The sequence below is a fragment of the Xenopus laevis genome, chromosome 1L (assembly GCF_017654675.1).
Source record: "Xenopus laevis strain J_2021 chromosome 1L, Xenopus_laevis_v10.1, whole genome shotgun sequence".
NCBI lineage: Eukaryota > Metazoa > Chordata > Amphibia > Anura > Pipidae > Xenopus > Xenopus laevis.
In genome coordinates, this window is record NC_054371.1 from 224,196,948 (window position 1) to 224,448,408 (window position 251,461).

At 41.5% G+C, this 251,461-nt stretch overlaps 7 protein-coding genes across 17 annotated transcripts; 5 read left to right on the forward strand and 2 right to left on the reverse strand.

The window, feature by feature from the left end:
- Positions 1-912: 912 nt before the first annotated feature.
- Positions 913-31,550, forward strand: LOC108718696 (SKI family transcriptional corepressor 2). Its single transcript, XM_041570270.1, is given in 12 exon segments — positions 913-1,519; positions 14,224-15,566; positions 15,568-15,624; positions 15,627-15,726; positions 15,729-16,024; positions 17,586-17,643; positions 20,557-20,631; positions 24,048-24,113; positions 27,466-27,564; positions 29,079-29,146; positions 29,749-29,814; positions 31,004-31,550. Coding segments are annotated over 10 exon segments (2,184 nt in total). The 5' UTR covers positions 913-1,519; positions 14,224-14,264; the 3' UTR covers positions 29,812-29,814; positions 31,004-31,550.
- Positions 31,551-60,467: 28,917 nt separating this feature from the next.
- Positions 60,468-62,912, forward strand: ier3ip1.L (immediate early response 3 interacting protein 1 L homeolog). Its single transcript, NM_001159741.1, has 3 exons — positions 60,468-60,562; positions 62,074-62,175; positions 62,487-62,912. The coding sequence occupies exons 1-3, from the start codon at positions 60,472-60,474 to the stop codon at positions 62,540-62,542; spliced, it is 249 nt and encodes an 82-aa protein (NP_001153213.1). The 5' UTR covers positions 60,468-60,471; the 3' UTR covers positions 62,543-62,912.
- A 4,122-nt stretch (positions 62,913-67,034) lies between these two features.
- hdhd2.L (haloacid dehalogenase like hydrolase domain containing 2 L homeolog) lies at positions 67,035-93,405 on the forward strand. 3 transcript variants are annotated; one of them, XM_018267090.2, is made up of 7 exons: positions 67,035-67,058; positions 74,833-74,934; positions 76,269-76,477; positions 78,580-78,664; positions 87,466-87,682; positions 89,828-89,891; positions 92,990-93,405. In XM_018267090.2, the coding sequence occupies exons 2-7, from the start codon at positions 74,834-74,836 to the stop codon at positions 93,091-93,093; spliced, it is 780 nt and encodes a 259-aa protein (XP_018122579.1). In that variant the 5' UTR covers positions 67,035-67,058; position 74,833; the 3' UTR covers positions 93,094-93,405. The 3 variants fall into 3 exon arrangements, with proteins under 3 accessions (XP_018122579.1, XP_018122564.1, XP_018122571.1); XM_018267075.2 differs by lacking the exon at positions 67,035-67,058 and adding an exon at positions 68,723-68,926; XM_018267082.2 differs by lacking the exon at positions 67,035-67,058 and adding an exon at positions 68,933-68,972.
- A 70-nt stretch (positions 93,406-93,475) lies between these two features.
- Positions 93,476-126,415, reverse strand: katnal2.L (katanin p60 subunit A-like 2 L homeolog). Of its 3 annotated transcripts, none has more exons than XM_018250530.2 (16): positions 126,267-126,415; positions 121,242-121,312; positions 120,997-121,163; positions 116,074-116,119; positions 115,389-115,518; positions 111,063-111,158; positions 107,835-107,933; positions 107,404-107,481; positions 105,466-105,564; positions 103,126-103,189; positions 102,199-102,317; positions 100,151-100,242; positions 98,550-98,660; positions 96,632-96,794; positions 96,435-96,537; positions 93,476-93,765 (listed from the first exon to the last, which is right to left on the reverse strand). In XM_018250530.2, the coding sequence occupies exons 1-16, from the start codon at positions 126,315-126,317 to the stop codon at positions 93,626-93,628; spliced, it is 1,629 nt and encodes a 542-aa protein (XP_018106019.1). In that variant the 5' UTR covers positions 126,318-126,415; the 3' UTR covers positions 93,476-93,625.
- Positions 126,416-132,143: 5,728 nt separating this feature from the next.
- Positions 132,144-156,265, forward strand: pias2.L (protein inhibitor of activated STAT 2 L homeolog). Of its 5 annotated transcripts, none has more exons than XM_018244442.2 (14): positions 132,144-132,250; positions 134,799-135,270; positions 139,092-139,176; positions 141,520-141,570; positions 141,666-141,756; positions 143,308-143,442; positions 145,653-145,758; positions 146,669-146,742; positions 146,902-147,062; positions 148,576-148,709; positions 149,225-149,396; positions 151,980-152,119; positions 152,232-152,269; positions 155,538-156,264. In XM_018244442.2, the coding sequence occupies exons 1-14, from the start codon at positions 132,227-132,229 to the stop codon at positions 155,610-155,612; spliced, it is 1,758 nt and encodes a 585-aa protein (XP_018099931.1). In that variant the 5' UTR covers positions 132,144-132,226; the 3' UTR covers positions 155,613-156,264.
- A 1,276-nt stretch (positions 156,266-157,541) lies between these two features.
- Positions 157,542-180,082, reverse strand: MGC68699 (uncharacterized protein). Of its 2 annotated transcripts, XM_018241006.1 has the most exons (15): positions 179,843-180,077; positions 173,710-173,924; positions 172,415-172,596; positions 171,340-171,551; positions 170,043-170,224; positions 168,604-168,709; positions 167,373-167,486; positions 161,743-161,881; positions 160,675-160,870; positions 160,310-160,568; positions 160,110-160,217; positions 159,638-159,991; positions 159,362-159,544; positions 158,039-158,171; positions 157,542-157,954 (listed from the first exon to the last, which is right to left on the reverse strand). In XM_018241006.1, the coding sequence occupies exons 1-15, from the start codon at positions 179,843-179,845 to the stop codon at positions 157,761-157,763; spliced, it is 2,580 nt and encodes an 859-aa protein (XP_018096495.1). In that variant the 5' UTR covers positions 179,846-180,077; the 3' UTR covers positions 157,542-157,760.
- An 18,844-nt stretch (positions 180,083-198,926) lies between these two features.
- st8sia5.L (ST8 alpha-N-acetyl-neuraminide alpha-2,8-sialyltransferase 5 L homeolog) lies at positions 198,927-246,343 on the forward strand. Of its 2 annotated transcripts, XM_041570271.1 has the most exons (8): positions 198,927-199,639; positions 213,369-213,476; positions 236,445-236,537; positions 238,977-239,063; positions 240,448-240,592; positions 242,946-243,058; positions 244,754-244,846; positions 245,774-246,343. In XM_041570271.1, exons 1-8 carry the CDS (start codon positions 199,509-199,511, stop codon positions 246,231-246,233), a joined length of 1,230 nt encoding a protein of 409 aa, XP_041426205.1. In that variant the 5' UTR covers positions 198,927-199,508; the 3' UTR covers positions 246,234-246,343. The 2 variants fall into 2 exon arrangements, with proteins under 2 accessions (XP_041426205.1, XP_018122592.1); XM_018267103.2 differs by lacking the exon at positions 213,369-213,476.
- Positions 246,344-251,461: the final 5,118 nt, after the last annotated feature.

Here is a 251,461-nt window from a genome sequence, read left to right on the forward strand (position 1 = left end):
GATGATAGATAGATAGATAATAGATAGATAGATAGAATAGATAGAAGTAATAGATGATAGAATAGATAAAATAGATAAAGATAAAGATAGATAGATAGATAGATATAGATAGATGATATAGATAGATAGATAGATAGATAGATAGATAGATAGATAGATAGATAGATAGATAGATAGATAGATAGATAGATAGAGAGCATAGATAGATAGATAGATAGATAGATGATAGATAGATAGATAGATAGATAGATAAAGAAGATAAAGAAGAAAAGATAGAAGATAAGAAATGAAAGAAGAAAAATAGAACATAGATAGATAGATAGATAGATAGATAATAGATAGATAGATAGATAGATTAGTAGATAGATAGATAATAAATAATAGATGATAATAGATAGATAGATAGATAGATAAGATAGTAGATAGATAGATAGATAAGATAGATTATAGATAGATATAGATAGATAGATAGATAGATAGATAGATAGAAGAAAGAAAAAAGAAAAAGAATAGATAGATAGATAAGATAGATAATGATTGAAAATGATAGAAATAGATAGATAGATTAGATAGATGATAGATAGATAGATAGATAGATAGATAGATAGATAGATGATAGATAGATAGATAGATAGATAGATAGATAGATAGATAGATAGATAGATAGATAATAGGTGTTCTGCCATTTCACATGAGGAAAAGCTGCTCAGCAGTCGGCAGAGAGACTGACTTCTGGTTTGGGCAGCAGTTCAGGCTTAGCACATCCCTGGTTACAGCCCTATAGATCTATCCTGCTATTAATCCTTGCAGTTGCTCTTTTTGAGCAATGCCTCTGAGTGTAACTATGCAGAGCCGCTGAGGAACAATCCCCTGATTCCCTGCAAACTGAAACCTTCAGTCCTTCAAAGTAACTACTCTTCCATCACACTGGAGGACAATAGGGGGGAAAGTGACACCAAGAGGGAAGGTGGTTGTTTTCTTCTGTTTAATTTGAGAGTCACAGAGACAAGAGCTTTCCCTTTATTCCCTCCTGCTCTTGCTGAAGGCAAATACAAACACACACAGAGAGAAAGGAAATAGAAAGAGAGTTGGGGCACAAAAGACTTGGAGACATGTCCCTGTCCAACAGTGGGTGGGATTGATGTGACTCTGCTGCTTCTCACTGACAGCCCCTTTGGAAAGTAGAGGGTTTGTAGAGAGGAGACTGGTGTATCATTGCACTGCTCTGGCTGACTGATAGTAGGCGTGGAAGACCTGAGCCTTACACCAGGCACAAGAGACAGAGAGAAATCTAAAATATTCCAGAGAACAGAGAGAGAGAGAGAGAGGGAGAGAGGGAGAGAGGGAGAGAGGGAGTGCAGGTGTTGAAGGGAGGAAGAAGAAGAAGACTGACACCAATGGGACAAGTCGAGGACATGAGGATATGAGCTGGATACACTGTGACTTTACCTTGTAGCCTCCAAAGTCTCCTTGGGAAGATCTTTGCCTCCTGCCCACCCTGATCCATTGCTGCTCCCAGGTACAGTAATTAATTGCTGCCCGCCCTGCCCTCATTGCTTGTCACAACATCTAATTGCCAAGATTGATTTCTTCTCTTTAAACGTGCGATTTTAATTGAAGGCTGAATTGTAAGCGCCTCGCCCCCTCTGACCAAGCAGATTGAGGTAATTTAGTGTAATTTGCTTGCCAAAAGATTAATCGTTGAGGCTGGGCCGATTTGATTAAGTCAATTAATCTTTGATTACAGCGAACCCGTGTCATTTGCCAAAAACACTCACACGGCGACTCACTCACACACACACCGACCATCTCATGAGATTCCTAATGATGGGAGTTTATTTGCAAGTCTCCAGTCTGGTCAAGTCTTAACTTCTAGATCATGTTTTCCATGCCATTAATATGTGCCTAATTGTTGTATTTCCCCCCACTAAATCAGTTGCAGGTTATTTTTTAAAATTTAAATATATTTATTGTATACATTTGTTTGTACCGATGTCTAATTATTGAACAAGAAATGTGGGTTTTATCAGGGGATTCGAGAGAAGAAAAGAAACGATTAGAGGTTGCAATGGTGTTTCTAATGCAGAGAGAATTAAGGATAAATCTATCGTTGCAAATCTTGATATTGTGCTGGGGGTTGAGATGCAATGGATGCAATTAAAGGGTAAGCAGCATACAGACTACATCAGAGGCTTTATTTTTTAGGGTGGGTTTTCGATGAAGCCTTTATGATGCAGTGAAATTCCTTACTACAATTTTAAAACAAGGTTCTTAATGAATTTAGACCAATCTCTAGAGAGAGAGAGTTTATTCTATTATTATTCTATTATTATTCTATATTATTATAGGAGCGCTGTCCGTTCAGCACCTCACAGCGTGGGAAACCAAAGGAGCTGTCACTTCAGCACCCCGCACCCTGTGGATCAATTCCTGCCAGCACCCAGTAGCTTATAAACATTTATTTATCAACACTGGGCAAATTTGCCCATGTGCAGTGACCCGTGGCAACCAATCAAATTGCTGCATTAATTGTTCTACTTGCAGCTAGCTTTAAAAATCTAATCACGGATTGGTTGCTATAGGTAACTGCCCAAGGGCAAATTTGCCCAGTGTTGATAAATGAGCCCCCTTGTGTCCTATGACATCTCAGCACCCTTTTCCAACACCACTGTGAATAGAGGGGGGGCTCTAAAAAGGTGAATTGCTTTGGTTTTCATTCCATCTGGGGATTGGTTAAATCATACTGCAAGAAGAAGGCAATAGGGTGTCAGTAGCACTGTAGGTTATGACTATCCAGTATGCGACATGCAGCATCCAACTTTCTTGTAAGGGGAAATTGAGAGTTGTGGTTCAGTAACTGCAGGCAGCAGTGCTTTATAAATAATGGAACAATGATTGTGACTAGACAAACCAACACTGGACAAATTGCAGGACCCTTGGTAGTGTTAGTAACTTAAGGCCCTCCAGCTGCTTCTAGAATGTTATTCTACAATACCAGAGGCTTTAGGAGATGCCCATATTTGCCCATTAACAACAACTGAAGGATCAACCCACATTCTCTTGATAAACATTTTTGCTACTTGGTCTACTTGACTACCAGTCTCCTTTTCGTTTATGGTCACCTAAAAAAAGGCAAAACTACTTGCAAAGCAATTGTTTCAACCTTTACATTAGAAAATAAATCCATAAATGTCAGTGGGAGGTTCTCATTTAATATATGCCAACACAGTTTCCAGTTTCTGTTTCAATAAAGGCACCGATCCCCCCAAATAATTGTCCCTACTGGTCTAGGGTCAACATCTCCACTTTGGGTCATTCTTGATAAAACTCACAACTGCCCATCATTTCTACAAAGGCAGATCTCAATCCTTCTCACACTAATACATTGTGAATGTATTAGTGTTAGTAAATATCTGTACAGTTCTGTTTCTCAGAATGAGATTTGAGCAATCCTAAACGTTTTCAAAGGAGATTCATTTGATAAATGAGCACTAATCACTTGGACCCAAAAGAATTATTTTCGTTTAGGGATTTATTTAAAAAAAAACTGAATTTGTATAATTCTACAAGCCCATGATCTTATTACAATATAAATTCTTTTTTTTTTATTAATCAAAAACATTATTTATAGACAACAACAAAAGAATCCAGGTAGAGCAGGTGAATCGAGTTTAAGTGGGGTCTGTAATCCATTGATTTATTTAGGGTTTAAATGTGAACTGGGAGATCATTGTGATACTGAATTGTGAGGAAATTAGGGGGAAAGCATTGAACAGCCCCATTACCTGGACTGGTTAATTGATGTTGTCAAATGCAGGAAGTTGGCTAAACACCTATAAATAATGAATGGGTGTCCTGCAATAAAGAGCTAATGACTTACTACTATAGGCTGTGTGTTCATTTCTCAGCAGGGATTTTAGGGGACCCCCCATTGCAACAAACAAACAACTGTTCCAGGTATCATCCTCCCCACTGGTGAACACTTGTGTTTGTGTAAATACTTTTCTTGGCTACACCAGGAATCTCTGTTGTGGATTCAGAGGAGTCATTAGCAGGCAGCTTTAAGTGAATGTTAACATTAAATAAAGAAATCTCTTGATTGTAATACTAGCAGCCCTGCAATCATATCCCAGTGGGTGGTCATCAGGAATGATAGATGTCTCTTTACAATGTGAGCCTGGGAGATGCCTGTGGAAATGGAATGAGACTGTTTCACTGCTGCCATTGGGTTTAGTCATTAGTTAAAGGCGCCTGGCCAAGGACCCGGCTCCTACCAGCAACTTAGGTAGAAATAAATTTCCTTTTTCACATTCCAATTCTCATTACAAGTTAGTAATTAAGGTTGGATTGCTGCGCTCCCAATAAAGCCCATCCGTCTTCTTAATTGTTATTCTCTTCTGATGCATTTCACCCAGACACGAGATGGGGAAAGAAAAAAATATATATATAAAGTTTATTGTTTTATTTGAAGCCACTGGCATTTTTAATTAAATATTATTTCTGAGGGTTTTGGGTTTTTTTTTAAAGTTTTTACGCTTAAAGCCGTTATTTGCCTCATTGAGTCTCAGCAGATCCCTCTCCAGTTACCTCTTGAAATATAAAGGGTGTCAATAAATAGTGTGCGGAATACTCAGAGATATGATAGGGAAAGAGTCCTTTCATGTGAAATATATATCTCTAATAATTAACGCATCATAAAATCATATCATTCTTTGGGTTATAAGTAGAAATATTTGTATATACTTATTATAAGTATTTATAAATGTATATATAAATGTATATATATATATATATATATATATATATATATATATATATATATATATATATATATATATATATATATAATATATATATATATATATATATTATATTTATAAGTATTTATTTATAAGTATTTGTATAAATGCCCAAATATCACATGAATACATGTACATAATTACGCTTACAATGAAATATCTTCTTCTTCATTGACTCTGTACCTATTGCTGGGTTTGCTTTTTTGAGTTTCTCTTTTGCAGTTTGATACATCAATAATATACATTGATAAATGGAGTGACATAGGCTGAGAGAGACAGATGGACAGACAGACGGCTACATAGATGACATGATATGTGGTTCCAAAGATGTGGAGGGCACAGGAGTTTTAGAAGAACCTTAGGTACCCGGTAATTCTAAAGGTTCTTTAAAGACCCTCTTCCCCCACTGCCAGATCTTGTCTTTTGTTACTCAGCTGTGGGTTTTTCAAGGAGACAAATATGGCCTGAAGTGCTGTGATCAGATGAGCTTCAGGGCTTTGCAGATGGGACCCTCTCCATTGCGACCCCCTCCCAGTTCCAAATGAAAAGGGGAGAGAGAAATCATTATTTGCAGGGTACTTTTGTGGAGTCAGAACATAATTAAAAGAAGAAAGCGCAGTGACAATGAGAATCTGCAGTTGCCCAATATTGGGGCCCTTAACCCATTTTTTGCCAGAGGGGAATGAATATGGCACTGCCCCAATTAGGTCTGTCACACAGCAGTAATGATGGCACCAAACTGTGCCCCTGTGTCATGTCATTCTTTATAATATCCCTTGCTTTTACTTGAACAGACTGAGATAGATAGAAACATGATAGATGATAGATAGATAGATAGATAGATAGATAGATAGATAGATAGATAGATAGATAGATAGACAGACAGACAGTTATAGACAGACAGTTATCCCTGGCTACTGCCATATAAGATCAGCTGATATGTCATGATAAACAGAAATAGATAAGTGATGTTTAGAGAGATAAAGGCGTTCTCCCATTTATTGAAAGGTTAAATCCCTATATTTATTCAAAACTAGTAGCCAGCCACCTGGAGTCCAGCTAATTTGTATTCTAAATATTCAGAAGTCCACTCGAGTCAATTCCTCTACAACAAAACCCACTCAGGACTCTACCTGTGCGCTCTGCACCCCCACTGTCATCTCCAAAACAGGGTGTCCCTTTAATTCTTTTAGTAGGTTAGTTCATGGTTGTAAATATATGTAACCTTCAACTAATATTCAAAATTTTAAAATAAAGTGTAAGTTATATATATATATATATATATATATATATATATATTCCGCACACACATATATATATATATATATATATATATATATATATATATATATATATATATATATATATATATATATATATATATATATATATATATATATATATATAAAGATACATACAGTACATATATATATAAGTATGTATATATATATATATATATATATATATATATGTAAATTGCAGGTAAAACGTATTCGTCCCTTTTATAAAATGTATAATTAAAACCATAGAATTCTTAATGAATCAGATGAAAATTGAGCATAGGACTGGCCAGATATGGGATGACTTTGACGTAGTTGGCCAGCTTAAATATATTGCAATATATGGACAAACAATCCCTGTTTTGTTTAAAGGGTAAGGCATTTTTCAGTAGCAGTATGCACAAAATGTCTCTGTCTTAAATATATTGATAATGGGTTGAGTGCAGAGGAATCTTGTATTTGTCTATATGTATTTGTCTACATATATATATATATATATATATATATATATATATATATATACTTAAATATACATATATATATATATATATATATATATATATATATATATATATATATATATATATATATATATATATATATATATAAGTATATATATGTTCTTATATACTTATATTTGTAGTTTATATATGGATATTTCTTTTTACCCTCATTCGTTTTTTGGTAGACAAATTCTGAGTGCCACAACTCACACAGTACAAACATATATATATATATATTTATATATATATATATATATAGAGAGAGAGAGAGAGAGAGAGAGCACTGTGATGTGTGAAAAATAAAATCATTTGATTTACTAAGGGAAGTGCTGGCCTGGGAATGCTTTATTCCAAATTGCGAGTATATATATATATATATATATATATATATATATATATATATATATATATATATACACATAGTACAAAGTGATGGTACTTTCAGGAATTACACTGCAAAATTATTGTGAGAAAGGAAAAACTAGGTTTATTTATCCAACGTTTCGGTCCTTCACATGAACCTTCTCAAGGAAAAAATAAATATATATATATATATATATATATATATACAAACAGTACATACATATATTTATGTACAATAGAAGCATGTATTATCTATATTATATATACAGGCATATGTACCAAAACTATCATTATTATTCCAGTGCTTTGAATTAACCCAGTAATGACCAGCCTTCGCCGAGGCCTGTGAGAAGGGCAAAGTGTAAACTCCAGTGAAGGGAGAACAGATACATTTGTACAAAGGAAAAGGGCAAAATCAGATCAGCTGAGACCCAAGTAGCATTAAATGACCTGTCATTTTCCCGAGCATTTAGGAGCCGTAAAATTATCGGCCGAGATGTAAGGAATGTATGCGATTGTGAACTTTATGACAAGGGATTACTGTGCGACCCCAGAAGGAAATTACGCACAGATAAAGATTTTAGGCGCTTCTATAGGACTTGGGCGCAGAAGGTTTTTTTTTTGCCAGTGGGAAGATTTTATCAGATAATATTGAATCTTGTAAGATAAATAGACGTGTAGTTGTGAGTAGATTTGTGGGTGTGAATAGATTTGTGGGTGTAATTGTCCATCAGATGAATAAGTGAGTGGGGAGCCTTGGAAATGTGTTTTATTTAAAAGACAAAATCGTTTCGTTTGGAATCATTTTCTGAGAAACCTGCCAATATGCAAGAAATAACTCGTTCGGCGAATATTACAAAAAGTTCTTGTTAACGGATAAAAGTTCAAAAAGTAGTAGAGTAAAAAAGAAAGAGTAAAAAATACAAGTTCCAATTTAACAAAAACACAAGTGAGTGAAAAATATATATATATTTGTGCTGTATGTGATCCTGTGACCTTTCTAGTCAGTACATGGAAACTACACAGAACATGGATTAAATAAGCGACATATAAATATAAATAAATATAAAAAGTACTAATTACAATGATATTTTGCGCTCAGTGCAGACATTTTACTGGGACACATAAGAACCTGCTCACTGGATCTTCTTTCAGATTCTGCTGCTAAAAAAACCCTGAGCAATTAATTACACTCGCCCCCAAAATCAGGGCGCTGGCCGCATAATTCACTTTATCTTTTGTTTAATGAGCAGCTACAATAGCTTTGCCCCCCCCCCGTTAATTGGGATTCTAATTTCTTTAGCTCAATTGTTTGTAGCAGAAATAATTATTATCAGTGTCCTACATAGTAACTAAATCCTGGGAAATGATACAGGAATCCTGCCCACCTGTGCCCCCCGAGCAGGGAATGTAGGGATCTGATACGTTTATTTAGCGCACAGTGTTATCTATCCAACTATATCTGTCTGTCTATTAATTATCTCTCTATCTATCCATCCATCCATCTATAATCTATCTATCCAACTATCTCTATATCTATCCATCTATCTATCTATATGTCTGTCTGTTTATCTATCTAGATATCTGTCTATTTCTCTATCAATCATCTATCTATCTATCTATCTATCTATTTATTTATTTTTCTATCTATCTATCTATCTATCTATCTATCTATCTATCTATCTATCTATCTATCTATCTATCTATCTATATATCTGTCTGTCTGTCTGTCTATCTATATATCTCTGTTTATTTATCTCTATCTATATATCTATCTATATATATCTATATATATATATATATATATATATATATATATATATATATATATATATATATATATATATATGTCTATGTCTCTATCTCTCTATCTTTTTTTCTTTCTTTCTATCTATCTATTATCTATCTATCTATCTATCTATCTATATGTCTGTCTATCTCTATCTATCAATCTATCTGTTTGTCAATCTATCTATCTATCTATCTATCATCTATCCCTCCATCCATCTATTTATCTATCTTTCATCCATCTATTTATCTATCTTTCATCCATTCATTCATCAATCTCTTATGTATCTGTCTATCTATCTATATCTCTATTTATATCTATCAGTTTGGACATCTTTTTACTCTATTTATAAATGTTTGAGCCATATATGGGCCTTTTTCTATCTGATCTATCTGATTTAATTGGCCATATATATATATATATTTATATCCCCTGCTTTATACAAACACTAGGCCTTTTAATGGTATATTGCAAAATAAATGATATTGTTCTTCGCTTGTAAATACTTTGGACACGTTTGTCCCTGATTTTGGATTGTTTTATATTTGCGCTGTTATTCTCAGGGTGATGGAATCCAGCGGATCCCTTATAGTCCCTGTAGATCAGGAGGGGGGTGTCAGTAATTTAAGATAAAAATTAGCACCTGGCTCTTTTTCTTTACCTTATTCGAGTGATTTCTGCTCATATATACGTGGATTGTCTTAATTCTGCCATTTCAAAGATCCATCATAGAATATTTGTAAGGCACCCCTCCTTTAGTCCTCCCCTCCAACCTATAGGATATATGTTGACTCCTTGTGGGGGGAAGGGGTTAATATGGAGGCGATGACGTCAGCTAGAGGTGCTGAAGGAGTAGAGTGACAGTCCAGGCTGAAGCTGAATGTGAGCTGGGTGCTCTACACAAACACTTGCACCCTGACTCTCCCAGGTCACATCCTCTAGGTCCTACAGACGAGTTTATTATCCTGGATATACAATAACCCAAAATCTCCATCCCAGGATGTCCTGCTCCACTGTGTGAGGATTACCCTACTACTAACAGGTATTTCCTTAGTACTGAGCTGCTGCCTTAAATATTCTTTATTATACCTCTCCTTTCCTCCTGCTCTTTACAGCCACACGTGTGTGTGTTAGTGAGCGCAACGCGATCCGCAATAGTAACAGAGCTTTGCGCACAAATCGCTTAGAGAGAACTGCAAGGAGTAACCTTAAATTGTAGCTGTAAGGAGAGGATTTTGTTTTCGGCTACAGTGAGAAATGAATTTATTAAATCTCTAACCTTGTCTCAATAATATAAACCGACCTGAGTACTGTTCATATCGGGGAATGTGATATGTTGATTTTTTTTCTTGTTCCAAGGGGTCGGGGTTGTATAGAGGAGAGTGGGTAGAAAAGATACAGTTATTGGATGTAAATCATCAAATGCAGTTAATCCTTCCTGGGCCAGGGTACAGTGTATACACTACAGCAGGTATATACAGAGTCAACAGGAATTCTACCTTAGAGTAATCCCCGGTTATGTAATTGTATCATTACTCTATCGCCTATTTGCTGTTGAACTTTGCTTTAATCATGAGTCATTTCCTTAATCGGTTTAAAAATAACTAAAAAAGAGAAAAATAAATTAAAAAAATAAGTAGGAAACCATTTTTTTAAAAATATATTAATTCTGTATAATATATTCATTCGTTGACTATTATTATTATTATTTTTAAATGACTATTTCTGAGAAGGTTCTTTATAAAAAAAAATGGCACTGTACAAATATATGTAATTCAATTAACCGACAACGATTATCATCGATTAAACCAGCGAAGTCATTGATAGGAGCATTATCATTTAGCAATTTATTCGTTATTCGTGCGATGTACTTGATCAGAAAAATACGAATAATTCTTTCCACAATGGTAGTAAAGGAATAAATCAGATTTTTCCTTCTGTTTGATTTGTATCAGAGAAAACAGTTAGTCGCATTGGTCGCTTTGGCCTCATCACACCGGGTGCAAATAATAATTGCAATATCCAGTGTCATTTTGGGAATTTGGAAAAGTCAGATTATTGTTAAGATTATTCCTTGTGCATTTTACAGGTTACGATTTTAATGTGCTTAGTAATTGATCAATTAGAATATCAATTCGCGAATCCTACCACGACATTATCCGTATTCAAAGATATGTTTATAATTATGAGACCACACAAACTCTCACATGCTTTTACAAATATATATATTGTATATTAACTTATATATATTATATATATATATATATTTATATATCATTTATAATTTATATACACAGTATGTATGTCTATATAGATATAGGTTATGTGTGTTGCATAGTTGCAATAATGTTGAATTGTATGATAATATCTGCCGTTGCAATATGCAATTTGTCTCCTGAGATTTAATTAATGGAAAATTGGTTTTATGATTTTATTAATTAAGATATATATATATATATATATATATATATATATATATATATATATATATAATATAGGTTTTGCTTTTTTTAAAGTGCTGCAGATTCTGGGTGTCCTGCAAGGCCAAAATCCATGCTATAAGCCCATTTACTTTGCCATTCATTTCAGTAAAGAAACCCCTTCTGTGGGCAGCACATGCTCTTGTATATTGGAGAGGTTAATTGGGTTTTAATTAAGTGTAGCATCACTGCAAATTGATACAAAGGAGATACAACTGATAAGAGACAATACATCAAGGAAGGAATGGCCCCAAAAATTAAAAGACAGGTGACTGATTTTTTTCTGTTTGAGACCAACTAGAACAGAAAGTGTTTTCCTGTTGGACTGGACATTTTTGGGGCCCACAGCAGAAATGGGGGCTGAGAAAATTCTGGACCACAAAGGATGCATGACTGTGCACTATACTGTATACTGCTTTCTTCTACATGCCCACCCGAGATATTTAGTTATATCTACCGGCAGTGTACCTCTTTTTTATGGGGGCCTATAGCTATAGTAGCAGTGGGGTAATAGTCTCTGGGAAGGGAGTGTGACTGTGGGATAGCAGGTATAGTAGGGAGAGATGGTGTCTATAGTAACAGTGGATAATAGTCTCTGGGAAGGGAGTGTGACTGTGGGATAGCAGGTATAGTAGGGAGAGATGATGTCTATAGTAACAGTGGGATAATAGTCTCTGGGAAGGGAGTGTGACTGTGGGATAGCAGGTATAGTAGGGAGAGATGGTGTCTATAGTAACAGTGGGGTTATAGTCTCTGGGAAGGGAGTGTGACTGTGGGATAGCAGGTATAGTAGGGAGAGATGGTGTCTATAGTAACAGTGTGGTAATAGTCTCTATGAAGGGAGTATGACTGTGGGATAGCAGGTATAGTAGGGAGAGATGGTGCCTATAGTAACAGTGGATAATAGTCTCTGGGAAGGGAGTGTGACTGTGGGATAGAAGGTATAGTAGGGAGAGATGGTGTCTATAGTAACAGTGGATAATAGTCTCTGGGAAGGGAGTGTGACTGTGGGATAGCAGGTATAGTAGGGAGAGATGGTGCCTATAGTAACAGTGCGATAATAGTCTCTGGGAAGGGAGTGTGACTGTGGGATAGCAGGTATAGTAGGGAGAGATGGTGCCTATAGTAACAGTGGGATAATAGTCTCTGGGAAGGGAGTGTGACTGTGGGATAGCAGGTATAGTAGGGAGAGATGGTGCCTATAGTAACAGTGGGATAATAGTCTCTGGGAAGGGAGTGTGATTGTGGGATAGCAGGTATAGTAGGGAGAGATGGTGCCTATAGTAACAGTGGATAATAGTCTCTGGGAAGGGAGTGTGGCTGTGGGATAGCAGGTATAGTAGGGAGAGATGGTGCCTATAGTAACAGTGGGATAATAGTCTCTGGGAAGGGAGTGTGACTGTGGGATAGCAGGTATAGTAGGGAGAGATGGTGCCTATAGTAACAGTGGATAATAGTCTCTGGGAAGGGAGTGTGACTGTGGGATAGCAGGTATAGTAGGGAGAGATGGTGTCTATAGTAACAGTGGATAATAGTCTCTGGGAAGGGAATGTGACTGTGGGATAGCAGGTATAGTAGGGAGAGATGGTGCCTATAGTAACAGTGGATAATAGTCTCTGGGAAGGGAGTGTGACTGTGGGATAGCAGGTACAGTAGGGAGAGATGGTGCCTATAGTAACAGTGGATAATAGTCTCTGGGAAGGGAGTGTGACTGTGAGATAGCAGGTATAGTAGGGAGAGATGGTGCCTATAGTAACAGTGGATAATAGTCTCTGGGAAGGGAGTGTGACTGTGGGATAGCAGGTATAGTAGGGAGAGATGGTGCCTATAGTAACAGTGGATAATAGTCTCTGGGAAGGGAGTGTGACTGTGGGATAGCAGGTATAGTAGGGAGAGATGGTGCCTATAGTAACAGTGGATAATAGTCTCTGGGAAGGGAGTGTGACTGTGGGATAGCAGGTATAGTAGGGAGAGATGGTGCCTATAGTAACAGTGGATAATAGTCTCTGGGAAGGGAGTGTGACTGTGGGATAGCAGGTATAGTAGGGAGAGATGGTGCCTATAGTAACAGTGGGATAATAGTCTTTGGGAATAGTGTCTGGGACATACTTTATAACAATTATGTAACATTTAGCCACCCTTTAAAAATCATAAGCAAATAGAGGGGTCCAATCCCATAGTATGTACCATTCAGTTATTTATCAATTATTTATGATAAAACAGCTAAAATTGCACTTTACCCTGATAAAGTGGACCACGGTCCAACAAAACGTTTTGGTTATCACATGCTTGGTGAGGTGGCAACATATTCAACTGATCAGCATAAGCCGGGTCACTGATGACCTTTTAAACAGTGATACTTTGTAAGTGCAATTTTAACTGTTTTATAATAAATAAATTAGGGATGCACCGAATCCACTATTTTGGCCAAACCCCCGAATCCTTTGCGAAAGATTCGGCAGAATGCCAAACCGAATCCGAACCCTAATTTGCAAATGTAAATTAGAGGTGGGAAGGGGAAAACATTTTTTTATTCCTTGTTTTGTGACAAAAAGTCCCGCAATTTCCCTCCCCGCCCCTAATTTGCATATGCAAATTAGGATTAGGTTCGGCCGAATCCTGCTGAAAAAAGCAGTCCTGGCCAAATCCTGAACCGAATCCTGGATTCGGTGCATCCCTAAAATAAATAAATGATACACACTGTGGGTTTGAACCCCATTATTTTCTTAAGCTTTTAGATGACCAACGATTGACTTGCAACTTTGCAAAGTGGCTGCAACCAAGTTATGGAAAGAAGTTATAATTCTGCTATTTTCTAATTTTTATAATCTATAAAAAATTAGGAGGATCATTTGGTTTTACACAACTGCTTAGAACTTTTTGCTCTCTCTTGTTCTTTGGATTGAATCATTATTGAATTGTCTACTCAGTCGGTATATATGCTACTTACATCCTTCTTTATATACTGCAATATCTTAGTTCACGTCTGTTTGTCTCTTTTTGCAATAGACAGAAGACCAGAGAAGACCCTCTTGCTCACCTTTGGAGAGATGGCTACCAGTCCCTTACCAGGAACCAATGATATTCTCCTGGCATCTACCCCCAGCACTTGCCCCCAGGATTCTCTGAGCCAGTCCAGGTCTGGTTACTCTGCCATGAAACCCAACCAGGTCAGCCAAGTCATTCTTTATGGCATCCCCATTGTCTCACTGGTGATTGATGGACAAGAAAGGCTATGCCTTGCTCAAATCTCCAACACCCTCCTCAAGAACTACAGCTACAATGAAATCCACAACAGGAGAGTGGCCCTTGGCATCACCTGTGTGCAGTGTACCCCGGTGCAGCTGGAGATATTAAGGCGAGCTGGGGCAATGCCAATATCTTCTAGAAGGTGTGGGATGATCACCAAAAGAGAAGCTGAAAGACTGTGCAAGTCGTTCTTAGGTGAAAACAGACCTCCCAAACTTCCAGACAACTTTGCTTTTGATGTGAGCCATGAGTGTGCTTGGGGCTGCAGGGGCAATTTCATCCCAGCCAGATATAATAGCTCCAGGGCCAAGTGCATCAAGTGTACTTATTGCAACATGTACTTCTCTCCCAACAAATTCATCTTCCATTCACACCGCACACCAGAGGCGAAATACACGCAGCCAGATGCAGCCAACTTCAACTCATGGAGGAGGCACTTGAAACTGTCAGATAAGACTCCTGCAGATGACATGATTTTCGCCTGGGAGGACGTGAAAGCCATGTTTAATGGCGGCAGCCGCAAGAGGGCGCTCTCCCATGGACACTGTCATTCCATAAGCTCAGTCAAGTCCACCACTGGAATCCTACCCCACATGATAGGTCAGGAGATCAGCCAGAAGAGGCCAAGGTATGAGGAAGAAGAGGAGATAGAGACTTCTAACCTCGCAAGCAAAAGCCAGAGAAGCTATCCGGTCATACCAGTGCCCAGCAAAGGGTTTGGCATGTTGCAAAAGTTTCCTGCCAGCACCCTTTTCCCTAACCCTTATACCTTCCCGGCTTTTGGACTCTGCCAGAAGAAAGATGATAGTGACTCTGTCAATAGTCAGAAGACAAGTGCGCTGTCTGGCTTGTTTTGGCCTGGGAGGAAAGATGCTTTCTACCCCCCATTTTGTATGTTCTGGCCACCAAGAACACCAGGAGGTCTCCCAGTCCCCACTTACCTCCAGCCTCAACCCAGCGCCCTCACCTCTATCACAGACAATCCTAGTTTACGGCAAGCCTTCCTGGAGCTCTCTGACCGAGAGCGGGGATGGCAAGCAGCATTAGCAACCCGGTGACAATCTATCTTGAGACAGAATGGCTCAAGTGCCCCAGTGGCCGGATGACATCAGGGCCTCCTCTGAAGGAAGGCCATATTTTGGACGTACACCTCTTTGTCCCTAATCAGAAAACAGAAGCTACCATTTCAGTCTTCAGGCCGTGTGGTGAAAGATGCAGAAAGTATAGCCAAGCTACATGGCAACATCGGAGGACTTTGCATGGACGACACGTTTCCCCCGGCACGCGCTGCAGTTACCAGAGTGATGGCTCAGACACGGATGAAGAGGGAGGAGGGGACGTAGAGTCCAACAAACAACAGGACGATGAAGGAGGAAGAGGATCTCAGCGAGGCCAGTTTCTCAAGCAGAGGCTGTCAGAGAGGAAGACAAGACCCTCAAGGAAAGGTTCCTACCCGACTCCCCGAAATGAGCCGCACCATGAGGAGAAACTCGACAGCCCTGGAACCCCAAAAGACTCCAGCCCCCGTCATACATCACTGGAGGAACCCTGCTGCAAAGATGTAAATATCCCCCCCCCCTCTGGGCTGTTCTGCTAATTATTATTATTTAAATGCAGCTTTAGGCGGAATGCTTGATGTATGCATAATAAGATTGATAGCTCCGTGCCCGGCAGGAATGAAATCTTCAATATGTTTCGCTTTTTAACACAATGCCACTGAGAGCAAATGTTCAACATGCAAATAAAGCGTCCCCTTGAGATCAGCGCACACTCCCCTCCTCCCACCCGGCCATCTAATAGGAGCGTGTGACATTCTATTCCTCCTCTATACGCCTAGGCACAAGGGCTCACACTCACGCCACGCTGTAGATTTCACAATGCTGTGGGTTTCATACTACTGACAGCAAAATGTCCTAGAGATGGACATAAACAACACAAAGCTTTGTGTCTAAAACTATTAGTAATAGTTATAAAAGTAGTAAACAGTAAACAGTCCTGCCCTGCTTTATGGCAGCTGAGATTCTAGCTATCTGTATAACAGAGCATTCTGTCCCAGTGGCTGCACAGATCCTCTCTGATCTCCATTGTAAGCAGCAGTCCTGTCCTGCTTTATGGCAGCTGAGATTCTAGCTATCTGTATAACAGAACATTCTGTCCCAGTGGCTGCACAGATCCTATCTGATCCCCATTGTAAGCGGCAGTTCTGTCCTGCTTTATGGCAGCTGAGATTCTAGCTATCTGTATAACAGTTTTGAGAGCTTAATTAGCAAAGCGATTCAGAAAAAAAGAAAGCTAATCAAGGCCAGGGAAAACTCAACAACAGTTATAGGGTCGGGGCACTCAGGCAGATTCAGGGAGATAAGTCCCCCAGCGACAAATCTCTTCTTCGGGATGACGAATCTACCCGAACTGCCTCCCCAGGCTTTCCGCCGGCTAAAATGTAAATCGCCGGCGGGATGGCACTCGACGAGATTCGTTATTCGAAGTCGCCCGAAGTTTCCTCGTGAGGCAATTTTGGGCGACTTCAGAAAACAAATCGTGCCAAAGCAGGGAAGGCACTTCGGGGAGATTAGTCGCCCTGAAGAAGAGGAGATTTGTTGCCAGGTGACTAATCTCCCCGAATCTGCCTGTGTGCCCTGACCCTTAAAATGTATTTTATGCAACTGGATATTTTAACTAGGGATGCACAAATCCAGGATTCGATTCAGGATTCGAACAAGATTTGGCCTTTTTAAGCAGGATTCTTATTCAGCTGAATCCAAGTGACTGGCCGAATCTAATCCAAATCCAAAAAATCCCATGACTTTCCGTCACACAGACAAGGAAGTCTCTTTCCCCCTCGGTTCACTAATTTACATATGCAAATTAGGCTTTGGATTCGGTTCAGTATTTGGCTGAAACTTTCACAAAGGATTCAGGATTCAGCCGAATCCTAAAATAGTGGATTGGGTGAATCCTTAATTTTGACAGTAAAAAAGAAACTTTCCAATTACTAAGTACATGCAAGGTGAAATAGAAATACTGTGGAATCCTTTATTGACAATTACATGGTGCATTTAGCCACAATGCTGTGTATCTGTACTGAATAATATACATGTGCATCCCTGGTGTATTTATTGTAGACTCAGAAAACCAAAGAGGACAGCGCCAGCTTATCTACGAAAGAAGACTGTTACCCGGGTATGTTTCATTTTTACCTTCTAGTCTCTATTGAGTATTTTGTTGAAATGAAAAAAAAAATTCTTTATGCTAGTGAGTGATTATTTGTACCCTGGGTACCCCTGGAACTATAGCAGGGTGACTGTTACCGCAATGTTTCTATATATCTGTAACCTTGTTATGAGCTAAGGGGGCCCAGCCTGAGGTCAGTTAGGGGGAGATTTGGGGTGAATGCTTATTTGTGCCTGGGTACCCCTGGAACTATAGCAGGGTGACTGTTACCCCAATGTTTCTATATATCTGTAACCTTGTTATGAGCTAAGGGGCCCATCTGAAGGTCAGTTAGGGGAGATTTGGGTGAGTGTTTATTTGTACCCTGGGTACCCCTGGAACTATAGCGGGTGACTGTTACCCCAAGTTTCTATATATCTGAACCTTGTTTTTGAGCTAAGGGGGCCAGCCTGAAGGCCAGTTAGGGGAGATTTGGGGTATTTATTTGTGCCTGGTACCCTGGAACTATAGCAGGGTGTCTGTTACCCCAATGTTTCTATATATCTGTAACCTTGTTATGAGCTAAGGGGGCCAGTCTGAAGGTCAGTTAGGGGGAGATTTGGGGTGAGTGTTTTATTTGTACCCTGGGTACCCCTGGAATAATAGCAGGGTGACTGTTACCCCAATGTTTCTATTATATCTGTAACCTTGTTATGAGCTAAGGGGGCCCAGTCTGAAGGTCAGTTAGGGGAGATTTGGGGTGAGTGTTTATTTGTACCCTGGGTACCCCTGGAACTATAGAGGGTGACACCCCAATGTTTCTATATATCTGTAACCTTGTTATGAGCTAAGGGGCCCAGCCTGAAGGCCAGTTAGGGGGAGATTTGGGGTGAGTGATTATTTGTACCCTGGGTACCCCTGTAACTATAGCAGGGTGACTGTTACCCCAATGTTTCTATATATCTGTAACCTTGTTATGAGCTAAAGGGGGCCCAGTCTGAAGGTCAGTTAGGGGGAGATTTGGGTGAGTGTTTATTTGTACCCTGGGTACCCCTGGAACTATAGCAGGGTGACACCCCAATGTTTCTATATATCTGTAACCTTGTTATGAGCTAAGGGGGCCCAGCCTGAAGGCCAGTTAGGGGGAGATTTGGGGTGAGTGATTATTTGTACCCTGGGTACCCTGTAACTATAGCAGGGTATCTGTTATCCAATGTTTCTATATATCTGTAACCTTGTTATGCTAAGGGGCCCAGTCTGAAGGTCAGTTTAGGGGGAGATTTGGGGTGAGTGTTTATTTGTACCTGGGTACCCTGGAACTATAGCAGGGTGACACCCAATGTTTCTATATATCTGTAACCTTGTTATGAGCTAAGGGGGCCCAGTCTGAAGGTCAGTTAGGGGGAGATTTGGGGTGAGTGTTTATTTGTACCCTGGAACTATAGCAGGGTGACTGTTACCCCAATGTTTCTATATATCTGTAACCTTGTTATGAGCTAAGGGGGCCCAGCCTGAAGGTCAGTTAGGGGGAGATTTGGGGTGAGTGTTTATTTGTGCCCTGGGTACCCCTGGAACTATAGCAGGGTGACTGTTACCCCAATGTTTCTATATATCTGTAACCTTGTTATGAGCTAAGGGGGCCCAGTCTGAAGGTCAGTTAGGGGGAGATTTGGGGTGAGTGTTTATTTGTACCCTGGGTACCCCTGGAACTATAGCAGGGTGTGAAGGGGCCTAGATATTTACTGGTTCACAGATTTGGGTAGAATGGAATGATCTTTGTATGATAACCGAGAGACGGGGTCAGTGGTAGGTTTTGCTTTAGTGTAACACAAAGAAAGTGTATGGATTTGGGTGTGTGACTACAAATTTGGCAGTGGAACACCTATAGTGAAGCGTATTGTTTGATGTGCTTCTAATCTGTACACCATTATTTTTATAATTTTCCTGAATTAGTTATTTCATTTTTTTAAACTATCAAGTTGAAGGCTGAAGCCTTCCCATGTAATGAATGAGTATATTCGACCCATTTTTCCTTATGTTCAAGTAAATTAGTTGGCTTCCTCTTGCTGATATTTGCAGAAAGACCCTTGGGGTGTCCAAGAATGATGCATGTGGGTTACCAAGGGCCCCTGTGCCCCAAGAAACCCCTAAAAAGATACATATGCCAAGGATACTATATATTGGCACTGCATAATGTTTCACATCTGTAATGTAAAAAATGTTCTGTCATGTTACACTGCATTGTACCCTCAATGTACCCCCTACTGTAAATGATAAGGATATTAGAAGTCACTGAGGGGTTGTTCTGTGACCATATAAAGGCACAAGGCTGCAGGCTGAGTTATACAGGGAACTCTGAGTATCACTCATGTATTATAAGGGATAATGTACCCCCTACTGTAAATGATAAGGATATTAGAAGTCACTGAGGGGTTCTGTGACCATATAAAGGCACAAGGCTGCAGGCTGAGTTATACAGGGAACTCTGAGTATCACTCATGTATTATAAGGGATAATGTACCCCCTACTGTAAATGATAAGGATATTAGAAGTCACTGAGGGGTTGTTCTGTGACCATATAAATGCACAAGGCTGCAGGCTGAGTTATACAGGGAACTCTGAGTATCACTCATGTATTATAAGGGATAATGTACCCCCCTACTGTAAATGATAAGGATATTAGAAGTCACTGAGGGGTTGTTCTGTGACCATATAAAGGCACAAGGCTGCAGGCTGAGTTATACAGGGAACTCTGAGTATCACTCATGTATTATAAGGGATAATGTACCCCCTACTGTAAATGATAAGGATATTAGAAGTAACTGAGGGGTTGTTCTGTGACCATATAAAGGCACAAGGCAGAATCATATAAATATGTATTAAACATCTTGATCTCTTGCCCCTCTCTTACCTATATAAAGTTATATATTTGTTTCATTGCAGACAAAAGCAAAGAGATGCATTTCTTTCCCGCAGAATCAGAACCATCTGGAGGGGAGTTCTGGAGAGATCTCACAGGTAATGTCTGTTTGTTTCCTTTAATACAAATGGGGCCATAGCCCTTTAATACATGCGCGGCTGCTTTTTGCGGGGCCTGACGGTGGCAGCCACTTTCATCTAATATCCCCAAGAATAAGCAAATTGGAATAAAAAAAAAAGAAGGCCATTAATAGCAACAGGATTATTAATTGCATGAGAAGGGATTTTAGCGGCGGATACAATGAGAGCTCCGGCACCGCCATGGCAATAATTGAAATGTCTCTTAAAAACCTTCCATTAAAAAGGATCACAGCTTATTGCTTTTTATATCTGTCAGAAAGACATTAAAGGTGTTTTACGGCCATCTCTGGCAGCATTTATATTATCCGCGCGATAATGATCTCTACACAAAATGTATAATACATTGACAAAAATTACATTATACAAATTAAATGAAACCACCTTTTTACTGATTGCTAAATGTCTCCGAGGGCTCGGCGAGAGACGTGATTAGAAGTTTTGATACTAAGTTGCATTGCAGTGTCTTAAGGAGAGGGCTTTCTGCTTTCCTGGGAAAAAGGGAATCTAATTTTCCATTTATGTAATGCAAACTGCCTTGGCTTTGACTATTCACGGTTAATTGACTGTCAAACGAGGTTGTTATCCTCAGGCAATGTCTGCAAATTTGCCTGTCAAATGAGACAGAGAGAGCAGGCAGCAGAGAGAGAGACAGAGAGAGAGAGGGAAGAGCAGAGAGAGAGGCTGAGCTGGAAGGGGACAAGAAGCCTATGTAGAAGCTCAATGGGTCAGGACTGCGGCCCTCCTGCTGCCGGGAGTTGCCAAGCAAAATGCCCCAATATAACTACAGGAGTAGCAATGCAGACCAAGTGCATAGTGGGTGGCCTAGACATGTAGGGCAAACAGTGGAGATCCTGGATGATGCACAATTTAATACAAGCGTGCAATATACATTTATTTTTATTAGGGAACACCTAATCCACTATTTGGGAACCCCAGATCCTTGCTGAAAGATGAGGCCGAATACCGAACCGAATCCGAACCCCTAATTTGCATATGCAAATTAGAGGCAGGAAAGGAAAAAGTGGAAAAAAATCTTCTTTTGTGACGAAAAAGTCATGTGATTTCCCTGCCCGCCCCTAATTTACGTATTAGGATTCGGTTCGGCCAGGCACAAGGATTCGGATGAATCCAAATCAAGAACCGAAATCCTGGATTCAGTGCATCCCTAATTTTTTATTGTTACAGTGAAACCTTGATTTTAAGTCCCCTGATTTTAATTTTTCCCGCAATTTACATTTTTTATTTGTGGTCCCACCAATTTATAATCCATTTCAAGGGGTGCATTTCCCTAATTTTAAGTAATGTTTTCCCAGATTTTACATCAGAATTTGGTCCTGATGTTCCATAAATGGCTTTTTTCTTCTATGAATGTTATTAGTGAAATAAAGAGGTATAAAATACTAACCAGATGTATATTTGCCCTGGTTCTGCCTGTAAATGGTGAGTTCCAATGAGTCTGCCCCTTATACAGTCCTGCACCAATCACTTATTGCTTTAGGCTGTGTATGTGACTGACAGAGAGACTTGCACCCCCCATAGTGTAACATTAACACTGCAATGTTTAACCCTTGTTATTAACACACTAAATACTGTATCTCAAAGTAGAACTCACTCCTGTGCTCATATCCTTTCAGTACTTGAAGAAAAAGTTACTTTAACACATGCCCCTGATTTAACATTTTCCCGGATTTTACATAATTTTTTTCCTGGTCCCCTGAAAACATAAAATGGGGGTTCCACTGTATATAGAATCAACCTAAACTGCATTCACATACCTAAGGGGTCATTTGCTGACCATGGAAGCAAGTACTAGGGCTCCAAGGGGAACGGTTTAGCTCATTCTAAAAGCACTTGAGTCTTGGATCTGGATGTTCTCTTCATTTATAGTAATAAAAAGTACCAATAAAAATACATTTGTAGCTTTAAAATTTGTTTTAGATTGGGTCAGTGACCCCATTTAAAAGCTTGAAAAAAAAACAAAAGCAAAAGGCAAATAATTTAAATACAAAAAAAAAACAAAATAATGAAGACCGATTTGAAAGTTACTTAGAATTAGCCATTCTATAACATATGAATATAACAACTGAAAGGTGAGCCACCCCTTTAAGTCCTTTAAGAAAGGAGGGGGGATTTTGTCAGTTTGGGGGGAAAAGCAAAAATACAAAGTCATGAGGGATCTGTCATTGACTTTACCCTTCAATGTCAGACGTGGCTCCAGAATGAGGCCTCCCCGCAGTAGCTCCCACATCTGTAATATGCACTGAACTAGTTCAAGAAGGAACCGCCTGTAAAGACAATAAGATAAAGGAAACGATACGGCAGGTCCCACCCCTATTGTATATATAGAAATACAAATATACCATACCTCCCAACATTTTGGAAATAGAAAGAGGTACAACGGTAACATTTTTTGACCAAGCCTGTTTTTATGGCCACACCCCCTAATTACCGTGTCCATTTTACAAAATTTGGCAGGTTGTGAAAGTTTGAAAAATTTCTATTGTTTTTATGTTATTACAGTTTTGCTAATGAAGGTGAATTGCCCTTTAAGCTGCAAATCAGTTTCTCCAGGAGACCTGCTTTTCTTAAGTTATTACACTTTTTTGCTTATCTTAAATTGCTACAAAAGTATCTAAGTGCACCTGTCACATATGCTGGGCTCTCCACCAAAAGCCAATTAAGTTTGTATGTTTCTGTGGCTGTTCAGTGCAGGAGATCAAAGAGAAAAATCAAGATATTTCAGTAACAATCAGGGATGCGGGTTGAGCTGTCGAAATTTGGACTGTCCCGTGAAAAACGGGACAGTTGGGGAGTATGATGTGCAGAAGAGGAATGCTGTGGGCACAGTTATATTCTCATGCAGCACAATGTCAGCTGGAAAGCTCAGCAAGGGTTAAAGGCAGAGAGATACAAAAGGAATGAGAATATGTGGCCCATAAAGCTTGTAATTAACTTCTGTATCATATTCCCAGCGTGCGACACACAAATTTGCCTTTGCTGATTCGCTGCGATTTTCATTTTAATAACTTGTTGAAACGTGGCCCTGAGAGCCGAGCTATAAACTGCAGCACTCGCCCCCCACCCTTCGCTCGCCGCACAAACAGATGTTGGGTGTTTGTTATTGTCTTCGAGGTGCCAGTAAAACCCAATGTAAAAACTCCATTTGTCCCACCGGGGAGATGATGGTTCATCCCCTGAGGTTGTTCTGCACCAAACGGGCCCTTTATCTGAAATTTATGGAGGCGTTTCACCTCCCTGGATTCAGTTTTAATCTCAAAAAAAGTCAATTGCTTTAATAAAAAAAGGGGCCACGGAGCAAGGGCCAAAGTCATTGCAGGACTGATTTTTATATCTTTTTGCTTTTTCCCCCATAGGAGAAGCCAGCCAGGAAAACAGCACCGCCCACTCCCTAAAAAAGGACGTTGGGAGCATGGGAAAAGGTAATAATACCCCTCTCCATCTTTAGTATTTACTTTACCTTTAAAGGAGAACTAAACCCTAAAAATGAATTTGCTTAAAAATGTCCTATTTCATATAGTGAACTTATTGCACGAGGCTAAAGTTTGAGCTTGTCAATAGCAGCAATGATCCAGGACTTCAAACTTGTCACAGGGGGTCACCATCTTGGAAAGTGTCTGTGACACTCACATGCTCAGTGGGCTCTGATTGGCTGTTGAGAAGCTAAGCTTAGGGCTCGTCACTAATTATCCAGCAGAAAATGAGCTTCCCTGGCTGTAATATAAGCTGATGCTACAGGTTTGCTGATTATTAAATTCTGATGCTAATTGCACTGGTTTCTGGGCTGCCATGTAGTAATTATGTGTATTAATTACTAATCAGCCTTATATTGTGGTTCAGATGCCCAAAAATATAATGTACAACATTTCTAGCCTACTTCTTTAATTAGGCTTTAGTTGTCCTTTAAATATTGCCAGCTCTATTATACTCCCAGTTATCAAGGAAGTCATTGGTGCATTTGAGGGGCCGTATGTCCAACCTCCCTGAGACCCTTTAGCAGTGAGCAGATGCTGGGAGTTGTACTTCACTAGCAGCTGAAGGGCTGCAGGTTGGGTTGACGCTGATATATATAGTAGTACTACTGTCTTCTCTCCCCTATGTCTCCAGACCAATAGCTGACAGTTCTTCTTTAAAGGGGTTGTTCACCATTAAATTCACTGTTAGTATGATGTAGAGCAGTGATCCCCAACCAGTAGCTCGTGAGCAACATGTTGCTCTCCAACCCCTTGGATGTTGCTCCCAGTGGCCTCAAAGCAGGATCTTATTTTTGAATTCCAGGCTTGGAGGCAAGTTTTGGTTGTATAAAAACCAGTTGTACTGCCAAACAGAGCCTCAATGTAGGTTGACAATCCACACCGGGGCTACTAAATGGCCAATCACAGCCCTTATTTGACACCCCAAGAACATTTTTCATGCATGTGTTGCTCCCCAACTCCTTTTACTTCTGAATGTTGCTAACGGGTTCAATAGGTTGGGGATCCCTGATGTAGAGAGTGATATTCTGATACAATTTTCATTTTTTATTATTTGTGGTTTTTGAGTTATTTAGCTTTTAATTCAGCCGCTCTCCAGTTTCTGCAAACGGGTTGCTAGGGTCAAAGTTACCCTAGCAACCATGCACTGATTTCAATAAGAGACTGGAATATGAATAGGAGAGGCCTGAATAGAAAGATGAGTAACAAAAAGTAGCAATAACAATACATTTGTAGCCTTAGATGGGGTCAGTGACCCCCTATTTGAAAGCTGGAAAGAGTCAGCAAATAATGAAAGAACGATAAAAAAATAAATAGTGAAGACCAATTGAAAAGTTGCTAAGAATTGGCCATTCTATAACATAATAAAAGTTTCAATTAAGGTGAACCAATCCCTTTAAGTGGTGCATTTAATGAAGTGAATTGATGGTTGAGCCTATTTTATCTCCTGTCCATGTTCTGTTACATGTACACACGCGTGTGCCGGGCCCCTAGTACATGGAACACTAACGCCTCATTCCTGCCCCACCTAGGGCACCATGAGGGGCTGGGCAAAATGCTGCATTGTGGGTAAAAAGCTCTGAGACCCTTTGCAATTTACATTCCAAATTTTTTTTTCTGGTTTCAAAATATTAGGAGTTTCTGCGCTGCGAATAAAATGCATTTAAAGCAACAGCGCCACCTGCTGTTCAGTTTGGTTGGTCAATCACAGCAGCAGAAAATGAAGTTGGGGACAAAGGAAGGTCTGTGATGTTGCAAAAACGATGGACCTTAAGTCACTTAACCTCTCTTAAAGTGGCCATGCACTGCCAGATTAGGGTCCAGTTTGGCCACCCACACCCAGGGCCAAATAAAGATGATAAATTATGGCCCTGGGCTAAAGTTTGGATTATGCACTGGGGCCTATGGACTCTATCGGACAAGGGCCAACACATTTCTCATCCAACAGGATTTTCAAACCTGATATTTGGAGAATTTTTAGACAGACCTGTGGGAGAGCCCCATAAACAGACCAATAGGCGTTCATGGCCCCCCAATAACTAATGGGGCCATAGATGGGATGTGTGAGAAGGAAATTTGGCAGTTGGATACCAAGCTTAGTAGGGCAACATGCCAAAACCTTCAGCCCCTTAAATTAAATTTAAGTATGTTATAGAATGGCCAATTCTAAGCATGTTTTCAATTGGTCTCCATTCGTTTTTTTTTTTTTTTTAATTTTATTCTTCTGATTCTTTCCAGCTTTCAAATGGTGGTCACTGACCCCATCTAAAACAGATGTTCTGCAAGACTACAGGTTTATTGTTATTGCTGCTTTTTATTACTATTCAGGCCTCTCCTATTCATATTCCAGTCTCTTATTCAAATCAATGCATGGTTGCTAGGGAAATTTGGAAATTAGCAACCAGAAGGCTGAAATTGCAAACTGGAGAGCTGCTGAATAAAAAGCTAAATAACTCAGAAACCACAAATAATAAAAAATGAAAACCAATTGCAAATTGTCTCAGAATATCCCTCTCTACGTCATACTAAATGTTAACTCAAAAGTGAACAACCACTTGTTGTTGAAGTACAACTCCCAGCACCGATTTACCTCTCTTTGCTATTAAACGGCTTATTCGCCATCAGACATCTTTATTAACTCATTCATTGCCCTAGGCCTGTAAAGCATCCATCAAGCCAAGCGGCCGTGTATCCAGGAAAGGGTTAGCGGCTACATCAGGTGGATATCTGCCTTTTAAACCATATTTTACACTTGACAAGCGCCGTATGAATAATAGATGGACCCGGGGTGGATATAATTGAGATTAATGCATGCATATCAATCAATACATGACACTGTAATATAATACTTTAAAATAATATATTGCATTGATTTATATTCATGGATTTCTGCATCAGATCTAACCCCCCCCTTCCCGCAGAACAGTTTTAAAGCCGTAAAATATTTTGTCGTCTGATAATAAACGACCGCATTTAACAGCCGCACGCGTTGCGCCTTTAACACTGTCCCTTAAAGGGACATTATAATTAGACCTAAAAAGTTCCTCCGGGCACTTATTATAAGTAGGTAATGCTGAGTAACGCACAGCAGTGTGGTTAAAAGAGGAGGCTGTCTGTCTGCTTGCTGCTAGAACTTTACTTCCTGCTTTCCTGCTGATCACATGACTTCCTCTTTCCTTTTCAATGCATTAAAAACATTTCTTATTCGTTTTTTTTTTTATTTCTAAATGAAAAGGTCTCTAATTGTGTTTCATACACACAAAGGGGTCATGTGTTTTAATTATTTTTATTTTATTTTCAGAAGAACTCCAGAAAGTCCTGTTCGAGCAGATCGACCTGCGGAGACGACTGGAGCAGGAATTTCAGGTTTTGAAAGGAACGCCGTCTTTTCCAGTGTTCAGTAAGAACCATTTAATTCTTCATATAATTATGGCTATAGGGGTAAATGGTAGAGTTAGGGCCTAGATTTAAAGGGGAACTCTTCCAATCTCTAAAGACTGGAAGAAAAAAAAAAGGCAATTTTATTATTTTAATTGCATTGGGTCAATCAAAGCTTATTGGATGTTGAAGGTTAATTCACTCGTTTTATGATTGTCTCCTGCAGACAGAGAATAGGGGATGGGGGGTAGGGCTATAAGGTTGGGGCGATGCCAGAAATATTTCTGTAGGTAATTAGGAGATTTCGTTATTACGGATATGAGTTGATGGGAGTGATGTCGAGAGCGGCCTGGAGACAACGTATGGATTAAAGAGAAGATATTGTTTATGGAGAGCTCTTTGCATTGGGGGCAGTACAAGGACAATTGTACAATTGTCTCATTTATTTATAATTTATTTATTTACAGTATTTATTTATAAGTGGAAGGAGGCGTGTCTTCATACTGGGGGGGGGACTGGGAGATGATAGGGAGCCCCACTTTAGAAGCCAGAGATCATACCCCCGTGCCAGTGGCTTGTTTAAAGAGGAATATGTAATGACCAATTAAAAGCAACTTTTCAATTGATCTTCATATTCTATTTATTAAAGTATTTCCTTTCTCCTTCTTCTGACTCTTTCCTGCTTTCAAACGGGGGTCACTGACCCCATCTAAAAACAAATGCTCTGTAAGGCTACAGTATTGTTATTGTTACTTTTTGTTATTGTTACTTTTTATTACTCATCTATTCAGGCCTCTCCTATTCATATTCCAGTCTCTTATTCATATCAATGCATGGTTGCTAGGGGAATTTGGACCCTAGCAACCACAATTCTGGAATTGCAAACTGATTATTTGCTGACTCTTTCCCAGCTTTCAAATGGGGGTCATTGACTAAAAAACAAATGCTCTGTAAGGCTACACAATTATTATTATTACTACTTTTTATTACTCATCTTTCTATTCAGGCCTCTCCTATTCATATTCCAGTCTCTTATTCAAATCAGTGTATGGTTGCTAGGGGAATTTGGATCCTAGCAACCAGACTGCTGAAATTGCAAACTGGAGAGCTGCTGAATAAAAAGCTAAATAACTCAAAACCCACAAATAATAAAAAACTAAAACCAATTACAAATTGTCTCAGACTATCACTCTCTACATCATACTAACAATTGATTTAAAGGTGAACAACCCCCTTTGCCTTAAGGCTTTTAATATTGTAAGCTCTTCCAGATGGGATTTTGCTTGTGTTATCTTGCCTTAGCTCAGGGCTTGTAATATCAGACATTAGATTGCAAGCTCTCTGGTGCAAGGTTTTAATCAAGAGGCCAGCTTTAGCTGTGGGCCGTTACTAGATTGTAAGCCTCTGCAGGGAACATTTAAGGCCACATCAAAGGGGCGGGGCAGGGGAAAGCTGTCCTGATTGGTGTACAAATGCATATTATGTTGACGTGCTGCAGGAAAGCATTAATTTCACTAACTTTCTATTTGTTTCCAGATAATTTCCACGATCAGATGAAGAGGGAGCTGGCATACAGGGAAGAAATGGTGCAGCAATTGCAAATAGTAAGTTATTTATATATATATATAGTATTACATGCATTACAGGAAAGAGCAGGTTATGGCACACATGCATTAATATTTAAATGTACAAATCAATGTGTATTTATTTAGTCTATTCTGAGGCCAGGATTCAATGGGCTTGTTCAATTATTTATAGATAAACCTTGCAGTAAACTGGCCGCATTAACGGGTCCATTTGCTTACAAGTCCTGGCACCTTCTTATAGTAGATTGTCAGCTCTTGGGAGCAGCGCCCTCTCTGTCATTCGTAGCTGTCTGTATTGTCCATATGGTGTATTAGTCCCAATAGTTTGATATAGAATATTAATATATATATATATATATATATATATATATATATGTGTGTGTATATATAAACACAACAAAAGGCAGTAAATAGTCGTCAGACAATTAGAAATAAAATACAAGAGAAAAGGACTACATCGCCATCTGCTGGTCACTCTGGCAATTGCCTGTTATGTAGAATAAACAGGACAATCATTTCTTTAATAATAATATTTATTTATAACATTTTAAGATTTTTTTCCTTTGTATTATATATGAAGCTCTGTGCAGTCAGTGACCACGCTTAATCTGTGTTTGCAGATCCCTTATGCAGCCAATTTGATAAGGAAAGAGAAACTCGGGACTCATCTCAGTAAGAGCTAAAAGGTAAAATGGGATCCCTGGGGCAGATTATTCTCATTGAGTGCTCAGTGACAGCTGCAAAAGGCCTTCAGTATAGGGTATACATATGGAAATAGCTATATGCACACACAGATGCCTATTCTGAAACGAAATAAATGTACTTTTTATTTTTTTATGAGTGGGAGCTGCCATATTGACCACCCATACAAAACTGCATTTGGTATATAAAGTCTAAGAACCACCGCTACTACATTGCATGACTTATACCACGGGACACGTTCATATAGAATCATGGAGACTTCAGAAATGATAGGACCCCATATGCACAACTGGTTAGACTTCAGCCAAGACCCTTTACACCCCTGACCCCTCCAAACACCAATGAATAATTGCAATGACTCTATTGTAACCAATGGGTGGAAACTCTGTTTAAATATGTTCTTATAATGAACTACAACTCCCAGGATCCTCTGACAGCTGGGTGAGATAACCCACTATTCTACAAAGTGGTCATTAAAGGGTGGTTCACATTTAAAGGAGAATTAAAGCCTAACTAAAGAAGTAGGTAGAAATGTTGTTCATGATGTTTTGTGCTTCTGTACCAGCCCAAGGCAACCACAGCCCTTTAGCAGTAAAGATCTGTGTCTCCAAAGATGCCCCAGTAGCTCCCCATCTTCTTTTCTGCTGATTCACTGCACATGCTCTGTGCTGCTGTCACTTACTGAGCTTAGGGACCCACTCACAATATACAGTACACATAGAATAGAAATGTCACAATATAAGGCTGATTAGTAATTAATACACATAATTACTACATGGCAGCACAGAAACCAGTGCAATTAGCATCAGAATTTAATAATCAGCAAACCTGTAGCATCAGCTTATATTACAGCCAGGGAAGCTCATTTTCTGCTGGATAATTAGTGACGAGCCCTAAGCTTAGCTTCTCAACAGCCAATCAGAGCCCACTGAGCATGTGAGTGTCACAGACACTTTCCAAGATGGTGACCCCCTGTGACAAGTTTGAAGTCCTGGATCATTGCTGCTATTGACAAGCTGAAACTTTAGCCTCGTGCAATAAGTTCATTATATAAAATATGCCATTGAAATAACCGTATTTATGTTTAGGGTTTAGTTCTCCTTTAAGAGTGGAATATATATGTCTTTAATGAATGACACAAAAGTAACAACTTTCCTCATTTCCGTCCTACAGTGGAGCCCCAGCAACAAACTCCTGTGTAAAGACTGATAACTCTGTATAAAGACTGACGGGAGCCATTGGGACAACAAGCTGGAGGGATAATAAGGACAACTTTGTATCATAAATTATAGCAGCCAATCACCAGGATTTGAGTAACCATGGACAGACCTGCCCAACAAATAAGGGACAGTGTGTTATCCTCAAATCCGACTTGGTTTTTCCTTCCGCTGCTTAAGGGATGGAGCCCAGTTCTGTGTTCAATGCTGTGAATAATGAGGTTCGGCCCAAGGACGGGTTGTGTTTGGAACTGGACTTCTGCGCCTCCTGTTTATTGACTCTGCCTGCTGTTTGGATGAACTGTAACCCCCACCCTCCCCTCCCCCAGGGCATATTTTACAGTTTAATATTATGTGTAATTATAAATATAATCTCTGGTCTAAAAAGGTCATTTATCATGATGTTCTGGTAGTTTCTTTATCATTTCTGTGGATACAAAAGTCTATAATAAACGCTATCCAGTGACGCTTGGGCAGTGTGCAGCTGAGTTGCTTCCCCTTGGGGTGACAATAGGGGGCAGTAGACCCCACAAACAGCAGGGAATCGGGGGGCCACATAGTGACAAGTCAGTCGCTAGGGGGTGAGGTTGCAACTGGGGACAGGGACCCAGAAATTTTTTTTGCTCTGGGGCCTTTGGGAGTTCAAGTTCTGCAACATTTTCAGCAGGAGACGTGTGGCTTTAAGAACAAACCCTTTGAGACAAACCCTGGGCACCTGCTCCAGTTATGCAAGTAGTTCATTTGGGCAGTTAGTGGCCAATCTCATGCATGGCTGGCCCAGCACATGTTTTTAGCACATAAATCAGGGATTCCAACCTTTAGTCCTTCCGCAGTTGTTGGCCACAGACTGATAATCATTAAATGTATTTTTCACTTCAGATGAAAGACCCAATATCCTATATTGCCAGAGGTGCCGTCTCCAGCCCCACTCACATGCTCAGACACATACCAGTTGTACATACATGTACATGTGACCCTAACAGAGACCCCCAAGCTAAGTCTTGGTCACTAATACATGGCTTCAAGGTCAGAGCCACCTGCTTGGCTGTAAGAGCAGTTCTTGCTGTTATTTAAACCCTGGCTTTGCCATCTGCCTCTCTGTGAATGTGCAACCCTGTTTTCTAGTAGACTTAAGGTATGGAGATCCAAATTACAGAAAGATCAGTTATCCGGAAAACCACAAGTCCCGAGCATTCTGGATAACAGGTACCTATATCATTAAAAGATTCAGAGAATCCAGAGAAATCTCTGCACTCAGAGGGAGAAGGATAAAAGCCAATAATGAATTCAATAATGAATGGGATTTGGGTCCCCTGACGGCACTGCATTAAAAACAGACCCGATTCTGTAGTGGAAATCGGTGTGTGGGCTCAGGAATACTCCCCTAATCAATTGTCTGGGAACACAGTTCACCCCCAGCTCCCCATACACTAATGCACCCCAATACCATCTCAGATGCACCAGCTCCCCATGCACCATAGGGGTGCATTAGTGCATGGGGTGCTCGCACATCTGGGATGGTATGGGGGTGCATAAGTGTATGGGGCAATGGCACATCTGGGATGGTATGGGGGTACATTAGTGCATGGAGAGCTGGCACATCTGGGATGGTATTGGGGTGCATTAGTGCATGGGGCGCTGGCACATCTGGGATGGTATTGGGGTGCATTAGTGCATGGGGCGCTGGCACATCTGGGATAGTATGGGGGTACATTAGTGTATGGGGAGCTGGCACATCTGGGGTGGTATTGGGGTGCATTAGTGTATTGTACAAAACAATAGACTCTAATGGATAGTAAAAACAAAATGTTGCACAGTTTAAAATATTGTTGAGCGAAAACCACAAATTACTGCTTTGCGATATTTTGGCAAAATGGAATGAGATTCGCCCATCACTTCTCCTTAGTAAAGGAGTCCGGCGCCGGGTGCTAAACTGGCCCTGTGCCAACAGTCTGGACCTGACACCCACTGAAAATATTTGGCGCATTAACTAAAGGAAAAGTACAACAAAGAGACCACGGCAGCTGAAATCCTATATTGGGAAAGAGTGGGGCAACGTTTCAAACTACAGTAATTGGTCTCCTCAATTCCCAAAGAAGAATAAGAGTCGGTGCTTTATTAGAACGAGTTGCTGGCATCTTATCCAAAATAATATTTATCAGAAACCAATAAAACTTCTCAGTTTCAACATTTGATATGTTGTCTCTGTGCTATCTGCAATTAAATACAGGGTTTAAATTATTAGCAAATCATCCCACACTCTTTTTATTTACATATTATACAGTGTCCCAACCTTTTTTGGAAACAGGGGTTGTACAACTTTCTTGTGCAATGATACTCTATGGCCAGAGGGGTCACTGTTGCACCACTTATATTGTAGTTCTCATCTCCCATGAGTTGATACTATATATACACCAGCCAGTCCTCTCCTGATATTGTTGAACTACAGCTCCCAAATCTGCCAGTTGCTTTGGTCTATTAGAAGATGCTGGGAGTTTTAGTAATGGACATTCCTGATATACTTGGTCAATGCTACATTATCTTGCAGTTTCATTTGTAACGTTTATCCTGAAAATTGCTGCATCTTTTTGGACTTATTCCTGCAGTATCAATGTGCCACCAGTCAGCTCTTTGGGGTTCCTTTAAATGTCTTGTGCAACTGCTTCCCTCAATTCTGCCTTAGCTTCCAAGGGTTACTGTTACCCCAATGTTTCTATATATCTGTTACCTTGTAATGAGCTAAGGGGGCCCAGTCTGAAGGCCAGTTAGGGGGAGATTTGGGGTGAGTGTTTATTTGTACCCTGGGTACCCCTGGAACTATAGCAGGGTGACACCCCAATGTGTCTATATATCTGTAACCTTGTAATGAGCTAAGGGGGCCCAGTCTGAAGGCCAGTTAGGGGGAGATTTGGGGTGAGTGTTTATTTGTACCCTGGGTACCCCTGGAACTATAGCAGGGTGACACCCCAATGTTTCTATATATCTGTAACCTTGTTATGAGCTAAGGGGGCCCAGTCTGAAGGCCAGTTAGGGGGAGATTTGGGGTGAGTGCTTATTTGTACCCTGGGTACCCCTGGAACTATAGCAGGGTGACACCCCAATGTTTCTATATATCTGTAACCTTGTTATGAGCTAAGGGGGCTCAGCCAGAAGATCAGTTAGGGGGAGATTTGGGGTGAGTGATTATTTGTACCTTGGGTACCCCTAGAAATATAGCAGGGTGACACCCCAATGTTTCTATATATCTGTAACCTTGTTATGAGCTAAGGGGGCCCAGTCTGAAGGTCAGTTAGGGGGAGATTTGGGGTGAGTGCTTATTTGTGCCCTGGGTACCCCTGGAACTATAGCAGGGTGACTGTTACCCCAATGTTTCTATATATCTGTAACCTTGTTATGAGCTAAGGGGGCTCAGCCTGAAGGTCAGTTAGGGGGAGATTTGGGGTGAGTGATTATTTGTACCTTGGGTACCCCTAGAATTATAGCAGGGTGACACCCCAATGTTTCTATATATCTGTAAACTTGCGATGAGCTAGTTAGGGTGAGAATTAGGGTGAGTGCTTATTTGTCAGTCTTGAGGACTTGCTCTATTCTAAATTTTTAGTGTGTATAACACAGTTTCCAACCTTTTATTGTACACGACTAAACTAAAATCTAACCATCAATATCATGTTACTTTAGACCACTGAATAAAATAAAGTAACAATTTTTTTTGTATGCAGTTTATTTTTTAGGGTTCCGATTCAGCCACATTTCTTTCAGTAGATCTAATATTGGGCCCGACTCTTTGAATTGTGGATTCTGTGGATTTTCTTTTTAGCTGATATAAAAATTTACACTTTGATTTGCAGCAAGAGATATTTATTTATTTTTAGGAAAGTCAGAAAATGTTCGCGGGATAAGAACACATTTGTTTTTAGGAAAGCTGAAACACAAACATTTGCTTTATACCAATAGCCATTACTTTGGTTCCAGGAATAAAAGTAACTGTCGGATTACAGAGAGATTATTGGGTCGAGCCTCAAGTCAGTCCTCAGCCCTTTCTCACAAACGCACTTAACACACTTAGAAATCAGATTATTCGGCCATTGAAAGCTGTACCATCACTATATTTAATCTTTGACAAGCTCGGGGAGATTTAAGTACTTTCTGCTTGAAAGTTGAAATCCCTCTGATATAATCCATAGTAAATAACTTGGTGTTCAACTGTGAGAGCGCATATTAAATACTGCCATATGGCGGGTTCAGTTTTTATTTGCTGTTATTAAAGATTATTTCATGGAATGTGAGATTGAATGAAAACCTAAAGGAAAAATAGACGGCATGATTATCTTTAAAAGCTTCAAACAAACGAGTTCCCTTTCTCCTCCAGTCTCTGGTATTCTCAATACTTTCTTTATCTGTGCTTAGAGGATCATGGATGTATTAAATGGATATTACATGGATATATAAGAGCAAAGAATTGACTGGAAGCAGCCAGAATGGATTCAAGATCATCTGGGGTGTTTTAGTAGAATGGTATCCCTTTAATATTAAATGACAATATTTACGGGAAAAAAGATACAATGGATTTTATAGGCAAAACTATTTTAGAAAATCCTATAGAAACAAGAGTAAGAAATCCTGATATAAATTATATTTTATATATTTGACATACAGTTAATTTACTATACACATATGTTGTGTACTAGGGTTCCCAGCTCCTCCTAATAATACACAGATGGTCCCAAAGTTTGTGTGACCAAAACAGCTAATTCACATAGAGAAACAGACCTATCCTGCTTTATGGCAGCTGAGATTCTAGCTATCTGTATAACAGAACATTCTGTCCCAGTGGCTGCACAGATCCTATCTGATCCCCATTGTAAGCAGCAGTCCTGTCCTGCTTTATAGCAGCTGAGATTCTAGCTATCTGTATAACAGAACATTCTGTCCCAGTGGCTGCACAGATCCTATCTGATCCCCATTGTAAGCGGCAGTCCTGTCCTGCTTTATGGCAGCTGAGATTCTAGCTATCTGTATAACAGAACATTCTGTCCCAGTGGCTGCACAGATCCTATCTGATCCCCATTGTAAGCAGCAGTCCTGTCCTGCTTTATGGCAGCTGAGATTCTAGCTATCTGTATAACAGAACATTCTGTCCCAGTGGCTGCACAGATCCTATCTGATCCCCATTGTAAGCGGCAGTCCTGTCCTGCTTTATGGCAGCTGAGATTCTAGCTATCTGTATAACAGAACATTCTGTCCCAGTGGCTGCACAGATCCTATCTGATCCCCATTGTAAGCGGCAGTCCTGTCCTGCTTTATGGCAGCTGAGATTCTAGCTATCTGTATAACAGAACATTCTGTCCCAGTGGCTGCACAGATCCTATCTGATCCCCATTGTAAGCGGCAGTCCTGTCCTGCTTTATGGCAGCTGAGATTCTAGCTATCTGTATAACAGAACATTCTGTCCCAGTGGCTGCACAGATCCTATCTGATCCCATTGTAAGCAGCAGTCCTGTCCTGCTTTATGGCAGCTGAGATTCTAGCTATCTGTATAACAGAGCATTCTGTCCCAGTGGCTGCACAGATCCTATCTGATCCCCATTGTAAGCAGCAGTCCTGTCCTGCTTTATGGCAGCTGAGATTCTAGCTATCTGTATAACAGAGCATTCTGTCCCAGAGGCTGCACAGATCCTATCTGATCCCCATTGTAAGCAGCAGTCCTGTCCTGCTTTATGGCAGCTGAGATTCTAGCTATCTGTATAACAGAACATTCTGTCCCAGTGGCTGCACAGATCCTATCTGATCCCCATTGTAAGCAGCAGTCCTGTCCTGCTTTATGGCAGCTGAGATTATAGCTATCTGTATAACAGAACATTCTGTCCCAGTGGCTGCACAGATCCTATCTGATCCCCATTGTAAGCAGCAGTCCTGTCCTGCTTTATGGCAGCTGAGATTCTAGCTATCTGTATAACAGAGCATTCTGTCCCAGAGGCTGCACAGATCCTATCTGATCCCCATTGTAAGCAGCAGTCCTGCCCTGCTTTATGGCAGCTGAGATTATGTCTGGTTACATTTATAAACATATAACAGATGTAATGGAACAGAAAATGTTAAAGTTATATGAATGTGTTAAAAATTAAAATGTGGGAATGTTAGCATTCTCTTTACCTGCATTCACTCCCTTTCACCTTGACAAATGACTACAGTAGAACAGAATATGACAAAACTTGCCTGTGCCCTGAGCATGGAGACACCCGCACAGATTGTTTTTCACCACTAGATGGATTTCCCAGCACAATGAGTGTCACTGTCTGTCAAAGGAATGTTTAACAAAAATGCAGAAGGGAAGACTCTTGGCAATCCAAAAGATCCAGTGTGTTACGTCAATGTCATAAACAATCATAAAGCTGCCTTTATAAATAGGGGAAGCCACAATCTAAGTGACAGAAACAAGCAGGTGTAAGAGGCACGGGCATCTGTATTGATCTAAGGTAAAAGCTTTCCCTATACTGAAAGCTATAACATTATTCTATTTCCTTCATCAGTATATATTAGTGAGAATGTACATTTAACAACACTGTAACTGTAACTCCTTACTGTACAGACAGCACAGCAGCATCTGTTATGTCAGCAAGACAGGACTGTGAGATAGCAGGTATAGTAGGGAGAGATGGTGTCTATAGTAACAGTGGATAATAGTCTCTGGGAAGGGAGTGTGACTGTGGGATAGCAGGTATAGTAGGGAGAGATGGTGTCTATAGTAACAGTGGATAATAGTCTCTGGGAAGGGAGTGTGACTGTGGGATAGCAGGTATAGTAGGGAGAGATGGTGCCTATAGTAACAATGGATAATAGTCTGTGGGAAGGGAGTGTGACTGTGGGATAGCAGGTATAGTAGGGAGAGATGGTGCCTATAGTAACAGTGGATAATAGTCTCTGGGAAGGGAGTGTGACTGTGGGATAGCAGGTATAGTAGGGAGAGATGGTGTCTATAGTAACAGTGGATAATAGTCTCTGGGAAGGGAGTGTGACTGTGGGATAGCAGGTATAGTAGGGAGAGATGGTGCCTATAGTAACAGTGGATAATAGTCTCTGGGAAGGGAGTGTGACTGTGGGATAGCAGGTATAGTAGGGAGAGATGGTGCCTATAGTAACAGTGGATAATAGTCTCTGGGAAGGGAGTGTGACTGTGGGATAGCAGGTATAGTAGGGAGAGATGGTGCCTATAGTAACAGTGGATAATAGTCTCTGGGAAGGGAGTGTGACTGTGGGATAGCAGGTATAGTAGGGAGAGATGGTGTCTATAGTAACAGTGGATAATAGTCTCTGGGAAGGGAGTGTGACTGTGGGATAGCAGATTAGCAGGTATAGTAGGGAGAGATGGTGCCTATAGTAACAGTGGATAATAGTCTCTGGGAAGGGAGTGTGACTGTGGGATAGCAGGTATAGTAGGGAGAGATGGTGTCTATAGTAACAGTGGATAATAGTCTCTGGGAAGGGAGTGTGACTGTGGGATAGCAGGTAAAGTAGGGAGAGATGGTGTCTATAGTAACAGTGGATAATAGTCTCTTGGAAGGGAGTGTGACTGTGGGATAGCAGGTATAGTAGGGAGAGATGGTGCCTATAGTAACAGTGGATAATAGTCTCTGGGAAGGGAGTGTGACTGTGGGATAGCAGGTATAGTAGGGAGAGATGGTGCCTATAGTAACAGTGGATAATAGTCTCTGGGAAGGGAGTGTGACTGTGGGATAGCAGGTATAGTAGGGAGAGATGGTGTCTATAGTAACAGTGGATAATAGTCTCTGGGAAGGGAGTGTGACTGTGGGATAGCAGGTATAGTAGGGAGAGATGGTGCCTATAGTAACAGTGGATAATAGTCTCTGGGAAGGGAGTGTGACTGTGGGATAGCAGGTATAGTAGGGAGAGATGGTGTCTATAGTAACAGTGGATAATAGTCTCTGGGAAGGGAGTGTGACTGTGGGATAGCAGGTATAGTAGGGAGAGATGGCGCCTATAGTAACAGTCGATAATAGTCTCTGGGAAGGGAGTGTGACTGTGGGATAGCAGGTATAGTAGGGAGAGATGGCGCCTATAGTAACAGTCGATAATAGTCTCTGGGAAGGGAGTGTGACTGTGGGATAGCAGGTATAATAGGGAGAGATGGTGCCTATAGTAACAATGGATAATAGTCTCTGTGAAGGGAGTGTGACTGTGGGATAGCAGGTATAGTAGGGAGAGTTGGTGCCTATAGTAACAGTGGGGATAATAGTCTCTGGGAAGGGAGTGTGACTGTGGGATAGCAGGTATAGTAGGGAGAGATGGTGCCTATAGTAACAGTGGATAATAGTCTCTGGGAAGGGAGTGTGACTGTGGGATAGCAGGTATAGTAGGGAGAGATGGTACCTATAGTAACAGTGGATAATAGTCTCTGGGAAGGGAGTGTGACTGTGGGATAGCAGGTATAGTAGGGAGAGATGGTGCCTATAGTAACAGTGAGATAATAGTCTGGGAAGGGAGTGTGACTGTGGGATAGCAGGTATAGTAGGGAGAGATGGTGTCTATAGTAACAGTGGATAATAGTCTCTGGGAAGGGAGTGTGACTGTGGGATAGCAGGTATAGTAGGGAGAGATGGTGTCTATAGTAACAGTGGATAATAGTCCTCTGGGAAGGGAGTGTGACTGTGGGATAGCAGGTATAGTAGGGAGAGATGGTGCCTATAGTAACAGTGGATAATAGTCTCTGGGAAGGAAGTGTGACTGTGGGATAGCAGGTATAGTAGGGAGAGATGGTGTCTATAGTAACAGTGGGATAATAGTCTCTGGGAAGGGAGTGTGACTGTGGGATAGCAGGTATAGTAGGGAGAGATGGTGCCTATAGTAACAGTGGATAATAGTCTCTGGGAAGGGAGTGTGACTGTGGGATAGCAGGTATAGTAGGGAGAGATGGTGTCTATAGTAACAGTGGATAATAGTCTCTGGGAAGGGAGTGTGACTGTGGGATAGCAGATTAGCAGGTATAGTAGGGAGAGATGGTGCCTATAGTAACAGTGGATAATAGTCTCTGGGAAGGGAGTGTGACTGTGGGATAGCAGGTATAGTAGGGAGAGATGGTGTCTATAGTAACAGTGGATAATAGTCTCTGGGAAGGGAGTGTGACTGTGGATAGCAGGTAAAGTAGGGAGAGATGGTGTCTATAGTAACAGTGGATAATAGTCTCTGGGAAGGGAGTGTGACTGTGGGATAGCAGGTATAGTAGGGAGAGATGGTGCCTATAGTAACAGTGGATAATAGTCTCTGGGAAGGGAGTGTGACTGTGGGATAGCAGGTATAGTAGGGAGAGATGGTGCCTATAGTAACAGTGGATAATAGTCTCTGGGAAGGGAGTGTGACTGTGGGATAGCAGGTATAGTAGGGAGAGATGGTGTCTATAGTAACAGTGGATAATAGTCTCTGGGAAGGGAGTGTGACTGTGGGATAGCAGGTATAGTAGGGAGAGATGGTGCCTATAGTAACAGTGGATAATAGTCTCTGGGAAGGGAGTGTGACTGTGGGATAGCAGGTATAGTAGGGAGAGATGGTGTCTATAGTAACAGTGGATAATAGTCTCTGGGAAGGGAGTGTGACTGTGGGATAGCAGGTATAGTAGGGAGAGATGGCGCCTATAGTAACAGTCGATAATAGTCTCTGGGAAGGGAGTGTGACTGTGGGATAGCAGGTATAATAGGGAGAGATGGTGCCTATAGTAACAATGGATAATAGTCTCTGTGAAGGGAGTGTGACTGTGGGATAGCAGGTATAGTAGGGAGAGTTGGTGCCTATAGTAACAGTGGGGATAATAGTCTCTGGGAAGGGAGTGTGACTGTGGGATAGCAGGTATAGTAGGGAGAGATGGTGCCTATAGTAACAGTGGATAATAGTCTCTGGGAAGGGAGTGTGACTGTGGGATAGCAGGTATAGTAGGGAGAGATGGTACCTATAGTAACAGTGGATAATAGTCTCTGGGAAGGGAGTGTGACTGTGGGATAGCAGGTATAGTAGGGAGAGATGGTGCCTATAGTAACAGTGGGATAATAGTCTGGGAAGGGAGTGTGACTGTGGGATAGCAGGTATAGTAGGGAGAGATGGTGTCTATAGTAACAGTGGATAATAGTCTCTGGGAAGGGAGTGTGACTGTGGGATAGCAGGTATAGTAGGGAGAGATGGTGTCTATAGTAACAGTGGATAATAGTCTCTGGGAAGGGAGTGTGACTGTGGGATAGCAGGTATAGTAGGGAGAGATGGTGCCTATAGTAACAGTGGATAATAGTCTCTGGGAAGGGAGTGTGACTGTGGGATAGCAGGTATAGTAGGGAGAGATGGCGCCTATAGTAACAGTCGATAATAGTCTCTGGGAAGGGAGTGTGACTGTGGGATAGCAGGTATAATAGGGAGAGATGGTGCCTATAGTAACAATGGATAATAGTCTCTGTGAAGGGAGTGTGACTGTGGGATAGCAGGTATAGTAGGGAGAGTTGGTGCCTATAGTAACAGTGGGGATAATAGTCTCTGGGAAGGGAGTGTGACTGTGGGATAGCAGGTATAGTAGGGAGAGATGGTGCCTATAGTAACAGTGGATAATAGTCTCTGGGAAGGGAGTGTGACTGTGGGATAGCAGGTATAGTAGGGAGAGATGGTACCTATAGTAACAGTGGATAATAGTCTCTGGGAAGGGAGTGTGACTGTGGGATAGCAGGTATAGTAGGGAGAGATGGTGCCTATAGTAACAGTGGGATAATAGTCTGGGAAGGGAGTGTGACTGTGGGATAGCAGGTATAGTAGGGAGAGATGGTGTCTATAGTAACAGTGGATAATAGTCTCTGGGAAGGGAGTGTGACTGTGGGATAGCAGGTATAGTAGGGAGAGATGGTGTCTATAGTAACAGTGGATAATAGTCTCTGGGAAGGGAGTGTGACTGTGGGATAGCAGGTATAGTAGGGAGAGATGGTGCCTATAGTAACAGTGGATAATAGTCTCTGGGAAGGAAGTGTGACTGTGGGATAGCAGGTATAGTAGGGAGAGATGGTGTCTATAGTAACAGTGGGATAATAGTCTCTGGGAAGGGAGTGTGACTGTGGGATAGCAGGTATAATAGGGAGAGATGGTGCCTATAGTAACAATGGATAATAGTCTCTGTGAAGGGAGTGTGACTGTGGGATAGCAGGTATAGTAGGGAGAGTTGGTGCCTATAGTAACAGTGGGGATAATAGTCTCTGGGAAGGGAGTGTGACTGTGGGATAGCAGGTATAGTAGGGAGAGATGGTGCCTATAGTAACAGTGGATAATAGTCTCTGGGAAGGGAGTGTGACTGTGGGATAGCAGGTATAGTAGGGAGAGATGGTACCTATAGTAACAGTGGATAATAGTCTCTGGGAAGGGAGTGTGACTGTGGGATAGCAGGTATAGTAGGGAGAGATGGTGCCTATAGTAACAGTGAGATAATAGTCTGGGAAGGGAGTGTGACTGTGGGATAGCAGGTATAGTAGGGAGAGATGGTGTCCTATAGTAACAGTGGATAATAGTCTCTGGGAAGGGAGTGTGACTGTGGGATAGCAGGTATAGTAGGGAGAGATGGTGTCTATAGTAACAGTGGATAATAGTCTCTGGGAAGGGAGTGTGACTGTGGGATAGCAGGTATAGTAGGGAGAGATGGTGCCTATAGTAACAGTGGATAATAGTCTCTGGGAAGGAAGTGTGACTGTGGGATAGCAGGTATAGTAGGGAGAGATGGTGTCTATAGTAACAGTGGGATAATAGTCTCTGGGAAGGGAGTGTGACTGTGGGATAGCAGGTATAGTAGGGAGAGATGGTGCCTATAGTAACAGTGGATAATAGTCTCTGGGAAGGGAGTGTGACTGTGGGATAGCAGGTATAGTAGGGAGAGATGGTGTCTATAGTAACAGTGGATAATAGTCTCTGGGAAGGGAGTGTGACTGTGGGATAGCAGATTAGCAGGTATAGTAGGGAGAGATGGTGCCTATAGTAACAGTGGATAATAGTCTCTGGGAAGGGAGTGTGACTGTGGGATAGCAGGTATAGTAGGGAGAGATGGTGTCTATAGTAACAGTGGATAATAGTCTCTGGGAAGGGAGTGTGACTGTGGGATAGCAGGTAAAGTAGGGAGAGATGGTGTCTATAGTAACAGTGGATAATAGTCTCTGGGAAGGGAGTGTGACTGTGGGATAGCAGGTATAGTAGGGAGAGATGGTGCCTATAGTAACAGTGGATAATAGTCTCTGGGAAGGGAGTGTGACTGTGGGATAGCAGGTATAGTAGGGAGAGATGGTGCCTATAGTAACAGTGGATAATAGTCTCTGGGAAGGGAGTGTGACTGTGGGATAGCAGGTATAGTAGGGAGAGATGGTGTCTATAGTAACAGTGGATAATAGTCTCTGGGAAGGGAGTGTGACTGTGGGATAGCAGGTATAGTAGGGAGAGATGGTGCCTATAGTATAGTAGGGAGAGATGGTGCCTATAGTAACAGTGGATAATAGTCTCTGGGAAGGGAGTGTTACTGTGGGATAGCAGGTATAGTAGGGAGAGATGGTGTCTATAGTAACAGTGGATAATAGTCTCTGGGAAGGGAGTGTGACTGTGGGATAGCAGGTATAGTAGGGAGAGATGGTGTCTATAGTAACAGTGGGATAATAGTCTCTGGGAAGGGAGTGTGACTGTGGGATAGCAGGTATAGTAGGGAGAGATGGTGCCTATAGTAACAGTGGATAATAGTCTCTGGGAAGGGAGTGTGACTGTGGGATAGCAGGTATAGTAGGGAGAGATGGTGCCTATAGTAACAGTGGATAAATAGTCTCTGGGAAGGGAGTGTGACTGTGGGATAGCAGGTATAGTAGGGAGAGATGGTGTCTATAGTAACAGTGGGATAATAGTCTCTGGAAGGGAGTGTGACTGTGGGATAGCAGGTATAGTAGGGAGAGATGGTGTCTATAGTAACAGTGGATAATAGTCCTCTGGGAAGGGAGTGTGACTGTGGATAGCAGGTATAGTAGGGAGAGATGGTGTCTATAGTAACAGTGGATAATAGTCTCTGGGAAGGGAGTGTGACTGTAGGATAGCAGGTATAGTAGGGAGAGATGGTGTCTATAGTAACAGTGGATAATAGTCTCTGGGAAGGGAGTGTGACTGTGGGATAACCAGGTATAGTAGGGAGAGATGGTGTCTATAGTAACAGTGGATAATAGTCTCTGGGAAGGGAGTGTGACTGTGGGATAGCAGGTTATAGTAGGGAGAGATGGTGTCTATAGTAACAGTGGATAATAGTCTCTGGGAAGGGAGTGTGACTGTAGGATAGCAGGTATAGTAGGGAGAGATGGTGTCTATAGTAACAGTGGATAATAGTCTCTGGGAAGGGAGTGTGACTGTGGGATAACAGGTATAGTAGGGAGAGATGGTGCCTATAGTAACAGTGGATAATAGTCTCTGGGAAGGGAGTGTGACTGTGGGATAACAGGTATAGTAGGGAGAGATGGTGTCTATAGTAACAGTGGGATAATAGTCTCTGGGAAGGGAGTGTGACTGTGGGATAGCAGGTGTAGTAGGGAGAGATGGTGCCTATAGTAACAGTGGATAATAGTCTCTGGGAAGGGAGTGTGACTGTGGGATAGCAGGTATAGTAGGGAGAGATGGTGCCTATAGTAACAGTGGGATAATAGTCTCTGGGAAGGGAGTGTGACTGTGGGATAGCAGGTATAGTAGGGAGAGATGGTGCCTATAGTAACAGTGGGATTATAGTCTGGGAAGGGAGTGTGACTGTGGGATAGCAGGTATAGTAGGGAGAGATGGTGCCTATAGTAACAGTGGATAATAGTCTCTGGGAAGGGAGTGTGACCAGAAAGCCTTTTGAGAACTACCGTATCCTTTTCTTGTTTCCACCTGCTCCCTATTTTCTCTCTCATGGGAATAGGACTGGGCTTGCTCAGCTGACGCCACTCAATGAACAATCCCTACAGGGAAGTGACAGTTGTATAGGAAGCCAATGATCGTGTTTGGAATGGCCGTTACTTTTCAGAAATTGAAAGACAAGTTCTGGGTTGTGCGGCTCAACTCTACCAGACGAATATAAATAATACTGGATGTGGGAAACTGCAGTGTGGCAGCACTTAATCCCAAAGGCACCTTTACATCCCCTTAATTATTTGACAGGTATCTTGTAATATGGACAGGTTTTCTGTCCAAAGAAATAAACAAATATTGACATACAATCAGTGGCCGATAGATCTCAAATAGGAGTCACGGCCCCCGACAGCCAAAAACCTATTGCTCTGTGAGGCTACAGTTTTATTGTTATTTTCTATTAACCCACCTCCATTGTGACCATGGGTCATTATTCTCATTATTTGATATTTCTCTGTTACAGAATGATCACCGATAGAACAGCCGAAGACGAGATGACTACAAGTCCTGACTCCTCTAAAGGTAAAGAGAGTGTCATGGGGGGTCTCACAAAATCCTCCAATTACAAGAAGTGGCTTACGGTTTGGAACATGGGCCCCACTTGAGATATCTAACATAATATATGTTTCATTCCTCATTGTTTTAGGGTCAGGCCACACTGGACGTTTTAGGGAGTTTTGGTCACCTGGCGACTAATCGCCTCGTTTTTGCGGCGACCAATCTCCCCAAACGCCTTCCCTCACTCTGTGCTGGCACCGATTTGTTTTCCGAAGTCACCCGAAGTTGCCAAACTTCAGGCGACTTCAGAAAACAAATCGACGCATGTGATAAGCACCGGCGTTTTTTCATTTTTGCCGGTGCAGAGTGAGGGAAGGCGTTTGGAGAGATTGGTCGCAGCAAAAATGAGGCGATTAGTCGCCAGGCGACCAAATCTCCCCAAAACGCAAAGTGTGGCCTGACCCTTAATTCATAAAACAATTCCATCATTTTAATCATTTATCATTAAAATCACCTTTAAGTTAACTTTTAGTATGGTATAGGATAAGAAACTTTTCAATTGGTCTTCGTTATTTATTTTTGATAGTTTTTTTAATTATGTGCCTTCTTCTTCAGACTCTTTACAGCTTTCAAATGGGGGTCACTGACCCCATCTAAAAAACAAATACGTTGTTAGTGCTACATTCTATTACTCATATTTCTACTACTACTGTCTACATCATACTATAAGTTAATTTAAAGGTGTACAACCTTCAACAGGGAGGGAGAATCTGGCTAAATATCCTGCCTGATATAGAATATCAGAGGCTGTTTTGTTTTCTGTGTAGGGGTGCAGCGAATCCACTATTTTGAGATTGGGAAGAATTTCGAATTCTTCATAAAAGTTCTGAATATGGAACCAAATCCAAGCCCAAATTTGCATATGCAGAATAAATTTGAACTTCCTTGTTGTGTGACGAAAAGTCACATGATTTTAAGGATTCGGTGCATCCATATTGTTCCTTGCATGATCCATTATATTTATATATTATAGTTTTCTTTTTTATTAAACTCAGTCTTCCTTTGAGCTGATATATTGATGGCATTTTGTCCACTTCATGCTGCTTAACTGATATCACTTTATCCTGTTTATCCTTTACAATATCTGTTACTTAATGGATCTATTGATTTGTTTGCAGTCACTTTGCTTATCCTGTACACAATGTGTTTTCCCGCGATTCATTTTCATTATGTCATTTTTCCCCAATTAATTTTTTTGTGTAATTCCATCTCAGTTAATGTGCATTGATTTAACTTTAAAGGGCTACGGGACATGTGGGTTTTTACTCACTGCTCTCCTCTCAGGGACACCCACTCAGTAAAGAACCCTTTATTGCCTGTCAACTATGGCTGACACTGACCACTTGTCCTTTAATATCACCACCCTGCACCCCAACGGATTGAAGTGGAGGAGACGGGGGGGGGGGAGAATTTATAATAGTCAAATCAATTTACTCCTTATTGAGTCAGCCTGTTAAATCATAATATGTGATTCTAACAAGAACCATGATAGATGATACTGTCACTTTAAGGTGGGTTTTTACTAAAAGCCAAATGTATCTCATATTTTATTTTAAAAAACCACAACCAAACTTCCATGCCGGATTTCAGCTTGTTTATTAATTAAAAAACTCAATTTAATCGGATCACAGAGAAACTCGATAAAATCGAGCAAAAACCAGAATGGCTCAAATTTTTCTGGATTTTTCCCGAATTGCTCTAATTTTTCTGGCTTCTTATTCCGACTCGCTCATGTTTTTTGAGTTTTTGACCAAAAACCCAGAAAAAACCAGCACAGACCACGCAAATTTCAAATTAAGATAGGTGCCTCTCCCATTGGCTTATACAGGACCTCAATAGGGCTCAGATGGTGGGATTTTCAGATTCTGGCTTTTTGGAGTATTGGGGTATCAGTGGTGTAACTAGAGTGCATCGCCCCCCCCTGCAAAATAATCCCACTTCCATCTCCACCCACCTCCTGCCTCTGCCCATTTCCCATCCAGGCTCCGCCTGCTCATGACCCATACTCCGCCCACTATCCACCTCTTCTCCGACACCGCAAGTACGAGAGCGGTTGGGGAAGCGGACCCCTCCTCTATAGTTATGCCTCTGCAGGGTATAATACATTTTTTTTTGAGATTTTAACATTTGGAATTAAAATAAATAACCCCATCAGTAATGATTGAATACATATACTTCATGTAATATTTAATATAAGGGAGAGCGCATGGGGTAATCTTCCTTTTGTCTCTGTTAAAGGCTTTACAAGCACAGTGTATGAGATTGTGGTGGTCTCTGTGGCGGGGACAATGCTGTTGGCATCTGCACTGATCTTTCTTCTGGTTGTTGCACGAAAGTAAGTTACACTTAAAGGGGAACTCCACCCAAATATCTGTGTGGGGGGGGAGGTTGCCTATTGAAAGAAAGTGTAATTCTAAGTAACTTTCCTAAACATGTTCATTGAACATTTTCTACAGCCTATGTCAGTGATCCCCAACCAGTAGCTCATGAGTAACATGTTGCTCTCCAACCCCTTGGATGTTGCTCCCAGTGGCCTCAAAGCAGGAGCTTATTTTTGAATTCCAGACTTGGAGGCAAGTTTTGGTTGGATAAAAACCAGTTGCACTGCGAAACAGACCCTCCTGTACTCTGTCAGTCCACATAGGGGCTACCAATAGCCAATCACAGCCCTTATTTGGCACCCCAGGAACGTTTCCCATGCTTGTGTTGCTCCCCAACTCCTTTTACATTTCAATGTGGCTCATGGGTAATAAAAGGTTGTAGACCCCATGTCTATATGTTACCCCTGTGTCTACGTGGGTTATCTCTGGGCTTCCTCCAACTCTTTAAATACTTACAGGTAGGTTAGTTGTGTGTAGTGTGTGTAGTAGTGTGTGTGTGTGAATGTGATATGGACCCCTGCTCACTTGTGCTTCACCTTTAAAGGAGAAGTAAACCCTATAAATAAATACAGTTGAAAAAGGCATATTTTATATAGTGAACTTATTGCAGGAGGCTAAAGTTTCAGCTTGTCAATAGCAGCAATGATCCAGGACTTCAAACTTGTCACAGGGGGTCACCATCTTGGAAAGTGTCTGTGACACTCACATGCTCAGTGGGCTCTGATTGGCTGTTGAGAAGCTAAGCTTAGGGCTCGTCACTAATTATCCAGCAGAAAATGAGCTTCCCTTGTAATATAAAATGATACTACAGGGCGGATTATTAAATTCTGCTGTAATTGCACTGGTTTCTGTGCTGCCATGTAGTAATTATCTGTATTAATTACTAATCAGCCTTATATTGTGACATTTCTATTCTATGTGTACTGTATATTGTGAGTGGGTCCCTAAGCTCAGTAAGTGACAGCAGCACAGAGCATGTGCAGTGAATCAGCAGAAAAGAAGATGGGGAGCTACTGGGGCATCTTTGGAGACACAGATCTTTACTGCTAAAGGGCTGTGGTTGCTTTGGGCTGGTACAGAAACCCAAACATAATGAACAACATTTCTACCTACTTCTTTAGTTAGGCTTTAGTTCTGCTTGTAACTTGTCAACTTGTAGTATGTTATAGAATGGACAATTTTAAGCAACTTTTCAATTGACCATTATTATTCAATTTTTACAGTTTTTTTAATAATTTGCCTTTTTATTTCCAGCTTTTAAATAGGGGTCACTGACCCCTTCTTAAAAACAAATTCTCTGTAAGGCTAAACATTTATTGTTATTGCTACTTTTTATTCCTTGTCTTTCTATTCAGGCCTCTCCTATTCATATTCCAGTCTCTCATTCAAATCAGTGCATGGTTTCTAGGGGTATTTTGACCCTGGCAACCAGACTACTGAAATTGCCAACTGGAGAGCTGATGAATAAAAAGCTAAATAACTCAAAAACCACAAATAATAAAAAATGAAAACCAATTGCAAATTGTCTCAGAATATCTCTCTCTGTATCATACTAAACATTAACTCAAAAGTGCAGAACTCCCTTTAAAGGGCACCAATCATGACCAAAATCATTTCCTAAGTAAATACACTATGTGAAAGTTCAAAAAATACGATTTTTAAAACAGTTAGAATTGTTTGTATAATGTAAATGATCAGCTCACTATTCCTTCTGCAAGATCTCCCCTATCTCCCCTGCAGTTCTAGCTGAGGCAGCCATATTGGATTTCACTGGCTCCTCCTTCCTATATCTTCCCAGCCAACTGTAGCTCTGAAATCTCGCACATGCTCAGTTGAAATTCCTTGTTGCTTATCAACCCTTCCTATTTTCAAATCAGCCAAACCTGTGTGTTAGCTGCTGTACAGTAGTGCTGCCCCCTGCTGGAAGTTAGTGTGTGCCCTTCATTTGCATAATAACATCACCAGCAGGGGACAAGAGAGGGAAATCTCCTGATACTTCTAGTGGAGGAGTTTACTTAAACAAGGCATTCTGGGTAGAATACTCAAAGCAGTGTTACAATCTGAGCATGCTCCTGAAATTTGCATATTAGAGTCTCTGTTATAGTCACAGTATGGCCTCCCTCAGTGATAGAACCCATTTGACAAAGTAAGGGATTTTTTTAAAACCTGCAGTTTTTTCAAAAAACTATATATGTAGTTTGATTAAACGTGTTTAGCTTTTACTGGTCAGATTGTTAATATGTGTTTGATTTTGGCTCTGATAGGTGCCCTTTAAGTTAACTTAGTATGGCGAATTCTAAGCAACATTTCAGTTGGTCTCCTTTTTTGTTCGTTTATTAATTTTTAATTTTTCGCTGCCTTCTTTCCAGCTTTCAAATGGGGGTCACTGACCCCATCTAAAAAACAAATGCTCTGTAAGGCTATAAATTATTGTTGTTATTGCTACTTTTTATTACTCATCTTTCTATTCAGGCCTCTCCTATTCATATTCCAGACTATTATTCAAATCAGTGCATGGTTGCTAGGGGAATTTGGACTCTAGCAACCAGATTGCTGAAAACTGGAGAGCTGCTGAATAAATAGCTAAATAATTCAGAAACTGCACAGAGGCTGCTATGCTGTAAAACTACAGAGAACTATCCATGACTTCAAAAGTCAAAGAATACATAATATAGCCCTGTGCAAAGCAGGGAGCTCTAAGGCTGTCCATCTCTGTAATTGGGGGGATACCATCTGCTATTGCTTTAGAGACCCCCAAAGGTCTCCTTGCCTAAATAACATATATGTATTTCTGACTTTGCTCAGGCGGGGGTATAACTTCTACGGCATGTGCACAGAAGAAAGAGAAACTGCAAATATTAACGTCAGTCGGAACACACAGGACGGCATTTCCACCACCAATTTGCCAGGCCCAGTTCATATCACTTATGTCACTGAGAAAGAGAAACCCATCTCCGAGATTCCCATCACCCGAGTGAAGCTATCGAGGGACGCCCTCCTCTACATTTCCCTCATCACTTGCATGAACCTGCCGGACGATATCGAATCGGAGGAAACTCTCTGAACTCTGGGGGGTGATCTGGTTATGGGACATTCCTAATATCTGTCACTCACAGAACCAATCAACCTGTCCATGGTCCTTATTGGGATACAAATAGGATAAAGGGCTTCATCCATGATAAATGCCTTATGTCACATTTATTTATTGGCTCCTGAAACCCTTCTGTCTGTGAATGGTGCCAGGTGGCATTTTAATAAGTATATTAAGGTTGGGAGTCTTTCTTCTTCTTCCGGAAACAATGGAAACCCTTTCAGAACAGAAACAGGACAATGATCTATGGGAAGAGTATTGATAAATCGAGCAGAACTAGTATAAGCTCTGTTTGTGTAGAAACTTCCCAAATAATGGTCTATTAAATAAAAGCATTTGTCACTCACAAGTCTGTCATTGGCTTTTGATCAAAGTAGCATGAAAAAAGAAAATTGTGCTAATAACCACTTATAATAATACTATTCCATTGCCACTGAAATTATCACTTAAAGGAGAGCTAAACCCTCAAAATGAATGTGGCTAAAAATGGCATATTTTATATAGTGAACTTATTGCAAGAGGCTAAAGTTTGAGCTTGTCAATAGCAGCAATGATCCAGGACTTCAAACTTGTCACAGGGGGTCACCATCTTGGAAAGTGTCTGTGACACTCACATGCTCAGTGGGCTCTGATTGGCTGTTGAGAAGCTAAGCTTAGGGCTCGTCACTAATTATCCAGCAGAAAATGAGCTTCCCTGGCTGTAATATAAGCTGATGCTACAGGTTTGCTGATTATTCAATTCTGATGCTAATTGCACTGGTTTCTGTGCTGCCATGTAGTAATTATGTGTATTAATTACTAATCAGCCTTATATTGTGACATTTCTATTCTATGTGTACTGTATATTGTGAGTGGCTCCCTAAGCTCAGTAAGTGACAGCAGCACAGAGCATGTGCAGTGAATCAGCAGAAAAGAAGATGGGGAGCTACTGGGGCATCTTTGGAGGCACAGATCCTTGGGCTGGTACAGAAGCACAAAACATCATGTACAACATTTCTAGCTACTTCTTTAGTTAGGCTTCAGTTTTCCTTTAAATCTGCAAGATGGCACTGATAATTAAAAAAGCCCCGGAGACACAGGAGCCGCAGGAGGGCACTTTGTACAGAGCAGAAAGGGTCACAAATATCCCATGCTCCTGCACGGAGATGATGCCACAATGGAGCGACTGCAACAGAAACAAATTGTACTGATCATAGTTATGTAATTGTCAAGGTGTATGGTACATCTCATGCCTCTAATTGATGTTCTATGTTTTGAAATAAAGAAGTTTGATATTTGATCACATTTGAATGTTTTTGCCCTATTTATCAGCTGCTAAAACCCCACTTGGAATGACTCCCATTCCAACCATGGAATAAGCTTTTACTGGTAGAATGCTGTAAGGATAATGAAATCAAACATGGAAATAGATTGCCAAGCGGGGGAAAAACTTTGAACTGACAACTACAAATCTCAATTACTGTTACCATCTAAAAAATAAATGCTCTGTAAGGCTACACATAAAGGGGGCTATTTACTAAAATCTGAATTTACTGGACCAAACTCCCTTGCCCGATTTAGCTTATTTATTAATAAAAAAAACTCAATTTAATACGATTCTGGAAAAACTTGATAAAATCAAGCAATTCTGGCTTTTTTCCAAATTGCTCAAGTTTTTGAGTCTTTTTTCCAGAATCGCTTGAATTTTTCAAGTTTTTGCCTGAAAACCCTGAAAAAGTTGCATTTTCGGGCTAAACCCAGCGCTGATCACAAATACCTCAAAGTGAGATAGGTGCCTCTCCCATTGACTTATTCAGGACCTCAACAGGTCTGAGATAGCAGATTTTCAGATTCTGGCTTTTTGCAGCATCTGGTTTAATAAATCTCCAAAAATCTTTTTTTTCCCTCTAAAAATTCGAGCTTTCTAGTGAAAAAAGATTCACATTTTAATAATCAACCACCTTATTATGGTATTGCTACTTTTTATTACTCATCTTTTTATTCAGGCCTCTCCTATTCATATTCCAGTCTCTCATTCAAATCAATGCATGGTTGCTAGGGGAATTTGAACCCTAACAACCAGATTGCTGAATTTACAAACTGGAGGGCTACTGAATAAAAAACTAAATAACTCAAAAACCACAAATAATAAAAAATGAAAACCAATTGCAAATTGTCTGAGAATATCACTTTCTACATCATACTAACAGTTAACTCAATCATGTACAACCCCTTTAAAGCTTTTATATGAAAAACAAAGTCATATCCCTCACACACATACACCAGATTTACTCTGGACAAAGCAGTGCAAGATTTCCTTTCCTCTTTATATAGCTGTAATGCACTTATTGTCTGTACAGAGTCATAAGGGATCATTTATTATGTGCAAGACAGGAGCACAATGCAAAGAAATGGAGCAATACACATATTAGGCATCTGTGCTCCAAAATTAGGGTGGGGAGGAGAAAGGTTGGTGTCCCCAATGTGGGTATTCAGACACACAAGACAGGCAGTGCATTGGGGGGCCGCCTTGGAAACACCTAAACTGCCAGATGCTGGACATAAGTGCCGTCTTGTGCTCTTGCATGTCTGGGTGTTAAAATTAAAGGGTTGGTTCACCTTTAAATAAAATGACAGATTGAATTATTTGCCTTCTTTTTCTGTATCTTTCTAACTTTCAAATGGGGGTCACTGACCCCACCTGAAGATCAAATGCTCTGTTAGGCTACAAAGTTATAATTATACTTACTTTTTAATAATCATCTTTCTATTCAGGCCTCTCCTATTCATATTCCAGCCTCTCGTTCAAATCACTGCATAGTTGCTAGGGGAATTTGGACCCTAGCAACCAGGTTGCTGAAATTGCAAACCGGAAATCTGCTGAATAAAAAGCTAAATAAGTAAAAAATAATAAGAAATGAAAACCAATTGCAAATTGTCTCAGAATATCTCTGTCTACATCATACTAATAGTTAATTTAAAGGTGAACAACCCCTTTAAGACCTGTATAAAATACAATTCAGCAGGAACAGACTTAGACTATATATAGTTTATATACAATACATATATAGTATGGAGAGCCCCATTGGGCCCTAATTAATGATCAACTTCTGTATATATTGGTAAAACAGGTCAACTTTTGGAAGTTTTGGGGGTACCCTAAGGTTAAAATGCTATGTGGCTCAGTAACACACCACAACTTAGACAGATATGTGTACAATATATAGTGAATAAAGTACCCCCTCTTGTAAAATATAAGGATATTATAAGTTACCGAGGAGTTTCATGACCATATAAAAACACGAAGGCCGAGTGCTTTTATACAGGTCATGGAACTCCGAGGTAACTTCTAATTTCCTCATATTTTGCAACTGGGGGTACTTTATTTATTATAATACACAAGTTTTAGGGAGTCATGTGACAGAAATGACATCAGAACTCACCGTTTATAACTGATGACATCAGAACTCACCGTTTATAAGGATATAATTTACAAGATATTCATGGCTCTTGTGTATTATATATATATATATATATATATATATATATATATATATATATATATATAAATATATGTAATCATAGGTATTCTACAATGCTAATCAATGTAATCCTCTCATTTTGAGGTTTGCCTGTAAATAAAGATGCCAAAAATGTACGAATTCTATTCCTACAATGTCTCTGTTTAATCATGTTTTAATTTTGCAATCAATGCTTATAAATGGCCGCTTTGGTTTTTATACCAGGAACCCATTAAAATTCTGTTTTGCCAAAGGTCGTCTGCTATCTCTGGCGTTCATCTATGTTATCTCCATCATAAATCTGAAAATGTTGATCGTGTGCGATACGTTTCCCTTGATACATTTTCCACTCTGGCATAGATTTTATTGATGGTGTTTAATGTTTAATTCATTTACTTGCAGTCTAAATGTGGGAGCCAGTCAAGGAGATTTCATGCCGGAGTTGGCTCCAACACGTGGGCTCATTCTGAATGCAAGTGCACGTGCCTAGAGCTAGAAGGGACACAATATTGAGCATGGACTGGTGCTATTCTCAAAGGTAGACTATATTGCCAAAAGTATCTGGACCTCTGTCTGTCCACATCTCATTCCCAGCCCAAGAGAATTGCTGTGAAGTTGCTCCTCCTTTTGCTGCTATAACAGACCCTACTCTTCTCGGAAGGTCCCCACTAGATTTTAGAATATTGTTCCTGGGATTTGCTTCACAGTGAAGTTGGGGACTGATGATGGCTCAAGGCCCAGCTACCAGTCAGGATTCCTACATCCCACAGGGGTTCTGTTGAGCTAAGGTCCGGCCTCTGTGCAGTCAAGTTCTTCCTCTCCCATCTCAGTAAACCCGTTATCCAACAGGACAAAGTGTACCCCAAAACTGTTCTGGAAGCTGGAATGCCATTGTACTCTGTAGCCTTAACCAGCGGAGCCATAGAAACAATATAAACCACAACTCCAGACCAGCATTTCTCTTCCACCCAATGCTACTGTTGGAATTGTACAATCTGGCAGGTAGTGTCCCCCTGGCCCCTGCCAAACCCAGGACAGGCTGCCAGATGGTGAAATGCCATTTACCCCTCTAAAAGTTTCACTTCCACTGCTCCAAATTCTAATGGCAATGCCTTTTCAGCCGAGCCCAAAAAGATTGATATGAAGTTGCTCCTCCTTTTGCGGCAATAATAGCCCCTACTCTTCTCGGAAGGTTCCCACTTGATTTTGGAATATTGTTCCTGGGAGTTGCTTCCGTTAGTGAAGTTGGGGACTGATGTTGGGCACAAGGCCCAGCTACCAGTCAGGATTCCTGCATCCCACAGGGGTTCTGTTGAGCTAAGATCAGGCTTCTGTGCAATCACATTCTTCCTCTCTCATCTCAGTAAACCCATCGCCCAACAGGGGTTCTGTTGAGCTAAGGTCAGGCTTCTGTGCAGTCAAGTTCTTCCTCTCCCATCTCAGTAAACCCATCACCCAACAGGGGTTCTGTTGAGCTAAGGTCAGGCTTCTGTGCAGTCAAGTTCTTCCTCTCCCATCTCAGTAAACCCATCACCCAACAGGGGTTCTGTTGAGCTAAGGTCAGGCTTCTGTGCAGTCAAGTTCTTCCTCTCCCATCTCAGTAAATCACTCAACAGGGGCTCTATTGAGCTAAGGTCAAGCTTCTGTGCAGTCAAGATCTTCCTCTCCCATCTTAGTAAACCCATCACCAAACAGGGGTTCTGTTGAGCTAATGTCAGGCTTCTGTGCAGTCAAGTTCTTTCTCTTCCATCTCAGTAAACCCATCACCCAACAGGGTTTCTGTTGAGCCAAGGTCAGACTTCTGTGCAGTCAAGTTCTTCCTCTCCAATATCAGTAAACCCATCATCCAACAGGAAAGAGCCTATCTATAACTGTTCTGGAAGCTGGAATGCCATTGTCCCCAGACCAGCATTCCACTTCCACCCAATGTTATTGTTGCAATTGTACAATCTGGCAGGCAGTGTCCTCCTGGCCTCTGCCAAACCAATTCCAGGCTGCCAGATGGTGAAATGCCATTTATTCCTCTAGAAGTTTCACTTCCTCTGCTCCAAATTCCAATGGCAGTGCCTTTACACCACAATACCAACACCTGACAATATATGTGGTTACATTTGTGCTTCTGGTAACCCATATACACCCCAAGCTCCCTTCTAACAGTTCTTACAATAACATTGCAATAACATTGCTCCAGAAGCAATGAGTGTTCAGCGGCTCCGCTTGGGGTTAAATAATTTTAGAATGAGTATCTGGATACCCTTAGGTCAGTGCCAATGTGCCTGTTCTGATGACTCTGATGGACTGCATATGCAGTTAAACACATGGCTGCTCGGAATCTTGGAATTACCGGCAGCCTTGGACAGTAACTGTGAGCAATTGTAGGCATGGACAACTTCAATTCAAAGCACTAAAATCCACATTGCAGTGAAGCTCCCCCATGACAAACTGCGTTATTATCTGATGAGTTATCTGGCTGGCAGACTATAAAAAGATGGTATGTCAGATAAAGTTCCTCTCTGTGGGTGTCGTGCCTTAGCAAATGCCATTTTCTTGTGTTTATTGCCATCCGAGTGACTCTCCTTTTGTGACATGGCTATATATTGTGTAACAGGGTTTGACTCAGAACTCCGTTTTTCTTCCTTCTCCCTACAAATGTTTGTCAGAGACATCCAGATTTCAACCCCCAACAGCTGGAGCCTCAATAAGATATACTGATATTATAGCTCCCACCTGTATGTATAAATACAAATATAAAGAAAGAAGGTTCCCTATGCACAATAAGGTGCTCTACTCACTACTTTACAAATAAAAAAGTCCTACAAATTTCTCCTTTTCCTTTCTGGGCTCCTTTCTGCATCTGAGTATGACACTGATCTTTTTAATTTTGCAAGAATGTTTGCAATCTTTCAGAGACGGGGAACACAACAGGGGCTGATCACACTTGTTTCAGAAATATAGATGGAATTATTATTACTGACCTACTAAGTAGAGGATGCCCTGTATTCCTCCCTTTTGTTCTCGAGGAGAACAGAGAAAAAATTAGGATTGTGAAACCCACTGATGAAGGTAGTGGCAATGTCATTATGGAATGAGAAACACCTTTATAGTACATACAGGGATATGGAAGATAGCTCATAGTACAAGTTGATCCAGGGACTGGTCCCATTGCCATTTTGGAGTCAGGAAGGAATTTTTCCCCCTCTGAGGCAAATTGGAGAGTCTTCAGATGGGGTTTTTGTCTTCCTCTGGATCAACTGACAGTTAGGCAGGTTAAAATAGAGTAAAAAGGTTGAACTTGATGGACGTGTATCTTTTTTCAACCTAACTTACTATGTTACTATGTTATATCTTAATTTTTATCACCAAAATAAATGTTACATCAGTAGAGATTAGTGCTACTCCTTAAACGGTTGGTTCACCTTTAAGTTAACTTTTATTATGTTATAAAATGCCTAATTCTAAGTAATTTTACAATTGGTCTTCATTGTTTATTTTTGCTCGTTTTTGAATTATTTGCCTTCTTCTTCTGACTCCTTCCAGTTTTTAAATGGGGGGTCACTGATCTCATCAAAAATAAATGTTCTGTAAGGCTAAAAATGGATTTTTATCAAAGCACTACTTCACAACCTATAGCTTCCCTTACATATATTAAATCTTGGATGGCAGAATTATCTCAAGATTTGGATGAGCAAACTTGGCAAGCTATTTTTACAAATACGATGCACACTTCTGTTAATATATTGGCGCAAGAAACCTCATACAAGGTCTTAAGTAGATGGTACTTGGTGCCTACTCGCATAGCCAAATGGAAACAAGGTGCTAATCCTCACTGTTTTAGGGGCTGTGCCTTACCAGGCACAATGTTACATACATTTTGGCAGTGTACTAGGGCACAACGTCTATGGGCTAGGGTTTACGAATTAATATATACGGTATTGCAAGTAAATTTACCTAAATGCCCGATGGAAGCATTACTGAACAAACCAATAGAGGCGCTACGTAAATCGCAATATAAATTAATCACGCATTTTTTCACTGCCACTAAGCAAACCATTGCCAAAGCTTGGCTGACTCCCCATTTACATTTCTCTGCTGTCAAAAATAGAATTGATGCCGTTTTCCTTATGGAAAAACTCACTAGCATATCACAGGATAAACAGGCCCAATTCACGAAAGTTTGGGACCCCTGGATTCATTACCGTCACCCCGAGAGATTTGATCGTGATGTCTTAGCCTACTAGTAGGCCATATGCAGTAACAAGGCCGATGTCCTGGTATAGTTTTGCTACTATCTTGTTTGTATACTGATTGGTGCAGAGTATGAAGGTCTTTTCCTCTCCCCCCCCCCTTTTTTTTTTTTTCCCTCTTTCTTCCCCCTCTTCCTTTCGCCCTCTCTTTCCTTCTTCCTTCTTCCTTTCTCCAGTCTTGTTGTTTCTTTCCGTTTCTTCTTTTCCTCCTCTCCCACCTACCCTGGTTAAACGAAAAAAACCTTTTGACTGCCTTGCTTATTGATATGTTTACATTCTCAGTGGCTTATAGCACCTATTCATGTGTCGGTTAGTCGTATTGTGTGTACTGTGTTTTATTGCAATCTGTTGATTTCAATGCTTGTATACATGGACTTTTTTTTTTTTCTCTTTCTTATCACTGCACTGAGTTGTAAATATTGAATTTCTGCAATAAAGAAATATTGAAACAAAAAAAAAAAAAAAAAAAATGGATTTTTATTGCTACTTTGTATTTCCCCATAGGCTAACATTGCACTTCGGTAGGTTTTAGGTGGCGAAGTAGGGGGTCAAAGTTTTTTTTAAAAAGACAGTACTTCGACTATCTAATGGTCGAATAGTCGAATGATTTTTAGTTAGAATCGTTCGATTCGAAGTTGAAGTCGTAGTCGAAGGTCAAAGTAGCCAATTCGATGGTCGAAGTAGCCAAAAAAATCATTCAAAATTTGAAGTTTTTTTTATTCTATTCCTTCACTTGCGCTAAGTAAATGGGTCCCTTAATGTTTGTGTCTTGTGTGGCCTTCATACTGATGGGTAAGGGAGGGGTGGCGAGTTGGGTTGCCACCCGGCCGGTAAAACACCTGCCAAAGGCCGAGGCCGGTATTACAAATTTACCGGCAATGCAGTTGCCGGTAATTTGTAATATCCTTTAAAAAAAAGCCCTCGGCCTGCCCCCATTTGCGCAGAACTTACCTTTTTTGTAGTCTTCTTCACATCGCCGCGATGTTGTTCCGCCCCTTTTTGTGTTGCGCTGTGTGGCCTGCCCCTTTTTGCTTCATGGTCCGCCTCCTTTTTGTACCCGCCCCCCACCGGCCGGTTATTTTTTTCATTAAGGTGGCAACCCTAGTGGCGAGGGGGCCCAGATAATTTTGCTTTGTGGGGCCCTGTGATTTCTGATGGCAGCTCTGGCTGTCTGGCCCAGTAATATCTTCTACTTCTAGGTAGGGTTGCCACCTTTTCTGGAAAAAAATACCGGCCTTCTGATATATTTATCTGTTTCCCTATTAATAACATTGGAATCAACCATCAATTTTACCAGCCAGATCAGTAAAATACTGACCAACCCTGGGCACAGCTGTGAGGCTGCTCTGGGGCCAAAATAATTAGAAATACTAAACAGTGGGATTGGCTTCTCTGCGCTGCTGTTGGGTTGCCATTGCCATTGCCACATTTCCTCAAAAAGAGAAAAAAACTGACTGTCCTCCCTTATAGCCATTTGCACCATTAATATCAACCAGGTGCCAACCATGCCTATTGCTGCCATCAGGTGGTTTTATTTTGTTGCCTCAGAGTTTAACACTTGCTGCTAGACAGCTGAAAGTTACACTCCATTTGAGTATAGATATTGATATATAGGTATTGATGTTTCGCGCTCTGGAGTTTTGTCCCTCTCTCCTCTCCGTACTAGCGTCTACCGCTTCCGCCAGTCCAGCTGCAGCCACGTCACTCGCGCTGGCAACATGGCGTTCACCCTGTACACACTGCTGCAGGCCGCTCTGCTCTGTGTCAATGCCGTGGCCGTGCTGCACGAAGAGCGATTCCTCAGCAAGAGTGAGTGCGACTGGAGAGTGAGGGGACTGGAGGGAATTGAGGGTTAAAGTGAAGGGGAGTTTAGGGTGGAAGAGGGAATTGAGGGGGATTCGCTTCAGGGGATTGAGAATATTGAGGGGAAATGGGCGGTGCCAGTGGTCAGTGGTGGGTTGAGGGCAGTGGAGTGATTACAGGGGTGTCAGGTTTGATGATCAGTAAAGGGGCGCCAGTTACAAATGGGGGAGTTGTTTGGGGGTTGTACTGGGAGTTACTAATGAAATGGGGGGATTCGGTTCAGGACAGAGTTGGAATAGAGGGGGTGTCCAACAGGGAACAACAGAAAAGTATGGGGTGTTGCCGGGCAGACTTGAGAAATGGAGGGGGCCCTACAGGAGACAGTTGGGGTTGCCAGTCTTCAGACTGAGCAGAAATAAGGGATTTTGAGCAGAAATAAGGGATTTTCATGCCATAAAATATGGATCCCCCGGCCCACGAGAATGAAACATTTGGGTCAGTACAGGCAGTCTCATACAAATCCAGAGTAGGGATGCACCGAATCCACTATTTTGAATCCTTTGCGAAGGATTTAGGCCGAATACCAAACCAGATCCTAATTTGCATATGCAAATTAGGGGTGGGAAGGGGAAAACATTTTCTACTTCCTTGTTTTGTGACAAAAAGTCACTCAATTTCCCTCCCCGCCCATAATTAACATATGCAAATTAGGATATGGTTTGGCCCGGGCAGAATGATTCGGCAATTGGAGGCAGAATCCTAGTTGGGTCAGGGCTTGTCACTCACCCAAATACTCACAGGCAAAATGTCTTTCCAGTAGGAGCTTCTGGCCAACTTGCCCATCATAGTCGTGTCATGGGGGTCAGAGATTAGGCTCCAAGGACTGAAGGGGCGCCCGGGAGTAGACTGGAGATACGGCAAGAAGTGAAAGAAGAGAATGGGTGGCCATTGTCAAAGATACACATGGAGAAATATCCTCGATAAATGTTAAAATTTATGTTCTTAAAGGGGTTATCCATCTTTAAGTTAACTTTTAGTTTAGTTATAGATTGGCTAATTCTAAGCAACTTTCCATTGGTCTTCATTATTTATTTTTTATAGTTTTTAAATGATTTGCTTTCTTCTTCTGACTCTTTCCAGCTTTCAAATGGGGGTCACCGACCCCAGCTAAAAAAAAAACAAATGCTCTGTAAGGCTACAAATGTATTGCTATTGCTTTTTATTACGCATCATTCTGTTTAGGCCTCTCCTATTCATATCCCATCCCTTATTCAAATCAATGCAAGGTTGTTAGGGTAATTTGGACCCTAGCAACCAGATTGCTGAAATTGCAAACTAGAGAGGTGCTGAATAAAAATCTAAATGAAAACCAATTGGAAATTGTCTCAGAATATCAATCTCTACATCGTACTAACAGTTAACTCAAAGGTGAACAACCCATTTAATCCTGGTATTAAGTAATCGTTGGGTGATTGTGTGTAATTGTGAGTATGTTCTCTTACCTGTTCTTGGCACAGTTGGCTGGGGAGTGGACCACGGTATTGGAGGATTTGGAGAGGAACCGGGAATGAAGTCACAGCTCATGAACCTCATACGATCAGTACGGACAGTGATGAGAGGTGAGGAAAGCATTACATAGAAGCAGTATTTTCCAGTAAGGTTGCAGGGGTGATGCCCAACTATTTGTTTTCTTCATATATTGGCCAGATAATTTGACATTTTAAAGGGTCAATGGTGATGTCCTACAAAGTCTGTGGAGCTACTGAACAGGCTGGGGCCCATTATTATATAATAATTATTATTATTAAAAAAGGGCCACACCCACTCCGAGGGCCCCCAGCTAGAGAGCAGTTCACTAGATGTAAAGTCATGTGACCCCCATAGGCTCTTGCTTTGCACCTCTGACTCCCTTCCCCTTGTTTATTCCTAGTGCCGCTAATTATAGTGAACTCTGTAACAATCGTGCTGCTCTTGCTATTTGGATAAAGACCGGAGGGAAGATCCCAACGTATCGCAAACCTGATTTCCGCGCCCCAAGGAGCAATGAAACATCAGTGGGACAGTTCTCTGCCGCAAGCAATTCCTGTTTTGTAAAAAAAAAAAAACTTTTTTTTTTTTCTCCTTTTAATTGTGGACCTTGAAAATGGACATTGTTCAGTCCTGATACAGTCCTTGTGCCTGTGCTCTCCAGTTAAATAACATTTCTGCTGTATTTGCTCCCGGGCACTGATCCGCTCTCTGGTTTACACTAACCAGCGCAACTGTCTTCTTTATTCTGGCCCATTCGGACAACTCTGTTTTGGAATATTACACAAGCAGATGTTTTTCACTATTGTAATAAATCCTTTAAAAAGAAGGGTTTTGTTTTTCTCCACGAGTGCAAATAGGGCCCATGGTATAAGTTTATTTCACTCCCTTGCATAAAATCATACAACCTTTTTTCTTTTATTGGGTTCCCACTAGGGAAGTCACATTAGATCTTAACCCAGGTGCACTCCAATTGTTTATAATATGTCTATTTATGTTCAGTGCTTTCACTTATTCTTGTTTACTGTTAAAGGAAAACTAAACCCCCTTAGGTACAACAGCCTCCCTTAAAGGAGAACTAAAGCCTAACTAAAGAAGTAGCTAAAAATGTTGTACATTATGTTTTGCGCTTCTGTACCAGCCCAAGGCAACCACAGCCCTTTAGCAGTAAATATCTGTGTCTCCAAAGATGCCCCAGTAGCTCCCCATCTTCTTTTCTGCTGATTCACTGCACATGCTCTGTGCTGCTGTCACTTACTGAGCTTAGGGACCACTCACAATATACAGTACACATAGAATAGAAATGTCACAATATAAGGCTGATTAGTAATTAATACACATAATTACTACATGGCAGCACAGAAACCAGTGCAATTAGCATCAGAATTGAATAATCAGCAAACCTGTAGCATCAGCTTATATTACAGCCAGGGAAGCTCATTTTCTGCTGGATAATTAGTGACGAGCCCTAAGCTTAGCTTCTCAACAGCCAATCAGAGCCCACTGAGCATGTGAGTGTCACAGACACTTTCCAAGATGGTGACCCCCTGTGACAAGTTTGAAGTCCTGGATCATTGCTGCTATTGACAAGCTGAAACTTTAGCCTCGTGCAAACAGTTCACTATATAAAATATGACATTTTTAGTGATATTCATTTTTATGGTTTAGTTCTCCTTTAACTTCCCTTCTAGGCCCTCCCTCAAATCTCCTCCCCACAAAGTCTACTCCATAGAATGAAAACCTGAGATAAAAAGCAGATCAGCGAGTACCCATTTTATGTCCATTCAGATATGTCGGTGATGTGTATCCTGCAGGCGCATGTGCAATTGGAGCAATTTGGGAATCCGCTTCAACTGTGCATGTGCCTGCAAGTAGGGGTACCACCTTTTAGTTTTGGCCCTACCGGACAGTGACGTGCAGGGTGGGGGCAGGCCAGAGTTATGATGTTCTGGGGGCGGAGTCAAAGTTTCGCTGATGGTTTGGCCAGGAAGGGACTGCAGCGCTTGGATAAGGTGAGTAGGGGAACTGAGAGGGCCGGACAAGGGGTGGGACAATAGGGATACAGTTACTGGCTAATACATTGATGGTAAATTTGTAGTACTGGCCTTGGCTGGTAGTTTACTGGCTAGGCCGGTGAAATACTGGCCAGGTGGCAACCCTACCTGCAGGGTCTGTGTCGCCAAAGCGTTTTCGAATGGACATAAGATGGCGCCTGGACACTCCGCTACTCTGTGTTTTCAGCTTAGGTTTTCAAATAGGGGCAATTTCTTTTTTTTACGTAATACACTGTGAGGGAAAGGAGAGATGAGGGGACTGATGGAGGGGGAGGTTAGTTCTCTTTTAATTGTGTTCTAAAAATGTTGCCTCAAAATTAACAGCTTGTCTTATCCTGAAGCACCCAGGGTACGATTGGTGCTTTTGATTACTGTTAAAATCATTTTATTTAGACAAAAAAAATTACATGACTCCTTGAAAAGGGAAAGTAGTTGGTCATTTTTTACTGCTTTGTTGTGTGGGTTTCTGCAACATGGACTGCAGCCGCATGACATAATTCCATGTATCTGGCTCAATGTTTTTAAAAACTGCCTCTGTTGTGTTCTATAATCGGTAAAGGCAAAGCTCACCTAGGTTTCAGTAACCTACTCGGTGCAAGCCCCACCTAACCCTCATGCTATCTGTGTATGTCACGTGATGTCATTAAAGGGGTGGTTCACATCATTCTAAGCAACTTTTCAATTGGTCTTCATTATGTATTTTTGATAGTTTTTGAATTATTAGCCGCCTTCCTCTGACTTTTTCCAGCCTTGGTCACTGACCCCATCTAAAAACCAAATGCTCTGAAAGGCTACAAATGTATGTGATACTTTTTATTACTCATCTTTCTATTCAGGCCTCTCATATTCCAGTCTTATTCAAATCAATGTGTGGTTGCTAGGGTAATTTGGACCCTAGTAACCAGATGGCAAACTGGAGAGCTGCTGAATAAAAAGCTAAATAGCTTAAAAAATACAATAATAAAAAATGAAAACCAATTGCAAATTGTCTCAGGATATTACTCTCTACGTCATACTAAGGAGCACATTTACTAAGGGTCGAATATCGAGGGTTAATAAACCCTCAAAGTAAAATCCTACGAATTCGAATATCGAATTCGAAGGATTTACCCCAAATCCTACGATCGAACGATTAAATCCTTCGAATCGAACGATTCGAAGTATTTTAATCGATCAAAGGATTTTCCTTCGATCAAAAAATCCTTAGAAAAGTGATGGGGAAGGTCCCGTAGGCTAACATTGTAGCTCGGTAGGTTTATACTGCTGAAGTATGTAGTCAAAGTTTTTTTTAAAGAGACAGTACTTCGACTGTCGAATAGTCGAACGATTTTTAGAAGTTTCGATTTTTTCGAATCAAAGTCGTAGTCGAAGGTCATAGTAGCCTAGTTTTTTTTACTTCGAATCCTTCACTCGAGCTTAGTAAATGTGCCCCTAAATGTTAATTCAACTGTGAAGAAATCCTTTAAATCATTAAAGGCAAAACATACGATATGGGGAGCACTACTTGTTATAGGCCACGCCCAGCTTCATGTCATGTGATGAAACAGAATTAGTGAAGGCAAAGACAATGCAGTATGTAAGGGGCACGCTCAAGAAATCTATTTGATCCATTCACTATATAATTTAATTAAAAGCATGTTTTTCAGACTACTGGGTTTTGAAATACATATGTATAGGGCCTTCTGTATGTATTTATTTATTTAGTGTTACTTGTATATACAGTGCTGTACATTTTTTATATATTAATAGTATAGATAGGGGAACAAACAATGCAATAAAAAAAGAATGTACACAGACACAAAGGTTGAGTTCCGTGTGTTGAGAATAGAGATGCACCAAATCCAGGATTCGGCCGAATCCTTCTTCCCAGCTGCACCGAATCTGAATCCTAATTTGCATATGCAAATTAGGGGTGGGGAGGGAAATCTGTGACTTTTTGTCACAAAACAAGGAAGTAAAAAATGTTTAACCCTTCCCGCCTCTAATTTGCATCTACAAATTAGGGTTCGGTATTCAGCAAATCTTTCACAAAGGATTCGGGGGTTCGGCCGAATCCAAAATAGTGGATTCGGTGCATCCCTAGTTGAGACACTGGGGGAACAGAGGGGACAACTGTTTCCTTGGGAGTATTTGGTGTGATTATCTAGAATTGCCCCGCCCACTCTAATTAAAGGGACAGGTGTATCTTTCTTTACTTCTTAATATAAAATACATTGGTCCTGGTCCTCATTAACTTGCAGGTGCACTTTGAGTATAAGGTGGATGAAACCGCAGCCACAGAATGGTTGGGTTGTTGCTGATTCACAAAAGCAGCATCTGCAGTGAGTAACGTGGTTCAAGCTATAACATAAGAAGGACGTCTCATCCAGTTTCCCACTACAATGAAATCATTTTCTATATATTTTTCTTCCTGTTATTTACCATAGACTTACACCTGCTTTTCATCGTTCAGTTCCTGCCCGAGTGGAGCTTATAATCAAATCACGCTTCCTAGGTTCAATTTCATTAGATGCCAATTAGCCTTCCAAATTCAAAACAAACTGACCAACTGAATCGTCATACTATACTTAGTTCAGTCAATACCCCTATATATTTTTTGGACACTTGTACTGAAGCCTATTGAACTGTAAATACAATATGCCCAGAATATCTGCAGAATTCCTGGATGGTCTGGGCAGATCAGTGGGGGTGATGGCTTTAATGTGCAGGGAGGTGAGATCAATTACAAATTCAGGGTTAAATACGTCCTGGCTGGGTGACCACACTGAGACACAAATCTTATAGGAGAACATATGGCATATTAGGGGTGCCAAAAGTTATGCACCCCAAGTGATTGTATTTACTTACCTGACACCCAGGGCTGGTGCTCCTATCAGCAGAAAACAGTACTGACCTGGGATTCTTCTAGTGAGTAGGGATGGGTGAGTTTGATCCGTTTCTCCAAAAATGTGTCGCCGGCGAAATGTCTCAGACGGCCATTAAAGTCTATGGGCGTCAAAATGTTTTTGATGCGCAGCGAAATTTTTTGTTGCTTAAAGGGGTTGTTTACTTTTAAATTTTATGATGATTTAGAGAGGGATATTCGGAGACAATTTGCAATTGGTTTTCATTTTGTGGTTTTTGAGTTATTTAGCTCTTTATTCAGCAGCTCTTCCGTTTGCAATTTCAGGCATCTGGTTGCTAGGGTCCTAATTACCCTAGTAACCACGCCTTACGAGACTGTGATATGAATAGGAGAGGCCTGAATAGAAAGATGAGTAATAAAAAGTAGCAGTAACAATACATTTGTAGCCTTACAGAGCATTTTAGATGGGGTCAGTTTGAAGGCAGGGTGCATCTCTAGCTTGAACAAATTTCTGTCGTTTTTATGTTTTATTACAGTTTTACTAATGAAGGTGAATTGCCCTTGAAGCTGTGAGTCTAACTTCTCCCAAGGGACAAAACTGTTACAAATGTATCTTAAAGGGATACTGTCATGGGAAATTTAGTTTTTTTTCAAAACACATCAGTTAATAGTGCTGCTCCAGCAGAATTCTGCACTGAAATCCATTTCTCAAAAGAGCAAACAGATTTTTTTATATTCAATTTTGCAATTCTGACATGGGGCTAGACATATTGTCAGTTTCCGAGCTGCACCAGTCATGTAACTTGTGCCTGCATTTTAGGAGGGAACTACTTTCTGGCAGGCTGTTATTTCTCCTACTTAATGTAACTGAATCAGTCTCAGTGGGACCAGGATTTTACTATTGAGTGTTGTTCTTAGATCTACCAGGCAGCTGTTATCTTGTGTTAGGGAGCTGTTATCTGGTTACCTTCCCATTGTTCTTTTGTTTGGCTGCTGGCGGGAAAAAGGGAGGGGGTGATATCACTCCAACTTGCAGTACAGCAGTAAAGAGTGATTGAAGTTTATCAGAGCACAAGTCACATGACTGGGGGCAGCTGGGAAATTGACAATATGTCTAGCCCCATGTCAGATTTCAAAATTGAATATAAAAAAATCTGTTTGCTCTTTTAAAAATTGGATTTCAGTGCAGAATTCTGCTGGAGCAGCACTATTAACTGATTCATTTTGGGAAAAAAAAAACATGTTTTCCCACGACAGTATCCCTTTAAGTTTGAAGGCAGGAAAAAGCGACGAATGCCGCAACTAAAAAATCAAGAAAATAGATAATGAAGACCAATTTAAAAGTTGCTAGGAATAGTTCATTCTATAAAACACTAAATGTTAACATTGAGGTGAACTTTCCCTTTAATGAAGGAATATGTGACGCTAATTAACTTCCCAATATTTAACATTTGTTTAGTGCAAATGTAAAGACTCAAAGCTGTATTGTCTCCCCCTTTGTACGCGGCTGTTTCTGAGAGATTGTTGCAGGGAAAGGTAACTGAAGAACTACAGCTATAGATTTCATTGTGCTGCTGGTAACTCAGGGAGCTTGTTTTGTAATCCCTATTTTAGTGTCTGTACCCCGGAGAAGTAACACACTGGAATATCCTCCCATGCGTTCCACGACTCGTTTCCGTTTGACAGCCGATTTAAGGGTCCTTATTCTACGTGAAGCATTGTTTAGCTGTTCTGAGCATGCCTGTCGGATCATACACGCTAAAGTGCGTTCAAGAGGAATAAAAATTGAGGGTCCACATTTTAGCTTTATCATTTTTGGGTTTCGAAGATACTTTTTAAAAGTAAGCAAACCAGTTATGAGGCATGTAAAACTTCTGATTATTATACCGGCATAGCATAGACATCCTCCTCGTTGCCCGAGTCCTGTGTTGTTGGAGTGTGCAGGTAAGGCACGTACAGAAGGCGAGTGGGAGCTGGAGGGTGTGAGCAGGTGGTTTATGTTGTTGCACATGGTCATTATTATTAGTAGTATTATTATTGCTGCAAGGTTTATGCTGTAGTATGAATGCTCTTCTTGTAATGCCTTTAATCAATACTCAGATACACTAGGGATGTAAACATTTTCGATTTTAAAGGGGTAGTTCACCTTTAAATGAACTGTCAGTATGATGTAGGGAGGGATATTCTGAGACAATTTGTAATCGGTTTTCATTTTTTATTATTTGTGGTTTTTGAGTTATTTATCTTTTTATTCAGCAGCTCTCTCTTAAAGGAGAACCAAACCCTTAATTCATAAAAACCCCTACCCGACATAGTCCCTCCCCCCACGTGTAAACTCCGACGGGATTTTTCGTCCCATCCGATCGAGATCTGGCCGGCTTTCGGCCAGATCTCGATCGGTGAAGCCCGTCGGGGGGCCCCATACACGGGCCAATAAGCTGCCAACACGGCCTGTCGGCAGCTTTTATCGGCCCGTGTATGGCCACCTTAAGTGGTGATGTGATCTTAGAGTAGAATGTACCCATTGTTTATACAGTCTGGAGAAAGTAGAGTTTATCTTTAAAGAGGTGGTTCTCCTTTAAGTTAAGTTTAAGTATGTTATAGAATGCACCATTCTAAGCAATTGTTCAATTGGTCATCATTATTTATTTTGTATAGTTTTTGAATTATTTTCCTTCTTCTGACTCTTTCCTGCTTTCAAATAGGGGTCACTGACCCCATCTAAAAACAAATGCTCTGTAAGGCTTCAAATTTATTGTTATTGCTACTTTTTATTACTCATCTTTCTATTCAGGCCTCTCCTATTCATATTCCAGTCTCTTATTCAAATCAAATCATGGTTGCCGGGTTAATTTTGACCCTAGCAACCAGCTTGCTGAAATTACAAACTGGAGAGCTGCTGAATAAAAAGCTAAATAAGTATAAAACCACAAATAATAAAAAATGAAAACCAATTACAAATTGTCTCAGAATATCCCTCTCTACATCATACTAAACGTTAACTCAAAGGTGAGCAACCCCTTTAACTTTTAGTTGGTGAAGAATGCACAATTCTTCGCAACCTTTCAGTTGGTCTTCATCGTTTTTCTTATTTTGCTTATCCGGTAGTTGGGGGGGTCACTGACCACAGCAACCAATAATTATTTCTCTGTAAGATCCTAGTTTTAAAGGGGTTGTTCACCTTTAAATTAACTGTTAGTATGATGTAGAGAGGGATATTCTGAGACAATTTGCAATTGGTTTTCATTTTTTGATATTTGTGGTTTTTGAGTTATTTAACTTTTTATTCAGCAGCTCTCCGGTTTGCAATTTCAGCCATCTGGTTGCTAAGGTTCAAATTCCCCTAGCAACCGTGCATTGATTTGAATAAGAGACAGGAATATGAATAGGAGAGGCATGAATAGAAAGATGAGGAATAAAAAGTAACAATGACAATACATTTGTAGCCTTACAGACCATTTGTTTTTTGGATGGGGTCAGTGACCCCCATTTGAATTCTGGAAAGAGTCAGAAGAAAAAAGGCAAATTATTCTAAAACTATAAATAAATAAATACTGTTGCTTAGAATTGGTCATTCTATAATTTACTAAAAGTTAACTTGAAGGTGAACCACCCCTTTTATGTTACTTTTTATACTTTTCTTTCTATTCAGTATATTTCCTCCAGTCTCTCATACAAACCAATGCCTGGTTGCTAGGGTAAATTGGACTGTAGCAACTAAATAGGTACTGAAATTCCAAACCGGAGAGCTTCTGAACTAAAAGCTACATCATTCATAATATGTACGGAGTAAAGACCAATTGCAAATTGTCTCAGGATATCACTTGTCTGCATCTTACTTAAAACTCCAGGGATGTTACGAGGCAGCGCTAAACAACAACTGACTTAACCTTGTGCTGTAGCAAATGTTGGTGCATATAAATAAAGAATAAAAATAAAACAATGGCGTGGCAGAAACCATGTAGGTGAGAGGAGAATTGAGTTGAGCCGCAGCTCCCTCTGGTGTGAATTCAGAGAATGTAAAATTACAGCTGCAGGATCTAACACCTGAAATACTTGGGACCTGTGATTTCCACATAAGGGGTCTTTCTGTTATTTTGGAGCTCCATGCCTTGAGGCTGCTAGAAACATTTTATAAAACACCCTGTTGCTTGCACTACAAAGTGTATTGACTTATTGCAGAGAAAAAGCAAATCAGCCCAGAAGGAAGAATCGCTTGCTTTAACTGGACTCTATTGGAAATGGCATTGCTATACTTCAGAGCTTTCTGGGTAACAAGATTCCAGATACCATAGACATAGGGATGTTACTGGGCGACATAGGGATGTTACTGGGCGACATAGGGGTGTTACTGGGCAACACAGGGGTGTTACTGGGCGACACAAGGATGTTAATGGGCGACACGGATCACAGATGTTACTGGGCGACACGGGTGTTACTGGGCGACAAAGGGGAGTTACTGGGCGACAGGGATTACAAGGATGTTACTGGGCAACACAGGGGTGTTACTGGGGGACACAGGGATGTTACTGGGCGACATTGGGTGTTACAGGGGGACACAGGGGTCACAAGGATGTTACTAGGCGACACGGGTGTTACTGGGGGACACGGATGTTACTGGGCGACACGGGTTTTACTGGGGGACACGGATGTTACTGGGCGACACAGGGGTTTTACTGGGGGACACAGGGATGTTACTGGGCGACATTGGGTGTTACAGGGGGACACGGGTGTTACTGAGTGACACAGGGGTCACAAGGATGTTACTGGGCGACAGGGGTGTTACTGGGGGACACGGATGTTACTGGGCGACACAGGGTTTTTACTGGGGGACACGGATGTTACTGGGCGACACAGGGGTGTTACTGGGCGACATGGATCACAAGGATGTTACTGGGCGACACGGGTGTTACTGGACGACACAGGGATCACAAGGATGTTACTGGGTGACACGGGCGACACAGGGATCACAAGGATGTTACTGGGCGACACAGGGTGTTACTGGGCGACACAGGGATCACAAGGATGTTACTGGGCGACACAGGGTGTTACTGGGCGACACAGTGATCACAAGGATGTTACTGGGTGACATAGGCCTGGGTCACATGAGCTACTGGATTATTCAGTGTAATTTTGCATACCTGCCAACAATCACCTCTGGCATTTATACATATTTGATATATTTACTGAAAAGAGAATTGAAATATATATGCCTGTGTGATGTCACTGCTTATGTCATAGAGTCACTGTCCCGGTGTAATGGTGCAGTCTCGTTGCATATTTGGTTTTATGGTGTTGGACCTGGGATGGGGGGCATAGAGTCAAACATGGTGATGAAGTGAAATGTTGCTGAGACCTCTTGAGATTTCACATGTCCAACACCAGGAAGCCATATTTAAGTGTCAGCAGAAAGGCTTCAGTTTGGGCAGCACTGCTGTAAAGTGTTATGGAGCTATGTAATGAAAGACATTGTTTGCCCAAGAGCAGTAACCCTGGGCAAACTAAGTGCTTTTTTTACATATAGGGCTTAGTGTTGCCATCTTACCCTACCATATCTGCTATCCGCACTCTTCCTACCTAAAACTGTTGCTCTACAGGGCTCAGGCCAGTCTCCAAGAGACAGCTCCTATACACATCCCAGCAAGCAGAGATTACAGGGAAGTTTAATAGACAGAGGATCACATACTATTGCCTTGTACTCCCAACCAAGGGAGGAACCAGCCAAAACCTTGAAATTTCCACATTGTATTGTCTTATTGCTGTTTAACACCTTGTGTGACACAGTGCAGTGACAGCCCCAGGCTAGATGCAGCACCCATATGAGAAATGAGATGTCCAAGGCCGTTGGAGTTCATTATGAGATGGCAGGCGCTGATAACAGGCCTCTCTAATCTGTACTGATAAACCGAGCTGATTGCAAAACAGCAGTACGAATGCAGTAGAGGAGCACGGCCGGGCAGGAATTTATTTGGGTAGCGATGGAATTTGCATTATGCACGGATGTGAGTAAAGGTACGAATTTCATTGGGACCTAAAGGAATTGCTGATCTGCAGAAAAGAAGATTGGAAGATGCTGGGGCATAATTTCAGGCTCAGATCTTCCCTGATGAAGGCCTGGAATGGCTCTGAGCTTGTAACATGTCTGCATTATTATTATTAGCATTTATTTATATAGCGCCAGCATATTTTGCAGCGCTATTATTCATAATTATTATTATTTCTTTGTTGAGTTTTAGTTCTCCTTTAATGGGATTCTCTCTAGCCGTCATGGGTCCCTGTTTAAACTTCTGGGGTGTTTTTGTATCCTCAGGCGTTTGTATGTTCTACCAGCACTTCTGAAGAGGGCAGAGCTTAATGTCTAACAGAATGATGCAAGTTGACTGCCACCCTGCTTATAAATTGGTTGACATTAAAGGAATTGTTCAGTATAAAAATAAAAACTGGGTAAAATAGATAGTATGTGCAAAATAAAAAATGTATCTAATATAGTTAGTTAGCCAGAAATGTGATGTATAAAGGCTGGAGTGACTGGATGTGTAACAGAATAGCCAGAACACTACTTCCTGCTTTTCAGCTCTCTTGCTTTCCACTGATTGGTTACCAGGCAGTAACCAATCAGAGACTTGAGGGGGGGCCACGCGGGTCATATCTTTTGCTTTTGAAACTGAGCTGAATGCGGAGGATCAATTGCAAACTCAATTAACAGTTATGTCCCATGTGGCCCCCCCTTATAGTCACTGACTAACTCAGAGTTAGAGAGCTGAAAAGCAGGAAGCAGCCTTTATACATTTCATTTTTGCCTAACTAACTATATTCAAATTTTTTTTTTATTTTGGATAGACTATCTATTCATTCAGGTTTTATTTTTACACTGAATTGTTCCTTTACTTCACGCTACATTATAAAATTTCATTCCTGAACCAGCAAGTGTATTTAGTTGTAATATTGGTGTGTAGGTGCATCGCAGGTCATTTTGCCTGGTCATGTGCTTTCAGAAAGAGCCAGCACTTTAGGATGGAACTGCTTTCTGGCAGGCTGTTGTTTCTCCTACTCAATGTAACTGAATGTGTATCAGTGGGACATGGGTTTTTACTATTGAGTGTTGTTCTTAGATCTACCAGGCAGCTGTTATCTTCTGTTAGGGAGCTGTTATCTGGTTACCTTCCCATTGTTCTGTTGTTAGGCTGCTGGGGGGGTGTGATATTACTCCAACTTGCAGTACAGCAGTAAAGAGTGACTGAAGTTTATCCGAGCAAAAGTTACATGACTGGGGGGAGCTGGGAAACTGGTAATATGTCTAGCCCCTTGTTAGATTTCAAAATTAAAATTGAGAAACGAATTTCAGTGCAGAATTCTGCTGGAGCAGCACTATTAACTGATGTGCTTAAAAAAAATGTTTTTTCCCATGACAGTATCCCTTTAAGAGCCTGGTGAAAACCTATCCCTTTAGAGATTTATGTGAGGTATTTAACCCAGGCACAATTCTTAGCTAAATACATAAATCATTTTGGGGTTTTAGCTACTCAAGTGGACCGCCAGATAAGGCTAATGTGATTTTTTTTTTTACTGCCCAGAGCAATGATATGAGCCCATGGGGAGGCCTTTGAAGACCAAGAAGAAGACCCGCTCCCCAGCCATGGCTCCTGATCAATATAAGTGACATCGTCCCAATTAGATATCAGTAATGGAGATCAGATTGTCCCATAGCTGACATGATCAAGAGGGGCAAGGTCTGCAGCCAATGGGGGTGGCTCGAATCCCTTCCACCTTTTCAGGAGTGGACCTTGCAGAAGAAAGTGGAATTTATGAAATCTAATTCTCTACTTTGAAATTTTTTTATTGTCTTCCAGCATGGCTGCTCGGCGCATTCTCAAGGCTGTGCTGGTGGATCTTAGTGGCACCCTCCATGTAGAGGACACCGCTATACCCGGGGCACAGGAGGCTCTGAAAAGGTGGGTGAGAAAGGTCCTTACACAGTCAACAGGTCAGGGAGGTGCTATGCCCAAATTGAATTACTGCTACGTACCAACAGGGGCTCTCCACCAATGAGGCGAGTTGAGAAACACGCCTCAGGCGGCATCACCCCCCTGGTTGCCAGGGGCGGCATTCCTGATAACTAAGAGCTGAATTTCCGTTTTTCAACCCGGAAATTCAGCTCTTCTAGTGCAGAGAGCTCAATTGCAATCTCTTCACTAGTGACGTGGACCACCACTGACCCCCTCTGGTGCGGGGGGGGGGAGGAAAAGGAAGGATCAGGGCACAAAGAATACACAGCTATTGTGCTGCATATTATATATAAATATACTGTAAATATACAGAGAGAGGCAGGTGGGGACCAATCAGAGATGACTAAAACATCAGCTGACTGAAGAGTTTGGCCCATTACTGCTGTTAAAGGAGAAGGAAAGGCTAAAATTAAGTAATTAAGGTCTATATAAATACACCAATAAACCCTCAAAGTAATGCTGCTCTGAGTCCTCTGTCAAAAGAAACACCACATTTCTTTCCTTCTATTGTGTACTCATGGGCTTCTGTATCAGACTTCCTGTTTTAAGCATAAACCTCCAGGGCTAGGGCTTGAGCATGCTCAGTTTGTTCCTCTCTCCCTCCCTGCTGTAATCTGAGCCCAGTGCTATGCATGAGCCGGGAGAGACTCCGGCAGGAAGTGATGTCACAGCAAGCCAATATGGCAGCTGCTATCGTAAACAAACAGAGAACTTCTAGAGCTGTTTACTCAGGTATGATAAAGCATTCTGCAGAATAAATATAGTGTTCTAGCTTGCACTATTGTGGCTAATCTGTTGGCAATAAACTTCTTCAGTAGCTTCCCCTCTCCTTTAAAGAGGTGGTTCATCTTTGAAGGAATTGTTCAGTATAAAAATAAAAACTGGGTAAATAAATAGGTTGTACAAAATGAAAAATTATTTTAATATAGTTAGTTAGGCAAAAATGTGATGTATAAAGGCTGGAGTGACTGGATGTGTAACATAATAGCCAGAACACTACTTCCTGCTTTTCAGCTCTCTTGGTTTCCACTGATTGGTTACCAGGCAGTAACCAATCAGAGACTTGAGGGGGGGCAGATGGGTCATATCTGTTGCTTTTGAATCTGAGCTGAATGCTGAGGATCAGTTGTAAACTCACTGAATAGTTATGTCTCATGTGCCCCCCCCCCTTAAAGCCAATCAATAAAAAGTAATGGTAACACAGAGGCTAAATAAAAGACAAATAATTCAAAAACTCTAAAAAATGAAGACCAATTGAACAGTTTCCTTTCCTGCTGCAGACTGAGAGAGGCGCCAGTGACATTGCGCTTTGTCACCAACACAACCAAAGAGTGCAAGAAAACCCTCCTGGAGCGTCTCCGGAAACTGAACTTTGATATCCAAGAAGATGAGATCTTCACATCACTGACTGCCGCACGGAACCTTCTGGAGCAGAAGAATGTGCGCCCCATGCTCCTGGTGGATGATAGCGCTCTGCATGACTTTGAAGGTATGAGATTGAGTTTAGCAAGCCGTCATGGGGTAGAATATAGATTTGGTTTGTAATTTTGTGTAGGGCTAGTTGCTGTTTAGTTCCCTGTATAACTCAGCCTGCAGCCTTGTGTCTTTATATGGTCTCAGAACAACCCCTCAGTGACTTCTAATATCCTTATCATTTACAGTAGGGGGTACATTATCCCTTATAATACATGAGTGATACTCAGAGTTCCCTGTATAACTCAGCCTGCAGCCTTGTGCCTTTATATGGTCACAGAACAACCCCTCAGTGACTTCTAATATCCTTATCATTTACAGTAAGGGGTACATTATCCCTTATAAGACAGAATAGAGTGGATTCGACCAGACTGTTCAATCACTAAGCCTCCGTCCAATGAAGCCAATATCAAATAGAACAAGAAAGTGATGAATTTCAGTCCAACGCAGTGGGTTGCTGCAAAATCAGTGCTTTATTCGACACAACATGTTTCGAGCTAGGCTTTTTGTCAAGTGTGACTTGTGCTCTGATAAACTTCAATCACTCTTTACTGCTGTACTGCAAGTTGGAGTGATATCACCCCCTCCCGCCCCCCCCCAGCAGCCAAACAAAAGAACAATGGGAAGGTAACCAGATAGCAGCTCCCTAACACAAGATAAAAGCTGCCTGGTAGATCTAAGACCAGCACTCAATAGTAAAAACCCATGTCCCACTGAGACACATTCAGTTACATTGAGAAGGAAAAACAGCAGCCTGCCAGAAAGCATTTCTCTCCTAAAGTGCAGGCACAAGTCACATGACCAGGGGCAGCTGGAAAATTGACAAAATGTCTAGCCCCATGTCAGATTTCAAAATTGAATATAAAAAAATCTGTTTGCTCTTTTGAGAAATGGATTTCAGTGCAGAATTCTGCTGGAGCAGCACTATTAACTGATTCATTTTGAAAAAAATGTTTTTTCCCATTACAGTATCCCTTTAAGGACTGGAGTCCAAAACTGCCCCCATACTCCAGATGAGGCCTCACCAGGGACCTATAAAGAGACAGAATTATGTTTCATCCCTTGAGTTAATGCCCTTTTTTTATACAAGACAGAACTTTATTTGCTTTAGTAGCCACAGAATGACACTGCCCAGAATTAGACAACTTGTTATCTACAAAGACCCCAAGATGCTTCTCATTTAAGGAAACTCCCAACACACTGCCATTTAGTGTATAACTTGCATTTATATTATTTTTGCCAAACTGCAAAGTGGTTTGCAGAGTGGTATGTTATGGACTCTCCAGTTGTGGTCATCTCTCCATGTGTTAGCGGCCTCCATATGTTATAGATCATTGATCGACAACCAGTGACTTGAGTGTAACCTGTTGCTTCAAAGTAAGAATCCATGTTAAAGGAAAACGAAACCCTAAAAATAAATGTGGCTAAAAATGACATATTTTATATAGTGCAGTGAATCAGCAGAAAAGAAGATGGGGAGCTACTGGGGCATCTTTGGAGACACAGATCTTTACTGCTAAAGGGCTGTGGTTGCCTTGGGCTGGTACAGAAGCCCAAAACATAATGTACAACATTTCTAGCCTACTTTCATTAAGCTTTAGTTCTCCTTTAACATTTCTGGCTTGGAATAAAGACAGTTTTACTCCATGCAGAGTCTTCTGTAGACCAGCAATCCACATGGTGCTACCAAATAGCCAATCGCAGCCCTTATTTGGCTTCCTCACGGATCTTTTATCATGCTTGGTGGTTCCCCATACACTTTTTACACCTGAGTGTGGCCCTCGAGTTAAAAAGGTTGGGGATTTCTGGTGTAGAGTGAGCACAAGACGTCCGTTGCACAAGGCCAATGGACTAGAACTCAAATAAGCATCAAATAATAATTATAGATATGAAAAGTGAAGTCAGCGCTACATGAATATCATTTAACACAGGACAGTTCTGAATGAAAATTACAGCCGCTCTTTTAATGCAGAACGGAGCTCCAGAAGGTTTTTTACCTTGATGAGAATTTCCACCTTGGGCTTTGTAGCCAAGCGTGACTAATCGACAGAACGAATGTGCAATCCAATTATGGCGGCACCTTCTCCTGGTGACCTCTATTTGTATCTCCGCTGGCAGGTATAGCCACACACAGTCCCAATGCGGTGCTGATAGGATTAGCTCCCGAACACTTCAACTATGAAACCATGAACAAGGCCTTCAGGTGAGTCCGTGCTCATTCCATTTGATGATTTGTATAATAGACTGGTTCCTTTTTAACAATTGTGTTTCCTTTTCTGCCCCCATGGGACACGTTAACTGCTGTGTTGTGTGAAACATGAAAAGCTCATTTACTGACAGAATGTCCTGAAACGTATCATGTGATTAGGGTTAGTTTTAGGTTAATGGATATAGGCTATGGTATGTCCAACCAGCTGAGATAATATCCCGCTGTCATAATCTTTCTCTTCTGTCTCCATATTTGCCTGTTTTCTTTTCCTACTGTCTTCATCTTACCCTACTGTCTCCATCATGCCCTACTGTCTCCATCTTGCCCTACTGTCTCCATCTTGCCCTACTGTCTTCATCTTATCCTACTGTCTCCATCTTATCCTACTGGCTCCATCTTGTCCTACTGTCTTCATCTTATGTTACTGTCTTCATCTTATCCTACTGTCTCCATCTTGTCCTTATGTCTCCACCTTGCCCTACTGTCTCCATCTTGTCCTACTGTCTTCATTTTATCTTACTGTCTTCATTTTACCTTACTGTCTTCATCTTATCCTACTGTCTCCACCTTGCCCTACTGTCTTCGTCTTATCCTACTTCTCCATCTTGCCCTACTGTCTTCATCTTATCCTACTGTCTCCATCTTATCCTACTGTCTCCATCTTATCCTACTGTCTCCATCTTGCCCTACTGTCTGCATCTTATCCTACTGTCTCCATCTTATCCTACTGTCTCCATCTTATCCTATTGGCTCCATCTTGTTCTACTGTCTCTATCTTGCCCTACTGTCTCCATCTTATCCTACTGTCTCCATCTTGCCTTGCTTTAGACATTTTTTCTTTGCCATCCTCTACTGTCATTATGGTTTTCTTTCCCTTTGCCTCCAACTTTCTCTGCTGTCCTCATCTTTCTCTTCATTTCTCCATATTTGCCTTTTGTCTCCATCTTGCCCTACTGCCTCCATCTTATCCTACTTTGTCCACCTTGCCCTACTGTCTCTGTATTATTTTGCAGTCTCCCTCTTATCCTACTGTCTCCCATTTGTCCTACTGTCCCCCTATTATCCTACTATCTCCATCTTGCCCTGCTGTAGCCATCTCTCTTTGTCATCATCTACTGTCATCATGTTTCTTTTCCCCTTTGTCTCCAACTGTCTCTGCTGTTTACATCTTTCTCTGCTGTCATTATCTTGCCTCACATTTGCATCCTTGCCCTTGTGTTGAAATCTTCCAACCCAGAACTGCCTAGCAGGCCTGGACTGGGAGTCAAAATAGGCCCTGCCATTACAAGTCCACAGAGGCCCAAACAGCCCCCTTCCAGCCCACTATATGGTAACTTTCTATGGAACCATACAGCAGCCCCTCTGGCATTTGCCAGAACCCACAGATTGCCAGTCCGGGCCTGCTGCCTAGCTACACCCCCTCACTTCACTTGTGGCTGTTCCATTTTTGGAATTTCTACAGGCTGTTTTACTTAGGTTGGATTCTGGTCACGTGACCAGGAGCCTGTGTATTTTAGAAAAAGTTATTGCATTTCCCCAAACCAGCTTCCCTATCTGCCACCCAAGCTTTTCAGACATGAACTGTTTATAGGGAAGAGAAGAAGCACATGGCCTCTTATGTGGAGTCGGACACCTCCCACCATTTTATCTAATCTTTCTGCAGCTCTTATCTTATCGGCCCAGCATCTTCAGGTGAAATAAATTCATTTTGTCAGTGCCGTTGCTGTTCATCCATGTGCACAGTGTTCCCATTTTACTCCTAATTGCCTTTCTCTTTCTGCAGTTCTATTCAACCTCTGGGTTGGTGCAGGTCAATGGTTTTACTGCCATTACACTTACACACTAAAAAATAAAGTTATATTTTTATTCTACATCAATTAACACCGAGGCTTACCGCATGAATCACTAGAGTCTTAAACCATCATTTGTATCTCAGTTCTGTTTCCTTTGATCAGAGCTGTCTTTTTGGACTTGCAGTTGGGGTCATTGACCAGAGAACTACCAGAGATAATGGGGTTATATAGAAGCAAGATGGAGACAAGAGAGCGATATTGTGGCAGCAAATCTTTATACGTGTTGTACATGTATATCCAATCCAAATTCACTTGTTTGGGATTAAGCCGAACCTCCGAATCCTTCATGAAAGATTGGCTGAATACCGAACTGAATCCAAACTTACATATGCAAATTAGAGGCGGGGAAAAGAGAACCATGGGTGCAGTGCACGCTGAAAATTATTTCATATTTTTGGTTTGTGATGAAAAGTCAGGTGATTTTAAGGATCTGGATTTGGTTCGGCCAGGCATGATGATTCAGCCGAATCCTGCTAAAAAAGCCGAATCTTGACTGAATACCAAAGCCTGGATTCAATACATCCCTAGTGAAAAGATGTTGATGGTTTTAATAAAACGCAAGTGCCCCTATCTAGTTACCTGAGTGTCATTAAAGGATACAAAATCTATGCATTATCCAACCATGCGGAGATACGTGTATAATGCCTGTACCAAATGGAGAATGAAGATCCCAATAAAAGACTTGTAGAAAGATCACCATGGATGGTTGAGGTCAATTTTTCAACCATACTGTGTAGCGTCTCTTAAAGGATAAGTAAACCTTTAAACCAAGTGAATGTAAAATTGATGAGAGTGCTATTCTAAGACCTTTTGCAATGCACATTCATTATTTATTTTGTTTTTATTCCAAGATATTAAGGGATACATGTTTCCCACCAGTCTGACCACCAAGTAGTCAAAGAAGTTGTCAGCCTCTGTTGAAATGTGTAGCAGCTTTCATTTCAGAAACATTATTTCATGCCTGAGCACCATAGGCAATTTATGAAAGTAGATAAAGATGTTGTTATTTTGCTTGTATGTCTGGAGCTCTGGTTATGATGTTAGGTTGCACCTAGCTCTGGTTATTGTGTTAGGTTGCACCTAGCTCTGGTTATGATGTTAAGTTGCACCTAGCTCTGGTTATGATGTTAAGTTGCACCTAGTTCTGGTTATGATGTTAGGTTGCACCTAACTGTGGTTATGATGTAAGGTTGCACCTAGCTCTGGTTATTGTTTTGGGTTGCACCTAGCTCTGGTTATGATGGTAGGTTGCACCTAGTTCTGGTTATGATGATAGGTTGCACCTAGTTCTGGTTAATAAGTTAGGTTGCACCTAGCTGTGGTTATGATGTTAGGTTGCACCTAGCTCTGGTTATTGTTTTGGGTTGCACCTAGCTCTGGTTATGATGATAGGTTGCACCTAGCTCTGGTTATTGTGTTAGGTTGCACCTAGCTCTGGTTATTGTTTTAGGTTGCACCTAGCTCTGGTTATGATGTTAGGTTGCACCTAGCTGTGGTTATGATGTTAGGTTGCACCTAGTTCTGGTTTTGATGTTAGGTTGCACCCAGCTCTGGTTATGATGATAGGTTGCACCTAGCTCTGGTTATTGTTTTAGGTTGCACCTAGCTCTGGTTATGATGATAGGTTGCATCTAGTTGTGGTTATGATATTAGGTTACACCTAGTTCTGGTTATGATGTTAGGTTGCACCTAGCTCTGGTTATGATGATAGGTTGCACCTAGTTCTGGTTATGACGTTAGGTTGCACCTAGTTCTGGTTATGAGGTTAGGTTGCACGTAGCTCTGGTTATGATGATAGGTTGCACCTAGTTCTGGTTATGATGTTAGGTTGCACTTAGTTCTGGTTATGATGATAGGTTGCACCTAGCTGTGGTTATGATGATAGGTTGCACCTAGCTGTGGTTATGATGTTAGGTTGCACCTAGTTCTGGTTTTGATGTTAGGTTGCACCCAGCTCTGATTATTGTGTTGGGTTGCACCTAGCTCTGGTTATGATGATAGGTTGCACCTAGTTTTGGTTATGATGTTAGGTTGCACCTAGCTCTGATTATTGTGTTGGGTTGCACCTAGCTCTGATTATTGTGTTGGGTTGCACCTAGCTCTGATTATTGTGTTTGGTTGCACCTAGCTCTGGTTATTGTGTTAGGTTGCTCCTAGCTCTGGTTATGATGTTAGGTTGCACCTAGCTCTGGTTATGATGTTAGGTTGCACCTAGCTCTGGTTATGATGTTAGGTTGCACCTAGCTCTGGTTATGATGTTAGGTTGCACCTAGCTCTGGTTATGATGTTAGGTTGCACCTAGCTCGTTTATGAGAATGTTCATCCTGGTTCCTCGTGTTATGTAAATCAGCCCTTGTCTCTTCCTCATCACTTAAATTACATAAAGAGTGAATTTTATTGGTGCTCCACTGCAGTTAGCTGGGCAGTAAATTGATCTTGTTATCTGGCTGGGTAAGTGATTAGATTGACCCTATCAGGTAAAGGCTAGAATTTTATGGTCCTCTTCAGAACAAATAGGTCTGATAAGCCAGCTGCCTGCTGTATGGCCGCTCCCACCTCTGTTCCTTTACGTGCTGTTCCACACCTTAGCATAGAAGTCTGCAGGCTCCCTTTCATTCTTAACCCGCTATTGTTGCCCCTGATTTCCATAGATCAACAAAAGAGATTTCAGGCCCAGCAACTTCTTGAGGTAACATATGGTCCCCTGCAGTTAGAGCTCAGGACCTCCCCGTGATCTTGGAGATGGCTATTTCTCACCTGTACATGAATAGGTTCTTTTGGGCTGGTAGGGTTATATGCCTCTATCATCTGCCAAGGTTTGGCCTGTTCCACATTAGCGAGTTCACCAGTTACTGGTGCTCGGCTTATTGTCAATGGCTTGTAGGAAGGGGACCTGGAGGTGGATCTGTGTCCAGTGATTGGAGAGTACCAAGAAGCCTCCTTATGTTGCCAGGCTTGAGGCCAAGTAGCAGTCATGCCTCTTCCTCAGCCAACTCATACTTACCTGCCAGGAGACATACCATGACCTATTTTTTTTAGTGAAGTTCCACCAGTAGCTCCATCTATATCCAATAGAAGGGTCAAGCCTGGTGGACCCTGCTACCTCAGGGGTCTCTGAGGCAGCAGCCCAGTGGGCCCCGGGCCCCCCAGTCCAACGCTGTCCAGTAAGGGCCTTACATTCAATAGTATTATCAGCAGTGCCAGACGGACAAAGGAATTGTGAATGCCATTCTTACACCTTAGGCTACAAGCCATTAGCCTAATACTCACTGAATTTCTCAACTGGAGAACAAGGCCTTGGGTAAAAGGGTATCAAATTTTGGGGATTGGCACACCCTCAAGTATTAATGATGGATTTAAGCTCTTATCTGGAATATGTTAGACATGTTAATGCTTTCATATGCAAGGTTCCTGTAAGGGATTAAGGGGCAGATTTATCAAAGGTCGAGGTGAATTTTCAAATGAAAAAAATTTGAATTTCGAGCTATTTTTTTGTGTACTTTGACTAGGGAATAGTCCAAATTTGATTTGAATTAAAAAAAAAATTCGAAAATCGAAATTTATCATGTACTGTCTCTTTAAAAATTCGACTTCACCCATTCATCATCTATAACCTGCCGAATTGCTGTTTTAGCCTATGGGGGACCTCCTAGAATCCATTTGGAGTTAATTGGTGGACTTTTAAAAATCAACCAAATCGATCGAATGCGCCATTAATTCGATTCGAACTATTCAAATTTGACCGAATATGGAAAATGGACCAATTTGACCCAAAAAAAACTTTGACTTAATTTCAGTTGGCCTGTTAAATTCAAATTTCGAAGTTTTTTTCAATTTCGAAATTCGACCCTTGATAAATATGCACCTAAGAGTTGAGATTTCCTCTACGGTTGTTTAGTGGCCTTAGATAAGAGGACTAGTGGGAGAATATTGTAGCCCCCCAGCTGTAGGAGTGTGGCTTGGAAAACCTATTGATACTAAAGTGTCATGAGCATCCCCTAGTGGTAAAAAAAGGCAACAGATGTCCATGCAAATAGTCTTAGTGTATCTACATCACACTATATATACTTTCATTTTAAGGTGAACTGCCCCTTTAACCTAGATTTTGAGCCCTTAAGGAAAACTAAACCCTAAAAATAAATATGGCTAAAAATGGCATATTTATATAGTGAACTTATTGCACGAGGCTAAAGTTTGAGCTTGTCAATAGCAGCAATGATCCAGGACTTCAAACTTGTCACAGGGGGTCACCATCTTGGAAAGTGTCTGTGACACTCACATGCTCAGTGGGCTCTGATTGGCTGTTGAGAAGCTAAGCTTAGGGCTCGTCACTAATTATCCAGCAGAAAATGAGCTTCCCTGGCTGTAATATAAGCTGATGCTACAGGTTTGCTGATTATTCAATTCTGATGCTAATTGCACTGGTTTCTGTGCTGCCATGTAGTAATTATCTGTATTAATTACTAATCAGCCTTATATTGTGACATTTCTATTCTATGTGTACTGTATATTGTGAGTGGCTCCCTAAGCTCAGTAAGTGACAGCAGCACAGAGCATGTGCAGTGAATCAGCAGAAAAGAAGATGGGGAGCTACTGGGGCATCTTTGGAGACACAGATCTTTACTGCTAAAGGGCTGTGGTTGCCTTGGGCTGGTACAGAAGCACAAAACATCATGTACAACATTTCTAGCTACTTCTTTAGTTACGCTTTAGTTCTCCTTTAATGTGAGTCCTTCTTCCTGCAGCCAAGGGTTAAAAGCACCATAACGAGTTGCTGTTTCCCTGTGAGTCGGACTCGGGCCCCTCTGTGCCGGTCTCCTGGGCTGCCCGGGATCTGTTTGCTGTGCCAGTCAGGAGGGACATTACTCACAAATTATAAACACTTCTCTTTCATGCACAACATATAATACAAAGACTTGTTTTGTTTTCATGTAAAAGCAACGGCAGCATCACAGCTTGGTACCAACAGGCTTTATTCACTGGAAATTTATAACAGATTCTGGTGGGGATTTTGCTTTCCTTCTGACAATCGCCAGGTCACTGGGTTTTTGTATTGTACCCGCTGCTTATCAGGACACAATGAGATAGGGAGCAGCCTTCATTAAAGGAACAGTTCAGTATAAAAATAAAAACTGGGTAAATAGATAGTCTGTGCTAAATAAAAAATGTATCTAATATAGTTAGTTAGGCAAAAATGTAATGTATAAAGGCTGGAGTGACTAGATGTGTAACATAATAGCCAGAACACTACTTCCTGCTTTTCAGCTCTCTTGCTTTCCACTGATTGGTTACCAGGCATTAACCAATCAGAGACTTGAGGGGGGGGGCACATGGGTCATATCTGTTGCTGAACTGAATGCTGAGGATCAATTACAAACTCACTGAACAGTTTTGTCCCATGTGGCCCCCCTTATAGTCACTGACTAACTCAGAGTTAGAGAGCTGAAAAGCAGGAAGTAGTGTTCTGGCTATTATGTTACACATCCACTCACTCCAGCCTTTATACATTACATTTTTGCCTAACTGACTATATTAGATACATTTTTTATTAGGGATGCACCGAATACAGGATTTGGCTTTTTCAGCATAATTCAGATTCGGCCGAATCCTTCAGCCCGGCCGAACCGATTCTAAATCCTAATTTGCATATGCAAATTAGGGTCGGGTGGAAACCGTGTGACTTTTTGTCACAAAACAAGGAAGTAAAAAATAATTCCCCTTGCCACCCCTAATTTGCATATGCAAATTAGGATTTGGTTTGGTATTCGGCCGAATCTTTCGCAAAGGATTCGAGGGTTTGGCTGAATCCAAAATAGCGGATTCGCTGCATCCCTATTTTTTATTTTGCACAGTCTCTATATATTTACCCAGTTTTTATTTTTACCCTGAACTGTTCCTTTAAAGAGCCAATTCTCAGAATTGCCTAACCACAGATAATCTTCATTAGTGCCAGTGCTTGGTGCCAACACTCTATGATGTAGACATTGATATTCTGGGACACTTTAGCATTTTTACCACTGCCCCCTGACCCCTTCTGATCTGATGTCTCCATCCTGGATTATGGCAGACCACCCATGTTTGGGCCCCTGTAGCACTTTTCAGGAATGCTGGGTAGTTCTTAGGGATGCAAGGAATCCAGAATTCGGTTCAGGATTCGGCCTTTTTCAGCAGGATTCAGATAAGGCAGAATTGAATCCTAATCCTAATTTGCATATGCAAATTAGGATCCGGAAGGGAAATCACGTTACCTTTTTTTGACAAAACAATGAAGTAAAAAATGTTTTCCCCTTCCCACCCCTAATTTGCATATGCAAATTCGGATTCTGTTCGGTATTTGGCCGAATCTTTCGCAAAGGATTCTCGGGTTTGGCCGAATCCAAAATAGTGGATTCGGTGCATCCCTAGTAGTTCTTGCTGGTTATCAGAGTTCTTTGGTCTTCATTTAAAGGACATGTAAATCCTCCCCACAAACAGCCTATTTGAAATCTTTAGATACCTGCCACTCTGGGGGTTAAAAGGTTAACAGTAAGAATTAATAATAAAAACCAATTGAAAAGTTGCTTCGAATTGTTCTGTAATATAATAAAAATTACCTTAAAGGTGAATCACCCCTTTAAACCTGCTGATTTGCAGTATAAGTGAATGGGGGAGGTCCAGGGATCAATTTGGGGATGTTTGCAGCCTTCCTGACATTCGAGTTTTTTTCAGAGAAGAAACTCGAATCTAGGTGTTTTTTTTAAATTTGATTCGAGTTTTTTCAAATTTGTCCAAGCTGAGAAAATTAAATTTTATTAAGAAATTTCGATTGGTTGAATTTTCGAGTTTATGGGGTTTTTAAAAAAAACTCATGAATTTGAAATTTGACCATTGATAAATGTGCTTTCTCCTGTTGAACTAAGTGTGGATTCACAAAAATGTCTGTATGTTCCTTACACTGGGCAGGTTGGTGCTGGACGGGGCCCCGATCATTGCCATTCACAAGGCCAGATACTATAAGAAGAAAGATGGATTAGCCCTGGGCCCCGGGCCATTTGTTACAGGCCTGGAATATGCCACGGACACTCAAGCCACGGTGGTGGGGAAGCCGGAGAAGACCTTCTTCCTGGAGGCCCTGAGGAGCACCGGGTGCAGCCCCGAGGAGGCCGTTATGATTGGGGATGTAAGTGACTGTGGGTTGGGGGGAGTAAAACACAGGCAATATATAGTGAATAAAGTACCCCCTCTTGTAAAATATAAGGATATCATTTACAAGATATTCATGGCTTTTGTGTATTATATATAGATACACATATAGATACATAATGCAACAGTGACCTCCTGTGGTGCAGCCTGAGAGCCAACAGTAACTAGCCAAGCGCTCAGACATCCAGCAAAACTCCCTTTATACACACCCATGCCAGTCATATATACTGTATATTAATGATAAAAAAAACCTCCCCCCTACCCTGGGTACTTGCCCCTCCATGCAGATTCTGGCCTCTGAGTTCACGGCAGCCATCTTCTTTCTTCTGTCTTTTTCGGCACATTTGCAGTTGGAGTAAATTTCTGATCCCGAACCACTGCGCATGCGCCGAAAGTCATGAAAATTTCTAAAAATGTTTTGTCAATTTTCGGCACAAGCGCAGTTGTTTGGGATCGGAGATTTACTCCAACTGCGCATGCGCCGAAAATGCGTCAATACACAAAGATTACCGGAGAAGAAGAAGATGGCTGCCGTGAACTCTGAGGCCAGAATCTGCATGGAGGGGTGAGTAAAAAAATGAGGGGCATTTGCCCGGGGGGGGGGGGAGGTAGGCTGGGGGGAAGTGGGGAGTCTACCCAGGGTAGGGGGAGAGGTTTTTTAAACTACGGGTTGAATTCTCCTTTAAACTGCCAGCTTCTGACTTCCTGTTTTATAGGTTTGCACCTGCCCCACCCCTTTTGTGACATCATCAACGGCACAGGTGTATAAATGGAGGGGGAAGGCAGGGTTGGGTGCGGGTTGAGGGTTGAGGGTTTCTCGACCTGCTCAACACTACAGTGTATATATATATATAGTGAATAAAGTACCCCCTCTTGTAAAATATAAGGATATTATAAGTTACCGAGGAGTTTCATGACCATATAAAAACACGAGGCCGAAGGTCGAGTGTTTTTATACAGGTCATGGAACTCCGAGGTAACTTCTAATATCCTCATATTTTACAACTGGGGGTACTTTATTTATTATAATACACAAGTTTCAGTGAGTCATGTGACAGAAATGACATCAGAACTCACCGTTTATAACTGATGACATCAGAACTCACCGTTTATAAGGATATCATTTACAAGATATTCATGGCTTTTGTGTATTATATATATATATATATATATATATATATATATATATATATATATATATATATATATATATATATATATATATATATGTTCCTATTGGATGGATTTCCCAGCTTTTGTAAAGATATTCTACCTTGTCTCAGCCATTTTATTTGCCTTTGCTTTACTGGGGGGTTCAGAGTGCCCCTTCGCTAGAGTGGAAATCTCTTAGACCTGGAAATTGTGCTGGCAGCAAAGCACTCCAAATGGCCCCAGGTGTCAGCATTTTTAAAGAGTTTAGCCAAAATAGTACAAGCTATAAGACTATATTTATTCTGCAGAATGCTTTACCATACCTGAGTAAACAGCTCTAGATGTTCTCTCTGTTTGTCTAGGATAGCAGCTGCCATATTAGCTTGTGTGACATCACTTCCTGCCTGAGTCTCTCCCTGCTCACTCATAGCTCTGGGCTCAGATTACAGCAGGGAGGGGAGGAGGGAGGGAGAGAGGAGCAAACTGAGCATGCTCAAGCCCTAGCCCTGGAGGTTTAAGCTGAAAACAGGAAGTCTGATACAGAAGCCCATGAGTACACAATAGAAAGAAAGAAATGTGGTGTTTCTTTTGACAGAGGACTCAGAGCAGCATTACTTTGAGGGATTACTAATGTATTTATATAGACCTTTCTGATAAATCTTAATTAGTTTTAACCTTTCTTTCTCCTTTAATAATTTTAGCAGCAAGGAGCAGGGATAAATGAAAGGGGATCTGCGGTCGGTAGGACATAGTCAGATTAAATTGGACAGTCATGGAAAAGTATAAAGAAAGCAGCACCTGAAGCAACATCCTAACTTTACTGGCAGTTTCACTCTTGCAAAAGGCTCCATTGTTTCTGACAAAGGCATCTTTCTAACATTATTCATTATTTGTACACCCCTGGAACATATTGATAAACCATCTTACAGGAGGTCATTAATTAATCAATTTCTTCCTTTCTTTTGGCCAGGATTGCAGGGACGACGTTGGTGGGGCACAGAATACAGGGATGCTTGGAATACTTGTGAAAACTGGTAGGTTCTGTAAAATATAATATAACTGTCATACAAAAACTGGCATTCATATTTCTCTGCTTCTCCTGGAGTTCACTAACTATTCTCTTTATTCTACTCTCCTGGTTCCATTCACCACACTAGACAGCAGTGCTGTAATATATCAGATTTCCATCCTACTACAGTTCCCTTCATCCTTTATAACAGCTAAACATCCATGCAGATATTTGGTTTATCTGATATTACGTCTATTACCCCCTGCACATCTGTAGTTCAGGTTGTACTTCAGCTGGAGCCAGTAGTGAGAACACTGCAGTAGTTTGGGTGCTCCACCTACTGGTAAACGCAGGGCTGTGCACTAAATTGTTTTTTAATAAAGCAATATGGCCGATTGCCTTTTTAGAGAGGACAAGAAATTATTTTGCTGAAAAAGTAGGTATGCATTAGTTTTATAGGAAAAAAAATTATTTTTTTCATCATATTATTAAATTGCATTCGGGCAGGTTTGACTGGCCTCCGAACTGAATGTATCACAAGTTTTTCTATATTTCATCCATGGTGCACTTACTATTCCCTGTTCCTATTTCTCCCTCATGTAAACCATATCATTGTATCATCTAGTAATACAACTAATGATGCATGGTTCACACATGAGGAAATTCAAAAGAGACCAGAACATGTTAAGATAAACAAAGGTCTGGGGCCAGATGGTATTCATCCCAGGGTAATTAGCGAGCTTAGCTCTGTGATTGCCAAACCTCTTTACTTAATTTTTCAGGATTCATTGAGGTCTGGCATAGTGCCGAGAGACTGGCGAATTGCTAATGTGGTGCCGCCATTCAAAAAGGGATCCCGTTCTCAGCCTCAAAACTATAGGCCAGTTAGTCTGACGTCAGTGGTAGGAAAGCTTTTCGAGGGGTTAATAAAGGATAAGATACTGGACTTCATAGCAAATCATAATACTATGAGTGTATGCCAGCATGGTTTTATGTGTAATAGATCTTGCCAGACTAACTTAATTTCTTTTTATGAGAATGTAAGTAGAGACCTTGATTCTGGGATGGCAGTGGATGTGATTTACTTAGACTTTGCTAAAGCATTTGATACCACAAAAGGTTACTGGTTAAATTAAGGAATGTTGGACTGGAACATAGTATTTGTACCTGGATAGAGAACTGGCTAAAAGATAGACTACAAAGAGTGGTGGTAAATGGAACATTTTCTAATTGGACCAGTGTTGTTAGTTGAGTACCGCAGGGCTCTGTACTAGGTCCCTTGCTTTTCAACTTGTTTATTAATGACCTGGAGGTGGCCATTGAAAGTACTGTTTCTATTTTTGCAGATGATACTAAATTGTGCAGAACTATAGGTTCCATGCAGGATGCTGCCACTTTGCAGAGTGATTTGTCTAAGTTGGGAAACTGGGCAGAAAACTGGAAAATGAGGTTCAATGTTGATAAATGCAGGTTATGCACTTTGGCAAAAATAATATAAATGCAAGTTATACACTAAATGGCAGTGTGTTGGGAGTTTCCTTAAACGAGAAGGATCTTGGGGCTTTTGTAGATAACAAGTTGTCTAATTCTGGGCAGTGTCATTCTGTGGCTACTAAAGCAAATAAAGTTCTGTCTTGTATAAAAAAGGGCATTAACTCAAGGGATGAAAACATAATTCTGCCTCTTTATAGGTCCCTGGTGAGGCCTCATCTGGAGTATGGGGGCAGTTTTGGACTCCAGTCCTTAAGAGGGATATAAATGAGCTGGAGAGAGTGCAGAGACTAAGTGCAACTAAACTGGTTAGAGGGAGGGAAGATTTAAATTATAGGGATGCACCAAATCCAGGATTGGGTTCGGGATTCGGCCTTTTTCAGTAGGATTCGGCCGAATCCTTCTGTCCGGCCGAACCGAATCCTAATTTGCATATGCAAATTAGGGGCGGAGGGAAAGCGTGTAACTTTTTGTCACAAAACAAGCAAGTAAAAAATGTTTTCCCCTTCCCACCCCCAATTTGCATATGCAAATTAGGGTTCGGATTCGGCCGAACCCAAAAAAGTGGGTTCGGTGCATCCCTATTAAATTATGAGGGGAGACTGTCAAGGTTGGGGTTGTTTTCTCTGGAAAAAAGGCGCTTGCGAGGGGACATGATTAGACTTTACAAGTACATTAGAGGACATTATAGACAAATGGCAGGGGACCTATTTACCCATAAAGTGAATCACGTACCAGAGGCCTCCCCTTTAGACTAGAAGAAAAGAACTTTCATTTGAAGCAACGTAGAGGGTTCTTCACAGTCAGGACAGTGAGGTTGTGGAATGCACTGCCGGGTGATGTTGTGATGCTGATTCAGTTAATGACTATAAGAGGGACTTGGATGATTTCTTGGACAGACATAATATCAAAGGCTATTGTGATACTAAGATCTATAGTTAGTATAGGTATGGGTATATAGAATTTATGTGACAGTAGGGAGGGGGTGTGAGTATGGATGAGGGTTTTCATTTGGAGGGTTTGAACTTGATAGACTTTGTCTTTTTTCACCCCGATGTAACTATGTAACTATCTGAGCACTTTGTAAATGTAGTGTTTTCCAAGACATTGGCAGTTTTAGACTGCTAATACTAGGCTTTTGGCTCAGTAGCTCATGGAAAGAGTGTCAGAGACTCTTACTGACAATGTGCTGCCTGCCTCCTTATTTAACCCTTGGGTTGTTAACACTCTGACTTTTAAAGAGAGCTATTGAGCTGAAAGCCTGCTATCATTAGTCTAAAACTGCTCATATCTCGAAAAAAAAATAGAAAATAAATGTACATTCCAAAAATGCTGAGGTGCACTTTGAGTAAGTCTGCATCATTTAATATTTTGGGTTTGTCCTGCAGTTTTGCTAAAGCCAAATGTTAAGCTTCCCATGACTGGTATTTTTCATGGCAGTGGATGCTGGGAACTGTAGTTTTGCAATAGCCGGAAGCCAATGTGTACGGATACGGTATATTTGCTCCGTTACTCACGTTTACAACTACCCATGATGCCTCTGTAAAAGGAAATTTCTTCCTTACAAACACTCTCTTTCTCTGGGCATTATTATATCATTAATAAATTCGATTTTTCTTTGTTTCCAAACAGGAAAATATAGAGCAGGGGATGAAGGGAAAATAGACCCAGCTCCATATGTCGTGTGTGACTCTTTCCCACAAGCAGTGGATCATATACTGAAGAACTTGCTGTGAGATGCCTCCCAATAAACTGTATGATGAGATATATATATATATATAATATATTTGTGTTACTGACAGCAGGGATAGGAATAAAGCTGTCTGTGAATTCTCTTGTGTAATGTTCATATTCAGCAAGACTCGCTGTTCTGACTCATGAATATAAATAGGACTCATGTACAGGGTTACTCTATAACAGAGATGTGACTTGGACCAGAAGCCTTTGACAACTGATCAGCAGTTTGTTGCTTAAAGTGCAGTTGAATTAGAGTATTGATAAGCGAATATCTGATTATAATATCCAATAAAAGATAAGCTAAAAACTGATTGGTTGCCATGGGCATTTGTTTGTTAGACCACCTCTAAGCAACTCGGATCATGCGAATATCCCACGATACCTCTTTGAAACCAGTTTATTTTCCACTATAATAAATAGACCTTAAATAAAACAGTCTCTTTGGTTTGGTGGGTGAGACGAGGCTCAGGTAGTCATCATGATCATCAGAGGGCAGTTGTGTTTAATGCTGATACACCGGGGCACATCCCTTTACACAGACTCAAATTCATTCTGCCATGCTGAGTATTTCTCTGCCAGGCTCTTGGCCGAGGGCTTGGTGTGGGCAAGGACCTCTGAGAAGTCAGACGTGGTCACGGTCTCCAGACTGATAACCGGCAACTTCTTATGCTCTGAGGGGGGAAAAAAGAAATAGTTATTACTTTCTTATATGACACAATTAATCCCTATTTTATTTCCCTGGATGCTTATTGGTAGAGGGGGTTAAAGGAGAAGGAAAGATACTGAGGCAGATTATTACCATGGATTAGCCACAATAGTGCTATATATAGATATAAGACTAGAATTATTCTGAAAAATGCTTTAGTATACCTGAGTAAACAGCTCTGGAAGATCTCTGTTTGTTTAGGATAGCAGCTGCCATATTAGCTTGGTGTGACATCACTTCCTGCCTGAGTCTCTCCCTGCTCACTCATAGCTCTGGGCTCAGATTACAGTAGGGAGGAGAGGAGGGAGGGAGAGAGGAACAAACTGAGCATGCTCAAGCCCTAGCCCTGGAGGTTTAAGATGAAAACAGGAAGTCTGATACAGAAGCCCATGAGTACACAATAGAAGGAAAGAAATGTGCTGTTTCTTTTGACAGAGGACTCAGAGCAACATTACTTTGAGGGTTTACTGGTGTATTTATATAGACCTTTCTGATAAAGCTTACTTAGTTTTAGCCTTTCCCTCTCCTTTAAGGCAGCGATTCTGCTGAAGACCGGCTGCAATGCAACGGAGATGCAACAGTCATGCACAGGACCGGTCAGACAGATCCGTGCCCATCCCCGGACCCGCAACCCTGCTATTCCCCCTATCCAGACTCGCTTTCCGACACCCACCCACAAGGGGTTAACAGTTAACTTATAGCCCGACTTGGGGACCTACAAGACCAGAAATGACGTTACCATGGACCGGATGTGAAATCAGTCTACCGATTCAGATCAAACAGATAAAGGGGAGAAAATTGCTAAATCGCTGAGGGTGGGAGGGAAAGCCAAGACCCACAGCTGAACCAGATAACCAGGCTGGGTACCCGCAACTACCTGCCTGGTTGGTAAATCATGAACTGAGTCCTGAATCCAGCCCGTTTTACTGGTAGTCTGCAGGTACCTGACCCACTGCAGGTCTGTAGCAACAGAGACCCATGCAGCCCGCCCTGTTCTGGAGCTGTTCAGTGCCCCTAAGCACCCGCGCATGCATCTCTGTGCTGCAATACCTGCCATGTAACAAACATAGAATAATGGCACAAAGGCATAAACATGAATGTCTTATAGTTTAATGTAGTAATGTTCTCTGACTGGGTTGAATTAAAGGTCCATGTATATTTTGTATATGCCTTCAAGGGAGCATGTTTCCCGGAAAACACAATATTTTACTTATAAGTACTCATAGTTTCACGTTGTGGGTCTTTGGTGGGCAGGAGATGAGTAAACATTCTCTAACGCTCCACTGGAAAACCAGACTGCGTGGGCCTTGGCTTAGACTGCTGTTTCCAAAAAAAACATTTTTATGTATTTAGAAAGTGTGGCTATTGCTAGAGAATGTATCAAACATCATTCTGACAATAATAATAAAGGTAACAGCAAATTTACCCATGGGCAGTAACCCATGGCAACCAATCAAATTGCTGCATTCATTGTTCTACTTGCAGCTGGCTTTAAAAAGCTAATCACTGATTGGTTGCTATAGGTAACTGCCCATGGGCCAATTTGCCCAGTGTTGATAAATGAGCCCCAGTGTGTTGCCTAATAGATTCAATGGCAGGTAAGTAATGCGCCCCCCACCCTAGATTCGAATGATTTGGGCAGCACTTTGCATTGAATCATGGTTCATACTTAGTGATTGGTGTTGTAAACAATAAGGTCTGTGAAGCTAGTTGGCCCACAAGTCTAATATTTTTATAATTATTAATTCATCGCAGTGGAATTGAAAAAGACCAGACTGCAGTCCTTGTTCAGGAAGGACCAGACAAGACTGAATAGTACGAGACCCACGGCACTTATTAGTGTGATTTGCATCAGAAGCAGTATATGAGTGCTACACAATGCATTTGCATTACTAATAAAGAGGCAGTAGTTAAAGGGATACGGATTCCTTAAAGGGATACAGTCATAGAAAAACATGTTTTTTTCAAAACACATCAGTTAATAGTGCTGCTACAGCAGAATTCTGCACTGAAATCCATTTTTGAAAAGAGCAAACAGATTTTTTTTATATTCAATTTTAAAACCTGACACAGAGATAGACATATTGTCAGTTTCACAGCTGCCCCCAGTTATGTGACTTGTGCTCTGATAAACTTCAGTCACTCTTTACTGCAAGTTGGAGTGACATCACCCCCCCCTTTCCCCCCAGGAGCCTAACAACAGAGCAATGGGAAGGTAACCAGATAACAGCTCCCTAACACAAGATAACATCTGCCTGGTAGATCTAAGAACAGCACTCAATAGTAAAATCCAGGTCCCACTGAGACACATTCAGTTACATTGAGTAGGAGAAACAACAGCCTGCCAGAAAGTAGTTCCATCCTAAAGTGCTGGCACAAGTCACATGACTGGGGGCAGCTGGGAAACTGACAATATGTCTATCCCCATGTCAGATTCCAAACTTAAATATAAAAAAAAATCAGTTTGCTCTTTTAAAAAATTGGATTTCAGTGCAGAAGTCTGCTGGAGCAGCACTATTAACTGATGTATTTTGAAAAAAACATGTTTTCCTATGACAGTATGCCTTTAATGAATCCGTATGTGTGGATAATATACAAGTACTCCAGTACTAATGCGTGCAGTGCTGTACATACCCGAGTGGTGATTCTCAAGTGCGTCAAAGATTTTCCTTACTGGCCTCATGGCCGCTTCCTTGCAAACCAGCCTAATGTCTGACCCGGAGTAGCCGTCTGTCTCCTAGAAATTCATGAAATAAAAGCGGATTTGCTTGGAACAGACTGAAATCGCTTCACTCTAAATACATTTCTACAACACAACACATTTTGTTTACCTCGCCCAGGGTGCTGTAGTCTAGATCCGTTCTCAGTTCTACTCCGGAGCTATTGCTGATGGGAGGGAGCCAGTGCTGGATCATTGCCTGTCGGGCTTCTTTACTGGGCAAATCCACCAGAATCCTCTTCTCCAGGCGCCTCAGCATAGCATAGTCCAGCTCCCTAGGGCAAACAGTATTTGAATGAAAAGAATTGTGACAATAAACGTGCCTTGAACTTTACACCAGCTCTACTTAGTTCATTGTGACCACAGGTACAGCAGCCTCTTAACATAGAAGTCACTGCCCCCAAATAAGCTCCTTCAGCTTTACAGTACTCCATCATACGACTTACTACTTGTTCTGAGCATTCATAGTGTTTGCACAAATGCACCTCAGGAGGGATAAAAAATACAGGGTGCAGAGCTCAGCATCCTTGGCAAGAGGTAAATACAGGCCTCTGTTGCCTCCATTGCACCCCCAACCCACTGCCACTCCCTAATTTGACAGGTAAGGGGTGGAAGGAAGGATGTGGCTCACCCCCACTGTTTTCTTGAGGGGCTGGTGGGACAACACTGTATTCATGGTGTTAGAAACAGAGTGCAGAGACCAGTGGCAATTCATCTAATAAGGTGTCAAGTGCAAATACATCCAAATTGCACCCATTTTTTGCACCCTGCCTTCCATATTGTGAAGGACCCCTTAAGAGAGACTCTTAATGGGGACCTGTCACTCAAACATAAAAAGGTGACAAGTCTCCTTTAAGAGTCTCTCAAAGAAACAGTTCAGTATGAAAATAAAAACTGTGTAAATAGATAGTCTGTGCAAAATAAAAAATGTATCTAATATAGTTAGTTAGGCAAAAATGTAATGTATAAAGGCTGGAGTGACTGGATGTGTAACATAATAGCCAGAATCCAACTTCCTGCTTTTCAGCTCTCTAACTCTGAGTTAGTCAGTGACTATAAGGGGGGCCACATGGGACATAACTGTTCAGTGAGTTTACAATTGATCCTCAGCATTCAGCTCAGATTCAAAAGCACCTAATGAGAAATGTTGTACAGATAATTGTCCAGGAGCAAATCCTTCCAAGCTTCTATGATTCTGCAGCCACAAAAGGACACAGTGGGGCTCATTTATAAACACTGGGCACATTTTTGTTTTTTGATTTGATTAGCTTTTTTAAACCAGCTGCAGGTTGAACAGTGAAATCAGTCATCTGATTGGTTGCCATGAGTAACTGCCCAGGTGCAAATTTGCCCAGTGTATAAATGAGCCCCAGTATGTGATATAAAGTCACCGCATGAGCGGCCATTTAGACACCATGCGGGTATATTTATCAACGAATGAGGTTAGAGATGGCTACAGTTGGCTAGAGTGAAATTCCGCCACTCTCCATTCATTTCTATGGCATTTTCAAAAGAAAGTTCATCCTTTGATAAATACGCCTTTCAGAATCCCATAGAAATGAATGGAGAGAGACGGAATTTCACTGTAGCAGACTGCGGCGATCTCGAACTTACTCTTTTGATAAATATACCCCCATGTTTTTAGTGTGTGGGGGTGGCTGAGAGATCACACAGAAATCTCAGTCTTCATACAAGCATCTACTGATACATCCGATTACTGCCCCATTGAAAGCCGCCATCACTATGTTTAGAATGTGCTTGTGAGCTTGGCTAGATTTACTTCTTACATTAATAAGAGTAAATAAGTTGGGTATCAGCGTGGAGAGAACACTCTAAACACTGGCATATGGCAGCTGGAGTTTATTATAGATGATTTCAGTAAATGTGAGAGGGGAGAGAAGCTCATGATTAATCTTTAAAAGCTCTAAGTAAAATGAGGGCCCTTTCTCCCGCTGCCTCTTGTGGGCTAAATACTTTCTTTATCTGTGCTTAGGGGATGATGGATGTGTAGTCACAAAGCATTTCCTTACCACGGCAGATTAGAAGCCGCCAGGACAAATACAAGATCATCAGATCGGGCCAAGCCATCCATCTGCACCAATAATTCCGTTTTCATCCTCCGACTTCCCTCGTGTTCCCCCCTGATAATATAGTATGGAAAAAACAGTTCAGTGTCTGTTCCGCGTAACTTCAAAAGAAGCCGGCACAAACCTGGACCCACAAGGTAGTAAAGCCAGAGTCAGATTTGTAAAAGGGTTAAAAAAGCTTACATTTTATTTTCCTTAATTAAAGGGATCCTGTCATCGGAAAACATGTTTTTTTTCCAAACACATCAGTTAATAGTGCTACTCCAGCAGAATTTTGCACTGAAATCCATTTCTCAAAAGAGCAAACAGATTTTTTTATATTCAATTTTGAAATCTGACATGGGGCTAGACATATTGTCAATTTCCCAGCTGCCCCTGGTCATGTGACTTGTGCCTGCACTTTAGGAGAGAAATGCTTTCTGGCAGGCTGCTGTTTTTCCTTCTCAATGTAACTGAATGTGTCTCAGTGGGACATGGGTTTTTACTATTGAGTGTTGTTCTTAGATCTACCAGGCAGCTTTTATCTTGTGTTAGGGAGCTGCTATCTGGTTATCTTCCCATTGTTTGTTTGGCTGCTGGGGGGAAAAGGGAGGGGGTGATATCACTCCAACTTGCAGTACAGCAGTAAAGAGTGATTGAAGTTTATCAGAGCACAAATCACATGACTTGGGGCAGCTGGGAAATTGACAATATGTCTAGCCCCATGTCAGATTTCAAAATTGAATATAAAAAAATCTGTTTGCTCTTTTGAGAAATGAATTTCAGTGCAGAATTCTGCTGGAGCAGCACTATTAACTCATTCATTTTGAAAAAAAATTATTTCGTATCTACCAAGGACACTTAGTCATAGGCTGAACATTACACACAGGATATTTAAAAGAAAAATAGCAAATGGCAATGGTGTTACCAGGTTTTTCTTTTAAATATTTTGGCTATTTAGCACCGCCTACTTGTTTCTCATTGGCCATTTTTCTTTTAAATATCCTGTGTGTAATCTTCAATGTTCAGCCTATGACTAAGTGTCCTTGGTAGACACGAAACGTGTCAGGCCATGGTTCTTAATTAAGGAAAATAAAATGTAAGCTTTTTTAACCCTTTTACAAATCTGACTCCGGCTTTACCACTTCGTGGGTCCAGGCTTGTGCCGGCCTCTTTTGAAGTTTCCTGGTGTTTGCTCCCCTCGCTGAAGGTCTGGGGCGTGTGCACCACCGTATATAGCGCTAAGCTCATTGAATGCATTTAAACGTAGCATATACTGGTTACATATTTGTGTAGTCTGTTCAGTGTAAATAGTCCAGAGTACAGAAGACTTGATCACACGGATTCCAAGGTACTAAAAATGTACAAAGCTTTTTTGATGCACTGGAAATACAGTATAACCGGGAGAAAAGATGAATACATAATCCTAATATCAATTTGGGTAAAAAGGGCAACTGGCTAAAATCTTACACCCCCCCCCCACCAAAAGAAAGGGTACAGATTGTGCCATTTAATTCACTCATGTACTTGTGTAAAAGAACAGAATTCAGCTTCAAACCACTCACCCAGGACCAGTCCCTCTCTGGCTCATCACTGACTCCAGTTCATCCAAGAAAATAGTAGAGGGGGCATGGTATCTGGCAAGTTCAAACAGCACCTGAGCATAGAAAACCATTAGAAACACGGTGGTATGAAAATACTGGAGGTAATTTATCAACACTGGGCAAATTTGCCCATGGGCAGTAACCCATGGCAACCAATCAGATTGCTGCATTCATTATTCTGGCTTTAAAAAGCTAATCACTGATTGGTTGCTATAGGTAACTGCCCACGGGCAAATTTGCCCAGTGTTGATAAATGAGCCCCACTGACTCTATAATAGGGGGTGGGCAACCTCAAGTTTAGCTCCATTCATTGGACATCAAGCTTTATAGCAGTAAATGCTGCTAATTCTTAATTTGGTTTTATGGAGAGCTGAGCAAAGTCTCAATACACCAGAATGCCTTGATGTTCCTCATTTTGCTTTTTCCCTTATTTTCCCAAACACTGTATGTTGTAGAGCTCTTCCGACTGGTTAGAGTGACATCTGCCATTTCTAGGAGATGCTTCACTCAAACATTATTGTAAGTATTTACAATACCTATAAGTTTAAAGGACACGTAAACCCCCTCCACAAAAATGTAATCAGTGAACAGCCTCTTTGAAGTCTTTATATATCTGCCACTCTGGTGGTTAAAATGTTAACAGTAAGGTTGCAGCATCCCCTTAATCACTTAGAATCCCTTCTCTTCCTCTAACCCACTCTGCCCCCTCCCTCAGGAATTTGCTTTGGCTGTTGGCTCATGAGCATGCTCAGTTCTTTTCAGATTACTAAACACACCCTCCAGTCTGAAGGCGAATGAAGACATAGCATTGCTGGTTCCCGTAGAAACTCTGTCTGATCCTATTTTTCTTTTTCTCCTAACCACCTCTCCTGAGCTCAGCTTAAACAGTACACTGCTCAACCCCAGCAGAATTTTTTATCAAAGTGTAGCGGACTGGTAAATTAGTCTCCCAGTATTATTAAGCAGGCAGTCCCCTAGTGTTATAGACACCTTACTGGGTCCTAAAATACTGTTAGGAAGGGGACCTGTTACTTATCCTGCTTGCTATGCCCCTTGGTGTTCTCACAGTGACCAGAAGATAGCACTCTGCTAAAGTATAAAGTCCTGGGCAGCCATATGCTCAGGGTTCATTTTGTGTTAGCCCTGGCCTGAGCAGGCAAGCAGGGTATCCAGTGGAACCTAGACAGGTCAGGTCTAGTAAGCATAGGCTACTCACCTTAAGAGGTCACTCTAGGAGTGACAGACAGGCTATTTAGTTGAGCAGCTTGAAGCGCCTCCGAGGATTATGAGTGGGATTATGATCCCGGGTACTAATTGCCCAGAAGTAGGGACTAAGTGTACAGACCTAGGGCTGTGAGTTTCCCCTCAGGTTCCACTTAGGGAAAAAGCTGAAAGCTGGGTGTACCCTGAGCGGCTGCTGTGTATGTTCTCTTTCCTGTGGGGACTGATACTGACCAAAGGTGCTGTGAGTATATGCCTATCCATTGTTCTGTATGATCCTGTTTGCTCTTATGTACACTCCATTGTGGATGCTCTTGTACAATAAATATGTTCATTGGTTAAGTTATAAGAACCACTGGTGCCCAATTATTGCACCCTGCACAAAGTTACAGTTACACTACACCCTGCCTCCACACCGTTTGCAAGAGCTTACTCCCTAAGAGTTGAAGTCTCATCCGGAGCACAGTATTGGGAGTGGAGCTTATAGTCGGAGAACGGTGCACTCAATTTCCTATATCGATACAAAAGTATGTTGTGCCTGTGTAAACCTGCATTCTGCATTGCGTGAACTTTACAGCATACATGTCCTGTTTGCAGATGGAGGGGGTATGTGCAGTACAAATGATGTGGCTTTGGTGGAGAAGATATGCCCAACTTATATACATGGTAGGAAAATGTAGGCTTTACGTGTCCCTTAACTAGGAGGCAAATCTATTCCACAGACTTCAGTTAGACAGAATGACAATAGAGAGGCAGATCCCTTGTATTAATCAGGCCAAGGTTCCTACCCGCACTAGCTTCTCTGAATCTCCCCTCCACTTGCTGACAATTGTAGAGGCTGAAATGTTGAAGAAGGTTGTGTTGCATTCTGTGGCCACTGCCTTGGCAAGTAATGTCTTTCCTGTACCTGAAAGCAAAAAGGGTGGAAGATTAAAGGGGTAGTTCACCTTTCAGTTAACTTTTTGGTTTGTTATAGAATGACCAATTCTAAGCAATGTTTCAATTGGTCTTCAAATTTTATTTTCTATAGTTTTATAATTATTTGTTTTCATCTTCTGGCTCGAGCTTTCAAATGGGGGTCACTGACCCCACCTAAAAAACAAATCTTCTGTAAGGCTAAATATTTTTTGGTATTGCTACTTATTACTCATCTTTCTATTCAGGCCTCTACTATTCATATTCCAGTCTCTTATTCAAATCAGTGCATGGTTGCTAGGGGAATTTGGACTATAGCAACCAGATTGCTGAAATTGCAAACTGAAGAGCTGCTGAATAAATTGCTAAATAACTAAAAAAAACAAAAATAATAATGAAAATCAATTGAAAATTTAAAGGTGAACAACTCCTTTAAGTAATTACCAGTTGAGGGTGATTTTACACACTCAGGATCATATACGCCCAACGCAGTTATTGTTGTTAAAGGGGATCTCAACTAAGAAACTTTTTTTACTCAGTCTGGATGAGTTAAACACCTTGCAGGCCAAGACATTGTCAGTGACTCAGTTTGGTGCTTTTTCTGCCCAGATTCAAAGCTGCAGCATGTGATCTTTAGCAATATGACTGCTTTTGAACTGCAGCTCCCACTCCCAACAGTTGTCAAGAAATACCTAAAGTCATAGTTCAGGACCATCTGCAGGGACATTCTCAGATTAGAAGTAGATTCGAATGGATCTCTCAACAGAAGCAAATTCACATTCACACACTTAAGAAGTTACCTGGTGGTCCATATAACAATAATCCCTTCCAAGGAGAGAGTATCCCTGTGAACAGCTGCGGATACTGTAAGAAAAATGTAATAAATTAGCTGCAAACTAATCAAAATGGCCCAAAGTACCTGCCATTTGGATTGCCACATCCCCAAAAAAGCATAGAGAAAGAGTATGAAGAAGGGAGGGTACATATTTAAATGGACTGAAAGTTGGGTATAACAGAAATGTAAAATGTATTTTCCTAAAATGTAAACTAAAATGGAGGCCCATACTATATTTTTAGGCTTTAGGATGGCAGGTACGGATGCAAAATGTTTGCTCTAGGTCCTTATGGATAGGTAAATAAAACATTGTTCACTAGTTATTTCCATTTTACGCTTAAAGGAGAACTATCCTCTAAAAATTAATATGGCTAAACATACCATATTTTATATAGTGAACTTATTGCACGAGGCTAAAGTTTCAGCTTGTCAATAGCAGCAATGATCCAGGACTTCAAACTTGTCACAGGGGGTCACCATCTTGGAAAGTGTCTGTGACACTCACATGCTCAGTGGGCTCTGATTGGCTGTTGAGAAGCTAAGCTTAGGGCTCGTCACTAATTATCCAGCAGAAAATGAGCTTCCCTGGCTGTAATATAAGCTGATGCTACAGGTTTGCTGATTATTTAATTCTGATGCTAATTGCACTGGTTTCTGTGCTGCCATGTAGTAATTATGTGTATTAATTACTAATCAGCCTTATATTGTGACATTTCTATTCTATGTGTACTGTACAGTGGTGTGAAAAGCTATTTGCCCCCTTCCTGATTTCTTATTCTTTTGCATGTTTGTCACACAAAATGTTTCTGATCATCAAACACATTTAACTATTAGACAAAGATAACAACACAAGTGAACACAAAATGCAGTTTTTAAATGAGGGTTTTTATTATTTAGGGAGAAAAGAAATCCAAACCTGTGTGAAAAAGTAATTGCCCCCTGAACCTAATAACTGGTTGGGCCACCCTTAGCAGCAATAACTGCAATCAAGCGTTTGCGATAACTTGCAACGAGTCTTTTACAGCGCTCTGGAGGAATTTTGGCCCACTCATCTTTGCAGAATTGTTGTAATTCAGCTTTATTTGAGGGTTTTCTAGCATGAACCGCCTTTTTAAGGTCATGCCACAACATCTCAATAGGATTCAGGTCAGGACTTTGACTAGGCCACTCCAAAGTCTTCATTTTGTTTTTCTTCAGCCATTCAGAGGTGGATTTGCTGGTGTGTTTTGGGTCATTGTCCTGCTGCAGCACCCAAGATCGCTTCAGCTTGAGTTGACGAACAGACATTCTCCTTCAGGATTTTTTGGTAGACAGTAGAATTCATGGTTCCATCTATCACAGCAAGTCTTCCAGGTCCTGAAGCAGCAAAACAACCCCAGACCATCACACTACCACCACCATATTTTACTGTTGGTATGATGTTCTTTTTCGGAAATGCTGTGTTACTTTTACGCCAGATGTAACGGGACGCGCACCTTCCAAAAAGTTCAACTTTTGTCTCGTCGGTCCACAAGGTATTTTCCCAAAAGTCTTGGCAATCATTGAGATGTTTTTTAGCAAAATTGAGACGAGCCTTAATGTTCTTTTTGCTTAAAAGTGGTTTGCGCCCTGGAAATGTGCCATGCAGGCCGTTTTTGCCCAGTCTCTTTCTTATGGTGGAGTCGTGAACACTGACCTTAATTGAGGCAAGTGAGGCCTGCAGTTCTTTAGATGTTGTCCTGGGGTCTTTTGTGGCCTCTCGGATGAGTTGTCTCTGCGCTCTTGGGGTAATTTTGGTCGGCCGGCCACTCCTGGGAAGGTTCACCACTGTTCCATGTTTTTGCCATTTGTGGATAATGGCTCTCACTGTGGTTCGCTGGAGTCCCAAAGCTTTAGAAATGGCTTTATAACCTTTGAAATTGAACTCAGGTGTGATAAACCACAGTTAAGTTATTTTTTAACAAGGGGGGCAATCACTTTTTCACACAGGCCCATGCAGATTTGGAGTTTTTTTTCTCCCTTAATAACATAAACCTTCATTTAAAAACTGCATTTTGTGTTCAATTATGTTATCTTTGACTAATAGTTAACGGTTTTTGATGAACAGAAACATTTAAGTGTGACAAACATGCAAAAGAATAAGAAATCAGGAAGGGGGCAAATAGTTTTTCACACCACTGTATATTGTGAGTGGGTAGCCTACTTCCTTGCAGTACCAGCAGACCAGTATCATAGCTTTGACTTGTAAAAACAGACCTAGTTTCAATTTTTTTTTGAGCCGATAGTACTTATCCATTCTCAAATGATGGCAGGACTTGTGCCGTACCCTTATGGGATAGACTACTGCTTCTTTCACCAGTCGTTTGGCTGCATCAAGACCAATAATATCGTCCCACCTCACATTCGGGTTCTGGAGATAAATATCCTGCAACAACATTAGGAATTTGTGTTTTTATATTTATTGAATAGACTATGACTAGTTTGTCGTTCACTTTATTTACTACATGTTCAGAAAAGCGCATAGGCTCGGGTTGTTCTGCACAGGGCCCTTTATTTCTGTGTCTAAAAGTATTTATTTCTTTGAGCAGGAGAAGACGTGATTGTTTTGAGGCACAAAACTCACTCAAATTCTAATTAAAAAAATATCTACCATTATACTTTTTTTTTATATATATTTTGAATCATTCATTGTTTTGTTTAAATGATCCAGACAGCTTCTCTGACTCATGCTGTTAGGGGTAAACAGGAGAAGGCATTTTATTGTCAGTAATTGTTAGGGTGAGCGAGTGCTATAATGACACATTAAGAAACAAAAATTAACTGAAAGGGGGACACTTACTCTGTCTAGTTTTGAAGCAGTGTGTAAACAAACACCATTGGCTTCCGGGATACTTAGCCTTGTATATAAAAAACTAAATCAACTGGTCCCGAATAATAAGAAGCTTCCCTATATGCTTGAGTGGGAAAAAGATTTTAGTGACCAACTTTCAACCCAACAATGGTCAAATTGCAACTTAATGGCGAATAAGGGAAGTAACTGTATAACTGTCATGGAGACATCGGTAAAATTGCTACATAGAGCATACTTGGTTCCTGCATAGAATTTATCCCTCATGTGACCCGAGATGTTTCCGGGGATGTACTGAAAGGGGAACCATGGCCCACATATGGTGGGAATGTAAGGTTGTATCTAAATACTGGGATAAGGTAGTCCACCTGTTATCAAAAGTGATAGGTTCTAGATTTATTAAGGATCCTTTTGTTATGCTGTTAGGAATGAGACCAAAAAAGATGCCTAAAATAACATATAGATTGTGTCAACATATTCTTATGGCAGCTAGGATAAATGTCTCCAGTAACTGGAAAAAGACAGATATACCTATAGCATCTCTCAAAATGAGAATAATCCAGATAGCAGCCTGTTCATTTATTTTTTCTGTTCATTATCATTTAGATTTGGGTTGTTATGTATAGGAAATATTGTGAATGTCACTCTTTTCCTGTAATTTATTTTCCTTTTTTTGTCTTTTGTTTGAAAAATGTAATAATAAAATATATTTAAAAAAAATCATTGAAAAGAAACAAAAATGAACCTACAGAATATTTGTGAAACATCCACTAAAATAACAGTTTCTCTTTACCCCTATTGAACCCATTAAGCCTCATTGTAGTAACTTATTTTAACCTCACAACCAGTAGTGTAACTAGTGTACGTCGGGTTTCCTCTGCAAAAAAAATTTTCTGAGGGGCCCAGCGCACTCCTATCCCCATCCTCCCGCCTACTTCCCGCTCGGACTCCGCCCAGACTCAGGGTTTCTTGTTAACTATAGATGAAGCAGACCCTTCTTCCTTTATAGCAGTGGTCCCCAACCAGTAGCTCGTGAGCAACATGTTGCTCTCCAACCCCTTGGATGTTGCTCCCAGTGGCCTCAAAGCAGGTGTTTATTTTTGAGTTCCTGGTATGAGGCAAGTTTTGGTTGTATAAAACCAGGTGTACTGCCAAACAGAGTCTCAGAATACTCAGTCTCAGTACTTTGGACCCTGCCCCAGTGCCAGTAAATGATCCATTAAATCTTTCAGAACCCTAGTTTCATATATACAGTGCTGCATCTGCAAGTAGCGTTATATAAAAATAATATTTGGATAAAAACATATTTGAATAGAAGCAGATCACCACTCTGTACAGCTGGCAGACTGAGGGACTCTTATTTAGTTTATATGAACATTGGAATGCAGTCTATTTAATGATACAGAATACACTTACCCTGCTAATCACAGCTGCCAGTTCTCTCATCTCACTGTTTCCACCAATAAATGCGCCTACGGGTTTGATTAAACGCTCCTGTAGAGGACAGAATAAAACACAAAACAATGTGCATAAAAGATCTCAATACAGTACATGTCCTATAGATAATGCCAACCCAGGGAGAACATACAGACTCCTTGCAGATAGTGCCCTGGCTGGAATCGAACCCAAGGACTGCAAGTTACCATTGCTATCCAAGTTTGATATAGATTATTTAGGTTATACGGCAGTTTGGAAATAGAGCAGTTTAGTAACTGGGCACACACATGTTTCATGCACATTAGCAGTGACACATTATTATGCTGGAATTCATGTGAAGAAATGTGGGTAAAAAAAAATAGCTACTCATGCATGTGTTTTTGCATCTGCAAAACTACTTGTTCACTCACAGAAGGGTCTGGATTGCAGTTCAGACTATTCAGAGCTATTTCCTGAGATGCTCCTTTAATTGTGTCTTGGATCATACTGCGAAAATCAATGACTTGCCGCTAAAATGAAAAGATAGAGTGAAAAAGAGCATAATTCAGTGAGAGCATATTAGCATTCATCATTCAGATCTTTCCCCGACTGACATGCACACGGCAAACCCAGGTTTAACTAAACACAGAAGTGCATAGAAAGTACAGTCAGGTCAATGACACACTAGAAAGGCTAAAACTGTCTATAAACGCTAGTATCTCAGAAACTGCTAAAAATATCAATAACCAGTTCATTTTGGGGAGTTTATATTACCTTTAAAAAGACAGACATGCATTTACCAAGGGCTGTCAGATTAAAAATATTCAGATAATATAACTCCAAGAAAAGGCAGCAGTCTGCACTTATAGATGCACATTGCCATCTAATGGCTACAAAGTATATTTATATATATAGGGAATGTCTTGTATATTAATATGGCTGTCATGGTTTTTCTTGTACAGAGAAAGACAGATAGCAGATAAGCTCTGTAGAACATAATGGTGTTATCTGTTATCCACTATTTAACCTGTGCTATATAGACTTTTTTCAATTTTAGCCATTGGTACACAGCAGCTTGTTTATATAAACTATAGTAGTACTTATCTGTTATCTACTGTGTATCCTGTGCTTGAATGACTGCCCCCATTGCTACACAGCAGCTTGTTTATATAAACTATAGTAGAACTTATCTGTTATCTACTGTGTATCCTGTGCTTGAATGGCTGCCCCCATGGCTACACAGCAGCTTGTTTATATAAACTATAGTAGTTCTTATCTGTTATCTACTGTGTATCCTGTGCTTGAATGGCTGCCCCCATGGCTACACAGCAGCTTGTTTATATAAACTATAGTAGTGCTTATCTGTTATCTACTGTGTATCCTGTGCTTGAATGGCTGCCCCCATGGCTACACAGCAGCTTGTTTATATAAACTATAGTAGTACTTATCTGTTATCTACTGTGTATCCTGTGCTTGAATGGCTGCCCCCATGGCTACACAGCATCTTTTTTATATAAACTATAGTAGTACTTATCTGTTATCTACTGTGTATCCTGTGCTTGAATGGCTGCCCCCATGGCTACACAGCAGCTTTTTTATATAAACTATAGTAGTACTTATCTGTTATCTACTGTGTATCCTGTGCTTGAATGGCTGCCCCCATGGCTACACAGCAGCTTTTTTATATAAACTATAGTGGTGTTTCTGAAGCAAACACACCAGTTTTACCAGTGCAGGGCAACACTACATGATATTTTCATTGCTTTAAAACACTTTCATTGTTTGGTGGTACTGTTCCTTTAACATGAAAGCTCACTTTAAATGTACTTTACTTTGTATCCTCAATCTCAAATCTCAAATCTTCTGTGTGTAAAAAAAAAAAAAGAACTGTCCTATGGTAAATTGATGGGCAGCCTGGTGACCCCATTTTTCTGCTGCTACCACATATTCCTTGCAGGGCCAGAATGAGGGGTAGGCAGGAGAGGGAGTTGCCTATACAGAAAGAGGTGAGGGGTGCAACTGTGAAGGAGAGAGTATATGAATGGCTGGTGCAGGGTGTGTGTGAGCATGTGAGTGAGCATCTGGTGGGGGCCTGTAAAAAGTGGGTGGTATTGGGAAGAGAGAGTGGTAGGTTGGAGAGATGTGGAAGAGATATTATAGGGTGCCGGTTTCTTGCATAGGTTTAAGTTTGGTGCATATACAGGTTTTCTTTGAATGTACTGAATGTGCACCCATCCTAGGCTATTCAAGGGACACCTAGGATTAGAATAAAAACAGCTGCACCCCCAGCATAGCACACCCCAGGACAGTTCATTTTTTTTCAACTGGCAAAACACCAGCAATTTTGTTTACAGAGGGACCTAACAATTTGCCACTGCCAGTGTTTTTAACTTATGTTTTACAGGCAGTTGTAGTTAAAAAATAGATGTTTATTGGCGTACAAACATAAATTGCAGCCTTACACGTTTCGTGTTCTCTCAACACTTAATCATGGGCTCTGTGATTAAGTTTTGAGAGAACACGAAACATGTAAGGCTGCAATTTATGTTTGTACTTCAATAAACATCTACTTGTTAACTACAACTGCCTGGAGGACCGTTCTGTATACCTGCTCTAAAAATAATACAGTGATATCCACTCCCCTAAGCTGAAGACTCAGGGCATAGCACATTGGCCTCCTCATATACGTGGTGAGTCTCTGAAAAACATTTTTGATTTCATTAGTTTACCTTTAAATTAATTTTCTGTATGATGTAGACAGTGATATCCTGAAACAATCTGCAGTTGGTTTTCATTTTTATTTAATCTGTTATTCAGCGGCTCTCCAGCTCATCAATCTGGTCGATAGGATCTTATCTACCCTAACAACCAGGCAGTAGTTTGACTAAGAGACTGGACTATAAATAGGAGAGGGACTAAATAGAAGCATAATAAAAAGCAACAATAAAAATGTAGTCTCACAGAGCAGTAGTCTTTTGTGTGCCTGGGGTCACTGACCCCTAATTTGAAAGCTGCAATGAGGCCAAAAAACAATTGCAAAGTTGCTAGAGATTCTATACAATACTAAAAGTTATTTGAAAGGGGTGCTTGACCTTTAAGTTAACTTTTAGTATATTACAGAATGGCCATTTCTAACCAGCTTTCCAATTGATCTTCATTATTTATTTTTTAAAGTTTTTTTAATTATTTGCCGTTTTCTTCTGACACTTTCCAGCTTTCAAATGGTGTCACTGACCCAATGTAAAAAAACAAATGCTCTGTAAGGCTACAAATGTATTGTTATTGCTACTTTTTATTACTCCTCTTTCTTGCAGACCTCTCCTATTCATATTCCAGTTGCTTATTCAAGTCAATACATGGTTGCTAGGGTCATTTGGACCCTGGCGACCAGATTGCTGTTATTACAAACTGGAGAGCTGCTGAATAAAAAGCTAAGTAACTCAAAAGCCACAAATAATAAAAAATGAAAACCAATTGCAAATTGTCTCAGAATATCACTCTCTACATCATACTAAAAGTTAAAATAAAGGTGAACAACCCCTTTAAAAGTTGAACTACCCCTTAAAAAATGTATTTTTAAGGGTTATTTTTCTTCAATTAAATAATGTTTTTTGTAGATTTTGGCCCTTCCAGAATGCATCCATACTAATAGTACTGACCCTTCTTGTATGGCTTCCTTCTCCACTTGCCTTGCTGATCGCGGACACATTTAAACCAACTTCAGAGGCCTCTTGAGGGCTGTTCCCGCCACTCTCCTATGAAGTAAAGTGCATGTACCATGTTGACATTCTGTGTATAACTCCAAAGAAAAAAAGCAAGCCTTTGTTATTTTAAGTTCTTTCAACTTTGATCCTAATCTACTATCTTATATCTTAATATAAGAACCGGAGCTGGAATTTAGTCTTCAGCAACCGCATTTAATTCTCTTCGTTCTTTTTTATTTCCAGAGGTTTGTAGATTCATGGGTTTTTCAGGTTATTTAGTTCTCCTCCTTGAGCTAGTAAGGTAACAATCGAGACCACAGTCCCCAGGGCCTTGCCTTCTCCTCCGTTTGGTGTCCCAAGTCCTAGTAAAATACTAACAAACTTCTTGGGACAACTCCACCTCTCTTTTATTTTCCATTCTATGAATTTGTAAATGCTGGTTTAATAAACATTGAACTCACCATTAATATATATTTATTGCACATTAGCACTTTCACTAGGAAGCTTTGGCTACTAATTAATCCAAGTTGTTTATGTAGTGAGTACACACAATTAATTACAGCACTAGCACTTTAAATCCTTTTATCTGAACAATTAATTGGGATATAATTTGATTTAATAATGGTAATCTTTAATAAACCTAGTAATTGGTGTCCAAAAAAACTTTTTCTTTCCGAATAATTAATTGAGAAGTAAGTTGAAGTAATTTTGTCAATTCTTAATTGATTCAGGAATCGGTGTGTATCAATTGAAATCATTAATGGTTGGCACAGAATTGATTGGTCTCCTCATCCTTTTTTTTTTTTTTTTTAAAAAAGTCGAGCACTGTGCACTTAATTAATTGCTTAACATTAATACAACATAGTGAACAATTATAGATTCACTCGTGGACTTAATCTAAAGGAATATTTTAAGCATACTAAGCAGACTCCCACAGGTGATGATAGTACGCTCATGATGTTGGGAGCTAAGAGTGATTTTGATCCAGGTACTGCTAGTATATCTTTAAGAACGTTTTCCAGGATGCTTGATGAATCCACCAAACATATGCCTGAAGTACTGGGACATCGGGGGAATTTAACTAAAAAAGAAAGGGCTGTCTTAAAAACGTTAAAGGACAGGACTGATATCATTATTAAGCCAGCTGATAAGGGCGGAGCGGTGGTGGTCCTGGACTATCAGTATTACAGGAATGAGTTAATACGCCAATTGTCAGACGAAAAATTTTATCAGCCTTTAACCTTTGACCCCACTCTTAAATTTCAGGCTCAATTGCTAAGAATTTTGGAGGATGCCTGTAGAAACGGTTGGATTTCTGAGAAACTGTGTGGGGCACTATATGTGGAACATCCGGTAAGACCCGTACTATATTCCTTGCCTAAGATCCATAAACATCTTACACACCCACCAGGGAGACCTATAATAGCTGCCGTGGGCTCATTAACAGAGAAAATAGCCAAGTACGTTGACTCCCTATTACAGCCCCTAGTTAGGGGTACTGGTTCATATGTACAGGACACTACTGATTTCCTGCATGTAATTGATAGCATTGATTCCAATGATCTGTCTTTCATTATGGTTACTATGGATGTCAGTAGCCTCTATACGTGCATTCCTCATAATGAGGGCATAGAGGCTGTCAGAGACTTAATGTCAGACAATGCTCTATATAAGGGACCACCGGTGGAGTTTGTACTTACACTCTTGGAGTTCATACTAAGAAAAAATTACTTTAAGTTTGAAACCCAATACTTCTTGCAACTATCAGGAACGGCTATGGGTTCTAATGTAGCCCCCTCTTATGCTAATACGTTCATGCATAAATATGAGACACAGAATATTTTGGGCCATCCGTTGTTCCGTAAAAATGGGGGCTACTACAGACGATATATCGATGACCTGTTTTTCTTGTGGTTTGGGCCTGAACAGGAGTTACTGTGCTTTGTGGATGATCTTAATAAACTAACTACAACTGTTAGATTTACATTACACTATGATTTTCAATCCATACAATTTTTGGATGTGATGATATACAAAGATCACAAACTCCTTAAGCTGCAAACAAAAGTCTATCAGAAACCCACAGATAGGAACACACTTCTCCACTATAGCAGTAGCCATCCTAGACATCTTTTGAATTCCCTCCCGAGATCACAGATGTTAAGGGCGATAAGGATAACCAGTGACCAACAAGAGAGAGAGATGGCTCTAAATGATAGGGCACTGCAATTCTTGGAGCGTGGTTATCCTGAAAAATTAATACAAGAGACTAAAAAATGGGCTTTAAGCCTCGACCGGATGGAAGTGCTAAGGGGTAATACTAACCGTGGACAAGCAACTAAAACAAAACAAAATGCCTTGTATTACACTACCACTTATGATGCCTGTGCTCCACTAATGAAAAATTATGTTTTACAGCATTGGCCTATCGTTAAAACGGACAGAGAATTAACTGCAGTGCATAATGATCGGGTGTGTTTTGGATATAAGAGAAATAAAAATCTGAAAGAACTACTGTCGTCCACAGATCCGGTAGGAAAATACATGAATGTACAACATGGGTTTCAAAAGCTGGGATCTTTTAAATGTGGCAATTGTGTTATGTGTAACACTCTTATAACAGGAGAGAAGTTTTTTCACCCACATACGGGTAAACCCTACCACATTAGACATAGGCTCACTTGTACGTCCCGCAATGTAATTTATATTATTAAATGCCCCTGCGGGCTCATATACTGTGGGAAGACGAACAGACAGCTGAGGGAACGCATAAGTATGCATCGATCCACAATACGAGCCGCCTTAGACCCTAAGCCAAAACAAAATGTCAAACAAGACATATCGAAACAACCGGTAGCGCAACATTGGTTACATGCGAAACATCCAGCATCAGCGTTTAAATGTATGCCGATAGACTGTATCACGGACCCAGTCAGAGGGGGCAACATTGACAAAAGGCTACTACAAAGGGAAGCATTTTGGACTTTTGAGCTGGATTGCGTGGCCCCTAGGGGTCTCAATAAGGCGTTGCAATTAAACTGTTTCCTGACCGAAAAATAACTGTTGTACTTTTGGAACTTTTAGGATCCCCGTATACATGAGGTTCCTTTCTCTGACTGGATGGCGACACTGGAGCTTTGTGGGATTCCTGGGTGTATTTGGACCTTTTGGCTAAACTTCTCCTTATTCCTATATCTGGTTTTATTTTAGATTGTTGCTATTTGGGAATTTAAAATATTATGTAATGGATAGTGACTTAGCCCCCGACAAACAAATAGATACATAGTGGGAATGATATCTTTGGGTATTCTACATATTTTGTAAGATATAGCACGATATTCTAAATTATCTGTAACACTTTTTTACAATGAATTGTAATCTTTTAGGTAACTGCTACCACATTTTATAACACTGCTCTATTTATCTATTTATCACGATTAGCACTTTGACATGTTAAAGTAATTTTTTACTTCTTTTAGATATTGTAATTGGTGATTTTATGATTACATAGCACATGTCACTTTCTGATGATGTAATTTCCTTAATTGATCTATCACTATAGGCTACTTATACCCCTATGGGTGTAGGGTGGAGTTGCCTTGAGAAAGGTCCCTGAGTGGACCGAAACGTCACGTTGGCTGTAACTGCACTTATCTAAATACAAAACTTTTTTCACTGAAATCCCTGGAGTTGCTGGTCATTTGAACAGTATATATATATATATATATATATATATATATATATATATATATATATATATACTGCTCTATTTCTTTGAAAACTCTTATTGGTAATTACACCTCTGTATCATCCGAAAAGTGAGTTCTTTTGGAATTAATATAGATAACCTGGTCCTTTTTATTAATTCTGTGTATAACATGAGGGGTCTAATGGAGCAATGATACTTATAGCAACTCGTGATGGTCAGCAAACAGATTTGGGGTCCTGTTTTCCATGCCGTGTAAAACATTGGAGCAAAACATCACCGGTGATGTTGCTCATAACAGTCAAGCAGCAATTAGAGAAAAGATCTGATTGGTTGCCAAAGGCTGGTCATCACTGGTGATGTTTTTCTCCTCTGTTTTACACAGCATGATAAATAGGCCCCTTGGTGTATATTGATAATATGATTACAACACGTCAGCTAAATATATGATCTACGACCCATAAAACTTTTAGTACGAGGTACATGGAACTTTTTATTAGATAAGGACTTCAGACTCCTTTATAACATGAAAGGATTGCGCCCACTTTAGAATAAATCCCATGTACCCTTCTCACCTGTTTTGAATTTTCCCTGCTCAGTGCCTTTTGATGACCATTTGTCCTATAGTACGTGCTTGAGACTGGCCTATGAATGACTTGCTGTTGGCTGATCCGTGGGAGTCCTTGTGTGGAGTTACTGCCTGCTCTATGGGAAACAGATCATTGTGTATAATACCAAGTACATTTTTGGTATCCAATAAGCATCATGGGTATTATAGAACTAAACAAGAGGCCAGAGAGGAGCAACAAAGCTAATAAGGGAACGGAGGGTTTGTCTTATGAAAAAAAGGTTGGTATGCTGGGATTGTCACCCTGGAGAAGAGACATTTAAAGGAGAACTAAACCCCCCAATCCAGAAGATGGTGCCCCTGAGCTCCGCTGTGCTTATTCTGCACATATACACAAGCAATGTATTCGGGACACTTTCAGGGTTAATGAACTATGCGGGGGAAGCAGGGAGGGGGGACTATCTAGGGTAGTAGGTAGGGGCTTTTCTTATTGGGGGGTTAAGTTCTCCTTTAAGGGCAAGGGCTTTGTTTAGTTGCCCACCTAATTTACTGCTCGGCCCCACCGTGAATGCTTCACCATAGGCCAAGCTTATAGTCACTCTTTAAGGTGATTATAATTGCATTATTTCTCAAATATGCTGCAATAGGCAATCTCCAATACAGTTCTACTTAAAATTCCTATAAATAATTACCTTCTCAGCTTCCCAGCACTCCGGGGTTTTGGCTGCACTCTACTATCTAGAAGAAAACAAAATGAAATGTATTCGACAAAAACTTCTATTTCTTTTTTTTAATGATTTTTATTGGTTTTAATAAACAAATGAAAAACATACATTGTTGTGTCATAGAGCCATTGTATCAGCTTAATAAACATATTGAACATTGATAAACATTTGGCAGCGCTTCTTGACGCTCTTTCGGTATGTGTGGGATGTAGGGAGGGTGGGGTGGAGAAGAGGGAGATATTGAAATCATCTATTTCTTAAAAGGTCTGCATTTAGCAATATATCTATCTAACCCTTGCCCCATAGCTAGCACTTAAGCTGGAAAGATTTTTGAATAAAAAATAACCTCAAAAAATTTTCATGGTAAATACAACTCGAACCTTAATAAATCTGCCCTGTAGTGTCTTAGTAAAGCCAATTATCACTATTGTCTATTTGGTAGCCATAACAAGTAGTTGCTACTAGTTGCTCTGTGTGTCTTCACCCTTACCATGGTTTTTAAATAGGAACACACCATGTAGGACTATACAGAAACTTACTGTAAATTACTGCATCACATGTATTTCATAAGCTTAAAGGGATGGGGTTGTCAGGCTTTTAAGTGGATACAGTGTTGGGCTGGAACCCTTGGGTCCACCAACCTGACCTTAAGGGCCCCTCCTACTGTTGCTGTGATACCTGTGGACTAACCCAGAGGCAAGAGGGGTTTTAGGAAGAGATATATTTTAATAAGGGTAAGCAGGATAAAGCTGGAAATAGCTCATAAACAAACGGATAAACTCTAAGTGAATAAAGCACTGGGACCGGGCGCCATTCTTCCCAGTCTCCTAATGACTTGATAATAAAAAACTTTTGTTATTGGACATTCTACCAAAAATGTTCTCGAGTCCCTCAGGAGTTGTAAAGCCTAACTAAAGTAGTCGGTAGAAATTTTGTACGTTATGTTTTGGCTTCTGTACCAGCCCAAGGCAACCACAGCCCTTTAGCAGTAAAGATCTGTGTCTCCAAAGATGCCCCAGTAGCTCCCCATCTTCTTTTCTGCTGATTCACTGCACATGCTCTGTGCTGCTGTCACTTACTGAGCTTAGGGACCCACTCACAATATACAGTACACATAGAACAGAAATATCACAATATAAGGCTGATTAGTAATTAATACAGATAATTACTACATTGCATCAGAATTTAATAATCAGCAAACCTGTAGCATCAGCTTATATTACAGGGAAGCTCATTTTCTGCTGGATAATTAGTGACGAGCCCTAAGCTTAGCTTCTCAACAGCCAATCAGAGCCCACTGAGCATGTGAGTGTCACAGACACTTTCCAAGATGGTGACCCCCTGTGACAAGTTTGAAGTCCTGGATCATTGCTGCTATTGACAAGCTGAAACTTTAGCCTCGTGCAATAAGTTCACTATATAAAATATGCCATTTTTAGCCATGTTCATTTTAAGGCTTTAGTTCTCCTTTAATACACAGGTAACCAGACTTCTCGTGTAAATCTTTATAGGCTCTTTGTTGCCCAGGTAAGGGACAAACTGTAGTAGCAGGACCATTGGTACAATGGTGGGACAATGCTCTCAGCGCTACTGTGTTTGTATAATATAACAATAAGCTTTGGGCAGCACCGTTTGTACCTGAGACTGATCTTGGCAAACAAATCTAATCAATTGCAATGAGGAGGTGAATAAAAACACCGGGGGGGGGGGGGGTTATTTGGCTAAAACTTTCCCAGTGGTAACCAGGGTGCCGTGCAAAGGAAAGAATAGAGCTCTAGAGACAGTTATTTGTACTTAGTAACACAGGAACATGACGGAGCTGCCATTGACACAAAGCCTCTGTGCTTTACCCTTAGCAAACATGGAACATATTTGTAGTTTATTTATTAGTATTCATTATTAGTAATGATGCTGGGGGGCTGGGTACAGTTGGAGCTATAAAACCAGCTATGGGTTTGTGTCTGAATAGGATGTCATTAAAGGGGCGGTTCACCTTTAAGGTAACTTTTATTATGTTATGGGCCCTAGCAACCAGACTGCTGAAATTGCAAACTTGAGAGCTGCTGAATAAAAAGCTAAATAAGTCAAAAACCACAAATAATAAAAAATGAAAACCAATTGCAAATTGTCTCAGAATATCCCTCTCTATATCATACTGACAGTTATCTCATAGGGGAAAAACCCCTTTAATAAAGCCCCACTTTCACTTATGAACACAGCTCATGGTGCAGACAGGGAGCTGACATCAGTGGAGCAGGGTGAGGGGACCCCTAGAGATACAAACATATGATTTGTGGGATGTGCAGGGGGCACAGGGTGGATGGGCTTTGTGAGGATCATAGGCAGAGTTTTGTATATTAGGGTACATAGCCAGGAAAAATAGGGGTGTGACCGCACAATAGGGGGCAGATTTATCAAAGGTCGAATTTTGAATTCATGGGAGATTTTTAAAACTCCAATAAACTCCCATGACCATTTCGACCAATCAAAATTGAATTTAAAAAAAAACTAAACTCGGGTGAACAGAAACGACAAGAAAACTCGAATCAAATTCGATTAGAGTTTTTTCTCCGAAAAAAACTTGAATGTCAGGAAGGCTGAAAACAACTCCAAATTGATCCCAGGACCAGGGGCCAGAGTATGATAAATCTCGAAAATCGGATTTTTAAAAAATCTCGAATCGAATTTTAACAATTCCCTAGTCAAATTTGACAGTTCTGTCAGTAAAAAAACTCAGAAATTCTATTTTCAATTCGACCCTTAAATCTGCCCCTAGGTGTCTCTTTTCTTTCACTGGTGCTCCATTCTATTTGTTGGCAGGGCCCACCGCCCAGGTGACCAGTGGGCTATTAATAGGGACCCCCTGAGAGAAGGGCCCTGCTAACTTAAAGGGGAACTATCATGAAAATGAACATTTAATATAAACTTCATCATACTGAAATAATCAAGTTTATCTTCACTATTCCTCTCTCAGCATCTGTTTCTCTTCATTCTCTCTTCATGCAGCAGTTGGGTGTCAGATATTCATTGACAGTTAGATCCAATATATCTTATAGGGGGGCTCCTTTTGCCTAGAAGATATATTAGAGCTCACTCTATTAAACTCACCAGATATCATGTCTCTCTACATGCAGAATTTGTGCAAAAGGCAGTTATTTTGTTAGATTTTGTTTGTACTGGAATCAGTTATTTGAGTGAGCTCTAATACATCTGCTAGGAAAGGAGCTCCCCTATAAGATATATTGGATCTAACTGTCAATGAATATCTGACACCCAACTGCTGCATGAAGAGAGAATGAAGAGAAACAGATGCTGAGAGAGGAATAGTGAAGATAAACTTGATTATTTCAGAAACAATGCAGAATTTTTTAATTGATTGTATTTAGAAAGTTTCTTACTTCATTATGAGGAAGTTTATATTGCATTTTCATTTTTGTGATAGTTCCCCTTTAATAGTATGGGGCCAAATAATATCTGTTGGCAGCTTTGAGTGCAAACTACACTTTTCAGAAGCAAATCACATGTATTCCCCCCAGCAGCCAAACAAAAGAACAATGGGAAGGTAACCAGATAGCAGCTCCCTAACACAATAAAACAGCTGCCTGGTAGATCTAAGAACAACACTCAATAGTAAAATCCAGGTCCCACTGAGACACATTCAGTTACATTGAGTAGGAGAAACAACAGCCTGCCAGAAAGTAGTTCCATCCTAAAGTGCTGGCTCTTTCTGAAAGCACATGACCAGGCAAAATACACTTGCTGGTTCAGGAATAAAATGTTATATTGTACAGTGAATTATTTGCAGTGTAAACAGTGTCATTTAGAAAGAAAAACGACATCATAAAAATCATGATAATCACTGGGGGTGGCAATCTGGCACCCATAATCACTAACCTTAGGTCCAGGCCACCATCTTGTCTGTCCCAGGGATCCCTTGTAGCTGGTCTGAGCTGTACACATGCACACTAGTGAAACTAAGGCGGGAAACACTGCACTGTGCATGCGAGCAGCCCAGGGCCGGAGTAAAGATCCGCAGGACAGAATAAAAAGGTGACAGTGCGGAGATCACTCAAATAACAGCACCTGGGGTCTGAGGTAAGCCATTATAATCACTGGGGGGGGGGCTAACAAAATGCCATTCCATGATGATTATACTTTTTTTTCTCCTTTAAGCTGTGACTTAAAAATTGAGCCTTAGATCCCACACGCTCTGGGATGTTAAAGCGGTGGTTCACCTTTAAATACATTTTTTGTATGTCATACAATGGCTAATTCTAAGCAACTTTTCAATTGGTCTTCATTATTTATTTTTATAGTTTTTGAATTGTTTGCCCTTTTCTTCACACTCTTTCCATCTTCAAATGCTCCGTCAAATGCTCTGTTCAAATTTATTGTTATTGCAACTTTGTATTGCTCGTCTTTCCACTGAGGTCTCTCCTATTCATATTCCAGTATCTTATTCAAATCAGTGCATGGTTGCCAGGGGAATTTGGACCATAGCAAACAAATTTCAGAAACTGCAAACTGGAGAGCTGCTGAGTAAATAGCTAAAAACTCAAAAACCACAAATAATAAAAAACGAAAACCAATTGCAAATTGCCTCTGAATATCACTCTCTACATCATACAGTTAACTCAAAGGAGAACAACCCATATAAATAGTAAGGCTAATGATTTAAATTAACCCAAAGCATTTAAATCAAGAAGAGCAACTGCAGGTTGTGTCAGGATTACACACTGAAAAGTCAACTTTCCCTTTCAGTTTTTAAAGTTTTTCCCTAGGATATGCAAGCCTTGTCCAACCTGCTCTCTGTGATCTACAACTCCCATCATCCTGTGTATTATGGTCTTTGCTTTGCAAAAGGGGGGGGTCAATTAATAAGTAACATACCGTGATCTAATGCTTTCTTGGTGATTTTAGGATATTTCTGAAATTTGATATAATAGTAGCTTTCATACTCCATTAAGATGGTCTCGAGATCAACATTGTCACAGACTTCGAAGCGTCTCGAACTGATTTTGGTTTCCTGTTCCAGGGAGTTGGCGGAATCCACGTACCTGCCAATATCAGAGAGGGAACAACATCATTAATCAGCACCTCTCCAGCAATCACCAGCAGGGGGAGACAGTCCTTACCCTTCCTGCAATAAGTAATGCATGATAAGGATCAGAAGGTTCTTCCTCCGTGCTTCAGTGCGCAATTCTTCCTGGATGGAAAATTAAAGGAGCAATATCATTTTTGTTGAATGAATATACAGGAAAGTATACAATGCAGCAGATTTCTACACAAAACATTGCTTTAAATGGGAAATTAAAATGTAATAGAAGCTTCATCTCGTAAAAATACAACGTAAGAAACAATCTAAATAGAATCTGTATAAAACTCTGTGCCGTTTCTGAAATAAAGTTATTCTTCACTCTCCCACTCTCAGCAATTTGTCTCTGTACATGCAGCTGTGAGTCGGAGTCAGTTATACTCAAAGACAGATAGCTTTAAAGGGGTGATTCACCTTGAACTTAACTTGTAGTATGTTATAGAATGGCTAATTCTAAGCAACTTTTCAATTAGTCTTCATTTTTCAATTTTTTATAGTTTTTTAATTATTTGCCTTTTTCTTATGACTCTTTCCAGCTTTCAAATGGGGGGTCAGTGACCGCAGCTAAAAACAAATGCTCCGTAAGGCTACAAGTGTATTGTTATTGCCGCTTTTTATGACTCATCTTTCTATTCGGGTCTCTTGTATTCATATTCCAGTATCTTATCGCATGGTTGCCAGGGAAATTTGGACCCTAGCAACCATATTGCTGAAATTACAAACTGGAGAGGTGCTGAATAAAAAGCTAAATTACTCCAAAACCACAAATAATAAAAAATGAAAACCAATTGCAAATTGTCTCAGAATATCACTCTCTACATCATATAAGATTCTTACTCAAAGGTGAACAACCCCTTTAATACATTGTCTAGGGAGCACACACACCAATGTATCTGACCTAAGGGGCAGATTTATCAAGAGTCGAATTTTAAAAAAAAAATTCATAGTCAAAACTGTCAAATTCGACTAGGGAGTTCTACAAATTTGATTCGAGTTTTTTAAAAAAAAAAATTTATTTGATTTTCGAGATTTATCATACTCTGGCCCTTTAAAAATTTGAATTTGACTATTAGCCACCTAAAACCTGCCGAATTGCTGTTTAAGTCAATGGAAAACATCCAGGGATCAATTTGGAGATGTTTGCAGCCTTCCTGACATTCGAGTTTTTTTCAGAGAAAAAACTTGAATCGAGTTTTTGGGTCATTTAAATTCGAAATTCGACCTTTGATAAATGTTCCTCTAACTGTCAATAAAAATCTTACTCCTGGATTTAGAGTAACGCCCGTTTGGTTATATTGAAAGGTTTCTAATTTCCAAGAGATGAAGCACATTTCATTTTTGGGACAGTTTTCCTTTAATTTCATCTAATTACCGAGTCAATATAATGGCTCCATTCCTCAGCTTCAATGGGCTGTTCTTACTTTTTCTCCAAGTTCCTAACTTTGTTTAATTATTAATGAAAGATTAGGAATGGCACTTTTTAAACGGCCTTTAAATACACTCTGGCGGTCATTACGCATATGCAAATGCATTTTTCAACGAAACATAAAATCGATTTCGCAACTAAATGTTAAGTGAGATAAACATGCGTGAGAGCTAATCGCTTAATAAAAGGAGTAATTAAAAGCAACTGCTCCGCACTGTCTGTAAATAATTAACAGAAACGGAGAAATGCAGAAAGTGCGTTAAAAAGCAATTAGGTTCTTAAGTGCTCCAATAACTGAGCAATACTTATTAATTAGATTGAGTTAATGAGATGGTTTTCTTGTTTGCTGCTAAAACACAATCCAGAAAGGCTTTCCATGACCACAAATAATAAAGAAAGCCATTTGCTAATAATTTGTCGTATAAGAGGGAAACGGATAGGGCCTAGAAAACCACAACCAAGTTAAAGGGGCAGTGTACCCCCTTGTTTCATGACTAAGGCTTCTGTTGAACTGACTTAATTAAAAGATATCTAAAGTTTGATTATTATGTTTCACTTTCCAGCTCCCTTGGTTCTTGGAACCACCTTTGGGAAGAGGCAGAGGTGGTTAATCAAAGCACCAATCCCAGGGTTGCTTTAAAGGAGAACTAAAGCCTAACTAAAGAAGCAGCTAGAAATGTTGTACATGATGTTTTGTGCTTCTGTACCAGCCCAAGGCAACCACAGCCCTTTAGCAGTAAAGATCTGTGTCTCCAAAGATGCCCCAGTAGCTCCCCATCTTCTTTTCTGCTGATTCACTGCACATGCTCTGTGCTGCTGTCACTTACTGAGCTTTGGGACCCACTCACAATATACAGTACACATAGAATAGAAATGTCACACTATAAGGCTGATTAGTAATTAATACACATAATTACTACATGGCAGCACAGAAACCAGTGCAATTAGCATCAGAATTTAATAATCAGCAAACCTGTAGCATCAGCTTATATTACAGCCAGGGAAGCTCATTTTCTGCTGGATAATTAGTGACGAGCCCTAAGCTTAGCTTCTCAACAGCCAATCAGAGCCCACTGAGCATGTGAGTGTCACAGACACTTGCCAAGATGGTGACCCCCTGTGACAAGTTTGAAGTCCTGGATCATTGCTGCTATTGACAAGCTGAAACTTTAGCCTCGTGCAAACAGTTCACTATATAAAATATGCCATTTTTAGCCACATTCATTTTTAAGATTTAGTTCTCCTTTAAGACACTAGCGGGCCCAGTCCACAGATCTGATTGGTCCACAGCTGCTCCAAGAAATTGGACTATCCTGAAGCAGAAGGACCTAAAGTTGATAAGGCAGGATAAATAGTTGGTGCTATGCCCAGACTGGCAATCTGTGGGTTCTGGCAAATGCCATAGGGGCTCCTGTAAGATGCCATAGAGTTAGAGTCAATATTTTCTGGGGCTGTTTGGGCCTCAAACACAAAAGTTATAGCAGATGAATGGTGGGCCCTGGACAATTATCCCTTTTGGCCATTTGACCAACCACAGACAAACCCTCTGTATAATGAACTCCTTATCTGAAAGTTTGATGTAGACTGCGCCTGGTAGACAGGTGCTTGTTCACCTTTAAATAAACTGTTAGTATGATGTAGAGAGGGGTATTCTAAGACAATTTGTAATTGGTTTTCATTTTTTATTATTTGTAGTTTTTGAGTTATTTATTTTTATTCAGCAGCTCTACAGTTTGCAATTTCAGCCGTCTGGTTGCCAGGGTCCAAATTACCCATAGCAACCATGCCTTGATTTGCAAGATAGACTGGAATATAAATAGTAGAGGCCTGAATAGAAAGATGAGGAATAAAAAGTAGCAATAACAATTCATTAGTGGCCTTACGGAGCATTTGTTTGTTTTTTTCACTGAACCTCATGTGAAAGCTGGAAAGAGCCAGAAGCAAACAGCAAATCCTTTAATTGGCCAATAAAAAAAAAGACCAACTGAAAAGTTACTCAGAATTTCTATTTTATATAGGGTCAGTAAAAATGATGGCTGATCCCAATGTTATTTATAGGGAATAAAGATAAATATATAGGAAGGTCAGTGATCCCAATGTTATTAATAGGGAATAAAGATAAATATATAGGAAGGTCAGTGATCCCAATGTTATTAATAGGGAATAAAGATAAATATATAGGAAGGTCAGTGATCCCAATGTTATTAATAGGGAATAAAGATAAATATATAGGAAGGTCAGTGATCCCAATGTTATTAATAGGGAATAAAGATAAATATATAGGAAGGTCAGTGATCCCAATGTTATTAATAGGGAATAAAGATAAATATATAGGAAGGTCAGTGATCCCAATGTTATTAATAGGGAAAAAAGATAAATATATAGGAAGGCCAGTGATCCCAATGTTATTAATAGGGAATAAAGATTAAATATATAGGAAGGTCAGTGATCCCAATGTTATTAATAGGGAAAAAAGATAAATATATAGAAGGTCAGTGATCCCAATGTTATTAATAGGGAATAAAGATAAATATACAGGAAGGTCAGTGATATGATCCCAATGTTATTAATAGGGAATAAAGATAAATATATAGGAAGGTCAGTGATCCCAATGTTATTAATAGGGAATAAAGATAAATATATAGGAAGGTCAGTGATCCCAATGTTATTAATAGGGAATAAAGATAAATATATAGGAAGGTCAGTGATCCCAATGTTATTAATAGGGAAAAAAGGTTAATATATAGGAAGGTCAGTGATCCCAATGTTATTAATAGGGAATAAAGATAAATATATAGGAAGGTCAGTGATCCCAATGTTATTAATAGGGAAAAAAGGTTAATATATATTATATAGGAAGGCCGGTATTATTTTTCAGAAAAGGTGGCAACTCTAATTGTGTAACATAAAAAAAAGTTAAGTTCAAGGTTAACCATCTCTTTAAAGTTAACTTTGAGTATTATGTACAGAGCAAAGTGCTAAGGAATTTGTTTTTTCTGTTTTTTTTTTATTTATCGACATTTTTGGTTGTACAGCTGTCAGAATGGGCACAGAGGCGGTTATGTGGTGGTTAGGGGTTATGTACCATAGCAACCAGGGAACAGTCTCATAATCAAAATGGCAGATGAATAGTAAAGGACTATTGAAATATATAAGCAATAGATTATAAGAATAGCAATAAAGCTGAAGCCTTGAAGTCATTGATTTTTTTCCCAGGATCAGTGACCCCTTTATCGTATAAAAGGGTCATAACTCTGAAACCAAACAAAACCCATTATATCAGTAGTAAGTTCGCTTACAATGGCCAGTTCTACCACATACTGAGCATTTCCCACGTGCAACACTGCGCATGCGCTTTATACACACCCGGAAGCACCTGGAGCGCACGGTCTATTACCATAGCAACGAAAAGAAACTTCACACCGGACTAACCCGTTCGGTGCCAAAGCGAAAGGCAGCGGCTCCGCAAGATATTTCAGCGATAATGGGCAGGGAGGTAGAACGGAAAACCGCAACAGCTCGTTACTTTATCACCCCAGCCGTACGAATATACACAGCGCCCCTCTCTGTTTTAAGAAAGCCCAGGGTTACATTACACGGGCACGCGCAACCGAAACTATAGCGCGCACGGGCTCTTACCGCCTCTCGGTTCTGTGAAGCGACTCTGAGCGCCTGGTAGGAGAGCTCCATCCTGTGTAACACTGATAATCTGGGAGCGAGAGGTATCCCAAGTGGAACTGAGACTGGGGAGGGGCTTCCTGGAGAGCGGCACCTTTAGGAGCCAATAGCCTTGCAGATTGGTGGGCGTTTCACACAAGCTACCCAATAGGAAGTTCTTAGCTGCACTATATGGAAATTACATGTTACTTTTCAAACTCCTGAGAACCTGTCGTTATGACAATTGCTCAGTGCATTAAACTGTACATAGACGTGCAGGTGCCAATATTCCGACCTGCTACTTCCCATTCAGATTCCTATAAAGTAGTAAAGAGAAAAAATCACACAATGCTCTGACCATTAATTGACAGACAGCTATTGTACAAAAGTTAAGTCTGAGAAATAGTAGTGACCGTCTCCCAGGGCCGCCATTAAAAATCAGGGTCCCCTACAACATTTTTGGGGTCTCGCCCAGCCCAACCCCAGATCCCACACCACAGTTAAAAGACCACACAGACATCAGCACTAAAAACGGTAACACCCCCCACACACGTTATAAAAAGCCATTGATGGACATGACCCCCCTATAAGTTATGGCGCCAGGGCTCCCCATAAAAGTTAAAAAAAAACATTGGCGCCAGGGACCCCCATTTTTTTTAAAAATCATTGGTGGTCAGGGCCCCCTCATAAGTTAAAACAAAATGTTGCCTTACAAGTTAAAAAAAAATTGGGGCCCCAGAGAATATTTAAAAAAAAAAGAAATTGGGGCTGCAGAGAATATTTAAAAAAAAAACAAAAAACATTGGTGGCGGGGGGGGTATTAAAATAATACATTGGTGGCTAGGGCTTTAAAAAAAATAAAAAAACACACATTGGTGTTCAGTAGAAATGAACTTGTGACTTCAGGACTTCAGTTTGGGTCTTTTCGCGGCTTCGGCACTGCCAAGTGGGGCCCAGCTATTTCAAAAACTGCAGCACAGCCGGGCCCCCCTTTAGACCCGGGCCCCGGTACACTTGTACCCCCTGTGCCCCTCTGATGGTGGCCCTACAGTCTCCCATTGGCAGAGTCAGACTGGGCCTGCGGGCACTCGGAAAAAAATCCGGTGGGCCACATCTCTCGTGCACCCTCAAAAGAGGTACGCACGCTTGCGGGGAATGCCAAAGGTGGCTGAACCCCGGGGTCCGGAGGGGGATTTGTGGCAGGGTCGGGGCTCGGGGGGCCTTGAACAGCAGCCCCAGTGGGCCATGGGCCCCCCAGTCTGACCCTGCCCATTGATATCGTCAGATAGGAAATACATTGAGAGATATTATTGTTAGCTGATATAATTCTTTTAACCTGTCTGATTGACAAAAGGACCAATTGCCATGACACAAAAAATGTCGGGACACTCCACACACAGTCCGAAATCCGTATGAACCTTTGTTTCGTACGATAGTATTTATGTGTCTATGGCCAGCTACTTACTGGCTTATGTGTCTCTGAAGGTTGCCAAAGGAGTGTATCTTAACTGTATATGGCCACCAAAGGCAGGGTGATATCGGGTTAAACCCTAGGTCCAAATGATCGTATTATAACAAAGGAAATTAGCGCAGACTGTTTGAAGGACCAAACCAACTAGTCAATGCTGTCATCGATCTCAGGAAAAATCAAACCTGCCCAATCAATATCTGGCTGATTTTTGGCCTAATATCGATCAGGGAGACCCATCAGAAGCCCCCCACACACAGATAAGATGCTGAATTAGTCTAAGGGACCGATATCGGCAGCTGTAATCTGTCCGTGTATGGCCACCTTTACTTATTTAATTCAGTCCAATAGGCTGGGGCAGTACACCATCACTTTTTATGGATTGTTATTTGTGTATTTATTCTCAAGTCTGTCACCTGGCTATTTTTAATATGCCTTTTTTTCTAAAGAGTTCATGTAAAAAAACTCTTATGGGTCGGCACAGATCTTGGCTGTGAATGTTTGGCCATTCCTTCTTTGCCCTGCCGAGGGCAAATAAGTATTTGGATCTCTTTGGAGTTGCAGGTAAAGTTGGAGGTCATTTTCTTTCCTTGTAAGCATTTTGGCTTGCTAATGTGCCCCCCCCTACCAACTAGCCTTGTGGCAAAGGAGGTCTGAAGATGGGGGGAGAGTCAGGGATAAAGGGACTTCAATATTAGAAAAACGGCCACAAATAGATTATGAACGTTATTGAAAAAGATTTCTGGTGAACTATCTTAAACCAACTGAACTGAAAAAAGTGTTGGAAGTTGAACAACCCCTTTAATAAATGGGCAAAAGTTTAATTTGCTCACAGGCCCACCTCTGTCCAGCCCTTTTACCTGTCCTATCAACTTTTAACTGCTCATTTTGTCCAACCCCTTAGATCAAAGCCCTACCCCAAGTGATGTCCCAACCCAATGGTATTAGGAAAGAGAAAAGGTAGCAGCCCTACCAGGGAAAATGTCTGAAGGAAGATGACTCCCAAAAAAACGGGGAGAGTTGAGAACTAAAGGGATATTAGGTATCTTCGCGAAAGTCAGATTCCTTCAAATGCCAACATGGGTGGAAGATAAATAGGAGAGGGGCCTGAATAGAAACATGAGTAATAAGAAGTAGCAATAACAATAAATTCGTAGCCTTACAGAGCTTTGTTTTTTTTTAGAAGAAGAAGGAAACTGACAAACTATAAAAATAAGAAAAAATGAAGACCAACTGAAAAGTTGCTCAGAATGACCCATTCTATAACATACTAAAAGTTAACTTAAATGTGAACCATCCCTTCAATGTTAATTTTTATCTAGAGAGCAGAGTGCTAAGGCAATTTGCTATTGGTCTTCAGCTTGTATCTTCTGTTTTTTTGTATATTTAATATATATCTTTGGTTCTGAAGCTCTCAAAATGGGCAATGAAGCGGTTATCTGGTGGCTAGGGGTTATTTACCCTAGCAACCAAGGAGCAGTCTCAAAATCAGAGAGGCAGATGAATAGTAAAGAACCTGAATTGAAATATAAGGAACAGAAAATAAGAATAGCAATAAATCTGAAGCCTTCAAGTTATTCATATTTTTGATGGACGGGCCTGGTATTAGGAAAGAGAAAAGGTGGCAGCCCTACCAGGAAAATTTTTGAAATCAGATGACTCCTGAAAAATCTGGGAGAGTTGATGACTACAGGGGGTTCAACCCCATCAGCAAGTCCGGACTGAGAATTAAAATAGGCCCTGGCATTTCAGGTACATCAGTGCACACAGAGGCCCAAACAGTCCCCACCAGCCCACTAAATACTGACTGTCTATGGCACCTTATAGCAGCCCATCTGGCACTTGACAGAAACCACAGATTGCCAGTCCGGGCCTGCCCATCAGTTTTATTGTGTGCCACACAACGTTTTGGATGCCCCTGAAATGTGATTGCTGAGGGCCCACCAGCAGACTTTTCATCTGGTATCATTTGTACAGAAGGACCCAGTAGCACAACTTGTGTGTACTGGGCCCCCTGCAAAATATCATTTTTAATTTCTTCTCTCCCTACTGCGGTTGCTAATTCCAATGGGAAAAGTATAACTCCCACTCCCAGCTGTCCCATTTTTACAGCCCCACCCGCAGTCCCAAATTGTTACTGAAATGACCAGACTTTCTCTTTCATTTCCTGCACTGAACAGCCAGAAAAAGATACAAAGTTTCTAAAATGTAATTGGCTTTTGGCAGAGAGTCCAGAATACAGAGTTGGGGCACTTGGATACTTTTGTAACAATTTAGGATAAGCAAAGAAACAATTGTAACTATTTAAGATAAGCAGATCTCTTGGGGAAATGGTGACTTGCAGTTTAAAGGGCAATTCACCTTCATTAGCAAAACTGTAATAACACATAAAAACCACAGAAATGTGTTCAAACTTTCAGAACCTGACAAATTTTTAAAATGAACATGGTAATTAGGGGGTGTGGCCACAAAAATGGGCAGGGTCAAAAAAAGTTGCTGCGCTCCGCACGGCAAATATTTATGTTCCTCTTTTTTTAATTCCAAAATGATGGGAGGTATGGAAAAGTGTGTGCCACTTGCATACAATTTAACAAAGTGTTTTCTTTTAAATGTCCCTACTGATACTCATGGTTGCTGCTCCCAATTACACTGGAATTCAGAGGAAAATACTGTCTCCTATCTAATTGTCTGCTGTCAGCTATCTCCATCTATTTTGTTTTTTTAAGTATTATATATATCTGCCTGTATCTTTCACATTCTCATCTAGCACGTTATTTTTCCATCTGGCACATATCATCTATCAATGGATTAGCTATTGATCATCTCATATGTGCCTATCATGTATTATTAGGATTGCTACCTGGCTGGTATTGTGCTGGCCAGTAAAAATGATGCTTGATGCCAATGTTATTAATAGGGGAATAAAGAAAAAATATAGGAAGGCTGGAATTTTTTTTCTCAAAGTCTTATGTATTATCTATTGACATTTATTTCAGAAGGGTTGTTATGTTCCTGACACACCCCACCAACTCTGCCTGTATCTGACATAATACTGAGTGGGTCTCTGGCCTAGTGGCGTAAATAAAGGTATTCTGGAACCGCCAAGTGCTGGCCAGTAAAAACGATGCTTGATGCCAATGTTATTAATAGGGCAATAAAGAAAAAATATATGAAGGCTGGAATATTTCTTCTCAAAAAAAAAAGTGTCAGTCTTATGTATTTTCTATTGACATTTATTTCAGAAGGGTTATTATGTTCCTGACACACCCCACCAACTCTGCCTATATCTGACGTAATACTGAGTGGGTCTCTGGCCCAGTGGCCTAAATAAAGGTATTCTGGGACTGGTTCAACTCCCTTTTGCACTTGTGCCCTGTCAGGTCTGGACTGGGACTCAAAATATGCCCTGGCATTTCAAGAACACAGAGGCCCAAACAGTATCTGACAGGCCCAATAAATATTGACTATCTATCTATCTACCATGGTAGGAACCTTTTGCATGCATGTGTTGCTCCCCAACTCTTTTTACAATTGAATGTGGCTCACGAGTGAAAAAGGTTGGGAACCCATTGTCTATGGCATCATACAGTAGCCCCTCTAGCATTTGCTAAAACCCACAGACTGCCAGTCCCACCCAGTGTCGGACTGGCCCACCGGGATACCAGGAAAACTCCCGGTGGGCCCAGGTGTCAGTGGCCCCTCTTCCTTCTAACAGTGTAGCCTATTTTATGGTCATTCCCTATTTCTTTATAGGAAAAAAATGTTTAATGGAAGAATACAGTAAGTAGATATAAAAGACTAGTTGAATAAAGAGGACAGGAGGAATAATAGTTTATAAAGTGGGCCCACAGTCTAAGGTTTTCTGGTGAGCCTGACATCCCAGTCCAACACTGCTCCCACCATGGGCCCTGGTCAAACACCTGTTGCCGCAGGCCCTGTAATGCTTTGGGGCTCATGGGCCCTTGGCAGATTTTGTGGGCAGCAGGTGTCTCCTGGTGGAACCCTCAGTGCAGGAGGGCCTGCTCCCCAGTCCTTATGTCACTTCTCTAGTGTGTGGGGTTACATTACTTCAGGTGCAAGTTATGGGAAATGGGAGAGAGACAGGGCTGTTGCCACAAGGGAAGGGAGGCCAACCAAACAATTTGATGTGTGTGTGGTGACTTTTGTTTCTATCACATATTATCTAAGTGTGGATCAGTCAGCTGATACTTATTATTTGTGCTAGTATCAATTGTCTGCTATTATCTATCTCATAAAAACATTACAGCATGTTCCAACACAACCACACACAGTGGCCTCACTCCCAAAAACCCGCGCTGTCCCGCTATTCCTCAGAAATCTCCCGCACGCGCTTCGCGCGCGCCCGCTGGCTCCTCCCATAAACGGCCCATCCCCCATCTCTCCCGTTCCCTTCCCCCACTCCAGCCCGCTCACGTGACCCCTCGGGCCGGCCGCAGAATGGTGCCTGGAGAAAATGGCGGACACCGAAGAGCTGCGGGTGAGGAGGAGAGAGAGGGGCAGGAGGCTGCCATTGTGCGTGTGAGGGGAGCTGAGGGGATTACACATCATGTGTGCCATGCACTGGCCTCCCTGTCTATATCTCCTGGCCACTCAGACTTGGCATGGGCTTGCTATAGTGTCTCTCAGCCCCTAGTCTATATATGTGTGTGCAGTGAAGCATGCTGGGTGTTGTAGTCCAGAGGGGAGACAAGGATGAGAGTGACACAGCTCATTGGAGCCCTCCTGCAGGGGCTGGGACAGCATTGAGCCCCTGGATGTGATTGGCTGCTGCTCCCTGGGTCCCACAGCTGACACTCTGTAGCTGTAGCAACTCCCAGCTCCTCCTAGTAGGCAGAGGCAGGGGGTGCAGCTGCTGGTAGGTGACAGGTGTAAGGCTGTAAATTGCTGGGCGGGTGCTGATCAGCTTTGAGCTGTGCTTTACTGCAGTCTATGGATTATTATTTCTTTCCAGAATATTCCATAAAGGGGGAGGGGGGGAGCTGCACCTGTTCCGCTCTGGCCTGTTGGCTGGGATAATGGACCAGTGAATGGGTTGGTTCACCTTCAACTAGTTGTTTTCAGACAGATCACCAGAAATAACAACTTTTTCCAATGACTTTCTATTTTCTAGGCGTAACCGTTTTTCTTATTTTTTAAGTATAAAGTGTCATTTTTCAACTTCTGAAGCAGCTATGGGAGGGGGGTCGCCGACCCTCTAAATAGATACATTTAGTTGATAAATTTGTTATCTTTGTCCTTGCTGAGCAGAATCTCTGGGTTTCATTACAGGCAGCTGTTAGAATTGATACAATAATTACCATGACTCCAGAGATGCTACTTAGAAATGTATCAACTAAATGTTGTAAAATTGTAACAGTTCTGAGTCTGCACCTAAATTACTGAACTGTCAGACTCACACTAGAGACACAAACATTCAACTTTAAACTGAGAACAACCCCTTTAAAACTGGGGATGCACCAAATCCAGGATTCAGTTCGGGATTCTGCCAGGATTTAGATAAGGCAGAATCCTTCTGCCCTGCCGAATCGAATCCTAATTTGCATATGCAAATTAGGGACAGGGAGGGGAATTTTGTGACTCTGTCACCAAACAAGGAAGTAAAAAATATTTTTCCCATCCCTAATTTGCATATGCAAATTCGGATTCATTCTGTATTCAGCCGAATCTTTCGCGAAGGGTTCGGCCAAATTGGTGCTAGCCCCACCCACTAGAAAGTTGGTTACGCACCGGCACATTGAGCCAAAAATCAATTGCACTGGGGTTGCCAGTAAATGGGGTCAGTGTTTAAATTTTACTATATTCCAGTGATCCCCAACAGCAACATGTTACTCACCAACCCCTTGGATGTTGCTCCCAGTGGCCTCAAAGCAGGAGCTTATTGTTGAATTCCAGGCTTGGAGGCAAGTTTTGGCTGTATAAAAACCAGATGCACTGCCAAACAGAAGCTCCTGTAGGCTGCCAGTCCACATAGGAGCTTATACTCCACATACCCGCCATAGCCAGCTCCCTATAAAGTCTGCTAATAATTGTTAGTATGATGTAGAGAGCAATATTCTGAGACAATTTGCAATTGGTTTTTATTTTGTGGTTTGAGTTATTTAGCTTTTTATTCAGCACCTCTCCAGTTTGCAATTTCAGCACTCTGGTTGCTAGGGTCCAAATTCCCCTAGCAACCATGCACTGATTTGAATAAGAGACTGGAATATGAATAGGAGAGGCCTGAATAGAAAGACGAGTAATGAAAAGTAGCAATAACAATACATTTGTAGCCTTACAGAGCATTTGTTTCTTTAGATGGGGCCAGTGATTCCCATTTGAAAGTTGTAAGGAGTCGGAAGAAGAAGGCAAATAATTTAAAAACTATAAAAAATAAATAATGAAGTCTGATTGAAAAGCTGCTTCGAATTAGTCATGGTGACAGAGGCCTTACCAAGTCCATTCCCGGAGTTATCTTTACTCACAATGTGCATCTTGTGGTGGCTCTGCTTTGTTTGTAGTGTAGGCTGCAACATCCCAGCCTGAGACCGATCATCGCTTTTCTGGGTATTTTGTTCTGTCAGTGTTGCATCCCAGTGTGAGGCAGAACTGAAATTTTGAACAATTGTGAGAAAAGATTTAATTCCCATGTCTGTAGCAAAGGCTTTTTATCAGTGTCGGAGTGGGATGTCAGGGGCCCACCAGAAAACCTTAGGCCGTGGGCTCACTTTCCAAACTATTATTTCTTCTCTCCTCACTGTTGTTATTGCTACCTTTTATTTCTCATTTTTCTTTTCAGGCCTCTCCTATTCATATTTCAGTCTCTCATTCAAATCAGTGCATGGTTGCTAGGATAATTTGGACCCTAGCAACCATATTGCTGAAATTGCAAACTGGAGAGCTGCTGAATAAAAAGCTAAATAACTCAAAAACCACAAATAATAAAAAATGAAAAACCAATTGCAAAATGTGAACAAATCCTGTAAAACCCAGTGTTTTGTGAAAGCAACTGATTTCTAATGGGAATTTTATTCTTTTTTGCATTGCAGAATATGATATCAAGCTTTCGAGTTTCAGAACTTCAAGTGCTTTTGGGGTTTGCTGGGCGAAACAAAAGTGGGCGCAAGCACGACCTTCTAATGAGGGCCCTCCATTTATTAAAGAATGGCTGCAGCCCCGCTGTCCAGATTAAAATCAAAGAGCTCTACTGCCGGCGCTTTCCCAGGACCCTCGACGGAGTGTCGGGATTATCACCCATCAGATCGAACGTATTCAATCTAGACAGCAGCTCCCCGGTGGATTCAGACCTGACGGTTGGTGGGATTCACTCCCTGCCTTCCTCCTCTGTTTCACCTTGCTCCCCCGCATCCCCTCTGGGGTCTGTCCTGCTGCAGGACACCAAAGCTCCGTTTGAGATTCAGCAGCTGTCCCCCCCAATTCCTCCCGTGCACCCAGATGTCCATCTCAAGACTCTTCCTTTTTACGATGTGCTCGATGTTCTCGTTAAACCCACAAGCTTAGGTAAGATCCAAAGGATTCCAGTACATTTACTCCATGCAATGATTGAAGGAGAAGGAAAGGTTAAAATTAAGTAAGCTTTATCAGAAAGGTCTATAAAAATACACCAGTAAACCCTCAAAGTAATGCTGCTCTGAGTCCTCTGTCAAAAGAAACACCACATTTCTTTCCTTCTATTGTGGACTCATGGGCTTCTGTATCAGACTTCCTGTTTTCAGCATAAACCTCCAGGGCTAGGGCTTGAGCATGCTCAGTTTGCTCCTCTTCCCCTCCTTGCTGTAATCTGAGCCCAGAGCTATGAGTGAGCAGGGAGACACTCAGGCAGGAAGTGATGTCACACCAAGCTAATATGGCAGCTGCTATCCTAATTGTTCAATTCAGCATCCACTACGCTCCAGTGTTTGCTTGATGGCTGGTCTGCAAGGTTGAATACAATATATCAAATTCAAAAAACAACTGAAGTGTGAGTCAGGTGTCCTGATAGCCAGAACACCTGTCCTACAACTCCCAGCAACCCAGTTCAGACCGCCATCAACAGTGCTAGTGATAGCTTAACACCAGTTCCCCATAGCTTAAAACATAACTTTTAATAACTTAATAGTTAAATACCACACACACCCTTAGTGTGCCAAGCTTCAGGACAGTAACCACCTATGCCCCTGAAGAAGCCGCTGATTTGGTGAAACGCGTAGGGCAGCATAGGTGGACGGTGGTGAGAGTAGCTCTGACCGCTCCCTACGTAGATAGGCAGGTACTCCTGGAAAAATGGAAGGGAGGGGGTTACTGTCCTGAATGGGGTAGACTTTCCTTTTAGGAACACTTTAGTGTAATTGGTCACGCTGCAAGTTGGCACGAGACCATCCACTCGTCCACCTGGGCAATTTTATTTAATGTTTTTTAAGGACACTGTCCAGCACTGACGTAGTTAACGCAGTGGGTTTGTTTGGTCGTGGGAAGCTTGGCACACTAAGGGTGTGTGTGGTTTTTAACTATTAAGTTATTAAAAGTTATGTTTTAAGCTATGGGGAACTGGTGTTAAGCTATCACTAGCACTGTTGATGGCGGTCTGAACTGGGTTGCTGGGAGTTGTAGGACAGGTGTTCTGGCTATCAGGACACCTGACTCACACTTCAGTTGTTTTTTGAATGTGAAGCTGCTATCCTAAACAAAATGAGAGAGCTTCCAGAGCTGTTTACTCAGTTATGGTAAAGTATTCTGCCAAGCAAATATAGTGTTATAGCTTGTACTCTTGCATTAAATCACCAGATTGAAACATCAGACTGAAATATTAACATTTTCCCATAATCTAAGATTTACCTCCTGTGCCTTAAAGGGGAGTTGTTTTCAGATAGATCACCAAAAAAAAAACGAATTTTTCCAATTATTTTCTATGTGTGACTGTTTTTCTAATATTGAAGTGTTAAGTGTCATTTTTCACCTTCTAAAGCAGCTCTGGGAGGGGGGTGTCGCTGACCCTGTAAACTGTTCTAAACTGATATATTTAGTTGATCCATTTTTTATCTTTGTCCCTGCTCAGCAGAATCCCTGAGTTTCATTACAGGCAGCTGTTAGAATTGATACAATAGTTGCTAATATTCTCTATAGATACTACTGAGAAATGTATCAACTAATGGAGCAAATTGTAATAGAATCTGCAACTGGATCACTGAGCTGCCAGACTGAAACACCAGAGACACCAACATTCAACTTTAAACTTAGATTTTGAAAAAACATTAAAGAATAAATAATGGGAAGTAATTGAAAAAAAATCTTTATTTCTGGGGAATAAGCTAAAATCAACTGAAATGAAAAAAGTGTTAAGAAGGTGAACAACCTCTTTAATAAAGAGGATTTCCCTTATCACAGCATTGGCGGTATATTCAATGGAATCTACATCTTGGCCTGTTGATTTTTTTTTTACAACGTAAATGCCATAAATAATACCGGATTATTGCAATTATGATCAGGTCTCCGTATCCCATATTCAGCTTCAGAGAAGCATAAATAAACCAAATCCCAGTTTCCTAATGACTTGATCATAAAAAGCTTTTATTATAGGACATTCTACCAAAAATGTTCTTGAGTCTCGACATCCCTGCAGTTCTTTGGGCAGTTTCTATCCACCACGTTCAGGTAACTGAGATTGCCCTTAAAGTAGAACTAAAGCCTAACTAAAGAAGTAGCTAGAATTGTTGTACATGATGTTTTGGGTTTCTGTACCAGCCCAAGGAGACCACAGCCCTTTAGCAGTAAAGATCTGTGTCTCCAAAGATGCCCCAGTAGCTCCCCATCTTCTTTTCTGCTGATTCACTGCACATGCTCTGTGCTGCTGTCACTTACTGAGCTTAGGGACCCACTCACAATATACAGTACACATAGAATAGAAATGTCACAATATAAGGCTGATTAGTAATTAATACACATAATTACTACATGGCAGCACAGAAACCAGTGCAATTAGCATCAGAATTTAATAATCAGCAAACCTGTAGCATCAGCTTATATTACAGCCAGGGAAGCTCATTTTCTGCTGGATAATTAGTGACGAGCCCTAAGCTTAGCTTCTCAACAGCCAATCAGAGCCCACTGAGCATGTGAGTGTCACAGACACTTTCCAAGATGGTGACCCCCTGTGACAAGTTTGAAGTCCTGGATCATTGCTGCTATTTACAAGCTGAAACTTTAGGCTGGTGCAATAAGTTCAGTATATAAAATATAGCATTTTTAGCCATATTCATCTTTAGGGTTTATCTAATATAAGTCCATGACCTGGATGAATGAAAATCTTCATAGTCATTTTTAGGGTTTAGTTCTCCTTTAACTAAAAGCTTTCCCTGAAAAGACATTTTTGGGCAGTCTTTTACAATTCAGATACTATACACTTTCTTGTTCAGTGGCACCGGGGCAGTGTCTAAGCACAACAGGGGAACACAAATGAGTCTTTAGTACTTCATTATAAAGGGTCTTTCTAGGGATCAGAGTTAATGCACTAGGGCTAATACCCCACTTTGGTGCATTTTCAGCACCAACTCCAAATATGATGGGAGAGAACCACAATGATCTTGAACCTCCTTCACGATAGCAACCAACCAGTGATTAGCTTTTTGCAGTCCGCTGCATCTGATTGGTTGCCATGGGTTACTGCCCAAGAGCATTTGCCCAGTGTTTATAAATGAGCCCTACTGTGTCAGCTGAGGTGCAGGCACAAGGAACGTATTTATATGACGAAATGCATACTCGCGTTTCAAGCAGAAAACTGCTCTGTGTGCCTGCGCTCAGGCTGATGCATTGCTCTAGGTGCAGTCATGTGAGAAAGCTGATACCAGCGGAGGGGCTGATTCTTGAACGGTTTCACAGTCTGGCACTTTATCAACCCTTTGGTTATTTTCCTTTAACAAGAAGTTATCTTGTTCCCTTTTGCTAATGGGCCTGTATGTCTATAAGGAAACATGCTAGCAAGGCTCAACCTTTTTTACCCATGAGACATTCAAATGTAAAAAGAGTTGGGGAGCAACACAAGCATAAAAGATCCTGGGGGTGCCAAATAAGGGCTGTGATTGGCCGTTTTGTAGCCCTATGTGGACTGGCAGCCTACAGGAGACTCTGTTTGGCAGAGTTTTATACAACCAAAACTTGCCTCCAAGCCTGGAATTCAATAATAAGCCCCTGCTTTGAGGCCACTGGGAGTAACGTTCATGAGGTTCTTGAGCAACATGTTGCTCGCGAGCCACTGGTTGGGGATCATTTTGATGGAGCCTGCAGTGTGCTTGATGATCAGCTCACAATTAATGCAGCTCACAGTTTTCTTTTTAAATGTTTTCCAGTGCAGAACAGTCTCCAAAGATTTCAAGAGAAATTTTTTATCTTTGCATTGACCCCTCAACAGGTGCGAGAAATTGTCATCTCCAGGTAAGTCATTGTTGTGCTGCGGGTGGGCTCATCCATTAACTTCTAATACGTAAACACTACTGGTGATTTTCCCAAAATATAGTCTGCTGCTACCAGCTCATAATTATCCTTTAAGGAAAACTATACCCCCCAGAACAATGTAGGTCTCTATAAAAAGATATTGCATAAAACAGCTCCTCATGTTTAAAACCCTGCTTCATGTACATAAACCATTTTCATAATAATATACTTTTTTAGTATTATGCGTTATTGGGTAATCATGAATAGAAAACTTCCATTTTAAATAAGGGCCGCCCCCTGGAATCGTAGGCTTCATGGTGCACACAAACAAACCATTCATGTTAGGTCACATGAGCCAATTAAAAGACAGAGTTCTGTCTTTTGCTTCCACACTTCTTGTTACAGTCAGAGCTGCAGTATTTCTGGTCAGGTGATCTCTGAGGCAGCACACAGACCATCACGGAATGGTGGTTGAATATAGAAAGAATTCCAGTGGCACACTGAATGCAGAGTGTTAAATCTATCTATACAGAAAAAGGCAACGTTTCGGACCACTCGGGCCCTTGGTCAAGACTTGACAAAGTGCCCGAGTGGTCCGAAACGTTGCCTTTTTCTGTATGTGTCTGGGGTGAATAGATTTTACACTCTTTCAGCATTCAGTGTGCCACTGGAATTCTTTCTATGTACCTGTATGACCCGTATGGCAGGAGTGGTTCCTCCGGTGTAGCACCTGGTACCACAAAGGGTACATGATCAGGGGTGGAAGCACTCTACCATTGTTGTTGGAATGGTGGTTGAAGGCAAGAGATGTAAAAGGGCAATATTTACTTAAGTAATCTTACCAAACTGGTAAATATATTTAATATGCCACTTAATGTCATATAAACTATCTGTTGCTTAAGTATGTTGAAGGTAAAGTTTTCCTTTAAAGGGATACTGTCATGGAAAAAATGTTTTTTTCAAAACGCATCAGTTAAAGGAGAAGGAAAGGTTAAAACTAAGTAAGCCTTATCAGAAAGGTCCATCTAAATATACCAGTAAACCCCCAAAGTAATGCTGCTCTGAGTCCCCTGTCAAAAGAAACACATCATTTCTTTCCTTCTATTGTGTACACATGGCTTATGTATCAGACTTCCTGTTTTCAGATAAACCTCATTGCCCTGGGCAAGAGCATGCTCAGTTTGCTCCTCTTCCCCCTCCCCTCCCTTCTCTACTGTAATCTGAGCCCAGAGCAGGGAGAGACTCAAGCAGGAAGTGATGTCACACCATGTTAATACTGCAGCTCCTATCCTAAACAAACAGAGAATTTCTAGAGCTTTTTACTCAGGTATGGTAAAACACTCTATAGAATAAATATAGCATTCTAGCTTGCACTTTTGCAGCTAATCTATTGGCAATAAAATTGCTCCGTAGCTTTCCTTCTCCTTTAATAGTGCTACTCCAACAGAATTCTGCACTGAAATCCATTTCTCAAAAGAGCAAACAGATTTATTTCTATAAAATTTCAGACATATTGTCAGTCTCCCAGCTGCTCACAGTCATGTTACTTGTGCTCTGATAAACTTCACAGCGTCTCTCTTTACTGCTGTACTGCAAGTTGGAGTGAAATCACCCCCTTTCCTTCCCTTTCCCCCCAGCAGCCTAACAGAACACTGGGAAGGTAACCAGATAGCAGCTCCCTAACACAAGATAACAACTGCCTGGTAGATCTAAGAACAACACTCAGTGGTAAAATCCAGGTCCCACTGAGACACATTCAGTTACATTGAGTAGGAGAAACAACAGCCTGCCAGAAAGCAGTTCCATCCTAAAGTGCTGGCTCTTTCTGAAATCACATGACCAGGCAAAATGACCTGAGATGCACCTACACACCAATATTACAACTTGCTGAAATTTTATATTGTAGAGCGAATTATTTGCAGTGTAAACAGTGTAATTTGAAAATTAAAACAACATCATAAAGATCATGACAGAATCCATTTAATTTATATAGCACCAATATATTCCAGAGATTATACATTATTCCCATCAGTCTCTGCCCCAGTGGAGCTTACAATCTATGGTTCCTATCACAGTCACACAAGTCAATATTATCATAAAAAGCATTAACTTGAATGTATGTATGTGGGAATTCTGGCATACCCAGATGAAACAATTGCAGATATGGAGGGAGAGCATACAAACTGCTTGTAGATCATGCACTGGCTGGAGTCGAATCTAAGACCTCAGCACTGCGCTCGGCATCATTTAGAAAGATTTCAGGTTTTGCTCTTTTCCAGGATTAGCATTTTATATTTGACATTGGCCTGTTTCTCTCAAGACCCTGTTTGTTTCTTCCTGCAGAGATTACATGCCAGGCGGCAGAAGAGATTACTCAGTCCAGGTCCAGCTAAGGTAATGTATACTACGATATACCACATTTGCCTTACTAGAATCACATTCAATTCTTTTTTCCCGTCTACTGAACCATTTGTTTCCATCTTAAATAGGTTATGTTTAGCAGAGACTAGCTGTCCTCAAGAGGATAACTATCCGAGCAGCCTGTGCATTAAAGTTAATGGGAAGCTGTTTCCTTTGCCGGTGAGTTAATAGATGGAACTGCAACTACACACGTTTATTCCCTCAAGGCTTTATATACCCATACATCATTAAGGAACATTAAGAATAAAAAATATACACAGTATAAATCAGTAGGGGGTGGAAACTTTTTGGCTTCTGCTGCTATATATAGATATGTATTAGACAGGAAGGATAGTATAAATTACCCTAAAGGGGAACTATAGCGAAATGAAAATTTAATATAAACTTCAACATACTCAAAAAAGAAACTTTCTAAATACTAAATTATGTACTGTTTCTGAAATAATAAAGTTTTTATTCACTAAACCTCCCTCCGCATCTGTTTCTCTTCATTCTGTCTTCATGCAGCAGTTGGGTGTCAGATATTCATTGACAGTTAGATCCAATATATTTTATAGGGGGGCTCCTTTTGCCTAGAAGATGTATTGGAGTTCACTCAAGTAACTGATTCCAGTACAAACAAAATCTAAAAAAATAACTGCCTTTTGCACAAATCCTGCATGTAGAGAGACATGATGTCTGGTGAGTTTAATAGAGTGAGCTCTAATACATCTTCTAGGCAAAAGAAGCCCCCCTATAAGATATATTGGATCTAACTGTCAATGAATATCTGACACCCATCTTATAGGGGGGCTTCTTTTGCCTAGAAGATGTATTAGAGCTCACTCTATTAAAATCACCAGATATCATGTCTCTCTACATACAGGATTTATGCAAAAAGCATTTATTTTGATTTTTAAGATTTTGTTTGTACTGGAATCAGTTATTTGAGTGAGCTCTAATTCATCTGCTAGGAAAGGAAGCCCCTCCTATAAGATATATTGGATCTAACTGTCAATGAATATCTGACACCCAACTGCTGCATGAAGACAGAATGAAGAGAAACCGATGCTGAGAGAGGGATAGTGAAGATAAACTTGATTATTTCAGAAGCAATACAGCATATTTAATTGTATGATGAAGCTTATATTAAATTTTCATTTTCACGATAGTTCCCCCTGGTTTATGGAACAGGAAGGGGGATTCCATATGTTGAGCAAAGAAAGGAGGAATCGGCACACAGGAACAATGGCAATGTGGGGTAAACCCCTAAGTGTTTATTGTGTCATATGATGCATCATATGACACAATAAACACTTAGGGGTTTACCCCACATTGCCATTGTTCCTGTGTGCCGATTCCTCCTTTCTTTGCTTTACATTGGAAATCGTGGGAGTGCCGTCTCCCCAGAGGATAGTGCACCAGGCAATCGATTAAGGAAGGTCAGAGTGTGCGCTCACACTGTTTTCTACGGATTCCATATGTTGCCCATCAGATTTCTTCAGGAAGAGATTTGAATTGTCTGTAATTTGCGATATCCATCTATTAGTCACCCTGTAAAAGTAGCCACAGCTATGGTTGGCACACCATAATGGCTTGTTATTTTAGATTATGTACATGTACAGATCAAGGTGCTTATTTATCAAAAATAAGACATGGTTCAAGAAATGGCTGCAAATTTCAAATGCCTATATGTGTTTTTATTCTATTTATTGATGCATTACTTTCCAGGGATGCGCTGTGCCACCAAAAAATGGCGTCGAACAGAAACGACCTGGTCGCCCCCTCAACATTACCTCATTAGTTCGGCTGTCGTCTGCAGTTCCAAACCAGGTCTCCATTTCGTGGGCTTCTGAAATCGGGAAGGTGGGTGAGTTCTTGGCACCGCCTCTGCCTGATTTTGTCATAGAATAATGACACTAATGATAATTTATATATAATAGCTGCTGTCGGATTTTGTATATCTGCAGCTGTTCTTCATGCTGGACGCTCTACAGGGCAGGGACTTATTCTGTCTGGAGATTTCTCACACATTGCACTTTATTGTGATTATGATGCACTAGTTATGACATATGTACTCATTGTTTTACAAAAGTATCCCATTCTTTCCAAACTTCTCAGCAATGCCAATCCCTGTTTTATCAAAGCCTTAACTTGTCTATTTAATCTCTCACTTTCCCTAACCCAACTAACTAATTCGTTTTTAACAGCTAAAGCCAACAACCGTTTCTCACTACTAATACTTCTTGATCTCTCGTCTGTGTTTGACACAGTTGATCATCCTCTCCTCCTCCAGTCCCTCCATTTGCTTGGCCTTCGTGACACGGCTCTGTCCTGGGCCCCTTATTATTCTCCCTCTATACTTCCTCCCTCTGCAAACTAATCAGCTCGTATAGTGTCCAATACCACCTCTATGCTGACAATAGTCAGATCTATATCTCCTCTCCTTATCTCAACCCAGAGCTCTTAGCTCGGGTCTCCTCCTGCCTGTCTGCTATCTCACAACAATACCTTAAATTAAACCTCTCTAAAACAGAAACATCCCAGAAGTAAATATCATAGTTAACAATTCCACTATCACTCCGTCTCCCCAGGCCCGGTGCCTTGGGGTTATCCTATATTCTGTCCTTCACTACTCCTATCCAATCACTTATTTAATCATCACTTTCACCTAAGGAACATATACAAAATACCATCATTTATCACCCAAGATGCTGCCAAAATTCTTATTCACTCTCTTGTCATATTATGTCTAGACTACAGTAACTCTCTTTTAATTGGGCTTCCCCTCCAGAGACTGTCACCTCTCCAGTCCATAATCAACACTGCCGCCAGGCTTATACACCTCAGCAACCGCTCCTCCTCTGCCATGTCACTCTGCCAATCCCTGCACTGGCTTCCACTACCTTTCAGAATTAAATTCAAACTAATGATTATGACATTCAAAGCACTTCATAACTCTGCCCCTCCATACAACTCTGAACTCACCTCTAGATACTCACCAACTGCCTACTACTCTCCTCTATTGACCTGCTACTCAATTCTTCTCTCATTCCCTCCTCACACGCTTACATTCAAGACTTTGTAAGGGCTGGACCCATCCTCTGGAATTCTTTCACAGTCTGTCCCACTTTCTCCCAACCTTTCTGCTTTCAAAAGATCTCTTATAACACACTTATTTAGAGAAGCCTCCCCTCACTCTGTTTAGCTACCAAATTCAATATCGTATGCTACATCTCTCACCTGCTTATTTCTGATCTTGCCCACTTGCACAGTTTGTGTCTCATTCCCTTCCCCTTTAGAATGTAAGCTCTTTTGCACAGGGCCTTCCTCAACTTTCTGTAACTCTGTATGTTCTATAGTTGTAATTCATGTGACACATATATTTTACAGAAATGCACAATATGTTGGCGCTCTAGAAATACATCATAATAATAATTATAATATTAAAAATAAGAAATATTGTGAAGATCCGTAAAAATAAGTATCCTTAAAAAATACACTTCCAAAAGATGAAGCACAGAAATTAAGAAATGAAGAATATGTTCTGCTTCTGTTAAAGAGAGATTGGAGATTGCTAGATGTTATTTTAGTGGACCAGCTTCTGATTCTGGGCCCAAGTGCTTAGAGCATGCTGCCTCTGTTAGGATCTGCTGAATCTTTCCACAGGCAGGAGCTTATCTATGGAGAAAGCAGATACTATGACTTCTGGAGCGCCCAGTGGGACTGATAAGCAGTTTAGTATATGCTTGTAAAATATGTATTTCTCCCAACTGTTATTTACTCCACTGCCTAAATGCACAGCTGCTCTTCAACCTGTGACTTTGCAGCTAAACTACAACTTCAGGATCGCAGTAGCAGCTGTTGGGATGATCAGTGGGGTGGCAGCTAGTAAGCCATGGCATGAAGAACACTGGGTTAGATTTGGGGTTCTTCTAGGAGCAAATACTATAAAGACAGCAGCTTGGTGTGCACTGAAAGTAGCACGAGTCAGTGTGTAAAAAGGTTCCCATTCTAATGGCAAATAGCCCGAATCTGTACATAACATCTTATTTCAGACTTTCTTTGCCTCATAGAATTACTCCATGTCTGTCTACCTGGTGCGCCAGTTGACATCGGCGGTGCTGCTCCAAAAGCTGAAGATGAAGGGAATTAGGAATCCAGACCATTCCAGGGCACTTAGTAAGTACACAGAGCAGTGAATTCAGACGTATTGATGAAAAAATCCAGAATATAGATTTGCAAGATACAGAATTAAACTGATACATTTTTATTCGATTTGATTCAGTATCTGTTACAGAAACAAAGTGTCAACAAAAAGGCCTTTCCCTTCATATATGCATAGAATAAAATACTTAAAGGAATCGTTCAGTGAAAAAATAAAAACTGAGTAAATAGGCTAAATAGTGCAAAATAAAAAATGTTTCTTATATAGTTAATTAGCCAAAAATCGAATGTATAAAGGCTGGAGTGACTGGATGTCTTATATAATAGCCAGAAAACTACTTCCTGCTTTTCAGCTCTCTTGCTTTCCACTGATTGGTTACCATGCAGTAACCAATCAGTGACTTAAGGGGGGCCACATGGTTCAAAACTGTTGCTTTTGATTCTGAGCTGAATGCTGAGGATCAAATGAAATCTTACTGAACAATTATGTCCCATGTGGCCCCCCCCTTATAGTCACTGACTAACTCAGAGTTAGATGGGTGAAAAGCAGGTCTGGCTATTATGTTACACACATTTTTTTGTCAACTTTTATTTTTAGCCGTTTTTCTTTTTTTCTTTTTTATAACCTCACAGAATAATTTACATGTTCACTTATTACATGTCATAATACCAAAAAGGAAATGGGAGAGAACAGGGGAATAAAAAAAACAAAATAAAAAATTTGCTGTGCTCTTTAGGCCCACTCATATCAGACTGCATATTCAGTTCAATGTCTACAAACAAGGTATTTATGGTGCCCTGTCCCAGACATCCATATTTTTACACTGAACTGTTCCTTTAAAATTCAATATGAATATTTATTGCACCGTAATTCCACCCTTAGAACATATTATCAGCTGATGTTGGTTTTTACTTGTTCTCACAGTAAAAGAGAAACTCACTGCAGATCCGGACAGTGAAATTGCTACCACCAGCCTGAGGGTCTCTCTGATGTGCCCTGTAAGTACAACTCCTTAGTAAGTACCTTCATTTTTTTTCTTTCAGTTAGTTGCTGCCAATTTTGTTTTCTGTATTATTCTGTTGGCTTTTAGCTGTTTCCATAGCAGAGCTCTAATGCTGTTTAGCAATAATGCTTTCTGTAAATATTCTACCCTTCAGCTTGGAAAAATGAGGCTGAGCATTCCTTGCAGAGCCGTCACCTGCTCTCACTTGCAGTGCTTTGACGCTGCTCTTTATCTGCAAATGAATGAGAAGAAGCCGACGTGGATCTGTCCCGTGTGCGACAAAAAGGCTACCTATGAAAGCCTTATTATTGATGGGTAGGTATCTGCAGGGGACAGTTATATGTCTTTATATTGCAGCTGGATCTGCGTTAGAATACATTAACCAGTTTTGTGTATTAACCAGTATGGGATCCGGAAACCCATTAACCAGAAAGTTAAGAATTAAGAAAAGGCCTTGCATAGACTCCATTTTAGCCAAATAATCCAAATTATGAAAAATGATTTCCTTTTTCTCTGTAATAATAAGAGTTCCTTGTGCTTGATCCCAACTAAGATATAATTAATCCTTATTAGGTTTATTTAATGCTTATATGATTTTCTTATAGATTTACGGTATGAAGAGCCAAATTACGGAAAGATGCGTTTTCTGGAAAACCCAAGGTCCCGAGCATTCTAGATAACACTAGAGTTATTAGCAAGCTGATTTTAATTGTCTACAGAAGCGATTCCATGTATCATAAACTGTCTAGGGACAACATACCCCACTGCCTAACACAAGCCAAGGAAATAGGGGTTGAATTGACAATAAATTCTAACATTTGACTTGTTGTTCTATTTGAATGGCCAACCAGTATATGCAGATGAACCTCCTACAATCCACACACTCCTGCTATGATGGCACAGAATCGCCTATATGGTATGCACATGTCATATACTGCAGCACATATTAAAGGAGAACTAAAGCCTAACTAAAGAAGTAGCTAGAAATATTTTTTGTGCTTCTGTAACAGCCCTTTAGCAGTAAAGATCTGTGTCTCCAAAGATGCCCCAGTAGCTCCCCATCTTCTTTTCTGCTGATTCACTGCACATGCTCTGTGCTGCTGTCACTTACTGAGCTTAGGGAGCCACTCACAATATACAGTACACATAGAATAGAAATGTCACAATATAAGGCTGATTAGTAATTAATACAGATAATTACTACATGGCAGCACAGAAACCAGTGCAATTAGCATCAGAATTTAATAATCAGCAAACCTGTAGCATCAGCTTATATTACAGCCAGGGAAGCTCATTTTCTGTTGGATAATTAGTGACGAGCCCTAAGCTTAGCTTCTCAACAGCCAATCAGAGCCCACTGAGCATGTGAGTGTCACAGACACTTTCCAAGATGGTGACCCCCTGTGACAAGTTTGAAGTCCTGGATCATTGCTGCTATTGACAAGCTGAAACTTTAGGCTGGTGCATATACTGTATATAAATATGGCATTTTTAGCCATGTTCATTTTTAGGCTTTAGTCCTCCTTTAAAGGCTCTGCACATACTCTATACAACATATAGATGGGAAGCTTAGCCCAAAGTCAGGCCAAACAAGATCCAAGTCAACTCCCTCAATCACCTCTCCCCAAGCATGGGCAATGTCACTCCATGCAGCTGAATAACAGTAACAACCCCTGGATTCCCCACATTACTTCAGTTGGGTTCAGTCTCTGCTTTGCGAGTATAGTGGAAAAGGCATGCACTTCGCTTTTCTGTTGGAAGGTACCTGGATTCCTGTTGGTAGGCTTCATTTCCCATAGCCCTCAATCCCTCATTTGTGTTCTCATAGGCTCTTTATGGAGATCCTTAACCAGTGCTCTGATGTGGATGAGATCAAGTTCCAGCAGGATGGCTCTTGGTGTCCCATGAGGCCTAAGAAGGAGCCAATGACTTCTCCAAACACACAGTATCCCCACATTGAAGGTAAGGTGTAATGATATGATGTGTTCCATGGGTATTCCTTCCCTAACAGCTACCAGCAACAGTCCCCCAAAAATATTCTGGTCATAAAGAGAAACTATTGTGAAAATGAAATTTAATATAAGCTTCAGCATACTGAAACAAGTAGTTTTCTAAATATAATCAATTAAAAATGCTGTAACGTTTCTGAAATACTTCTGAAATTCTGAAAGTGAGTTTATATTCACTATCCCTCTCTCAGCATCTGTTTCTCTTCATTCTGTCTTCATGCAGCAGTTGGGTGCCAGATATTCATTGACAGTTAGATCCAATATATCTTATAGGGGGCTCCTTTTGCCTAGAAGATGTATTAGAGCTTTTAGTTGGTAGCAGTTCTCAGGGAAGGGTACCTGACCAAAATGGACTATGGGCACTTGCACCAAGAAAGAGAACAGTAGGAAAATCTTGGCGATTATATGTTTTTTAAATATATGTAGTGTACTGAATTTACATGTATGTGCATCCTTTGCAACTGGCAGGGACAGGTGTTATCAGCAAAATCTGTTCTGCAATAGAAGGCGGCGAGACAACCAGAAAGAATAAAGCTGAAGTCATAGATCTGACGATTGAAAGTTCATCGGATGATGACGAGCCGCCTGCGAAGAAGGAATGTGTGTACATGACAGAATCGCAGGAGGCGGCTATGAAAGGGTTAGCTATTAATTGGGCTTTTACATTCATGTATTTGACTTCTTCATTGCCATTCAGGGAAGTGACACTGGGTAGTATCATTAATTACATGACCTACAGTTTTAACTGATATACCTCTATACTAATATCATTGGGTTACCCCCAGTTAGTGTCTGCACTAATGGGGAGAAGTAATTGCCTCATGGTGCCTGTGTCCTTTATGGAAATTGGAGAAAAGAAAAAATGTGTAGTCTAAAGGTGCACACCGTTTACAAGTGAAGATACCTGGGTGCCCGCCAATCTGAGATAGATGCAAAAGTAGAAAGTATACTCCTGACGAAGATCCCTGTGGGGGATCGAAACGTTGAGCCATAATAAACAACTTTTTTGTTTTTGAAACCTTCAAAAAACCTGTGAGTATCGCTACTTTCTACATATATATATATAGACAAATACAAGATTCCTCTGCACTCAACCCATTATCAATATATTTAAGACAGCGACATTTTGTGCATACTGCTACTGAAAAATGCCTTACCCTTTAAACAACACAGGGATTGTTTGTTCATATATTGCAATATATTTAAGCTGGCCAACTACGTCAAAGTCATCCCATATCTGGCCAGTCCTACGCTCAATTTTCATCTGATTCATTAAGAATTCTATGGTTTAATTATACATTATATAAAAGGGACGAATACGTTTTACCTGCAACTTACTTGCTGCTTTCAAAGTAAAACTCCCAAACTTGGCTGCCCTTTTATTAGACACCAGTGGGATCACCTGACTATAGTTGGAGGGGGTGGGAGCTACAACATGGAGCTGGTCACTGCTCCTGTATAACTATAACAAACAGGGGAAAGTTGTGCTCACCACTAGTTTTTAAAATCATTAGGCGGGGGTGCAATGAGGGTGTGACCACAAAAAACATATAGACAAATACAAGATTCCTCTGCACTCAACCCATTATCAATATATAGTCCAACTATAGTCAGGTGATCCCACTGGTGTCTAATAAAAGGGCAGCCAAGTTTGGGAGTTTTACTTTGAAAGCAGCTAGTAAGTTGCAGGTAAAACGTATTCGTCCCTTTTATATAATGTATAATGAAACAATAGAATTCTTAATGAATCAGATAAAATTGAGCATAGGACTGGCCAGATATGGGATGACTTTGACGTAGTTGGCCAGCTTAAATATATTGCAATATATGGACAAACAATCCCTGTTTTGTTTAAAGGGTAAGGCATTTTTTAGTAGCAGTATGCACAAAATGTCTCTGTCTTAAATATATTGATAATGGGTTGAGTGCAGAGGACTCTTGTATTTGTCTATATGTTTTTTGTGGTCACACCCTCATTGCACCCCCGCCTAATGATTTTAAAAACTAGTGGTGAGCACAACTTTCCCCTGTTTCCATACACACACCCCTCCCTACTGTTAATTAAATTCTATATACCCATATCTATACTAACTATAGAGCTTAGTATCACAATAGCCTTTGATATTATGTCTTTGATTAGACTTTGTTTTGTCCTGCCACGGGAGGTAGGACTGATCCCCAATTTCTTTTTAGACTCAGACATGCTTGAAGCACTAATTTACAGGGTTATTTTTAAAAATCCCAAAATATCTAATTATTTTCTGAAAGCTACTCCAACCAAATCCGCACAGGTTTTTTTCCCTTATTTATCAATACATTTTTCCTAAAATTTCCTGTGCTGAAAAAAACTTTAAAAAATTGTGAAAAATTCAAATCGTACAAATTTTTTCAGATGTGATGCCCTGAAAACCGCGAAATATTATTGCACAAAACCCAGCACAGATTAGGATAACTTCTAAACTTCTCCCATTGACTTCTGCATGAACTTGGCAGGTCTGAGTTGGGAGTACTTTTTTTTATTTGGACTTGGGGTTTAAAAAAGTCTGAAAAATTAGAGGTTTTTTTACACTGAAAATTTGGATTTTATAATAAAAAAAACTCAAATTTATTGACTTCAATACATAACCCCCTACGTCTCCCAGCCTAAATCAAAGACACTGGGATACTGACTTATTATTGTAAAACCCTTGACCGTAAAGCAACGGGTGGGTAGTTAAGCCCGAAGACCAGTAAGACTAGGACCTGGGTTAAATGGGTGGTGTTAGAGAATGGCCAATTCCAAGCAACTTTTGAATTGTTTTTCATAATTTTTTAATTATTCACCACCCTCTGACTCTTCCAGCTTTCCACTGACCCCATCTAAAAAACAAATACTCTGTAAGGCTACACATTTATAGTTATTGCTACTTTTTATTACTCATCGTACTATTCAGGCCTCTCCGACATATTCCAGTGCTGTTAAATAAAGATCTAAATAACTCGAAAACCACAAATAATAATAAAAAAACAAAAAACAAATGCAAATTATCTCGGGATATCACTCATACTAAAATTTAAATTAAAGGTGAACAACTCAAATGCCTAAAAGTTGCTGATTTGATAAAATGTTACGTTCGAAATCATCTTCGTTGCGCTTCCTATGAGCTAATTGAATACGTTAGGAAAAGCAGAATGTTATTTCCCTGCATTTATAAATTCATGTTTGTTATTCTGCTTGCATAAGGGTCTTGTCGTATCAGCCGTCATCACTAAGAGTTGGAAAAGTAACCGGTATTGAGTCAGACTCCATTCATCCCTCAATGGCAGAGTACGCGGATCATTTCCATCATCCGGCCATCGCTGGAATATCAGCAGACTTACCAGGTACAGGTCCCTGTATTTATCTGGATATAGAAGCAACGTTTGTATTGTTCCAGTATCACTGCATGTGGATACAATGGCTTTGCTTACATTTCTCTATTACTGCTCTTTATAGGTCTGGATTTTCTCTCTCTCGTTTCAATGGATCCTCAGGTAAGTTCTGTTTACCAGGAATCTCCTGTCCCCTTAGTTCTTTGCAACCGTAAGTTCTCTCTTACTCTTATTAAAGTAGGTCTGTCAATGGCTGTTACACGGGGGCAAGTCAAAGGCTTAGGCTCCAGAGAAGCCCCCCCACAAAACATTGACCCTATATAAGAGGAGTCTATAAGCCACAACCTGCGCATGTGCACAAAAATAAAAATTCAAATTCGATTTTTCGAGTATTTTCATGGACAAAACTGTCAAATTCGACTAGGGAGTTCTTCAAATTCGATTCGAGTTTTTAAAAAAAATTTTAATTACGTTTTTGAGATTTCATACTTTTCACACTATTAACACTTTACGAAGTTGAATTTGACTATTCGCCACCTAAAACCTGGCAAACTGCTGTTTAAGTCAATGGGAGAGTTCGAGGCATAAATTATGAGTTGTTTGTAGCCTTCCTGACATTCGAGTTTTTTTTTTTGGGTCGATTTAATTCATCAGACCCGAAAAATTTGATTTTAGTAATAAATTTCGATTGGTCGAATTTCGGGTTTATGGGAGTTTAGGGGAGTTTTTAAAAACTCGCAAGCGAAAACTCGGATGGGGTTGCCGGGGGATGTGGCTGGGGGGCCCAGGGGATAGTGTTGGCCCCTGAGGCTGCAGGCCCTGGTCCCCCCCCCAATTTAAAGCAACATTTGCATGGGATATGGCTGAGGTTGATGGATCTTGCTAATTCCATGTGAGATCATAGAGATGAATGGGAATACAGCTGCTCATTGTAACACACAAACTTGCCCCAGTCTGTAGTTGTGAACCAGATCTAGTCCTCGTTGCACGCAAGGTTGCAAAACACAGCCTGTGCCCCAATTGCAGGAATCTGTATCCCTGGCCTGTTCTGCCCTTGAGAACTGGACTTAAAGGAGAACTAAAACCTATAAGTGAATATGGCTAGAAATGCCATATTCTATATATTGCAGTTCCATTTCCAAATAGAGTGCTCTATCTACTGAAATAGGTACCAGTTGCTAGTGCAGTATGTCGACCCAAACCTGCTTAGGGTCAAAATATAGATCCAAGTAACGTAGTCACTGCAGTACACTGGAAATTAGCCATCCCGCCAGCGATTTACATTGTAGCCAGCGGGAAGGCAGGGTAAAGCAGTTCGGGGAGATTAGTTGCCCAAAGAAGAGATTTCTCGCCGGGCGACTATTCTCCCCGAATCTGATTGCGTGTCTCTGCCTTATGAGAAATAGTAATTTCAGTGACATCTGAGACGCTAAAGGGAAAACTAATTAAACATTCACAATGTTTGGGGTGTTTAGGTTTGATAACGGACCCAGTGGGGTACGAAAAGTTGCCTGTTTGATATGTCTATTTTGAGCCAATAAATCACTTTTTTTTGAGCAAATGACTAATTTCCAGTGTGCTCCAGTGACTACGTTACTTATATTCTATTGAACCAGCCTAAAAGTTCAGCATCTCTATAACCGTAATGATTCAGGCCTTGAAAGTTGTCACATAAGTTTCCCACCTTGGATTTTATTAGGGTGTCTGTGACACTCGCATGCTCAGTGGGCTCTGATTGGCTGTTGAGAAGCTAAGCTTAGGGCTCGTCACTAATTATCCAGCAGAAAATGAGCTTCCCTGGCTGTAATATAAGCTGATGCTACAGGTTTGCTGATTATTAAATTCTGATGCTAATTGCACTGGTTTCTGTGCTGCCATGTAGTAATTATCTGTATTAATTACTAATCAGCATTATATTGTGACATTTCTATTCTATGTGTACTGTATATTGTGAGTGGCTCCCTAAGCTCAGTAAGTGACAGCAGCACAGAGCATGTGCAGTGAATCAGCAGAAAAGAAGATGGGGAGCTACTGGGGCATCTTTGGAGACACAGATCTTTACTGCTAAAGGGCTGTGGTTGCCTTGGGCTGGTACAGAAGCACAAAACATCATGTACAACATTTCTACCTACTTCTTTAGTTAAGCTTTAGTTCTGCATTAAAGGAGTCCTAAAGATTAACTCATAATTAGTCTAGAATGCTGAACAATATGTTGTGGGGTTTTGTACCTGCCCAAGGCAACTAACAGCCCTTTAGCAGAGAAGCTCCGTGCTTCCAAAAATGCCCCAAATCGCCTGCTGATTTGTTAACCGAGCTTAGGGGCCGACTCACCATATACGTTGCATTCCTAATATAAAAGTCATTATACGAGACTAATAAATCAGTTGTATTTCACAGCAGCTCCGAACGTGATACTCTGTGGTATCAGCTTATGTCATAGATGAACCTCCTTTTGGGCTTAAAGGGGTGGTTCACCTTTAAGTTAACTTTTATATGTTATAAAATGACTAATTCTAAGCAACTTTTCAATTGGTCTTCATTTATTTTTTTATAGTTTTTAAATGATTTGCAAATTGTCTCAGAATACCCCTATATCTACATCATACTAACAGTTAACTCAAAGGTGAAAAAAACCCTTTAATGTCAAGCTCTGGCTTGCCTTTCTGTCCCTTTAAAGGGGTGGTTCACCTTTAAGTTAACTTTTAGTTAAATTATTTTGGGGTGGGTCACTGACCCCATCTAAAAAACAAAATCTCAGAAAAGCTACAAACGTATTGTTAGTGCTGCTTTTTATTACTCTTCTTTCTATTCAGACCCTCGCCTATTCATATTCCAGCCTCTTATTCAAATCAATGCATGGTTGCTGAGGTCCTAGCAACAAGATGTCTGAAATTATAAACCGGAGAGCCGCTAAATAACTCAAAAACCACAAGTAACCGTATGCCTTATGCTTTTCGGGATTTGATCCCTTAGTCATTGCCTATGACTAAGGGATCGAATCCCGAAACGCGTAAGGCGTACGATCCTTGAAGGAGAATGCAAAAAACCTGCTCTTTGTTTGACCGGAGTGCCGTCCTTCTTTTTGGCTTTTGATGTGGATTTGAGCAGTGGGGACGCTTCGGACTGAGCACCCCGACAAGGAACAGCTCATTGGAAGGTGAGCTTAGAGCGGCCCTTTTGGTTTGATCAACCCCTTTTGATGACCCCCTAAGCTTAGTTTCGCAGCAACAGCCCAACTGAGCATGTGCCATGGCCTAACAGGATCCAAGATGGCAGCTGCTGTGGACCCTTTTGGGCTGGCACAGGAAACTTTGTATATAAAATACAGCCATGTGCGTTTTAAGGCGTTAGTTCTCCTTTAATCATTGGTGAGGTCATGTCTGCTGCATTCCATTTTGTCTCTGTTCTCACGTGAACCATTTATTTCAAGCAGTACTATCCCCCTATGTTTTTGGATAGTCTCATCTCGCCAATGCCAACAAGCCAAATAACTGGCAAACCCTGAACCTGGAGCAGCCGCCATGAAAGTGTCCAGCGAGGAGAATGTCTTGCCGCTGAGCCTGAGCTCTTCTAGAGATTTTCAGCACATCCAGAGGAATGACCGCAATGCTCTTGAACAACAACACCCCCTTATTTATTTGTTAAACTCCCCAGAGTGCAGGAAGAGACTCGGTGGAGAAAAGGACAAACTTTTTTTTTTTTATTATTATTATTATTGGTGAACTGAACCAAGCACGCAAATTGAAATGGCACGATTCCCGGGTCACTCCGGATCTGCAGTTTTGTTTGATGTTTTTGCCGGATGCATATGCACAGGTCTGTAAATACTTTGCTCTTCTACCCAGAAGGAAAATGTATATATGTATTTTTATAAATAAAGCCCAGATCAAAAAACTGGAGGTCACAGTATGCTGAAATGCAAAGAAAATATATTCCCCGTAACTAGGGTCTCTCTTCTTTTTGTACATTATGAACCCTATCCCTGCTGGGAGAAAGTCACATACTGCCCAGTTATGTAGTAACTACATTTTTTTGGGTTTAAGGTTACAAAATTGCAGAGTGTTCATCATGTATAAGGTCTCCTCTCTGATGGATGCCAGAGCCAATGCGGTCATCTTCTAAACCAGGAGGTCTTAAAGGAGAACTAAAGCCTAACTAAAGAAGTAGCTAGAAATGTTGTACATTATGTTTTGTGCTTCTGTACCAGCCCAAGGCAACCACAGCCCTTTAGCAGTAAAGATCTGTGTCTCCAAAGATGCCCCAGTAGCTCCCCATCTTCTTTTCTGCTGATTCACTGCACATGCTCTGTGCTGCTGTCACTTACTGAGCTTAGGGAGCCACTCACAATATACAGTACACATAGAATAGAAATGTCACAATATAATGCTGATTAGTAATTAATACAGATAATTACTACATGGCAGCACAGAAACCAGTGCAATTAGCATCAGAATTTAATAATCAGCAAACCTGTAGCATCAGCTTATATTACAGCCAGGGAAGCTCATTTTCTGCTGGATAATTAGTGACGAGCCCTAAGCTTAGCTTCTCAACAGCCAATCAGAGCCCACTGAGCATGTGAGTGTCACAGACACTTTCCAAGATGGTGACCCCCTGTGACAAGTTTGAAGTCCTGGATCATTGTAGATATTGAAACATTAGGCTGGTGCAATAAATTCAGTATACAAAATATGGCATTTTTAACCATTCATTTTTAGGGTTTAGTTCTCCTTTAAATGACTATGAAAAGGCATTGCAGTCCTCTGCAAGGACTTCCCTATAGGGATGCATGGTTCAGAAAGGGGAGTGCTGTAGGGTGAGGAGGCTGCGGGGGACTTAAGCCCCCCGTTCTTCTCATCTTTTCCTTTGAGTCTATGTAAGTACCATCAGGGCTACTTTATTGGTTCCAGTCTCCCTTTATGCTGCAAGAGTTGGTCAGGGCCTGTAAAAGTTAGGAGAGCAAGTAAATGTGGGCCTAACAAGAGAATTATATATTAATATTTCAAAAAAATTCAACTTTTAACTCAAAATTATAAAAATTCCAATTCATTTAAAAATGTGTATTAAAAACATTTCAGCGTAATGACCCCATGATCCTCCACCTTTCACATTTCGTACGCTCTGGCACTATCACCTATGAGTATGTGTAGGAGGGTACAAAACACGTGAGGTGGAGGATCAGGGGGTCATTACGCTGAAATGTTTTTAATACACTTTTAAATAAATTGGAATTTATCATCTTGAGTTACTGGAATTTTTTGAAACATTTGTTGAAGTGTGCTCTGGGAGCCGGCACAATTTCCGTTAACTTTGGTCCATAGACTGACCTTTTGATTACCCCAAATACTAGGATCGTTCTAATTATATATTAACCTGAAATACTTTTGCCCCAGGGTTTTGGCAGGAGAGGATGATAAAAAGGAAACTGAACACATTCACATTTACACTGTTTATTTAAATTTTTTGGAGGAAGATTTTCCCTTTTTTCAGATTAGTTTTTAAGAGGGCAAAGCATCTTCCTGGTGTTCTCCGAGTCAGAGGTAAGTGCTGGGATTCTGCAGTGTAATGAGACTGAAATCTGTTTCATGAGATAAAGCAGCATTGCTGTAAATCACAAGCGGGACCTACGGTCTGAGACGAGGGGTGGGGCGAGTTACAATTTGTCGAGGAAGTTATCCAGGAGTGGGACGCCCTCCTTCAAGCCTTTTCGCTTGCGGGTTTCTACAACGACCTGACTGGGACGGGTGGTGTTGTCAAACGGATCTCCAGGCAAGATCTGCCAGTGATCGAACACGCACTGGGGGAAAGCCTGGCCGCCGGTGTTAGAGCGTAAATCCGCTGTGAAACCTGCAAAGATGGCGGGGATACGGGAAATATTAGTGGGTCTCACACACATACCTCTTTATAGACTGAGACGTAAGGGCTACGTACCAAATGATTCGTTTACAGGGAGATAAGCTTTCACAACAAACATTGGTGTTCCTGCTACTTGGGATTCTTCAAAGACATGGCCACGCTTTCTGTTCAGTACACCGTAGATCCCTCCTACCACCTGCTCTGGGCACTGCCGGACAGAAAAAGCAGATGGAAAGCCGCACCACAACAGAAAGAAGGTGTAGCCCGAACATCGAATGGAGAGCCATGGATTGCAATGAGTTAGAATGAGAATTGGCTTCACTGAAATCATAGGGTTGATGACAGTATGCTGGGGACTGTCACTGAAAATGATTGCACCTTCAGCATTGGAACTAGAGGGCAGTAGTGAGTGTTTTAGTGGGACACTCGCTTTGACAAGCTCTACTTCTCAATTTGGAAAAATGATGCTATTAGAATTCATACAATTGGATCTTGCATACATTGGGTCTGCACACTCGTTTCATTTTTACAACGTATTCTAATATTTTCCATAAACAAGTCAATAATGGAGCAGTACATAAACAAAATTCCGTAGCAATAATAACATGATAATCTTCATGAACCAACTTAGAGCACTAAAGATCCAACATAGATCATAAAAATAAATTTAAACAAAATGAAAATTACATTAGAGCAAAGAAAAAATAAATAAATAATATATAAAGCATTTAGAACCTTAAATGGGAAATAACTAGATAATTTCCCGGAAAAATTGAACTTTCAATTTTCATGTTCAGATGACTTTATGAATCCCAATTTAGTCAGCAATTCCTTTTTGGGTTTATCAAATAAATTAGGTATCTGGACCATAGACAATGAAAAGAATAGGAGGATTTTTGTTTCTCAAAATTAAATCTAAAAGCTTCTTGCAAGGAGAACTGACAGAGGGACTAAGGGACTTCCTTCTGTATCCAATAAAAAGATACGTTTCCTCGTAGCATTCATAACAAGATGTAATAAATTCAAGATCGCCTTATCTAATTTCAAAGCTGAATTATCAAAAAAAATTAAATCAAATCTAATAAAGCAAATATATATTTTGTCAAGGGGAATAATATCTATCTATCTATCATCTATCTATCTATCTATCTATATATCAAAGTATATATTGCTTTCATAAGTTACTATTTTGACTGATGTATGTTTTATTGTAAAAAAATAGAGATTTTTCTTCTATACCACCATTTGTTAGTATACTTTTTTTTGAGTGTGCTTAGCCAATATATGCAATATACAGTTTTGGGTTACTGAATGTGGGGGTTTGCACCTCCTATAAAACTCTAGCAATTTTTGGCTGTGTTTATTGGAGTGCCCTCCGTTTTGACAACTGGATCTTACCTGAATCTCCACTAGATAGATGGGTTCCATGAGTCGGGGCTGAGCTGTGATGGCGGAGGCATACAGAACTCTCCTGGCGGTGGGGATTATTTGGCCGCCTCCTCGATGGATGGCGTCAGCATGCAGTGTGACATCATGAATGTCAAATCTCACTGCTCTCATGTTCTCCTCGCATAGCACACCCTGCAATGGAACGGGACACAGGAGTTTGTGTCACCTTCACATAACAACACACAACACCGGCTCAGGGTGTTCACCCCAAAACAGGATACGCACCTCTTTGGTGGCCCACTGGAATCCAGCCACAACACTGTCCTTGATCTCATTCAGATACTGGACACCTTTGGTAACGTCCACTAAGATGTTGGGTCCGGTCCCATCAGGGCCAAAGCACCAAATCTTCCGGGCCTCTGCCACGTCCCACTCATACTTTTCTGCCAAATAGCGGGCGCGTTGTTTTAATTCCTGCCTGGAGCCGACATCCCCCTTGTCAATGTCTTCGGCCAACCCGTCTGGGAAGGGCCTTGCTTTCATGAATAAGCGATTGTGCTTGTTTGGAGATTTGGACAAGCAGAGCAGACTAGATTCCTCGCTTACAGTCTCGCGGTAGGAAACGACCGGGTCGGATTTCTGGAGAGCGAATGTTATAGTTTTACAGAGTGTGCAAGAAGGGATGGTGGAAGTGGCCATACTGAGACCATTAAACCTGGAAAGCAACTGTCCCTATAGTCCCAGAGCCAGTACTTACCTTGAGGGGAATACAAGCGTGGTCTTCTTCAAGATCTTTAAGGCAAATTTCTAGATGAAGTTCTCCAGCGCCAGCAATGATATGTTCTCCTGACTCTTCAATGATACACTAAACAGGGAATAGTGAAGAGGTTCTTATCCCTACTGAATACTCTCCAACCGACCCATACAAGTCTCCTATGTTCTGGCCAGCTGACCTACCTGAACCATAGGATCAGATTTAGCCAGACGCTTCAAGCCTTCCACCAGTTTGGGGAGGTCCGCTGGGTTTTTGGCTTCAACAGCTACTCGCACCACAGGGCTGACGCTGAACTTCATGACTCTCATGTTGTGGGCGTGTTCAAAGGTGGTGATGGTGCCGGTCTTGATCAGGAACTGGTCGACCCCAACGAGACCGACTATGTTGCCGCAAGGAACGTCTTCAATGGGCTCAACATAACGACCCATCATCAATATGGTGCTGCAAATATACACATAAGCTATAGGAGGCCAGGCTGAGCTAATCATGAGGACATCCAGCCAATTAATGAATACAAGGTAAGCACCATGCATTTGGTAGAACTTACCGCTGAATGGGTTTCAAGTACAAATCCTCTTTCTTTCCAGGGGTGTAGTTTGGGCCCATAATACGCACTTTCTGTCCTGTTGATACAGTTCCAGAGAAGACACGGCCGAAGGCATAGAAACGACCCTTGTCAGATGTAGGCACCATCTTAGAGATGTACATCATCAGAGGTCCTTTAGAGTCGCAGCTTTTCACACCTAAATATTAGAAGTTTATGAATCAGTAATGGCGAGCAGTTCCAAGTGATAATCATCTGACCCATAAATGAACCTGCAGAGTCCAGGCAATTACCATTTAGGTCAGGGGATTCTTAGCCAATGGGTTAGAACCCAATGCCAACAAATAGGGCAATGGAAAAGCACAAGCAATAGGAAACTATGGGTCAGAACCCAATGTTGGCAAATAGGGCAATTCAAAAGAACAAGCAATGGAAACCTATGGGTCGGAACCTAATGCTGGCGAATAGGGCAATGGAAAAGCAAGCAATGGAATCCTATGGGTTGGAAACTAATGCTGGAAAATTGGGCAATGCTAAAGAACAAGAAATAGAAACCTATGGGTCGGAACCTAATGCTGGAAAATTGGGCAATGGTAAAGAACAAGAAATCGAATCCTATGGGCCGGAACCTAATGTTGGCAAATAAGGCAATGGAAAAGCAAGCAATGGAAACCTATGGGTCGGAACCTAATGCTGGAAAATAGGGCAATGGAAAAGCAAGCAATGGAATCCTATGGGTCAGAATCGAATGCTGGAAAATAGGGCAATAGAAAAGCAAGCAATGGAATCCTATGGGTCGGAACCTAATGCTGGAAAATTGGGCAATGGAAAAGCAAGCAATGGAAACATATGGGTCAGAATCGAATGCTGGCAAATAGGGCAATGGAAAAAGCAAGCAATGGAAACCTATGGGTCGGAACCTAATGCTGGAAAATTGGGCGATGGAAAAGAACAAGAAATAGAAACCTATGGGTTGAAACCTAATACTGGCAAATAGGGAAACGGAGCACAGACTGGTTTCCTTTGCTTATTCTTTCCATCTATTGACTCAGCCCAGGTGGATGTTCTTACCCAAAGCAGCTTCGTCGTCTGGTGGCCCTTCATACAGCAGATCACATCGGTATTTCTGTGCCGTTACCGGAGATGGCAGGTGGATTGTGATCATCTGTAACAAGGCGTCTCCCGCTGGCAGCCAACGGCGCATGACCGCCTGTGTATAATAAAGCTGGTTAGGAACGTTATAGGCAAAACCGAACACGGGAGATGCTTGAAAGTTGGAGGGGAAAAAAAGAAGAGAGGAAGTAAGAGTTATATTAAGCAGAAGAATCTGATTGGGTAATTCTGAATATACACCTGAGGGCAACTCATCGCTTGTGCAATTAAGGAAGAATAAACCTCAGCCTTAGGGTCACAATGAAAAGTCCATAATCGGAAATAGATTTGCGTTTAGTGTTGGTCTACATGCAGAATAGTGTTGAGGGGTAGCCACTTACCACTTGTGTTTTGCCCTTACACTTAAAGGGGCATTATAACCTCCTGTGCAACATGAGGGCAATGAATAAGGGCTTTTTTCTTTTCTTTTTTTAAATTTCCTGAGCTAAACAAAAAAACTGAAGCTCCTCCATGTTTGGTCCTTGCAAGATAGTGTCTATTGTGCAGGAGGATCATCTGGGAATCTAGTTCATCTACCTCTCAGGAAACCAAACATTGAGGAGCTTCAGTTTCCCTGTTTAGCTCAGGAAATAATAAACTATACATTATTCCCAATTCCTGAAAATATCCAAAAAGTATGTCCAGCACAAGCCCCTGTTCACTGCACTCGTGTTAAATAAGGGGTGTACGTTTTGCTGTAAGAGCAATGACTCTTGGGAAGATTCCCAGCATTTTGCAGTTTCCAGCGCAGTAGACAAGCGGGCCAAACAATCTCCAAATATGAAAAGTAATTTTTCTGGACCCTGTCCTGCTGCTTAATGCATGTGTGGAATTAAAGTCGGTAACGGGGAACTACCTGGCATTTGCTGCCCACCCAAAGAGCTGGAATTGGCGGCAAAAATGCTGGGAATCTCCGTGTGTGCCATTTCCATAACTAGAAAAAGCATGTTCCCACATTCCAAGACATGGCCGTGCCTATATCTATACAATAAGACTGACTCTAATAACTATATCTCTATATCATCTCTGAAGCCTTATGCGTTTCATGCCCAAAAGGCACACAGTGCCTTTTGGGCATGAAACGCATAAGCTTCAGAGATTTGCCTTTTTTTATGTTTTTCAACAGTAAAGCAACCTCCCCTGGCTAAGAAGAGATCTCTAGCGACAGCCAAACTTGTAGTTACCCAGGGGAATGTCTGTCTGTGAATGACCGAACATGCTTTTTCCATCCCCAAACCATTTGCATTTTCCCATGAATCTCTCCGTTTGAGAGGCAGTAAAAAGAAAATAGAAGTTGCATATATGTAAGAGAACATGCTGCAATAGTATGATATAGATTATATAGGTAAAGGCTGGATCCATTCTCTATCTACACTGCAGTATAACACAACAGTGGATCACCGTACCAGAGGCCACCCCTTCAGACTAGAAGAAAAGAACTTTCATTTGAAGCAACGTAGGGGGTTCTTCACAGTCAGGACAGTGAGGTTGTGGAATGCACTGCTGGGTGATGTTGTGATGCTGATTCAGTTAATGCCTTTAAGAATGGCTTGGATGATTTTTTGGACAGACATAATATCAAAGGCTATTGTGATACTAAACTCTATAGTTAGTATAGATATGGGTATATAGAATTTATGTGAGTGTAGGGAGGGGTGTGTGTATGGATGCTGGGTTTTCATTTGGAGGGGTTGAACTTGATGGACTTTGTCTTTTTTCAACCCAATTTAACTATGTAACAGGAGGGAATGAGGGGGTTAAGTTCTTCTCCCTGCAGGTGAACAGGTACGGGACCTGTTATCCAGAATGCTCAGGACCTGGGGTTTTCTGAATAAGTGATCTTGCGTACTTTAGATCTCGGTGCCTTAGAGGTTGTTGACCTTAAATTAAGCTTTTTATTCAGCAGCTCTCCAGTTTGCATTCTAAACAATCTGGTAGCTAGGGTCCAAATTACCATAGCAACCATGCACTGATTTGAATAAGAGACTGGAATATGAATTGGGGAGGCCTAAATAGAGATGTGGATAATAAAAGTAACAATAACAAAATTGTAGCCTTACAGAGCATTTGTTTTTTAGATGGGGGTCAGGGACCCCCAATGGAAAGAGTCAGAGGAAAAGACAAATCATTCAAAAACTATCAAAGATAAAAAATGAAGACCAACTGAAAAGTTGCTTAGAATCAGCCATTCTATAACATACTAAAAAGTTAAATTAAGGGTGAACCACCCCTTTAACTCTACTAAAAAGTCATGTAAACATTAAATAAACCCAATAGGCTGGTTTTATTCCAATAAGGATTAATTATTAGGGATGCACCGAATCCAGGATTCGGTTCGGGATTCGGCTTTTTTCAGAACCGAATCGGAATACTAATTTGCATATGCAAATTCGGGACTTTTTGTCACAAAACAAGGAAAAAATGTTTACCCCTTCCCACCCCTAATTTGAATATGCAAATTAGGGTTTGGATTCGGTTCGGTATTCGTCCGAATCTTTCACGAACGATTCGGGGGTTCGGCCGAATCCAAAAAAGTGGATTCGGTGCATCCCTAAATCATATCTTAGTTGGGATCAAGTACAAGCTACTGTTTTATTATTACACAGAAAAAGGAAATCATTTTTAAAATTTGAATCATTTGATTCTAATGGAGTCTACGGGAGTTGGCCTTCCTGTGATTTGGAGCTTTCTGGATAATGGATCCCATACCTGTATAGGATTTGTGAGAAATAGGAGGTACAGGGAGTTAAAGATCATATCAATTATAGATTAACGTGGAAAGCTATAAATCTCTATCTGACAGAATTACAGCATGGTCGTCTCAATATATTCAATTTATATCATCATTTCCCGCTCGCAGTGTGATCCCCGGGTGATTAGCAGATTTAGGGTTACAATAAGAATATCAACGCTCGTCAGCCACAGATTCTGACAAACCTAAGCAGCACCGGAGCTTCTGAGAGTCACATTCTCCATGTTGTTCACAGCATTATACAATAACGAGAGGTGCCCTCCACCCACATAGAGTCTCGTTCATACATAGAGTTTGATTGGTCATGCTGTGAATAACCGAATACGAGGATATGACCCTCCCACCATTCCATCCCACTTATTGAATAAGGTCACACCTGTCCGACAACAACATGGATCCGGAGGCGTCTGCTTACGTCGGGGGGTTTCTACCATGTCTCTTGATGGCAAGTGTGAGTCAGCCTGAAATAAAAATGGCTTCCTGCCTGCCACTAATAGAAATACTAGGCCTCTCTTCCTGGATGGGGGAGGGGGGGAAACAAACGGGGAAGAAAGCACAGGTTAGGGATAAGAGAATCCACCAGCCAAGCATTAATCAACAGTCATAATCAGCGGTGTCCACCTAAAGGGATGAAATGGATTTATTCCAAAACATACGGTAGTTAAAACAAATTGTATATAGACAATAAGCCATGCTCAGTCTGTGCCAAAAACCTTTCCCACCCTATTTATTGGACTCACATTGGATGTAGGTGTATATTGATCCGAGCTCAGCACTGGAGACCTGCACATTTATAGAGTTGGGAGCACCTTCCACCAATTGAGAAGCAAACAAATGGTGTGCAGGGTCAAGTAACGTATATATAGAAAGCCCTTAGAAAAAAGAATGACCCCCAAGATTGCACCACCCCATTTGGTATCTCATGATTCCCATGAACCAAAATAAAACGTAACTTTTAATAATATATTTAAAATAATCCAGAGTAATAGAAAGGCTTAAAATGACAATTATGGAGGAACACAATGTGGGCTTTATCTTGCAGAGTAGACCGGATACAAGTATCCTCTCTGGGATTAACTGCAGCCCCTGCAAATATGGGTGCAGTCACCCCACCACCTCCCCAGGAGCTTGTGCACAGGTTGGTGAGCGCGTGTCCGTGGGTGAGAGTTGAAGCGCCTTGACTAATTAAGCTACGGCATCGGTGTCTATTCCCATGAGAGCCAATTAAGCTGTAACTGAACTACCCGATCAGCCCAAAACCACCCGCGAGTTCCCCTGCATGTCTATGGACCCGGTAAGATTGACATGCGTTTTGCTCACTCAGCGAGCTTCGTCAAAGGCATAATTATACCTTGATAAAGCTAGCTGTGCGAGAGAAACGCCCGTCAGGCGCTGGTTCCCTCTTTTAGATCAATTAGGCAGACAGACACAATTCTTTATTTTAAACTACCAGGTCCATAGACATGCGGGGGAACTCGCGGGTGGTTTTGGGCTGAGCGGGTAGTGCTAGTGTTGCCACCTGGCCGGTATTTTACCGGCCTAGCCGGTAAAACACCAGCCAAGGCCGGGGCCAGTATTACAAATTTACCGGCAATGTAGCTGCCGGTAAATTTGTAATACATCAAACAAATGCCCGTGGCCTGCACCCAGCCTAGTTAAAAACTAACCTTTTTGCTGCTGGCTTGAGTCCAAATGCACAATGTGCCCTGCCCCCCTTTGACATCACGACCAGCCCAGCCAATCACGCGCCATGGATCCACCCCCTTAATTGTCGCGACCCGCCCCTTTGCAGCCAGAGCCCGCCCTTTTATTCCCGCCCCCTCCACCAGCCGGTAGAGATTTTTTTAAAAGGTGGCAACCCTAGGTAGTGAGGTTACAGCTCAATTGGCTCTCATGGGACAAAAGTGTTTAGAATAGCCCCGTCATTCATTTAACATTCACTTATTTTTAAGGTTTACTTAACCTTTAATGTGCCATTTGTGGAGCCAATTGTGGTCTGATATCTGGACATGGATTGGCTACATATCAGGGGTGGTTCACCTTTAAGTTAGCATCTTTTCAATTGGTCTTTTTTTTTTAAATAGTTTTTGAATTACTTGCCTTCTTCTTCTGACTCTTTCCAACTTTCAAATGGGGGTCACTGACCCCATCTAAAAACAATTTGCTCTGTAAGGCTACAATTTTATTGTTATTGCTACTTTTTATTACTCTTTCTACTAAGGCCCTCTCTTATTCATATTCCTGTCCCTTATTCAAATCAGTGCATGGTTGCTAAGGTAATTTGGACCCTAGCAACCAGATGGCTGAAATTACAAACTTGGAGAGCTGCTGAATAAAAAGCTAAATAACTCAAAATCACAAATAATAAAAAATGAAAACCAATTGCAAATTGTCTCAAAATATCCCTCTCTACATTGTACTAAAATTTAACTCAAAGGTGAACAACCCCGGTTAAATTCTTTTAGCTAGGACTGCATGGGACCATGGGTGTGGCCCACTACGGATGGTCTCCATCACGAGTGTGAGCCAATCGTTCCTTCATCCTGCATCAATCTGGTCCTATAGATATCCTACAGCTTTGACTGGCTACAGTTTTATTCTAAGCCTGGAGAAGCAAACAATAAAATGACAGTAAGTTTGCCCATGTCCAAGTGCCCTGAATTCACAGCATGGCTAGTTGCCCACCAAGCAATGCTTCTCTACTGGGGATTAGCCAATACTGGACGAGACCCATGACTATAACAAGGATGTGATTGGCTCAGCTCCCTGCTGTTTTCCACCTTGGATTCCAACGTACCTTGAGAAGAGGTTTCCCTTCCTTTTCTCTGTCCTCCGTATCCAGCTTGATATCCAGCTTCTCAATCAGTTTGGCCGTTTCTTCTTTCTTGAAGTTCATGATGGCATCGAAGACCTACAAATCCAACGATAACACACAGTACTTTCCTTGGGGGATCACTCGCGGTTCTGACCATTAATGGGGTTACGTAGCAACGACTCGTTGCTAAGGGCAGGTGCCTGGTTCGAAGTGTATTTAAAGGGGAACTCCACACAAACATAACTTAAGCTTTTTGAAAAGTAATTGCAACTTTGCAAAATACATCAATTAAAAAATTTGCAGTCTTTTCATGATTTGGAACAGTTCCCTAAGCCCAGCCCCCTGCTCTCCTGCTGATCTGTCTGACTACTTTGCTGAGCTGTCTGACTACTGATACTTTGTATCAACAGCCATCTGTCCTTAAGCTGGCAATAGACTCAAAGATTCGCTCATTTGGCGACATCGCCTAACGAGCGGATCTTTCCCCGATATGCCACTAACGGCATGGCTATATCGGGGGTAAATCTAACGTTCGGCCAGATATCAATCGGGAAGACCCGTCAGAAGCCCCCATACACAGGCAGATAAGCTGTCAAATTGGTCCAAACGACCGATATCGCCAGCTTTATCTGCCTGTGTATGGCCACCTTTAGCCTGCATCCTGCAAACCCCACAATTCCCTGCACACGTGATTTCAATAAGGAACAGAACATCCTAGTGCAATGCATTGTGGGTTATGTAGTTCCTGCATGCTGTCTGTAAGCTGTGGAGTAGTTGCAGGTCCGGACTGAGAATTAAAATAGGCCCTGGCATTTCAGGAACACAGAGGCCCAATCAGCCCACACAGAGGCCCAAACAGCCCCACCAGCCCACTAAATACTGACTTTCTATGGGGCCTTATAGCAGCCCCTCTGGCATTTGCCAGAACCCACAGATTGCCAGTCCAGGCCTGAGTAGTTGTTACATTAGTGTTTAGTCCCTCCTTCCCTGCCAGGATTTCAAATGATGCAGAAAGAGAAGAACTGTTAAACAACTGGATTTCAGCATAGAAAATGCCATTTATTTATACTTTTTGAAGAAACAGGTAACTGTGATGGGTATATTAGGGGGTTCTGTGTTATGTGGGCCTCTTTATCAAATTTTAGTTTGAAGCCGGAGTTCCCCTTTAATAATGTGTATTTAATATGACTGCAAAGTCTATGCACTTCCTTACCTTAAAGATGGGGTCGAGGATAAGTTGGCTGAAGGTGCGGGGCAGCTTCTTTCCGTCGGCATTGGTGGCAGTTTTGCTGAATTTGCCCGTGGACGGGTCAAAATACCTTCCAACAAAATATATTATTAGCAAACAAAATGTTAATTTGTCTGATAAAAAAAAACATATGCCCCAAATGCACCCGGAGGATTGACATGGCACTTTGTTAGGGGGCAACAATGAAATGCAGAAAACTAGGGGCTGAAGCAGCTTGACTGGGACCCTGAAATAGGCCCAGACATTTCAATTACAACTTAACTTTAATGGCACAATGTGGCCCTGGCAGATCATCTAGGAGTGGGGCCCTAAAAGGCATGGAAAGGCAAGCCACAACCTGACATTAAAGGGGTTATTCACCTTTCAGTTACCTGTCAGTATGATGTAGAGAGGGATATTCTGAGACAATTTGTAATTGGTATTCATTTTTTATTATTTGTGGTTTTTGAGTTATTTAGCTTTTTATTCAGCAGCTCTCTGGTTTGTAATTTCAGCAATCTGGTTGCTAGGGTCCAAATTCCCCTAGCAACCATGCATTGATTTGAATAAGAGACTGGAATATGAATAGGAGAGGCCTGAATAGAAAGATGAGTAATAAAAAGTAGCAATAACAATACAATTGTAGTCTTACAGAGCATTTGTTTTTTAGATGGGGTCAGTGACGACCATTTAAAAGCTGGAAAGATTTAGAAGAAGAAGGCAAATAATTAAAAAACAATAAAAACTAAAAGTTAACTTAAAGGTGAACCACCCCTGACATTAAAGGGGTTTTTGACCTTTGAGTTAACTCTCAGTATGATGTAGAGAGTGATATTCTGAGACAATTTGCCATTGGTTTTCAACAGGATTCAGCCGAATCCTTCGGCCCAGCTGAACCAAATCTGGATCCTAATTTGCATATGCAAATTAGGGGCAGGCAGGGAAATCCCATGACTTTTTGTCACAAAACAAGGAAGTAAAAAATGCTTTCCCCTTCCCATCCCTAATTAATGCAAATTAGGGTTCGGATCCGGTTCTGTATTCGGCCGAATCTTTCACGAAGAATTCGGGGGTTCGGCCGAATCCCAAATAGTGGATTTGGTGCATCCCTATTATTTAGCAGGTCTCACTGATTTGAATAAGAGACTGGAATATGAATAGAAAGAGGAGTGTAGCCTTACAGAGCATTTGTTTTTAAGTGGGGTCAGTGACCCCAATTTGAAAGCTGGAAAGAGTCATAAGAAGGGAAATACTTAAAAAAAACAACTATAAAAATGAAGACCAAATGAAAAGTTGCTTAGAATTAGCCATCCTATAACATACTAAAAATTCACGTAAATGTGAAGCGCCCCTATAAGCGGATGCACCAGGAGGGACCCCGGGAGGTAACCATGGTCATTGCCGGGTCAGCGATTTCCACTCACTTGTCTCCCCATAGTTTTTTCATCATGTCTTCTACTTTCTTTGCACGATCAGCAGGGTTCACTTTCGTCTTGTCTCCTTTGGAGGCGAATTTCGCAACGTACATCTCTGCGAATTGCTTGAGGGTAAAAGCCCATCCGTGCAGACCGGAGCCAAATCCCACAGTGCCGATGACTGGGTCAATCTGTGTAAGAAACAATGAAGCGTTAGCTCATAGGGTTTGCCATGAAGATAGAGAGACAAGGGGAGGATCAAGGGCGCCATCTTTGGTGGGCTTTGTATATTTTGCAGTTCCAAGCAACCAAACATATACAGGTATGGGATCTGGAAACCCATTATCCAGAAAGCTCACAATTATGGAATAGTTCTCCCACAGACTCCATTTTAGCCAAATTTAAAAATGATTTCCTTTAATAAGACAGTAGCTTGTACTTGATCCCAACTAAGATATAATTAATCCTTATTGGAGGCAAAACCAGCCTATTGGCTTTATTTAACTCAATACGGTCTTCATTTACTACTACTGTTATCCAGAGACCAATTATCCAGAAAGCTCTAAATTACAGGAAGACCGTCTCCAATAGACTCCGTTATAATCAAATAATCCAAATTCTTAAAAATGATTTCCTTTTTCTATGTAATAATAAAACAGTAGCTTGTACTTGATCCCAACTAAGATATAATTAATCCTTATTGGAAGCAAAACCAGCCTATTGGGTTTATTTAATGTTTACATGATTTTTAGTAGATTTAGGGGCAGATTATTAGATTATAAATTTATTAGATTATTATTATATTTCTAATTTTTTTCCATAATCAAAACTCTCAAATTCGAATTGTGAATTATCCAAACTTGATTCGAGTTTTAATTCTAATTTTGAGATTTATCACACTCTGGCCCTTTAAGAACTCGAATTTGACTATTCGCCACCTAAAACCTGCCGAGTTCATGTATAAGTCAATGGATGACCTCCAGGGACCCATCTTCACATGTTAGTAGCCTTCCTCCTTTTGGAGAAAAAACTCAAATCAAATTTAGTCGAATTCGATTCGAGTTTTCGAGTCAGTAAAACTAGTCCGATTTTTAGATATTCAATTTTTTTTATAACTAACCCCCCAGTTGAATTTCGAGTATATTTGAATTTATTAGAGTTTTAAAAAGCATGAATTCGAAATCCGACCTTTAATAAATGTGCCTCCTAATATCTGTTATCCGGTAAACTCCAGCTCCTGAGCACTCTGGATAATAGGTCCCATACCTGTAGTAGGTACACCATATAGAAATGTGGACCCCCTTACCATGATATTCCCCATTGGTCCAGATTCTCCTTCTCCGTAGGTGGAAATGATGACATTGACATTCTCCACGATTCTCTGGAAGGTGAGATACAGTTCCTCTGGCTCCAGTTGCAGCTCCAGCAGAGCTCGGTCCATTTTGTTCATCATCAGGACTGGTTTAATCCTCTCGGCGATGGCCTGACGCAAGACCGTCTCCGTCTGTACGCACACACCTGACAGACAGACCAATACAGAGTCTCTTTCAAAACTGAACGTATAGCAGGGAAAGGCAATGTGATAGGGGCCGTAGATTGTAAGCTCCATTGGGGCAGGGACTGATGTGTAATTTCTGCAACATATGTTGGTGTATTTTAGGTTTCCTTACCCTTTAAACCAAACACCCAAACACAGCATAATCCATGAGAGGCTCTTTGGCTTGTCCTAAAGGAATTTTTGTTCCTCCCACGGGAGCCAGGGGACAGTTTGAAAAATACAGAACTGCCACACTAATGGGAAAGTGACTCAGCGAGTGAATTTTAGGTTTCCTTACCCTTTAAACCACACATCAAAACACAGCATAATCCATGAGAGCCCCCTAGGTTTGTCCTAAAGGAATCTGTGTTCCTCCCATGGGAGCCAGGTGACAGTTTGGAAAATGCAGAACTGCCGCTCTAATGGGAAAGTGAGTCAGAGAGTGTCTGATAACAGGAACAGCTGTTCCATGGCAATCACAGACAATCCCATTCCTCCCCAGGACTCTACGGAGAGATGGGCCCATAGATACTCCGCTTTCTATCTCCACTCACAGTACTGCTGTGTCAGCAACCCTAGGGTTAACGGACAACGTTGTGATCACTGACACAGCGACTATGGAGAGAGAACTGCTGAGCCCAAAGCCTGGTGCTGGCAGTATAAAACTGTTAATATCTCTGGCACCACTAAAAACAGGAAAAGGAGAAAACTGAGTTTATTTACATTAATTTCCTATTTATTGAAGTGGTTATGGGCTGCCATGTAGCAGATTAGGGTTGAGTTCGAGTAGGACAGCCCACCCATCATATTATACAATATAATACAATAAAAGAGTTCAAATTACCTGATACACAGTCGACAACCACGAGAGCTCCATCTGTCACACGCAGGGCAGCCGTCACCTCGGAGGAGAAGTCCACGTGCCCCGGTGAGTCAATGAGATTAATGAGGAAACCAGCGCCTTCCTTGCACTGTTTGATGAATGCCAGGTCATTTTCCGACAGCTCATAGTACAAGGAGATCGCCCTGAACACAAACACACGGGTCATTGTCCGACAGCTCATAGTACGACATTGCCCTGAACACAAACACACGGGTCATTTTCCGACAGCTCATAGTACAAGGAGATCGCCCTGAACACAAACACACGGGTCATTGTCCGACAGCTCATAGTACGACATTGCCCTGAACACAAACACACGGGCCATTGTCCGACAGCTCATAGTACAAGGAGATCGCCCTGAACACAAACACACAGTTCATTGTCCGACAGCTCATAGTACAAAGAGATCGCCCTGAACACAAACACACAGTTCATTGTCCGACAGCTCATAGTACAAGGAGATCGCCCTGAACACAAACACACGGGTCATTGTCTGACAGCTCATAGTACGACATTGCCCTGAACAGAAACACACGGGTCATTGTCCGACAGCTCATAGTACAACGAGATCGCCCTGAACACAAACACACGGGTCACTGTCCGACAGCTCATAGCACAAGGAGATCGCCCTGAACACAAACACACGGGTCACTGTCCGACAGCTCATAGTACATGGAGATCGCCCTGAACACAAACACACGGGTCATTGTCCGACAGCTCATAGTACAAGGAGATCGCCCTGAACACAAACACACGGGTCATTTTCCGACAGCTCATAGTACAAGGAGATCGCCCTGAACACAAACACACGGGTCACTGTCCGACAGCTCATAGTACAAGGAGATTGCCCTGAACACAAACACGGGTCATTGTCTGACAGCTCATAGTACGACATTGCCCTGAACACAAACACACGGGTCATTGTCCGACAGCTCATAGTACAAGGAGATCGCCCTGAACACAAACACACGGGTCATTGTCCAACAGCTCATAGTACAATAAGCATAGCCCCACACTTCTAAGATGGGCCACTAAATTGAGCCACATTGTGTTGCCTCCGACCAAGGTTTGCTCTGTAATGCACTGCTGACAGGTTACTGACAAAAAGTAGCTGTATGCATGAGAATGTCAGGAAGCTGGTGGCACAAGGGAGCACAATAGGGGCTGCATGATGTATTATACACACTACATCACATGACTCTAGAAGCAGGACCAGAAGCAATACAATTGTGCTGACACCAGGGGGCAGTACTCACGTGGATTTAATAGTAATACATCGCTCTTGCTCATCCTTGCGGGTGTCAGTAAATCGGGTTTCTCCAGCTCTGGCAGAGGCGATGATTCCGGCTTTACATACCAGCGAGTCCGTCAGGGTGGATTTCCCATGATCCACGTGGGCAATGACAGACATGTTCCTAATGTTGGACTTCTTGTCCATGATGGTTCGGATCTGGTCTACAGTGAAGTTCACCTGTGAGTGAGGGAAAGTCTGGCATTAGAACCCAGGAGAGATCTCAGTATGGCAGCCCCCGCGCAAGATCAACAACTTTAGGCACAAGAAAAGGAAGGGCTTCTCTGTGATTGGATCATTTGACTCGATCAAGCCTGATGATTGGCTGATGTCTCACTCCCACCTAAAGATAAGAGCAACTTTATATGACTGCCCAGGGGCCCTGATGCTTTCTATAGTGTACGGTCAAATGAAAAAGTTTGGGAACCCCTCTTAAAGGGGTGGTTCACCTTCAAACAACTAGATGTTTTCAGACAGATCATCAGAAATAAAGACTTTTTACATTAACTTCCTATTTTGTATGTGTCACCGTTTTTCTAATATTGAAGTGCAAAGTGTCATTTTTCACCTTTCAAAGCAGCTCTAGGTAAAACTTATAAATGGATACATTTAGTTGATACATTTGTTATGTTTGTCCCTGCTGAGCAGAATCTTTGGGTTTCATTAAAGGCAACTGTTAGAATTGATACAATAGTTGTTAATACTCCACAGATGCTACTGAGAAATGGATCAACTAAATGTTGTAAAATTGTAAGAGTCTGAATCTGGCAATTCAGTAATTCAGGTGCAAACACCAGAGACAGGGACGTTCAACTTTAAACTTAGATTTTGGAAAAACAGTAAAAAATAAATAATGGAAAGTAATTGAAAAAAGTGTTTGGAAAGTGAACATCCCCTTTAATTCTTTGGAGTTTTGTTTATCACTGGCTGAGCTTTCAATGTAGCAACTTCCTTTTAATATATAACATGCCTTATGGAAACAGTAGTATTTCAGCAGTGACATCAAGTTTATTGGATTAACAGAAAATATGCAATATGCATCATAACAAAATTAGACAGGTGCATAAATTTGGACACCCCAACAGAGATATTACATCATTACTTAGTTACAAATGTAACAGCCTCTAGACGCCTCCTATAGACTTTGATGAGTGTCTGGATTCTGGATGTGGCTATTTTTGACCATTTGTCCATACAAAATCTCTCCAGTTCAGTTAAATTTGATGGCTGCCGAGCATGGACAGTCTGCTTCAAATCATCCCATAGATTTTCCATCATATTCAAGTCGGGAGACTCCAGAATATTATACTTGTCCCTCTGCATAAATGTCTTTGTAGATTTCCAAGTGTGTTTAGGGTCATTGTCTTGTTGGAATATCCGACCCCTGCAGCGGAACTTCAACTTTGTGACTGATGCTTGAACATTATCCTGAAGAATTTGTTGATATTGGATTGAATTCATCCGACCCTCGACTTTAACGAGGGCCCCAGTAGTCCCTGAACTAGTCACACAGCCCCACAGCATGATGGGACCTCCACCAAATGTGACAGTAGGTAGCAGGTGTATTTCTTGGAATACGATGTTCTTCTTCCACCATGCAAAGTGCTTTTTGTTATGACCAAATAACACAATTTTTGTCTTATCAGTCCAAAGCACTTTGTTCCAAAATGACTGTGTCTTGTCTAAATGAGCTTTTCCATACAACAATCGACTGTGTTTGTGTGTGAGTGCAGAAAGGGCTTCTTTCTCATCCCCCTGCCATACACATGTTCTTGTATTCAGTAGAACGATGTACAGATACACATCTGCAGCAAGATGTTCTTGCAGGTCTTTGGAGATGATCTTTGGGTTGTCTGTAACATTCTCACAATCCTCCACATATGCCGCTCCTGTATTTTTCTTGGCCTGCCAGACCTGGGTTTTACAGCAACTGTGCCTGTGGCCTTCCATTTCCTGATTACATTCCTTACAGTTGAAACTGACAGTTTAAACCTCTGAGAAGCTTTTTGTAGCCTTCCCCTAAACCCTGATACTGAACAATCTTTGTTTTCAGATCTTTTGAGAGTTGCTTTGAGGATCCCATGCTGTCACTCTTCAGAGGAGAGTCAAACAGAAGCACAACTTGCAATTGGTCACCTTAAATACCTTTTCTCATGATTGGTCACATCTGCCTATGAAGTTCAAGGCTTAACGAGCTAATCCAACAATTTGGTGTTGCCAGTAATCAGTATTGAGCAGTTACATGCATTCAAATTAGCAAAATTACAAGGGTACCCCAGTTTTTTACATTTGAATTAACTTCATACAACTGAATTTCACTAAAAATCTTTGTTCAGAAATGAAAGACATACCGCTGTTATCTTTTTTGTTGAAAGTGGAGTAAATTATTATGCAGCCTCAGAGGGGTTCCCAAACTTTTTCATATGACTGTATAAAATATCAACCACGAGCTTTTGAACTACAAATCCCAGCATGCAGAGCAGCAGGACAATATCCCACATGACCACCAGGCAGTTCCAGTCACACGATGGTGATCAGGTGTCTCGGGGCAGGGGGAGGGGTTGCAATATTAGTAACACAGAGGAGGATCCAAGTAACTGAATCTGGGGGAGCACGAGGAGGCTCACGGACCTGCTCATATATGGGAGGGAGAGGGGCCTGGAGCTAAATACTCACAGCCTGAGCCCCATGTACCATTACAATGACATACCCTGCACATAGCAGTTCCCCACGTGGGTAGGTTAAGTGGGTGAGGCCACAGCCAATGAAGTGTCTATATATTTATTAAATATTCATTCTACTGCCCTGATACACAGCAAGGGAGGCGGCCAATAAGCCAGTGCAGTCTGCAGCATGAAGCACAGAGATGTGTGGTGTGGTGGTGGGGTGGGGGTACTGAGTGTATATTCCCACCCTTCCTACTCAGTATATATATTTACTCTACACTGAATGAGGAGGCTATTCTGGGACTATGGTACTCAGCACTCTGATTGGCTACTGGGGAAAGTACAGTATAATAAATGGGACACAGGAATAAGCAATAGTGTATGAAGTCTAAATGCGGCAACTGAAATGTGGGGCACAGAATAATGTAGGGGGATCCCTGGGAGGCAACTGTATAGTATATTACCGCACAGAATGGATATGGACACAGAATACTATAGGTACAGTACATAGAATGGATATGGGGCACAGGATACTATAGGTACAGTAGATAGAATGGATATGGGCACAGGATACTATAGGTACAGTATATAGAATGGATATGGGGCATAGGATACTATAGGTACAGTACATAGAATGGATAAGAGGCACAAGATACTATAGGTACAGTATATAGAATGGATATGGGGCATAGGATACTATAGGTACAGTACATAGAATGGATAAGAGGCACAGGATACTATAGGTACAGTATATAGAATAGATATGGGCACAGGATACTATAGGTACAGAACATAGAATGGATATGGGGCACAGGATACTATAGGTACAGTACATAGAATGGATAAGAGGCACAGGATACTATAGGTACAGTATATAGAATAGATATGGGCACAGGATACTATAGGTACAGAACATAGAATGGATATGGGGCACAGGATACTATAGGTACAGTACATAGAATGGATATGGGGCACAGGATACTATAGGTACAGTACATATAATGGATATGGGGCATAGGATACTGTAGGTACAGTATATAGAATGGATATGGGGCACAGGATACTATAGGTACAGTATATAGAATGGATAAGAGGCACAGAATACTATAGGTACAGTATATGGATATACAGGATACTATAGGTACAGTATATAGAATGGATACTATAGGTACAGTATATAGAATGGATACAGGATACTATAGGTACAGTATATAGAATGGATATGGGGCACAGGATACTATAGGTACAGTATAGGTACAGTACATATAGGTACAGTATATAGAATGATATGGGCACAGGATACTATAGGTACAGTATATAGGATACACAGAATATATAGTACAGTATATAGAATGCACAGGATACTAAAGGTACAAATATATAGAATGGATATGAGGATACTATAGGTACAGTATATAGAATGGATAAGAGGCACAGGATACTAAAGGTACAGTATATAGAATGGATATGAGGCACAGGATACTATAGGTATAGGATACACAGGATATAGGTACAGAATGGATATGGGGCACAGGATACTATAGGTACAGTACATAGAATAAATATGGGCACAGGATACTATAGGTACAGTACATAGAATGGATATGGGCACAGGATACTATAGGTACAGTACATAGAATGGATATGGGGCACAGGATACTTTAGGTACAGTATATAGAATGGATATGGGGCACAGGATACTATAGGTACAGTAGATAGAATGGATATGGGGCACAGGCTACTATAGGTACAGTATATAGAATGGATATGGGGCACAGGATACTATAGGTACAATGTATAGAATGGATATGTGCACAGGATACTACAGGTACAGTATATAAAATGGATATGGGCACAGGATACTATAGGTACAGTATATAGAATGGATATGGGGGCACAGGATACTATAGGTACGGTATATAGAATGGATAAGAAGCACAGGATACTATAGGTACAGTATATAGAATGGATATGGGGCACCGGATACTATAGGTACAGTATATAGAATGGATATGGGCACAGGATACTATAGGTACAGTATATAGAATGGATATGGGGCACAGGATACTATAGGTACAGACAGTATATATAATGGATATGGGGCACAGGATACTATAGGTACAGAATATAGAATGGATATGGGGCACAGGATACTATAGGTACAGTACATAGAATGGATATGGGGAACAGGATACTAAAGGGACAGTACATCGAATGGATATGGGGCACAGGATACTTTAGGTACAGTACATCGAATGGATATGGGCACAGGATACTATAGGTACAGTACATCGAATGGATATGGTGCACAGGATAATATAGGTGCAGTATATAGAATGGATATGGCCACAGGATACTATAGGTGCAGTATATAGAATGGATATGGGGGCACAGGATACTATAGGTACAGTATATAGAATGGATATGGGGGCACAGGATACTATAGGTACAGACAGTATATAGAATGGATATGAGGCACAGGATAATATAGGTACAGTATATAGAATGGATATGGGGCACAGGATACTATAGGTACAGTATATAGAATGGATAAGAGGCACAGGATACTATAGGTACAGTATATAGAATGGATAAGAGGCACAGGATACTATAGGTACAGTATATAGAATGGATAAGAGGCACAGGATACTATAGGTACAGTATATAGAATGGATATGGGCACAGGATACTATAGGTACAGTATATAGAATGGATAAGAGGCACAGGATACTATAGGTACAGTACATAGAATGGATAAGAGGCACAGGATACTATAGGTACAGTATATAGAATAGATAAGAGGCACAGGATACTATAGGTACAGTATATTGAATGGATAAGAGGCACAGGATACTATAGGTACAGTATATAGAATGGATATGGACACAGGATACTATAGGTACAGTATACAGAATGGATATGGGCACAGGATACTATAGGTACAGTATATAGAATGGATAAGAGGCACAGGATACTATAGGTACAGTATATATAACGGATATGGGGCACAGGATACTATAGGTACAGTATATTGAATGGATAAGAGGCACAGGATAATATAGGTACAGTATATAGAATGGATATGAGGCACAAGATACAACAGGCGCAGGAACACACTCATTTTATGACATAAATAAGCCAAACAGTGACGCAGCAGATTATTAAAATAAATTCTGTGGGGGAGCTCCCCATATCCCCCCGCCATACATGGAACATTCTGACATTGACTGAAGGCCCAGGGGTCACAGTTGGTCAGGAAGCAGCGCAGTGCGGATCAATATGGCCGAATCTACGGGAACCCCCGAACTGGGGGGCGCGTCATCCTTCCTTCATTAACGGTCAGACAGCGTCCCCGGCATTGAATAGATTCGGCTCCTTACAGACCGGAGTCTCCCTCACAGAATCGCGCCCAAACGAGCCGCTGACACTCACCATGGTGGCGGATGTTTCGGGATTCCCCGAGTAGGCCGGGAGCAGGGAGTCGCCTCGCTGATGGAGGACTCGGGAAGAAGAAGGAGCAGGTGACGTCAATGACAGCTACAAGCCTGCGGGACCGACAGCCGAGGTGTCACGTGCTGAGGAGAGGCGATCCGTGACTATGGCAACGTGATACAGACAGTCTGCTGCAGTAAGGACCAGGCAATGACATGTACCGACTGTAAGAAACAGTGTAGCACAGTCTGACCCTGTACAGCTCCACCCTCATAGCCCTGTGTGTCATGTCATACCTTTATCTATAGGGATAATGTACCCCCTACTGTAAATGATAAGGATATTAGAAGTCACTGAGGGTTCTGTGACCATATAAAGGCACAAGGCTGCAGGCTGAGTTATACAGGGAACTCTGAGTATCACTCATGTATTATAAGAGATAATGTACCCCCTACTGTAAATGATAAGGATATTAGAAATCACTGAGGGGTTGTTCTGTGACCAAATAAAGGCACAAGGCTGCAGGCTGAGTTATACAGGGAATTCTGAGTATCACTCATGTGTTATAAGGGATAATGTACCCCCTACTGTAAATGATAAGGATATTAGAAGTCACTGAGGGGTTGTTCTGTGACCATATAAAGACACAAGGCTGCAGGCTGAGTTATACAGGGAACTCTGAGTATCACTTATGTATTATAAGGGATAATGTACCCCTACTGTAAATGATAAGGATATTAGAAGTCACTGAGAGGTTGTTCTGTGACCATATAAAGGCACAAGGCTACAGGCTGAGTTATACAGGGAACACTGAGTATCACTCATGTGTTATAAGGGATACTGTACCCCCTACTGTAAATGATAAGGATATTAGAAGTCACTGAGAGGTTGTTCTGTGACCATATAAAGGCACAAGGCTACAGGCTGAGTTATACAGGGAACACTGAGTATCACTCATGTATTATAGTGAATAATGTACCCCCTACTGTAAATGTAAACCCTGATGGAGAGCACAGTGATTTTGGATCCCATCTAAATCTAGCCCAACTCCCTTTCCAGCTTTGGTTTTCAACAGTAAGGTGGGTGTTGCCTGGGGAATACTAACCCACACTAAGTAGCCCTTACACACCTGAGATGTACAGTATTTACAGGAGTTAGGCTTAACCTTGTCCATGGGGTCCCTGCACTGAACTTCACTAAGGCTGTCCAACCAGGGCCCAGCCTCTTTTCATGAGATGCCAAGGCCCACCTCCCCTTTTCCTCAGATGGTGAGGCCAACCTCCTCTTCTCCTGAGATACTGAGGCCAAACTTCTCTTCATCTGAGATACTGAGGCCTACCTCCTCTTCAGAGATTTTGAGGCCTACCTCCTCTTCTAAGATATTGAGGCCTACCTTCTCTTTTTCTGAGATACTGAGGCCAAACTCCTATTCTCCTGAGATACTGAGGCCAACTTCCCTCTCAGGCCCCACTCAGAGCAAGTTTAACCTTTTCAGTCCAATATATTTATCACAGTAAATAAATATATATAGAAGAGGCAGGCAGCTGCTGCAACGTTTCGGAAACAGAAATTCCTTTTTCAAGCTTGTCCTTAAATTTGACCATCTTTACATTTCACAGTACTGTAAAACAAACAAAAGAGAACAACAGGCATATACAGTAGACAAGACATGGAGATATCCCATCTGCACCGCCCACTCCTGCCCGCCCCCTTCCGCCCAGCACTGGAGCAGCCTTTCATATATTTATTGAAGAGTTTTTGAACATTTTTGCACATGCCACTTTCTACTGCCTTGAGGCTTGTAGCCCTTCTCCAAGGGGTACAAACTGGGCACAGTATGGGTATCATACCTTCCCTAAGATGAACCACATACAATTGCTCAAGAAAACTACTTGTATCCTTCAAATTGGATTTTGTATCTTCCACCAGAGGATTAAGGATCCTGTCAAGCATCTCTGCTCTTGTGCAGAATTCAGGACCCATCCTTGAGATGAATGGAAGTCCTGGGGGATTGACCTGATCCTTATGGACCTTTGGAAACATTGGTGCAGCGGTAGTGCAGGAGATAAACTTAGCTTTAGAATTCATTGATGATGGTTTAAAGGGGTGGTTCACCTTTAAGTTAACTTTTATTATGTTTTAGAATAGCTAATTCTAAGCAACTTTTCAGTTGGCCTTCATTATTTCTTTTTTTACAGTTTTTAAATTATTTACCTTCTTCTTCTGACTCTTTCCAGCCTTCAAATTGGGGGTCACTGACCCATCTAAAAAAAAAATGCTCTGTAAGGCTACAAATATATTGTTATTGCTACTTTTTATTACTTGTCTTTCTATTCAGGCCTCTACTATTCATATTCCAGTCTCTTATTCAAATCAATGCATGGTTGCTAGGGTAATTAGGACCCTAGCAACCAGACTGCTGAAATGGCAAACTGGAGAGCTGCTGAATAAAGAACGAAATAACTCAAAAACCACAAATAATAAAAAAATAAAAACCAAAAGCAAATTGTGTTTTTTCAATTACTTGCCTTTTTCTTCTGACTCTTGCCAGATTTCAAATTCGGGGTCACTAATCCCATCTAAAACCAAATACTCAATGAGAGTCACTATTAAAGGGGTTGTTCATCTTCCAACACTTTTTTTAGTTCAGTTGGCTTCAGATAGCTCTCCAGAAATAAAGACTTTTCTAATATAGAAATTTAAAGTGTAATTTTTCTCCTTTTAAAGCAGCTCTGGGAGAGGGGGGGTCGCTGACCCTGTAAACTGTTCTAAATTGATACATTTAGTTGATCCATTTCCCTAGACTCTCCTCTTTATCAGCAAACTCCCTCACTTAGAGGCAGATTTATCAAGGGTAAAATTTCGAGTTTTAAGAAACTCCCATAAACTCGAAATTCAAAAAAAAAAAAAAGACTAATGCAATTTAATCGAGTTTTAAGAAACTCCCATAAACTCGAAATTCAAAAAAAAAATGACCAATGCAATTTAATCGAGTTTTAAGAAACTCCCATAAACTCGCAATTCAAAAAAAAAAATGATCACTCGAAATTTATTTTAAAATTAGATTTTTTTTAAATTCGGGTTTATTCTTTTCAAAAGTCCACCAAACGACTCCAAATTGATTGTAGGAGGTCCCCCATAGGCTAAAACACCAATTCGGCAGGTTTTTGATGGCGAATAGCTGAAATTGAATTTTTAAAGGGACTGTACATGATAAATTTTATATTTTAAACTTGAATCGAATTTGGATTATTCCCTAGTCGAATTACACTAAAATAAACTCAAAATTCAAATTAGAAAATTCTAATTTTCAAGTTGAAATTTGCCCCATAGTGTCACTGGATTTGCTCTTCTGGCAGTCCATTGTTTCCAATCAATAAAACCTCCATATTGGTGTCATTGGGCAGGTTCCAACGCACACAGCCCACACTTGGCCTCTTATTTATCATAAGCCACTCCACAACGTATCCCAGAGATCCAGAGCTCAATCTTGACACAGTCACAAAAACTGTCCCAATGAAATGCCCCTCAAACAAGCATCAGGGTTACCACTCTGGGCACGAAGCAGGGTATTGGCTTAGGATACAGCCATCAGATGCTGAGAACCTTATATCCCTATAGTTATACTGGCAGTGTATGTCTCATAGCTCTCCTCCTCCAGTCCCTCCATTTGCTTGGCCTTCGTGACATAGCCCTGTCCTGGTTCTCTTCTTACCTCACTAATCGTTCCTTCAGTGTCTCCTACAATGGAGTAGCATCTTCTCCCCTACCTCTTTCTGTTGGGGTTCCTCAAGGCTCTGTCCTGGGACCATTACTATTCTCCCTCTATACTTCCTCCCTCGGCAAATGAATCAGCTCGTATGGTTTCCACTATCCTCTCTATGCTGACGATACTCAGATCTATCTCTCATCTCCTGATCTCAACCCAGACCTCCTAACTCGCATCTCCTCCTGCCTGTCCTCTATCTCTACTTGGATGTCGCAACGCTACCTTAAATTAAACCTCTCTAAAATGGAAATGGTTCTCTTTCCTCCAACTAACACCAGTAACATCCCGGAAGTATCCATCATAGTTAACAATGACACTATCACCCCAGGCCCTGTGCCTTGGGGTTATCCTAGATTCTGCCCTGTCATTCACTCCTCATATCCAGTCACTTATTAAATCATGTCGCTTCCACCTAAGGAACATATCCAAAATACCATCATTTATCACCCAAGATGCTGCCAAAATTCTTATTCACTCTCTCATCATATCACGTCTAGACATCTGTAACTCTCTTTTAATTGGCCTTCCCCACTAGAGACTGTCACCTCTCCAGTCCATAATGAACACTGCTGCGAGGCTCATACACCTCAGCAACCGCTCCTCCTCTGCCTCGCCATTCTGTCAATCCCTGCACTGGCTTCTGCTACCTTTCAGAATCAAATTCAAATTAATGACACTGACTTTCAAAGCACTTCATAACTCTGCCCCATCCTACATCACTGAACTCATCTCTATATACTCACCCAACCGCTTACTACGCTCCTCTACTGACCTGCTACTCAACTCTTCTCTCATTACCTCCTCACATGCTCACATCCAAGACTTTGCAAGTGCTGCACCCCTCCTCTGGAACTCTCTCCCACGGTCTGTCCGACTTTCTCCCAACCTTTCTGCTTTCAAGAAATCTCTTAAAACGCACTTATTTAGAGAAGCCTCCCCTCACTCTGCTTAACTACTAAACGCAACACCACATACAGTACCACATTTCTCACCCACTTAATTCGATCTTGCCCACTCCCACACCTTGTGTATGACTCCCTTCCCTTTAGAGTGTATGCCTATGCATAGGGCCTTCCTCACCTTTTTGTACCTGTATTGATTGTGATGTCTGTAACTCCGTATGTTCTATGTATAGAATTCATGTGATTTATTTGTATAAACACATTTACTTTACAGTGCTACGCAATATGTTGGCGCTATATAAATACATGTTAATAATAATAATAATAAATAATAGATCAATTGTATTCCGTCTACTGAATCAAGATACTATTATAGATCAGCGGCACAGGCTATGGAAAAAAACAAATAACAGAACCTAGTTGTCACGATCGCCGCCTGGAGCAGTTCCAGGAGCTCCGGGCGGCGTGTCCTCCCCTGCCGGCGTTGCTCCCAAAATGGCGGTGCCCAGGGCCGCCACGTGGGTAGCGGCGCCGGCGCAAGGACGCCAGTGACGTCACTTTGGCGCCAAATTCAAATATATAAACGCTACCAAGACGCCAGAATGGTGCCCAAGTATAGGATTAATTTCCTGCATTTATCCTGGGTTCCCTGTGAGCTGTTATTACAGTATCTTGTTCCTGATTGTTATCCTGACCTTTTGCCTGGACTTTGGATCTTGCTTCTTCTGCCTGCCTGTGAACTCTTGCCTGAACTTTGACTAGCCGTTTGATTAACCCCTTGGACACCGCGACCTTGATCCCTCAAGAGGGCTTCCTCCTTGATCCTGACTACCTCCCTGGTGGGAGCTTCCAGCTCCCTGACACTAGTGCAATATTGTGAATAATATTCAGTGCAGTCACCAGGGTGTTGCAACACTAATCTGTGTGTGTCTTAAACCATAGAAAGTCTATGCACGGATTTTTCTTGTGTGTTCAGAAGTGCTATAGTGATTTCTACAAAGTGCTATCTGTAAAATAAACGGGAACGGGAACACACGGGGGGGGGGGGGAGGGTTTTTGCGCCGACTAGGTTTCCTTCTCCTATAAGAGACTGGAATATGAATAGGAGACACCTGAATAGAAAGATGAGTAAAAAAAAGCAGAAATAACAATAAAGTTGTAGTTTTACAGAGCATTTGTATTTAGATGGTTCTAAAGTTGGAAAGAGTCAGAATGAAGAAGACAAATAATTGAAAAACTATAAATAATGAAGACCAATTAAAAAATTTCTTATAATTAGCCATTCTTTGACATACTAAAAGTTAACTTAAAGATGAACCACCCCTTTAATACTCACTGTAATATGTAAGTTTCTCCATCAAGCGTCCGTCTACTGGGACAGGCCTTTTCTCATTCTTGCATTCTGCTCCTTGTCCACTAGATGGGGCAAAAGCTAAACCTTTCTCTGCCCACCTTGCAAAGAAATACAGAGCTGCCCTTGCCCAGAACCTACAAGTTACTTTTGGGGAATTCCTGTAAACAATGAGCATCTTCTTGACAGCAATAATGATATGGGATAGAAGAGGGGGTGCAGGGTTACTGTAAATGCAGATATTGTAGTAAAGCAGTCTTGTGCCATAACACTGGAATATCTGCCATTAATATTCTAAGGCTGAAGTTGCCCTTTGAACCTATAGCATTTTTGGAATGAGGAAAGGGGGAGAACTTTGCCTTGGCCTCATTAGCAAATAGCCATCACTGGTTCCTTTAAAACATTTTCTGTTTTATTTAGCAAATGCACCCCCAGCCCTATGAATGATTCTGCTTCATACCTCTCAACTGTCCTGTTTTCTGCAGGACAGTCCTGATTTTGACAGCTCAGCCCGCATTCACTGGTTTGTTACTGAAATGTTTCCAAAAAGGTACACTGGCACACAGGGCAATTGAAAAAGCAGGGTTACCCCTTGCTACTTTTATTTAAGCGGACGTGCGACGTTTCGGGGTTCCTACCCCTTTCTCAAGCTTGAGAAAGGGGTAGGAACCCCGAAACGTCGCACGTCCGCTTAAATAAAAGTAGCAAGGGGTAACCCTGCTTTTTCAATTGCCCTGTGTGCCAGTGTACCTTTTTGGAAGCCTTTACCGAGGGGGTTGCCGAGCCCTCTACCCTGAGCACCGGGCGTCATCGTTTACACTGAGGAGTGTGCTCTACTTCACTACCTATTTTGGTTGTTACTGAAATGTCCCGTCTTTCTCTTTGATCTCCTGCGCTGACTCTAAAAAAAAGATACAAAGTTTCTGAAACTTAATTAAAATTAGAGCCTTTTTGGCCCAGAAGACTCGGCAGCTGCACTTGCATACATTGGTAACAATTTAAGATTACACCTGGGCTCAGAGGAGAAGGGAAGGGACAAATACATGTTAATAAAAATACCCAGAGATCAATTCTAAAAAGTACTCCTAAAAAAAGTGAGCTTTTCTATTATGGAATGTGAAGATTTCTCAGAAGGTTCTTTTGCTGGCTCCTCCTCCTGTTTCTTTGCAGGCGAATAGGAGAAGAGGACATCTTGGGACCGGACAACAGACAATGGACACGCAAGAAGATCAACAGGTCCCTGGGGAGGACAAGAAACAGTTCAGAGGAGCCTGGAGAGACGACAGAGAGAGATCCTGGAAGAGGGCACTGAGAAAGTATTAAATGTATCATCTAAGGGGCAGATTTATCAAGGGTCGAATTTCAACTTTATGGGAATTTTTCAAGTTTATGGGAGTTTCTATTAACTCCCATAAACTAAAAATTAGAAAAAAAACCTACAAATCGAAATTTATTGAAAATGTATATATTTTTTTTTAAATTCAGGTGAATAGGATCAACCTGCAAATGTAATTCAAGTTTAAAAAAAAAAAAAAAAAGTCCAAAAAATTACTCCAAATTGGTTGTAGGAGGTCCCCCATAGGCTAAAACACCAATTTGACAGGTTTTAGATGGCGAATAGTTGAATTTGATACAGTACATGATACATTTCCATTTTTTAAAAAAAAATCAAATTGAATTTGGACTTCCCTATTCGAATTACACTAAAATAAACTCGAAATTCGAATTTAAGAATTAGAATTTTCAATTTGACCCTTGATAAATCTGCCCTTAAGTGTTTGTCTCTGGCACATATACTGGGAGTAAAGGTCTGTCTTTTTCTCCAAGTAGGAACTTTGATATCTTCAAAACAATTCTAGATGTTAACCAATTTGTTGAGAAAATAGTTTTAAAAAAATATTTTTTACAGATAGAAAAGAATGATAATCAGAAGTGTCAGAATGAGGCTAAGATTGAGACTGCACAGGGTATAGATACCTCTAGATTTAAAAATCGCAGTGAGTTTTATCCTACTGTCCCCTAGTGGATTTATACCAACAAAGAGTTGAAGAAGCATTATGGCAATTGCACTCTGAAATTTCGGATAATCAGGTGACCCCTAACTTGACAGGTATGGAATGAGCTGCATTAAAGGATAAGTAAACCTTAAGAATAAGTGAATATAAATTTAATGAGGGTGCTATTCTAAGCACTTTTGTATGTACATTCATTATTTATTTTGTTTTAATTCCAAGATTCCAAGATATTAAAGGATACATGTGCTGTTAAAATAAATGAATTTTGTTACAACAGCGCCACCTGCTGGTCAGTTTCCCACCAGTCTGACCACCAAGTAGTCAAGGAAGTTGTCAGGAGAAAGAAAGAGGCTGCTCTGATGTTCTTCTGCTTAGGAAAGATGTTAGAAAGGTTTCTAATTTTATTCCTAAGCAGAAGAACATCAGAGCAGCCTCTTTCTTTCTCCTGACAACTTCCTTGACTACTTGGTGGTCAGACTGGTGGGAAAATGACCAGTAGGTGGCGCTGTTGGGACATTTTTTTCAGATTTTTATGTGACTCTAAGGGGCACATTTACTAAGCTCGAGTGAAGTTTTGAATTAAAAAAACTTCGAATTTTGATGGTTTTTTTTGGCTACTTCGACCATCGAATTGGCTACTCCGACCTTCAACTGCGACTTTGAATCGAACGATTCGAACTAAAAATCGTTTGACTATTCAACCATTCGATAGTCGAAGTACTGTCTCTTTAAAAAAAAACCTCGACCCCCTACTTCGCCACCTAAAACCTACCAAGCACCAATCTTAGCCTATGGGGACTTTCCCCATAAGCTTTCTAAGCATTTTTTGATCGAAGGAAAATCGTTCAATCGATGGATTAAAATCCTTCGAATTGAAGAATTTAATCGTTCCTTCGATCGAACTAAATGCGGTAAATCCTTCGACTTCGATATTCGAAGTCGAAGGATTTTACTTGGACCCTTAGTAAATGTGCCCCTAAATCAAGGTGTAAGTAGTACAGCCAGGCAAGCATATACTCTGGGAGATTTATTATCACTTTGTTTATACAAAGATAAAATAGCTAAACAGGCCCAATTCCTAAATGTTAAAGGTTGTTATAAGTGTGGAAGTAACCGTTGCATTACCTGTACATTTTTGCAAGTCTCTCAGGAATTTAAATCTACAGTTACGAATAAAACAATAGAATAAACAATTTGTATATTGTAACAGCACAGGAGTAATCTATTTAATAACCTGTAGCAAATACAACAAACAATATGTGGGTTGTACAATGCGGCCCCTAAATTAACGGATTATAGAGCATATTAATTAGATCAGTAATATTAAACATTAGTAATAAAGTAATCTGTATCTGTTATATACGGGATCTTTTTATATTATATACGGGATCTTTATATTGTTTTAACTTTACCCCTGAACATGGATTATCTAGAATTGGTTAAGAGAAGTGATTTTATAGTTGAGTGGGCTGGAATACTTTAACGAGGTGTTGATGCAATAATGACCTAGCTCAATGATGATTGGTCTTAATCTATGGGAGGGTTTATTGGTAAATGTGTGTATATATATATATAAATGTAGATGTTTTGCCTTTTGAGATTGCCTATGACTAAGTGCCGGGTAAGTATGAAACGCGTTAGGCTCCATGAGGGGTAATTGATATGTATTTTAATATAACGTAATAAATATAAAGAGAAAATGTTCCTTGATTTATAATGTGCTACCTCAGTTTAGTCACTAGAGGTCTCTGTTGTGCTTCATTTCATACTCTAGTCCAGTGATCCCCAACCAGTAGCTCGTGAACAACATGTTGCTCTCCAACCCCTTGGATGTTGCTCTCAGGGTCCTCAAAGCAGGTGATTATTCGTGAATTCCAGGCAAGTTTTAATTGCATAAAAAACTAAGTATACTGCCAAGTAGAGTCTCCTGTAGGCTGCCAGTCCATATAGGGCCTACCAAATAGCCAATCACAGCCCTTATTTGCCACCCAAGGGACTTTTTCATGCTTGTGTTGCTCCCCAACTCTTATTACATTTAAATGTGGCTCATGGGAAAAAAAGGTTGGGGACCCCTGCTCTACTCTATATTGAATATAGATTCTGTAGCCAATTTTTTTAGTATTAACAATTTAAGATAAGCAAAGAAACAATTGCACCTATTTAAGATAAGCTGGACTCTTGGGAGAACTGAGACTTGCTGCTTATTCACTTTCATTGGCAAAACTGTAATAACACATAAAACATTGCACTAAAACTCCCAGAAATGTGTTCAGACTTTCATAACCTGCCAAATTTTATAAAATGGACATGGTAATGAGGGGGCGTGGCCATAAAACGGGCGTGCCCAAAAAATTTCATCGCGCTGCGCACGGCACAACTTTTTGTCTCTCTTTTCGTTTTGCAAATGTTGGGAGGTATACGACTTTAAATTGTTTTGTCGTTAGTAACATAAACATAGTAACACCCCAGGGGGACTATGGGAGATAGAGTTGGAGCCAGTCAGCAGAAAACAATGGAGGCGGAAGCAAGACTGAAACAGGCTGAGCAAGTAAAGGCTTTAAAGAGGCTATTGGAAAGTAGGACATTCATTATTCCTTCTTGGCTAAATATAATAAAGGGGATGTTCAGCTTCAAACATTTTTTCAGTTCAACTGTTTTCAGATAAATCACCAGAAACAAAGATTTTTTTTCCAATCATTTTCTATTTATGATCATTTTTCTAATATTGAAGTGTGAAGTGTAATTTTTCACCTTCTAAAGCAGCTCTGGGGGGGGGGGGTCACCGACTTTTTAACTGTTTGAATTGATACAATTAGGGGCAGATTTATCACCACAGTAATGGGAGTTTTTTTTTTTAACTCCCCATAACTTCAAAATTCGGATAAAAAAAGACCAATCTAAATTTATTTTAAAATAATCAAAGTTTTTAACTTCTAGTGAATAGACTGTATTTGAATCGTTCAAATCTATGTTTTAGATCTAATCCGAGACAAAGTATTTGCCCCAAAAAACTTTGATTTTTCAAAGTCCACCAAATGACTCCAAATAGGTTCTAGGAGGTCCCCCATAGGCTAAAAAAGCAATTCGGCAGGGCGAACTTTTAATGAGATAAATTTCGATATTTGAATAGTCAAATTTTTTTCAAATTCAAATCGAATTTTGGTATATTTGATAGTTGAAGTAGACAACGATAGCTTTAAATTTTTTTTTTTTTTTACTTTGAATTTTCACTTCGACCCTTGATAAATCTGCCCCTAAGTTGATCCATTTGTTATCTTTGTCCCTGCTGAGCAGAATCTCTGGGTTTCATTACAGGCAGCTGTTGATACAATAGTTGCTAATATTCCAGAGATGCTGCTGAGAAATGTAACAACTAATTGTATCAATTAAGGGGCATATTTATCAAGGGTCGAATATCGAATTGAAAAAACTTCGAAATTCGAATTCAAAAAGACCAACCGAAATAAAGTCAGTTTTTTTTGGATCGGATAGGTCTGTTTTTGATCGAATAGGTCCGTATTCGGCGGAATTCGAATCATACGAATCGAAGGAAAAGCGCATTCGATCAAAAACGATCCAAAGTTTTTCACGAAAAATTTGATGGCGAATGGTCGAAGTCGAATTTTTAAAGATAAAAATTTTCACCTTTTTTTTCAAATTCGAATCTGGTCTAGTCCCTAATCGAAGTACACAAAAAATAGCTCGAAATTCAAATTTTTTTCATTCGAAAATTCACCTCGACCTTTGATAAATCTGCCCCTAAATGTAGCAAATTGTAACAGTTCAGAATCTGCTCCTGGATCACTGAGCTGCCAGACTGAGACCCCAGAGACACCAACGTTCGACTTCAATTATGGGAAAACGGTAAAAAATGAAAGATACAAACCAATAGAAAAAAGTCTTTGTTTATGGGGGAACAATCTGAAAACAACTGAAAATAATATTTGGAAGGTGAACAGCCCCTTTAATGATACAAAGAGGAATCACTGAGAACAAAGTTATAATCTACAGAACTGATATAAATGCAGGTTTATATAGGGAATATACAATCATTTATTTACCTATATTTTCAGGCCAAACACTCCGAGTTGCTGAAACATGACGGGATCTATAAAATATGACTTGGAAGTGGCCCATACAGTATCTAATGTTACATATTTTCCAGATGCGTTGGCCTCGGCTCCTTCCCAGCACTTCCATTGTGATAAAGCAGCAGTATGAGAATACAAGGGGAGATACAGGGCTTGTGTATATTATATTATATATATTTATTTATCAGCTGCATCTTGGGGGTATTGGGCCGTATTTCACCCGTTTAGCCAGTAAATTACCAGCCAGGGCCAGTGCCGTTATTATAAATGTACAGGGAATGTAAAGTGCCAGTAATCCCCAGTGGTACTGCCCCAGCCCACCCCAATTCCTCCCAATCTAATCCACCCGCTGCCCCTCTGTAAGCCGCCTACTCACCCCAATCTCTTTCAGTTCTGCCCCTTCTACATTACAGCCCCTCCACTCCGAGCCCCGTCCCACCACAACAATTACATTATTACCCAGTAGTGATGAGCCAAGTATTTCACGAAGGTTCGCTGCAAATAATGACGCCCCTAGATCGAAACGGGTGAAATAAAAGTGTTGTGCGTCAAAAGAAATTTTTACGCGTCAAAATAATTTTGACGCCCATAGAATTCAATTCATTTTGGTAAATTTTTGCCATTTCGCACATTTTCAGCAAAGTGAAATGGGTCAAATCCCCCCATCACTATTTACCAGTCATAATGTGTGAGGTTGACAAAAATTTGATCTGCACCCGACTAGTGATGGGCGAATTTATTTGCCAGGCGTGAATTTGCGGTGAATTCCCCAGCATATGTGTCAAAAACGAGTAATTTCGCGATTTTTTTGCCATTTCGCGAATTTTGCTGGAAATTCGTGAATTATTCTGCAAAGCGAAACACCACAGATTCACCCATCACTACGCCCGACCCTATCCCACCTGCTTACAACCCGCACACAACCCTAACCCTTTCAGTGCCTCCATTTATAGACCCACGCTCGACCCTGCCCATCTCTGATGTCACAAAATGGGGTGGGACCTATAAACGGAGGCTGCTGGAGCTGAAGGCCGGCAGAGTAAGGTTGCGGTAGGGAGAGCAAAAGAAGAACTTAAAGGGGTGGTTCACCTTTAAGTTAACTTTTAGTTTGTTATAGAATGGCTGATTCTAAGCAACTTTTCAATTGGTCCTCGTTATTTATTTTTTTTATAGTTTTTTTAATTATTTGCCTTTTTCATCTGACTCTCTCCAGCTTTCAAATGGGGGGTCGCTGACCCTTTCTAAAAACAAAATGCTCTGTAAAGCTACACATTTTTTGTTATTGGTACTTTTTATTACTCATCTTCCTATTCAAGCCCTCTACTATTTATACTCAAGTTTCTCATTCAAATCAATGCATGGTTGCTAGGGTAATTCGGACCCTAGCAACCAGATGGCTGAAACTGCAAACTGGAGACCTGCTGAATAAAAAGCTAAATAAGCATAAATAATAAAAAATGAGGACCAATTGCAAATTGTCTCAGAATATTACTCTCTACTACTTACTAAAAGTTAATTAAAAGGTGAACAACCCCTTTAACCCAAACCTACCTCTAAAATGTGTATGGAAGTCCAGACACATCCGACCCGTCGGCCCCACGGATTTCAGTCCAGCCCACACATCACTGTTGATAAGTCCCTTCATCCAGGGTCGGACTGGCCCGGCGGGAAACCGGGAAAAAACCCGGTGGGCCCGACCCGTCATGGGCCCCCGCCAGGCTAGACCCCCAATCGCAAGGAAGGGAGCGCACAGCATGGTGCAGCGCAGCAAGCGGGGCCCTGGACAGCAGTCCCGGTGGGCCCCGGGCCCCTCGGTCCGACACTGGCTTCATCACGAAGGCCAGTATTGCCACCGGCAAAAGGTGGAAACGCTATGGTGCACATTTATCAGGGGTCAAATTGAACATTTTTATTTTCAAAATTTTTTATGGTCAAAACGGGCAAATTTGACTTTCGAGATTTATCATACTCTGTCCCTTTAAGAACTTGAATTTGACTATTCGCCACCTAAAATCGTCCGAATTGCTGTTTGAGTCAATGGGTGACGTCCAGGGACCCATTTGGAGTGAGTTTTTTAGAGAAAAAACTTGAATCTATTTTTTTTTTTAAATTCAAATCGAATTTGATTCGATTAAAGTTTTTGGGTCGGTTCAGTTCATCCGAGTTTGAAGAATTTTATTTTATTAATAAATTTATGGGCATATGGAAGAGTTTTTAAAAACTCGCGTGAATTCAAAATTTGACCTTTGATAAATGGGCCTCTATGTGTAACTGCCAATTTACACATAGAGGCACATTTATCAAAGGTCGAATTTCAAATTAATGCGAGTTTTTAAAAACTCTAGGGAGGAAGAATGTCAGCCCATTGATGTGATCTTAGCCCAATAACCAATTCTTCTGTTTGTCTATTGGCCATAAAGAGCAGGTCTGACCAATAAGGTCACAGCTCTTAGATGACTAGATGGTTGGACGGACAGTTGAACAAAATTGTGCAGATCAAATCCTATAGACAACGTCACCTTCAAGTGTCGCTGCTCCTTTTTCTAGAGACGGTCATTCATTAGCCCAAATATGTGGATCTAATAGGACGTGAGGAGGGCTAAGACACTTAGGGCTAGGCAACTAGGCAACTTCAGGCGACTATAGAAAATGCATTGCGGCGTGTGCATTAGCGCAGGCGACTTGCATTGTAGCCTATGGGAAAACACGCTGAGGCAGTTCAGGGAGATAGTCGATCAAAAGACGAGGCGATTAGTCGCCAGGCGACAAAATCTCCCAGAATCTCCTCGTGTGGCCTTACCCTTACTGAGGTGACCGTATTATCCAAATTAGCCCGTGTGCCTTACTACTGAGCACAACCAGAGGAGTAATGGAAAATCTTCTCTCATACTGAATGGAAATTATTCTGTCGATCAGAGGAAAGGCATTTCAACAGACGCAGCTTTCAATAGAAATTACATTTGCTAATTAGTTTAAAGGTACAGGGACTGGAACCGTTATCCGAAAACCCTTTATCCAGAAAGCTCTGAATTACAGAAAGGCCGTCTCCCATAGACTCTACTTTATCCAAATAATCAAGTTTTGAAAAACAATTTCCTAACTAATAATAAAACAGTCGCTTGTATTTGATCCCAACTAAGATATAATTAATCCTTACTGGAAACAATTAATGTTTACATGATAGTTTGTATATATATATATATATATATATATATATATATATATATATATATATAAATCTGAAATATATCCCATAGACTCCATTTAATCAACTAATTCTTATTTTTAAAACATTATTTCCTTTTTTTTCTGTAATAATAAAACAGTAGCTTGTACTTGATCCCAACTAAGATATAATTAATCCTTATTGGAGGCAAAACCAGGCTATTGGGTTTATTTAATGTTGATTTTCTAGTAGACCCAAAAAGCCTTCATGCCGGCTAGAACATAAAACGCCGGCAGGATGGCACTCGGAGCTCTTTGTTTTCCAAAGTTGCCTCACAAGGAAACTTCGGGCGACTTCAAAAAACGAAGCGATCCGAGTGCCATCCCTGCGATTTAGATTCTAGCCGGTGGGAAAGCTTTTCGGGGAGTCGCCGGGCGACTAAATCTACCCGAATCTTCACGTGTGTCTCTGCCCTTAAGGTATGAAGATACAAATTACAGAAAGATCCCTTTTCTGGAAAACCCCAGAGCATTCTGGATGATACTGTAAGTCCAATACCTGTACTCATTTTTTTATATGGAATTACATTTACTTCCTTCTGTATAAAAGTCGTTTTTGGGAGGAGTTCCCCTAGAAAAAAATGACGCTGACATATTTTGGGTGTTTCTTTATTTTTGTGCCGGGTCTGGAATATGAAAATGTATATGAATATTGAATTAAATGTCCTAAAGCTTCTACCCTGGGAGGGATTGGGAAGGGGGGGGGTGTTGTTTACCCTATTGAGCCACATTCCCTTCCTCTAGTTGAGCACAAAGGGGGCTTTGTGAGCGGCCGAGGTTCAGCGACTGTGTATGGAGTATGGAATCAGACAGTGGGGCTATTACATGATGTGAGTGGAACGTGGGGGAGATTGTTATGTAAGGCAATGGTGGCCATGGTGTGAGGTTAATAGGGCCTGACAGGGGGCTCATTATTGTCAATATAAACTGAATGTAGTCACAGCGCAGAGGTCACGAACATGGAGGCCAGGCTAATGGTCAGGGCACGTGGAGTCAGTGGAAAAGCAAAAGGGTCGGGCAGTAGAGGGCTTTATAATGCTCCAGGCAGGGGTCGCCATTTCTATGATTACGGTAAAAAGGAAATCATTTCAAAAAATTTGGATTATTTGTATAGAGTGGACCTTATGGGAGATGGCCTAATTTGGAGCTTTCTGGGTAAACGGTTTACAGATAAAAGATACCATACCCTGAGGCCGCAGGGTCCTAGTGCCCGCCACATTCTCGCGCAACCCACTCCCCCGTGTGAAACACAAATGCACTCGATCGCTGGTGATTAGCGCTTCTTAGGATGCGGCTGGGCTCCATGCAGTTTTACCACCCTGATTAGAAGTAGATACAAAAGATGGAGCACAGTCGAATCCGGTGAAAACTTTGTCGTAAAATCACGATTTATTCAAAACATTAAAATCTCCAGCATTACAGCAGCATATCTCAGAACTGAGTTGCCCGCTTAAAAAAAAAAAGCTTTGAATAAATTGTGATTTCACTACAAATTTTTCACCGGATTCGACTGCGCTCCGTCTTTTGTATCTACTTGAGATTTAAACGCACTGCGTGGGATGGCGGTGGACGTGCAGCCGTTTAAGGTCCGGTAATTGCTCCCACTTAAACTTTTGTACCGGACCACCCTGATTATACCTGTAGTTTGTTGGGACAGTGGAAGGGATGAGCCACTATATCAGTGCAAAGAAACGCCCATAGACTCGTATGCCCATACTTTACTAATGTCAGGTCTACTTTTAGAGATGTTGTCCCATTATGATCTACGTCCTTGGCAGCATTGTTAGCATTCTGTTCCATGGAAAATATTACTTACATATTATATTGATTTATGAGAGCATTGCTATATTTAACAAACAACTATTTCTCATGTAGCGCACCCTTGAGTGTACTTTTGCTGTGTATTAAGGCTGTATGTGACCAGGCTAAAACTGCTTGTAGTGTGCCCAAGACCCCAGTGTACCCGTGCAACTCCCTGCAACTCCCGGTACCTGGTGTAGGTCAATGTAGCAGGATAATCATCAGTCAGACACAGTTCTTTGCAGCAAACTTCAACTGGTTTATTGAACTGAACAGAGTAGTAAAGTACTTTGATATTCCCTCCAGTGGGATAAAGTATGTTCTAGGATAGACAATATGCGATACAAATAGCCAGCAGCAATGATTCTCACTTCAGAGGATAGTTACCCTCTCACTTGCTAATATTCCCTCTCAGGTGGATGGCACTAGGTCCTGGATTTCCCAGCCTGGGGTCTTGGTACCCTATCTGGTCCGCAACTCACCCAATGGTGTCCCTGATCTAGTAGTTCACACACCACTGGGTCCTAACCCCACTATTTCTCCTCATTGGAGCCACAGCTGCTCTCTAGCTACCCTGAGCTTTCTTTCATTCCTAGAGCGACTATCACAGTGACTACTACAACTGTCTAAATTTAACTCTCAAGGAACCACAGCCCTGGTCCTGTTACACCTCACTGGGAGGCATGGTCCCAGGGGAAAGACCCAGACCACATGGTGCTAAACCCCTTTATATTATCAAACAGTGTCACCTAGTGGACAAACTCAGTATAGAATAATCCCAGTGGACCCAGCTGCCTGGGCATACAAAAGGACCACCTAGGTGTCCAAATATTAAAGGGGAACTGCCTGAGTAATTTAACCCAAATCTCAGGGTCCCTACACTCATGTGACCTAAACGTAATAAATATCTGATTGAAAAATAAATAAATGAAAGAGGAGAGTGATTTAGACAAGCTGTTTGTTGACAGAGTCTTGAGATCTACTGATCATCAAATAAAAGTCTACTGGTAGATTTTGGGTAGCCCTGCTCTAATGTATAGTAAATTACAATGGAGCACAGTTTGAACAATGTAGTGTGAAAAAAACCCATTCGCTTCAATGCGTTTGGAGACTCTTTTTGCCATTTCGCCAACTTTCAGCAAAGCAAAATGGGGCAGATTCGACCATCGCTAATCAGCGATAAAACAAGACCAGAGAGTGTCAGTTTGTTGAAATGTACATTGCTTGTGATTGTGCTCCTGCAAGTCTGGGGACACATTGCACTGCACCACATTCTTAGGGCTCTTACTGACGAGCGGTTGTACTGCGCTCCCCTGCGTTACGTTTTTCTGCGTTCAGCCGTAGGGGAGCGCAGGAATAGACGCATTGCATTTTTTCCAATGGGGCTGTACGCAGGTTGAGATGCAACATGCTGCATTTTTTTTGCGTTCGGCGCCTACACGCGCCTGTGTGAGTTCAGCCCCATTGGAAAAAATGTAATGCGTCTATTCGTGCGCTCCTGAACGCAGAAAAACGGAACGCAGGGGAGCTACAACCGCTCGTGAGTAAGAGCCCTTAGTTCTCCTTCGGTGTTGGTTACTCCCATGTGCTCCGGGTTATAATGTCCTGATTAATTGGCTCCTGGTGCAACTAGCCCTTGTGTGTGTGTTAGGGAAATTAGATTGTAAGCTCTACTGGTTCAGGGATGGATGTGAATCATAAATTGCTGCATAATGTGCCGGTGTTCTCCTTAGTGAGTAAGGCCGGTTAGTAGAATGATTGACCCCCTTGTCCTCTAGCAGGGATTTAGCAAGTGAAGCATGAGGGTCTCCTTCTCCTGCTGTGGCCCCTTCCCCAGCAGATGCTGCAGTGATCCAGCCCCCTGGAGCAGTGTCCTTGAGCCTATACACACAGTGACCTTGGCTGTGCTTACTCAGGGGAACACATTAGCCATAAAGCAGTGATCGCTGGGAGACTGACAATGAGGGAGACACAGCCTGGTGCAGCCACAGCGTGGCCCTCCTCCCACCCCCACTCACGTCTCTCTGTGTGATTGAGTGTGTGTGTGTCTGTGTGTTAGTGTCTGTGTGTTAGTGTCTGTGTGTGTGTGTAATGGGAGAGGGTCAGTGGGGGCTGCAGTAGGCAGGCATAGGGCATGGGCACAGGCTGGCATTGCATACATGTATATATGTGCCCGTATAGACTGCACGACCATCAGGCTGGATCTGTGAGCAGAGGAGGAGGAGGAGGAATAGAGGGAAGGGGCTGTCACGGAGCTGCATGAAGGGGGGGAGAACTGGTTGGATTTACATGTTCCCCACGTCCTGGGCTGCCGGAAACTTTACCCTGGAAACTGGTCATTGGGGCACAGCCTGGCAGGCGACACAATGGGGTCACTTGTGCTGTGGATCCTGCAGGAGTCTGGCCGGGGGGTTATACCTGTGAATCCCAAGGACATGCTGCTGCTATAGACATAATTGCCCTCCACTGAGAGTCTTGCTTTGACCGGGGGGGGGGCTGGAGGTGCCCTCGCCATGGGGTACGCAGACCCATCTGGGGGCAGGGACTTGCTGGGCAATAGAACTTTGCTGTTCATATTCATCTGCGCCTTTGCCCTGGTGACCTTGTTGCAACAGATCCTGTACGGCAGAAACTACATCAAGAGGTAAGTAGCCAAGGGGCTATAGCCGGCCAGCGGGCACAGTCAACTCAGCACCGGCAGCATCTTGTGTGGCACAGGGTACAGTCACTATGTAAACTCTTTATTCCCAAGAGCCACTGTATTACTGCTCTCCTGCGGGTTAAATGGTTACTTCGTTTTTAGGTTTGTCTGATTTACTCTAGTTCTAGTGTCCCCTGGGGGGGAATGTGATGCACTGGGTGTAACAGGGTCAATAATGCAGTCGCCCCTTCCTACGTACCAAATGGATTTTGTTTCTGCTTTATTACTAAAGGCCACACTAAAGAGGTTCATTCTGCCTCCAACACTGCACATAGTGGGGCCTCACAAAGTAGCTGCTGTTTGTAGAAAAGGTATGGGAAAGATAAATAATTTAACAAATGTAAACATCTTCTCTATACAAGCAGTAAATTAAGAATAGTAGTGTCTGGGAAGGGAGTGTGACTGTGAGATAACAGGTATAGTAGGGAGAGATGGTGCCTATAGTAACAGTGGATAATAGTCTCTGGGAAGGGAGTGTAAATGTGGGATAGCAGGTATAGTAGGGAGAGATGGTGTCTATAGTAACAGTGGATAATAGTCTCTGGGAAGGGAGTGTGACTGTGGGATAGCAGGTATAGTAGGGAGAGATGGTGCCTATAGTAACAGTGGATAATAGTCTCTGGGAAGGGAGTGTGACTGTGGGATAGCAGGTATAGTAGGGAGAGATGGTGCCTATAGTAACAGTGGATAATAGTCTCTGGGAAGGGAGTGTGACTGTGGGATAGCAGGTATAGTAGGGAGAGATGGTGCCTATAGTAACAGTGGATAATAGTCTCTGGGAAGGGAGTGTGACTGTGGGATAGCAGGTATAGTAGGGAGAGATGGTGCCTATAGTAGCAGTAGGATAATAGTCTCTGGGAAGGGAGTGTGACTGTGGGATAGCAGGTATAGTAGGGAGAGATGGTGCCTATAGTAACAGTGGGATAATAGTCTCTGGGAAGGGAGTGTAACTGTGGGATAGCAGGTATAGTAGGGAGAGATGGTGCCTATAGTAACAGTGGAATAATAGTCTCTGGGAAGGAAGTGTGACTGTGGGATAGCAGGTATAGTAGGGAGAGATGGTGCCTATAGTAACAGTGGGATAATAGTCTCTGGGAAGGAAGTGTGACTGTGGGATAGCAGGTATAGTAGGGAGAGATGGTGCCTATAGTAACAGTGGGATAGTCTCTGGGAAGGGAGTGTAACTGTGGGATAGCAGGTATAGTAGGGAGAGATGGTGCCTATAGTAACAGTGGATAATAGTCTCTGGGAAGGGAGTGTGACTGTGGGATAGCAGGTATAGTAGGGAGAGATGGTGCCTATAGTAACAGTGGGATAGTCTCTGGGAAGGGAGTGTGACTGTGGGATAGCAGGTATAGTAGGGAGAGATGGTGTCTATAGTAACAGTGGGATAATAGTCTCTGGGAAGGGAGTGTGACTGTGGGATAGCAGGTATAGTAGGGAGAGATAGTGCCTATAGTAACAGTGGATAATAGTCTCTGGGAAGGGAGTGTAACTGTGGGATAGCAGGTATAGTAGGGAGAGATGGTGCCTATAGTAACAGTGGAATAATAGGTTGTATTTTGCATAATGTCATATTTAATGCAAAACAGAATGATTAAGAAGTTATGTATCAATAAGGATTTAACCTCCAGGTGGAAACTTGCATTTATAATCCCATCAATTGATCTATCTATATATATATATATATATATATATATATATATATATATATATATATATATATATATATATCTATATCTATATATATATATATATATCTATATATATATCTATATATATATATATATATAATTTCCTGTAAACTGGGCTCAGATTAGTCCCTGCTCTATGTACATATTGGAATTCTAAATATTATGCCCATTTGATTGATTGACTGAGTCCTTTGTTGGCTGCTGGAGAAGAACATTGGGGCTGTGAGGGGGGTAGAGAGGAGTAAAGGCCACAGGCTGGGCCCCTGGAATAATCCGCTCGCCATTGAAATGACAAAGAGGGAAATCGCTGGGCGAGATTTAAATGGACAATGACCATATAATATAGATTGGTTTTTTTTATGGAGTAACCCCATGAAGTCCCACCTTTGTACCAATTAAGGACTTTGAGAAGTACTGTTCCTTTAACAGGGGGGGGGGGATAACCTAAAACAAAGTGTTTAGATATTGTACATAAGCGCCTAGTCTTTATTTTTTAATTATAGTGGTGTCTCAATGAATGAACTTAAAAAAAACAAAATCATACAATTTTAGAGCCACACTGTGAATGACTCGAATGTTGTCTTTTAAAGGAGTAGAATGATTTAGGCTGCTCACCGGCAACTCTTGGGTTAAATGGAAGAAAGGCAAATTTTAAAGAAAATCAAGAAATAAAGGATGGAGGAAAGGAGATCAAGCTATTATCAGTTATTTGTCTTAAGGGCAGTCAGGTTGTGGGATTCTTTCAGGAAAATATTGAGTTAAAGGGGAACTATCGCGAAAATGAAAATTTAATATACGCTGCATTGTTTCTGAAATAATCAAGTTTATCTTCACTATTCCTCTCTCAGCATCTGTTTCTCTTCATTCTCTCTTCATGCAGCAGTTGGGTGTCAGATGAATGATCCAATACAGTAGAACACCCCATTTTACGTTTTTCAGGGGACCAGAAAAAATGGTGTAAAAATCCAGGAAAATGTAAAATCAGGGAAATGTATTATGCATAATATATAGGTGGAACCACAAAACAACAATGTAAAATGAGGGAAGACTTAAAATCAGGGGATGTAAAATTGAGGTTTCACGGTATATCTTATAGGGGGGCTCCTTTCCTAGCAGATGAATTAGAGCTCACTCAAATAACTGATTCCAGTACAAAAAATGGGGGCAAATGTACTAAAGGGGCAAAGTGGCTAAAATTCGCAATTACTTATGGGCGCTGATGCAAATTCGCCAGTGAAGTGGACCTACTCTAGTGCTACTTCGCACCTTTACGCCAGGCTAGGGACGTAACCTTTGCGCTGTGGCGAAGGGACGTAACTACGCTAACTCACTAACTTGCGCATTTTACTGAACGTTACCTCTTGCGCCAGACTTGCCTTCGCCACCTTTGACCAGACGAAGTGCAATAGAGTAGATAGGACTTGCTTTAAAAAAAAGTTAAATTTTTTTCTAAGTCCCAAAAAACGCTGGCGTTTTTACTTTTTTAAGGGTGATAGGCTGAAAAAGATTGTAAATTTTTTTGGGGGTACCCTCCTTCCCCCCTACATTTCCTAACATATGGCACCTAAACTATAAAGTGGGCACATGTATAGGGCAAAATAACAACTCTATTTTATTTCATTTTTTTCCCAGGCTTGTGTAGTGTAATGTATTTGCTGCTACACATACGTCCATTGCACTTTAACTTGGCGGCGTATAAAAATTAGGCATCGCTAACGTAACTTCGATTTGCTTGACGAATTAATACTAGTGCAACTTCGCTACCTTAGCCTCCCTGAGCGCAACTTCGGATTTTAGTGAATTAGTGGACCCTGGGATAACGTCGCCTGGAGAAGTGCGGCGAAGGAGTCGCTAGCGTATTTTTGGCGCTTAGTGAATTTGCCCCATGATGTCTGTGGATTTTAATAGCGTGAGCTCTAATACATCTTCTAGGCAAAAGGAGCCCCCCTATAAGATATATTGGATCTAACTGTCAATGAATATCTGACACCCAACTGCTGCATGAAGAGAGAATGAAGAGAAACAGATGCTGAGAGAGGAATAGTGAAGATAAACTTGATTATTTCAGAAACAACACAGAATATCTAATTGATTATATTTAAAAAGTTTCTTATTTCCGTATAATGAAGCTTATATAACATTTTCATTTTCACAATAGTTTCTCTCTAATTACATTTTGAATAGGTTCGCTTTTATTCTTGAATAGAGAAGTCTAGTATAAGCAGCAGTCCTGTCCTGCTTTATGGCAGCTGAGATTCTAGCTATCTGTATAACAGAGCATTCTGTCCCAGTGGCTGCACAGATCCTATCTGATCCCCATTGTAAGCAGCAGTCCTGTCCTGCTTTATGGCAGCTGAGATTCTAGCTATCTGTATAACAGAGCATTCTGTCCCAGTGGCTGCACAGATCCTATCTGATCCCCATTGTAAGCAGCAGTCCTGTCCTGCTTTATGGCAGCTGAGATTCTAGCTATCTGTATAACAGAACATTCTGTCCCAGTGGCTGCACAGATCCTATCTGATCCCCATTGTAAGCAGCAGTCCTGTCCTGCTTTATGGCTGAGAATTACTGTTTAATTAAAGAACGGCCCAGAATGAATTATAGAAACATGACAGTATTTTAAAACTTGGGCATAATATAGTCCCTTGTTTATTTTAAATGTTAGTTATAAAGCCTTGACCAAATCTTAAAGGAGTTTGTGTTAATATGAAGGTATTGCCATAATGAAGGTCAGTTGAAGCATTTCTTGGATGGCCGGTCTATAGCTCGAGTATCTTACTGAGTAGAACATAAGGAAACTCTAACATAGAGTTTTTTGTAGCAGCCATATTTGTGCTTTTGGCCATGCCCCTTGTTTCATTGTGGGTTGGCAGTACTATTTGGCACTCGTGGGCATTCTTCTGACTTCGGAAATTATTATTTATTTCACAGTGATGCTAACAAGGCAATTAGCATGTTTTCTTTATGTAAATTTCTCTCTAATCATTTTCATTGCCATATTGGAAAGAATAAGCTCACTGGCTACAGGACAAGTTTTTTTGTGCTTTTAAAGTTGGCGCATTTGTTTTTCCTGAGAACCTAAAACATCAAGCTAGATTGTGTGACTCTCCTTTTAGAATCAATTTGAAATATTGTTAATAAGCAGTCCAAATGGATAAGTAAAGTAAATGGATAGGTAAAGGAATAGAGAAGCAAACAGGGGAGAACCCCCCATGTATAATACCCCAGAACACACAGCAGATAAATACAGTACCAATTCCATGTATAATACCCCAGAACACACAGCAGGACAAATACAGTGCCAATTCCATGTATAATACCCCAGAACACACAGCAGGACAAATACAGTGCCAATTCCATGTATAATACCCCAGAACACACAGCAGATAAATACAGTATCAATTCCATGTATAATACCCCAGAACACACAGCAGGATAAATACAGTGCCAATTCAATGTATAATACCCCAGAACACACAGCAGGATAAATACAGTACCAATTACATGTATAATACCCCAGAACACATAGCAGGATAAATACAGTGCCAATTCCATGTATAATACCCCAGAACACACAGCAGATAAATACAGTGCCAATTCTATGTATAATACCCCAGAACACACAGCAGATAAATACAGTGCCAATTCCATGTATAATACCCCAGAACACACAACAGGATAAATACAGTGCCAATTCAATGTTTAATACCCCAGATCACACAGCAGGACAAATAGAGTGCCAATTCCATGTATAATACCCCAGAACACACAGCAGGATAAATACAGTACCAATTCCATGTATAATACCCCAGAACACACAGCAGGATAAATACAGTGCCAATTCCATGTATAATACCCCAGAACACACAGCAGGATAAATACAGTGCCAATTCCATGTATAATACCCCAGAACACACAGCAGATAAATACAGTGCCAATTCCATGTATAATACCCCAGAACACACAGCAGGATAAATACAGTGCCAATTCCATGTATAATACACCAGAACACACATCAGATAAATACAGTACCAATTCCATGTATAATACCCCAGAACACATAGCAGGATAAATACAGTACCAATTCCATGTATAATACCCCAGAACACACAGCAGGATAAATACAGTGCCAATTCCATGTATAATACCCCAGAACACACAGCAGATAAATACAGGGCCAATTCCATGTATAATACCCCAGAACACACAGCAGAATGAATACAGTACCAATTCCTTTAATAAAACCCCAGAGAACACAGCAGATAAATATAGTGCCAGTTCTATGTATAATATCCCAGAACACATCAAGATAAGTACAGAGCCAATTTCGTATATATTATAGTGTAGGAAATATGCATACAATATTCCTTATCCTATTTAATGCCATATTTAAGTATAATACCTCCCAGGATACATGGCAGGATAAATATAGTTCCAATTATATGCATCTTAATTGTGTGAGTGGTTAGAAATTCATTGGTGTTGATTTGGGGTGATTAGCCTACTAAAGGCTTCATTAATCCACCTATAAATAGGGGCCTCTAAGTTACGTGCCCAGACTCTCTCCATTATTCTACGTATCTGCCTTGCAGTAAGTGGTCAACAACCGGATGACTCAGGGGTCAGTGCTGTGAGACAATTCTCATCAAATAAAAACAACTTACTCCAGAAAATATAAAAAACACTGCAGGCAAGTTCAATATTTGGAAATTCTGCGTTGACTCTCCTGGAGAATTCTCAGTATACAGAGCCTATAATTTCCTCCTATATGGTGGTGAGTAACGGCTGTAAGTACCCCCCTCCTCCCCACTTCCGACAGAATGAAGAGCCGCACATTATTCCGCTTCTGAATAAGAATATGTTCCCCCCGATCAGAGCGTGTAATTAGCAGGATTGTTCACAGCTGAACTTTTTCGGAACACAATTGAGACGACGCATTAAAATCACAATCCAGGCAAAGTGTCCCCGGCATGACGTCCCCCCACACGGGAACCCATTGTCTCAGTGCACAAGTGGGGTGTGTGGGAAGCTCTGCAGATGAAAGGCTGATTTCCGCACATAATATACTGGGGAGTTTAAGGCTTCGGTTCCCTATTCTTGCTTTATTCATAAGGGAGGTTTCTACCATCCACACAATATAACCTGATCCACTAATATATTGGGTCATAAAGCAAGAATGCTCAGTGGCATAACTAGATATTACTGGGCTCCACAGCAAGTTATTTTTCAGGACCCCAAACTGTTTATCCTGTTTTATCAATAATTATTGAAATTGTTTATGAATTAGGGACTCAGGGGACCCTATACCTCCTGCCCCCCCCTGCAGCCATATGTCCCTTAGACAGTACAGTATGAGGGTATAGCTTATTGTGTGCCCAGAACATTCCTTCTCTGTATATTTGTATTTATACATATGGGAGGAGGGAGGTGCCATATTGATTCCCTTAGACAGTACAGTATGAGGGTATAGCTTATTGTGTGCCCAGAACATTCCTTCTCTGTATATTTGTATTTATACATATGGGAAGGAGGTGCCATATTGATTCCCTTAGACAGTACAGTATGAGGGTATAGCTTATTGTGTGCCCAGAACATTCCTTCTCTGGATATTTGTATTTATACATATGGGAGGAGGAGGTGCGATATTGATTCCCTTAGACAGTACAGTATGAGGGTATAGCTTATTGTGTGCCCAGAACATTCCTCCTCTGTATATTTGTATTTATACATATGGGAGGAGGAGGTGCGATATTGATTCCCTTAGACAGTACAGTATGAGGGTATAGCTTATTGTGTGCCCAGAACATTCCTTCTCTGGATATTTGTATTTATACATATGGGAGGAGGAGGTGCCATATTGATTCCCTTAGACAGTACAGTATGAGGGTATAGCTTATTGTGTGCCCAGAACATTCCTTCTCTGGATATTTGTATTTATACATATGGGAGGAGGAGGTGCCATATTGATTCCCTTAGACAGTACAGTATGAGGGTATAGCTTATTGTGTGCCCAGAACATTCCTTCTCTGTATATTTGTATTTATACATATGGGAGGAGGAGGTGCCATATTGATTCCCTTAGACAGTACAGTATGAGGGTATAGCTTATTGTGTGCCCAGAACATTCCTTCTCTGTATATTTGTATTTATACATATGGGAGGAGGAGGCGCCATATTGATTCCCTTAGACAGTACAGTATGAGGGTATAGCTTATTGTGTGCCCAGAACATTCCTCCTCTGTATATTTGTATTTAAGAAACTTTTTTTCTTGATAGTATTACTGGCTGGTTGGTCACCCCAAGGTACTAAAAGAGCTTAGTTCTATGATTGCCAACCTATTTTCTTTCTTTTCCCAGGATTCTTTAAGGTCTGGCATTATGCAGAGAGATTGTCACTAATGTGGTGCCTTTTTTCAAAAAGGTATCCCACTCTCAGCCTGAAACCATAGGCCTGTTACATAAACATCAGTGGAAGGAAAGCTTTTGGAAGGGGTAATAATGGATAAGATATTTTAATATATTGCAAATCATAGTACTATGTGTTTATGCCAGCACGGTTTTATGCATAATAGATATTGTCAGGCTAATTCAATTGCCTTTTAAGAGGAGGTGAGCAGGAACCTTGATGGCAGTGGATGTGATCTACTTAGACTTTGCTAATGCATTTGATACAGTGCCACACAGAAGGTTAATGGTTGGATACTTGGATAGAGAACTGGCTAAAAGATACATTACAGAGTAGTGATTAATGGCACGTTTTCTGATTGCACCAGTGTTGTTAGTGGCGTACCTCAGGGATCTGTACTTGGTCCTTTGCTTTATATTTTGTTTATAAATTACCTCAGGTGTCTCTTTTTTTGCTGATGAGCTGAGCCCACCCCTCCTTTGACTACTGCATCTGTTCAAGGGGCCAACTGTGTCCCTCCAAGGCATATTTATTATAGTCCCTGGGGCTGCTCAAGGGAATCTTATAGATGCTTGTCCATCATTATTTAATTCCTCAAACTGTTTGTCTATGGGATAGTAGCAGTGTACATCATACCAACGTGCAATTGTAAGCTGAAAGTCCCCTTTTAAAGGTAAATATTTTATACTACTATGAATACAGGGGCAGCATCAGAACATTCTGTGTGTGCAACATGGCAGCACCATTGCTCTGGATGAAGTCCCAGTGTAAAAGCTCTGTGACTGCCAGTATATCGTTGAAAAAGGAAATTCATTGAAATGTGCTATTGAGAGTCAGGATGAAAAAAGACTCCAATTTGGAGCAGATCAGAGCGGCACAGAGAGGCCCGAGTTAAAGGCAGAATCTCTCCCCGATGTTCCCCACTGGGTGCAGAAAACTCTGCATTCAGCATATTCCTGCAGAAGTCCAGATTTCTTATCCTTGGGAAACAGCTTGAGTCACATTTAGCCGTGCATAGGGAGTCGATGCTCAAACAGCACTGGTCTTTTATTCATGCTCTGCTGGTGGGCCTCTTAAATTATTAGTAGCACCCAGGACCCTTGGGAGAAATGTGCTTTATAGAGTTTATTTCCCAGCTATATGGCCATAAACAGAAACAATCCCTTTCTGCATGGGACTGGTATCTGCCAAAATGTACTCACCAAAGAACTGACTTCAGATTGCAATATAAACTGCAACCCTATGGGGTTATTATGATGGTTTATTAGAATTAGATTGTCAGTTCATGGATGGAGTTCGCCTTTCAGTTCAAGGGTCGCCTGGTTTTCAGAGAGTTAAACAAAATATGTCTCCCTGAGCCTCTCGGCACAGACAGTAGATCACAAAGCCTTCCTCCTTATATCCCCCCAGCACTCGCTGACCTCTATTCACTTTCTCCGCTGCACTCGCAATTGTTTTAATTTTTGTTCTTTTATTAGAATCCCATGTAGCAATGCAGACAGGCAGATAATCCTGCAGCCCCTCTAGCAATGCTGTCTATGCAATGGGCACAGGAGCTCTCTGTCTGTACATCAAACCTCCTCACTATAGGTTGTCAGCTCTTGGGAACTACTGGAAGTTATAGCTCAGCATCAGCTGGAGGGCCACTGGTGTTTTAATTCTGGCTGGTGAGGACTACATGCCCTTGGTGAATGTAGATAAGATATTTTAAAGGGGAAATTCACTGATGGAGGAGTCACAACACCTCTCCAACTGCTCTACGTTAATCTACATACTTGAATTTCTTAAAGGAAGTGTTCCAAGGTAATTAAAATATAATGTACTGTTCCCTGCACTGGTAAAACTGATGTGTTTGCTTCAGAAAGCCTATTATAGATTATATCAACAAAGTGCCATGGGAGCAGCCATTCAAGGCTCAGGTTACATAGCAGATAACAGATGCATGCTGTACTATAACATTGTATTCCATTACAGAGATTATCAGTAATCTGTTAAGTAACCTGTGCCTTTTCTCCTTTTTCAGCGTAAATGGCTGCCCCCATGTCTACACAACAGCTTGTATATATAAACTATAGTAGTACTTATCTGTTATCTACTGTGTATCCTGTGCTTGAATGGCTGCCCCCATGGCTACACAGCAGTTGTTTATATAAACTATAGTAGTACTTATCTGTTATCTACTGTGTATCCTGCGCTTGAATGGCTGCCCAAATGGGCACCAAGCAGCTTGTTTATATAAGCTATAGTAGTACTTATCTGTTATCTACTGTGTATCCTGTGCTTGAATGGCTGCCCCATGGCTACACAGCAGCTTGTTTATATAAACTATAGTAGTACTTATCTGTTATCTACTGTGTATCCTGTGCTTGAATGACTGCCCCCATGGCTACACAGCAGCTTGTTTATATAAACTATAGTAGTACTTATCTGTTATCTACTGTGTATCCTGTGCTTGAATGGCTGCCCCATGGCTACACAGCAGCTTGTTTATATAAACTATAGTAGTACTTATCTGTTATCTACTGTGTATCCTGTGCTTGAATGGCTGCCCCATGGCTACACAGCAGCTTGTTTATATAAACTATAGTAGTACTTATCTGTTATCTACTGTGTATCCTGTGCTTGAATGGCTGCCCCCATGGCTACACAGCAGCTTGTTTATATAAACTATAGTAGTACTTATCTGTTATCTACTGTGTATCCTGTGCTGGAATGGCTGCCCCCATGGTTACACAGCAGCTTGTTTATATAAACTATAGTTGTCTTTCTAAAGAAAACATGTTACTTTTACCAATGCAGGGAAACAGTACATTATAATTTAATTATTTAAAATGCTTGAATTTTTTTGGTGTTACTGTTCCTTTAACATATACAGGAGGAGCCATGGTGCTCTAATGTCACAGGCTCAATGTAACAGCGAATTTTGGCCAATTAAATCACTGGAAAAACTCTGAAACCTGAATTGTTCTCTAAATACTTTATTATTGCCTACATTTTGATTGCACAGATAAAAGAGTAATTTTAGTGAAAACAGAACCCACCGCCCCACCCCCTCCCTGGATTAGTGATTCAGTATGGATTTCTGGGCACATCATTATTTTGCTTGATGTAGAGATCCAACTCTGTGTCCAATCACCAGAAACCATTTAGATAATCATGTCCAACGTCAGTCACTTGTCTTCCCTTTTCATTATCAAGAAATTGTAACGAAGCTGCGGCAGCAGATCTCTTAAAGTGATACTGACGCTCAACACAAATCATATTAAGATATATTGGGGGGGGGGGAGTGTGGAGCTCTGATTGGCTTTGCACAGCCAGAATCTTGTTTCCATAAGATAAAGACAAAAAGAAATGATTGACTGTACTGTAAGGCATTTATAGCAACATTTTGGCCCCCAAGATCTATATTATATGATGAAATATATCAGCCTCTAATATGAGCATTTCCAGTGGTTTGTTGGAATTCATGTTGGTGCCTGTCAGTTCTAAGGATACATAAAAATTCCTTCATTTTCATCCAGTGCCCCTGGCCAGTGTAAACTCTCTGGGAAGGGAGTGTGACTGTGGGATAGCAGGTATAGTAGGGAGTGATGGTGTCTATAGTAACAGTGGATAATAGTCTCTGGGAAGGGAGTGTGACTGTGAGATAGCAGGTATAGTAGGGAGAGATGGTGTCTATAGTAACAGTGGATAATAGTCTCTGGGAAGGGAGTGTGATTGTGGGATAGCAGGTATAGTAGGGAGAGATGGTGCCTATAGTAACAGTGGGATAATAGTCTCTGGGAAGGGAGTGTGACTGTGAGATAGCAGGTATAGTAGGGAGAGATGGTGCCTATAGTAACAGTGGATAATAGTCTCTGGGAAGGGAGTGTGATTGTGGGATAGCAGGTATAGTAGGGAGAGATGGTGCCTATAGTAACAGTGGGATAATAGTCTCTGGGAAGGGAGTGTGACTGTGGGATAGCAGGTATAGTAGGGAGAGATGGTGTCTATAGTAACAGTGGATAATAGTCTCTGGGAAGGGAGTGTGACTGTCGGATAGCAGGTATAGTAGGGAGAGATGGCGCCTATAGTAACAGTGGGATAATAGTCTCTGGGAAGGGAGTGTGACTGTGGGATAGCAGGTATAGTAGGGAGAGATGGTGTCTATAGTAACAGTAGATAATAGTCTCTGGGAAGGGAGTGTGACTGTGGGATAGCAGGTATAGTAGGGAGAGATGGTGTCTATAGTAACAGTAGATAATAGTCTCTGGGAAGGGAGTGTGACTGTGGGATAGCAGGTATAGTAGGGAGAGATGGTGCCTATAGTAACAGTGGGATAGTAGTCTCTGGGAAGGGAGTGTGACTGTGGGATAGCAGGTATAGTAGGGAGAGATGGTGCCTATAGTAACAGTGGATAATAGTCTCTGGGAAGGGAGTCTGACTGTGGGATAGCAGGTATAGTAGGGAGAGATGGTGTCTATAGTAACAGTGGATAATAGTCTCTGGGAAGGGAGTGTGACTGTGGGATAGCAGGTATAGTAGGGAGAGATGGTGTCTATAGTAACAGTAGATAATAGTCTCTGGGAAGGGAGTGTGACTGTGGGATAGCAGGTATAGTAGGGAGAGATGGTGCCTATAGTAACAGTGGGATAATAGTCTCTGGGAAGGGAGTGTGACTGTGGGATAGCAGATATAGTAGGGAGAGATGGTGTCTATAGTAACAGTGGATAATAGTCTCTGGGAAGGGAGTGTGACTGTGGGATAGCAGGTATAGTAGGGAGAGATGGTGTCTATAGTAACAGTAGATAATAGTCTCTGGGAAGGGAGTGTGACTGTGGGATAGCAGGTATAGTAGGGAGAGATGGTGCCTATAGTAACAGTGGGATAGTAGTCTCTGGGAAGGGAGTGTGACTGTGGGATAGCAGGTATAGTAGGGAGAGATGGTGCCTATAGTAACAGTGGATAATAGTCTCTGGGAAGGGAGTCTGACTGTGGGATAGCAGGTATAGTAGGGAGAGATGGTGCCTATAGTAACAGTGGATAATAGTCTCTGGGAAGGGAGTCTGACTGTGGGATAGCAGGTATAGTAGGGAGAGATGGTGCCTATAGTAACAGTGGATAATAGTCTCTGGGAAGGGAGTGTGACTGTGGGATAGCAGGTATAGTAGGGAGAGATGGAGCCTATAGTAACAGTGGGATAATAGTCTCTGGGAAGGGAGTGTGACTGTGGGATAGCAGGTATAGTAGGGAGAGATGGTGCCTATAGTAACAGTGGGATAATAGTCTCTGGGAAGGGAGTGTGACTGTCCCTACCCAGAGACTATTATCCCACTGTTGCTACTTTACTTACACAGTGAGTACATGTTATTGTGCATTCTCACACTCATTTTACCTTGAGCTGCTGCTCTGAGGTGCCCCAACTATGTGCAGAGACCAAGGACTATCCCCCCTGGTTGAATTATTTGGTCGCTATTCCTTTTCTGGTTGAATTTATGCTAAGATTTCATGTAATTACCCCTATTATGTTGCTGACAAGGTCATGATGAAGGAACAGTGAAACAAGATATAAACTACCTCCTTTTCTTATTAGAGGGCTGCAGTTTAGATGGCAGAATGGAGAGGAATTGGGAAATTGGACCGGGATCTTTAATTTCACGGATGACGGAGCAGTGAAGACGGGGAGTGATGCAGGCGGCAGGTACAGACTGACACACAGAATGACAATGCAACTGGGGGAAAGATACAGGGCACTTTATCATGGACTCGCTACTCTTTCTATCAATACAGAGTATTGTGAGCTCGGGGAGAATTGGGTTACAGAAAGACAAAAGCAAATCCAATGGCTAAGCACACTGACTGTAATTGGCCATTTAATTTGAGGACCTGAATTGATTGAAATGTACAGTAACAGCTCAAAACAACATTGCTTATGAATAGGACATCTCTATTTTCTGAAGACTTTATGTATTATTACTACGGTACTGTCAGACTGGCTACTAACTGTACACTGTAGGATTAGATCTATTGATGGTTTCATTTATTGGTACAGTCATGCCTTTAGTTTGGATTTTGGACCCCTGTGGTTTGAATGCTCCATTATACAGATAGCTAGAATCTCAGCTGCCATAAAGCAGGACAGGACTGCTGCTTACAATGGGGATCAGATAGGATCTGTGCAGCCACTGGGACAGAATGCTCTGTTATACAGATAGCTAGAATCTCAGCTGCCATAAAGCAGGACAGGACTGCTGCTTACAATGGGGATCAGATAGGATCTGTGCAGCCACTGGGACAGAATGCTCTGTTATACAGATAGCTAGAATCTCAGCTGCCATAAAGCAGGACAGGACTGCTGCTTACAATGGGGATCAGATAGGATCTGTGCAGCCACTGGGATAGAATGTTCTGTTATACAGATAGCTAGAATCTCAGCTGCCATAAAGCAGGACAGGACTGCTGCTTACAATGGGGATCAGATAGGATCTGTGCAGTCACTGGGACAGAATGCTCTGTTATACAGATAGCTAGAATCTCAGCTGCCATAAAGCAGGACAGGACTGCTGCTTACAATGGGGATCAGATAGGAATTTTTTTATTTTGTAAAAACTTATCAATTTACAATAATCATCAGCTCAGCTAAATCAAAACTGATTTTAAACTATTAACCACCAATAAGCAAATTATAGTCCATGAATCTTTGGCTTGGCTCAGCAGTATCTCCCACCACCAAACCCTCTTGGAGTCCTTCCTCTGTCCATAATTCCCAAAACAAACTTGGCAAAGTCTTTCCCTTTGTCCATGAAAAAGGTTTTCCTCCCTCCCCAACCACCACCTTCACCACCACAAACCCGGCCACAAAGTCCAAAGTTTGTCTTTCTATTAGTGGGCCATCACACCACCCTTCCCGCATACACCCCCCCAACTCAGGACATATATATTGCTGAGCCAAAGAGCTTGGAAAGAGAAACATGTCAGACATCACAGGCATTAGTATCATAAATACATCAGTATATGTCACAGTTTCACACCTCTCCATTTGGATGCATTCAGACAGCTTTGCTTAACCTCTCTTTCCCTCAGGAAACCCAAATCAGCCACCACAGACTTCACTATTTGGTCTATAACAACATTCTCATGGCTAATGGACCTTCTGCAGCGGAACTGCCATAGGTGGTACCTCATCACCGATATTATTAGATACACTGTCCCTCTATCCAGGGGATGTGGGACAGACAGAACACCATAGGCCGTATCAGCATAGGACAGGTGTTTGATGTGGGGCACGTTGAGAGCCTCTGCCAGCCGATGTTTTAAAACTTTTGTCACAGGACAATCCACAAGAAAATGATCTAGGGTCTCATTAGTGGAACAGCCCCATGGGCACTCCCTCTCTGTGATGTTCAAAAAGCTCACATTTCCTCGGACAAAAAGTCTTCCCTGAAGAGCCAGCCAGTTCAGATCAAAATACTTTGGGGGCACCCTTCTGTCATTGAGCCACCGGAGGCTCTGAGAAAGGACATCCCCCACACAGTCCTTCAAGGCCATGGGGACAACAAAGTAGCTCAATAGGATCCTCTGATAAATTTGTCTCCTTGTAACAGAACTCAGTTCCCCAATTCTAATGTCCCACTTTCTCAAAAGTTTTAGCCCGAGTCGAATATGCAGTGGGAGACAATTCCCGCGCACTCGGACCTGCTTCACACTATCGCCAAGCAGCCAATCTCCTACCAGAGGCAATGCCCAATTCTTGATGCAACATTCCCACAGGGAATCAGTTCTTTGGCCCAGGCTCCCAAAGTTAAACTTCAAGAAAATGGATCCAAAGAAAGCCACTGGACATAACATGCCCAATCCTCCCTCTTTCCTCTGCAGGTAAGTAATACCCCTTTTTACAGGATTCAGCCTGTTCCCCCAGATTAACTGGAAGAACAGGCTTTGGATCCGAGCATAGAGAGCTTCTGGCAGCGGATACACGTAGGAAACAAACAAAAAGATAGGGACCAGGTAAGTCTTCACGAGCTTCACCCTTTCTCTGTAGGACAGCTTCCATCCCTTCCATCGCTGTACCTTTGCATTTCCGGCATCCAACTTTTCTTCCCAGTTTTGCCTACCATCATCTCCCTTCCCAAATTTGATTCCCAAAATTCTAATCTGAGTTTGGGCTGTTGAAAATTCCTGGAGTGGAAAAGCCGGCTCCTCGTCTAATGACCAAAAAGCTTGAGACTTATCCATGTTGACCAGAGACCCGGAGGCCTCTGAGTAACTTCTGATTTTCTCGGACAGCACTCTCGCATCTTCCGGACAAGAGACTGCTACCGTGACATCATCCGCATAGGCTACCGACCTGAGGGGCTGGCTACGGGGAACAGAGAGACCCTTAATTCCACTCACCTGCAAACGCCTTAGAAAAGGATCGATCGCAAAAACATACAGCAGAGGGCTTAAGGGACACCCCTGTCTTACCCCGGCCCCAACCTCAAAGTTTTCACCGCGCCACCCATTGATAAGTGGAAAGCTTACTGCCCCTTTGTACAAAGCTGAGAGCCATCTAATGAATGTTCCCGGGATGCCATACTTTGCCAAAACGGCCCACAGATACTCATGATCCACTCGATCAAAGGCCTTAGCCTGGTCCAGAGTTAGAATGTAACACCCAGTATTTTGGACTTTGCATAGCTCCAAGGCTTCCCTAATAGTAAGGATCGCCCCAAAGATGCTCCGCCCTTTCACCGTGCAAAACTGGACAGGGGATAATAAAGTGCCTGAAAATGAACTCAATCTAGTAAAAAGTATCCGTGCGAGAAGCTTCCTATCAGTGTTGAGAAGGGCAATTGGCCTCCAATTCTCAACATGCTTTGGATCCTTACCTTTTGACAGCAAGATCAAGGAAGATTCTCTCATAGAGGGGGGTAAGATACCCCCTTCCAGGCAGTCTCTAAAAACCTCTACGAGAACCGGAGCCAGCTGATCTTTAAACTTCTTATAAAATTCGGCTGTAAGGCCGTCTGGTCCTGGAGCCTTCTTTTTGGCGAGGCAGTCGATGGCAGCTTTGACTTCATCCTCCGTGATCTCAGCTGTCAAAGGCTCAAAGTCCAAATTAGTTACATCAGGCCCTGGGGTTGCCTCCAGGAAGGATGAAGTCCTCCCCTTATCCAAAGCCTTAGCCCGGAACAGAGAACCGTAGAAGTCTTTCACAATCCCAAGGATGCCCTCCCTTGATGTTTGTAACTCACCCTTGGGATTGATCAGACTGGTGACAAGTTTTCGCCCAACATTCTCTTTGCAGTTTAAAAAGGGGTCCGGTGAGTGAAAACTCCCATAATCCCTTTCCTGCACAAGAGATTTGTACCGGCTGTACTGACATTCTCTGATCTGGGCCTTCAGCTGGGCAATTTTTGACCCCTCCACCCCATCCGAAATAGAGGACTCCAACTTCTTTAAAAGAGTCAGGTACTTCTTATACCTATTTCCCTCCCTACGTACAGATAGCTTACGGAAGAAGGTCCGGAATGAGAATTTGGCATCCTCCCACCATGATGACACAGAGTTGTAAAAATCGAGTCTATCGAGCTGGTGGCAAAGAAGAGCCTCAAAAGACTGTTGAACTGACTCACCCTCCAGGGAATCCACACTCAGCCGCCACAGACCCTTACCCTTCACTGGAATAGATGAGGATCCCACTGTGAAAGAGAGTGTCAAGTGATCAGAGTACTCGACCCCAACTTCCTTTACATTAGTGAACTCCTCACCAGCCCTGACAAAAGCCATATCTAGACGGCTGCTTCTTTCTGCACATCTATAGGTATGTGACGCCTTCCGGCCACCCCAGGTTGCAACATCAACCAGACCAGCCTGCTGAATAAGCATGTTTAAATAATAACTTTCTGATTTTCTCATTTTACCAGAACGATCTCCTGGTCCAAGGACCTGGTTGAAATCACCAGCCAGGATGACTGGAAGGGAAGTGTGCAGAAAAGGTCTCACTTCAACTAGCAGGGCCCTCCTGGCTGCCATAGACTGCGGCCCATAGATGTTTATAAGACGGAAACGACTTCCACTAATCGTGACATCCAGTAGCAAACAACGGCCCACCTGGATCTCAAGCAAACGGTGTACTGTAATATTGAGGCCACCCCGAAACAGTATTGCTACTCCCCCACATGGTTCCTCTGCTATAGACCAGAAGGAAGGCCCATGTCGCCAATCAGCTTTTGCCTTTCTAAGATCTGCCTGGGTAGTGAGTCGGGTTTCCTGAAGGAAAAAAACCTCAGCATCTGAGTTTGCTAAACTTTCGAATGCCATGAATCTTGTACGAGGCAATCTCACACTGCAAACATTAGAGGTCAAGAATCTTATTGTAGGCTGCCCCATCATGAATGCTTGTGAGGATGTTTTTTCTTACCCAAACCTACAGCCTCCTCCCCATATCGCTTGACTTGAGGACCACAGCGAGATCTCATTCCATCCTCAAGACAAACACTCTCTCCGTCCTGATCACTGGAATGTTTTGCACCTACACCTTTCTTCCTGACAGTCTGGTCACTCCCTTCCCTTCCTCTTTTTTTTAAAGGGAGTTGGATTTCCATTTCTTCTGTATTTTCCTGTTCTAGTTCGCTCTCTTCTTCTCTCTCTATTTTCTCTAGTTCCTCCTGCTCCTCTCTTTCAGTTCTGTCTCCCCAGGTCTCAGACTCCTTCTCCAAAACCACAAATTTGTTTTTGGTGGTAATTAAGAATGATGTAGCAGAACCTTCCCCTGGGTCTAACAAGTCAGCCTGCATTTTGGTTTTATTTTTTGTGTTGACTGTCTGCCAGCCATTCTCATCCTTTTTACCTTCCTTGTTGGTATTGCTCCTCACTGCTTTCTCCCTTATCTCTCTGACTGGTTTTGGGTTCTCCTTTCTGTCTGGTTTTGGGTTCTCCTTTCTGTCTGGTTTTGGGTTCTCCTTTCTGTTTGTTCTCACTGTTTTCTCCACAGGTTTCTTTGGAACAGTACTACTCTGTGAGTCCCTCACTTCTGTTTCACTTTCCTCACTGGTCTCTCTTTCTGGTGTTACAAAATCCTTCCTCATCTCCTTGTCAATCTCTGGGAAAAGGGTGACTATATTATGGTAGGCCTCAGGGCAACTCCTATGCACGTGTCCCATTCGATTACAGAGATTGCACCTGACATTTACACATGCATCTGCAACATGACCAATTGCATTACATAGGGCGCACCTCAGGACTGCACATGACCTGGCCAAATGGTTACTTGCTCCACATTTATAGCACCTACGGGGCTGCCCAGCATAAAAACAGGTACCTCGTTCTTTCCCAATGAAAAAAGAATTGGGCAGGTGCTGTGGAACGTTACCTGTGATGTTCAACTTAACCTGGGTTTTCCAGACTCCTGCCCAAACCCCATCCTCATCAAAAACCTTAACTAGAGGTGTAAGGACTGTACATTGCCTGCGCAACCATATGAGAATGTCTTCCTGAGGAATGGCGTCATTCTTTGTTACAATTGTGATGTTTTTGGTCTCAGGCTTTGTCATAGGGATTACCACAAATTGTTCCCAATTTTGGTTACCTGCCCTTTTTTGCATATTATAGATACGCCAAAAATTTTCAAGTGCTTCCTGAAGCTTAAAAGTTACATCAAAATCAGTTTCAGTTTGTGCTATAACAGCTGATAAATCCCCAGGCCTGAAACCCATACTATCCAGTATGACTGTTCTTACAAGAAACCTTCTAGATGGAACTTGTTCTTTCTCTCCATCCCATTTAATTTTTACCCAATGTTTCCTCTTAAAGGGTTGGTTATCATGGGACACATCTGGGGTTGCAAAGAGCCTTCGCTTTCCCCAAAAACTGTTTGCAGTTTCATCCACCCCTCCTACCTGAATAGATTCTACCTCCACTCTCTGCTGTACCTGATCTGACTGACTCTCTATATGACCAACTTGCTCCACCTCTACCCCTGCCTCCTGAGTCACAGACTCTTCCGCTGCATTCTCTTGTTCAGGCTGCACAACCGCACTCTCTCTCACTTCTGTTTGCTCAGCCGCACTCTCTCTCACTTCTGCCTCTTCAGCTTGACTCTCTCTCACTTCCATCTGCTCACACTCATTCCCATCTGTGACAGGTGTCACACTCTCAGCCACACTCTCAGCCACACTCTCAGCCACTTCATTCTGAACACACAAAAGAGATTCTTGAGCCGCCACTTCCATTTTGTCTTCAGATTCTGGGCCACTCTCAGCTGCTTTATGGGAGACCTTCTTGCCCTCTGTCTGGTTCTGGCGCCGGACACTTGGATCTTCTGATGGTCTCACTGCTGCTTTAGGCAACTCTGGAAAGTCCTGATCAGATGAGATTTCATAGGCGGCTTGAGACGAATCCTCATACTGTAGCTTAGGTCTTGTGCTGGTTTGTGGCAGATTCACCTTGAAGCTTTTCTGTTCTTTTTTCTTCTTTTCTTGCTCCTGAATCTCCTTCTCATCAAAAGTCATGTTCTGCCAATTGACTCTGTCACTTCGTCGTTGCTGCTGCCGCCGGGGAGGCAATGGTTTTGCAAACTCTGGTTCACTTTCAGAAGTGGCCGGACTGTTGGAGGTACTGGATCGGGTCTGGCGCCGCGCAGTAGCAGGATGTGGATACGCTGCTTTATAACCAGAACGCATTGACTCAAACCTTTGCTTGTTCTGATAGATTTCTTTCCACGGCCCGACTTTCCCATACAGTTGGTTTATTCGCTGGTCAATGCTGCTCATTTCATCAAACAAACTGTCTTTCTTTCTCCTGTTAAGCTCAGTTTCCTTCCCATCAGAAAAGGATACGAGGTTATTCAGACACTTTATGGATATCTGCAGTTTTTTCTTTTCATTTTGTAATGTTTGCAACTCCTTTAAGGCTTCTGCAACCTCCTCTGCAGTGATTGGCTCGTCTTTGCCTTTAATCTTGCCTTTGCATGGAATGGCTCCTTTGCTTGGCTTTGCCACTGTTGCTTTAAATGCTGGCTCCTCCCCCTTCTTCCTCACAAGCTGTTCCTCCTGCACATTCTCTCCCCCTGGTGATTGAGCTGTAACATTGGCTGCACCTGCACAGGTGAGAGGCTCAGTTTGACTGACAGGAGCCTTTGTGATGTCATTGCCGACGCCCCCAACTTCTTGTGCAGTGTTTGCCGGCGCCATCTTGGATTCCCCATGCTGAGACTGCAGGTCTGCTGCAACTGTCAGTTCACTTGGCTTCCCAGACTCTCCCAGCTCCACAACACAGACACCTCCCTCCCCAGGGGCCACAGACTCCAACTCCATGTGCATCACAGGGTCTGACAGGGGGGGATCACTGTGTGTTTGGGGTGCAATAAACTTGTGCATTTTATCAGCAGGTTTGTCAGCTGTTTCTTTCTTTTGCAGGGTTTTACTTTCAGTGTCAGTGCATTTACTTAACCCACTCACTGCTGTAACCTGCAGCTGCTGCTGTTTATTCTCTGCACACACAGGGTCACATTCAGGCTTTTGCTCTTTCTTCTTACCTTGTTTCCCTGGGGGTAATGCAGGATTCAGCTTGGATTCTTCCTGGGGGGGTTTCTCAGTGGGAGCCCCACGCCGGCTTCCAACTTCCTGGGCCCGAGCCACTTGTACATTTCTTTGCTTTTGTTTTCTGATCTCAGCCAGACTTTTCTCCATCTCCTCATCACTCTCACTGCTGTTTCTTCTCCTTGATCTGGGGGTTCCCAAAGAAGAGGAGCGTAGCTTTGGCCTTGTATGTTCAGCCGGAAGGCTAGGCCCCAAAGCCTGGGCCTCGCTTTGTCTGGTAGCCCGACCAGCCCTAGCAGGGCCTGGGCTTGTTCCGGACATTGCAGAGCTCTCTGACACACGACTGCTTGCAATGTGGATCAGATAGGATCTGTGCAGCCACTGGGACAGAATGCTCTGTTATACAGATATCTAGAATCTCAGCTGCCATAAAGCAGGACAGGACTGCTGCTTACAATGGGGATCAGATAGGATCTGTGCAGCCACTGGGACAGAATGCTCTGTTATACAGATAGCTAGAATCTCAGCTGCCATAAAGCAGGACAGGACTGCTGCTTACAATGGGGATCAGATAGGATCTGTGCAGCCACTGGGACAGAATGTTCTGTTATACAGATAGCTAGAATCTCAGCTGCCATAAAGCAGGACAGGACTGCTGCTTACAATGGGGATCAGATAGGATCTGTGCAGCCACTGGGACAGAATGTTCTGTTATACAGATAGTTGGAATCTCCTTCCTCTGACTCCATAACGAAGCCAACTGGTCCAGTTTGTGTCCCTATCTCCCATTCCTGTATAATCTCTTTTCCACTAGTCCCTTTGCCCAACAGATATAAACCGCTGGTATTTGTTCCAGGCTGCTCTAAGCTGTGAGTGATGCCTGACAGCTGCTTCCCACCTATTTGAGTCTGTCAGGGACACCACAAAAAAGGGCCCCGGCTCTGTATTTGACTCAGCAGTTGCCCATAGCTCTTTATTTAGTGCTCATGTAACCAAGTCAATATGTTGCTGTTGCATTCTTATCATTGAAATATTTATGTAAGGATGTGACTTTATAGACCTGAGGATATGTCTGGGCCTAAGTTTTAAATAAACTCATGGAAACAAGAAGTTTTCTCTGGTGTGAAGCTGAATGAGGTTCTGGATTTACTGACCCAGGTTGAGAATGAAAAGTCCACTGAGTTACTTCATAAAAGAATTGTTGGTGTGTCCCAGAGGAAAGGCTCAGAGAGTCGGCACCCCAATTTCAAAGAAGGGCAGAGATATTGTTCCGTAGAGATGTCGCGAACTGTTCGCCGGCGAACTTGTTCGCGCGAACATCGGGTGTTCGCGCTCGCCGGAAGTTCGCGAACGTCGCGCGACGTTCGCCATTTTGGGTTCGCCATTGTTGGCGCTTTTTTTTGCCCTCTCACCCCAGACCAGCAGGTACATGGCAGCCAATCAGGAAGCTCTCCCCTGGACCACTCCCCTTCCCTATAAAAACCGAAGCCCTGCAGCGTTTTTTCACTCTGCCTGTGTGTGCTGAAGAGATAGTGTAGGGAGAGAGCTGCTGCCTGTTAGTGATTTCAGGGACAGTTGAAAGTTTGCTGGCTAGTAATCGTTTTGATACTGCTCTGTTATTGGAGGGACAGAAGTCTGCAGGGGTTTGAGGGACATTTAAGCTTAGGTAGCTTTGCTGGCTAGTAATCTACCTTCTACTGCAGTGCTCTGTATGTAGCTGCAGTGGGCAGCTGTCCTGCTTCTGATCTCATCTGCTGACTGCTGCAATAACAGTAGTCCTTGTAAGGACTGCTTTTATTTATTTTTTTGTTGTTTTGCTACTACTACTACTACTACTACTATAAGAGCCCAGTGCTATTAGTCTAGCAGTGTTGGGGAGTGGGACTGGTGTGCTAATCTGCTGCTCCTAGTAGTTCAGCAGCACCAACTTTAATTTTTTTTTTTTAATATTCATTTTTTTTTTATTTTACTTTTTTTTATTTTACTACCGCTGTAGTAGTGTATAAGTTGACCTTTTAGGCATTATTTGCCCTGTAGGCATTATTTGCACAGTGTTTTCTTCAACCCGCCATCTAGCTGTGTGACCTTGTTCACATTCTGTCTAAATATCCATAATATTACCGTCTCCAGAAAAAACACCGGAGTGACTTTTTTCAAGCAGCCATAATATATTTTACGTAATCCGTATCCACCGCTGTAGTAGTGTATACGTTGACCTTGTAGGCATTATTTGCACAGTGTTTTCTTCAACCCGCCACCTAGCTGTGTGACCTTGTTCACATTCTGTCTAAATATCCATAATATTACCGTCTCCAGAAAAAACACCGGAGTGACTTTTTTCAAGCAGCCATAATATATTTTACGTAATCCGTATCCACCGCTGTAGTAGTGTATACGTTGACCTTGTAGGCATTATTTGCACAGTGTTTTCTTCAACCCGCCATCTAGCTGTGTGACCTTGTTCACATTCTGTCTAAATATCCATAATATTACCGTCTCCAGAAAAAACACCGGAGTGACTTTTTTCAAGCAGCCATAATATATTTTACGTAATCCGTATCCACCGCTGTAGTAGTGTATACGTTGACCTTGTAGGCATTATTTGCACAGTGTTTTCTTCAACCCGCCATCTAGCTGTGTGACCTTGTTCACATTCTGTCTAAATATCCATAATATTACCGTCTCCAGAAAAAACACCGGAGTCACTTTTTTCAAGCAGCATTCATATATTTTACGTAATCCGTATCCACCGCTGTAGTAGTGTATACGTTGGCCTTGTAGGCATTATTTGCACACTGTTTTCTTCAACCCGCCATCGAGCTGTGTGACCTTGTTCCCATTCTGTCTAAATATCCATAATATTACCGTCTCCAGAAAAAACACCGGAGTCACTTTTTTCAAGCAGCATTCAAAATTTTTACGTAATCCGTATCCACCGCTGTAGTAGTGTATACGTTGGCCTTGTAGGCATTATTTGCACACTGTTTTCTTCAACCCGCCATCGAGCTGTGTGACCTTGTTCCCATTCTGTCTAAATATCCATAATATTACCGTCTCCAGAAAAAACACCGGAGTCACTTTTTTCAAGCAGCATTCATATATTTTACGTAATCCGTATCCACCGCTGTAGTAGTGTATACGTTGGCCTTGTAGGCATTATTTGCACAGTGTTTTCTTCAACCCGCCATCGAGCTGTGTGAGCTTGTTCACATTTTGTCTAAATATTGATAATATTATCGTCTCTAGAAAAACCACTTGAGTTACTTTTTTTCAAGCAGCATTCATATATTTTACGTAATCCGTATCCACCGCTGTAGTAGTGTATACGTTGACCTTGTAGGCATTATTTGCACACTGTTTTCTTCAACCCGCCATCGAGCTGTGTGACCTTGTTCCCATTCTGTCTAAATATCCATAATATTACCGTCTCCAGAAAAAACACCGGAGTCACTTTTTTCAAGCAGCATTCATATATTTTACGTAATCCGTATCCACCGCTGTAGTAGTGTATACGTTGGCCTTGTAGGCATTATTTGCAGAGTGTTTTCTTCAACCCGCCATCGAGCTGTGTGAGCTTGTTCACATTTTGTCTAAATATTGATAATATTATCGTCTCTAGAAAAACCACTTGAGTTACTTTTTTTCAAGCAGCATTCATATATTTTACGTAATCCGTATCCACCGCTGTAGTAGTGTATACGTTGACCTTGTAGGCATTATTTGCACACTGTTTTCTTCAACCCGCCATCGAGCTGTGTGACCTTGTTCCCATTCTGTCTAAATATCCATAATATTACCGTCTCCAGAAAAAACACCGGAGTCACTTTTTTCAAGCAGCATTCATATATTTTACGTAATCCGTATCCACCGCTGTAGTAGTGTATACGTTGGCCTTGTAGGCATTATTTGCACACTGTTTTCTTCAACCCGCCATCGAGCTGTGTGACCTTGTTCCCATTCTGTCTAAATATCCATAATATTACCGTCTCCAGAAAAAACACCGGAGTCACTTTTTTCAAGCAGCATTCATATATTTTACGTAATCCGTATCCACCGCTGTAGTAGTGTATACGTTGACCTTGTAGGCATTATTTGCACACTGTTTTCTTCAACCCGCCATCGAGCTGTGTGAGCTTGTTCACATTTTGTCTAAATATTGATAATATTATCGTCTCTAGAAAAAACACTTGAGTTACTTTTTTTCAAGCAGCATTCATATATTTTACGTAATCCGTATCCACCGCTGTAGTAGTGTATACGTTGACCTTGTAGGCATTATTTGCACACTGTTTTCTTCAACCCGCCATCGAGCTGTGTGACCTTGTTCACATTTTGTCTAAATATTGATAATATTATCGTCTCTAGAAAAACCACTTGAGTTACTTTTTTTCAAGCAGCATTCATATATTTTACGTAATCCGTATCCACCGCTGTAGTAGTGTATACGTTGACTTTGTAGGCATTATTTGCACAGTGTTTTCTTCAACCCGCCATCTAGCTGTGTGTATTATCGTTTCCAGAAAAACCAACTGAGTTTTTGTTGTTGTTGTTGTTTTTTTAAAAATAATGCCAGGCAAAGGCAGGCCGCCACGCAGAGGCCGTGCTAGGGGCCGTGCTGCTATGCAATCCTGTGGCCCTAGCAAATTGCCCAGTTTTAAAAAGCCAATGACCCTGAACTCCCAAAATGCTGAAGAGGTAGTTGACTGGCTTACACAGCACACCCCATCCTCTACCGTTTCTAACTTTACCACAACATCCTCCTCATCCTCCACTGCTATGGCCACCCCACGTAACACTTCCTCCACCACCGGTGCCCCTTCTTCACTGGGTCAGAGGAGTTATTTTCCAATGAGTTTCTTGAACTGAGTAATGCGCAACCATTATTGCCAGAAGAAGATGAAGGAGATGAGGACCTTACACCAGATTTAATTCTGGCAGAGAACACGATAGAGATGGACATAATGAGTGATGAGGAGGAGGTCCCCGCTGCTGCTTCCTTCTGTGATGTGTCAGAAGAAATTGATGCATCTGAGGAGAATGATGATGAGGAGATTGATGTTTTGTGGGTGCCTAGTAGAAGAGAGCAAGAGGAGGGTAGTTCAGATGGAGAGACGGAGAGTCAGAGAGGCAGTAGGAGAATAAGACTTAGAAGAAGCAGGGAGGACAGCCCGCAGGGATCAGCAGGGCAACAACATGTATCGGCACCTGTGTTCAGCCGGCCAACGCACCCGCCATTGCCGCCAATACCGCCAACTCCGCCAACTTCTACTGTTACCGCCAGATCGCACACTTCCAAAAAGTCAGCAGTGTGGGATTTTTTTAATGTGTGTGCCTCTGACAAAAGCATTGTAATTTGCAATGAGTGCAGTCAGAAACTGAGCCTTGGTAAGCCCAACAGCCACATAGGTACAACTTCTATGCGAAGGCACATGAGCGGCAAGCACAAAGCACTTTGGGAGCAACACCTCAAAGGCAACAGGCAAACTAAAAGCCACACTCCTTCTGGTCCAGCATCTTACTGCTCTACCTCTGCTCTCCTTGACCCGTCTGAACCACCCTCCACTCCGCCTTCCACCTTGACCACCTGTTCCCATTCCCAGTCATCTGCCACCAGCCAAGTTTCTGTGAAGGCCATGTTTGAGCGTAAGAAGCCAATGTCTGACTGTCACCCCCTTGCCCGGCGTCTGACAGCTGGCTTGTCTGCACTCTTAGCCCGCCAGCTTTTACCATACCAGCTGGTGGACTCTGAGGCCTTCCGCAAATTTGTAGCAATTGGGACACCGCAGTGGAAGGTACCCAGCCGCAATTTTTTTTCTAAAAAGGGAATACCACACCTGTACCAACATGTGCAGAGCCAAGTTACCGCATCTCTGTCACTTAGTGTTGGGCCAAAGGTCCATATGACTACTGACGCATGGTCCTCCAAGCATGGTCAGGGCAGGTATGTCACCTACACTGCCCACTGGGTGAACTTGGTAATGGCTGGGAAGCAGGGAATGGGTAGCTCAACAACAACAGTGGAGTTGGTGTCACCGCCACGGATTGCACGCGGTTCTGCCACCACCTCTACTCCTCCATCGCTCTCTACCTCGTCTTCTTCTTCTTCTTACTCTGCTGCTGGGTCCTCCTTCTCCTCCTCCACACCTGTGCACCCCCAGCTCCCCCTAGGCTATTCGACGTGCCAGGTACGCCGTTGTCACGCTGTCTTGGGGATGACGTGCCTGGAAAGCAAAAACCATACCGGATCTGTACTCCTGTCATCTCTGCAGTCACAGGCCGATCGGTGGCTGACCCCACACCAACTGCAGATCGGAAAAGTGGTGTGTGACAATGGAAGCAATCTGTTGGCAGCGTTGAGACTAGGCAATTTAACACATGTGCCCTGCATGGCACATGTGTTAAATTTAATAGTCCAACGTTTTGTCTCCAAGTACCCAGGATTCCAGGACGTTCTCACCCAGTCCAGAAAGGTGTCGGCCCATTTCAGACGTTCCTACACAGCCATGGCACGCCTTGCTGACATTCAGCAGCGCTACAACATGCCAGTCAGGCGTTTGATTTCTGACAGCCAGACTCGCTGGAATTCAACGCTCCTTATGTTGGAACGTCTGCTGCAACAACAAAGGGCCGTCAACGAGTACCTTTTTGAACTGGGTGGTAGGACTGGATCTGCACAGCTGGGGATTTTTTTCCCCCGTTACTGGGTGCTTATGCGCGATGCCTGCAGGCTCATGCGACCTTTTGAAGAGGTGACAAATATGGTCAGTCGCACCGAAGGCACCATCAGCGACCTAATACCCTTCGCTTTCTTCCTGGAGCGTGCCGTGCGACGAGTGACAGATGAGGCTGTAGACCAGCGTGACGAGGAGCTGGAAGCGCACGATTTCTGGTCGGAATCACCAGAACGAACCCAGGCACCTGCTGCAACGCAGGGAGAGGTGCCAGAAGTGGAGTCAGAGGAGGAAGGTGGCTTTGTGGAGGAGGAGGAGGAGGACCAACAGGAGCAGGCTTCCCAGGGGGCTAGTGGTGACCTTTTGGGGACCCCTGGTCTTGTACGTGGCTGGGGGGAGGAGACCGTGGATGATGCAGTCCTTGATAATGAGGAAGCGGAGATGGATAGCTCTGCATCCAACCTTGTGAGAATGGGGTCTTTCATGCTGTCATGCCTGTTGAAGGACCCCCGTATCAAGAGGCTTAAGGAGAAGGACCTGTACTGGGTCGCAACGCTACTAGACCCTCGGTACAAGCATAAAGTGTCAGAAATGTTACCAACATACCACAAGTCCGAAAAGATGCGGCATTTACAAACCAGCCTGCAAAACATGTTGTACAATGCTTTTAAGGGTGATGTCACTTCAGGAACTCATCAACATTCCAGGGGCAGAGGTGCCAGTAATCCTGCCACGAGCACACCTGCAAGGACAAAGCCCTTTGGCCAGTCTGTAACGTCAGACATGCAAATGTTTTTCTGTCCAAGGCAGCGCCACAACCCTTCTGGATCCACCCTCAAAGAACGCCTCGACCGGCAGGTAGCGGACTACCTGGCATTAACTGCAGATATCGACACTCTGAGGAGCGATGAACCCCTGGACTACTGGGTGCGCAGGCTTGATCTGTGGCCAGAGCTGTCACAATTTGCCATGAACCTCTTGTCTTGCCCAGCCTCAAGTGTGCTCTCAGAAAGGACCTTCAGTGCAGCAGGAGGGATTGTAACTGAGAAGAGAACTCGCCTAGGTCACAAAAGTGTCGATTACCTGACCTTTATTAAAATGAATGAGGGGTGGATCTCGGAGGGTTACTGCACGCCGGAAGACTTGTTCTGACTTCTATGCAGCTGTCCTTCTCTTCAAGCCTCATGACTCCACACACAGCTGTCCTTTAGCGTCCTCCTCCTCCCTCCGCCACCGTTACAAACTAGGGTGCAAACCCTACTGGTTTAATTTTTTCTGGCCTCTGTGCTTCAGTGGCTGCAACCAAAAAAACTGGGCAAACAATGTCTACAAGGTCAACGTATGGCAAAAAATGACTATTTTCAGCGTTTATATGGCATATTTTTTCTGGAAACTGTGCTTCAGTGGCTGCATCCAAAAAAATGCATATTTTCTGCATTTATATGGCATAATTTTTCTGGCCTCTGTGCTTCAGTGGCTGCAACCAAAAAAATGCATATTTTCTGCATTTATATGGCATAATTTTTCTGGCCTCTGTGCTTCAGTGGCTGCAACCAAAAAAATTTATATTTTCAGCATTTATATGGCATAATTTTTCTGGCAACTGTGCTTCAGTGGCTGCGACCAAAAAAATGACTATTTTCAGCATTTATATGGCATATTTTTTCTGGCCTCTGTGCTTCAGTGGCTGCGGCCAAAAAAACTGGGCAAACAATGCCTACAAGGTCAACGACGTTGACCTTGTAGGCATTGTTTGCCCAGTTTTTTTGGCCGCAGCCACTGAAGCACAGAGGCCAGAAAAAATATGCCATATAAATGCTGAAAATAGTCATTTTTTGCCATACGTTGACTCAACGTATATGGCAAAAAATGACTATTTTCAGCATTTATATGGCATATTTTTTCTGGCAACTGTGCTTCAGTGGCTGCGACCAAAAAAAATGCATATTTTCTGCATTTATATGGCATAATTTTTCTGGCCTCTGTGCTTCAGTGGCTGCAACCAAAAAAATTTATATTTTCAGCATTTATATGGCATAATTTTTCTGTCAACTGTGCTTCAGTGGCTGCGACCAAAAAAATGCATGTTTTCTGCATTTATATGGCATAATTTTTCTGGCCTCTGTGCTTCAGTGGCTGCAACCAAAAAAGTTTATATTTTCAGCATTTATATGGCATAATTTTTCTGTCAACTGTGCTTCAGTGGCTGCGACCAAAAAAATGCATATTTTCTGCATTTATATGGCATAATTTTCTGGCCTCTGTGCTTCAGTGGCTGCAACCAAAAAAATTTATATTTTCAGCATTTATATGGCATAATTTTTCTGGCAACTGTGCTTCAGTGGCTGCGTCCAAAAAAACTGGGCAAACAATGTCTACAAGGTCAACGTATGGCGAAAAATGACTATTTTCAGCATTTATATGGCATATTTTTTCTGGCAACTGTGCTTCAGTGGCTGCGTCCAAAAAAACTGGGCAAACAATGCCTACAAGGTCAACGTATGGCAGTTGTTTAAAGAGAACAGCAGATTACTAGCCAGCAAAGCTACCTAAGCTAAAATGTCCCTCAAATCCCTGCAGACTTCTGTCCCTCCAATACAGAGCAGTATCAAGCAGATTACTAGCCAGCAAACTTACTATCATCTGTCCCTGAAATCACTAACAGCTCTCCCCCTACACTATCTCTTCCAAGCACACACAGGCAGATTTTTCAGATACATTTTTGCCCTTGATCCCCCTCTGGCATGCCACTGTCCAGGTCGTTGCACCCTTTAAACAACTTTAAAATCATTTTTCTGGCCAGAAATGTCTTTTCTAGATGTTAAAGTTCGCCTTCCCATTGAAGTCTATGGGGTTCGCGAACCGTTCGCGAACCGCTCGCGTTTTTGCGCAAGTTCGCGAATATGTTCGCGAACTTTTTTTCCGACGTTCGCTACATCCCTATTGTTCCGTATAGCGTTAGTGCCATTGCCCCAATCGGAGATGTTTTGGGAAGAAAATAAATAAATCACTGAAAAACCTGTGGGCAAAATGCTTTTTGTGGTTGGGTCTGAGCTAATTAAAGATCCTTTAATACATTTGTTCCTAAGATTGGAGGAAGGCATGGGCTTCTGATTTTGATTTGTAGCTGGATGAAGAAGCCCTGGAAACCCTGGTTGTGGGATATTCCCTGCTGTCCTTATGGTTCCTGGTGCTCCCAGCACAACATGAGTAGCTGAGGATACTTACACTTTCTGGTTTACTTGGTGGAGTTTCTGACTGTTCTACTAACCACCCCAAGCCTGACGCACACCCTTACAGTAAGCTAGGACCAGAGCTAGCACTCACATTAGCTTGTCTGACCTTACTTGTCTTTTTTTATCTATTGAGACCTCCTGTCTCACAGTCTCCAGCTACGGTTACCACCTGGCCGGTATTTTACCGGCCTAGCCGGTAAAACACCTGCTAATGCCAGGCCGGTATTACAAACTTACCGGCAATATCGTTGCCCGTAATTTGTAATACCCTTGAAAACAAGCCCTTGGCCCGCCCCAATTTGCTCAGTACTTACCGTTTTTTTTTCAGGCTTCTGGCCATCGCACATGTTGCTTCACCCCCTTTTGCATCACTGTGAGTGACCCCACCCCCTTTTTTGTCACAGACTGCCCCCGTTTTTTCTCGCGCCCCCACCGCACGGTAAATTTTTTTAGAAAAGTTGGCAACCCTATCTCTAGCACCATCCACCCTGGTGACTAAGGAACCCACCTAGCACCCAATAGAGGAATAACCCCCCAGGAATGCTTAAAGGGGAACTATCGCAAAAATGCTTCATCATACTGAAATAAGAAACTTTCTAAATACAATTAATTCAATATTCTGTACCGTTTCTGAAATAATCAAGTTTATCTTCACTATCCCTCTCTCAGCATCTGTTTCTCTTCATTCTGTCTTCATGCAGCAGTTGGGTGTCAGATATTCATTGACAGTTAGATCCATTATATCTTATAGGGGGGCTCCTTTTGCCTAGAAGATGTATTAGAGGTCACTCTATTAAACTCACCAGACATCATGTCTCTCTACATGCAGAATTTGTGCAAAAGGCAGTTAATTTGTTAGACTTTGTTTGTACTGGAATCAGTTATTTGAGTGAGCTCTAATACATCGGCTAGGAAAGGAGCCCCTCTATCAGATATATTGGATCTAACTGTCAATGAATATCTGACACCCAACTGCTGCATGAAGAGAGAATGAAGAGAAACAGATGCTGAGAGAGGAATAGTGAAGATAAACTTGATTATTTCAGAAATGATGCAGAATTTTTAATTGATTGTAGTTAGAAAGTTTCTTATTTCAGTATGAAATTTTCCTTCCCCTTATGGGTGAACACCTCTTCCTATCCATACCTTTAACCAACATAACTAAGTCACTAATTTCTTTTATTACTGGGGTTGATTTATGTTTTTTGGCTGGTTTGGTTGGCTGGTTAATGTGAAGCTTTGGAAACCAGTGAGCAACTGTGCAGGAAAATACATTTGGCACTCAGAAAAACACATTACCCATATCCCAAAATGTGATGTGAATAAATGGATCGTTCCCACTAGCAGTACTGGCCAATGTGGGTTGGGCAGAGTCAACAGCAAGAGAGGACCAAGACTTAGACAATGACAGTTGAAGGTAATATGTCTCTAGGCACCAAGACTATACATTATTCACAACCCCAGGAATTGCATTGGAAGTGAATCTATAGGAACACCCCTAAATTGATTTCCTTTGTAGCTGAACAAGTTCCTATCTCATGGGTTCCCAAACTGAAGGACTGGTCTTTCTTCAAGGGCCAAACCAATGTATAGCGAGGCCCATTTGGTTGGAGCCTTTATTTTATGGTTTAGATATTCTTGGCACTAAATGAGGCTTAATGATGCAATATTTGTTTGATTATCAGTAACCTTGTCATTAAAGTATTGAACATATATTGGGGCTTTATCCCAAAAAAAATGCCTCCCGGTGTTCTCAATTTAGGAATGGAAGTCTCAGCATGTCCCTCTAAATGGGATTTGGTTTAGAGGAACAAGGACACAATTTTGGGGAGACTCCAGGCATCTTGGATACTTCCTGGCTTTTGATTTGAAGATGTTGGAAGGTGTGAACAGTCTGAAAAATATTAACCTACGGTATCTTAAAGGTGTGGTTGACCTTTAAATAAAATTTTAGTATGTTATAAAATGGCTAATTCTAAGCAACTTTTCAATTGGTCTTCATCATTTATTTATTATAGCTTTTAAATTATTTGCCGTCTTCTTTGGACTCCTTCCAGCTTTCAAATGGGGGTCACTAACCCCATGTAAAAAACAAATTCTCTGTAAGGCTACAAATGTATTGTTATTGTTACTTTTTATTACTCATCTTTCTATTCAGGCCTCTCCTATTCATATTCTAGTCTATTATTCAATTCAGTGCATGGTTGCTATGGGTAATTTGGACCCTAGCAACAGATGGCTGAAATTGCAAACTGCAGAGCTGCTGAATAAAAAGCTAAATAACTCAAAAACCACAAATAATAAAAAATGAAAACCAATTGCAAATTGTCTCAGAATTGTCTACATCATACTAACAGTTAATTTAAAGGTGAACAACCCCTAGAAATTCTTATTACCCTTCCCTCTAAGGCCTTTCTCAAACCTTTATACTGACAGTTATATTTATGTGTCAGTAGCCGCTTTGCTTGGTAGAAAGACATCCCTGCTCGCACGATGGAGCTGGGGGGTCACACGTTTTATTAATACATTCGGCCTGTGGGGATGGGAGCGGCAGATGGAGCCCTTCAACAGAAGGTGCCGCAGCAGAGTCATTGCCAGTGAAGGTCGGTGAAGGTCGGCCCTGGGAAATCTGGGGGCTGTGAATAAGCATTATTATAAATAAGTATTATTATAAATAAGCATTATTATAAAATAAGTATTATTATAAATAAGCATTATTATAATAAGTATTATTATAAATAAGCATTATTATAAATAAGTATTATTATAAATAAGCATTATTATAAATAAGTATTATTATAAATAAGCATTATTATAAATAAGTATTATTATAAATAAGCATTATGGTGCCTCTGCTAACGGACAAATCCTTTGGCAAGAACAGTGCGGATTCCTCAATGTCACCCTCTGATCTACAACGAGAACATTCACTACTGAGAGTCAAATACCCATCTTCCCCTAATTCACATGCGCTCACCAACCCATTTCATAATTAACCCATTAAATGCCGACAAACATAGAATTGCAGTACTGACATAAAAGTGCCACCATGAGGCATTGATCTTATCTGATCCCAATTGTAAGCAGCAGTCCTGTCCTGCTTTATGGCTGAGATTCTAGCTATCTGTATAACAGAGCATTCTGTCCCAGTGACTGCACAGATCCTATCTGATCCCCATTGTAAGCAGCAGTCCTGTCCTGCTTTATGGCAGCTGAGATTCTAGCTATCTGTATAACAGAACATTCTGTCCAGTGGCTGCACAGATCCTATCTGATCCCCATTGTAAGGCAGCAGTCCTGTCCTGCTTTATGGCAGCTGAGATTCTAGCTATCTGTATAACAGAACATTCCTGTCCAGTGGCTGCACAGATCCTATCTGATCCCATTGTAAGCAGCAGTCCTGTCCTGCTTTATGGCAGCTGAGATTCTAGCTATCTGTATAACAGAGCATTCTGTCCCAGTGGCTGCACAGATCCTATCTGATCCCCATTGTATGCAGCAGCTCCTGTCCTGCTTTATGGCAGCTGAGATTCTAGCTATCTGCGTATAATAGAACATTCTGTCCCAGTGGCTGCACAGATCCTATCTGATCCCCATTGTAGCAGCAGTCCTGTCCTGCTTTATGGCAGCTGAAGATTCTAGCTATCTGGTATAACAGAACATTCTGTCCCAGTGGCGGCACAGATCCTATCTGATCCCCATTGTAAGCAGCAGTCCTGCCCTGCCTTTTATGGCAGCTGAGATTCTAGCTATCTGTATAACAGAGCATTCTGTCCCAGTGGCTGCACAGATCTTATCTGATCCCCATTGTAAGCAGCAGTCCTGCCCTGCTTTATGGCAGCTGAGATTCTAGCTATCTGTATAACAGAGCATTCTGTCCCAGTGGCTGCACAGATCTTATCTGATCCCCATTGTAAGCAGCAGTCCTGCCCTGCTTTATGGCAGCTGAGATTCTAGCTATCTGTATAACAGAGCATTCTGTCCCAGTGGCTGCACAGATCTTATCTGATCCCCATTGTAAGCAGCAGTCCTGCCCTGCTTTATGGCTGAGATAGTGACATTGCAGTGCTACATTGCTATATGGTCTAATTAATTAATACCCCTAGTAAATAAATAATAGTAAAATGTAATATAAGTTTAATCTGATGGAAATATGTGTCTTTCAGAAGTAGAAGAGAGGAGCACAGGGGGACAGGGTGGATGATCCATAGGAAACAGGAGACAGACCAGGTGGTGAAACAATTTAGAGACAAACAGGAAATAATTAACATAGTTCAGATCAGCTGAAATCATAACCCTCGTTAATGTGCTTGCGGAGCAGCTCGTTGATAATTCTAGGGGAGATCATTTCATGTGCTGGGGAAGTGGGTGACACCTGAGCCGGAGGGAAGGTTTATGTATCACAAAGTGACTGATGTCCAGTTCAGCCTGGAGAGGTTCCTAAGGGTGAAACAAACTGGATTTGTAACCTGACACAGACCTCTCTGCCCAGGACGGGTGGCAGGCGGATTCCATTGAAGCAAATGATAGTCGGCAGGACTGGGAGCTTCTGTACCTGCTGAAATATACCAGCACTGTGCCACCTTGCCTCTTTAATACCCACAAAATATCATGGAATCTAAATGTTACAAGCAGTTATTATAGGTACATGATGCAGGCTGCACTGGTTTATCTATGCTATTCAGCATATATATATATTAATTACTTATTAGCCATTCAGCATGAGGATTTTCTAAGTTTTTGTTAGACTCAATTGCTAAGAACTAGGGATGCAACAAATCCACTATTTGGGATTCGGCGAGTACTGAACCGAATCCTAATTAGCATATGCAAATACTTCCTTGTTTTGTGACGAAAAGTCTTGTGATTTCCCTTCCCGCCCCTAATCTACATATGCAAATTAGGATTCAGATTTGGTTTGGCCGGGCACAAGGATTTGGACAAATCTGAATCCTGCTGAAAAAGGCCGAATCCTGAACTTAATCCTGGATTCGGTGCATCCCTACTAAGAACCCTTACCCATGTATGTTTTACTATGTTAAAGTGTATATTTGGGTACAACCATGGGTGGGGACAGAACAAGCAATATGGTAGCCCCAATCTGCACATTTAGATACATAGAGAATGAAATGTTCTGCAATGTCTGATGCCCTCATATGATACAGATGTGGCACTGTGGGATACTCTTTCCCCTTGTCCAACCTGTTCTTCCATCCTCCATCTCTCTTGTTTCCCTTAGGTACTTTGAATTTTACGAAGGTCCTTTGGACTTCAACTCAACCAAATGCCTGGAGCTGCGTCGTGACATCACCAACGTCAAAGTTCTCTCTATGTAAGTACATTTGGGCAGCACCAGTGTTAGGGGATAGGGGCAATGCAAGAATCAAATCATGTTCAACCTGCAACCCTCTAACAGGTGTAAATACAGGTGTGGCTCCTACTCCACTGCAGTGATGACTATCATACCATGAACAACTTCATTATCTCCTTACTAGGGGCCCCCTGGCCCTTACTCACCTCGGCCATACAACCGGCTGTAATGTTGCTGTATATATTAACTGTTCTTCAGCCAGTCAGGCCAAAGTGGCAGCTGATTGTTATAGAACAGGCTGAGGTTACTGGCAGTTGCTGGTTATAGCTCAACACCTCTGATTTAAAGGGCACTCATGTCTTTTAGCTCCATTTTACTCTTGAAGCAGCTGTCAGTACACTGCAGTGAATCAGCAGAAAAGAAGACGGGGAGCTACTGGGGCATCTTTGGAAACACAGATCTTTACTGCTAAAGGGCTGTGCTTGCCTTGGGCTGGTACAGAAGCACAAAACATAATGTACAACATCTCTAGCTACTTCTTTAGTTAGGCTTTAATTCTCCTTTAAGGGATCGCTACTGCTACTTGGCAGTATTTTATTTCCCCTGCAAAATCATTTCATATGCCCCAAAACTTTAGAGTAGAGATTTTGTAAATGTACATCCTTAAATCGGGGGCACCTACCTACGGCCCAGAATGGTGGCACTGTTGGGTTGTTATTATAAAAGGGAGAACAGATGGTGCGAAAAACAGAGACTCTCAGTTAGAAACTGATTTCTTAGCAGGAAATGATCCCAAGGCCATAGTAACTGGAGCAGCTCAATCACAACTGGGCATAATGGGGTACATTTTTAATACCATCTGGCCCAAGCTATTTTCTCTCTGGTTACCCCACCTACAGGGCCCCAGTCATAACCCTGATTTCAATTCAATTGCAAATCTATGATCTATTTACTTAGCCCAATAAAAGCTGCTAACTTGGCGCCATTGATTGAGTAGGCATCTTATTGGCCCATCCAAAATGTGACCGTAAACTGCTTGTTGTATTGGTGCAGTCATTTCCCAACAGGTCTCCCTAGGCCTCATCATGTTCTCATTGTTATCCAAGGGGGGATGACAAGTGATCAGATAATCCCAATTTTGCCCTCAAGGCTGGTGACCTCAACAAATGAATGGATTTTAAGAGTATATGTCCAGATTAACCTGAAAAGCCTGTAGCATATCTACCTGGAAGAATGGGCACAAAACTGGTACCTACTTACCCCCAAAAGACATAAAGATGCTAGTGCTTCAGGAGAAGGCTCTGCAAAATTTCTTCCAATGATTCCATCACCTCCTGAAGGGAATGAACTAGGTGTAGGCAGAAATGACATGTGTCTAGGGCTCAATTATTTGGGTGACAACATGCCTTGGCCTGGTCTGCTACATACAGTACTTTATGCTGAACAACGTGCCGCCATCTTTTTCTGGTCTTTTTGGGTATCCCATACATTGATTTTAGAAGGTGCATTTACAGTACATAAACCAGAGAAAATGCTCTGCAATAAGCAAGTGCTCTCCTGGGGGGGCTAGGGGATACCAGTGAGCAAGGAAACGATGGCAGCATGGAAAATCAATCTGGTTTTTTAATAAGAGGGGTGTCAGCCCAAAGTTGGAGATGAGTAACTAGAATAACTAGAATAACGTCTATTCTAAAGCTGGCCATACATGTCAATTCGCTTCTTTGTTGAGGTCACCAAACAAGCAGATCTTTTACCAATATGCCCACCTTGAAGTTGGTGATATCAGGCTGATTCAGTCGTTTAGCCCTTGGATCAAATGATCAGATCACAACGCAGTTCAAGCTGGCCATTGGGGCGAGGACCTTATTGATGAGCCAATGCGTTCCATGCCCCAACGGGATATCTAAACCTGCTTGATCCTGATTTTTGGCCAGATATGGGGCTCTTTGGAGGGCAGAAACGGAACTAGAGGGGGGCGGGCCCTGGCGCAGGACGTGCAGCCAGGCCCCCCACCCCCCTCCATAAACCCAGAACTGGCCGGGATATGCGCGGTGCGCGGACTGCCGGGGGCCCCTGAGGGGGTGCGGGCCCTGGCCCGCTCGCACCCCCTGTTCCCCCGGTAGTTCCGCCCCTGTTGGAGGGCCCTATAGACAGGCGAGTAAGCAGCCACCTTTATATAAATCTATATCAGTAAGTTGAGGGAAGTGCTCAAGGATCTGAGTACGTGTTGCAAGGTACTTTAAAGGGGTTGTTCACCTTTAAATTAACTTTTAGTATGATATAGAGAATAAAGGGCTGATAAAAGTCTCCAGTGAAAGGTGAGACGAGTGCACAATAACCCCCCGCAGGGAACATTCCTGTCCAGCAAACAGTTGCCTGGGCACAAAGACAACGGGCGCTCGGAGCTGCTCTCCCTCCTGCTGAGACATCACTTTTATCCTGTGCTTCCCCAAAACGCAGGGTGAAAGAATCCGATCTGTTCGACAGATGGAAAAGTCTTCAAGTCTGCAAATGGGAAATGAACGTGACGGAGGCGAACACTTTTAAGTAAGTGCAAAGAATTTGTGCCAAAAGTGGAGGCGCTCTTTGCTGTATTGCTGCCTGTCCTAAACAATCCAATTGTCTTCTCTTCCAGGGATCTGCTGTGTGCTGAAAGTGTGTTAATATTCTATGTTTCCATAAAAATACATTTGTTATTTAATCTGAATCTGTTATAGGCTAATGGCAGTGACATAAATTTGAAATATGGGCCAAATGGGCGGTTTTTGTAACCGTGGTCCCCTAGTTACATCACTGAACAGGGGAGATGCTTAAGGGGGGCTGTGCTTTAAAGGGGGTTGTTCACCTTCAAATTAACTGTTACTGTGATGCAGAGAGTGATATTCTGAGACAATTTGCAATTGGTTTTCATTATTTATTATTTGTGGTTTTTGAGTTATTTAGCTTTTTATTCAGCAGCTCTCCAGTTTGCAATTTCAGCCATCTTGTTGCTAGGGCCAGCATTACCCTAGCAACCATGCATTGATTTCAATTAGAGACTGGAATATGAATAGGAGAGGCCTGAATAGAAAGATGAGTAATAAAAAGTAACAATAACAATACATTTGTAGCCTTACAGAGCATTTGCTTTTAGATGGGGTCAGTGACCCCCATTTGAAAGCTGGCAAGTCAGAAGAAAAAGTCAAATATTAAAAATTAAACATTGAAGACCAATTGAAAAGTTGCTTAGAAATGGCCATTCTATAACATACTAAAAGTTAACTAATTAAAGACTTAAGGTGGCCATAGATGTAGCGATGTCGCCAAAAAAGCGCATCTCTCCCCGATATGCCCACATTGAGGTGGGCGGTATCGGGCTGATCGGATAATAATGGATCCTATACAGGCGGACGGATCGATGGACCACCTAAGCGCACAGATGCCGCCGCGATCCAACAGGATTTTTTAACCTGCCCGATCGACGATATCTATCGGGGACACCCGTTGGAGGGCCCCACACATGGGCCAATAAGCTGCCGACTCGGTCTGTCGGCAGCTTTTATCGGCCCATGTATGGGGGCCTTTAAAGGTGGACCACCCCTTTAAGAAGTTAGGCTTGGTCAGAAGAAAAAATAATTCAAAAATAAAAAAGGAAAAATGAAGACCAACTGAACAGTTGCTTAGAGTTATAGCTATTCTATAACATACCAAAAGTTTATTTTAAGGAAACAAATACAGAGATAAGCCAGTAGTTCTGCTGATGGAGACTGTCCATATGAGGCTGCTCTGCACCCTGAAAAAAACACAGAAAAGACTGACTGCATGGACAGCTGTTAGGCCTCCCTTTTTTTCCACCTGCTGGGTCTGTACAGCCCAGTAATATAATGGCGTATTTATTAAAGCTAGGTTTCAGTGCAATGCTTTAATGCTCCCGTGTGCGTGTTTGTGTTAGATCGGCGTTGTCGAGATGTTGCAACGCCCCGTCCTTTCTCTTCACCACACAGAAGAACACCCCTCTGGGAACCAAGCTCAGATACGAAGTGGACACGAGTGGTATATTTCAGATTAATTCTGAGATATTCAATATCTTCCCCAAGGTACGTAGCGCTTACAGACCCCCATATGAAATGAATAGGGATATATGCATGCACAGACATTTGGCATGCAGTGGGTATATATATATATATATATATATATATATATATATATATATATATATATATATATATATATATATATATATATATATATATATATGCCCTTAAAGGGCAACTATTGCAAAAATGTAATATAAGCTTCAGCATACTGAAATAAGAAACTTTCTAAAAAAATTTAAAAATTCTGTACTGTTTCTGAAATAATCAAGTTTATCTTCACTATTCCTCTCTCAGCATCTGTTTCTCTTCATTCTCTCTTCATGCAGCAGTTGGGTGTCAGATATTCACTGACAGTTAAGCTGGCCATAGATGTTGAGATTTTTAAAAGATCAGATCCTGATCGTGAGACCACGATCTTCTCAGAACGATCAAACGAATTGACCATCAACTAAAAAGACCAATTTGGCAGGAAAACAAAGGGGAGCTGCCTGCTTGGCCCTGCAAACATAGATACATTGCACTGGGGCCGACAAAGATTTTTTGACCTGGCCGATCAATTTCCCGACAGATGTCGGCCGAAAAATCGTAAGATGTACGATCGTTCGAATACCACTAACCCCACGATAATTTCGAAGGATTGGTCGGACTTCCCTAAAATCGGTCGTTCGGCAAGAAGAATCGTCGCGTCTATGGGGAGCTTAAGATCCAATATATCTTATAGGGGGGCTCCTTTTGCCTAGAAGATGTATTAGAGCTCACTCTATTAAACTCACCAGACATCATGTCTCTCTACATGCAGGATTTGTGCAAAAGGCAGTTATTTTGTTAGATTTTGTTTGTACTGGAATCAGTTATTTGAGTGAGCTCTAATACATCTGCTAGGAAAGGAGCCCCCCTATAAGATATATTGGATCTAACTGTCAATGAATATTTGACACCCAACTGCTGCATGAAGAGAGAATGATTTTCGTGATAGTTCCCCTTTAAGGTCTGTAGATGATGATATTTGGTAACTAATATGATAAGACTAATATCTGGTTGTTAATATTATGACATGTTATATTAGAATTGTCCAGTTTATTTGGTTCTTTGGTTAGCTTCATGAGTCAGATAGATATTATTACCTAGCTTGTCAATGTGGCCTTTCTTTGATACATAATAAGAATAACTTTGTTTTATCTGACCACAAGCTAGCTGAAGAATTGACAGAGTTTATGGAACTCCCTTCTTTGATTTCAATTGACACTTTATCTAAAAAGTTCTGGAATTAATATGGGTCAGACCCGCACCCGTTACTAAAAGTTTTCACCAAATGGTCCGAGTTTTTACAATATCAAGTGTCCCCCCCTGGTGAAATCTACCCTATGGTCTTGCCCAAAGATAAGTCTATTTTGGTGGGAGCTCACTGGTTTCTTGAACATAAGATTGAAAATACAATTGTCTCCATATTTTGGATTATTGACTCTAGATAACAATTAACTTTCCTCAAATTCTCAGCTATAAACCTATATCCCATGAAATAAAGTCAACTTTGTTTTTGGGTGCTTCAAAGAAAGCTTTTTTAATTACTGGCTACAAAAAGAGTCCCCCTTATTATCAGATGTCATCTCTGAAACGAGTGGATCTTAACCCGATATGCCCACTAACAGCTGGACGATATCGGGTGAATCAGAAGGTTCAGCCCTGGGGCCAAACAAGCAGATTACAAAGCAGTGGATAGGTGCAGACAGGTCGTAGGACCACATCAACTAGCCAATGCAGTCCTGGATCGCAGAAAAAAATCAAACTTGCCCGATTGATATCTGCCCATTTTCTGGCCTATCGATCGTTAAGACCCATCGGGACCCCCTTACACGGGCGGACAACTTGCCCTATCGGTCTAAAAGATCGATATCTGCAACTTTAATCTGCCCGTGTATGGCCACCTTTAGTTGGCGGGAAGCGTTAAAAGCTAAAACAAAAGGGAATAGTTTCAATGAGTCCTTTAGATTTACATGGTCTCCTTATTTTGAGGTCTGTGACTCCAGTACAAGAGGTCAAATATCTCGGTCGCTTCCTTCGAATGTAAAATGAATGTTTATTGGGTAATCCGACTTTCCCTGAAAACAATGGGATTTTTCTTTCCTTTCTTTTTGAATGTCTTTACCTCCACTGGCTTAGTTATAGTTTTTGATTATAGTTTTTCTAGGTTTTTCTCCATTCTTCTTCAACGTTATCATTTTTGAAAATAACATGCCATTGGACCAATTAGAGCACATCTTCTGAGTCTGCATGTTATTTGCTGTCCTTTTGATTTCTCTTGTTTATGTGAAAATCAGAAACAAATATTTTAAATGTATTTGGTTCTGTTCAGGACATGCCTTACTACCGCTCCCAGTTCAAGAAATGCGCCGTGGTTGGAAATGGAGGCATTTTAAAGGACAGTAAATGTGGGAAGGACATCGATAGCACAGATTTCATCTTCAGGTAACGAGATGTTCTGGGGGTATTTATAACAGGCTGGAGACCCTGCTGAGTTCTCTTAGTGGTCCACAGAGTTCCATGAAAACGTTCTTATCTTCCCCATAAACTTATACACTGTATACATCTTAGGGACCTATTAACTAACATTTGAATTTCTACTTTTTTTCAAATCTTTTATATAAAAATATGTGTTTTTTTTTTTTTCATTTCTCAAAAATATGAGATTAATAAAGTGTAAAAACCACGAAAAACTCTAATACAAAACTTCTCCAAGTAGAGGCCCTATAGAAGACAATGAAAGCTGCGCTGATCCTAGAAGTTTTCAGATTTTTAAAGCACTTTGTTGTGCTTTTTTTCCATTTATACTTTTTATATTTGGAACTTTTAATAAATTACAAGGCATTCATGATTTTATGTGCGGGTTGATTTTTTCTTGACCTGCACCAGCCCCTCTCCATCCCAACCCTAACCTGGCCCACTTAGCCCCCTTTATTTATAGATCCATCCATGCCTGCACCACAGTCATTTTACGAAAGGGGCGGGGCAGGCACAAGTCTATAAATTGACTGGCTGGAAGCCGGCAGTGTGAGGTCATGTGCAGGGAGAGCGGAAGGGAGTGCTCAACCTGAACCCACCTGCGATCTGAAAATTTTTGGCTGTAGCATTCCTGAACCGACCCGTGAGTCCCGGGCCGGCCTGCATATCACTAGTTTAGTAGTAGTTTCAAGAACTACTAAATTGAGAATGTTCATAAATGGAGGCTACTTGGTGTCAGGTTTTCTTGGTGGTCCCTAGGAGGGCCACTATTGGTTATAGGCACAACGTTTGTTCCAGGTTTATTAAGCCAGAACAACCAATCAGATATTTGCTTTCAGAGAGGAGACCAGGCTGTTATACCTGGTTGCTAAGAGTTACTAGAACTGTTGCAAACTTTGCACTTTTAAAATGCTCCCCATCAATACCAAAGTCACTTTCTCTTTCTTCCTGAGCAATATGCTGTTAGCTACTATAGGGGTAGTCCCGCAATATCCCCTTCATTTCCTTAAGGGGATATTTCATACTTTACACCCTGAATCTATTCTCTATTCCTGTACAGGAGAATATTTCCTTCTCCATCTTATTTTGCTCTGCTCCTACATAGAGGATCACTAGGCCTCACTGACTGGGCCTCCTTTACTTAGAACATGTGCTCACCACCACCCCATCTTCATTGTGAGATCCAAAAAGACTAAACTTAACTTAAAACTCTGCCTGGTGTATGTTTGGGGTCTCAACACATCTACATTCAGTATATCATCATTGACTGTACATCACAGTGGGGTTACCAAAAACTCTCCTACTAACTGTACCACATGGAAATCCTTCATGGAGTGAGGTTCCTTCCCATATCTCTCTAGGAGGCACAAATATTAGGGGGGCACACTTGTTAAGCATGTCATTTGATTAATCCCTTTGCCTTACACCTGGTATCAGTGAATCCGAACATCATTGGGCTGATCTACCCTTCCTTTCACTCAATGACTAGACTATGGCCAAAAATCAGCCCTTTCCAGGCTCTACTGGAGTCACAGTAGTTAAGTCTAAGGAAATGGGACAGAAAAGAAGGTAGATATTAATAGATTTATAGATTTTAATGCAATATATCTGGATACATTTTGGAATTAAAATCTATAGTGTGTTCTGTGTCCCCCCCCCCAGATGCAACTTGCCACCTATAACCCAAAAATATGTGGAAGACGTAGGGATGAAAACTGATGTGGTCACCATAAACCCAAGTATCTTAACAGAAAGGTAAGCTACAACTACCCAGAGGGATACAACCCATTGGGTTATGTTCATTGGGTTCTACTTTGGTACATTTATGAAGCCTATTTAATTTTAGGTGGAATTTTGTAGGGTATCGTCATTCTTGTGACCTCTATGGAATTTGAGAGTGGATGCTTTGCCATTCCAATGATCTGGATAGGGAAGAGCTATCAACCCATTTAGCATTATATACCAGACTGGGTGGAGTCAAGGGTGCAGTTGGGGTATAACTGGACACGGCCAGGGCCCAGCACAGGTTTTCCAGGGGTCTGCTGAGTTACATAAGTTAATAGTACAAAGATCTGATCAGAAATTTAAAATTCAAATGCCCTTACAGCCCTGTCCTAATATCACTGACATAGGCATTTATCTGTAGGCTCGAGATCCAATGCTTGGTGTTTAGTGTCCAGTGCACCATTATGAACATCACACAATAATACATGTATGATATGATAATATGAATAGGATACAGCCCCTGAACCCAAGGGTATAACACATCATTGACTCTCAAGATGGAACATGCTGGGTTTCCAGGCTGTAGAGAAACACATTATTATCTCTTAGCTGGAACAGTCACTGGAGGACATAGATGTGTGGTAAATGCCTTCAAGGTTAGTATTTAGGCAGGTTCTAACAGGGGCTCTGCACTTCTTGAGTTGTAGACAGTGTAAAAGGAAAGAAACTCCTAGAATAGGGTTTATAATAAGGAAAGACAAATTGGCATGAGTTACATACGGCATCCACCAATAGCTATCAAGGTCAGTTATAGTAGAATAAAATCTTAGAGAGCTTAGGTTGCATCATAAAAAATAGGCCCCACCAAGGTAATCTTGCCCCAGACCCCACTATTAGGACAGCATTGTACATAGTCCCCAGGCCTCTGTTTTTGCTGATGCTTTTTTCCTCCAACAGATTTAACAAGCTGGAGAAGTGGAGAAGACCCTTCTATGAAGTGTTGCAAGGATATGAGAATGCGTCTCTGCTCTTGCCTGCCTTCTACAACACCCGAAACACTGATGTCTCCATCAGGGTCAAGTATGTCCTGGATGACTTTGAATCCCAGCAGGCCGTCTACTATTTCCATCCCCAGTATCTCATCAGCGTTTCTCGCTTCTGGCTCATGCAAGGCGTTCATGCCAAGCGCATCAGCAGTGGCCTCATCCTAGTGACCGCCGCTCTGGAGCTGTGTGAGGAGGTGCACCTTTATGGATTTTGGGGGTTCCCCATGGACCCCTCAGGGAACTTCATTACTCATCATTATTATGACAATGTTAAGCCGCGCCCTGGCTTCCATGCAATGCCTTCTGAGATTTTTAACTTCATCCATATGCACAGCAAGGGAATCCTTAGGGTGCACACGGATACCTGCTGATTGATTCTGCTTCCATGCGCACTAAATGTTTATGTCCATCAACCCAACTGAGTATATGCAATAAAACTGCACAGGATGAGGCCTCCATGTGAGCTGGGGACACATCAGCATCATCTGAATGACTTTGTGTAGATGTAGCCGCTATCTCAAAAGAGCACTCTCAATCTAGGACTTTATTCAAGCTATCCAACACAGAAATATGTATTTGTGATAGCCAGAGATATCTAATTGAGATAGGATATCAAGAGATATCTACCATGGTATAATTATGATAAATTTGTTGGAAAGCCTGTCTATCTTGCTACCAACAAATATCTTGGATATCCACATGGGATAGCCAACGATAACTCTCTGGGATAGCCAGGTGTATGCATTCGGGATACTTTGGGCAACATCTGTAGATATAAGGACAATGTGGAAGGTGAACTGAAACACATATTCTCATCAGCACTGGTTTGACAGCTACAATTAACCAACAAAGCACATGCTAAAGAGATTCCACATAGCACACACTATACAAGACCATCGGCTTGGATACATTACGACTTGACTCAAGAGCGGACCATGGAAGTTGGTTTTGCTTTTTTTTCTTTCGGACTCACCATTGTGCTTTCTTTAATTAATATAATTAGTATTTGCTACGCTGTTTCACCCCTTGCTTTCTGGCAGAGGAGAGAGCTGCCCAAGATGCTGTTCTTTCTCTCTCTTCCACCAAAGGAAGGGGTTTAGCATTGTTGTCCTCCTAAGGGCAGGCTCAAACCGAAAATGTCTCCTGGCAATATGTGTCCCCTGGTTATTTCTTTTGTGTCGTTAGTATTGATGTCATCTCATAATTACCTCTGCACCAATTACCTCAGTCTTCTGCTTGGACATTTAGGTGTAGGAAATGTCCTCTTAATCGTACATGCTGAATATAGGAACCAAGCTTGGGTTAAGATTTTCATGGGGAAATATAGTAACAGGTGCACAGTTGGCTCCACTTTCAGTTGCCCATTTGCTCTTATGCTTAAAGGGATGGTTCATCTTTTAATTAACTCTTAGTATGTTATACAATGGCTAATTCTAAGCAACTTTTCAACTGGCTTTCATTATTTCTGTCTTAATAGTTTTTAAAATTGCCAGACTCTTTCCAGCTTTCACATGGGGGTCACTGACCCCATCTAAAAAAAACTAATTCTATTCAGGGCCTTTCCTATTCATTTTCCAGTCTCTTATTAAAAATAATGAGTGGTTGCTAGGGTAATTTGGACCTTAGCAACCAGATTGTTGAAATTGCAAACTGGAGAGCTGCTTGGTAAATAGCTAAGTAACTAAAAACCACAAATAATAAAAAATGAAAACCAATTGCAAATTTTCTCAGAATATTACTCTCCACAGCATACTTAAAAATAATTTGAAGGTTAACTACTCCTTTAAAGCAAGCATCTACTTGATTGCTGTTTGTATCAAGAACTGGGGCTGAGTTTGCACTTATAATTACATAGTATATTTCTCTGGGATAGTAAGTACATTTCATCCATGTTATGTGTCTTAGCTCAGTTACATATGATAGGTTGAGCCGGTAATCCTCCAGCTATTGCTGAGCTGCAATTCCCTGTGCCCTCAGACAGCCAAAAGATATCAGGCGATGCCAATGTTTGGAGTACTCCGATTTCCCATAGGGAGGAAGCAGATCAGAAACTTTGGCAATGCCTTTAAATAATTTATTTCAACAGAAAACGGCACAAGCTTTCGGGGTCAAGCCCTTCCTCAGGTGCAAAGTTTGGAGTACCCCATCAGTTTAAGTGCCATAATTCGAATTCATGGAGTAGAGATTGGATATGTGTAATAGAAATAAGGGCTTGTTCTCACTGACATTTTATTTATGCACCAAATTGCCATTGTAGTAAATGTTTAATATTCCCAGTGGGAAGGTCATGCAGGTAAAAGCCTGAGTTGCTGTCAAGCCTTCATGCAAGGCAGCTGATTGCGGTAGTTTTTTGCCGCACTGCACTTAACGGAGACATTCACTCATTATATTGTTTGCCAACATCATAGGCAATGTACAGTCATTTCTGTCTTATTTGCAGGGGTGTGACTACAGAGAAAGCAGAGCCTGTTGCTGTAGGGGGCTCAGGAAATATAGGGGGCTCCATGAGGCCCTAATTAACAAGAAAATGCAACATATATTGGTAGAACATAAAATAGAAACTGTCTATAAAGGGATGTAGCTTTAGCACAGAAAACAAAAGCCACCACGTGCCACTATTCTGCTCATTTCCGACGTATCCTTCAAGGTTGGTGAGAATTCGCAGATCTCCATGTCCATGTCTAGTAGGGTTGCCACCTTTTGGCCTGCTTGAATCCGGCCAGGGGGAGGGGCTGTGGCGCTGCGTGGGCTGGTCATGACATCAGGGGGGGGTGCAATGACATGGCGATCAGTGATTGCCCGATCGCCGCGTCAATCATAGGGAATCCTAGGCAGCCCTTCAAAAAACCGGGCTGTCTGGGTCAAAACCGGACAGCTGGCAACCCTAATGTCTAGGTATAAACAAGTTTCGGCAAAGGCCCGACTTGTTCTAAATTTGGTGCCAGAATTTCAAAGTGGCTGCCATAGTTAGTTGTGCCATAACTTTCCAGCTTGGCGGAACAAAATGACTCCTAATGATGCAAATAAACTGCGCCATTAGAAATCGCCCGAGGCCCTGCCCACCCCAGACCACAGTAAAATGGTAAACCCCCACACACGTTATAAAACGCCATTGATGGTCGGGGCCCCCTTATAAGATAGAAAAAAAAAAAGTTGGCGCCAGGACCCCTCATAAAAGTTTTTAAAAAATCACTCTCTTTGGCTCTTCAGGCGTTCGACTCTTTGCAATTTTGGTTCTTCTGGACTTCAGATAATTGTCACTTCAGTGGTGCAGCGTGACTTTGGCGCTGTCAAGGGTGGCCCGGCTATTTCGTAAAGTGGAACACAGCCGGGCTGCCCTTTAGGCCCGCTACAGCAGTACCCCCTGTGACCCCCCTGATGGCGGCCCTGCATGTCACTGTGTATTCAAAAAGCTTTACATTTTGGAGCAAGATTGCCCTTCAATTTTTGTTTATATTCAATGGAGGGCTAAAAGGATAGTTTGCCCCAGCTTGCAATCACAGAGCAGTAAAATGCAAAATTGAAAGCAATATGATGCTATTCACAAAGGCACCGGGCTCCCTTTGAGCCTGCTCTGGAATACTGTGCAATTCTGCCCATGAACGCAAGGGGTCTAGTAGTGTTCTCATAGTATTTTTGAATACTGCATAGGTAAAACATAAAACTACTTTCTACTTGGAGAGTTGTATCTACTCTATGATTGAAGAGCTGTGTTAGGCCAGCCAGTTTAAGGCTGTAGAATGCCAAATTATAGGTATTGACTTACACTGTCCAAGCATTAAATCACCTAAACCTTCTGGGAGAACATGTTCATGGTGCAGCGAAACATAAAGGCAAAGCAGGAGGATGTGTCTATGCAACAGTGGGGCTAATAAAATGGTGGCTTCAACCAATCAGAGAGGAGCATTTCCTTGTCTATTTTATGAAAATAATCGCTTACAAGTTGAAGTTCATGCCTCAGATTGTTCATTTAGATGAGAAAAGGACAACTTCTTATTGGCTGTAGAAATCAGGTAGAGGTTGATTGACATTGAGGGGCACATTTACCTAGGGTCGAATATCGAGGGTTAATTAACCCTCGATATTCGACCGTCGAAGTAAAATACTTCGATAAGGATTTACCGCTATTCTTACGATCAAAGGAATAATCGTTCGATCGAACGATTAAATCCTTCGAAACGAACGATTCGAAGGATTTTAATCCATCGATCGAAGGATATTCCTTCGATCAGAAAATTGTTAGGAAGCCTATGGGGACATTCCCCATAGGCTAACATTGGCCTCGGTAGGTTTTAGGTGGCGAACTAGGGGGTCGAAGAATTTTTTAAAGAGACAGTACTTCAACTATGGAATAGTCGAACGATTTTTAATTCGAATCGTTCGATTCGAAGTCCGTAGTCGAAGGTCGAAGTAGCCCATTCGATGGTCAAAGTAGCCAAAAAAACCATTTGAAATTCGAACTATTTTTCCTCTATTCCTTCACTCGAGCTAAGTAAATGGGCCCCTGAATGTGCACACGGAGCGCTTCCACTAACTGGGAATGTATGTCAGAACAACTAATTGGGGTGTAACTGTATCTGACAATTGCAGACGGCTAGAATAATGTTGAGGGGCACTCAACTTGGTCTGGAGGGAAGCCAGCATTAGTCTGTCTACAACCAGCTTACGTGTTATACAACTTGTTTAGTATCACTGTCTTGACTGAGAAACCAAGCACCCCACCCAATAATGCTCTAATCCAGAACCCCAAATATAGCATGCAATCTCAGTATCCTCAAGGATTTTGGCAGCTACAGGGGCTGAAGGATTGACATTCCCAATCTAAATAAACATTATTATCCCACTAAATGCCCCCAGCAGGATACAGATGATGCTTTCTGCTTCCTTCAAGTTGCTTCATTTCACTTTGCTTCTGTCTGACGGACAGGAATGTGTTATGGGACTTCATGAACTGTTCTGTGTTTGTTTGATGTTATTTGCAAAGGGAACGAGATCCATCAGGAATGAATGAATGAACCCACAGCATTGCACCGCTGCACTTTGTATCTCCAGCTTGGTATTGTAATCATAGTCGTGATGCCAGCCTGCGTCCATGTAAAGCCATAAAACTGAAGCTATCGGGGTAATTCCTGGTCGTCACTGTGTATGGGAGGAACCATCCACCTCTTGAGCAAACGGAGGGGAAAATAAAAACATCTATGTTATAATTCAGAGTCTGCAGTGCACTTTGTGTCTCTTACCTTTGTTTTTGTGCAAGTGTTTCATGTGGTTCAGACACCTTACCTTATTAAATGTTGAAGGGCAACTGTGCTAACTAACTAGAATAGAAGTTTGCTCATAGCCTGTAAAGATCCCATAAATCTATGTCAGTATAGATATTCCCCTGTACTAAGCACAATTCAGCAGGAACAGTCCTCTAAGTTTGCTCATAGTCTGTACAGAGAGATCCCATAAAACTATGGCAGCATAGGTATTCCCCTGTACTAAGCACAATTCAGCAGGAACAGTCCTCTAAGTTTGCTCATAGTCTGTACAGAGAGATCCCATAAAACTATGGCAGCATAGGTATTCCCCTGTACTAAGCACAATTCAGCAGGAA

Bases quoted from the DNA above. Each gene is read 5' to 3' on its own strand.
- MGC68699 (XM_018241006.1), bottom strand. The intron at 171,552-172,414 runs GTAATTTGAACT...TCTGTCTGTCAG, and splicing joins GGTTGTCGACTGTGTATCAG to GTGTGTGCGTACAGACGGAG. The intron at 160,218-160,309 runs GTAGGTCAGCTG...TTCCCTGTTTAG, and splicing joins AATCTGATCCTATGGTTCAG to TGTATCATTGAAGAGTCAGG.
- st8sia5.L (XM_041570271.1), top strand. From the start codon at position 199,509: ATGGGGTACGCAGACCCATCTGGGGGCAGGGACTTGCTGGGCAATAGA. The intron at 240,593-242,945 runs GTACGTAGCGCT...GGTTCTGTTCAG, and splicing joins TATTCAATATCTTCCCCAAG to GACATGCCTTACTACCGCTC. The intron at 244,847-245,773 runs GTAAGCTACAAC...TTCCTCCAACAG, and splicing joins CCAAGTATCTTAACAGAAAG to ATTTAACAAGCTGGAGAAGT.
- ier3ip1.L (NM_001159741.1), top strand. From the start codon at position 60,472: ATGGCGTTCACCCTGTACACACTGCTGCAGGCCGCTCTGCTCTGTGTC. The intron at 60,563-62,073 runs GTGAGTGCGACT...TTCTTGGCACAG, and splicing joins AGAGCGATTCCTCAGCAAGA to TTGGCTGGGGAGTGGACCAC. The intron at 62,176-62,486 runs GTGAGGAAAGCA...GTTTATTCCTAG, and splicing joins AGTACGGACAGTGATGAGAG to TGCCGCTAATTATAGTGAAC.
- hdhd2.L (XM_018267090.2), top strand. From the start codon at position 74,834: ATGGCTGCTCGGCGCATTCTCAAGGCTGTGCTGGTGGATCTTAGTGGC. The intron at 74,935-76,268 runs GTGGGTGAGAAA...TTCCTGCTGCAG, and splicing joins GCACAGGAGGCTCTGAAAAG to ACTGAGAGAGGCGCCAGTGA. The intron at 89,892-92,989 runs GTAGGTTCTGTA...GTTTCCAAACAG, and splicing joins TGGAATACTTGTGAAAACTG to GAAAATATAGAGCAGGGGAT.
- pias2.L (XM_018244417.2), top strand. From the start codon at position 132,211: ATGGTGCCTGGAGAAAATGGCGGACACCGAAGAGCTGCGGGTGAGGAG. The intron at 139,177-141,519 runs GTAAGTCATTGT...TTCTTCCTGCAG, and splicing joins CGAGAAATTGTCATCTCCAG to AGATTACATGCCAGGCGGCA. The intron at 152,120-152,231 runs GTACAGGTCCCT...TGCTCTTTATAG, and splicing joins AATATCAGCAGACTTACCAG to GTCTGGATTTTCTCTCTCTC.
- katnal2.L (XM_018250530.2), bottom strand. From the start codon at position 126,317: ATGGAGCTCTCCTACCAGGCGCTCAGAGTCGCTTCACAGAACCGAGAG. The intron at 103,190-105,465 runs GTACGGCACAAG...TTTTTCTTACAG, and splicing joins CAGTAGTCTATCCCATAAGG to TATCCGCAGCTGTTCACAGG. The intron at 93,766-96,434 runs GTATGTACAGCA...TTCCCCCCTCAG, and splicing joins ACTTGAGAATCACCACTCGG to AGCATAAGAAGTTGCCGGTT.